Source organism: Saccopteryx bilineata, chromosome 1, assembly GCF_036850765.1.
Source record: "Saccopteryx bilineata isolate mSacBil1 chromosome 1, mSacBil1_pri_phased_curated, whole genome shotgun sequence".
Lineage (NCBI taxonomy): Eukaryota > Metazoa > Chordata > Mammalia > Chiroptera > Emballonuridae > Saccopteryx > Saccopteryx bilineata.
The window spans coordinates 103,171,995-103,419,808 of record NC_089490.1 but is presented as its reverse complement, the minus strand read 5'-3'; the positions used below and the strand labels follow the sequence as shown (position 1 = coordinate 103,419,808).

Below are 247,814 nucleotides of genomic sequence, written 5' to 3'. Positions count from 1 at the left end.
CCTAATGATCATTTTGGTTCAAATGAAACTCTGTAGAGGCCAGTATATAATTCAGAGGAAGTGAAGCTGCTCATCTTGCTTGACCCCGAGATGGTGCCTCCAAACTCCCAGGCCTCCCAGGCAGAGTTTCAACACTACCTGAATCATGCCCTGCATTTTATCATCAGGATACCAGGGTCAGAAGATTATGTGACTTATCTAGGGCCTGACAGCCAGTTAGAGGCAAAGGTGGATTGGAGTCCAGGTTATCTCTCTTTTCCCATCCACACCAGGCCATGTGGACTCCCCATGACATAATGTCACAAGCAGGGAAGCATCCACTCTGCAGTTAGGCTTCCTAGGGTTTGAATCCTGGATCCTGGACATTGTTTGCTATGATTCAGTTTTCTCTTATAAAATGTGGGAGACAATACTGGTGTCTAAAGAAAATGACACACTATGTAATGCACCCAGCACAGTGCCTAGTAAATGTCAGTGATGATGATGGTAGTGGCGAAAATTTGTGTAAAGGGTCATTATCCAGGCCAAGGGTAAGATTGTTAGTGTAGTCATTACAAAATGACCATATTGCCGTTAGCTAAGTGACACATTTTTTAAAGATTTTATTGAGTATATTATTTATATCCAGGCAGTGGTGCAGTGGATAGAGCATCAGCCTAGGATGCAGAGGACCCAGGATTGAAACCTTGAAGTCTCTGGCTTGAGTGCGGGCTCATCCGGCTTGAGTGCAGGCTCACCACCTTGAGCATGGGGTTGCTAACTTGAATGTGGGATCATAGACTTGAACCCAAAGGTAGCTGGCTTGAAGCCCAAGGTTGCTGGCTTGAGCCCAAGGTCGCTGGCTCAAGCAAGGGGTCAGTCTGCTATAGTCCGCCCCCCGTCAAGGCACATATGAGAAAGCAATCAATGAACAACTAAGGTGCCACAATGAAAAAAAGTGATGCTTCTCATCTCTCTGCCTTCCTGTCTGTCCGTCTCTCTGTCTCTCTAGCTATAAATAAATAAAATAAAGTTTTTATTTATTGACTTTAGAGAGAGGAGAGAGAGAAAGTGGGGGAGGAGTAAGAAGCATCAACTCATAGTTGTTGCTTCTCATATGTGCCTTGACCAGCAAGTCTGGGTGTTCGAACTAGTGACCTCACTATTCCAGCTTGATGCTTTATCCACTGTGCCACCACAGGTCAGATGTGACACATTTTTTTATTAAAATAATTTTTTAAAACTATTTTTCAAGTGTGCTTTTTTTTTTTTTTTTAAGATTATTTTGCCCTGATCAGCTGACTCAGCGGTCGAGCATTCAACCTGGCGTGTGGATGTCCAAATTCAATTCCTGGTCAGGGCAACCGTCTGCTTCTACATCCCTCTTCGCTCTTTTTTTCTTCCTCTTTTTCTCCCACAGCCACGGTTTGAAGGTTCGAGAGAGTTGGCCCCGGGCATTGAGGATGGCTGTATGGCCTCACCTCAGGCGCTAAAATAGCTCAGTTGCTGAGCAGTTAAGCAGTGGCCCCAGATGGGCAAAGCAACACCCTGTAGGGGGCTTGTCAGGTGGATCCCTGTCACGCACATGCAGGAGTCTGTCTGCCTCCTTGCTCTCACTTAATAAAAAAAAAAAAATGTTGGCCCTGGCCGGTTGGCTCAGTGGTAGAGCGTCGGCCTGGCATGCAGAAGTCCCGGGTTCGATTCCCGGCCATGGCACACAGGAGAAGTGCCCATCTGCTTCTCCACCCCTCCCCCTCTCCTTCCTCTCTGTCTCTCTCTTCCCCTCCCACAGCCAAGGCTCCATTGGAGCAAAGTTGGCCCAGGCGCTGGGGATGGCTCCTTGGCCTCTGCCCCAGGCGCTAGAGTGGCTCTGGTCGCAACAGAGCGACGCCCCTGGTGGGCAGAGCTTCGCCCCTGGTGGGCGTGCCGGGTGGATCCCGGTTGGGCGCATGCGGGAGTCTGTCTGACTGTCTCTCCTCGTTTCCAGCTTCAGAAAAATACAAAATATATATATTGTTATAAAACTTTAAAAATTAGTCCAGCACATTGAATGATTTCTTATCTGTTCAACAGTTATGAAGATTTTGCCATATTTAGTTTGCTATATTGTTTTTATTTATTGGTACATTTTTTTTTAATAAATTTTTATTAATGGTAATGGGATGACATTAATAAATCAGGGTACATATATTCAAAGAAAACATGTCTAGGTTATTTTGTCATCAAATTATGTTGCAAACCCCTCGCCCAAAGTCAGATTGTCCTCCGTCACCCTCTATCTAGTTCTCTGTGCCCCTCCCCCTCCCCCTAACTCTCTCCCTCCCTCCCTCCCATGTCTTCCCTCCCCCCCCCACCCTTGGTAACCACCACACTCTTGTCCATGTCTCTTAGTCTCATTTTTATGTTCCACCAATGTATGGAATCATGTAGTTCTTGCTTTTTTCTGATTTGCTTATTTCACTCCTTATAATGTTATCAAGATCCCACCATTTTGCTGTAAATGATCTGATGTCATCATTTCTTATGGCTGAGTAGTATTCCATAGTGTATATGTGCCACATCTTCTTTATCCAGTCTTCTATTGAAGGGCTTTTTGGTTGTTTCCATGTCTTGGCCACTGTGAACAGTGCTGCAATGAACATGGGGCTACATGTGTCTTCACGTATCAATGTTTCTGAGGTTTTGGGGTATATACCCAGTAGAGGGATTGCTGGGTCATAAGGTAGTTCTATTTGCAGTTTTTTGAGGAACCACCATACTTTCCTCCATAATGGTTGTACTACTTTACAGTCCCACCAACAGTGAATGAGGGTTCCCTTTTCTCCACAGCCTCTCCAACATTTGCTATTACCCGTCTTGTTGATAATAGCTAATCTAACAGGAGTGAGGTGGTATCTCATTGTAGTTTTGATTTGCATTTCTCTAATAACTAATGAAGCTGAGCATCTTTTCATATATCTGTTGGCCATTTGTATCTCTTCCTGGGAGAAGTGTCTGTTCATGTCCTCTTCCCATTTTTTTATTGGATTGTTTGTTTGTTGTTGAGTTTTATGAGTTCTTTGTAAATTTTGGATATTAGGCCCTTATCTGAGCTGTCGTTTGAAAATATCAGTTCCCATATAGTTGGCTGTCTGTTTATTTTGATATCAGTTTCTCTTGCTGAGCAAAAACTTTTAATTCTGATGTAGTCCCATTCATTTATCTTTGCCTTCACTTCTCTTGCCATTGGAGTCAAGTTCATAAAATGTTCTTTAAAACCCAGGTCCATGATTTTAGTACCTATGTCTTCTTCTATGTACTTTATTGTTTCAGGTCTTATATTTAGGTCTTTGATCCATTTTGAATTAATTTTAGTACACGGGGACAGGCTGTAGTCGAGTTTCATTCTTTTGCATGTGGCTTTCCAGTTTTCCCAACACCATTTGTTGAAGAGGCTTTCTTTTCTCCATTGTGTGTTGTTGGCCCCTTTATCAAAGATTATTTGACCATATATATGTGGTTTTATTTCTGGGCTTTCTATTCTGTTCCATTGGTCTGAGTGTCTATTTTTTTGCCAATACCATGCTGTTTTGATTATCGTGGCCCTATAATATAGTTTAAAGTCAGGTATTGTAATGCCCCCAGCTTCATTCTTTTTCCTTAGGATTGTTTTGGCTATTCGGGGTTTTTTATAGTTCCATATAAATCTGATGATTTTTTGTTCCATTTCTTTAAAAAATCTCATAGGGATTTTGATGGGAATTGCATTAAATTTGTATATTGCTTTGGGTAATATGGCCATTTTGATTATATTTATTCTTCCTATCCAAGAACAAGGAATATTTTTCCATCTCATTGTATCTTTTTCGATTTCCCTTAACAATGCTTTGTAATTTTCATTATATAGGTCCTTTACGTTCTTTGTTATGTTTATTCCTAGGTATTTTATTTTTTTTGTTGCAATCGTGAAGTGGATTATTTTTTTGAGTTCGTTTTCTAATATTTCATTGTTGGCATATAGAAAGGCTATGGACTTTTGTATGTTAATTTTGTATCCTGCAACCTTACTGTATTGGTTTATTGTTTCTAATAATCTTTTTGTGGAGTCCTTCGGGTTTTCGATGTATAGGATCATATCATCAGCAAAAAGTGATAGCTTTACTTCTTCTTTTCCGATATGGATGCCTTTTATTTCTTTGTCTTGTCTGATTGCTCTGGCCAGAACTTCTAGCACCACGTTGAATAAGAGTGGAGAGAGTGGACAACCCTGTCTTGTTCCTGATTTAAGGTAGAAAGTCCTCAGTTTTATGCCGTTTAATAGGATGTTGGCTGATGGTTTATCATATATGGCCTTTATCATGTTGAGATATTTTCCTTCTATACCCATTTTGTTGAGAGTCTTAAACATAAAATTGTGTTGTATTTTATCAAAAGCCTTTTCTGCATCTATTGATAAGATCATGTGGTTTTTGTTCTTTGTTTTGTTGATATGGTGTATTACGTTAACCGTTTTGTGTATGTTGAACCATCCTTGAGATTCTGGGATGAATCCCACTTGATCATGATGTATTATTTTTTTAATATGTTGTTGTATTCGGTTTGCCAGTATTTTGTTTAGTATTTTAGCATCTGTATTCATTAGAGATATTGGTCTGTAGTTTTCTTTCTTTGTGCCATCCTTGCCAGGTTTTGGTATGAGGGTCATGTTGGCCTCATAAAATGTGTTTGGAAGTATTGCTTCATCTTCAATTTTTTGGAAGACTTTGAGTAGAATAGGAACCAAGTCTTCTTTGAATGTTTGATAGAATTCACTAGTATAACCGTCTGGGCCTGGACTTTTATTTTTGGGGAGATTTTTAATAGTTTTTTCTATTTCCTCCCTGCTGATTGGTCTGTTTAGGCTTTCTGCTTCTTCATGACTCAGTCTAGGAAGGTTGTATTGTTCTAGGAATTTATCCATTTCTTCTAGATTGTTGTATTTGGTGGCATATAATTTTTCATAGTATTCTACAATAATTCTTTGTATTTCTATGATGTCTGTGGTGATCTCTCCTCTTTCATTTTGGATTTTATTTATTTGAGTCCTGTGTCTTTTTTCCTTGGTGAGTCTTGCCAAGGGTTTGTCAATTTTGTTGATCTTTTCAAAGAACCAGCTCCTTGTTTTATTGATTTTTTCTATAGTTTTTCTGTTCTCTATTTCATTTATTTCTGCTCTGATTTTTATTATCTCCTTTCTTCGGCTGGTTTTGGGTTGTCTTTGTTCTTCTTTTTCTAGTTCCTTAAGGTGTGAAGTTAAGTGGTTTACTTCGGCTCTCTCTTGTTTGTTCATATAGGCCTGAAGTGATATGAACTTTCCTCTTATTACTGCTTTTGCTGCATCCCAGAGATTCTGATATGTCGTATTTTCATTTTCATTTGTCTGTATATATCTTTTGATTTCTGCGCTTATTTCTTCTTTGACCCATTCATTTTTTAGAAGTATGTTGTTTAGTTTCCACATTTTTGTGGGTTTTTCCCCCTCTTTTTTGCAGTTGAATTCTAGTTTCAAGGCTTTATGATCAGAAAATATGCTTGGTACAATTTCAATTTTTCTAAATTTGCTGATATTGTCTTTGTGGCCCAACATATGGTCAATTCTTGAGAATGTTCCATGTACACTAGAGAAAAATGTATACTCTGTCGCTTTGGGATGAAGTGTCCTGTAGATGTCTATCATATCCAGGTGTTCTAGTATTTCGTTTAAGGCCACTATATCTTTATTGATTCTCTGTTTGGATGACCGATCTAGAGCCGTCAGCGGTGTATTGAGGTCTCCAAGTATGATTGTATTTTTGTTAGTTTTTGTTTTAAGGTCAATAAGTAGCTGTCTTATATATTTTGGTGCTCCTTGGTTTGGTGCATATATATTAAGGATTGTTATGTCTTCTTGATTCAACTTCCCCTGAATCATTATGAAATGACCATTTTTGTCTCTGAGTACTTTTTCTGTCTTGTAGTCAGCATTATTAGATATGAGTATTGCTACGCCTGCTTTTTTTTGGGTGTTGTTTGCTTGGAGTATTGTTTTCCAGCCTTTCACTTTGAATTTGTTTTTATCCTTGTTGCTTAGATGTGTTTCTTGTAGGCAGCATATAGTTGGATTTTCTTTTTTAATCCATTCTGCTACTCTGTGTCTTTTTATTGGTAAGTTTAATCCATTTACATTTAGTGTAATTATTGACACTTGTGGGTTCCCTACTGCCATTTTATAAATTGCTTTCTGTTAGTTTTGTATCTAGTTTGATTCTTCTCTTTTGTTTTTCTATCATTTGATTTTGTTTGTTTGTGTTCCATACTTCTTTCCTCTGTTGCTACCTTTTTTAAGTCAAGTGTTTTTGTGGTGGTTTTTTTAAGGGTGGTTACCATTAAGTAATGAAAAGGGTACCTACCATATTCATTGTAGTACCCTATCTTATAAGTATTTCTGCACTTCATCATCCTTTGCTACTGTTAATCTCCATCCTCTCCCCCCTTTTTTTCCTTTGTTGTCACAGTTTAAGTTTGGTTTTATTGTGTTCTTGGTGGAGCTGTTACTTGTGGTGTTGTTTTCTTTTGTTCTTTGAATCTGGTTGGAAAACCCCCCTTAGTATTTCCTGGAGTGGGGGCTTTCTGTTGATAAATTCTCTCATCTTTTCTGTATTTGTGAATGTTTTTATATCTCCTTCATACTTGAAGGATAGCTTTGATGGGTATAGTATTCTTGGCTGAAAGTTCCTCTCTTTCAGGGCTTTAAATATTGGGGTCCACTCTCTTCTAGCTTGTAGAGTTTCTGCTGAGAAATCTGATGATAATCTAATAGGCCTTCCTTTATATGTTGTACTCTTCTTTTCCCTGGCTGCCTTGAGAATTTTTTCTTTGTCATTGGTTTGTGTCATCTTTATTATGATGTGCCTTGGAGTGGGTTTGTTGGGGTTAAGAAAACTCGGTGTTCTGTTTGCTTCTTGAATTTGAGGCTTTAGTTCCTTCCACAGGCTTGGGAAGTTCTTGTCTATTATTTGTTTGAGTATATTCTCCATTCCATTTTCTTTCTCTTCTCCCTCTGATATACCTATTATTCTTATGTTATTTTTTCTGATGGAGTCAGACAATTCCTGTAGGGCTTTCTCGTTTTTTATTATTTTTGAGTCTCTTTCTTCTTCTTTCTGTTGTGCCTCAAGTTGTTTGTCTTCTATTTCACTAATCCTATCTTCAATCTGGGCTGTTCTGTTAGCTAAGCTTGTTACCTCGTTTTTCAGCTCGTGAATTGAGTTTTTCATTTCTGTTTGATTTGTTTTTATAGTTTCAATTTCCTTGGTAATATATTCTTTGTGTTCATTGAGTTGTTTTCTGATCTCCCTATATTGCCTTTCTGTGTTTTCTTGTATATCTCTGAGTATTTTTAAGATTTCTATTTTAAATTCTCTGTCATTTAGCTCCAAGGCTTCCAATATGTTAAGTCTTTTCTCCATAGATTTTTCCACATCTATTTGTGTTACCTCTCTTTCTTTTGTATCCATAATATTCGATTTCCTCTTTCTTATCGGCATCTGAGGGTGGTCTTATTGATAGCACTAATTAGAATTAATAAAGAGTAAAAAAAAAAGAAAAAAAAGGTAAAACACCCCACAAAAAAAACAGTAATAATTTATTATTTCCCCCTTTTTTTCTCTCTTCTCTTTCCCTCCTCTCCCCTGCTCAGGGAAATATCGTGCCTATAATGGAGGGCCTGATTTGGGGTGAAGAGTTCAAGGGGCAAAAAAAAGGGAGTAGGGACCTACTAAATGCAAAAAAAAAAAAAAAAAGAAGAAAATCTTAGACAAGCATAAGATGATTTGCTTGTAAGTGATGGTCAACTAAGAGATATAATGAGAGGGATAAGAGGGAATCAGAAAAAAGGACCAAAAAAGAATAATAAAGAAGAAAAAATAAAAATAATAAGTAAAAATCTGTTGTATTAAGTGGAGCGAAGACTAAATACAATGGAGACCTTGGGTTGGGAGGACCCAAAATGCCACAAAAATAAACAAACAAGAGAAAAAAAAATAAAAACAAAAGCAAAAAAGAGAAATAAAGCCAAAAAAAAGCCTTGAGTCCCAAATTAACTAATTTGTTCGTGATTGAGGATTATATGGGAGGAAAGTAAAATGAGAAAAGAAAAAACGAATAGAAAGGAAAAAATAAGAAAAAGAGAAAAACGAAGGAAGAAATAAAATAGGAGGAGAAAAAACAAAATAAAGCAAGACAAAAAAAAAAAAAAAAAAAAAAAAAAAAAAAAGAGGAGAGAGTGAGAGTTAAGTGTTTTGGAGTATAACCTTAAAGGAGGGTGAGGATGAAGAAGAAAAATAAAATGCAACACTCATGGGTAGTGTAGTTCAAGAAAGGGGAAGCATAAGATGGGCAGAGAATAGAAGGACCGAGGTGGAGGAAATAAAGGCAAAAAGATAGAAGAAACAAACAACAACAACAAAAAAAAATTAGTGGATCAAGTTGTAAAGTCTGTGGGTTTTTCTTGATTTTGAGAGGTTAACTTCTTCCTTTTTCTTTTCTCTCCCTCTTCCTAGTCGGTGACTCTGTACCCCAGGCTCTGCCCCTGTGTCACTCTTAGGTAGGGATTTGCAGTTGATGGGATTCTATGGCAATGTCATATAATTGGCTTTAGTCTTGCTGGAAGTAAAGGCTTGTTGGCGTTTGCAGGGTCCAACGATGAGAGAGTTTGCTTTCCTGGATTCTCTCTCCTAGTCCCCCCTTTCTGAATTAGCAGCCTGGTGATCCAGCTATAAGGCTGCAACTGCTTCTGCCTGGGGAGTAAGAGGCTCAAAGAGCTGGGAAATCCCCACTCTATCCCCACTCAGTGCAAGGCTTTGGGAAAGGCTCTGAGAGTCAGGGCCTCCAGTGTAATCAGGCGGGGGTGGGAGTCAATTGTTGTCAAGGTGACTGTTCAGCGCCTATCATTTAGTTGGACCTCTCAACCCAGGCTTTCCACACTTTGTAGCCTGTTTTTGCAGGGAAGAAGAGGCACTAGTCTCTGCTTACGACTAGTGTAGTATAGACCTTATTATCTGCCAAGTCCTTCTTGTTAGCGTTTATCCCTGAATATGGAGGCTCTATCAATCAGAAGTTGCCCCCGCCCCTTTAGCGAGAGGCACTAAAAAATATCACGCCTCTTGTCTTGGATCGCTGAACTAAGAGAGATCTTATCAATTAGAACCGAGGGTGCGCAGATTTCATGGGTTAAGCTAATTTCAGTGATTGGGTCGCAGCTGTGCTTCCGAAGGTATTTTAGGCTGCCTGCGCGCGCCCTTCCCCCAACGCTTGATTGTTAGCTTGAATGGCTGGGTGAGGTGCCCCGCCCACAGAGAGAATCTCCCAAGCCTCTCCCGCTCGCCCTGCCGCTGGCGGCTGGACCGCACCAGGCGCAGGATAATGGAGCCCCCTGGGTGTGCGGGCCAGCAGGGCGCCCTGGGCGCGTGGAATGCCCAAGGCACGCGCGCGAATGAGGCGCTCCGGGCACGGGTGGCCGGTGACCCCCACTCGCAGTGTGCGGGCCGCTGGGAACGTCAGCGGTGCTCAACCGGACCGGGCGCGCGCGCGCGAGGCGGCTCGTGACGGCCGCTCACGGTGGCTCGCGGTTCCCAAGTATATGGGCTGACTCACCGCAGGCGCACTCCCTCGCGGCTTGAATGAGCGTCGCTGCTGCGGTAGCTTCCTCCACACCCTCGTCTCTCAGATTCAAGTGATAACAGTCCTTTTGCTTTCAGTTTGTGTGGAACTCCGGAATGCTCCGAGGATAAATTTTTCTGTTTCTAGTTGATAAATTTGTTGTGATTTAGGGGAGAGCTGTCGGACGCGCTTCTCACGGCGCCATTTCCGTGACGTCACTCGCCTATTGGTACATTTTAAAGTGAATCCCAGACTTCATGGAGACAGGAGTACAGGGAAATGAAGGGGCTTCTTGTCAGAGTAATTTCTCCTCCTTCTCATTTGCCTTAATAATAGCTACATCTTACAGAGCGCACGCTATATGCTAAATGCTTTATGTTCACAATCTCATGTCATCCTCATCACATCCTTATTTTACCACGGGGGGCCTAACTAGTTAGAGTGTCTTGCCCAAGGTCTAATAATTAAAGCGGCAGTACCAGCTTTTGACCTAATTCACTCCAGAATTCAGTCTTAGCCACTAAGATTCATGTAGATTTGCAAGGAACAAATTAAGTCAGTCTGCCTAAAGGAAAAAAATGAGTGAAGGAGACAGATACTGGGTTGTTGCTCAATACAGCCTATCCCTGCCTCTGCGTGTGAGCTTTTCTTTCCACAGTGGGGTCTCGGCTCATCTCCCCAAAGACGCAGGAAGCTTCCTCCTGGTTCCAATGTAGAAAACCCTGGTGGAGATGAGTTACTGTAATTTGCATAGTCTGGGTTCTGTGGCCAGGCAGATGGAGACTTTTTACCAAAACAAGCAGGGAAGGGGTGCCGGGCTGACCAAAAACGCTAGCTTCACAGAATAAAAACTGGGTGCGTGCAGAACACCAAATTTCTGGATTAATTACTCAGGTTGAAGGTGGTCTGCCATACTTGAAAGCAATTGGAAAAGCCAGCTCTGGTGATTAGAATACAGTGAACCTTATACATTTTTCATTATTGAAAGGATTCAAAGAAGTGTTTTCAAGCATCGGTACAGTACCTGGCACATGATAAATACTCTATAAATGGTTCACAGTTGTGATTATTATGGTTCACAATTGGTCCCACTTTTATCTTTCTGATATTTCAGCTTTTCCTCCCCTGCCAGTCTCTCCCATGGCTGCATACTGTGCCAGCCACATTGCATTTTCCCAAACACACTGAGTGCTTTTATGCCTCTATCCTTTCAGATGCTGTTGTTATTGTTCTGTCTTTTTCTTCCTGTCTGTTAAACTCCTCATATCTCAATGTCCATCACCAATAGTTAATCTACTGAGAAGTTTTCTTGAGTTCTTTATTTTTTTAATTTTTACAGGACAGAGAGAGAGTCAGAAAGAGGGATAGATAGGGACAGACAGACAGGAATGGAGAGAGATGATAAGCATCAATCATCAGTTTTTCATTGCGACACCTTAGTTGTTCATTGATTGCTCTCTCATATGTGCCTTGACCGTGGGGCTACAGCAGACCGAGTAACCCCTTGCTCGAGCCAGCAACCTTGGGTCCAAGCTGGTGAGCTTTTTGCTTAAGCCAGATGAACTCGCACTCAAGCTGGAGACCTTGGGGTCTTGAACCTGGGTCCTTCCACATCCCAGTCCAAAGCTGTATCTACTGCGCCACCGCCTGGTCAGGCTCACCCTGAGTTCTTTGAGACAACGAATAAGGAAATAAGGGATGCAATGTTTAGACTTTCAAATGACTTTGACAAGATTCTACACCACGGGTGACTAAAAAAAATGGGAAAACATTTTGTCAGGAATCCAGGTAATTAGAGTAAATGGGTGATGATGTATATGGAGGATTATTAACAATGTGGTCTCCTATGAATTAGCACTGAGGCTTGAACTAGGCAGTCTGAGAGTGTGATCAAAGTCAACAAAACCCTGAAGTCTTTGTTTGCCACCTCTTACATAAAAGAGGTAAAAGTATAATTAAAAACCAAAAAAAAATTTAGAGCTGATAACAAACTAAGGCAGGAACAAAAGTCAATATATTTTAAATTATTCGGAGGAAAATACAGGTACACAGAGAAAAAAAGAATGAAAGGTAACACTGCAAGTTTAAAGTTATGCATTATCTCTTGGTAATGAGATTATAGTGAATTTCATTTTCTTCATAAAATATGAAGAAATTGATTTACAATGAATACTTATTACTTTTATAACTAGAATAACAATTTAACAATAAATGCTAGGTGAAATTTTAATGACCCATATTAAATTTTTAGTGGAAAGTAGAATGATTTTATTAGCCAATCTCAGGAAAGCTAAACTTTGGTTCTATTTTAAGCGACTTTGTGCGATGAGATAGTCATTCTAATTCTTGTGTTTTTATTTGATTGGATGAGGATTAAAATTTGAAACTTGAACTTAAATGAGTTATTGGTTAGAACTAGAAAAGTAAAAAAGATGACATAACCCAATCTTGATTATTCATGGACAGATAATTCATTCATGTCTTTTGTTCCTTATTTTCTTTCTTTCTTTTTTTGCTAGTTTTTTTTGTTGTTGTTGTTCCTTATTTTCTGCTTGATCTTCACATTTTAAAGCTTCTAACATTTGATGAAGCAAGGCAGTGGTGTTAGTAAGTCACCAGATGGAGATGTTGATCTGTCCTTGTTAATGTGACACATCAAGTTAGTGGCTCCAAACCTTAGGGGTATGAGAATAACCTGGAGAATTTATTTAAATGCAGGTTCCAATCCTCACAGAGTTAATTTGATAAATCTTGAATGGACCTTGGAATTTGCATTTAAACCCACTTTTCTCACTTTATCCTTTGCAAATGATCTTGATACAAGCTGGTCCATGAACCCCACTTTGAGAAATTGATATTTGAAGTTGTGTGTTAATATGAAAACACTTAGAGAAAGAGTACAAATTGAGAGAGAAAAAAAGTAAAACCAAGTCCTGGGGAACTCTTAACACCTAAGAGTCCAGTGATAGAGAAAGAGCTAGCAAAGACTTTGAGAAATTACCAGAATGATAAGTATAATAAGAATGTATAGCTATGTAAGTCAAAGGAAGCCAGAATGAGGAAGGAAAACAGAATGGTCAACAATTTAGACTGTTGCTGAGAGTCAAATGAGATGAGGACTAGAGAATGTCCACTTGATTTAGCAACATGGAGATCACCAGTCACTTTAAAGTGAGCACCGTTTTGAAGAAGTGGGAAGTGCTGAAGTTGGCATAGGGTGGTTTAAAGAGTACATGGAAGAAAAGGAAATTGAGGCAACAAGCTTAGAAATTCTTTCTAGAACTTTGATTCCTAAGAGAGGACATAAGGAAGAGTAGATTTTGGAAATAAAACTCAGGAGTTTTTAAGTGGTGATCTTAGTTGTTTTGTATGTTTGTTTGTTTGTTTGTTTGTTTTTCTGAAGTGAGAAACTGGGAGGCAGAGAGACAGACTCCCGCATGCGCCCAACTGGGATCCACCCGGCATGTTCACTAGGGGGCGATGCTCTGCCCATCTGGGGCATTGCTCTGTTGCAACTGGAACCATTCTAGCAACTGAGACGGAGGCCATGGAGCCATCCTCAGCGCCCTGGCCAACTTTGCTCCAGTGGAGCCTTGGCTGCAGGAGGGGAAGAGAGAGATAGAGAGAAAGGAGAGGGGGAGGGGTGGAGAAGCAGATGGGTGCTTCTCCTGTATGCCCTGGCCAGGAATTGAACCCAGGACTTCCACATGCTGGGCTGATGCTCTACCACTGAACCAATTGGCCAGGGCTTGATCTTAGTATTTTTATTTTATTATTATTATTTTTTTTACAGAGAGAGGGATAGACAGGGACAGACAGGAACAGAGAGATGAGAAGCATCAATCATTAATTTTTCGTTGCACATTGCAACACCTTAATTATTCATTGATTGCTTTCTCATACGTGCCTTGACTGCAGGCCTTCTGCAGACCGAGTAACCCCTTGCTCGAGCCAGCGACCTTGGGCTCAAGCTGGTGAGCTTTTGCTCAAACCAGATGAGCCCTCGCTCAAGCTGGCAACCTCGTGGTCTCAAACCTGGGTCTTCCGCATCCCAGTCTGATGCTCTATCCACTACGCCACCGCCCGGTCAGGCTGATCTTAGTATTTTTAAATGTTAATGGGAGGGAGACAGCAGGGAAAGAGAAAAGTAGTAGATAATGTAAGATTCTTGGGAGACAAGAAGCCATGGAACTCTGAACAAAGGAGGAGGGACCTCTCTTCTAGTCTGGAGGAAAGAATGGACACAGATCACAGATGAGTAGACTGTAGTTTGGTGGCAGAAGATTTGGCAGTTTCAGTCTGAACTACTTCCTCAAAAAAAAAAAAAAAAGGAAGAGGGTCAAATATTAAGCATGAAGGGAGGTGTCAGCGTTAAAGTTTGAGTAAAAAAGGCTGAAACTGGTAACTGGAGAGAATGAGTTGGCCAGAAGGAAATGGGAGAATCTGAGGCAATGTGGAGGTCCAATTAAAACTGATATGCATAAATTTAAAGTGCTACAAATTTGTTCCATTTGAGTAATTTTCTCTAGAGGTGGTAGACACAAAGAAAGATCATTGGAAATTTGCAGAAATAACATTTTGCCAAATGCAGTGAAAGCACAGGTGTTTGCAAGAAAATGACTGAAATTATGGAATTTGAATCTAAGACAAGGTTGGGGGCTCATGGAGAAAGGAAACACATAGAAAGAGAATGGATTGGACGTTGTTGTGGACCGGTAATGGCAAAAAGCCATTATAGATTCGAGGCTTGGCAGGGGGCTAAGTTCTCCCCCTTCCATCTCCATATTTGGCTTTAATGCTGAGTGTTTGCACCCACTCCACTTCCTTCCTTGGGTTGCAGGAAGCAATATACATGCCCTTCCTCTGACTCTTTGTTTTCAGATGTTTGTAAAATTCACTAATGTATACTGTTTTTGCCTTGGGAGAGTTCCTGTCTTAGCCTTTGATGTGCAACTTTGTATCAGGGTCCTTGATTTGCATAGGTCCATATAATAAAGCGAACTGGGGCTGTGAGGCACTCAGATACTGCCAGGCAGTTTGAAGAGTCCTCCCGGTCCCATCAGTTTTTGTTCTGACAAAGTGTGTTTCCTTAATTCTGCACCGTTATTTGGAAGCTGCGCTGGTCCGCGGCAGGACGTCTTGATGAGACTGGCAAATGATTATAGTGGGAACAGATGAGGCTAAGTGAGCTGAAAAGGTAGGTACTGGTTTGAGGATAGGATGTCTAAAAAAGGAATTTTAAAAGTGGACGAACTTCAGGTGTGGGGATAGAAGTTGGGGAGTTTGAGTGGAATGCAGGAGCAGACTATTTTAGATGAGGACATTAAGGAACTGAGGGCAGGAGTTGGGGTAAGAAGATTGTGCCAGGTGCCATAGTGTTCAGTGAATGGACAGGGAAGATCAAGAAGTAGCTATCAAGACTGCTTGAGACATCTGCCTAGAAGATTAACTTTCCAAATTATGCTTTTATTCTTTCTAACTGTGATTGCAAAAGTATCAATTAGATATGTATAATCTTGTCCCTGTCAAACCTTCTAAGGAGCCTTCTATATTATGGTGGGTAGAATTGTAGGAGGGATGCAACAGAAGTATGAGAAAGTTATGTTGTTTACAGAAGGAAGTGATAGAGTGACCCAAAAGGGAAGACTCAGGGCAGTAAGAAGGAGGAAATAGAGAAGAGGTGTAGTGGGGAGGAGCCCAAGTAAGAGAGAGGATGAGAGCACTGGCAACTGCTATTAAACTCTAATGGCGACTCAGAGGAAAAAAGCCCCCTAGTTAAGGGGATGCTTGAAAGTTGAGAACAAACAAAAGTTTGATGTACAAAGTGTTTTCTCACTAGATTTTTAATAAAATCGATATCATATGCCAATTACAGGCAACATTAGATGGGACAACATGTGAAACATTGACCTCAAAATTGTGACAGAGGTGTCTTCTACAGCATCATAAACCAGTCTATGCTAGCAGTTTTCCATAGCTGTTGGTTTCTTTTTAGAGAAATGCTTCCTTAAAGGCTCAGGATGCCTATGACATTTTATATATTCTAAGCAAGTCTTATACATGAAGCAACTGTTATATTTTCCATTCAAAAATCCACAATCATTAATAACATTAATTCTATTTTCTATGATTAAAATTTTATTTGTTTTTAAATGTGTCTGGCACTATTAGGCATGCACATGTTTGATATTCAGAAAACAGTATGCCAGTGACTCAGCAGATAAATTATTAGAAGTAATAGAAGTATTTTGTTGCTGGATATAAGAACAAGGTCAGTACTTGAAATCAATTGGATTTTATATACCAGCAGCAATTAGAACAAAATATCAATAGAATGTTATTTATAAATAAATTTAATAAAAGTGCAACCCTCCATAGAGAAAAAAATTTAACTTTATTGAATGATATTAAAGAAGTTTAAATAAATGGAAAATATAATACATTCAAGAATAGAAATCCTCAGTTCTCTCCAACTTGATTTATAGATTTAGGGAAATTCCAGTCAAAATCCAGCAGAACTTAGAAAACTGATTCTAAAATTTACTGGAAAAGCAAAAGTTCAAGAACATACAGGATATTCCTGAGTAAAAAAAATAAAATGTGAAACTAGCCCTATTAGTAACCAAAGCTTTAATAAAGCTGGAATGATGGAAACTGGGTTTGGCAAAGGGATAGGCAAACTGATGAGTGGAACAGGTTAGAGAAGCAGACTCGAAAACATATAGAAGCTTGACATGGCCTGACCTGTGGTGTTGCAGTGGATAAAGCATTGACATTGGAACAGTGAGGTTGCTGGTTCGAAACCCTGGGCTTGCCTGGTCAAGGCACATATGGGAGTTGATGCTTCCTGCTCTTCCCCCCCTTTCTCTCGCCCCTCTCTAAAATGAATAAATAAAATCTTAAAAAAAAAAGAAACGACATATGACATGTTGTAGGGAAAGCATGCACTCTTCAATAAATTGGTTTCCACATGAAAAATACAAATAATTGAATCCTTCCTCACACCATGCACAAAAATCAATTCTAGATAAACAACGACTTAAAAATAAAACCTTAAATCTTTACATATTTACGACTTTAGGGTAAAGATACGAATCTTTGAAAAGATACAGAAGTCATAAAGGTTAATATCCAGTGTGTATAAAGATCTACAAATCAATAAGGGACACCCAATTGAAAAATGAGCAAAATACCAAAATAGATATTTTAGTGAAAAGGAGATGCAAATGGTAATATGCCGCGGACCAGTGCAATAACGGTGCAGAATTAAGGAAACATACTTATTAAGAAAAAATGGGACTGGGGGGACTCTTCAAATGCTGATGGCAATATCCGAGTGCCCCATTGCCCCAGTTTGCTTTATTATATAGCCATATGCAAATCAAGGAAGTCCTTGATACAAAGTTACACATCCAAGGCTAAAACAGGAACTCTCCCAAGGCATAAACAGGAATCCCCCCTCCATAAGTGAAATCAACCAACATCTGAACAAAGAGTAAGAGGAAGGGCATGTAAATTGCTTCCAGCAACCTAAGCAAGCAAGTGAAGTGGGTGCAAATACTCAGCATCATAGCCAATATGGAGCTGGTGGAGGGAGAACTTAGCCTTTTGCTAAGCCTTGAATCTACTATGGCTTTTTGCCATTTACGGTCCACAACAGTAATAAGCATAACAAGATCTTAAATGTATGAGTGATTAGAGAAATATAAAAGAAGACATCAAAGATTTTTTTTTTAATTTTAATTTTTTTAATTTTTTTTATTTTTAATTTTTTACAGGGACAGAGAGAGAGTCAGATAGAGGGATAGATAGGGACAGACAGGAATGGAGAGAGATGAGAAGTATCAATCAGTTTTTCGTTGCGACACCTTAGTTGTTCATTGATTGCTTTCTCATATGTGCTATGACCGCGGGCCTTCAGCAGACTGAGTAACCCCTTGCTCGAGCCAGTGACCTTGGGTCCAAGCTGGTGACCTTTTTGCTCAAGCCAGATGAGCCCGCGCTCAAGCTGGCAACTCCGGAGTCTCGAACCTCTGTCCTTCCGCATCCCAGTCCGACGCTCTATCCACTGCGCACCGCCTGGTCAGGCAAAGATTTTTTTACAACTACTAAAATGGCAAAATTAAGAAATCTTATTATACCAAGTGATGATGAGTGTATTGAACAATAAATAGGGATTCTCTATGTTGGTGGGAGTATAAATTGGAAACCAATTTGGCATTACTGAATATTATCTAACCTATGCCCTGGCAACTTCACAGCTAGACACTCTGTAAAAAAACTTTAACATATATGCATGAGATTAGAACATTTCTAGTAGTATTGTTTATACAGGCTGCAATTTAAAAATAATCTACCTGTCCACAGACAAGAAAATCAACGAGTAAATTTTGGAATAGAGTCACAATGGAGTATTATACAGCAGTGAAAATGGAAGAACTGTAGCTACATGTAATGCAGATTTTCAGTAACAATGTTATGAAAAAAGTAAAGGGCAGAATACTACATAGAATATGGTACAATCTTCTGTACCACCCAAACAAACAAAACTAAGCAGGGTTGTATAAGGACACATATATGTGCTAACAAGACTTAGAAAATGAGAGGGGGGCAAATATTTACACAAAATCGTGGATAATTTTTAAAAATATCACTAAATGGAAAATGAGGGACTGGGAGATAAAAGATTTCCTGAGGAGATTCAACACGTTCTGGTAAAAGTTTACTTCACAAATTAGGTAGTGTATTCATCATGTTTCATTATTTACAAATGCTTTTGCAACTTTCAAATATTACAAAAAAAATTTTTTTATTTTTTTTTTTGTATTTTTCTGAAGCTGGAAACGGGGAGAGACAGACAGACTCCCGCATGCGCCTGACCGGGATCCACCTGACACGCCCACCAGGGGCGACGCTCTGCCCCTCTGGGGCCTCGCTCTGCCGCAACCAGAGCCACTCTAGCGCCTGGGGCAGAGGCCAAGGAGCCATCCCCAGCGCCCGGGCCATCTTTGCTCCAATGGAGCCTTGGCTGCGGGAGGGGAAGAGAGAGACAGAGAGGAAGGAGGGGGGGGGAGTGGAGAGGCAAATGGGCGCTTCTCCTATGTGCCCTGGCCGGGAATCGAACCCGGGTTCCCCTCACGCCAGGCCGACGCTCTATCGCTGAGCCAACCCACCAGGGCCAAATATTACAAAATTTTAACATTTAAATTTTAAAAAAGGAACTGGAAAGCAACAGGCTTCAATCATATCAGCTACAAGTTGCGGCCCCGCAAGGTGTTCAGGATTGGCAGTCTCGCCATAGGTCACACGTAGGGGCGGAGCCCCGCGGTTCACTACACGCATGCGCGCTGCGACCAGCCAATCAGAAATACTCCTGGGAGAGGCGAGGCTGGCTTTTTCCTGCTCGAATTCCGAGTTACCTCAGAGGAGCGTCGCGGAGGCGAAGCTGATACCTCGCGTGAGGAGCTAGGGTTGGGGAGGCTCGAGGTGCCGGGGACACCCATTGGAGACCTGTAATTGTGGTCCTCGGCCATTGGATTTTTTTCAGGTGTTTGGAAGGTAGGAGTTTGTCCAAGGCGAGAGTCTGAGGCAGAGGTTACTTTTGGTCTGTAAGGTAAACCTTTCTCATTGGTTCCATCTGAGGCCTGTGACAGAAAAATAAGGTCAGGGCCTTGAACATGCGAGGGGGCCCCGGGGCGGCGAGGGGGTGAGGGCGGGCGAGGGCCCAGGGCGGCGAGGGGGTGAGGGCGAGGGGGTGAGGGCGAGGGGGTGAGGGCGAGGCCCCCAGGCGGCGAGGGGGTGAGGGCGAGGGGGTGAGGGCGAGGGGGTGAGGGCGAGGCCCCCAGGCGGCGAGGGGGTGAGGGCGAGGCCCCCAGGCGGCGAGGGGGTGAGGGCGAGGGGGTGAGGGCGAGAGGGTGAGGGCGAGGCCCCCAGGCGGCGAGGGGGTGAGGCCGGCGAGAGGGTGAGGGCGAGGGCCCGGGCCGGCGAGGGGGCGAGGGCGAGGCCCCCGGGCGGCGAGGGGGCGAGGGGGCGAGGGCGAGGGGGCGGGGGCGAGGGGGCGGGGGCGAGGGGGCGGGGGCGAGGGGGCGGGGGCGAGGGGGCGGGGGCGAGGGGGCGAGGGCGAGGGGGCGAGGGCGAGGCCCCGGGGCGGCGAGGGGGTGAGGGCGGGGGGGTGAGGGCGAGAGGGTGAGGGCGAGGCCCCCAGGCGGCGAGGGGGTGAGGCCGGCGAGAGGGTGAGGGCGAGGGCCCGGGCCGGCGAGGGGGCGAGGGCGAGGCCCCCGGGCGGCGAGGGGGCGAGGGCGAGGCCCCCGGGCGGCGAGGGGGCGAGGGCGAGGCCCTCGGCGGCGTCGGGGCGGGGAGAGTGGCGGGCGGAGCGCGACGGGCCGGACAGCATGCCCCTGGCCAGTCCTGTCAGCGTGATTTCACGTTGAGATTGAAACGCAGGAACTGGTTTTGAGAGATGTGTATGTTAAAAGTCAGAAAACACCTGAACAGGATGCCCTCTCGAAGAAGCCATCCCGGGAAGTCGGGGAAGACGGCGGAGAATCAGGTTGTAAGAGCCCTTGACTTTGATCAAGAAGATAGAAAGTGTCTGAGTGGTTCGGAGGAGGATGTCGCCGACGGTACAGTATTTCTGACTCTGTGCAGTGGCCGTGCCCTGTAGTTCATTCGTGTCGAACTCACTGCATTTTAAACAGTAGTGAAATGTTGTCAGGCATTTTAATGCCCCTCATGTTTCTCATTTGGAGTTAGAGTAACATCTCTTGCCTTTGCATAGTACTTGGCTTACTATGACATTAACACAAGAAAACTTGCAAAATTGTTCCTTTAAAACGGTCCCGGATCTTGTCTTAATTCTCCCTGACCTGCAGAGACGTATTGCATTTTGTATGTCCTTTAATTATGTTGGTACTAAAAGACCTTAAAATTAAGATATATTACTTCATTAAAAATTGCCAGATACTCTATTTCAAAAATGTTTGTATTTTTTTTTTATTGTCAATGCAGCGAAGACTCCAGCAATTGATAAACCTGGGAAAAAAAGGACTTATGCAGAAATAGTTGAAAACATGGGGTAATGTGTTCAAAGTAATTTTTGCCTGTTAGATAAAGTACTTTAAGAATAAATTCTACTTTGACTGTCCAATGAGTTTATATGTAAAATACTACATGTATGATATTTCTTCTAAAACAAACATGGTATTTTATGGATCCTTAATTAAAAGTTTTAAAATGTAATTTCTTCACAGGGATGAAGTACAGAATATGCTGGAAAAATTTGGAGGTAAGTTTTAAGAGGTACTTACATTAAAAAAAAAACAACTTCTAAAAAATCAAGACTCATTTAATGCCTTGATCTCATAGATTTGATTTTCTGTAAGTATACTACATGATTCAGCTTCATAGATTCCCTTAACTTTTTCCAGTTGTTGATGTAAAGAGTGCAAATGGTACTAACAAGGACGAGTACTAGAATAGTGTATTTATTTTACACATGTGTGAATTTAAAGGACTGTGGAATTTCAAGACAAACTGGATGGGAAAACTCTCTGCCTCTCTTTGAATGAACTTTTGCACTCTCTTCCACAGGCTAAGTGATACACACATACACATCTGTATATGTCAGTTTTCCATTTTCTCGTTTGGTTATTTTCTATGACATTCCTTTGTAATGTTCTTTAGCAGGGGCCATGTAAATTGAAGCCTTTAAAATAACTCTTGTTATTTTTACATTTTAAAACTATGTAGTTAAAAAACAGCCTTACTAGCTAGTAAGAGATATTTAAAAGTTCATAAACTTTAAATGGTTTGTCAAATGTCAATTAACTATGTTAGGGGATATAGTACTCAAAAAAGAATCAATATTTGGCTTTGCTATATTGCTTATTCATACAATCAAGTCTTTTTTGAAAGTTTTGCTCTATTTTGTGGTGGCAAAATGCTTGTTTTGCAATTTTATATATTGTTACTGATGGATATTGGAAATACAGAACATTTATATAATAACTAGCTTCTTGGTTACTGAAAAAGTAACTATTGGTAGTAGATTCATATAAATGTTTAGCAAAGCATTATTTAAGTATTTAAAATTTTTAAGTACTTTGGATTAAAATGTGCTATAAAAAGCTCCATGGAAGTAGTCAAAGGTGTCTTAAATGAATTTATGTAGATACTTACTTAAATTATGATTTTTCATTGCTTGATCTTTGTCTAACTTAGTAAATTATATGCTTAGAGTATCACTGACTACATTTTTTTTAAATCGTTTTTGAGTAGTTCCTTTATTTTTTATTTATTTATTATTTTTCTTTTTATAGAGAGAGAGAGAGTCAGAGAGAGGGATAGATGGGGACAGACAGGAACGGAGAAATGAGAAGCATCGATCATTAGTTTTTCTTTTTTTTTTTTTTTTTTCATTTTTCTGAAGCTGGAAACAGGGAGAGACAGTCAGACAGACTACCGCATGCGCCGGACCGGGATCCACCCGGCACGCCCACCAGGGGCGACGCTCTGCCCATCCTGGGCGTCGCCATGTTGCGACCAGAGCCACTCTAGCGCCTGGGGCAGAGGCCACAGAGCCATGCCCAGTGCCCGGGCCATCTTTGCTCCAATGGAGCCTTGGCTGCGGGAGGGGAAGAGAGAGACAGAGAGGAAAGCACGGTGGAGGGGTGGAGAAGCAAATGGGCGCTTCTCCTGTGTGCCCTGGCCGGTAATCGAACCCGGGTCCTCCGCACGCTAGGCCGACGCTCTACCGCTGAGCCAACCAGCCAGGGCAATCATTAGTTTTTCATTGTGCGTTGCGACATCTTAGTTGTTCATTGATTGCTTTCTCATATGTGCCTTGACCGCGGGCCTTCAGCAGACCGAGTAACCCCTTGCTCGAGCCAGCGACCTTGGGCTCAAACTGGTGAGCCTTGCTCAAACCAGATGAGCTCGAGCTCAAGCTGCAACGTCAGGGTCTCGAACCTGGGTCTTCCACATCCCAGTCTGATGCTCTATCCACTGCACCACATTTTTAAAAATAATTTTCTTATTCTCTGATTCAACTATTTTCATCATTTTTTGAGTTTTAAAAATAGTTTTCTATGTTTCATATAATGAATTCTAACAGTAATTCATCTAAATGTATTGCTTCAGTTGTAGAATATTTATGAATTTAGAAATTATAGCCTTTGTGTTTTCTTTTTTTTTTTCCTTTTTACAGAGACAGAGAGAGAGCCAGAGAGAGGGACAGATAAGGACAGACAGACAGAAACGGAGAGAGATGAGAAGCATCAATTATTTTTCGTTGAGACACCTTAGTTGTTCATTGATTGCTTTCTCATATGTGCCTTGACCACGGGCCTTCAGCAGACCAAGTAACCCCTTGCTCAAGCCAGCGACCTTAGGTCCAAGTTGGTGAGCTTTTGCTCAAACCAGATGAGTCCCCGCTCAAGCTGGCGACCTTGGGGTCTTGAACCTGGGTCTTCCGCATCTCAGTCCCACGCTCTATCCACTGTGCCACTGCCTGGTCTGGCTATAGCTTTTGTGTTTTCTCATGAGGAAATTAAAGTCTGTACTTGAGACCATTTTTTCTTTTTATTCTTTTTAATCATCTATAAACTTCAATCTCTAGCTAGGAAAATTAGAATTAGGATACTAGTAACTAAAAGTTTTTTCTCAGGAAAAAAGCAAGCAAAAAGCAAATCTTGCTTTTTGATATGCGTGTTTTAAAATTTAACTTTAAATGTTCTTCTGAAATTGTTGAACCAGCTTTACCTGTATTTATTTCAATATGTGGGGAAAATATGTAATTTTCTTCAATATTACATTTCAATGAATATCTATTTTCAATATAGCTGGCATTAGCAGTGCCATTCTTGCAAAGAAAAAGAGACTAGCAATGTATACCAAGGCTTCTCTCAAAACCAGTAATGAGAAAATTGAACATATTTGGAAAACCCAAAAAGATCAAAGGTATGGTTGTTGGTTCTTTCACAGCCACAACATTTTTATCATTTCATAGTATTTATTAATGCAAGTTATGAAAAATACTATTATATTTGTTTCGGGTTTCCAGTAAAAAATATATTTCGCTTAATTGTTTTCTAATCTCACTCCTGTACAGAGTTGAAATATATTTCCTAGAAAGAAAATAAAAGTGATCTTTACCCCCTTTTAAATAAAAATTGAGAGGTTTTTGTTCTAAAGGTAATTTGTATTTGTTATAGAAATATACTGGTTGAATAAAAAGTAAATGTCATAAAACCATTAAACTTGTGATAGTTAACTGCTTAGCAGTATAAAAGAGCAATCTTATACTGTAAATAATTTGTATATGTATTTAAGCTGAAGGAACTATTCTTTTGTATAAAATCATTATACCAAAATGGGAAAAAATTAATTGAAATATGTCTACTTGACAGTCTTACATGGTAAATATAATAATTTCATTGAATCTACATATCAGAACCCATATTCAGTAGGAGAAAATGAAAAATAAACTGCTTGGCAGTAAAATGCAGTTTCTAGAAATTTTATGTTAACAATAAAATTTTCTTAGTTTTCATGCGAGAGGGCTTTTCTGTTAGCTGGATAGAATAAATACTTCTGGAATCAATTTTCCTTGTTGGTTTCGTATCTGAAATTTTCAAGTGCTTTTATTTTTTTACTTATAGTATAAATTATGTAAAGTCAATTTTGTTTTGAATTTTTTTCATATTGTTATGAAGTATGACAGTATTTGTTGTCATGTTTTACAGGCAGAAGCTTAATCAGGAATATTCTCAGCACTTTTTGACTTTGTTTCAGCAATGGGAGATAGATGTGCAGAAAGCTGACGAACGAGAAGAAAAACTAGCTGTTAGTATCATGATTAGCTTTATAATTAATTAATCTATTTATCCAAGTGTCAAGTAGGAATGGAGAGCCTGGCCTTTTAGGAAACCCATAGAACTTAGCCAGGTTCCATTACTCATTGCTGCCTATATGTTTGGTTCTGCTTAATGGTAAAATAGACAAGTAAAGGCACATACCATACTCATAAAAAGTTTATGGTGTTTGCTTCCTATATTGTTTGGGATTCTTTCAGTTCCAAGAGATAGAAATTTGTCAATAAAAGGATTATTGGTTTATATAAAACGGGTCGGGAACCTATGGCTCGCGAGCCAGATGTGGCTCTTTTGATGGTTGCATCTGGCTCGCAGACAAATCTTTAATAAAAAATAATAATAACGTTAAAAATATAAAACAGTCTCATGTATTACAACCCATTCATTTCCTACCACTCATGTTCATGGTTGCGGGTGGCTGGAGCCAATCACAGCTGTCCTCCAGGACAACACCAAATTTTTATTGGATAATGTGTAACATACATGGGTTGTTGTATGGCTCTCACAGAATTACATTTTAAAATATGTGGCATTTATGGCTCTCTCAGCCAAAAAGGTCTCCAACCCCTGATATAAAAGAAATCCAGGGTGGTTTAGCTTCAGGCATAGATGGATGGGGGTGGGGAAGGATTGCTCATATAGAATCCTCTTGGCTCTGTTTGCAGTTCTTAGTAGGCTCTTTCAGTGTGGTAAGCATGATAGCTTCTTGTAATCTCAGACTCAACTACAAGTTTAGTAATCCCAGTGAACTAAGATAGTCTTTCTCAGTAACTCTGGCAGAAAAGTCCTCTGGAGGAATACCATTAATCAATTTATATTGTTTGCCCATTATTGAACCAGTCAATATGGTCAAAACATGGTTTACTCTTTTTAAAATTTTTTTTAGAAAGAGCTATAGGAAGGGAGACAGATGAGAAGTATTAACTCATAGTTGCAGCACTTTAGTTGTTCACTGATTACTTCTTATACGTGCCTTGACCCAGGGGCTCCAGCCGAGCCAGAGACCCCTTGCTCAATCTAATGTCCTTGGGCTTCAAGCCAGTAACCATAAGATTATGTTTATGATCCCACACTTAAGCTGGTGAGCCCATGCTCAAGCCATTGACCTTGTAGTCAAACCTGGGACCTCAGCGTCCTAGGTCAATATTGTATCCACTGTGCCATCACTGGTCAAGCAAAACATGTTTTACTCTTATGTTACCTATTTCTATGGGAGATGGAAGTCACTTCCACCTATATAAGATAACTACATTATTCATCCTTTCATTGTTTATAAAATTATTACACATTTCTTATGAGAGCTAAGGTTCTATTTATATTAAATAATTTTTAAGGATTGGTTGATCAGCTCAGCTCAGGAAATGTAAGGTTTAAGATGCATATGAGACCCTGGCCAGTTGGCTCAGTGGTAGAGCGTCGGCCTGGCGTGCAGGAGTCCCAGGTTCAATTCCCGGCCAGGGCACACAGGAGAGGTGCCCATCTGTATCTCCACCCCTCCCCCTCTCCTTCCTCTCTGTCTCTCTCTTCCCCTCCTGCAGCCAAGGCTCCATTGGAGCAAAGATGGCCCGGGCGCTGAGGATGGCTCTGTGGCCTCTGCCTCAGGTGCTAGAATGGCTCTGGTTGCAACAGAGCGACGCCCTGGAGGGGCAGAGCATCGCCCCCTGGTGGGCATGCCGGGTGGATCCTGGTCGGGCACATGCGGGAGTCTGACTGCCTCCCCGTTTCTAGCTTCGGAAAAATGCAAAAAAAAAGATGCATATGAGCCTGACCAGGTGGTGGTGCAGTGGATAGAGGTCAGACTGGGAAGCAGAGGACTCAGGTTCAAGGCTCGGAGGTCGCCAGCTTGAGTGCGGGCTCATCTGGTTTGAGCAAGGCTCACCAGCTTGAACCCAAGGGCATTGACTTGAGCAAGGGGTTACTTGGTTTGCTGTAGCACCCTGGTCAAGGCACATATGGGAAAGCAATCAATGAACAACTAAGGTGCCGCAACGAAGAATTGATGCTTCTCATCTCTCTCCCTTCCTGTCTGTCCCTACCTGTTGCTCTATTTCTCTATCTCTGTCATACACAAAAAAGGTGCATATGAAACATACCAAGGGGGAGTTAGCCCCTGGTATGTGTCTGAAGTTCAGGAAAGATACACAGGTTGAAAATACAAAGTTGGGAATTTTCAACATAAAGAGGGCCAGTGTTAAAGCCATGAGGTTGGATTAGATCACCAAGGGAGTGATTGTAAATGTAAGAAGTCTAAGAACTGGGCCCTTAGACTTCGATGTTTAGAGTTGAAGAAGATGAGGAAAAACCAGTAAAAGAGACAGAGGCCCTAGTTGGTTGACTCAGTAGGTAGAGCATTGGCCTGGCATGCAGATATCCTGGGTTGATCCCCAGTTAGGGCACACATGAGGAGCGACCATCTACTTTTCTTTCCTTCCCTTCTCGCCCTCTTCCCCTCTCATAGCTAGTGGCTCAACTGGTTTGAGCGTTGGCCCCAGATGCTAAGGATAGCTCAGTTGGTCCTAGCGTCAGCCTGATAGGGGTTGCCAGGTAGATCCCAGTCAGAGTGCATGTGGGAGTCTATCACCCCTCCTCTCACTTAAAAAAACAACAGTATGAGTGGCTTAATATTAGAAAATCACTCTAAGTAAAATGATGAAAGCCTTTTAAGGAGGATTAACTTTTTCATATGACGCTTAAAGGCCAGATAATGTACAATAGATTTGGCAATGTGAAGGTCATTGGAGTTGATTAGAATGGTTCTGAAATGCCTGGTCTGTGGTGGTGCCATGTATAAAGCTTCAGTGCTGAGGTCGCTAGTTCGAAACCCTGGGCTTGCAAGTATATATGAAAAGCAATGAACAACTAAAGTGAAGCACTTATGAGTTGATACTTCTCGCTCCACTTCCATCTTTCTCCTCTTTCTAAAATCAATATTTTTTAAAAATTGGGTTGATCAGTCTTGAATAGACTGATTTTGGTGGATTAGTGAATGCAAAAACCCAATTGAAATGAGTATAAGAATGGGAAAGAAATTGGGTGGTAGCTTGAGTAGAAAAGGAAGTTTTTTTAAGAATGGAGAACGGCATGTGTATGTACCGATAGGAATAATCTTCAGGGAAAAATTAAAAATAACAGAAAGAGGGGAGACAGTTGAATTCTTGAGGATGGATGGGGCATGTGAAGAAGTTGGCCTTAGCAGGAACCAATGATAATTCATCCTTAAAAACAAGAGAAAGTGGAGTATATGACCACAGAGAGATTTAGGTGGGTGATACAGTGTTGGGATACTGAAAGTTCTCTTTGGACTGCTTATATTTCTTTATTGAAAGAATAAAAGCCACCAGAGAGTGGAAAATATGTTGCCTTTTGAGGTCAAATGAGAAGGTACAAAATACTTTCCTGAGAGTGGACCAGTGAACAGACTTAGGAAATATAATTGCAAAGCAGTATTAAGGACCCAATTTAGGCTAATGATCATAATTTAAAGTAACAGACCTGTTACCATAATTGTGCGGTTTTTCTCCAATTATGATCATCTGCAGAATGTAGGCAGAGTAGCTCGAGTTGTGGTTTCCAGGGTTGGGGTTTAGCCAAACAAGTGTGACAGAGTAAGAAGGGAGCAAGGTATATATGCAAAGGAGTAATTATGATTGATTATAGAATTTATACTGGGAAAGAGGAATGTGAGGAGATGGAAATAGGGATAGGGGACAGTGAAGAGTAGGATGAATAGATTTTAGGTATGGATAGAGATTATTGAACTATGGTACTAAAGAGAAAATAGTAATGAGGAAGTGGTTGAATAGTGGGATATATGGAGAAGCAGTATGAGTAATGGATAGAGTCTGGATTCTGGAAAAATACTGTTTGGAATGACATTCTATTTAACCAAATTTATCTGAATTGGGAAAAATTTTTTTTTATGCTTCAGATTCCTCACTTTTGAAAGGGGGATAATAAGAGTATCTATCTCATAGAGTTGCTTAGAGGATTAAATGAGTTCATATATAATGTTTATTTAAAAGAGTTCAGAGTAGCATGCTATATTATTCATACTATATAGAGGTTATAGTTATTGGTAATGACAAATTTTAGAGTATGAGTATGTAAGGGAATGGCTAAAGTAGGGTAGAGGACAAAAATCATTGGTGGAAAGTAGGCCAAGGAACTCAAAGACCAAGATTATCTGAAGGATCATATGTGTTAATATTTAAAGCACCAAGAATTAACACATTCTGAGTATTAAGATTTCCTAGTCGGTGACTGGTAGTAGTATTATATTGCTCTATATTCGTGGTAAACATGGATATCTAAATTTTGTTATAGTACTTAAAACAAAATTTTAAAGGTATCAAAACTATTCTATTTAAGCTTTTTTTTTGTTAAAACTTTCCTCAAATTATCACATTTTTTCTTTTACATTTGTAGAATTTGTTTCAACAGCAACAAAAGGTTTTTCAACAATCTAGACTTGTTCAGAACCAGAGACTGAAAACAATCAAACAATTACATGAGCAGTTCACAAAGGTCTGTTTTACTTGGTAACAACATATTCTTATAAAACAGTTCATGTTGGTAGAAGATAATTTTTTCTAAGCTTAAGGGAAAAACATTTGCTTATGCATTTAAAATACCATTAACTATGTTCCATTTTGGATTCATTGTTTTAAAGTACTAAATGTATTCCACTTTAGGATTCTAATATTTTTGTGGGAATTATTCAAAATAGGAAATGGTAAATTGGAAATTTTACCTGAAAATGTACATATTATACATAAGATTCATACTTAATATTAGCACTTAGTGATAGTTTTCTGTTCAACTGAAAATAGAAAGCTCATAAATCATTTCTAGGTAGACTTTTACTTGTCTTTTTATCCCCAGTGTTTGTTAAATAGAAAGTACCAATTGAAATTGAACATTTTTTCAAATGTGTTATATATGTGCTTTATGACATATTTGCTTTTAGAATTATTACAATGACTAACAGTGGCTTTATATGCTAACTTATAATAATTGTAAGAGATGGCCCAGACTATATAATAGAATGAAAAAGCCAGTTGAGGATTAAAAATTTGTGGTTTGAGAATTATCTATTGACACATACGCAAATTAAGAAATTTTGGTCTGTGCAATTGACCTCTTGTTTATGTGCGTGTGTGTGTGTGTGTGTGTATGTTAGTAACTTTTCATAGGAGTTCATTGGACTCCTAAATAAACTCTTTGGGTAGGTGGTGTCACTCTTCTAAAAGAATGGGGATTTTGAGTAAACTAGTAAAATAATTTTAAGAAATATTTTGGCCTCGGCTCAGCAGTAGAGTGTCCAGCATGTGGAAGTCCCAGGTTCAATTTCCAGCCAGGGCACACAGAAGTGCCCATCTGCTTCTCCATTCCTCTCCCTCTCCTTTCTTTTTCTCTCTCTTCCTCTCCCGCAGCCAAGGCTCCATTAGAGCAAAGTTGGCTCGGGGCGCTGAGGATGACTCCATGGCCTCCGCCTCAGGTGCTAGAATGGCTCCAGTTGCAACAGAGCAATGGCCCAGATAGGCAGAGCATTTCCCCCTGGTGGGAATGCCAGGTGGATCCCAGTCAGGCGCATGCGAGAGTCTGTCTCTGCCTCCCTGTTTCTCACTTCAGAAAAAATTTTTAAAAAATTTAAAAAAACTGTAATATATTTGAACACAGTCATTTTTTTTTACTATTTATTTTTTACAGAGACAGAGAGTGAGTCAGAGAGAGGGATAGACAGGGATGGACAGACAGGAACGGAGAGATAGAAGCATCAATCATTAGTTTTTCATTGTGCATTGCAACACTTTAATTGTTCATTGATTGCTTTCTCATATGTGCCTTGACTGTGGGCCTTCAGCAGACCGAGTAAACCCTTGCTGGAGCCAGCGACCTTGGGTTCAAGCTGGTGGGCTTTTCCTCAAACCAGATGAGCCCGCACTCAAGCTGGTGACCTCGGGGTCTCGAACCTGGGTCCGATGCTCTATCTACTGCGCCACCGCCTGGTCAGGCAAACACAGTCATTTTTAAAAGTATTTCCAATCAGGTTGCTCGAATGCTCCCTAAAAACCATTTGCTGATTGATGGAAAGTTTGATCAAGTACTACAAGATTTCTTCTAAATGTTCTCACTAAATGTAACTTAGGAACTTTGGTATTATATTTGACTTCTGTATACTTTTAATTCCTTTTTGTTTATCTATTGAGATAGTATTCTTTTACCAACTCATTTGGAATTGATCCCCATTTTCTACTACATAGCCACAGCAGTTATTTTCATGCCTATTATAAAATTTTGTGTTATTTTTGTTGTTTCTTGTCATTGGAATAAGGGAATGATCATTTATTTTTAAATTTCTCCATAGCACTCAAAGTAGTACTTTTTACATAGTAGGCATTAGGATCATTATTTATTGGATGAATAGTAAATATTTATATTTGTTTTTCATAAATTGAAGAGGTATACTACAAGTCATTTTATTCCCGCTAATGAATTCTCATTACCTTGACTATTAGTCATAATAAATAGATTACAATCTGATATTTAGAAAGCTTATTAGAAATTTTCATAATTATGGTATTTATTAATTTGGGACATCTAGTCTTCTTTTACACGAGTACACAAAATAGATTTACAGTTCTGAGTATGGGAAAGTTTATTCTTGTATTATTTTCCATATGAACAACTGTAAACCTACTTTTTTCACTCCTGTATGTTCAGTATTGAAACCTTAACAGTTCATTAACCCATCATTTTGAGCAAAGTACACTACTGTTATACCTCCTCTAATAATATGATTCATATTTGACATTTTTTAATCCTTTAGTGGGTATTTTGATTTTGATCTATTACACTATTTTTATTTGGAATAAATGTACACTATTTGAATTTTTTTTAATTCCAACTTTTGAAAGTTAACTGTATCAGTTTAGAACCTAAGATGAAAAGTCATGGTTTGTAACTGAACTAGCCTTTTATGTTTTAGAGTATGCAGGACTTGGAGAAGAATAATGATATTCTACTTACTGGTGCACAGAATGAACTTAAAAAAGAAATGGCTATGTTACAAAAACAAATTATGATGGACACTGTAAGTTGTGATATTAAAAACTGAAAAAGAATTAATGTAAGCATTCAAATATTTTATTTGTTGAAATATGTTTAACACTTATCTAAAAATTAAACAGATGTTTATTTAATATTTCCTTTCATGAACAGCAGCAACAGGAGATGGCAAATGTTCGAAAGTCTCTTCAATCCATGTTATTCTGATGATTCTTTGAAGGAAGAACTTGAACCTAAGTAATATAATACAATTATAACATTAGCTAAGAGGCATGTACATCTTTAAAGTGGTTTAAAAATTCTTGTTGAAAATATTACATTGTGTTAATCATTCACTGAAGTGTTTTCTGTTAACCTCCCAATAAAATCTAAGCAGTTATGTGAGTAGCAGCAATTTCTAACTTGTATATACCAAGCTTTCTGCTTTTTAATAGTAATAGTGAATTTTTCCTTCTAACACTTGTCTAATTTAGCAACAAAGATGACTTATTTTCAGGTTTTGGATTCAGTGTATCTGTATCAGTCCCAAAGGTAAAAAGCACAGGTATATAAAGTCACATTGTTCTTTAAGAAAAAAATATAAAATGTTTTTATATGTATATCCTTTTGTATATTAAATTACACAACCAATTCTAATGATAAGATTTCAAAAGGAAACCTGTCCACTGAAATTTATTAAAAGCAAGTTTGTGTTGTAGAATAAAACTGCTAACAACCATTAAGTAACCGAATAAGATATATAAATACACATTTTAAAATACGGATTTTTGACTATCATTTCCACAAAGACATCAAAATGCTATTTAATTGGGTTTGTAGTAATGATTAAAAGCATATCATTAAAATACCTAATTACTTGTGGTTTAAGTACTTCACATCTGGCCCTGGCTGGTTGGCTCAATGGTAGAGCATCAGCCCGTTGTGTGGATGTTCCAGTTCGATTCCCAGTCAGGGCACACAGGAGAAGCAACCATCTGCTTCTCCACCCCTCCCCCTCTCATTCTCTCCTGCTCTTCCTCTCCCCCTCCTGCAGCCATGATTCTACTGGTTCACACATAGCTCCAGGTGCTGAGGATGGCTCTCAGGAGCCTCTGTCTCAGGCAGTAAAAATAGCTACGTTGTGAGTCTGGCCCCAGATGGGCACAGCATCAGCCCCAGACTGGGGGTTGCCAGGTAGATCCCCATCCAGGTGCATGCAGGAGTCAGGAGGAGAGAGACAGACAGACTCCTGCATGCACCAGGATCTGTTTTATTTTATTTTTATTTATTTATATGTTTTTTTGTATTTTTCTGAAGTTGGAAACAGGGAGGCAGTCAGACTCCCGCATGTGCCGGCCGGGATCCACCTGGCATGCCCACCAGGGGGCAATGCTCTGCTGCAACCAGAGCCATTCTAGCACCTGAGACAGAGGCCACAGAGCCATCCTCAGCTCCCGGGCCAACTTTGCTCCAATGGAGCCTGGCTGCAGGAGGGGAAGAGAGAGAGGAAAGAGAGGGGGAGGGGTGGAGAAGCAGATGGGCGCTTCTCCTGTGTGCCCTGGCTGGGAATTGAACCTGGGACTCCTGCACGCCAGGCCGACGCTCTACCACTGAGCCAACTGGCCAGGGCCACCAGGATCTGTTTTAAATAAGTCAGTTAAACTTAACTATTTCTTGCTCAAGTTGCTTTCATCGAGTCATTCAAGACAAAAATATGCCCCCCCCCAATATGCCCATTGGGAGGGGAGATTTTCTCCTGTTTTTTCCTTTTTTTAAATTCTAATTTTTGCCTCTATAACCCACCTTTATATTAGTTTTAAGGTTTTCAAAAATTTTAAAAATACACACTGATTCTCTTTTTCTAACTGATAGCTTATAGAGGAAGAAATTAGTTCTCTACTATTAACACAAACCTGATATTAGGGGGATAGTTTACTTCCTAAATTTCTGTATTTTGTAAAGCAATTTCCTTTTAAGTCCAAGTATATGTTGGAATATAAATCTTAAGTACTAAAGTTTCTAAGAAGGTCCTTATTTGAGTTTACCAATTGTTATGGAGGCAAAATAAGTACACTAGAGTTTTTCTGTATGCTTAATTCACATAAATATGTATTTTTTCCTTTAAGGAATATTATCTATCAACGTTTTCATTGTCTTAAGATATAGTACATTTTCGTTACTCCCTTATTTTTATCATTTTATTCTATGGCTTATGGTCTATAGGAGTGGTTTTCAACATTTTTATACTTGGGGACTGGTGAAAATAGAATTACTTTGGGGACTGCTAAGGCAGAAATCATCCTCAGAATAAGTTGAGTCTGACTTAAGATCACTGGGTCTATAATCTTCATACAACATCAGGGTGGTTAACTCTTATGGACCGGCATGAAATTTCTGGCAGATCCGTCCATGGATCAGCAGTTGAAAAACACAGGTCAATAGAACTGTGGGTAAGAGCGAGTCTGAGGATTTGGATCACCAAAGAGCCTTGTGGTAGTTGTTATTTACAGTGAACACTATTAATACTTTTAAGTGAGAATAGAAAGATAACAATCAGTACATAATGTACTTAGTGGTTGAATAATTGATACTTACCCCTTTTTACCTCAAATGAAATATGTTGTTGTAGCAACTTTGGCTGATGTTCTAAAGGGAAGATATTTTTGCCTTATTTTAATAAATTATTTTCTTATATCAACTGTCCTTTAAGTAGTCTTATTTTTCATAAAGGGATGTTTAATGTCCCTTTCATTTTTGTGACAATGAAATTTTAACTCAGAATATCAGGAAACAAGTTACTCTCACTGTAAAGATTCATTTGTTTTTCTGAACTAGTAAGACAAAATTGCCTTAATACAAATCAAGGAAAATTCCAGTAGCCCTTTTATAGTTGGTGTAAAACCAAGTATTTCCTTTTATATGATAGTAATTAATATGCCTCTTTTGAAAATGGCTAATAGAAAAATAACATTTGACTCACCAGAGCCGTGCTGATGACCTTTTTATAAAAACCGCCCACTTTTGCAGTGCTGGTCAACCTAGTCCCTCCTGCCCACTAGTGGGCTTCCAGCTTTCATGGTGGGCGGTAGTGGAGCAACCAAACAGCACCATGATTGGCCCACCATGAAAGCTGGAATGCCCACTAATGGGCGGGAGGGACCAGGTTGACCAGCACTGCAAAAGTGGGCGGTTTTTATAAAAAGGTTTGCCATCATGGCACTAGAGTATTATAATCCATGCATTTATACAATGTTATGAATCAATGAAAATCCTGAGTGTCTATAAGGATTTCTGAGATAAAGACATTGCTACTGAGAACTATGGAGGTTCCCTTTCTTATCCTTAAAAAATTGAAATGTTTTGTTTCTAATTTATAGATTATATTAACTCTGAGAATATCTGGTCAAAAATGTTGATACACAATAAGAACTTCACAACTGAAACAGACAATGGAATCTATAGGACTTAATATTTTATATTCAAACATAACCTTATTTGATAGTATACTAGCCTCCTGCAAAAGGGGATTTCCTTCACTTTTAGGTTCCCCTAACTGCTTCTCCTCTTTTCCTTGGGCTATTAGTCAATATGCTTGTAAACCTGTTCAGGTGCTTGATGACATGAAATCTTGAAGATATTTAGATGAAGGTATCTTGAAATTTGAAGGCACAAAGCACTAAAGTACATCATCATATCAAATGAAGAAATGACCTTTAGAAACAAGAAAGAAAATATAAACTGGATTATGGTCTGTCTCTTCTGAAGCAACAGCTATTTTTCTGCCTTTCCACCCCCAGTCTCAAACCTTAAATGAAATTTCCACACCAAAAATTAGGGGATATTTCAAAATGAATATGAAGTGATACAATAACTGAATTTTTGTGAGCAGTGGATTACATTTTAGAGTACTTATATATATTTCATATTTGGACCTCATAGTCCTCTGGAACATGTAGGGTATTTCACAATTTATAATCTGAGGCACAGCTGTAAAAGCCTAGATTAAAATACAAAAGCTGGAAGTTAACTGTGAGTCTTGACTCCACAGTCTTTCAATTTTCTACTTTGCAACAAAGCCACAAATTTCTACTAGGAGCTATTCTGTCATACACATTTCTTACTCCTTTTAAGTTAATTACAAGAAAGTAAAGGCCTATAGAAGTAAGGTGGGTGTCCCTTGCGAGGCTCCCTCAAAGTTCTGCAAGACCAAAAGAAAAAAAAGACATCATAGTTGAGGGGAGGCATATAAAAAATTGAGGAAAGCACACTAAAAATTTCCCCAAGGACCAGGGGCAAATGCTTCCTTTCAGAAAAAGGAGCCACACAGCTCTGCTAGTAGAGAGGGAATTCTCACTTATGAGAGAAAAAACTCCCTGTCATTTACTTGAAAAGTTCATGTGACCCTTTTATTTCTGAAACAACCTTTTCTCTTAAGGATGCCAAAGGGCACATGTATTTTGTTAGGTCCACATCATGTTTTAAAGGAAAATTGAACTTCCTCACCAGTGTAAGCCAAGTCAACTCATTTATTAGAAAATAACACCGAGGCCCTGACCAGTTGGCTCAGTGGTAGAGCATCGGCCTGGCGTGCAGGAGTCCTGGGTTCGATTCCCGGCCAGGGCACACAGGAGAAGCGCCCATCTGCTTCTCCACCCCTCCCCACTCCTTCCTCTGTCTCTCTCTTCCCCTCCCGCAGCCAAGGCTCCATTGGAGCAAAGTTTGCAGGCGCTGAGGATAGCTCTGTGGCCTCTGCCTCAGGCGCTCGAGTGGCTCTGGTCGCAACAGAGCAACGCCCCAGATGGGCAGAGCACCACCCCCTCTGGTCGCAACAGAGCGACGCCCAGGATGGGCAGAGCATCGCCCCCTAGTGGGCGTGCCAGGTGGATCCCGGTCTGACGCATGCGGGAGTCTGTCTGACTGCTTCCCTGTTTGTGGCTTCGGAAAATAAAAATAAAAAAGAAAGTAACACCTGGTATTTTCATTATGTTCAACAATTCTGTTTGGTAATATTTAAGTTCACTAAAAGAAACCCTACATTGAATTTTCAGATATTTTGAATAACTCTATTTCTAAAATTTAGACTGTTTTAGAGTTCTAAAATTATTTAAAGTGGACAGAAAATTAAAATTATTCTGATCTGCAAACATTTTTTAGAATATTGCCTAAAAATTTTTCAAGGATCCTACCACCATTTGAAGAATGGAAGACATTTGTATGGGCCAGGAATGGATATTATTAAATTTACTCCAGAACCCAGTATAAAGAATTATCAGATGCACCTCAATCATCCCTGCACAGAACAGATGGAGTTTTTTTAGTGCCTAAATCTAACAAATAGGGTGAGATTATTCAATTATCAAAAGATTCACTGTAGGGTTTCTTTCAGCACACTTTTTTTTTTTGTATTTTTCTGAAGCTAGAAACCAGGAGAGACAGTCAGACAGACTCCCGCATGCGCCCAACCGGGATCCACCCGGCACGCCCACCAGGGGGCGAAGCTCTGCCCACCAGGGGGCGATGCTCTGCCCCTCCGGGGCATCGCTCTGTTGCAACCAGAGCCACTCTAGCGCCTGGGGTAGAGGCCAAGGAGCCATACCCAGCGCCCGGGCCATCTTTGCTCCAATGGAGCCTCGGCTGCGGGAGGGGAAGAGAGAGACAGAGAGGAAGGAGAGGGGGAGGGGTGGAGAAGCAGATGGGCGCTTCTCCTGTGTGCCCTGGTCAGAAATCGAACCCGGGACTTCTGCACGCCGGGCCGACGCTCGACCACTGAGCCAACCGGCCAGGGCCTCAGCACACTTTTAATATGTGTTTATATTACTCTATTATCAAAAGATTCACTACAGGGTTTCTTTATATTACTCTAAATATTTGCTGAAGGCCAGTGAGGGCCAGAAGTAGGGAAAAATATAGCAGAATTGTTCAAAACCACCGTAACTGAATATCAACCATAATGATGTCTCAATAAAATAGAAAGTATAATACTTCTTTTATCTACTTTTGTGATTAGGTATACCAGCAATGATTTTCCTTTCCTTTGATGGCTAAAGCAACAGAATCCTATATAATCATTTTGAATAATGAATATTTTGAACATAAGTATTATCCATATCACTTCCTTAAGCAGGATGTGATCAATGAGAATTTAACCTTTGCTTGATGAGAGTCATCATCATAAATTATGCACTATCCTCGAGGGATATACAGATATATAGTTGTTTACTATACAGATATATAGTTGTTTACTTCTACCACAAAATGATCCCAGAGTCCTGTACTTGGTAAAACAGTCTGTTCTGTTTCATTTCCTTAATATTAGCTGACAGTTATTGATGGAATAAGTGCTCACCTTAGCTAACACTAACTCCATCTAATTTACCTGTTACCGGCTATAAACTCAGAATAATTCTAACAAGCTTGATTAAGTAAAAATCAGATACTAATAAGTATTATAGTCCTTTGGAAGAGTAAAGTAATTTTTGACATCTTTGTATTATGTATTTTGGGGAGGAGGAAAATACAGTTGTTCTTAGATACAGTTGTATTTTTAAGGACTTAGGTTGTTGGAAGTAGGATCTCCAGATATGTGGGCCATTCTATACTCAATAAAAAACAATTCACAGCTTAAAAGTCATTTTACAGAAACATTTACTGTATAGACTAGGGGTACTACCTGATATTTCACTGAAATGACTCAAGCATAGTGTTATCTGACATCTGTTAAAATAAAATCTTAGAAAAGAACTTACCATTGCTATCCATAGAACGACATATTCGTTTATAAAATTATTAAAGTACTGGTCTAAAAATAAAAGACCTGGGCCAAAAAAGACAGTGTCTTGAAGGTAAAGTTCACTTTTAGTCATGTGCGCTATCTATAAAAGAAATAAAATAATTGTTAAATTTTAAACATTTTAGCTTTTAGAACTGATAACTTTAACTTACTATTAAGAATAAAGAGACCATTTAATCTCACATTTGATATAGAAATACTCTAAAATTTAGTCATGATTCATGACTGAGTAGCTTATTAAATTTTCAAATACTTAAATTTCCTGTTATCAGAAAGTTATAATTGATAATGATAGCTTAATAAATAATTAAAAGAATCTGTCACCCTGAATATGAGATGAACTCATTCACAACTTTACTTGGAAGACAAATAGGTAACTATTTGTGTTATTCTGATGATAATACCACAAAAAAACCTACCCATTATATGAAATAGTTTCCAGCTCTGTGGTTGAGGACCAAGTATGAATCATGAAATAATTTCTTACCACCAATTTTTGTGAGACTTTAGCAAAGACACATCCAAACATTAGGGTATAAAGGCAAGGATGCTTTTCAAACACATTAGTTGCTGACTTTTTATAGATCATTATTGCCAGTATAATTATTATTCCTATGTGAAGTCCAGGTGACAAGACACTGGTGCCCTAAAGGATAAAGCAGAAAATCAGCATCACATTTTAACATTGCATTTATTACAATGCATTTTCTGAGCATCTATTTTAGGAACCAGAGACCTAAAAAAAACAGTATGAAAGGAGAATACAGACATTAGAAGTGCTTTTCAAACTTTCACAGAACTCTAGGGTTACAAAGACATAATACAGTGCTATAGATGTTTGATTTTATATGCATACACATTTTAAATTAATAACCACTAAAAATATTTTTTTACCAAGTTTTACTAAGATAAAGGCCATCAACACTTGGACTGCCAAATTAACATATTTTTATCCAGATATGTCTGACTTGGTCTCTCAGTCCCAACACCATTGCCCTTTTTCTGTATTTAGACTGCAAATGCAGTCTACAACTCATTACATTTTTTATCTATGTGAATTAGGATTCTCTCAGCATTGCTAGCCTAAACAAAATACTGAAATAAATTTGGTATTAAGACTTACTAAATATATAATCACTACTATAAATGTGCCCATTAGAAGACTTATTCTTGTTTAAGTTATAAATTATAACATGATAAAATTACAGTAATACTATAAAATCATATAATAAAACACTACACTGTATAGTAATAACAAACATTTAGACTAAAAGTGCTTTTATCTGTATTACGATTCTGTAGATTTTAATTCAAGAAAATCGGCTACACCTGACCAGGTAGTGGCACCATGGATAGAGTGCTGACCTGGAAGGCCAAGGACCCAGGTTCGAAACCCCGAGGTTGTGAGCTTGAGTGTGGGATCGTAGACATGATCCCATGGTCACTGTTTTGAGCCCAAAGGTCACTGGCTTGAAGCCCAAGGTTGCTGGCTTGAGCAAGGGGTCACTGGCTCAGCTAGAGTCCCCCAGTCAAGGCACATATGAAAAAGAAATCAATGAACAACTAATGTGCTGCAACTATGAGTTGAGGCTTCTCATCTCTCTTCCTTCCTGTCTGTCCCTCTCTCTCCCCCTAAAAAAAAAATCTGCTTAAAAAAGTTGGAAAACCACCCATTTAAGAGTTTGAAATAAACCATTTTTTAGTCATAGTATTTGATTTCTTGTCTTCCTTCAAACAGTTTATAAGTTATTTCTTAGTAAAATATTTTCAAAAGTGGACACTGATCCTTACTAAACCATATTTTTGTTAGTGAAACTCGTGTTCCAGCTCCTGTTTTAGTGCCCGTGGTTAAACAACTAGTATTCCTAAGCACCTTGTGCACAGTACTGTCCTGAAGTCAACAGACAAAATATCTCAAAAAACAAGTCAATTTTCCCAAATATATCAGAAGTTATGTAACTAAATGAGTTTCATACTTTGCTTTTGTATTATGATTATAATGTATTCTCATAAAGAGTGATAATTTATGAATTATGTGGATTCCTTTGAAATTGTCTTGAAAGCTGATTTATAAGTCATTTAAGAAGATGAGACTTTAAGTAAAAATGCTGTAATCCATGTTGATTATTCCTCTTATGTATCAGACCTAGCTCCAGATTCCTGACCTTTTTAAAAAATCAAATCCACCTTTGAAGGACAAAAAATTTGAACTATTACACCAAAGAAATTAAAGAGAATGATCTACAGCTAAAAGCAATTCTAAAAAGACACTCCAAAAATGTTTTAATAAAAGATGGCATCACTGGAATAAGTATTTATATTCTTTTTATTTACTTATTTATTTTTAAAATTTATTTTTGTATTTTTCTGAAGTGAGAAGTGGGAAAGCAGAGAGACAGATTCCCACACGCACCCTACCAGGATACACCCGGCATGCCCATCAGGGGGCGATGCTCTGCCCACCTGGGGCACTGCTCCATTACAACCAGAGCCACTCCAGAGCCTGAGGCGGAGGCCATGGAGCCATCCTCAGCGCCCGGGCAACTTTGCTCCAGTGGAGCCTTGGCTGCGGGAGGGGAAGAGACAGAAAGAAAGGAGAGGAGGACTGGTGGAGAAGCAGATGGGTGCTTCTTCTGTGTGCCCTGGCTGGGAATCAAACCCCAGACTTCCACACACTGGGCCAATGTTCTACCACTGAGCAAACCGATCAGGGCAGTATTTATATTCTATGTGCAACTACCTTGAAGATGACAATTGGTTTTTTAAAAGCATGGATACTGTATTATATTTGTTTAAAATTTGGCAAGAATTCTGACTCCTATGTAAAGTATTAAAGAAGATTTAAAAAACAAATATGAATCAATACAGGAATATTACAGAATGAACAAAGTGTAAAGAATACAAAACAAAACATCTATCCTCTCAATTTAAGAATGCAGGCGTCTGCGGCCTTACCACCCTGGACGCGCCCGATCTTGTCTGGTCAGTTTAAGAATGAAGGTTTAAAATTTTTACCTTTTAAAATAAAAGTTTAAAAATATATATATTTCAATAAAATTTACTTTACTAGTAATACCCCATATGTGAAACCATGACCCTTGGCAACTTTCCTGCATTCAATTAGGAACTCATTCTCTGCCTTTTCTACTCTGAGTATTAGTGTAAGGCACAAAATGCAAGAAAATAAATGGCAACTCTTAATTACGTACAGTAAATTACACTTACTACATTACCTAATTACATTACTTAATTATGTACAGTAATGAAACAATGGATGAGTAAACGAAATGCCAGAAAAGCCTATTCAGTAAGGCTGTGGAAAGAGGAAAAATGCTTCATTATTAGCCTAAACTGTTTTAAAAATGCTTCTGTATTATGTGCCTAAAAAGAATCCTTTAAGATACTTAGTTCTGCCTGACATGTGGTGGCGCAGTGGATAAAGCGTCGACCTGGAATGCAGAGGTCGCCGGTTCGAAACCCTGGCTTGCCTGGTCAAGGCACATATGGGAGTTGATGCTTCCAGCTCCTCCCCCTTCTCTCTTTCTGTCTCTCTCTCCTCTCTCTCCCTGTCTCTCTCTCTTCTCTAAAAATGAATACATTTTTTAAAAAATTAAAAAAAAATAGTATCTAAAAAAAAAAAAAAGATACTTAGTTCCCTTCCCCATTCTTTAACTGCAGCATATTTTTAGTAACTCTGTAGCTGGTGATAAGTAAATTGAACAAAGTTAATACTCAATGATCATGAAATTAATGTCTTACTGCTACAGTGGATCCATTCTTGCCAACACCACCATGGAGGATAACATGGAAATAATTTGAACAGGAAAATATCGCTCCACCTACAACTCCAAGAACTGGAAAGATCTTCAATTTTATTTCTAGAATGGGTATCTTTAAGGGTAGAGGAAAGAAACAAATCATTAAGAAAACAGAATTTCTTTTCCTATTAAATAATAGAGAAATATTATGATACAGCTCTGTACAATAAGTTATCATTTCTTATAATCAAACCTTAACTTCTGGAATGTAGCCGGAAGTGGTAACTTTTCTTTAAATGGCTTTATTCATTAAGTGAAAAATGAATCCACCAAATTCAGCTAAGTCTACTTATATAATTGTGATGAGACATTTAATCTCACAAATCTTCATCTGACTTAAAGGAATGAAAAAGTCATTGGATTTAGTACTTCTAAAAGGCAGCATCACAGGAAAGTCAGACACAATGATCTGCATCATGAATGTGACAATCATGATGTGTGTGCATGCAAAAATTTTTGTGTAGGTAATATCCAGGATAAAATTCTAGCAGTATATTTACCTGGTCAATTGTTGTTCAAGAAAACTTCCAAAGGCAGCAAAGGATTTAAAAAACAGTAACAGTGAATTGCCAAAAGCTGTAAGCTATTGTGTTTTGAAAATAGACTTTGATTTATTGCACCAAAATGTGTGGAAACTACAGATTTAACAAATTTAAAAAATTCTACCTCTAAAATATGATAAGTATTCTTGTTGGTGAGACTTAAGCAGATGTGCTTTCTTCCTATAGTATTGCCAAACCATCGAATGAAATGATTTTAAGATGAAGTTAAATTCTTCCCCATTAAAACTAAAACAGAATCCCAAATTTAAGACAACCACATCTGATTTAATGACCAGAGATGCCTAACTGCTTCTAGGTCCACATTTACCTTCTTATGGATACTAGCAGAGCAGCTACTATATAAGACATATCACATTCATATAGTATATTCTAGAAGCCTAAAATTGCATATACTTGATTCTATTTTTTATTCTTATATGATGAGAAGGAATATGAATGTCTCAGGGAATGTACCACTACTTAAAAATATGCTCAAGGTCTATTTCTGAACCTAGTGATATGAACTGCAATTGGCAATTCCAAGGTGAAATGCCACAGAGAAATCCCCCATTACTATTTTTAATGGAACTACTTTTTAGAGCAATTTTAGGTTCACAGAAAAATTGTACAGAAAACAGAGTCCCCACAGATCCTACTGACCCCCTTCTACCTCCCCCACTGTCAACACCACCCACTAGAGTGGTGTCTTTATTACAATCCATGAACCTACATTGACATATTATCACCTTAAGCCCAGAGTTTATATTAGGGCACATTCTTGGTGTTGTACATTCTATAGGTTTGGACAGATGCATAAGGACAGGTATCCTGCATTACAACATCATGCAGAATAGTTTCACTGTCCTAAAAATGCTCTGTGCTTTGTCTATCCCTCCTTGCCCACAACCTCTGGCAACCACTAACCTTTACACTATCTCCATTGTTTTGCCTTTTCCTGAATTTCATATAGTTGGAATATCATACAATATACAGCCTTTTCAGATTGGTTTCTTCCACTAAGTAATATACATTTAAGGTTTCTCTGTGTCATTTCATAGCTTGACAGCTCTTTCTTTTCAACACTGACTAATATCCCATTGCCTGAATATACCATAGTTTATCCTTTCACCCACTGAAGGACATCTTTGTTGCTTCCAAGTATTGGTAATCATGAAAAAAACTGCTATAAACATCTGTGTTCAGGTTTTTGTATGGATATAAGTTTTCAACTTACTTAGATAAATATCAAGGGATCTTATGGTAAGAGTATGTTTAATTTTATATCTTGTACTATTTTCACTGGAGGTATAATGTAGCTTAGTGATTAAAAACAGAGTCTGGAATCAGTCTACTTAATTCCAAGCCTCATTACTCACTATGTTCTTGGACCACCTACTTAATCATTCTAAAACTTATTTATAAAACAGAATAATATCTATTTTATAGGTTTGTTCTGAGCATCAGATGAAACAATGATAATAAAATGTTTAGGAACATAGTAAATATTGAATAACTGTTAGTTGTTGGCTATTGATATTATCCTTATTCTTATTCCTAACTCTATGGGCATGAGGTTGTAAGTCAGCCACTGTGGTAGATTTAGGTTGTAGAGACAGAATCATTTGTTTCTTTATAGTTTCTTCCTAGGTAAAGCATAAATTTATGACAGTGGCTTCCTGAGAGTCAACTTTTATCAAAGTACTGAAGTTACCATCCAAGCAGAAAATAAAAACATTCCTGAATGGTGACAACAATTCCAGTGCCATGCGGACTTTTCCTGGATGTGGACTTTTCCTGGACTCCTGCTCCCTGTGACAGCTCCTAACAGACTGAACTGTGGTTGGGTTGCATTTTTCAGGGATTTGGCATGGTGATGGGGCCAACTTGGACTTGGTGAACATGTTAAGGACACTGCTCTTTTATGGTTTCTTGCTGTATTGGCCAAGAGTTTGCTTAAAGGCTTTTAATCACTGTAAAAAAAATTAGAAGACTGGATAAAGAAGATGGGGCACATATACACCATGGTATATTATTCAGCTAGAAGAAATGATGACATCGGATCACTTACAGCAGAATGGTGGAAGCTTGATAACATTATGTGGAGTGAAATAAGTGAATCAGAAAAAAACAAGAACTGCAGGATTCCATACATTGGTGGGACATAAAAGTGAGACTAAGAGACATGGACAGGAGTGGGGTGGTTACGGGGGGTGGGGGAGGGAAGGAGGAAGAGGGGGAGGGGGAGGGGGAGGGGTACAGGGAAAACTGGATAGAGGGTGACGGAGGACGATCTCTCTTTGGGTGATGGGTATGCAACAGAACTAAATGACAAGATAACCTGGAAATATTTTCTTTAAATATATGTACCCTGATTTATTGATGTCACCCCATTAAAATAAAATTTTATTTATAAAAAATAAAAAATAAAAATAAATAAATAAAAACATTCCTTAATACGGAAACTTCACCTCAGAATAGGTTATAAAAATGCAAATTAGCAGTATTTCCTAATATTCCTAAATTTTACATGTAAAAAATTTTATTGAATTTACTTTCTAAATATCTAGTTTATGAGATAAATTATGGCCCAGAGAAAGTAGTTCAACTAGTGTTTTTAATTTTGCATTAGGGAAATGGCATTGTTTTTCTTCTATGTGGTAATATATTCATGCATAGGGGAAAATGCCATAATAAGGTATATCGGATAATAAACTTATAAAACAAAGAGGAAAGGTTAAGAAATGGAATGAATAGTAAATACAATGTAAAGAATTTCTGAAGAAAATAGTGTAATATTTTTCCTAAATAATTAAAAAATACCTAAATATAAATTTAAACATTCAGTTTTACCGTCAAGTCCCACATTGTTGCTCCTCCAAATGTAGACAACACAAAGACGATCATTAAAGCTACCTGAATTTCAGTTACATCCACTCTAAAGAGGAAAGACAAAGAGTAGAAAAGATATTTGTAAATAAAATTCCTGAATGTGAAGGTTAACCATATATTAAATATCAAAAATGTAAAAATCTCTGTAGGCTTATTTTGTTTGTTTGTTTTTTGGTTTTGTTTTTTTTACAGAGACTGAGAGAGTCAGAGAGAGGGATAGACAGGGACAGATAGACAGGAATGGAGAGAGATGAGAAGCATCAATTTTCAGTTTTTCGTTGCGACACCTTAGTTGTTCATTGATTGCTTTCTCATATGTGCCTTGACTGCGGGCCTTCAGCAGACAGAGTAACTCCTTGCTTGAGCCAGCGACCTTGGGTCCAAAATGGTGAGCTTTGCTCAAACCAGATGAGCCCATGCCCAAGCTGGCAACCTCGGGGTCTTGAACCTGGGTCCTCCACATCCTAGTCCGACACTCTATCCACTGTGCCACCACCTGGTCAGGCGGCTTGCTTATTTTTACCGTAAGTTCCATCACTGAATTATAAGCTGACTATACTAAGTAAAAAAACATCTAGGACAACATGTGCTCACATGCAGGTAAACATTAGTACATGCATAGGAGGAAAAATTTGTATAGCACATGTAAAATTGCTGATAGCAGTTACCACTGAAATGGTAGAAGGCTTTTTACTTTCTATTATGTACTTCTGTAAAGTTGGAGGTTTTTTTTATAACAATCATGTGTTACACATACAAAATATAAAAACCAAATAATTTAAGAGTTAAATTCTTAAACACTCTCAAGTTGAATCAACTTAAGTAGGGAAAATTCCAACAGTTTTTGCTTACTAAGTTACTAATAGTCCCTTATAGTTTTATATATATATATATATATATATATATATATATATATATATATATATATATATTTTTAGTATTTTTCTGAAGCTGGAAACGGGGAGAGACAGACAGACTCCCGCATGTGCCCGACCGGGATCCACCCAGCACGCCCACCAGGGGCGACACTCTGCCCCTCCGGGGCGTCACTCCGTGCGACCAGAGTCACTCGAGCGCCTGGGGCAGAGGCCAAGGAGCCATCCCCAGCGCCTGGGCCATCTTTGCTCCAATGGAGCCTTGGCTGCGGGAGGGGAAGAGAGAGACAGAGAGGAAGGAGGGGGGGTGGGGTGGAGAAGCAAATGGGCGCTTCTCCTATGTGCCCTGGCCGGGAATCGAACCCGGGTCCCCTGCACGCCAGGCCGACGCTCTACCACTGAGCAAACTGGCCAGGGCCTAGTTGTTTTGTTTTTTCACAGCTATTTTCCTCCTAATATATAATCATGCTTAAATTTCTTTTAAAAAAAAAACACACTAAAACAGCCAATATTAGCTATCACACCTCTGTTTTTTGCTCCATAAACATGTTAACTAAAAAAGTCTACATTTGTAATTTATTCCTCTTTTTATATGCTGCTTAATCCACTATAGACTGATTATTGGCCCTATTCTACTAAAATTATTTAAAGTAAACAGTGATTTTCAATTTGTCAGAACTAAGGAATACATTCCAGTTATTATCTTGCATAAGTTCTTTTTCTTTTCCTTTTTCTTTTTAAGCGAGACAGAAAGAGGGACCAATAGGGACAGACAGGTAGGAAGGGAGAGAGATGAGAAGCACCAATTCTTTGTTGTGGCACCTTAGTTGTTCATTGATTTCTTTCTCATATGTGCCTTGACCAGGGGCTCCAGACACGCCAGTGATCCCTTGCTCAAGCCAGCAATCATGGGGTCACGTCTATGATCCCATGCTCAAGCCAGCAACCTTGCACTCAAGCTGGGTGAGCCCACAGGCAAGCTGGTGACCTCAGGGTTTCGAACCTGGATCCTCTGCATCCTAGGCCAATGCTCTATCCCAGAGGTCCCCAAACTATGGCCCGCAGGCCGCATGCGGCCCCCTGAGGTCATTTATCCGGCCCCTGCTGCACTTCCAGAAGGGGCATCTCTTTCACTGGTGGTCAGTGAGAGGAGCATAGTTCCCATTGAAATACTGGTCAGTTTGTTGATTTAAATTTACTTGTTCTTTATTTTAAATATTGTATTTGTTCCCCCTTTTTTAAGGTTTGTGGGTTTTTTTTTAATTTTTATGTATTTATTTTATTTTTTTACAGAGACAGAGAGTGAGTCAGAGAGAGGGATAGACAGGGACAGACAGACAGGAACAGAGAGAGATGAGAAGCATCAATCATTAGTTTTTCATTGCGCGTTGCAACACCTTAGTTGTTCATTGATTGCTTTCTCATATGTGCCTTGACTGTGGGCCTTCAGCAGACCGAGTAACCCCTTGCTGGAGCCAGTAACCTTGGGTTCAAGCTGGTGGGCTTTTCCTCAAACCAGATGAGCCCGCACTCAAGCTGGCGACCTCGGGGTCTTGAACCCGGGTCCTCTGCATCCCAATCCGACACTCTATCCACTGCGCCACCTCCTGGTCAGGCTGTTCCCATTTTGTTTTTTTGCTTTAAAATAAGATATGTGCAATGTGCATAGGGATTTGTTCATAATTTTTTTTATAGTCCGGCCCTCCAACGGTCTGAGGGACAGTGAACTCACTGGCCCCCTGTGTAAAAAGTTTGGGAACCCCCGCTCTATCCACTGCACCACTGCCTGATCAGGCTTGCACAACTTCTTTACAATATTTAAAATGCTGATCACTCCCTCTTTTTTGAAATGCTTTGCTACGGTTTTATTCATTCCATTCTCTTTCCTGGTTCTCCTAACTTTCTGGAATCTCTTCTCAGGGTCCTTCCTAGACTGCTTCTTCCTGCACATCTTAAATGCTACTACTTCCAGAATTCCATCTTTTCTCCTTAGAGTCTCTGAACAATCCTTCTATACTTGAGACTACTATCTATATGCTAATGACCTCTAAATCCATATCTTTTTCAGCTCCAGATTTTTATATCTTTACATCACTGCTTGGATGCCCTGGAGTCTTTAGATGCTAGAGGAATACTTATTGCTCTGCAAATATAAGAAATGTAGGGATGCCTGACCAGGCGGTGGTGCAGTGAATAGAGCATTTGCCTGGGATGCTGAGGACCCAGGATCAAAACCCCAAGGTTGCCGGATAGAGCGCGGGCTCATCCGGCTTCAGCACAGGGTCTCCAGCTTGAGCACAGGATCATAGTCTTGACCCCATGGTCACCGGCTGGAAGCCCAAGGTTGCTGGCTTGAGCAAGGGGTCACTTGCTCTGCTGGAACCTCCCAGTCAAGGCACATATGAGAAAGCAATCAATGAACTACTAAGGTGCCGCAACAAAGAATTGATGTTTCTCATCTCTCTCCCTTCCTGTATGTCTCTCTAAAAAAAAAAAAAAAAAAAAAAAAAAAATTATATATACATACATACATACATATATATATATATAATATATATATATACGCATTAGATGATAAAATAAAATAAAACCAGATATGGAAAAAAACATTCGCAACTGAGATTTTGGGGGACAGTTGGGAGCAAAAGAGGAAATTAACATTAACCTACAAATAAAAGCAAAATATGAATAATGATATCCAGTATTAGTAAGATCAGTGGCCTTCAAGCTGCATGGAGAAATAGTTAATTTAGTTGGTAAAGAAAAACATAATATAATGTATGGTACTTTGTAGAGAAAAATGGGGAAAGGTACTAACATTTATTGAGCGTCTATTATGTGTCTTATGAGCTTTACAGTATTCCTGTTTCTTAGAGAAGGAAACTGAAATAATTTTTCCATGACTGTATTAAAACAGCTGGATATTGCTATAGAAAAATGAATTCAGAACCAACACTCTTCCTATTATACTTATGACATATTATCAGATTATTGCAGTTTTTCTAGTAACAATGGTAGGATTACATTAAGTTTTTCATAATTTTCCAACGGTAAAGACTAGTGACCAGAACAACTAGGAAAGCTAAAAGGGGTTATAGAACAAACTTTCTCTCTCTGATACACAGGTATGATGATTAAGCTAGAACCCTAGGTTTTACATTTGCATCATTCATACCACAGATTTTAAATTAAACTCAAAGCTTTAGATATGATAAAAAGGGTAAAATCACTCACCAAAATTAAAATATTTGAACTATGAAGAGACAATTGAAGCTTGAAAGGTATATTAGATAAACAAAGAATATTCTGAATAATAACTGACAAACATAGAGAACTCATTAATGGGTCCAAATTTTAAAAAATGGATCCAAGAAAGATAGACATTGAGGATACGGTGCAGCTATATCCTTAACCCCAAAATTGTTACCATAGAGGACAATCTACAATAGTACTATTCAAATAGTGGTTCAGGATTTATTACCAGTCTGCAATGCAGTAAGTATAGAAATTGATAGTAAGCATTTAGAAACTTCTATGCTAATTTGACAGAGGAATTTTGTAACTGTAGAATCAAATTAAATACTGGGGACTGTATTTTGTAGTTTTTGGTTCTTATTTTTATAATAGTATGTTTTTAGTCCATAATAAATGAGGGAGGGGAGCAGGGAGGAAAAACTATTCATTTACCATGTTTTTTTTTTTTGAGAAATGGACTTAATAACATACAGAAATTTTAATGTTTTTTAAAGAAAATTAACACACAAATCTAAATACCCACGTGTAAGTAACAAAATATGATATAATACAAGTTAACACTGGATTTGATTTAGCTTTTAAAATTAAGCTTTAAGCATTGTTTGCTATATTGAGTTTCAGAAGACTCTTGCTATACTGGAGCAAACTATAAATAAGATATGCCTTATCTCACATGGCAGGCATTAAAAGAAACAGATTTTAATTATAATTCTATAAATTATTCTAAATGTGCTAAGGAAAATGTAATGTGTCACTAATGAACTAAAATAAAACCCTTAACAGTTGAAAATTATAGTTAAAAATAGTTATTAATATTTTGTGGTTTAGCCTGACCAGGTGGTAGCGCAGTGACTAGAGCATCAGACTGGGATGTGGAGGACCCAGGTTTGAAACCCCAAGGTCACCGGCTTGAAAGCAGGCTCATCTGGTTTGAGCAAGGCTCACCAGCTTGAGTCCAAGGTCGCTGGCTTGAGCAAGGGGTCACTCAGTCTGCTGTAGTCCCCCAGTCAAGGCACATATGAAAAAGCAATCAGTGAACAACTAAGGAACCGCAACAAAGAATTGATGCTTCTCATTTCTCTCCCTTCCTGTCTGTCTCTATCTGTCCTCTGTCTCTCTCTGTCTCTGTCACAAAATAGTAATAATAATAATAATATTTTGTAGTTTAAATTATCTAATTCAAGGTAACATTCATACTTTTACTGAAATCTATGTATTTAAAACATATAACAAAATATCCACAAGTAAAACAATGGTTTCTGTTATATGGAATAGTATTTTTATATGCATAAGGAAAACAGAATAGTACTTAAATAGCTACTCTCTTCCTTTCCTGCTTAACTTTTCTACACAGAATTAAGAGAGGCAATTTGTCATGGACCCTGAACATTCCTGCAAGTTCTATTTATTTATTTATTTATTTATTTATTTATTTATTTATTTTTTATTCATTTTTAGAAAGGAGAGAGAGAGAGAAGGGGGGAGGAGCAGGAAGCATCAACTCCCATATGTGCCTTGACCAGGCAAACCCAGGGTTTCGAACCGGCGACCTCAGCATTTCCAGGTCAATGCTTTATCCACTGCGCCACCACAGGTCAGGCCAGCAAGTTCTTGCTATAATACCTCAAGCACTCCTTACCTGGCCAATTCTCAGGGTTTATATACAGTGAGTAACTTTGAAGGCTGAGGTTACTTCTCTCCCAAAGAGCAACTTGCTTCCTCTTACTATAAAACAGATCCCCCTGTGTTCCTCTCCCATAATGCAACCTACTGCATGTGCAGGCATTCATCTAGTCCCACCAGCAGGGCCCTCATGGGACTCGGGGCTGGGAGCATGGGAACCTAGCACCAGCACAGACCTCTGGCTACTGCTTTTGCCCTGAATAATAAAGTGGTCCTCTGTTTCCAATCCAGTAGTTTTGTGACTTCCGCTAGCATCCCCGAACATTGACAGGCTTGCTTGGTAGCTTAAGTAATGTAAAATCCCAGGCTCTACACTTCTTGACACATAGCACTTTACCACTATGTAATGTATTACATGCAGTGTTCATTTGTTTAGCTTGCTTTATTGTCTGTCTCTCATATGAGAATGTAAACTCCAAGGGGCAGGGCCAGGGATTTTTTTGTCTGTCTGTTTTATTTATTTATATCTTTTATTAACTTAGAACCTAGAACAGAGTCTAGCATACACTGGATGCTCAATAAATATTTGTATACATATTGCAAAAATATTTATTCAAATTCATTGTATAAATATTATATTAGTATTCAATAAAATCACTCAATAAATTATGCTAACCTTTCATTCTCAAATTTAACTAAATTCCTGTATGCTTATTTCCTTATGAAATCAATTCCTTATCAAGAATGTACTGATTATTACATAACATGTCTGACTTTCTTTTAGTAAGAGTTACTTTAATGTCACTCATAAAAAAGTAAACATATAGGCCCTGGCCGGTTGGCTCAGCGGTAGAGCGTCGGCCTGGCGTGCGTTCGATTCCCGGCCAGGGCACATAGGAGAAGCGCCCATTTGCTTCTCCACCCCCACCTCCTCCTTCCTCTCTGTCTCTCTCTTCCCCTCCTGCTGCCAAGGCTCCATTGGAGCAAAGATGGCCTGGGCGCTGGGGATGGCTCCTTGGCCTCTGCCCCAGGTGCTACAGTGGCTCTGGTCCCCGCAGAGCGACGCCCGGAGGGGCAGAGCATCACCCCCTGCTGGGCAGAGCGTGCCCCCTGGTGGGCGTGTCGGGTGGATCCCGGTCGGGCGCATGCGGGAATCTGTCTGACTATCTCTCCCCGTTTCCAGCTTCAGGAAAATACAAAAAAAAAAAAAAGTAAACATATAAAAGAAACTGATTTAAAATAAAAAGAGCATGGCATGATAATGCTAAGTTTAATAATAAGTACTTCTATCCTCCAGATTCTGCACAAAGTCTTTTATATACATTATTTAATCTTTTTTTATCATTATTTAATCTTTATAATAACTCTTTTACACAATTATGGTTCTTTCCATTTCACAGATAAAGAAACTGAAGAAAATAAGTTTAAATAACATTTCCAGTCAAACAAGTGGTATTTTGGAGCCAGAATTTGATTCTACCCAATCTGATTCTAGAGCCTGTTCTTTTAAATTAGTATACTAAAGCAGAACCAGTACCAACTAGTAAATCATTTAAAGGGCTTTGAAAATTTGAAAAAATTAAATAGCAAAATGTAGTAATATTAGTAAAACTTTGTTTTTTAGCTCCAGTAAACAAACTCACTTGGCATACTTTTTCTTCAGTTTCTCAGAAAGAAGGAAATTTTATATAAAACAGGCTAATATCAAGAATATATCCATAAAACAAATTTCCTCAATATATTTTGAGATGATTTGGCCTGGTTTCATATATCTTTACTCCAATAATATAAACACTAACTTTACTGACTAATTTTCAGGAAATTCATCCTAGTCAACAGCTAATACTGGCCTAGTTTGTAAGCATTTTGAGAGACTTGGTTGATGTCCTACATAGAGATTCTTCCTGGAGTGTTAAGCTGGACCATCAATTTACCATACTCAGTGCTCCATGATAGGGTTTACTTTGGCAAAGTGAAAAAATATATACTGCTTAGGATCTCTGCCAAACAGAGTTAGTATTTTAAATGCCTGACCCCTGGGAGTACTGCAGAAGCCCTCCACTCCCCTACATACTTAGTAATCAACCACAGCAGCCATTTCCCTAATATTCTGAGTACTTTCTTTCTTCATGCTGTCTAGAACGCTTTTTTCCCCAATCAGCTGATATAGGCCATTCACAAGTGACTCAGATTATCTCTAGTTCTTGGCACACATTAGCTAGTCAATAGCAAATGAGTGTAAAATTCCTAGGCTAGGAATGTGAACTAATTCATTTCAGAAAGATTTTTAATGAAGTTTAGAGGCCAAAAAAGGTCAAACTGTTAGTCACTGAGTAATAACAACAATAATAATAATTAACCAGAATATTGCATTATTACTCTAGTTTACAAGAACAAGTTCAGCATATTACTAAACTGCATGAGACACTGCACCTACTTTCCTATTTTAGCATATCCTAATCTATAAACAGCTACAGATTCTTTTTTTGTTTTGTTTTTAAATTATTGAGAGGAGGGGAGGCAGAGAGACAGACTCCCACATGTGCCTAGATGGGGATCCACCCGGCAAGCCACCTAAGGGCAATTACCACCATCAGAGCCATTGCTCCATGGTGCAGCAACCCTTATAGGGTTACTGTGAGGAATATATGAGATGCTACATATAAAGCGCTTAGTACAGTGCCTGAAATATGCCAGGGCTTCATATGTGGTAGCTGCAATTATTCCATAACTTAGAATCAATGTGAATAACCGCCCCAAGATCCATAGTTTTGAGCTTTCATTTATCATTATCAGGAATTTTTGTTTCAGAGTTACTATTTCTCTTATGCAGCAACAAAGTGGGGCTAAAAAGAATTGTTACACATGAGAAGCCAAAGCTGAGAAAGAGCCAGTGGCAGATGGTTTTTAAAGGATCCAGCAGAGACAGGGCCAAAGGAAAAAGAATAGAGAACAGAGTTCCTACTTTGTGCACTATGACCTGGTGTCTCAGAAAGAGCCATCAGAGCCTGACCACGTGGTGGCGCAGTGGATCGAGTATCAGACTGGGATGCGGAAGACCCAGGTTCGAGACCCCGAGGTTGCCAGCTTGAGCACGGGCTCATCTGGTTTGAGCAAAGCTCACCAGCTTGAGCAAGGGGTTACTTGCTCTGCTGTAGCACGATGGTCAAGGCACATATGAGAAAGCAATCAATGAACAACTAAGGTGTCGTAACGAAAAACTAATGATTGATGCTTCTCATTTCTCTCCATTCTTGTCTGTCTGTCCCTATCTATCCCTCTCTCTGACTCTCTCTCTCTGTCTCTGTAAAAAAAAAAAAAGGCTTCAGAGGCATATCTCCAACTGAGGGTTTAGTTCTATCATTTACAAGATCCTTTTACATTATCTCACCAATCATCTACCACAGCTGAGAGTCTCACAATTATCTGTTGCTGGTGACTGTTGTAAGTGGGTCCCCCTTTTAGGGCACATGAAGGTTCAATCAGAAGGACCTTAAGATTCTAGATCTCATTATTTTATTATATAAGTCAAATGCTGTCTACTTAAGTACTATATATCCTTTTTCTATATTATTCATGTCCCTTCTTTTATCTTTCTCCCCTCTAATATAAGTTTGGGCTAGTAAGTTGGAGAAGGGGAAAAAAAAATAAAGTTATTATCACCTAAATAACTATTTATAACATGCAGAACACCTAAAAGACTCAAGGCATAATATTTATAGATACTCCAATAAATTAAAAGATAATTTAAATTCCTGATTGAAGCTTTGATCCCCTCACTATAAATTAACGAACTACAACAGAATGTGAAAATAAATTCAATTATACTTTTTAATGTACATGAAATACATACTTACTTTCCAAACCTCAACACACCCGAAACATAAGTCTGCCAATGAGCACAATAAAATAAGAACATTCCAATAAAAGAGCAGAAAAACAAGCAGTCAGGATGTGTTCCTAAGCGAACAGCAATTGAAGCTCCAACTGCCATAAACACTGAAAGAAACAAGGTTTAAGAACCATTAAGAATTAGAAATAATTAATGGAAAAAAAACCTGCCACGTACTATTCAGTAATACAGAGTTTTAAGGTACATCATCTTGGCATTAAAGTAAGGTAAACAAAATAAATTCTCAAAGATACCTTTAAAATACACTGTGTGAATTGCTCTCTTATGTACCCCCATCCAAAAAAAATTGGCTATTCAAACAGCTCAGTTCATTTAGTGTGTAAGCCATTACTTAAAAGACAAAAAATACACAACTATAGTTAATCTACCTGTGGAAAGAGAGTCACAACCATGGTCAAAGAGTTCTCCTAAAGGAGAACAAGAATTTGTTCTTCTGGCTTGTTTCCCATCAATAGCATCCAGTGACTGGTAGATAAAAAGTCCAAGCGCACATAATAGGTATGTCCAGTATGGTGCCTAAAACAAATGTAAATAATAAAAATATTATTATTATAAATAAGAAGTGACAATAAGCTAGACTTCTGTTTGAAAATAGTTCAATCTAAGCCAACTAACACATTTTCTTGTGTTCACACTTTATATCATTTCAGTGTATTATAAAGAGGATTCATAATATTTCTTCTGCAGATGAAAATTAAACTGTGAAATCAAACGAATTGCTATAAGTCAGCTGGGTAGAGGGTCTCAAAAGTCCATTTTGTGAGAAGCACAAAGTTAAATGACCGAGGAAGGATGAGGACCTGATTTTGATTCTTAGTTTACAGGTCTTTTAATATAAAACTATTCATATGTGGCACTAGAGTTGAAATTATTCAGTAAGTCTTTGCTCTAAAACACAGACAAATTACAGACTTCTGCTTCTATTCACAATGGAGTATCAGGGGTCTGGATTTACTCTCCCACCTTTTATAAAACTAGAAAAGCAATAAAATAAATGAAACAACAGTTTGCAGACATTGCAGGCAATACAGGTTCTGTGATCCATACATAAGGGAAACAGATAAGGTGAGCCTTCCCACTGCTCCTGTTAATTGCCACTGGTTAGTTTCTAGGCCTTTATACAGTAATGGGGAACCTGCAAGGCAGCTAGAATTTGTGGAGCGGAGCATGAGAGAAGAGGAAGGTGCTCAGAAACAGGGTTCTCAGTTGTAAAGATCTATCTATACCTTTGGCGGAAAACTATCCTGTGTCTGAATGAGACAAAACTACTAACCACGGCCAGGTAGAGAACCAATGGAAAACACATGGCCGCAATTCTTAAAGACCACACGAAGTTGGGAATCATTCATGATCCCACAGTAGAAAGACCTCGTGACACCTAGACCCTGGGTAGAATTCTCAGAAGTGCATTGCCTTAGCAGTGGGGATAAATTAGCACTAGACTAAAAGCTTCTCTGAATAGTCCTAACAAACTTAAAATCCACCCCCAAAGGGATCTGATTGCTTCCAAGTAAGTTACCTGTGGCCAACACAAAGCACAACATCTTAAAGGAATAATAAATAATAATTTAAAAATCTAAAAAAAGTACTCAGAAAAGTAAAATTCACAATGTTTGGTATCCAATAAAAAATTACTAGTCATTTATAGAAGCAGGAGAATATGATGTACAACTAGGAATAACATCAATCAATACGATCAGACCCAGGAATGACAGATAATGGAATTGGCAGATGAGGACATTAAAAGTTATTATAAAAATGCTTCATATTTTTCAAGAAGGTAGAAGAAAATACTCAAGACTCAAGAGAAACTTTTAGAAATAAAAAATACAATATTTGAAATGTAAAATAAATTGGACAAGATTAACAGCATTTTAGAGATCGGTGAATTTGGATGGAAACTATCCAAAATGATACACAGAAAGAAAAAGACTGTGACTAACTGAATTGAGCATCTGTAACCCGTGAGACAACAATCTAACATACATGTAATTGCAGTCTTGGAAAGCAAGCAGAGAGAGGGTTGAATGTGAAAAATATAAGAAGAAATAATGGCTGAAAAATTTGATGAAATCTATAAACTCACATATCCAGGAAGCTCAACAAACCCCCTAGCAGAAGGGGGTTTGTTGTTGAAACCCCACCAAGGCACATCACAAATTATTATAAACTAATCATAAAGAGAAAAATCATAAAAGAAGCCATAGGGGAAAAAAATTACATATAGAAGCACAAATAATAATGACAGAGGAACAAGTCAGTAAACTTGCAGACAGATCAATAGCAAGGGTCCAATATGAACAAGAGAGAAAAGAAAATTTAAAAATGATCACTTCTTTCTTTTAGTACTTTATAAATGTAGTATTCACCTGTATGATGATAGCAATAATCTACCCAGAATTCTGTCTTAGAGAGGAAGTATATAGCAAGATTGTCAAGAACTAGGGTTTTAAAGTTTAGATCTGTGTTTGGGTCCTTGTTTTTATTATTTAATAGCTGAATGACCTTGCACAAGTTATTTAAACTCCCTAAACTTTGGTTACCTCATCTGTAAGATATGAATAATAATTATAGATGTATCTGATGAAAAAAATTTTAGATAGCTCTTTATAAAGAACCTGGCACATAGTAAGTGCTCACTAAGGTTAGCTATTGACATTAAATTATGTTTTGCATATATTTAGTGGCAAATGTAATTTTGAAAATATCATCCTGTGTATGGTTTATGTAGTAATTCTATAAATATCCAATCAAGCCTGACCAGGCAGTGGTGCAGTGGATAGAGCGTCGGACTGGGATGCGGAGGACCCAGGTTCGAGACCCTGAGGTCACCAGCTTGAGCGCGGGCTCATCTGGCTTAAGCAAAAAGCTCACCAGCTTGGACCCAAGGTGGTTGGCTCAAGCAAGGGGTTACTTGGTTGCTGTAGCCCCACGGTCAAGGCACATATGAGAAAGCAATCAATGAACAACTAAGGTGTCACAACGAAAAACTAATGATTGATGCTTCTCATCTCTCTGTTCCTGTCTGTCTGTCTCTGTCTATCCCTCTCTCTGACTCTGTCTCTTTAAAAAAAAAAAAAAAACCAAACAAACAAAAAAAAGTTCCATTACTGGTTAATATTAGATGCCCAACACTAATGATTATTCTATGAATTGCTTTAAAGAACTTACTAAGTCTCTTCTATTCAAAAGGAAAGCAGCATAAACTAGAACTAATTTAAGAACAGAAGCAACCTGAAGTATAAACATGAACATTAAAATGTCATATTCAATTCTGATTAGTATGTTTTTAAAAGATTCATTTAGAAATTATAAAACAAATTAGGGCCAAAAGAATTAAGAAATTGTGACATTACAAACATGAAAAATACCCCAAACCACCAAGAATCTTTTAAAAGAATCTCAATAAACCTGTTAACTCTTTCAAATCAGCTACTGCTTACTCATTTTTCCATGAAAAATTATATTGCTTTAATTTTGATAACCAAAGGAGAGCAGAATTGTATCTCAGATATGAATAAATTGGAAACTGAAGTTATTAAAATTTCAGGAATGACATAAGTCATTTTTCTTGTCTCTTTTCCATCAAATACTTTCCTCCTAAATGACAGACTTCAGTAAATAAATCAGCTACCGGAAAGCTATCTCATTTATCCCTTGTATGCACTGTACCTTCTTTTATTGAAAATGTGGGGCTTCTTGGGAAGCCCTCCCAAAGGCCCAGATTAGAAGCTTAATTCTGACCTCTGATCTAGGAGACTGGATGCAGACAAGTCTAAAGGGGTTCCTGGAAATCCATACTGAAATAAATTTGGTGACTTCTAGACAGTATAGTTGGGGGTGAACTCTACTCCTTATTTAGAAAAAGGAAACAAAGACTGGTTCACTAGTTCAAAACCACTTCACTAGGCTAGCAGAGCAATTAAATGTAGTTTCAATAGGTAAAGAGGGGTAATTTAAACAGGGAGAGGAGAAGAGGTCTAGACAGAAACACAGGTAGAGGCCTGAAAATACAAGGCTTACTCAACTCAGGGACAGAGACCTATAAGGTAATTAGAAGAGATTAAGACTGGGATGGTAATAACATTTCTTAAACAGTACAACAAAGGATTTTTTTAAAGTGTTTACAGAATACCAAGGCATTCCACATAGACAGAGCAGTTATTATCCTGTCCTTTTTATTAAAGATAAAAGTGAAACTTAGGGAGTGGTAATAAAGTCACACCAAAACAAGCAGCTAGACTGGGTCCAGGAACCCAACCCAGGGCTTCTGACCTACCCTACTCTGTGAGGCAGGCTGCACTGACTAGATCTTCTCCACTGGCTCCCCCACTGACTACCTCTTTCTCACACCTGCTGAGAAGCACTTTCCCGCTCACACAAGACAATTTCAAGTGCAGTGAGCCATAGGAAATGGCTGCAAGCCACGTGAGGCTTCCTTTCCTTGAGATCCGGAAAGGCCAAGAAACACCAGGAACCAGCAGTAGGGACAAGGAATGGATTCTTCTCTCGAGCCTCCAGAGGGAGTGCAGCTTTGCCAACACCTTGATTTTGCACAGTTGGCCTCCAGAACTGGGAGGCAATAAATTTCTGTTGTTTAAAAACAAACAAACAAAAAACTACCCAGAAAGGAACGGTAATTTCCTCCTTCCCAGTACCCAGTTCACTCCTGTTCTGGTCTTACCAAGACCTCAGGAGCCTGACCTATGATCTCTCTTTTCCCTGTTACCATCACCTCCATTCTCACCAGGAAGTTATTAAATAGTTGGCACATTTTCATCTTTTTTTCTAACCTGTTATCTGTAAAAAATGGCCTCAGGCTGGAGATGCACTTGGCCAGGCCTAGCAGGACCCTCTCTTGAGGGGTCTCCCTCACAGGGTGTAATTACAGAAGAGATCCCCAGGGGGCAGCAGGATGGTCAGAGCCACCCCAACGCAATTCCAGTTTTCCTGTGAACTTTCAGAAATTTCAGATGTTAAGTATGGAAAAATTGGGCTTGGATTATAAATTATAAAGTCATGAGCAATATATCAGAGTACTTTTTTTTAATTTTTAAGATTTTATTTATTTATTTTAGAGAGAGGAGAGGGGGGAGAGAGAGAGAGAGAGAGAGAGAGAGAGAGAGAGAGAGAGAGAGAAAGAGGGAAAGAGGACAGGAGCAGTAGCCATCAACTCCCATATATGCCTTGATCAGCAAGTCCAGGGCTTCAAACTGGTGACCTCAGCGTTCCAAATCAACGCTTTATCCACTGCGCCACCACAGGTTAGGCAGAGTACTTCCACAGAAGGAAAATATTCCAAAAAGTAAAACTTCTTCAGGTAATATTAGATTCCTAACAATTAAAGTTTTAGATTATAAAATTTTCACAATATTTACTGTATTAGAAATCTTTCCAAATCATATAGATCTACACAATTCTTTTAAATTACTGCATGATATTTAATTATGTGGCTATGTCACAATTTAAGTAATAATGATGAATCTTACATGATTTCATGAAATATTAAGTTTACTCTAAAAAACAAGATCAATCATAACCCCTAGTCATTAAAAAAAACAAACCTATTTAAATCACTTTTTAGTTACACCATTGAAAAAGAGCTGTATAAAATTAAGTATTTGGGCAACTTTTACTTTTTTCTAGTTACTTGAATTATAGGATAGTATTATCCATTATACAATTAGAGAAATCGAAGATCTGAATGAGACTACATGGCAACTGTTCTTGTTAATAATAACTCTGGATCAGAGAGAACACTCACATATACATAAATTATTCACCCTAGGAATCATCCTTCTTTTCATACATGCGTTTGAATGAGCAAGAGTCAGAAAAAGGAAGAAAAGACTTAGGAAGTGATGAATGAGCACATCTCTGCTCACTGAACAAATTTCATGCTGAGGACCCAGCTTCAAAACCCTAAGGTCACCGGCTTGAGCGCGGGCTCAGGTTCACCAGCTTGAGTGCGGGGTTGCGGGATCATCAACATGATCCCAAGTTCATGGGCTTGAACCCAAAGGTTTCTGGCTTAAAGCCCAAGGTCGCTGGCTTGAGCAAAGGGTCGCTGGCTCGGCTAGAGCCCTGTCCCCCACCTCTCCCGTCAAGGCACGTATGAAGAGCAATCAATGAATAACTAAAGTGATGCAACTATGAGTGGAGGCTTCTCATCTTTCACCCTTCATGCCCCCCCCCACACACACACACAATACTGAATTTTTTGGAAAACGTTCTTAGGTCTTCTATAAATAAAAATGCTAGACTAGATAGTCTCCATGGCCCCTATTCATATTAGAATATAATCCTTTTAAGGGTATAAAGCATGTTGTCTGTTTTTCAACTCTAGTGTACGTACCATAGGAGCTAAATAGCTAGATAATTAAAATCAACCGATGATGTAAATATTTCCTCTTGGGTAAAGTTTACCTGGTAACCTATCAGGTAAAATGGTTTCCAAAGGGAAGAACACATGACATGGTTCTTTTGAAGCGTGGTTAGTAATGTAGACTCTGGGCTCTACCTGTGCCCAGATTCCTGCTTTGCCATTACAAGCTGAGTAAACTGACTGAGTTACTTAACTTCTCTGTGCCTCAGTTTTCCTTTATGAAAAACAGGAATAACCACAATTCCTGGCTTATTATGAGAACTATATAAATTATTATATGCAAAGGCCTTAGAAAAGTACCTGGCATATGGAAGGAGCTCAGCAAATTTTAACTGTTCCTACTGATACTAACATAATTTTAGGTGCTTCATTTTAAAATTTATGTCTTTATTTTAATGTGTTTTGGAAAAATTTAATATGGCTATTAAAAGGCTTAGAATGAGTCTAAGTCTTAAAAAAAAAGAGTAGGTTTAAAGTTGATGAAAAAAAAATAAATCAAAAACAGTATAGGTAATACACAAAAGCAAAATATCTTCCCCAGTTAAAATTTAGGAAATATTGGAACTATGCAATGTCCATTTATATGAATTTTTATACTTAGAAAAAAGGCCTCTTGGCTTTAAATAACCTTGGATGTGAGCTGACACAGGCAAAAGGTATCACATAACCAGTACCTATTGGGTCATCTGGTAACATGGGCATTTCAGTGATCCAAACATCAACTGAGTACTCTCTCCATAAAAATAGAAGCTGCACTTATACAAGGTAGGAAGAAAGAAAACTGCTAAGACAGATCTTGCATACATGAAAAAATGGAATGCTGGCGTGGTATTAAAAGGAGTGATTCTAGTGATTCTTTTAAGAGAAAGTTCATAGAGAAATTTCTAACACTTACTAATCTGACACTGGTCTAACCCATAATATGTGCCTGAGATCCATACAGTTAAGAAGTTCACCTGTGCTGCATGGGGTACTTCCCTGTTTACAGAGGGAGGCTCCCCTGTGAGGTCTGGGAGGCTGCAGAGGCCTTGGGTGTCAGGAAGAATAACACTGTTCTCACGCAATTCAGGAAGGGCCCCAGGGTGCTAACTGCTTCAACAGGGACTTCTGGCCTGGGCTCTGGCTCCATTAGGGGCCAGCATTTGAGAAGAGCACACCCATTTTCAGGAAATGAGGCAGGCCGCCAAAGGGGGGTGGGGGGGGAGGCAGCCCACAGAGGCAGTTTAACCAGAACTTCAGGGTTCCAGGGGCTTTCTTGACATTAAAAATCTATACTTTAAGGCCCTGGCCGGTTGGCTCAGTGGTAGAGCGTCAGCCTGGTGTGCAGAAGTCCCGGGTTCGATTCCCGGCCAGGGCACACAGGAGAAGCGCCCATCTGCTTCTCCACCCCTCCCCCTCTCCTTCCTCTCTGTCTCTCTCTTCCCCTCCCGCAGCCGAGGCTCCATTGGAGCAAAGATGGCCCCGGCGCTGGGGATGGCTCCTTGGCCTCTGCCTCAGGCGCTAGAGTGGCTCTGGTCGCAACAGAGCGACGCCCCCTGGTGGGCGTGCTGGGTGGATCCCGGTCGGGGGCATGCAGGAGTCTGTCTGTCTCTCCCCGTTTCCAGCTTCAGAAAAATACAAAAAAAAAAAAAAAAATCTATACTTTAAAAGGTAGGTTTTTCCTATTATATTTTGTATGAATAGTTCTTTTTATATATACATACACACCTCCTCTAGTACTTACTAGAGTTCTTGTTGAAAATGCCAGACTCTCAATGTGCTAAGAGGAGCAGGAAGGAAGAGGGGCATGAAGGGAACCCCCTGGGCCCAAATTTATTATCAATGTCAGTGCTGGGTGCTCTAACATCTGTTCTGTTTTTTACTTTCACAAGCCCCACTCGGTTTTTAAAGCTCTTTCTGTACCTACAATGCCATGTTTTAGCCACACTTAACCAGAATTCTAAAGAATACACAGTTTAGTCCTTGGGAACCAAATATAGGGAAACCACAGGAATCAAAGGGGCAAACCTCATGTAAAGCTCCTTCCACATCACCTGCAGGGGCTCCTTCCAGACAGGGCTGGGGCGACGGTGCAGCACCTTGGATGCAGAATTTAAGAGGGCACTGATTCTCAGGGTGGTGCACCTGCTGCTTAAATGCTGAGATCTGACTGCCTGCTTGCTTCACCCATGTCCCTGGCCTGCTTCTAGAACTTTCACCTCCTGAAAGTTTGGAACGTAAGTTTTGTTTTAGAAGGAGAGTCCAATCCTTTACAAGAGTCCTGCCTTAATATATGATCCATGATAAGTTACTGAGTCAGTTAAAAGAAAGAGAGAAAGGTAGGAAATAAAAAAGAAAATATACTAAATTTCAAAGCAGCCAAACCTATTTAAAAAATGAGAAGGAATCTACAGATTATTGCCTTTTCTTTTTATTCCCCCAACAAATAATTCTTTATAGTGCAAAGGCAATTATAATCTGAATTATTAAAACAGGGAATAAAACATTTCTTAAGCTCTTCCTGACTTTCTCAGACATACTTGCTTTTTGGTTCAACTTTCTATCATATAAACAAAAGAAATTATTTGATGCCCTTTGACCTAGCTCTATGCTAGGTACCTGTTTGCTATAAACATACTCTTAGCAGAGAAAATGACATAGATTTATAAACACAGACTAAAAAGACAGAGCAAAAATATTTACTCATATAATTTTTTTAAATGGAGCCACAGTTTATTCCAGTTAAAAACTGGTATATAAGGGTTTTCTGGTAGATAAACACTACTTAGGCTGGAGCTCGAAGAACTGGGTTCTAGATTCGAATCACTGAGTTTTCTCATATACAAATATAGAAATTACATTAAATAAGCCCTAAGGTCCTTCCAACCAGAGGAGTCTGTGATTGTACTTTAGGACCAGGCCCCAAGGAATGGGGGCCAAGGACAGAGCTTCGTTCAGATAGAAGTGTTTCATCAAGGTAAGAAGGAGGCAATTCAGTTCTTGTTTTCTCTCTCCACCCCAGCTCTTGCTTACTCTTGTTAAAATTATCCAGGCCACACAACTGATAAGTATTTAATCCAAGACCCACTAACACTGGATAAGGGTGGACAACATGATCTCTCGATTGCGTTTTGTTATTGCATTCACGTAGTTACTAACTCAGCAAATATTCACTAAGCCTCTGTTAAACGTAAGGCACTGTGCTGTGGAGAATGTGCCAAGTGAGCAGTTTCCGTCTGAATTTAAAATCTGGCAGGTTGTTCGGTAAAGACACACTAACCGAAATGGAGAAGCTCCACAGGAGGACTACCAAGTCCTGTGGTGGAAGCACAGGTTTCTGGTTTGGAATTCTGGTCTCTGTTTAAAGCAACAGACCCTGGAAAAAGTTAATTTCCCTTCAGTTTCCTCCTCCATAAAATGGTAATGCCCTTGAGAGGATTAAATGAGATAATAGACAAAAGCAGCTTAAAATAATGCCAGGTACATAGTCAATACTTGGTAGTGGTAAACATTAGTGATTATTGTTATATTGGAGTGTAGAGGATTAAGTAGTCAATTTGACTGGAGAAGGAAGAAATATTTCATCAGGAGGTAGTGTCAGAACTGGGCACTGAAAGATGAAAGCGGGACAGGAGAAAGACAGAGGACTGAAAAAAGAGAGGGACAAGGGGAAAAAAGTAAGCAGTTCAATTTGGCTGGAGTGGAAAGTTCCTTAGCAGAAATCATTGTAAAACGCAATTCAGGGCACCCCTGTAGAAGCTTAATATAAATCATTTAACTTTTTTCTATTAATTTCCCTGCATCCACAGCCATGTCCTAGAAATTAATACAGTAGTTAAAAAAAAACAGATTAAATATTATTATATGTATATAGTTAAAAGCAACAGAAATTTATACTCTCAGTTTTGGGGGGCTGGAAATCCAAAATCAAGGTGTATGGCAGGACCCCATTCTCTCTGAAGATGGTAAGGAGGATCCTTCCTAGCTTCTTCCTAGCTTACATAAAATATTAACATATTAATAGATATGTAGTCTGCACTCCACATATGTAATCCTCTGTGGGTAGGACTATATCCTGTAGGGGTAGATAAGCCTAAACCTCTAAACCCAAAAACCTTATGTATTTTTCCTGACTCTTTATGGAAGGAATCTTTCAAGTATGAAAAAGCATGAAGAAATCTTAAGTCTAAGAACCAGAAAACAAGTTCCAAGTCAAGTTTAAGTCACTTAACCCCCTGGGTCTCAATTTCCTCTTAATAAAAATATACTGCTTACAAAAATTAGGGGATATCTTATCGCTTCATATGAAGCATAACTCCTCTTTGATCATATGAAGCGATAAAGTATCCCCTAATTTTTGTGAGCAGTATATATAGTACTACTGTTACTTCAAGATGACTAGATTGAAGAAATACTACAATGATAGCATGGCTATTCTAGGAAGGAAAAAACCTGCAGACCCCCTTGGGTTGCTATAAGACACAAATGCAACAACAGATGTCAAAACACTTTACATACCTGATAAATATTGCATAAGATACAAGCTATTTTTCCTACATATCACATAGAAAAAGGCAGGGACCCCAGACAACCCCAAGTGGTAGGTAATATGTGTAAAAAAAAAAATACTGGCTTTGGTGTCAGACTGATCTAGCTCTGAATCCTGCCTGGTCCTGTTATTTACTAGCTTTGTGACCTGAAAGCAAAATAGCATGTTTCTTCCATGCTGTTGCTAGAATTATCAAACAGGTAGTGTGAATCCTGTAACCACGTTTCTCCTGCGTTAGCCATTTAGAAGCATGTGCAAGATCTAATGACATGGATTTAAGAAACTCTTCTCGGTGTCTTATTATTTTAACCATCCTCCCCCTTTTTGGATCATTCTGATTTTTCTAACTTTTTTTAAGTGCTGCCTCCATTTAAATAAGGCTGAGGCTAAAAATTAAGTAATCATAATCTGATCTCCTCCTTCACCGCCACCACCCCGCCCTTACATCCCTAAATAGAATCTCTTGCACTTGTCGGTACGTCCTGCTCTTTGTAAGTGCTCAACAAATGGTTCTTAAATTAATAATAATATTGAAAAAATCACAATTCAACTGGCAAATATCAGAAATACCCAACTACTGTTAGCCAAATTTAGACCCAAGAAACACTAAATTTTATTATATATTTTCAGGACATTTTCAATAGCAGTTCTATTTTTTAATTTGTTGAGCAAGTTATAACTTTTAGCATTTGGTCTTCACTGCAGCCTAGTGAAATTGGCTTGCCAGGTATGATTGTTGATCTTACACCTGGGAAAACAGACCAGCCATTCTCACCAGGGTGTGGCACAGCCACATTATAACCCAAGTATGCCTCTTCGAGTCCAGTGCTTTTCATTCTAGCCAAAAACTAGACCAACTTACTTTGTTCAAACAGTATAGAAATGAGTAACAATAGGAATGTCTGCCAAGAAATCATCTGCACTGCTCACAAAAATTAGGGCATATTGCAAAATGAACATGAAGCGATAAACTATTCTCTAATTTTTCTGAGCAGTATATAATAAACATAACCATCAATTGGCAAGATCTGTTTAAAATGTAGGCTCCATTAATTATTTTTAAAAATGGATGCATACATGGAGGACATGAGGTATTTCCACTATATTCTTGTTATCCAACCTCAGATTGCAAGTAGTTCCCCACAGGACCTATACTCACATATGATTATACAGTTGAGTTTACAATTTGGAGAGCAAAGACAATAAAGTAATGTCACAGAATGTGTGATTTAACATTTATTCACGTGCTCTAAAAAGGTACAGACAGAGGAGACCCCCTCTGCCTCCCAAACGCTCCACACTCAGCCCAAAGGGATTTTCTGATTAAGAGTTGTCTAAAGCCCACATTATTTACTCTTATTTGGGACATAGGTCAAAGACTCACTGCTAACAAACTCTGCTGGCTTTCATGATCCCTGGGTCACGATGGTAAGGAAGGATTATCACTGTGCTAATACCTTAGTCTGTGTTTCATGAAAAGTCAATGAAGCAAAGAGGAAGTTGTTACCTCTTAAAAGAGTAACTCCTCTTTGACCAATGCTCCTGGTAATTTCAGGACAGCTACCACAACCTTGAGAAACAGATGACTACGTTTACAAAGGACATCTCGGGCTTGTCCAACCTGACCACAAGCCCTGGTGTCAGGCAGGACGGAGATGAGGTTACCCACCCGTTGAGTCCCCAATGTGTGTACCCACTGCTCGTCGATCCCACAGCTCGGCGTCGGATGGGGTGGCAGGCAAGCAGCAGGCCCCCGGCTCGTAGTGACCTTGACAGCGCCCCCCCCCCCCCATCGCCACCACCAGGAGGAGGCTCAGGGTGGACACAGACTGGGTAGCGGTGTGACAGCCTCTAGGCGGCCGGGGGAGGCTCGGGACCGCCGCGGCGCCCCTCCGCTGCCCCGAGAAGCTCAGCCACGCGGGGGTCTCTCCGCTCCTCTGGTGCCTCCAGCCGCCCGGGCGGTGCCGGGCGGGGGACGCGGGGCTTCCGGGGACAGCAGTTGGGGGTCCTCCCGCCGCCTTGGCGGGGGCGGGGGTCGCGCCCTACCTCCTCGGTGGCGGTGGGGCAGTAGGAGATGAGCACGAGCGTGGTGAGCAGGCTGATGGCGAGGCCCAGCAGGGTGATGGAGTTGGGGGCAACCCACAGCGGGACCCACTGGAGCAGCCAGGTCCAGTAGAGCTGCAGCGGCGGCTCGAGCACCGAGACGCCCGCGGCGCTGTAGCGGTGCTCCTCCAGCCGCCGCAGCTGCGCCGCGCTCAGCGGCTCCGCCAGCGCCCTCAGCCAGCGCGGCGCCGGCCTGGCCCCGGCGCCCGCCGCCATGGCCGCCTGCGGCCCCGCCGCTCCGAGCGAGCGCAGCCCGCGCGGGGCGCCGCCGGGGCGGGGAGACGCGGAGGGAGGGGCTCGTGGCCCGGGCTGCGCCGCCGGGTGGGACCCGCTTCGCCGAGGTCGAGGTCAAGCCCGGCTGCCCCTGGCCCCGGGGCCGTCGCCCCCTACCGCCCGGCCGCAGGCTGGGGGCGGGGCCTCGGGGACGCGACCGAGGGGTGGGGGGAGCCCCGCCAGGTGTCAGGGAAGGTTGGATGGGTTCCCACAGGCAGTCGGGTCACCGTGTGGGCCCCGCCGACAGTCATTTTTATAATTGGCTCGCCAAGGGTCCTGACTTTCCCAAGGGCCTGATGCACGTGTCTCTAAGGTCCAGTTCTTCTGGGACGGCTGGTAACGTTCCCCTGAAGAAAGTGTGCCGGCTGGACAGTTAGAAGCTGGTTCCTTACTTGTGGTCTGTGCACGACTCCGTTCTCCCACTGTGCGTTTGCTCTGGCCACACTACAGGACGACGCTTCCTGCAGGGCCTGGAAGGGGCATGGGGGGGGGGGGAGAGAACATGATTTTGCACATCTTGGGTCTCCGGTATGGTGGCCTCATCTGTCTACCCAAAGAGCGGTCCTGTTTTATAAACACACAAGCATAATTCTTCATTCCAACTCCCAGGACAGGGGCCCCTGCCATGTATTCATTCTAGAGACTCCTTTCTGGGAGTTCAGGGCGCATTCAGAGACCAAGATGTGGAAACTATAAATTAGGATTTGGAAACACTGTCTAACAGAGGAATAAATGCTGGAAACCCAAATGCCTGTTTCTTAGAGCACGGGATACTGTTGGCAGCAGCAAAAAGGGCACCAGGTGTTAGACCCGTGGTCAGACCAGACTTTGGTCACTACCTCAGTACAGTACCTGTACTTAAGTTCTGGCTAAGAAAGAATTCAGAGCCTAGACTCAAACTATAACAGAAAGTTCATTTGGAAAGTCACAGAGGTAGAAGAAATGGGCTCAGGAAACAAGTTACAAAGGCAAAAGAACCCTTGGGGCTTAGGAGAGGGAACGGTAAAGATAACCTAGCTAGTGGGAAGAGAAAGGGGACAGGAAAGCTGCCAGCATGCTCCTAAGAGGCAGAGTAGCTGGGTCCTCCATCCTAAGGGCTTTTAAGGGTGGGGATTTGGGCTTGGGGTGGGGGTGGGGGGTCCCAGGGGGGGATCTCAATAGAACACTCATCAGCTCTCCAGGTGTGTCCTCTCAGGGTTCATGATCTCCACTGATTGGTCAGCGCCAGGGCAGAGGGACATTAGTCAATGCATCTGGTCCTGATGTTAGTTACGGCATGGCTTGTTTGGTTTTGCTGCTTTTCTGGGCCTGGAGCTGAAATACAACAGAAGCCTAGATGTATGTGATGTGGGTCAGAACCTCATTGTCCTGGGAGCTTGGTGCTGTTCTCCATTCCCTCTTGATTATTCTCCCTCTAAGAGGGGGGTGTCTAACCCTCATGACTAGCAGCACACCAGGGGAGGAAAGGCGCGGAGGTGAAGTGGTCCAAACCCCATGACCAGCTATAATATGCTAGGGGAAGAAAGATTACCTTGGAGGTGAGGTCCTTGTTTTCCCAGTTTTGCACAATACTATGCACCTGGGGCTTTCGGCCCTGGTGACATTTGATACCTGGCTTATTGTCCTGCTCTGTTCATGCCTGTCTGACTGGCTACCATATAACTGTCCCAGTAGAGCCCAAGCTCTACCTCGACTAGGCGTCCCCAGTTTGACTTTCCTGCACAGTGGGACATTCCTGCTTAACAGCAGGGTTGACAGCCTCTTTGAGACTACTCTTGAGGTGGCTATGAGGATTTTACTTATCAGTGCAAAGACCAACTGCCACCAGAGGAAAGACATGACCAACACACAAGTTAGTTGCAAGAATTACACAGGCAGTTAATTACTCACAAATTTTTTTGGCATGCCTGAGTACAGCTTAAGGGGACCCCGTCGGCATGCTCCTCTTGGCTGTCCTTGGTCAGAATGACATAGAGACAGTCTAAGTTCAATGTTGGAGTCTGGGCGACCACTGTAGTTGGGGGGGACCCTTAGCTTTAGTATATATATATTTTTGGCCTACACCTTCTAACAGGTGTCAATCTATAGGATTATTACATCAAACCACTTTTTTGGGAGTTTTGGCAGGGAGCCCCTTTTAGGTTAATTTATCGAAATGTCAAGCCACTTTTTATCAATATATAACTTCACACACACACTAACTGGGCCCTGCGTGAAAGGCAGAGTCTGCCTATCGTATCTGTACACACTAGATTAATTCCTGTCCAGACATCATAGCCTTAATCACTTTCCTTAATTGCTTTTACTATTATATCTTAATTTATTTTTATATGTTTCCCATATTTTTCTATATTTCTATATATTTAATTACTATAACATTATATTACTGTAACAATTACCAATAACAATGGATATTTTGCACACACCCTTCCATGGAATTAGAGGCCACGGATTCAGGCTGTGTCTCCCCTGCACAGTGGGAGCGTCACACTTCCCACACATGTGATAGTTAATCAGCCCTTACTTTACAATGCACCTAGTGAGACAGGGGACGTCCTGTCATAAGCATGTGATATTAAGATAAGCCTGCCACTTGACTTTTTTGTTTCACTTCATGGTTCGGATCTGTGTGCTCTTTTCTAAGACAGAACAAGGTCAAGACAGTTTTGTTGGGCAGCATCTATCAGCAGGTGCAATTTGTCCCATAGGATTCATCACAGCACCTCAGAGATGGGTCAGCACAGCACTGTTTTCACACAGCCCACAAGCTAAGTCTGGTTTCTACATTTTTAAAAATATATATATTGATTGATTTTAGAGAGACGAGGGGAGAGTGAGAAATATTGATTTGTTTTTCCACTTATTTATGCATTCATTGATTGATTCTTGTATGTGCTCTGACCAGGTATTGAACCTGCCCTGCTTCAATCAAATGGGCTGTGTAGCCCATTTGATTAGTGCAGTGGTTCTCAAACTTTTTGAAGACGGGACGCATTTAAAATCCTACAAATAATTGTAGGTGCACTATATACAAATTTCTGAGAAATAGGTTATAATAATTAAGTCAAATATTAAAGAAAAAAAATAAAGTCCAAGCGTGCTTTTATGATAATTAAATGAAATAAATACGATTAAGTTTATTCTGACATTAAAAAAACATTTTTATGTTATATTTTTTGAGTTATGCTTTTTAGAATTCATAAAAAAAGAGGGATCAAAAATAAAAAAGTTATCTTTTTATATATATAGATACATTCTTAGTAAGATTTAGTAAATTTGGCAGGTCCCGGCACAAATGTGTTAAGTTTTTCATTCTTGTGTTTATAAGAAACATGAGCCTGATATGTCCTAGCAATTTCTTCAATGTTTGGGCATATATTTGAAAGGCAAACTCTCATTTCCTCATCAATACATTGAAGAATTCCTCTCTTTTTACTCTTGTGTTGAGGGTAGAAAATCCTAATTCACATAAATAGGATGTTGAAAATTGTAGTAAAATGTTCAAAGCTTTTTTAGATATTGCCACATATTCCTCTTTTATAGAAATCCAAAAGGCTTCAAGAGACAATTCCTTATGTTTAATCATCAATCCACTATCAGTGGATATAGCTGCCAATTCTTCTTCTGTTAATGTTAAACTAAAATCACCTGAAGCTTCCATGAATGGGTTTCTAATCCAATCGTACTGTTCAGTGTTAAGTGATGGAAAATGCTATAAATTAAATTCTGCCCGTCAGCCTTTAAGTCCTATTTTATTTACACTTAACTTTTGCTCACTTCCAGAATCAGATTCTTCAATATCATGCTTCTTTTTGAGAAATCTATCCATTTTATTTGGGTGTATTTATCTAAAAATAATGTGTTAATAACAAATATAATAATGATGTGTTAACAAAAAGAGTAGTATTTCCTTAACTTGACACCAAACAAAGGATAGAAGAAACTTGCCTCTAGTCTTTCCAGAGAACATGGAGGGTAGTGTAAACAATCCAGTACCACAGCTTAACAGCCATTTGCAACCTAATAGGCAAGTGAGGTGGGGGGTTGGGCAGACTGTCAGCTTCCAGCCAATTCCCCACACCTCTGTCCCCCAAACATCTAAACTCCAAAAATCCTGTTGGTTTTTTGGTCCCCAACAGGCACATATTTCTCTGGAATACCATAAGGCGCACCTGGAAATCTTCTAGGGTGCACCACTGTGCCCTGGCGCACACTTTGAGAACCACTGGGTTAGATTGTCATCCTGGTTTTTACATTTTTAAATGATTTCAAAAAAAACTCAAAAGAAACATTTTTTGTGATGTGTAATTCTTATTTTAGTGCCAGGAATAAAGCCATGATTATGCCTTACATATTGTTTATGACCGCTTTTGTGCTCTAAGGGTAAAGTTTAATGGTGGTAGCAGAGAACACATGGCCTGCAAAGCCTAGACTATTGCCTGGTCCTTTATGGAAAAAAGTTTGGCAACTCCTACTTTAGAGCCAGATGAGGGTGTCTACAGTCCAGACTGTTCACTGAATTTATATCTACTAATTTGTTTATTTTTTTACAGAGACAGAGAGAGAGTCAGAGAGAGGGATAGATAGGGACAGACAGACAGGAACGGAGAGAGATGAGAAGCATCAATCATTAGTTTTTCGTTGTGACACCTTAGTTGTTCATTGATTGCTTTCTCTTATGTGCCTTGACGGCGGGCCTTCAGCAGACCAAGTAACCCCTTGCTGGAGCCAGCGACCTTGGGTCCAAGCTGGTGAGCTTTGCTCAAACCAGATGAGTCCGCACTCAAGCTGGGGACCTCAGGGTCTCGAACCTGGGTCCTCCGCATCCCAGTCCGATGGTCTATCCACTGCGCCACCGCCTGGTCAGGCTATATCTCCTAATCTTTAATGTGAGAAATGATGCTGAAAAATGCGGGAAAGGAATCACAATGACAGAGACCCACTTGTTTTTTTGTTTGTTTGGTTTTTTGTGTTTTTTTTTTTTTGTAGAGACAGATAAAGACAGAAAAAGGGACAGACAGACAGGAAGGGAAAGAGGTGAAAAGCATCAATTTTTTGTTGTGGAACCTTAGTTGTTCATTGATTGCTTTCTCATTACACTCACTTTTAACTATACTAGTTTTATGGACAGTAAACTTGGAGATACCTGCTTTTTAATTTGTCAGTACCATGAATAATCCAAGGAAAAATCCTTTTTAGGAAAAAAGACTTTTTAGGTTAATAAATATAACTATATTACAGCTTTTATTTTGTTCTTCAGGGTTTTTTTTTTACTATATAGTTCACATATGAGTGAAAGCATATGGTTTTTGTCCATTTCTGTCTGACTTATTTCACTTAACATAATACCCTCAAAGTTTATCCATGTTGTTGCAAATGGCAATATAAAAATTTTTAATGGCTGAATATTATTTCATTGTGTGTGTGTGTGTGTGTGTGTGCGCGTGCATGTGTCCCATATCTTCATCCATTATCTGTTGATGGACCCTTAGGTTGTTTCTATATTTTGGCTACTGCGTATAATGCTCCAGTGAGTGTGGGGGTGCATATATCTTTTTGAATTAGTGTTTTTATATTCTTTGGATAAATACCAAGAAAAAGAATTCCTGGATCAATTCTCAATTTTTTGAGGATCCTCCATAGTGTTTTCCATAGTGGCTGCACCAGTTTACAATCCCACAAATAGTATACAGGGGTTTCCTTTTCTTCACATCCACTCCAAAAATCAAACTAAAAAGCTTCTGCACAGCAAGGGCAACCCATCAACAAAAGATAAAGGCAACCAACCAAAAGAGAGAAGACATTTGCAAATGATATATATGACAAGGGGTTAATATCCAAAATTTATAAAGAGCTCATGCAGTTCAACAACAACAAACAAACAACTTGATTAAATAAATGGGCAGAAGATCTGAATAGACATTTTTCCAAGGAACACATACAGAAAACTAACAGGCACATGAAAAGATTTTCAACATCAGTAATTATTAGGGAAATGCAAATCCAAGCCACAATGAGATATCACCTTACACCTGTTAGAATGGCCATCACCAAAACGATGAGCTATAATAAGTGTTGCCAAGAATGTAAGAGGGATATTTTTATCAGCACGTCTTTCCTTTGGGACAACAGAGAGAGAATGGCTCCGTATCAATATCCATACAAGAAACTGAAAGTCAGAAACCGCAGGCTGACCTGAAAACATGAGGCTAATGTATTCAAAGAGGAAAATTTATTTTAAAAGCACCTCCATGCAAGTGGGCTGAGACCAACAAAGGGTGTCAGCCCTGAGGGAGGGATAGGGCAGAGGTTATAAGAATAATCAAAGGGCCTGGGACAAAAGCAGTTAATGCTGCTTTATCTGCTGGCGAAAGACAGTGTCCTCTGTTTGTGGATTGAAGTGATGCCACAGCTCCTCAAAATCTGTTTGGACCCTGACTCAACTGGCTGCAGAGGGGTGGGGATTTGGGCTGGCTTACTAAGTAAGCCAGTCCTTCTTCCTCTTCCAGTCCTGCAATGTTCTCGAGATGGCAGCTGAGTAGACATTTTATCTATCAGAAACTAGAGAGAAAGAAGACGAGCTGCAACTCTCCAACATGAATGAATGAACACATGAATTACCTGGAGATCCTGTTATAATGCAGGATCTGAGTTCGTGGATCTGAAGAGAGAGTGGAGCTGAGAGTTTTCATTCCTCACAAGCTCCCAGGTGATGCTGCTGGTCGTCAGACTACATTTTTTAGTATCAGGAAACCAAAACATACAGTCTTAAAAGGCTTGGGTGGAGGTACCACTCTGAGCAAGCCTCTTGAGTCCTAGGTAGAAAAGGATGGGGCAAAAAGAAGAGAAAAAGAACTTAGGGCAATTAAGGGATGAGAAAGACAGGCTTGACTCATTCTGTTTAAGGCTGTTCTTTCCAGGACAAAGAAGGATAGCCAGATAGCTAGATAGATGTTTAAGACCTTCTATTTTATTTTTATACTCTATTTTATAATATATATTTATTTTGTATCTTATATGTATGTGTGTGTGTGTCTATATATATTTTAATCAATTGCATAATAAATCCAGTGGAATTAAGAGCTACTTGCTGATCTTTGGTGAAGGTGTTGGTTGTTGATGCAGTTTTTTAGAACGATGCTATGCTTTCAAGAGGGGGATTTTTTGGCTCTCTGACAATATGCTTGAAAAAACACCCATTTGACAATCTGGAAAGAAAAAATTGTTTTCTCTTAAGTGAACTTGTATACCATGGAGAAAAATACATCATGTGGATCAATTTTAATGGCTTCAGGTTACACTCTCACGACCTGTCCCAGGTTTTCCTTTCTTCTGCAAGTAGGAATGCGGGGTGATGACTGGGGGTAAGAAACCGTGACTGAGCAGTGCCTGTAAAGCACGTGAGTAGGTGCTCTTTTCTTTTCATTGCTGATTTCCTCATTGCTGTCTCTGTTTTCTTCAGTTCCTTGTCTGGTGAGGTTATTTTTGGCTTTCTTTCTGCCTTGCTGCTCTTGATTGTCCTTCCCTCTGTACAAATAATCTTCTTAGTCCTGTTCCTTTTCTCCCTCCTGCTTGGCCTTGGCCTTTGCAGAGCCCTATCCATCAGTCTTGGTTACCTTCTTTAGGGAGTAGAGTGACTAAAGGCCAACTTCGGGTCAGAGTCCTTGCTTGCCATTATGAGGACTTGAGAATCATTGAAGGACCCAGAGACCAATTTATCTCACCAACAAACTCCTACTTCTAGGGCTAGCTAATGCTTATTGAGTCCTAATGATGAGCTGTTAAGAAGAACGTGAACTTAGCCCTGAGCAGAAAGGCAATCTCTCTTCCTGGCAACCTCCACTATTATCCAACCTGCCTCCAACTCAGTGGTACCTTCCAGTGCAGAATTGGAACTGAACTTCCAATAACCCTCTGATGGGCACTCAGGAGGAGGCCTGGAATGAACAGTGCAATGGCACTCTATCCCATACATTGCAGAGGATGCATTATTTGGACCTCTATTGCCTGGAATTTTCCAGATGACCATATGACTTTAAACCAGCTTTGATTTATTTTGCAACACGGCTCCTTTCCAGTTACCCTTTGTCCCAATCATCCGGGAGGGATGTTTTACAAAATCTGAATAACAGTTCCTTTCCTTGCCACGGTGTGGCTGGTAATCCCTAGTTATTTTTTCTTTTTTTCATTAACTTAAAAAAATTTTCAAGCCAAGTTTTGGGCTCTAAGACTAGGATAAACGTAAGCATAGAATAATAAATGGAGGAAACTCTTGCTGTAGATAGCTGTGTAAGTACTTATCCACAAAGAACAGAAAGCTTTTTCTAAAGCTATTGCTTGGGAGAAAAAGAAGTTATGGTTGATTATGCACCAGAGTGCAAGGTTTTTTTTCTTTAGTGACTTGAGTCAGCCAATGCCCCAAGCCACCACACTCTGAGTGACCCTGTTGGGAGTGTTTAACTGACATGCTGCCTTCCTGGTATTTTGTTCCTAGTAATCTACTCCAGATAGAAAAATATTCAGCTAGGCCAGAGATTGCACAGTTCAGTGCATTTGGGGTCAGAGAGAGCTCATCAAGTGTCTGACAGGGTGATGATAGCCCTTAGAATTAGGAGAACGGGCGTTCCAGAATGGGCTTGTTTTTTTTAGTCAATTCTAAGTTATCAAAATTTATACAAAGAATTTAATAAATCTCTATATGTAGTGATCACCTGACTCTTTGGTGCAAGGTTAATATTGTGGCCTGGCTAAAATAAGAAACTGAAACAAACATAGAGTTCAATTTAGAATCAATGAATATATATATATATATTTTTAGTGAGAGAGACAGGGGCAGAGAGAGAGAGACAGAGAGACGGCAGGAAGGGAGAGAGATGAGAAGCATCAATTCTTCATTGCAGCATCTTAGTTGTTCATTGATTGCTTTCTCATATGTGCCTTGACTGGGGGGCTACAGCCGAGCCAGTACCCCTTTACTCAAACCAGCGACCTTGGGCTTCAAGCCAGTGACCTTTGGGCTCAAGCCAGCGACCATGGGGTTATGTCTATGATCCTATACTCAAGCTGTGACCCTGTGCTCAAGCTGGCAACCTCAGGGATTCAAACCTAGGTCCTCTGCATCCCAGTTCGATGCTCTATCCACTGCACCTCCGCCTGGTCAGACTAGAATCAATGAATATTATAAGGACAATTGGCAATGCTGTCTGGTGTTATTATATTATTATTCCTTATTCTGTGCCAAAGACCAAACTTACATTTCTAGAATTCTATTCATAGGAATTTAAGTGAAGAAGGCGATAAGTGAGATCTGAGTTTGGTGAGTGGGGAGGAGGAAGTGGGGGTGGTGGAGAGGTGACAGTGATGTTGGATGGTGGGGGAGGGAAGGAAAGGATCAGGAAAGGAAACAGAGATGGTTGGGGGCTGCCTGACTTCAAACTTTTATGACTCATGTACATAAATATTTAGAGGTTATAAATCAAGCCAACAGATGGTTAAGAAAATAGTTGTCTCCTGCAGTCTTCACAAGGATACCCTCATAATGACCTGGAAGGCCTAGTTAGAGTGTAGAATTATCAGAGTCTTCAGAAATACTTGCCAGAATATTGTGGCCCCTGCCCATCTCCAGTCCCCCTGTTCTTTGCATCCCAGCTCCTGCCTCCACCACACCACGAGGGGTCTCAGGTGCACACATGAAGGTGTCCCAGCATTATGCACAGCTGTAGTCACATCAGCACACTCTAACTTCCTGGCAAACAGGTACCTATAGACCAGTGTTTTTCAACCACCAGTACCTGTCCACCAGAAATTTCTTGCCATCCACAAGTTAACCACACTGATGTTGTATGAAGATTATAGGCCCAATGATCTTAGTCAGATTTACTTATAGTCAGGGTGATTTCTACCTCAGTGGTCCCTGAAATAATTCTATTTTCATCAGTCCCCAAGTGTAGAAAGGTTAAAACCACTGCTCTAGACCACCCCTTGGCCTCAGGATACACATACTGGCCACATAGTTCTTTGTTGGTGTTTGAATCCAGGGAAAAGACCCACAAAAGCCCTAACAGTGAACATGAGTACAATCTATAAGAAGGAGTGGTGTGGTAAGGGGTCCAGACAGGCCTATTTGGTTCTCTGGCTTGCCTGCATCATGCACAGAAACACGGCTAGAGAAGGGCCAGAATAAGGCTCTTGAAATTTCAGAACTCTCTCTTGCCCAGGTCTAAGGCTCATACCAAGGTGAAACTGTCCAGTGTTCTCACACTGTCTAGCAAGTTGAAACGGACCTCACTGGGTTGGATCACAGGCACCTCTGCAGCCACCAGTGGAGACTGAAATTCAGAGACTTTCCTTCTCTCTGTGTTCTAGGCACCAGGAAGGATTCCAGTTGGCCCAGGACCTGAGATAAGACCTTCCAAGTAGGACAGAGAGAATTTCTCAATTCCCCTAAGCTAATGGGGAGTTCAGGGTCATCTTTAATTTGATTTACAAAAATAAAGTCCTGTGGCATGTCTTACCAAGGATAGTCAACCTTTTTATACCTACCGCCCACTTTTGTATCTCTGTTAGTAGTAAAATTTTCTAACTGCCCACCAGTTCCACAGTAATGGTGATTTATAAAGTAGGGAAGTAACTTTATAAAATTTATAAAGCAGAGTTACAGCAAGTTAAAGCATATAATAATAATTACTTACCAAGTAATTTATGTCGGATTTTCTCTAAGTTTGAGAATAAATCTTTATAAAACAACTTACTATAGTTCAATCTATCTTTTTATTTATACTTTGGTTGCTCCACTACTGCCCACCATGAAAGTTGGAACGCCCACTAGTGGGCGGTAGGGACCAGGTTGACTACCACTGTCTTAGACTATGCTCTAGTGTGGTACAGACATGGAGAACAACATGTAAACCACATTATTTAGTTTCTGAAGACAGAGTGCTCTCTCACACCTGCAGGTGGCTTTGTTTGTGTTTTCCCCTTTGTATATTAGTCTTATACGTTATAAATTCCTTAAAGGCATGAAGTGGCTTGTTCATCATTGGGTTCCTAGCTGAATCCATCACAGTTCCAGGCACTCAGCAAACATTCAATAATTCATTCGTTAAGCTTAATAGAATGTTTCAGAATTCAACTGAAGAGTGAGTGATTAAGGACATATGACTGTTCCAATGTTCCTTGGAACTGATGGCTTTATTCCCCCTATTTCTGTATTAATTTACATAAAAACATGCATTAAGCTTTCTTTTAAAGTAGATAAATAAGTGTGATCCTTTGAAAATAATTAATGAATGTTTTGTACCCAAGAAGAATTTTTGGTAAATTCCTATAATGTATAACTTTTCTATAACAGAATGAAACTTAAGCAAAACTAGAACGAAGTTGTAGGCAGCTAACAGCAATGACAGCTTCTGACACTTTTTGCTCTTTGTAGTTTTAAAATAGATGTTTTCTTTCTTGTTGGAACTTTGCAGTATGGCAGTACCTTTAATATGAAGAGAAATATCATATTTAGAAAAATAACATTATCTGGTACAAAATATAGTTAGAAAGCATAAGTAATGACTGGGGAACCAATTCTTTTGTAAGGATGCTTTATAGTCACTTTAAGGCAATATTTATAAATGTCATAACAAACTTGACCCTGACTTGGTGAGCTTGATCAATGACTGTTTAGGCAACCAGCTCAGCTCCTGCACTGGGCCTCTGACCCAGCCACCAGGCTGCAGGGACCATACTGATTGGTTTTGCCACATAGAGATACTGTCTTATTTAGTTTGCAATAATGATATATGGTCTTCATGTCTTTATAGATAAGACAGACTTCTTTTATGTAAAATATCTTAGTCAATAATGTAGAAATGGATGAAAATGGATATCTGCATAGGGATTGCACACATTGTTATTTCAGAATTATTGGGAACACAGCGTGATAGCCAATATTCTTAACAAGCAGTAAGGCAAGAATCACCAACCAATTAGAACAGGAAAAGAGGTGTCAACCATAGTTTGGACAAGAACTTGAGTTTTCCCTTACTGTTCTCAAACATACTACAACTACATTCACTCCTTCCCTTTGAAAGCCCCACACTGACCTGTGGGAGACTATAAGTAGCAAAGCTCTTACAGTTCGAGGCTTAGCAAAAGGCTAAGTTCTCAACCTCACTCCTCCATATTGGCAATGAAGTTGAGTATTTGCACTTATCCTAAGCCCCCCACCTCACTTGCTTGGTTAAGTTGCTAAAGGCTAAGTTTTTCTCCACATATCTACGTTAGCTGTGATGCTGAATTGTTTGTACTCTCCTATCCTCCATGTCCCTCAGAGAGACTGGAGGCAGTTTCCTTTTTATTCTTTGTTTCTGTGAAGTTAAGATGTTATGTATGGTGGGAGTTTTCTGCATTTGGGAGACTTCTTTGCCTTGGAAATGTGACTTTGTTTTAATGATCTCTTTGATTTGCTAATGACTTCACTTTGCCCTATAATTAAAGCAGGTAGGGGGGGTAGAAACTCGCTTTTTGCAAGCTATGTTCTGTGTTGCAGAGAGTCTTCCAGAGCCCATCCTATTTCTCTTTAAGCTTATTTTCTTAATTCCATGCCGTTCCTACTCAGGACTTGGAATTACTAGCTGCGCTGGTTCGTGGCATTGACCCAGGAGCATGACCACCATAATAACTTCCCAGCTTTCCTATGGAAAGAAAGCAGAGCAGATATTTTAAAATGTTGCCCCAGGGATACTATGGACCCACTTACAGGCCACAATGTACTTAGCTCCTAGAAGAAAAGGCTAAAAGAACAAAAGGGGGGAAGGTATGTTGTGGCATGGTACCCTACACTTCTATTCCACCCACTTCACTGAAACTTGCTTCACAACACCAACAAGAGGGAGGGAAGGAGGCTGCTAGTAAGATTATGGGTTTGCACAAATGTTTCTCAGCTTCTAGATTTTGCATGGATATCACCAGCAAATCCTAAGTCTGCAGCTGCTCTATAGTCTGCATCAGCTCTCTGTCACCGTGACTGTCTTGGCAGGAGCTCTGGTAGGTTTGGCCAGGATGCCAAACCCAAGAGACATGCTGGAGGTCATGCCTGAGTTTGGTAGCATGCTTTTGTCCCCAGTTCTGTCGAACACACAACCCCAAACACAAAAAACAAATGCTGTGTTGTTTCATCATAAACACTTCAGATTTATTGTAGCATTTATTGAATACATTTCCCCTTCTGCTGAAGAAAGCTGTTTGGCTTTCAGAAGTCTTTTAATGAATTTAAATGGGAACAAAGCACAGATCCACTGGTGTTAAGCAGGACTGTGTGAAATACACACTCTGCTCTGCTGAGAAGAATCTCTTAGATTAAGAGAAAGACGGGTTTTTTATTGTGGTATATTGTACTATGTTTTTTACTTTGGAGGAAAAAAAGCATTTACAGCTTACTGATTTAAACTAAAATAACTGCTTTTGCTTATTGTAGAGCTTGCTTTTGTTGTAAAGGACAGTGACAGAGCACAGACAATAATGATAAAAACGCTGACTTCAAATGGGATTTGTTTGCAAGTTTTAATTAAGCAATCTGTGCAAACATTTCTTTTCTTCTTCAACATTAGAAGGAAAAAAAAAAACCCAGCCACACTTGGGTGCCTGATGTTAAAACAGAAAATGCTTTCTCATTGCCACCAGATTTCAAAGCAGTGGAGTGCAGAGGCCGCGCCCAGGCCCTCAGTATCCCTCAGGAGTGCTTGATTGCAAGTCTCGCAAATATGAATCAATTATGTTAGGAGGTACACCTTGCAAAAGGAGCCTGCAGAAGGAAAGTCCACCTGGACAGGAGAAAAAGGAAAAGTCAAAGTCAAAACCGTCTATGTGAAAAATCCCTAAAATAATAGCTCTGGACTAGCTGCCTGGAAATATGACTATGTTCCAGTTAGTTACAAAGATTCATTCAGTTCTTACTTGGAAATCTTCTCCTGGGTTTTGTATTTTTAAAATGTAAAGCACATGACATCTAAAAGGAAAAGCAAATTCCGGGCAAACCATAGGAGTCCTGTGTTCCCTACTATTATCCAATCTCGTTTAAATTCCTTATTGGTTGGAAAGTATATATTTATTGCCCTTTGAGAGATTTTGGGATTTTCTGTAGATGATTTAAGGGCTTTGATTGGATGGCAGAATAAATGCATACCATGTTATGAATCAGTGGGAAGAACTGTTTCTGGTTTATTAATGCTCTTTTTAATTAAGCACAAAGAGTTCTGACTCAAGCACATTGGAGGAGAAAAAAGGGACTACTCCTTTAACTATGTCTACTTACGCACTGTCAAAAGTGAAAATAACTAGAAATATTTTGTTAAAATTGTAAAACCTATCCTATACCTTCTAAAGATCAGAGAAATTTCATACTTACCTTTCATGTTTCTGAATTATATTAAAAAAATAAAAAATACCCTTCACAAGAGAACCCATGAAACCGTAACAGTTCATGGACCTTTAGAAAAGTACTTCACTACTTGCTAATAAATTCACGTCCAGACAAAAACAGCATGCCATTGAACATTCTTAAAACTTCTTTAATGCAAATTTGGAAAAGTCATTCTCCTTTTTAAAAAAAAGATTTCACGTCACATATTGATAGAAATGATGCCACTTATGTACATGTCCATTCCTTGATGCAAAGAGTTCAGAATGCTTGGTTATCACTCATTTTTGTCTACGTTAAATGCTTTCACTCATGCTCTACTGCATTCAACAACTTGCTTCATGTCAACAGGAGATTGTTGTGCTGAATAAGTACTAGCTGTTAATTTCAAGATACTGAAATACAAATAAAAACTACAACGTTAGACATTATCAACAGTCTATTTTCATTGGATTACATAATGAAAATCATGCCATACTCCACAAGCTTTGTATGGCTTATGACAGACATAAGCTTCATATGCCAAAACCATATGAAAGCTTACCTTAGATGATAATATACATTCAAACATCCTTACTGTGCTACAACTAAGGAGAAGGGAGAGAAAGAGAGAAAGAGAAGTTGTAAGCATTAATAAAAGGCTAAAACCGAAGTTGAGTACTTATTGGATGAAATTATGGTCGCGATTATGATGAGATGATTTCATTAATCCTTAGTCATGTGAAAGATGTAGAAGCACATGGAATGAAGGGCAGGGATCCAGTCACTTCAAAAGGATCATTAATGTGTAAAACACGTATTAATATGCACAACCACTTTGCCTGAATAGGTGGCAAAGCCTAGTTGATTGTACAGTGAATATTTATGGTAAGAGCTTCCAAACTATAAGCTTAAAAAAAAAAACCAAAACCCTACAACATATATATATTGAGTTTTTCAACAAAAGAAAAACAGATGATGGACAAAGCATTAGTGTACATATATATATGTTGAAATTCTAAAAGGCAAAATTATCAAGTAGATATAAATATTAGACTAGTGTAGTATATAATATATCCTAAAATGATTATATATGACTAATCAAATAAACACAAGGCTTAAACAAACAGATTAGCAAGTGACTATTTGTATACCCTACAAAACTTTGAAGGAACAGCTCTAATTCTTGCCTCTTTTGAAAGCTAACTTGACCTCTGGGGATTCAGAAAGCAAAAATATTGTAAACTCAGGCACTGCTCTACATCAGTCGAGTTTACGTTAAGTTGCTTTCCCAGCCCCAAAGAACATCTTAATTCACTCTTCCAAATGGGGGAGAATTGTACATATACTCTAGGACTCATTTAATGTTTAATACATTTAGTAATGGGACCTAGAATTTTCTCTCCTATTAAGCTCGTGAATACATGAAATAATTTTGGTCTATGAAAATATCTAAAATGTCCAACAGATTGATGGGTTACAGATAGTCTATTGGTGAATTTTTCATTGGAAAAATCTTAAATATGAAAGTTTCTAAATATTGGATTTATTTTTTTACTTGTGACCTCTCCCTATCAGAAATGCTCAGAGTACTTTTTCTACAACTTAGCAAAATTTTTTTTTTTAGTTTTCTGAATTTCAACATGAATCTAAGGAAACTACAGTGGTGCCTTGACACATGAGCACTTTAAATCACGAACAATTTGAGAGACGAGCAGTCACTCGCGAGATTTTTTGCTTTAAGTCACGAGTGAATACTTGAATCATGAGTATCGGGCAAATGAGTTTGTAAAATTTGTGTTTTTTGAGTTTGCTCACTTTTATTGTTAAAAATGGTTCTGGGCAGCCACGTGTGTGCTTGCCCTCAGAGCAGGGCAGTTGATAGCAAAATGGGGGTTACCTTCCTGCTTGGGAAGGGCCATTGTTATGCTAATGTTTTAAAAAGGAGAGAAGAAGCTGGAGGAAGAGAAGAAGCCATGATAGCAGAGAGAGAGCAGAGAGGATGCAGAGTGCTGAAGGAGGAGCCAAGATGTCAGGGTGCTGACAGAGAAGCCAGTTTGTGCAGAGAGGAGAAAGGAGAAAGTGTGCAGATGGGGAACCAGAGGTGACTGAGACTTGTGGGGCCCTTTGATTCTAGGAAAAACCGGAGAAGATTCTTCTGGTTGTGGAACCGGAAAATGTGTAAGTGGCTTTGGGAGCCCTGTGTGTATTTGTTTGTTGGCTGGTACGAGACTTTAATAAAGGAATGGCCCACCATTTTTTGGTTCCACTGTTTCTTTACCATCTGCCCGAATCTTATGGGAACCTGCATGTGTATGGCTACGGTGGCCATGACTACTAGCCATACATTTGGAGTAGTTTGCAGCAGGATTCAGATCAGATCAATATGGAGCCACCACCACCCTTGAGCGGTGGGGTAGAGGACTGGTTGTTGTTATGGTTCCCCATAGCTGTCCTTTTGGGGACCATATGCTGGCTGATTTTTACAGCCCTGCAATAGGAAACCGAGAGCTCTGTGCAAAAGGCTGCCCGAGGCCTGCAAACCGAGGAGTGGAAGGAACTGGAATGGCTACGGGAGAAAGAGGTGCAGATCCTGGAACTGGAGCAAGCGCTGGAGAAGGAGGCCAACTGGGTTCACAACTTGCACCTAGAAATGGAGCAGTCTCTGGAGAAAGAATTACAGGTTTGTGAGTTGCAGTTTGCCCTGGAAGTTGTGGAGAGCCGGCAGCCACAGGAACTTAAGCTGGTGCCGTGACGGCGGAGTGGCTCTGAGTCAGCAGGAACAGGCGTTTCCAGCTCCTCTTCTGAGGATGAGGAGACTGGGCTGAAGTTGCCATCCGAAGACTCCAGAAGGTAAAAGCTCGGCAGCAAAGAGTACTTACTAAGTCCCTGGTAGCTTTGCTACGATTATGGGACATAGGGGTGGATGGCAGCATGCTCTCTGGAGCAGAGGTGGAAATGTTGGTTGCCATTGCCATGTGCTCCCCCTTGGGGCAGCATTTTAAGATCTGCCAGGATGGCAGGGGGGAGGGGGGAGGCCTGAGGCCCTTTGTGCAAGGACTGACTCTTGGACTGCGACCAGAGGAGGCACCAGCAACCTTGTTGGATGGACATGCGGCTTTTGGACAATATGAGAGACTATGATGTAGGGGGGAACAGGTCTGGTTGAAATTGTACAACTTATACTGTTGCTGTAATTTGTTTGTGTGATGTGCCTAATTCCTTGCACAGGAATGCCTGTGGTGTGAATTGCAAAGTGAGCAAAAGGGGTGGAATGTTGGGCAAATGAGTTTGTAAAATTTGTATTTTTTGAGTTTGCTTCCTTTTATTGTTAAAAATGGCGCTGGGCAGCTGTCTGTGAAATTGCTAATTACCTTCCTGCTTGGGAAGGGACATTGTTATGCTAATGTCTCCTCCCCCTTCACCAGCATCTTCACCTAACCTTGAAGGTAAATATACTTCGTAAACCAGTTTACTTCTCTATATTCTCTCTTATTATGTGTATATGTGTGTGTATGAGTATATACATATATATGTATTTGTTATATTTATAAAGTACATTTTCTTATTTAAAAGCATATAAAACAAAAAATTCATTTGATTTTTGGAGGACGGAACGGATTAATTGCATTCCCATTCATTTAAATGAGGAAATTCGATTTGACACATGAGCAAATTGAGTCACGAGCTTGGCCATGAAAGGAATTAAAGTCGTGTGTCAAGGTACCACTGTACACTGGAAACTATTCTTAAAGAGCTGGCCCTGGCCGGTTGGCTCAGCGGTAGAGTGTCGGCCTAGCGTGTGGAGGACCCGGGTTCGATTCCCAGCCAGGGCACATAGGAGAAGCGCCCATTTGCTTCTCCACCCCTCCGCCGCGCCTTCCTCTCTCTCTCTTCCCCTCCCGCAGCCAGGGCTCCATTGGAGCAAAGGTGGCCCGGGCGCTGGGGATGGCTCTGTGGCCTCTGCCCCAGGCGCTAGAGTGGCTCTGGTCGCAACATGGCGACACCCAGGAGGGTCGCAACATGGCGACGCCCAGGATGGGCAGAGCATCGCCCCCTGGTGGACAGAGCGTCGCCCCTGGTGGGCGTGCCGGGTGGATCCCGGTCGGGCGCATGCGGGAGTCTGTCTGACTGTCTCTCCCTGTTTCTAGCTTCAGAAAAATGCAAAAAAAAAAAAAAAAAAAGCATTAAAGAGCTGTCGTGGCTTCCCAGGTTTTGGTTATCTCATATCTAAAATGAGGTATCTGCAAATGTAGCTTTCTGGCTTTATTTATGGGGACCTATGCTATGGTATTTAGTTTTCTGGCAAAATTTAGTCCCTACAATTCTTTAATACTCTTGAATAATTTGGCCTTCCTTGTTCATGGCATAAACACTGTATGCCATGAGCCACTAAGAAATATAATTAAAAGCAAATGAGAAAGTCAAGCTTTACATGCAAAGTGCGATTTCATGTAAGAGGAATGGAACAGAAAGTAGAAATATCCAGTGGGATATGAATTTTGAAACCTGTTGCTGTCCCTCCAGGAACAGTGGTTGTCCAGGGGTAATTACGCCTTGATATATCACTGTAGAATCAGAATATGTGTACTGGTATTTATTTGTTCTCAGTTGACATTCTTACCTTTATTTTTCACAGCTTAACTTGATTCAAATCACCTATTATCAGATAACAATCTGATGATAAACAATCTTGGTTTTACTTTTAGGACCAAAAGCTTTTTACCAATATATTACAATTGATATCTTACTATAAATTTATGTGCTAGAATATATTATTTAGATTGTTAAATTTAATTACCGTGTAATTCACTATGCAATTACTATAAAGAATACATCATCTATATGTATAATATTATAATCTTTTAAGGAGGCCCCAAATGTTGAACCATTTATGAAATCATCATTTTATATCATTAGCAACATTCAAAACACGCAAAAGTTGTACTAAGTTTTTGTTTTTGGATAAGTACCAACAAATACCTTAGAGTTAATAAGGCTAGGAGTTTAGAAACCAGATGTCTTTACAACTGTCACCGTAATCTGCATTTAAGTTAATAAAAAACTAAAAAGTAACATTTAAATTTGTAAGCACTATCTCAAGAGTAAGGTTTGAAATTTTCTAAGAATATTATGCTTTATATTTGAGACAGAAAAATTTTCCTCTCACTTAGTTATGAATCTACTATACTATATTACCTTAGGACTGACAGAGAGCATAAGAGAAAGAATACTATTTTTTAAAGTTACAAAAGAAATATTTTTACAATAAGTTTCTTTTCTATTTTATACTAAATTTAGGACTACAAACTTCTTTATATATAAATACCTTAAGCATTTACTGTTTTTCCTAAAAATAGATATTTATAAGATAATCTCTTTGACTTTTAGATTATAATTTCTTCATTATAATGTGGTGGAAAAAAGACTTCGGTTTTCACAGAAAAACAATGTAATACAATAAGAATGAGAGAAAAGACATTAAAATTATGTCACCTATTATCTCATAGTCTCCCAAAGTAAGTTTTGATTGTTGAGAAAAAATTTTAGTATAAAAACTAGACTTAATTAATATGAAAATTAAGAGACAGGTTATGCTAAAACTTTTCTACCACATCAATCTTTATATATTTTCTTGACTTACATTGGTTGAAAACTAGTATAAGTGAAATGCAGACCTTAAATGGAAGCTCTCTAGTGAGATTTTAAGAGCAACTGGTTAGAATATGTGGATGCTATGTTCCACATGTATAATATTCTACACTAAATTAGCTAACTTACCCATATGTACAGAAAATTCACAAAATAATAAACTAATTAAAAATAGTATAAATTCTTACCATTAGGTAAGTACTAGGCTTCTACTTATAGATAACAACATCATCAACATAATACCCTCTGACTTTATTTATTCTCACCGTGCTGTGCATATACTGGTATTCCGTTGTAATTAATATTTCTTTAGCTAACAAGAATTGCATGAGATGAAAAATAAGTTTACTTAAAAAAATGAAATAACCTTCAAAAATAAATCAAGAATGCCGCAAGACTAAAAATGTCTCCTTTCCCCAAATTCTCTTCCCTCTTCCTCCTCAACCCGAGAACATTTTGGCAAACAGTTTGGATTTTGCAGTAAGGACAATAATTAAATGATTGTCTTCCATATTATTCTATACCTGAGACCTGGGATGGCATACCTTTCACTTCCAGTTTGCATTCGACCTCCACTGTCCCAAGGTTGTTGACTGCTTGGCAGCAGTAAGTGCCTCCATCATAGGGGCTGGGCTTGCGAATCTCCAGAGTGCAGACCCCTTGGTTGCTGAACATCCTGTATCTTGGGTCATCCACAATAGCAACTTTGTTTTTCATCCAGGTTATTTTGGGCTGAAGTTAATATTGAAGTAAGTTAGGTCAAAACATAACTGTACTTAGCATATTAATTAATAGGCTATCAAAGTCAGCAATAGAATTTCAAAACATGGCTTAGAAAGAAAGCACATCTAAGAAAAATCCACATCCACTTGAGCACTGTTTCTCTCAAATTAAATTCTATTTAGCGCTTGGTAAGAGAGCAAATGAGAAGTTCTGAAGAAGCCAGATTTGTTCACAGGAAAACTCTGGGGCAATCTTCCCAAACAGATTTAGTTGCACTTCAATTTGATCTATATACAGGTCCATGAGGTGAACTCATCCAAGAGACTATATATTGCTGGGCATTTTTCAGAGAATCCCCATAAGGTGTCGTAACCATCTAATTTTCTCCATTTTTTCCTGATTTTCTTTTCTAATTATTTATAGGTTTTGTAATTATTTTGTAAATATTTATAATTATATCTTACCACTTAATCTGTCCTCTGACATTCGTTTTCATCATCTGGTATCAATGAATCTTCTTCAGCTAGACAATTCAAGATCTATCATAACCCAATTACCCAGGGAGATGCCTCCATTCTCCTTGAACCCTGAACTATATCTGGTATCAATGACCTTCTACTTCTTTTTCATATTGTCTTCTCCTTCTTTATGTAAATGAATACCCTCCCCATTCCCTTTGCTACCTCTTACATCATTTTGCCTTTCTCAGACCCTAAAGATGGCCCTTCTCTTTCTTTTTCACACTATTCTCTCCCTTATTCTGCCTTTCAAGTGGAAGCATTCATTGAGGCTCCATGTTGGTCCTTGGCTTTTTGCACACTACCCTCTTTCCTCAATGATATTCTCTTTTAGCGCTTTGACTCCAAGGGGTGGAATGTAGCACCCCCCTACCTGGGGATTCCTAAACCAAGAGTCACAGCCCTGACTTTTGTCTTGAGCTCCACTGAACCTCTCCTCTACCTACTGGTCACTCTTACTTGGATGTACCAACATCACTTCCAATTAAACATGAATTCAGTCTTTTCCATCCTCAGTTTGGCTTCTCTCTGACTTTCCTATTTTTGTTTATAGTATATATAGGAAAAATACCACTGTTAGCAATTTTTCAAATTCTGAGCTTCCTTCCTTCAGTGCCACCTGAGGAAAGATAGATATCTCTATGGGCAACATTCATTAATTTGTTGTTCTTTTCAAATGCCAACAACACGAAACCTTAAAACCTTTCTAACTTTCTTCTGTCAGATGTGATTTCTCCCTTTCTAGTACTCTGTACCCTTAATACAACAACACATAGTCAATTCTGCCTACCATTATAGTATCATCATTTGTCTTAATCTATTATAGAAAACTTGATAAATCAATATTTCCACCTTATTTTTCAGGTGAAACAATACTACTTCCATCTGCTTACCTCTCAGTTCTTTTTAAAATAGGTGGTTTGGTTTTTCCCTTGAAGGTATTCTTTATTTAGTAAAGAACTATAAAAAATTTTTACTACCACATTTAAATAGTATACCTAAATTTCTACCAACACCTTCCCCCCAATAAGACACAAATAGCAACTGGAGGGTCAGTTGCTATTACTACTTACATTTATAATGTGACAAATACAAAAGAGAGAGCTTGGGGTTAATTCTTAAATTTAACTGATGTGATTTAAAAAATATGTAAAACATGGTACCTTAGGGTTTCCTCTCACACTGCAGTTCAGAGTGGCATTGTACCCAGCTACAGCGTAAGTGTTAACCAGAGGCTGAGTAAACATGGGTGCCTCTGTGAAATCGAAGTCTTCATACACTGGATTTTTGTAGACTTTACCTTCAAAACAAGCATTAGAAATATACAAGTTGGCCGGCAACTTTATTATTCTTGGCATACTTTGCTCACCATTAAAACTTCCCTGAACTTAGGAAAACATGTAAAAACATGAGTGAACACTACACGGCATTCACTCATCCCAGAGGGTGTAAATGTACAGCCAAGCCCACATGGGGCAGAGTGGTCATAGGAAACTGAAACAAAATATTGAAAAGAATTTGGCGTTAAAATATTTTGATCAACAGTGTATCTTAATGTGACAGCAATGAGGAAGAGCTTTAAGAAATAAAATGGCCCTGGCCGGTTGGCTCAGCGGTAGAGCGGCGAACTAGCGTGCGGAGGACCTGGGTTCGATTCCTGGCCAGGGCACACAGGAGAAGCGCCCATTTGCTTCTCCACGCCTCCGCCGCGCCTTCCTCTCTGTCTCTCTCTTCCCCTCCCGCAGCCAAGGCTCCATTGGAGCAAAGATGGCCCGGGCGCTGGGGATGGCTCTGTGGCCTCTGCCTCAGGCTAGGCTAGAGTGGCTCTGGTAGCAACATGGCGACGCCCAGGATGGGCAGAGCATCGCCCCCTGGTGGGCAGAGCGTCGCCCCATGGTGGGTGTGCCGGGTGGATCCCGGTCGGGCACATGCGGGAGTCTGACTGTCTCTCCCTGTTTCCAGCTTCAGAAAAATGCAAAAAAAATCTTTAAAAAAAAAAAAAAGAAATAAAATGATGGGCATGGAATTCAGCTTCACCCATATCATGGGTCTCGTGTGTCCAAGAACAGGAGTAACTCAAGCTTAAGAAGTCAATGTCTAATTTGTCCTAACCCATGATTTTAGCCACGTATAAACCTACTGCCCAGAAGTTGGAACGAATTACAGCTTGTATTTTTACAAATTTTTAAAATAGATTTTACCGAGAGAAAAGAAGAGAGAGGGGGAGAAAAAGAGAGAGAGAGAGAAACACGAAAATCAATCTGTTCTTGTAAGTGCCCTGACAGGGGATTAAACCAGCAACCTCTGGTGCTTCAGGTTGATGCTCTAACCAACTGAACTATCTGGCCAGGGCTACAGCTTCTATTTTGTAAAATGCAATAATAATACAATTTCCCTCTAAAAATCTTACTTTTAAAATTAATATTTACTTGGACATTTTTACCATAATTTAAAAATATGTGTTTGTCATTTTCTCTTTCCTTTTCACCACATCACTTTTTCTTTCAATCTTCTCTAGTCACTGAAAACCAATGTTTCCAGATGTCCAGTTGTGATGCTGTGATTTATAATAAAAAGTATACATTTGGCCTTTATCTCTGTTTCCAGCACAGAGCTAAAACTCTTGAAATTTCCTAAGCAAGGAGAGCCACAAATGTGTCTTTTGTTATGTTAATGAGCTGGCTTTTTGGCCCCACCCAGGGGCTGGCTGTCAGGGAAACCAACTTTGTGATACCTGTGCTGGAAATTATAGTCCTGCCCCCAAATTTCCAAGGAGGAAAGAGGGGTTGGTTATTTAACCAGTCATGGCTATGAAGCCTCCACAAAAACCAAAAAGGATATGTTTGTTAGCTTCTGGATTGGTGAACATGTGGAGATTCTCAGAGAGTGGTGGAGCTCTGAGAGCATAAAAACTCCATGCCCATTCCCCATTCTAAGCCTATGCCCCTCTTCCATCTGGATGTTCCCGAGTTATAATCTCTTATATTAAACCAGTGATATAGTAGATAAAATGTTTCTCTGAGTTCTGTGAATCAAACCTGAGGAGGGGGTCACTGGAACCTCTGATTTACAGCCTGTTAGTCAAAGCACAGGTGACAACTTGGACTTGCAATTGGCATCTGAACTGGGAGATGGAGACACTCTTGTGGGACTGAGCCTGTAACCTGTGGGATCCGATGCTGTCTCTGGATAGACAGTGTCAGAACTGAGTTGAATTGGAGGACATCCAGCTGGTGTCTAAGAATTGTTTGGTGGTGTGGGGGAAACTCCCTCAAACCCTCACACACTGAAATTGGGTTCAGAGCCCCTATTTACCAGCCCACTACTAACTCACCATCCTTGGCAATCACAGCACTCTCTTTAGTCATTGTTGCATCCTCACTGAGGCCACACATGTTTTCAGCAAAGACCCGGAAGTAATATTCATTTCCTATGACCAGTTCAGTAATGGTGGCATTGGTTCGGTGATAATGCTCAATAACAGTGAACCATTCCTGAAAGAAAAAAAAAATTTTGTGGATAATCCTCTAAAAATACATGCAACTATTCCAACTGTTGATTAGAATAAATAATAGGGATGTTTCATTTGCTAAAAGAAAAATAGCACTAATTTTTACATTGAGAGTCATAACGATTACATTTAATTTGGTTAATACTTTATAATTTACATTTGACTGTATGATTTAATTCTCATTGACATATTAGAATCATATACTCTAGATGTCAACTACTACCTTGATATTTTCTTCATAATTATACAGTCTATCATCTATCAATCTACTTGTCTTTTTATCTCCCTTTTGTTTAACAAAATATAATTACAAAATTTTGGTGCCAATATATCTATTCTGAGGAAGAGAGGATGCTAAATCACCGAGAAAAATGAAAATTGTTTAACAAATTTGCCTAATCTTATCAACATAGAGTTTTTTTTAAGGTCTTTGCTGAGATATCCCCTCCTCCCTAACTGTCCAGCCTTCTAATACTTTATTTTGGTCATACTCTATCACCTTAACCTGGCAAAGTTTTCTTCACAGCACTTGCTAGCTTAATTATATTATATATTTACCATTTTACTTGTTTATTCTCTACCCCCACCCATCACTGGGATGAACCCACCAGGATGTTAAAGATAGACTTTTCAGCCTGTATGTTCCCAGTGCCTGGCACAGTACATGGCACATAGTAGGTACTATGCATAAATGTTTCTTCAATTCTAGGGTGGATGAATGAGTGAATGAGAAGCTAAAACATTTTTTTCCATTTTTTTCTTCACATATCAAGAAATACAGTGGTTTCCAAATTTATCTGGCAACCAGTAGAAATGCACATTGTGCGCATATGTTTTGGACAAGTAATTGAGAAAATACCATACATTTGCTGACAAAAAAGACAGTTTATAAAAGAAAAAATTTTCCTTGCAACTTTTAGGGGCCATCATTTGATATGTATTTTGCATATTTTAGGACGTCAGACAAATGTACTTACACATTTTTTTATTCCCAAAGCACTTTATGCAAACTTTATTCCAACATTTATTATATTGTTTTGTCATTTCTTTTTTTATGTCTTTCAGCTTGTCTAGACCAAGAGTGCTCTAAGAACAGGAGTTGTCTTTCTTTTCTTTCTTTTCTTTCTTTTTTTCTTCCCTCCCTTCCTTCTTTCCTTTCTTTTATCCAGTAGCTAGAACAGTGCTCAACCTATAGTAAATGACTAAATAAATAAATATGTTGGCACACACAATAAAAACGATGTTTATGGGGATGTTTATGTCGCAAGGCAGACCTCAAACTTATGAAGCAGCAGGAAAGTCTTGGTTCATCCAGACTTGACTAGATATCTAAGAGCATAAACGTCGGGCGAGTATGATGATGGTGGAAGAGTGGAGGTGCCACCTAAAGGGACCGTGGTACCTCTGGATTCACTGCCAGTGTCTGAGCCAAAGTCCAAAGCATTGTAAAGGAAATTCAAGATGTGCAGTACTTCCCTTGCAAAGTCATCCATTGATCCAGTTCTCACACTGCCCGTGCTTAGCTGAAAGATGTGGTTTTAAATGGCAAATCTCATTTTGTCATGTAACACCCACCCAGAAAAAAAAAAGACAGGCTAGAAATAATTTGTGGAAAAGTAAAGCTTGAAATCCATTCCTATTACTTATACTGCCCTTCCCAACTCTCTTCCCTTGTTCTGTTAACCCGATGTAATTTTATAACCTATATTCATACTGCTATCTACTGGTGTAGACGTCTAAAGACTTCTTACCAGGGCAGTGGAGAGAGGTAGAAGAGGATAAAGGGGAGATAAATGGTGATGGAAGGAGACTTGACTTGGGGCAGTGAACACACAATACAATGTCCAGATGATGTATTATAGAATTGTATACCTGAAACCTATAAAATGTTATTAATCAATATCACCCCAATAAACTCAATAAAAATTTTTATAAGGACTTATCAATATCATTCTTTTTTTTTCTTTTTTCTTTTTTCATTATTTTTAAATTTATTCATTTTTAGAGAGGAGAGAGAGAGACAGAGAGAGAGAGAAAGAGGAGAAAGAGACAGAGAGAGAGAAGGGGGGAGGAGCAGGAAGCATCAACTCCCATATGTGCCTTGACCAGGCAAGCCCAGGGTTTCGAACCGGCGACCTCAGCATTTTCAGGTCGACACTTTATCCACTGCGCCACCACAGGTCAGGCATCAATATCATTCTGTATGATGTTTTATCTTCCTATGAGAGTGAAAAATGGTTCTTTGCTACTGTGTATCCAAACACTCATTTATTCTTTCATTCACTTACAGGTAGGCAGTAGTAGAGGATAGTGGATGGATTCTGATTCAGGAAGACTGACACTTTAACATTTAAAATCTGGTGATCAAGTCATTTATACTTTTCAAACCTAAGTTTCCTCATCTATAAAATATGGGCGATAAGGATGCATACTTCATCTGGGTTGCTTCTCGAACACTCTAAGCTCCTTTCCTCCTCAGGACTCTTCCACATGCTGTTCCTTTTAGAATCTTTTTTTTCCTCTAACTGGTGTCTTTTTCTCCATGCTATCCAATATTTATTTTACAAGGAGAAAGAGTTGCATGGATGTAAATCTGAGTCAGAATCCAGAGTGAGTAAATATTTGTTGAACAAATTAATTTACTAAATTCTATTGTTGGGTGTTTTATATTGTTTTAGTTTTATGATAATCAAGCAAAGTAAGTATTTGTGAACCTACATTACAAATGAGGAAGATGGAGATCAAAGAAGTTAAGTGACTGTCCACGTACACGTGGTCTTAAGTGGCAGTGCTGAGATCAGTGTCTGACTTTCTGGGGCTCCAAAGGCCTTACCCTTTCTGCTAGATCCCCTTCCTTCTCCACGGCCCCCATGGGTTGTTCCTCATGAGAGAGGTCCTCACGCTTCCCCCTTCTGATGAAATGTGATTCTGCTGCTGCTGAACCAGAGACAGCCAGGTCTTACCATGCTCTTTTTGTCAGCCTTCTGGATCGTGTACCCTGTGATGGCTGCATTCCCGTCATCCTTTGGTGGTGTCCATGTTAAGGCAACGTTCTCTCCCCACACATCTTCAATCTTCACAAGTTGGGGTGGACCCGGACGGTCTACAGGATAAATTCACAGCATCACTGCAAAGTCACCTTCCCTCCAACCTACACGTTGTTACAGGAGAGTATTTTAAATTTTTATTTATTTATTTTTTTACAGAGACAGAGAGTGAGTCAGAGAGAGGGATAGACAGGGACAGACAGACAGGAACGGAGAGAGATGAGAAGCATTAATCATTAGTTTTTCATTGCGCGTTGCAACACCTTAGTTGTTCATTGATTACTTTCTCATATGTGCCTTGACCGCGGGCCTTCAGCAGACCCAGAAACCCCTTGCTGGAGCCAGCGACCTTGGGTTCAAGCTGGTGGGCTTTTCCTCAAATCAGATGAGCCCACGCTCAAGCTGGCGACCTCAGGGTCTCGAACCTGGGTCCTCTGCATCCCAGTCCGACACTCTATCCACTGCGCCACCACCTGGTCAGGCTACAGGAGGGTATTTTAAAACGCTCCTCACTCCTTGCATTTCTACCTGCATTCCTTTCAGTGTTCCTAAGCTTCAGTACACTCCAGTTAAACTATTTTCATGGGGGTAAAAAAGAATTTTGCAAAGAAAATTGAGATGAGACAGAGGGAAAGGGGATGATAGGATGGGATAAACCTGAAGAGAAGGGGAGAGGGCGCTATAGGGAGGGGGCAAGGAGATGTTGAGTGGAATACGGGGGAGGGTGGATGCATTCAGGATGACACTAGAATCTATGTAAATACAATAAATTAAAATCAATTAAAATAAAAGAAAATTGAGATGAAATCTGTAACCTTATTACCCACCCCTCCGGGGCAGCCTACTGACGTTATTCACAAGGCTATCCAGCCTAATTAGAAATGTAAACTGATGTTGAGCTTGAAAAATTTAGAGCCCACCTGGGCTGAGCAGCTTTGGCTATTGGTGAAAGGCACTGAACCCCCAGTTTGTGAATGCGTTTCTCTGTTGTACCCAAAACAGAGAATGGGCATGAAGAAAACATGTTTTCTCCAACTCTTCCTCCATGATTTATTTGTATTTACCAAGTGTTTTCATTTCATGTAAGTAAAATGAATGAATGAGGAAATAGTCTTTCCTCAGTTTACTTTCCATATCACATGAGTTTCTGTGACCTCTGAACCTTCTAGTAAATAAAGTTCAGTCACATTCAGGAAGGCCAAATAATCAAGAAAACAAAGTCTTGATTGGGAAGCCCCTCCCCCCCAAATCAAATCATAAACAGAGGTGCAAAAAAAGAACAATAATTATACAGGATGGGGCAAAAATGTTTGCAATTGTTCCTATGGAAAATAATATAATAATTAATAAAAATAATACAAGAATAAACTTTTACATACTCACAATTGTAAACCTACTTTTGCTCCACCCTGTTATATATTTGCATAGCATTTCTTAATTTCTTCAGAGAATTTTGCATCTATTATCCTTCTCAGTGCAAGTATCACCCTTTCTGCCCTAAAATATTTTTCAGGTATTAAAATACAAATTGTAATTATTTCATAGGAAATATAAATTGTCAGGCTGGAAAGAACAAACTGCAGTGTGCTTTCTGGTGAGGCTTTTCCCTCTTTCCCATACGATTTAACAAGCAGTCTTCCTGGGCTCGATGGAGGAGCCACACAACCCTCCCTTCTTTTCCACTATCACCAACAAGTTTCCATGACAGTTTTCAGTGTCCTATTTCCACCAACCTGTTGTACAGATAGATAACCATCTTTCCCAAGTCCAACTCCCAGCTACACTCCAGGTCAACTTTGTCTTCAAAGTTCACATTGACTTTTCAAACACTTGCTCCCTAACAGTAAATGGCTTTGCTAGATTTTTAGTTATGGCAGATGCATACGTGTGGAACTAATAAAATAATTAGGATAATAGTAGTACTATTTATTGAACACTTTGAGTGTGCAAGTGCTGTGTCAGGCACTTAGAATTAGCTGGTAAAATGGCTTTATGGCAAAGTAGAAAAATATACTGTCCTTCCTTGTGTTTCCGAGGGCAACGCTCTTCCAGAGGCTTCCATGGGGCTTCCTGCAGAATGGAATCAGGCCAGATCCAAGGTCATAGTCTAACATGCCCCAACTTAACAAAAATGAAGAAGGGTTAGCCAGTAGGAAAAGAGTGCTTAGTTTGAAGGACATGAACTTTCACCTAAAAGAAGGCTTGCTATAGGAAGTTGCTCTTTTGGTGAGAAAACCTCTAGTTTCAGCAAATTTGCTGAAATATCATAATAAAAATAGCTGGAAGCAAGGCTTATCTTAGTTCTGTTTTTAAATTTATTCCTGACATTGCAAAAATTCTAGAATAGTTCAAGTGAGAGAGGTCCCTCTGTAAAAGATCGTTCCTCTATGCCTCCAAATAGACAGAAGTAAGAGCTGACCTTATTTATTATTTGGACAGGTGAGTATCTAGCTAGCCCTGCAGGATCAACCAATACAGTGTTTAACTGCTAATTTTTGTTTAGGCACATCTTCCTTACATTTAATAAAAATTTCTTTATTCTCCATTAAACCTTTATTAATAGCACATTTTAAAGTGTAACAGACACATGTTAAACTATGGCTAGAATATATAATTGTTTCTATGCAAGAATTTGAAACAGTTTTATCATTGAGTTCACAAAGAATAAGAGAGGACTGGTTCATAAAGCAATACAGACAGTTTTCACTAAAATGTAAATATATTAATTTTTTAACATAGGTGCCCTAAATCTCCCACAATTAGTCTTTTTTCTTTTTTTGTTACAGAGACAAAGAGACAAAGAAAGGGACAGATAGAGACAGACAGACAAGAAGGGAGAAAGATGAGAAGCACAACTCTGTTGTGGCACCTTAGTTGTTCATTGAGTGCTTTCTCATATGTGCTTTCACTGGGGGGTTCCAGCAGAGAGAGTGACCCCTTGCTCAAGCCAGCGACCTTGGGCTCAAGCTAGTCACCATGGAGTCATGTCTATGATCCCACGCTCAAGGTAGTGACTCCGTGCTCAAGCTGGATGAGCCCACACTCAAGCTGGTGACCTCGCGGTTTCGAACCTGGGTCCTCCACGTTCCAGCTATATCCACTGCACCACCACCTGGTCAGGCTAGGATTAGTCCTTTATGTCAGTGAAATATTATTCTGAAATGCTAACAAATCTTACTAATTTATCAGTTGTTAAAGAAATTCTAAAAAAAAGAGAAGAATTTTATATAGAGCTAGCCTAACAAGAACAATTACTCCAATTAGGATTTTGACAGACCGTTCCAGTTCCTCCTTCCAAACCTACCAACAATCTGGATTTCAATTGAAGCATTTTCCACGAACTTTTCCACTTTGACTTGCAGATCATATTTCCCTGAGTGGCTCCTCTCGGCTTTTCTGATAAATATGATTGTGTCAGTCTCAGAGTTGCGAATGTTGATTTGATTCTTATCAATTTCTGCGCCATCCTTCGTCCATGTTAATTCTGGTCTTGGTTTCCCCTAGAATGAAACACAGAAAAAGTAGAGGGGGAGGGAAGTCAGAATGTCTCAAGATTTTTTTTCACTATTATAAAAACAGGACAGTGGCTTCCCCTATGAAAGCAAGGTTGGAAAACAGCCTAGTGGTGGGCAGCGGTAGCAGTGACAGTAATACTCGTTGCCTTGATTGCATTTCGTGTACAAGGCACTAGTTAGGTACATGAAGTATATTATTTCCTGAAATCTTTACATCAAGATAGCATCGTTATCCTCAGTTTTTTGGGTAAGGATTTAAATGACTTGCCCAAGCCCTTGCAGCAAGTAAATGCTAGAACCAGGTTTTACAGCCGGGTCTCTCTAGCTCCAAAGCCCACACAACACAGGTTAAAAGCATGGGCTCTGGGACCATGGAATCTATATTTGGATACTCCACCACTGAAGAGCTGTGTGACCTTGGGCAAGTTACTTAAACTCTCTGTGTCTAAGCTTCCCACCTTGTAAAACAAGAACAAGGATAATACCTACCTCACAGGTTGGTTCTAAACATTGAAGCTCATAGGAAGCTTCTGCACACTATGTAAGTGCTGTATTAATATCTAAATATCAATGAGTATCATTCATTTCTACTCTGCTGCTCACTTCAGACTTGTCTATCATTCTCTCTTTGTATTTTCCAACTGCTGAAACTATTCTCTAAGAGCAGACTTTGAGAAATCATAATCTCACTCATGAGCATGAGTTTCGGTTTATATTACAGAATATATTATATTATTCTTGGGGGTCCTGAGGACCCAGGCTCACCCCGCAGATGGGAACCAGGCATTAACTCAGCCAGGTGAGGCACAGCCCCCTTGCAGGCCTCTGATGTGGCTTGTTGACAGGTTATTTATAGTAGGGAATATGAGAGACCCACATCAAACCCCTCCCAACAGAATTTGAAGAATGTCTGGAGGTGCTCAGACTTGCATATGGAAAGTAGAGAACAATAATATTGTTAAGAAATAGAAAAATAGATCAGGTCTTATTTCCTTCAATGAATGCTATTAACTACTGGGGAATAAATTGAGTTCTCTGGTAACATATGAAATGAAAAAAGCACTGGATAAAGTATCAGAGACACAGACTCTGCTCTTGGCACTAGCATTACTTGCTGTGTGACCTTGGGCAAATCACCTACCTCTCTGATCATCAGTTTCTTCCCTTCCCAAGTGGAGGTAAGAAAGTCTGCTCTTTCTGCCTCATAAGGTGGGTTTTTTTTTTTCCAAATTAAATGAGAAAATGCTTACAAGAACTCTAGAGGTTACACAAATAAGCAAACATAGCACAGTCTTGTCATCAACTTCTTGGCAGCTAAGCAGCCACTGGAATGCCATGCTGACGAGGTCCCTGTCCTTATGTTCTTTCCTCTCCCAGCCCCAGTGACAGAAAGGAAATACACAACCCCCAGGATCTGGGAACTGGGATGAGCCCTAGTGGTAGAAATGATTTAGCAGCCCCAGTCCAGGGCTGGGTCTGGGTCTCAAGTACCTCCCTTGTCCCAATTCCTGCTTTTATCTGTGTCTGTGGGAGGAGAGAAGTAGGAGTCAAGTCATGATTAATGATTTAACAATGTTCACATATTACAATTAGTGGCATTGAGACATCAAATTTTAGTTATTCCCCTTACTGGAATTTAGTTTGGTTTGGGCTAATTGTGGGAAGGTAAGGACATGTTATTTTCCTGTTACCAAGAACTTCACTTCAAATGAAGGTTGGTTTTACAGATGTACAGGACCAGAAAGAACCTTCAAGCATTTCTTGTTTTGGTGTCTCCTGGATTCTTCCCCCCTGCCCCACCACAGCCCCAGAGCTTCCGATCTCATGTGTTTCATGCAGAAGGAAAATCTGTAACAGTTTTATAGATTTCTCTTTCATAGCAGGAAATTATCACCCCCCCCCCAAATCTCTTCCTTTATCTACCTGTCTCCCTTGGAGGAAATTCTGACTCACGATGTATGTCAGTACTAGAGCATCTCCTCCTTCTCCTTAGACACTCCAGCATTGAAAGAGAAAATGAGTGACCCCTGAATTATTACCTGGAAAGGTATAACCAGGTTGACAGCTTCTCCAACTCTGCGGATATAGGTTTGCTTCAGGTGCCTTGGGATGCGAATCTTTGGAGGCTCTGAGTGAGAGTAGAGTAGCACAATTCTGCGATCAGCATAGTACACTGAAGATAGCCTTACGTCGGCATACCGACATGACCCTCCCTGGGATCTCCTTGTTGTTGCAGCTCTGAAGTAAAACTTAGACGTGCCACTAATAGATCATGTATGGTCATTTCAGTTCCAAATGTTTTCTTCAGAGATGTTTTCACAGTTTAACATAGCAAAATTTATCCTTGACCTCTTTGATTTTACTGAAATTTCCTATTTTTATTATCATTATAAGTCTAAATGCAGCTTTATAGAAAAACACTAAATTTTCTCTTGGGACCTTGTAGTCAATACATATTTTTCTTTCTTTTTTTTTTTTTTTAAATTTTATTTATTCATTTTAGAGAGGAGAGAGAAAGGGAGAGAGAGAGACAGAGAGGGAGAGAGAGGAGAGAGAGACAGAGAGAGAGAAGGTGGGGAGGAGCTGGAAGCATCAACTCCCATATGTGCCTTGACCAGGCAAGCCCAGGGTTTCGAACTGGCAACCTCAGCATTCCCAGGTCGACGCTTTATCCACTGCGCCACCACAGGTCAGGCCCAATACATATTTTTCATAGTTTCCAACAGTGAGTATATTCTCCAGTGAACAACCCATTAAAGGTCTATTGACACACATTAGCTGGTAGGACTGCCCATTCTTTCTTATCAGAAAAATAAAGTTTTAGCACTGAGCACTTGCTACTAAGATGCTCCTGTTGAAATTTTATAGTAACTCTCTCCCCTAGACTATGGTGAAATCCATAATGGCAGGTCTAGCCTACTGTGTATTAATATCCATCACTTCAACACCATAGATACTAGAACATGTTGCAGCAAACCCATCAGGGTGCAGGAGGCAGAGGCTCACAAGGATGAAGCAGGTCTCATCACTTGAGTGCTCATATGTGACAGACAGTAGGTTAAATGCTTTTCATGAAAGGACCAATTTAAACCTCTTAGCCACCTTAGCGGCTACGTACTGCTTTTACTTCATGATACAGAAATTAGAACATAAGAGTTAAGTAACTTGCTCTGGGTGACGCAGCCAGGATTAGACCCTGAGGTCGGCCTTCTAGCCTCTGCATAGACTGTGGGTCTGACATCCTAGATCAGACACATAGTAGCTCTAGCTTGTCTCAGGCTCCTATTCTGTAAAATCGGTATGATAACAGCATCTAATTTGCAGGATTGTTTGTGAGGATTAAATAATGTTACCCATGTAAAACATTTAGCATAATGTTTGAGAACAGTTAAGTGCTCAATAAACTTTAGGAGATGATGATGATGATGATGATGACGACAAGACTAAATGTGGGGGTTGGAAGAGAACCTGGAGATCTTCTAACTCACTAATTTTACGTATGAGGAAAAAAGAGACTCAGTAACCTTCTGCAGCAAACTGAACCATCATCATAATAAAGCTAACACACACTGAGGGCTTATTATGTGCAAGCACTCTGTGAAGCGAGCATCATGGATTAATTCATTTAATTCTCACACCTCTTGGTGTGATAAGTACTATTATTATCTCCGTCTTGCAGATGAAGAAATTAAGGCTTAGAAGGATCAAGCCTCTTGCCTGAGATCACTTAGCAAAGAGATGATAGAAACAGGATTCAGCTTATCTAGATGGTCACCAGAATGTACTAAGAAAATGTGCATACATCATGCTTTCTTCCATCCATCCACTCATTCCCTAACTTGCTCCCGAAAGGTTTCAGGCAGGCACACTAGAAGTCTGTGGCAGAACATGGTCCAGACCCAGATAGCCAGACTCCCAGTCTAATGTTCCTTCCACCTGAGCAGCAATTCTCAAACTTTTTGGTGTCAGCACCTCATCATACTCCTAAAAATTATCGAGGATCCCCCTAAAAAACTTTCGTGGGTCGTACCTATCAATATTTACCATATTAACAATTAAAACTGAAAAATTTGGAGTGGCTTTCTTTATGAAGCATGCAGGAGCCCTTCCCCACCCCCTCCTCCCAGGCGAGTTTTCCTTGCCCTCTCTCTCCTGAGCTCCAAGGACCTCCTTCTGCTCTTCTAACTTGCTTACTGAGCCTGTTTCTTCCACCACTCACTTCTTCTACCCTATGACTTTCTAAGCAAACTTGCTCCTATAGTTGGAAAAAACAGTAAAACTGAAGAAATTTTGAATAGTTAATTATTCATTTTAAAATAACATAAAGTATGTTGTCATGGAGACACCATATTTTACATTAACAAAAAAAACTGGTGATATAAGTGGCATTATGGAGACAGCTGGGCTCTCCCATTTGTTTCTGCCTTCAGTCTGCTGCAATCTGTTGTAGTGGTTAAAGAGTATGAAGAAAATCTGGCTTCATAAAGATAGGAAGAATACGTATTTCAATAAACTTTTCAGACAATTGTGGACATTCCTCTTTGTTTCTTAGAGGTTAGCTGCAGTGTGGAATCTGAAACCATTTCAATGAACTTTTTCATATTCTGTTACACTAAAATCCATTGGTCTATCTTGCATTTGAATGTACTTTTAAGCGTGCCTGATTTTTTAACATGCATTGGTCCTTTGGAAAATACCATTTCACTGAATTATGGCAGATCTTCCTAATGTTGACACAGTTCATCATTCAATAAATACAAACAATTACATTAGTTGATATCACTATATGTTTCATCAAGAAAGTCTGTAAATATCAGAGAGCTTTCAAGTCCATTGTGGTGGATAGAATTTTTCCAAAATTCTAATTTTTGTTTTAAAACTCAATTTTTATGTTGATAACTACTGTAAATTATTTTCCTGGAAGTAATGGATGCACACCATTCATTTTCTAGAAAGCGTCTGCCAGATAACCAAATCTGACTAGATACTGTCACACAGTCATTCTTTCAAGTCAAACTGGAACTTCATGAAGAAGGTCACCAGTTCAGCCTCTAACTCAGCTGGACCAGGGCTTTTCCTAGAGACAATCATTGCACTGGGGTCCGGAACACAGGGTGGTATGCATTTCATTGTCACCTCTGTTGCCAAAGTCAATGGTAAAGAATCTGTGGGCAAATAATTCGCCTTCCTACCATGTTATAAACCCCGAGCTGACCTCCACTCTGCCCCAAAAGAGCTGTTTTGTTATTTTTAACTCCTAGGAAACAATTCAGTATCACAGAAGTGACCAGAAAATAGGAAGTGTTGAAGAAGAAAGGGGTTTAAAAAATAAAAGCAAATAATGTAAAAGAGAGACAAAATTTTGAAAGGCTCACCACCTACCTATGATTTCCTTCACAAGAATGGGCTGTGAGTAGTACTTGGGCTCACTGGCGCCGGCTTTATTCACAGCCTTCACACGCACGAAGATCTTTGCGTCTGTGGGCAGACCCGTGATGGTGAACTTGGTCTTGTCAATCAGGTCCGTGTTTGCAACGATCCACTCCTCAGCTAAAACCCACAAAAGAAAATATAGGCAAAACGGTGTTTAGTGAAAGAAGTCATCCTAACCAGTATAGTTGACTCAAATTAGTATTTTACTCATAATTAAAGCATTTGGCCTGGACTCAGACTACGTGCGTGGGTAGGCATTTTTCATATTTAAATGCAAAATGATCTATACTCGCTAACATAAACAATGGGACAGAGGACAGTCAGATTCTGCTATTTCTGAAAAAAACCTATACTAGGGTCTGCTGCATAATAGAAACTGTCCCCAAGGATTTTGCAGTAGTTTTATTCCAATTCAGTTTTATAATGAAGGGTGCAACCATAATATTCAGCCATCTGAACATATTCAAGTTCAGAAAAACTTGTTCAGAAAAATGTTATTCTAATGAACAAGAGACACCAACCTTATGGTCATATAATCTCTCTGTTTTATCTTGGCTCGTTTATTACTATGACATGCTAATAAAGGGGTCCTCGGGTTATCACACAGTTCCATTCCTATGACAGTGACGTAACCCGAATTTTAGTGTAAGTCGAAACACATCCCGGCCTAACACAAATGGACCACTTGTGCTTTTAACAGTCCAAAATGGCGTAGGTAAGCATACCGGGGCATATGCCAACTCCCTCACTCATATGCCTCATTACTGCGTATTCTTCCTCTGCATGCAACCAAACTAGCTCTCCCGTGTAGTCTATAAGTGCAACACTAATGGTGTAAGCAAAACCCCTCATGTCTCAATCTTTTAAAGTCTTTATGGGAATGAGCGTCGTAAACTCGAAATGTCATATGTCGAGACTGTCATAACCCGAGGACCACCTGTATGAGCATAGGGAATCTAACCATGCTCCCATTTATGAAAAGAAAGAGAAGCATTTATTCACAAAAAGTGGAAACACAGCTCAGGAGCCAAGACCTCATTAGGGAGCTGGCACAATTTTTTTCACTTCAATCAAAAATTCTGACTTTTTGAAAAGCTTTTCAGTTTTGTTTACACCATCAAGAGAATTTAAACCCAGCATCCAAGGCTAATAACTATCTCAAGTTCTAAAAGTTTGTATGCATTATGCCCCCAGGGAAAAAGAAGGCATGGAGCCCACATTATTAACTCACTGTCCACCCCCCACCCTTCCTCCATCTCTAAGGACTTTTTCTGTGTGTATGGATGGTGCGTGTACTTCATACTTGGTCATGGAACATTCCCAGAAACTTTATCATAGAGTAAGAAAGTGTGAGAGCTTTCAGAGAATACTTTACCTGACAGATCATAGGCAGCCTCCCCATTTTCATCAGACTGTTTTGCTGATGTACCTTTGAGAATCCGTCATTAAAATTAATTAAAGACACCCACTTTCACACCAGAAGAAGACTGTATCAGTAGTCAGCATTCTCTGTTAGTAAAGTATGCAAAGTATGCAAAGTAAGCAAAGAGATTTGTCTTCAGAGCAGTGATGGAAGAGACCAAACACATTGGGAGAGGGGGGATTCCTCAGGAGAGGCACAGCCCGGCCTGCTCTGCTCAGACTGTGTGTGCATCCTGAGGCACCTGCCACAGAGAAGAGGAGGAGGGAGGCTGGGGCGGCTCCAGCTGTAGGAGCAAGAGGTAGAGAAGAGGCAAGCAAGATCCTGAAGACAAAGGAGGAGCAGGCTCTGCGCTCCACAGGGGAGCAGCGACAGTGGAACAGTTCATCTTTTCTCCAGCCCAGCCAGGGAGGGGCCTCTGAGTCCCCAGAGAGTGGAGGGCTCCCCCAGTGGGGCTCATGCATCAGTCTGGGAGGGCACTCGTAATAAGGCCAGCCGTGTCTTATCAAGGCTCTTGTTCTCAAAGGAAGTGGAAACTGCCCCAGCAGCTGAGGAGACAGACCCTGGTTGCCATGACAATAAGCTCTTGGTCAAGAAAACAAATTGAGCCTTGGGTCTGCTTTCTATAAGAGTGGAGAAAATGTTATTGGCTCACAGAGTGGCCGTGGGCATACCCCCACTGGTTTGGGATGGTGACTTGCTGTATATCAGGGGGGTGGGGACTACACTGGCCCCTATGAAACTTTCTACTCTGTCTTATCCCAACCCTTCTAGTTGTACCAGGGAGAAGGAGCAGGAAGCCAGAATATCTGTAACTGGGAGGACACATGAACAATAAAAGTTACTTAGGATTTTGGAAAAGAGATAATGTCTTTTTAAGCCAGTGGTTGGTTTGGGAGCTACTGTGTTGATATTTTCATAGTCAAGAGATAATAGATGAGAAAGTGAAATCAGGAGACAAAATACGTGCACGAGAGAGCAAAGAATGAGTAAAGAAGAAAATTTCAAGAGAAACAAGTATGAAACTAGATCAGAGGGGGAACAAAAATAGCCGACCCCTTCACATATGAACCACTTTAACTGAGGGAGACAATGAGAAGAAGGAGCTAGTACAAAGGAAGAAAACAAAGAAGAGTAAAATACTGCAGGCATTAAAAAATAAAAACCCAAACAAGAGGAAGGCAGAGTCAAAACCAACACACCGTCTGATAAAGAAAAGAGCTCTCTTACAGAATAAAACCTGACATATCGAGAAGCATTAAACACTACAGAAGATTAGTCTGGAGAACAACAGCCATTAAAAGAGAATGAAGAATAGGTCAGCCACATAAAGGAAGTAAGAAAAGACTGCAAGAAGAAAGAGATACACGTTCCATAGAAAGCTAATTCCAAAACGTTATGTGGCAAAATATATACAGAATAATGACTGTGTACATATATATATGTATATGTGGATATACATATATATCTACACAGACCACACACAAAATCATGTAAAATACACTTCGTTGTATTTTATCTAAGGTGGGTAACATCAAAATGACAGCCATGTATCATTTTGCTGTATCTTCTTACTTTTTAAACCTATCAGAAAGAAAAGAGTAAAGAATTTGCTCTGTGTCATACATACACAAAATGTTTGTGGTCAGCAGCCACAACACATACAAGATTGGGAAATTCTGCAGGCTGGGTGATATAAATAACAGAGCGAAGTGCTCATGATTTTTTGAAATGGTGCGGGGAGGGTAATGAAATGGGAATAAACCATATTCTGACGTGCTCAAGAATTTACCTGTTGCATTAGTGAGAATGCCCCCCTCCCATGCTGGGATAACTCTTATCATGTCCCCACTGGTTTGGGTTAGTGGCTTTCTAAGCCCCAGAAAAATAAGCATAGAGCTGTGTGAACATAGTGCATGTGAATGGAACTGAATGTTACCAGGCTGCTTCATCCCCCTCCTCTTCTTCCCTCCTGACCAGCCCTGGGCATTGCCACGGGTGCCCCAATCCAGGGGCCAGGGATTTCCTTCTCAGCAGTTTTCTCTTCGTATGAACTTTCTTTTCCATTGTGGTTTTTCCTCCTGGGGAAGTGCACTTATGTTCACACTCCTTACTTCCCAAATGTGCTCTGTGGCCTCTCTTTCCTTCGAGTGAGATCCATGGTAAAGTCTGGGGTCCAAAGAGTTTTCTCTGAGGCTACATCGTGGCTCATGATTTGTGGATGATGCCAACGTGCTTCCCTGCGGCTGGTTTCCCTGCCACTGTCTAGAATGGAGCTCGAGCCCAGAGCTGGGGCAGTTTGATTCAGACATTTTCGAATCATGATAAGTAGGAAATCAAAAAACACAAGAAGCTTTCAGTGAATTTCACATCTTTTTGGTTTTAGGTACACTCTGGCCCATATTTTCTTGGGCCATTTTCTCTTTTTCTATTTTTTTTTTTTTTTATCAGCAGTTGCTTTCCTCTTTCTGTTCTGCTCCTAAATTTAAGTGACTACATTTTTATGTACCCAAGTCCTAAGAGGAGTTACTGCCACATGTGGGACCCATGTCTTACTCCATATGGCATTGAATGTGGCTTCTTTAAACGCTGAAAAGTTGTCCTTAGTTCCCCCTCCCCCTTTAAGAAGGCAGGGATGACCACTGATAACCAAACGTTTGGTTGCTCTTTACTCCCCTGAACGAGGCAGCTCTTTCGATTGCTGACCTCTGCTCAGTATATAGGGTTTGGAATTTCCAACTCGCTTCATCCTAACTAGACTTTTATTTTGCATTGGTGTAATTCCACAGTTCAAGAACTGGAAGTCTCTGAAATACTGACAGCATCTCCTTCCTCCTATGTTTTAGATCAATTGTGCTGTCCAGTCGGGCAGCCTAGCTAGGATATTTCTCGGATCTCAATTTGTTAACCTCAAGTATCAAAGAAGGGCCAAGTTTTCACGCATCTTAGAAGGATGACCTTTGGCTTGTTGTCACTTTCAGTAGGAAGGAGATGAGTTCCCAAGAGAGAGTAACAAAAGAAAGGGGGAGTTTATCTCACCTAGTGATGGTGGTATTCATTTTAACCATGAGTTGTACTTACTTCCTTCAAAGCAATACTCTAGCACATAGCCATCTAAACCTGCTGCACCAATCTGATCTGGGGGCCGCCACTTCATTGTGACAGTGGTGTCGGTTACCGAGTCAACAGCCAGAAGCGTAGGAGGGCTGGTTACAGCTACAAAGATTAAAAAAAAAAAAAAAAAAAGACAAGAGGAAAAATTATTAACTACAGAGTTATGGCACAAGGAATGGTAATAAAATGAACTAAGATACCAATAAAAATATACACAAAGACCCACATCTTAATAAAATTCAATGACAACTCCATGAGCATAAGCTGCATGTACAGCAAAGATCTGCTAGACATGGAAATATTTTTAAATGCTGCCCAACAGTCCCTCCAATTTGGGAAGTTCATGGGAGAGGCTGGGAAGCCCAAGGAAATTGGGAAAAGTCAAAGTTTGGGCTCTAATGGCCTAGAGAATATTTCCCATAACTCTCTAGTTTTAAAGTACAAATTCTTGTTTCTATTAAAAAAAAAAAAAAAAGACTTCACCACCGTAAAGTAGTGAAGACCTCTTCTGTTTCTTTGTCCTTGTTGAACTGACTTTTTCAGTTTATTAGATACCATTTAAGATGTCATTTTAAAGCAAAGACTAGTTTTCAAGTGTGCTTTGTTGAATAGATCTCAATCTGTTTCAGTGACAGTGTTTACAACAAGGTGCTGGGTTATACCTTCAGAAGGACAAATGGGGAGTGGTCATGTGTCAGTGAGTTCAGCAACGTGTTCTCAGTGGGAACGGGAAACTGGAGCCACCCACAGCTGTCACTGGAATTCTGGTAATGAATTCCAGGGCCAACATTGTGAAGACATTGAACTCCACCAATTTCTGAGGCAGAAAATTAGTCCTAACCACCTCCAATTTCCTGCTCACCTACCACTCTCAGAAGCTCCCAGGCCTGCTCCACAGGAGGTCAGAAGGAAGCAGTCATAATTTGGTAAATGATTCCTAAGACAAAGACACATCTCTCCTGACTCACCCAAAGGAACAAATGGCTTGGAGGGCATACTGGGCTTGGAGATGCCGATGGCATTGACAGCAAAGATACGGACCTCATAGGCCACGCCTTCAATCATTTTTTTGGGTTCAAAAGTTGTTTCCTTGCAGAGCTCAAAATTCAGCCTCATCCATCTGGAGCTTTGTTTCTTTTTCCTCTCAATAAAGTATCCTGCAGGTAATACAAAATAGAAACTCAAGTTTTTTCCTTGGTCTCAAAATTATACTTTGTCAGGTATTGGAAGTTCTTAAATTTTCCAGTATTCTCAGCACTTTAAGTTAAAGAGTATGTATGTATGTATTTTTAAACTACCTTGTTTCATCAGTTGTTTGAGAGAGTATACAGGGAATATCATCATAGGAAAAAAATAAAAATAACAAAACTAGAAAAAAGTAAAATAATACTAAGAAGAAAATAGAAAAACAGATCACAGATACATAGGTCATACCAACTTATATACACTGCCACTTGGTCAGACAGGGCTATATACATAGTTGATATAGTTGAGCAATAGATTTAGCTCTGAATCCTGGTAATATACGTATAAAGAAGGAAATGACCAGTTTTGTGAGTTTCATATTTAGTGAGTAGAAAAAAGCCTTTGTTCCATAGAAAAAGCAAAGTCTTCTAAGTATTTTTAAAAAGTTTCTCCATAGACATAATTCTGCAGAACTAGACATTTACTGACTATAACGGTTTAGAGTCAGAATGTTTCCATATAATTCAATATGTTGAATATAAATGTCAACCAAAAGAAAAAGAACAAGAATCAGATAATATTCCTCAGAACTATTAAAGTCTCGAGTACTTACAGAGCATCCCAAAATATAGTGTTTCACTTTGAATGGATATGTAAAGACAGTATAATAAATTTTCTTCTAAATGCCCTATTTTTAGTGTACCCCATCCTAATGTGCATAGAGGACAACACCAGTGGCAGTTCCATGGGCAGACCAACAGGCACTTACCTAAGATTGGGGATCCTCCATCATAGGCAGGAGGCTCCCAGTTCATTATGCACCAATCATCCCCCACATCTGACACATTCGGGGCCACTGGAGGATCAGGGATGTCTATAGCAAACAAACAGAAATAGAGTAAAATAAGAGATAGCATGCTTGCAAAGAAAAATTGTTCATTAGGAAATATAAATTTTTGGTGATAATCAAAGGAGCAGTGTCATTTCTGAGTACTTTTGCATGTTTACTGAAATGCACTTAGTCACTAATTTAGACAAAAACTCATGCTTTGTATGAAATAAGAGAAGGTAAGCCAAATAAAAATAAAAATCCTTTAAAGTCGTGTAACAACATTAGGTAACAAGTCCCATATGGAACCCAACTCTTGTTCTTGAAAACAGCAACTAAAAAACTAAATGCTAAAAAAAAATGGTTTTAAATAGATTTTAGGGAGAAAGAGGAAACAGGAGAAAGAAAGAGAGATTGAGAAAGAGATCAATTTGTTGTTCCACTTACTTATGCATTCATTGGTTGATTCTTGTATGTTCCCTGACTTGGGATTTAATCTGCAACCTTGGTGTACATTTTTGTTTGTTGGTTGGTTGGTTTGTTTGTATTATAATTAAAAAGTGAACCTCCAGTAGAACTAAATCAAGGACTAACTATTGTGGATTTTACATTAGTTGGAAGATGTAAGATGTTGACTGGTAGAAATCCAAACCAAAAATAGCAAGTTACCATGTCTTGTAAATATAGCTCGGTGCCTGTTAAAGTGACCTTAGTTTTTGGTCACTTTGAAATATGTTTAAGGGACAAATAAAATGAGATGAAGAGTTCATGTGACTTTGGATCACCAATAAACTGCTAACCTCATTTCACTTGGTTTCAGGCTTAGAAAAAACACACTTAGATAGTCATCTAAGGACGAAGACAGACCTTATTATTCTACAATGATTGTGATGTGGGGAATTATTAGCCATTGTGTTTCAGCAACTTCAGAGGGCACTGAAAGAGAACATGGCAGTGAAGAGCTAATGACTAGCACCCAGAATGGCTGCCTCAGCTACTCATTACTGCAGTATGTCCTCCATGCAACAAAAAAGAGAATGTGTAAAGAAAAAGAGAAAGAAAAGAAAAGTGGCAGAGGTAGAAAAAAGAAAGACAGCAATTTATAAAATATAGCTATACTACATATGTTTCACTTTGTTGCCTATCCAGAAATGTTGAGAGAATCAAGAGCTGACAGTACTCATGATCTGGACATGTCGACTTGATTTTAGAAGTTCATTGGCCCTGGCCGGTTGGCTCAGCGGTAGAGCGTCGGCCTAGCGTGCGGAGGACCCGGGTTCGATTCCCGGCCAGGGCACATAGGAGAAGCGCCCATTTGCTTCTCCACCCCTCCGCCGCGCTTTCCTCACTGTCTCTCTCTTCCCCTCCCGCAGCCAAGGCTCCATTGGAGCAAAGATGGCCCGGGCGCTGGGCATGGCTCTGTGGCCTCTCCCTCAGGCGCTAGAGTGGCTCTGGTCGCAATATGGCGACGCCCAGGATGGGCAGAGCATCGCCCCCTGGGGGGCAGAGCACCGCCCCTGGTGGGCGTGCCAGGTGGATCCCGGTGGGGCGCATGCGGGAGTCTGTCTGATGTCTCTCCCTGTTTCCAGCTTCAGAAAAATGAAAAAAAAAAAAAAAAAAAAAAAAGAAGTTCATTGATCCAGTGGACTTACCCACAACTTTAATCTTGATGCTTGCATGTGCTTCTCCAGCTTCATTTTTCAGATTTATGTTGTAAACACCAGAATCTTCTCTTTCAGCTGTATCAATAATCAGAGTGCTGCTGTCAGGGTACGATTCTGCTTTTATGCGGCCACTGCCCTCCATAATGGCCTAAGGAGGAAAGAACGAAAATATGCATGCCTATACAACAACAGGGACTCTTCCAGAGTGCCTTATAACTTCAGCTGGACCCGGTACTAACGCCCAAAACACACATTCCTAGTTTAATCCTCCATCAACTCTAAGGACAAAGGTTTTAGCCTATTTTACATATGTGAAAACTGTGGCCCATGGCCATACGGCTAAGAAGTGGTAGAACTGGGATTTGATTCCAAAGCCCCCAATCATTAACTCACCAAAGAAAAAGTTGGAAGACTAAACATATGAATTCAGACTGTTATTCTAGGAGAGGAATCTCTTTGCATATGAAATTAGAAATAGTTAAATTCATTTCAGAAACTAAATAATGATTTTTTTCATTTCCTTAGATATCTTTAAAATTTTTAAAATATTGATAAGGTTTGAAAGCTGCAATGTCAGTATTTCATACAAGTTATTAAGTATCAATTTTTCCTTTCCAATAGGACATGGAAGAATGGCCATCTCTTTCCCAAAGTAAAGGCAGTGAGATTGAACCTTCTATGATATTTTCTTTTTTTCCTCCTCCCCCTACTTCTTTTCATTCTTCTTCTCCAATTCTTTCCTTCTTTTTTTTTCTTACACTAGAATTTAAAGTAACATTACATCTTTCTGATTCCCAGGTTTTATCTTCTATACAACAATGAACAGTCAATATACTATACAAAGAGACAAAACAGAGACAATCCAGGTAACTGTAGTTAATCTAAGTAATTTGCCACTAGCTATTGTTAATTCTTTACTTTTTGTCTGTAGACTAGAACTCATAAATTTTCAATAACAAATAGTTGTGATAACAGTAAGAATGCCTGAAATAGTTTTTATAATTTTTCTATTTTATAATAGAACAAAACTTTATCATATTAGCCAAATTCTAATCATAAAATTATAAAAAAATGTTTTGTTTTGTTTTTTTTATGTGAAAAGAAATATATTTAGGGTGGTGTTACATTCTCTTCAGTTTTCTAAACTTCACTTTGTTTGGTTGTGCTATAATTTACACAGAGTAAAATTTACACTTTTTAGATCTACAGTTCTGTGAATTTTGAAAAATTTCTGTGATTGTGTAACCACCACCACAATCAAGATACAGATTATTTCCATCACCTCCAACAGTGTCCCCATGCTCCTTGGAAATCGCTGGTCTGTTATCTCTCCCTATAGTTTTCCCTTTTTCAGAATTTCATGTAAATGGAATCGAACAGTGTACAGCCTTTTGAATCTGTCTTTTTATAGTGTGATGCTCTTTAGATTCCTCCATATTGTTGCAGGTATATTAGTACATTCCCTTTTACTGCTGAGTAGTATTCCATTGTATAGTTCATGTGCAGTTGGCTTATGTATGTACAAACTGTATGTTTGTACAACTGGACTTCTGCATTGTTTCCATGATTTGACAATTATTTGTGGACATATGTCTTCATTTCTCTTGGGTAATACATAGGAATAGCATTGTAGGGTTGAATGGTAAGTGTCTATTTAACTTTATGAAAAGCTACCAAACTATTTTCCAAAGTGGACATAATATTTTGCATTTCCATAAGTGATAGATATATAAAAAGTTAATTGTTCCACACCCTTGCCAGCATTTGGCATTTTGAAGAAAAGGGAAGCTTCGTGCACTGTTGGAGGGAATACAGATTGGTACAGCCACTGTATAAAGCAGTATGGAGTTGCATCAAAAAATTAAAAATAAAACCGCCACTTCTGGAAATTTACCCAAAGAAACCCAAAACACTAATTTGAAAGAACATATGCATCCTTATGTTCACTGCAGCATTATTTACAATAGCCAAGATTTGGAAGCAGCCCAAATGTCCATGAGTAGATGAGTGGGTAAAAAGTTGTGGTACATTTGCTCAATGGAATACTACTCAGCTATAAAAAGATGGAAATTTTACCTTTTGCAACCACATGGATGGACCTGGAGAGTGTTATGCTAAGTGAAATAAGCAGTCAGAGAAAGATATATACCATATGATTTCACTCATATGTAGACTCTACTGAGCAAAATGAACTAACAAGCAAAATAGAGGCAGACTCATAGAGGGTAGGCTGACAGCTATGGGGGTTGCTGGGTGAGGGTGGTGGAGGAATTGAGCAAAATAAGACAGAGAAGGAGGAAAACAACTCATGAGCATGGACAAGAGTGTGGTGCTTGCCAGCGGGTGGGAGACGGTAAAGAAGGGTTATAAAGGGCATAAATGGTGGTGGATGTACACTTGACTTGGTGATTGAATACATAATACAGTGTTCAGAAGAGATGTAATAGAATTGTGTGCCTGAAACCAGTATAATTTTGTTAACCAGTGTCACCCAATAAATTCTACTAAAAATAATGGTACTCCAAAATATAAATAAATAAAAATACTTGTTTGTCTAGCTTCTTTCACTTAGCATAATTATTTTGAGATTTATCCACATTGTAGCATATATTAGTAATTTATTATTTTTTATTGCTATCTAGTATCCCACTGTGTGAATATCCTACAAATTGTTTATTCAGCCTGGCACAGTGGATAGAGCATTGAACTGGGATGCAGAGGACCCAGGTTTGAAACCCCGAGGTTGCCGGCTCGAGTATGGGTCATTGGCTTGAGTGTGGGATCACAGTCATGACCCCATGGTCACTGGCTTATGCCCAAAAGTTGCTGGCTTGAACAAGAGGTCACTTGCTCTGCTGTAGTCCCCAAGTCAAGGCACATATGAGAAAACAATCAATGGACAACTAAGGTGCCGCAACGAAGAATTGATGCTTCTCATCTCTCTCCCTTCCTGTCTGTCTGTCCCTATATGTTCCTTTCTTTGTTTCTCTCTCTGTCTCTTTCACACAAAAAAATTGTTTATTCATTCACTTGTTGATGGACATTTTAATTGTTTTCAGCTTTTTGATATTAGAAATAAGACCATTTGTTCTAGTGGATTTTTTGTATGGTATATTGGATTTTTCTATGTCTATGATTATGTCAATTAAAAATAAATACAGTTCTATTTCTCCTTTCCAGTATGGATGCCTTTTATTTCTTTCTCTTGCCTGATTGCCCTGGCTAGAACCTCTAGTACAGTGTTGAAGAGAAGTGGTGAGAGTAGACATCTCTTTTTTGTTCCTGATCTTAGGAGCAGAACTTTCAATCTTTCAATATTTAGTAGGATGATGACTGTAGGGTTTTTATATATGTCTTTTACCATGTTGAGGAAGTTTCTTTCACTTCCTAGTTTGCTGAGAGATGTTAGAAAAGGATGTTGGATTTTGTTAAATGTCTATTGAGATGATCATACCTTTACCCTATTAGTTTACAACATAGTAAATTATATTAATTTATTTTCAAATGTTAAACCAAACTTTCCATTCTTGGGATAAACCCTACTTTGTCATGATGTATTATTTCTTTTATATATCATTGGATTCCATTTACTAAATTTTTTTAGAACTTTTTTATCTATGTTCATGAGTGATAACTGGTTTATAGAGTTCTGTTCTTGTAATGTCTTTTTTTGATTTTGCTATAAGAATAATACTGGCCTTCAAGAGTGAGTTGAGAAATACTCTCATTCTCTCTTTTCCAATTTTCTGGGAGAGTTTGTGCAGAATTGGTATTACTTATTTATTAAATGTTTGGTACAACTCTCTAGAAAAGTCATCTGGACTTTGGACTGTCTTCCTGACAAGTTTTAAACTACAAATTCCATTTTTTAAAAATAAATATAAGATTATTCAGTACTGATTTAGCAGAATTTCACAAATTCTGATAGTGGTATGTTCATAATATTTTCTAAATTTCTTGTGATTACTTCTTTAATCCATGAGTTGTTTAGAAAAATATTACTTAGTTTTCAAATATTTGGGAATTATCCAGATATCTTTCTGTTATTGATTTTTAATTAATTCTGTGTGGCCAGATAACATACCTTTCACAACTTGAATCCTTTAACATTTATTGAGACTGTTTTATGGTCTATCTTGGTAAATTTCCCATGTGGATATTAAAATAATGCCCGTTCTGCTTGTTCAATGGAGTGTTCTATCAGTGTCAATTATATCAAGATGGTTGATAGTATTCTTCAAATCTTCTATGTCCTTAATGATTGTCTGTCTTCTTGTTCTATGAACTATTGAAAGAAGAGTATTGAAATCTCTAATTTACATATTTCTCTTTGCAATTCTATATCTTGCTATTTGTTTCCTACTTGTCCTGTTTTTTTGTTCTTTTTCTGCCTTCTTTTAGATTAATTAAATGTTTTTGTGATTGCATTTTATGTCATTTGTTGGCTTATTAATTATATATATATATTTTTTGTATTTTCTGAAGCTGGAAACGGGGAGAGACAGTCAGACAGACTCCCGCATGGGCCCGACCGGGGATCCACCCGGCACGCCCACCAGGGGCGACGCTCTGCCCACCAGGGGGCATGCTCTGCTCCTCTGGGGCGTCGCTCTGCCGCGACCAGAGCCACTCCAGCGCCTGGGGCAGAGGCCAAGGAGCCATCCTCAGCGCCCGGGCCATCCTTGGTCCAATGGAGCCTTGGCTGCAGGAGGGGAAGAGAGAGACAGAGAGGAAGGAGGGGGGGGGAGTGGAGAAGCAAATGGGCGCTTCTCCTATGTGCCCTGGCCGGAAATCAAACCCGGGTCCCCCGCACGCCAGGCCGACGCTCTACCACTGAGCCAACCAGCCAGGGCCTAAATTATTTTTTATTATAGTGGCTCATTTAGAATTTATAGTATACATCCTTAACTTTTCATGGCATACCTTTGCATGACATTATAATACTTCACGTAGTGCAAACAAAAGAAACTTACAATAGCATACTTTCCATTTCACCCCTCCTGATCCTTACTTCCATTTCTTCCTTCTTTACCTTATGTTTTTTTTTTTTTATTTATTCATTTTTTTTTTAGAGAGGAGAGAGAGAGGGACAGACAGGGGGGAGGAGCTGGAAGCATCAACTCCCATATGTGCCTTGACCAGGTAAGCCCAGGGTTTACCTTATGTTTTTATTATCACAAATTTTACTTACATTTATGGCATAAGCCACACAGTGCACTGTTATTATTTTTTAGTCAATTAGCTTTTTAAGAGATTTAAATATTTTAAAAACCTCATATATGTTTATCTATGTAGTTACCATTTCTGGTGCTCTTGGTTCTCTTGTGAAATGTTTCAACTGATACCATTTCCTTCTAACCTAAGGACTTACTTTAGTATTTCTTGTAGGGCTTGTCTGCTGGTGATAATTTTCAGATTTTATATATCTGAAAAGTATTGTGCTAAGTATAGAATTCTAGGTTGACAGGTATTTTTTCTTTAAAGATGTTGTTTCGTTGTATTTTCACTTGCCTTGCTTCCAGAGAAATCTGATGTCATTCTTGCCTTTGTTCCTATATATTAAATGTGACTTTTTTCTCTGTCTACTTTAAGATTTTTTTTTCATGCTCACAAGGTTAGAGCAATTTAATTATGATGGGTCTTAGTGTCATTTTCTTAATGCTCCTTGTGCTTGGTTTTTATTTAATTTCTTGTATTTATAGTTTTATCATCAAATTTGGAACTATTTTGGACATTATATCTTTTAAAAATGTTTTATTTTTAATTGGATTTATTGAGGTAATATTGGTTAATAAAATTATATAGATTTCAGGTATACACCTCTGTAATACACCATCTATACACTGTGCTGTGTGTTTGCCACCCCAAGTGAAGTCTTCTTCCATCACCATTTATCCTGCTTTGGCCATTATTTTTTTCAATGTTTTTCTGGTCCCCTCTTTTGGGACTTCTGTTGCACTTGACTGCTTGAGTTGTTCCATAGTTGTCGTGTCCACACGACGGGCCAATGCTCTACTACTCAGCCAACTGGCCAGGGCCATTAACATTATTACCACTTAAAGTCCATAGTTTACATTAGGTTAGGATTTGCTCTAGATGTTGTATATTATATGGGTTTTGACAAATCAATAATGACATGTATCCATTTTTATAGAATCATGTGGAATAACTTTGCTTCTTGTAAAATGTTTATATGGAAGCCATAGGGTCACATATGAGTTGGCAATAGTCTACTACTCCAACCTTATTATTCTCTTCCTCATTCCACCCCACCTACACTGGCTTTCTTCTTTTTCTTCCAAAACACCTAGCTCATTCTCTCCCCTTGTCCTTTGCACTTGCATTGACTTTAGCTGGAAAGTTCTCTCCAATGATCTTCACATAGTTGGTTCCTTGTTAACATTCAGAGAGGCTGTCATCATTTACCACACAGTCACTTGCTAATCATATTAGCCTATTTTTTTTTATCTTTACAGCTCTTATTACTGTGCAAAATAATTTTGCCTCTATTTTGTCCATCTATTTACTTAATAATTAATTCTCTTCTACCTATTCCCTGACATTCATTAGAATGAAAGATGGAATCTTGTTCACTGCACATAAAAGCATGCTTGGTAATATAGTAGCTAGTCAAAAATATGAAAAGAAAATGAATGATTATTACATTTGCCTGAAAATCAGTGATCTTTTTTATCAAAGGAATTACATTGTTGCTGAACCTCTGTACATTGATTTGCCTTATTCTTTCATCTGACTAATGGAAGGCAGGGAGTAGGGTGGGCAGTGTGTGCGCACCCACACGTGCTTAGAACAAACCTTATCTGCTCGGCTCCAAATGACTTTAGGAGGAGGTTCTCCACTGATGGGAATCTCAAGACGAAGCTTGCTTCCTGCAATTACTGTCACTGTATTGTCAGCATCAAGACCATCCAGGTTGATTTTAGGAGGATCTGGAATATTAAACATGGCCTTTGTTATCAGTCATTCCCATGTGAATACCTGGGCTAGTACTCAGCTAGTGCTAAACATTGGTAGTAACCAGTATTTTATCTGGTCAAAAAGAATGTAAGAGGAGTTCATGTAGATGGTACACGGCACCTTGGAAAACTATTTCCTTGTAAGATTTCTTAAGAATCAACTATTATGGCACAGAAGATAAAGTCAGAGATACAAAGCATGAGAAAGAATGGAACTGCTGTTTTTGAATGAGAGATGAAGAAGGCTGCATGGCAAGGAATATGTGAAGCCTCTAAAACCTCTCGCTGGAACAGAACCACAGGTCTACCACAGCAAGGTGAATTCTGCCTGCTCTCAGAATGAGTATGGAATTTGGCTTTTTCCCAGATCCCTCACACAAGAATTTAGCTCAGCTTATACCTTAATTTCAGCCTTGTGATATTCTGAGCAGAGGACCTAGCCATGCTATCCTGGACTCCTGACCTATGGAACTCACTGTCATTTTTTGAGAGATTAAGACACGGTATTACTGTAAACCATAAAGCTGAAGATTGTAAAACAACACTTTTTTCCAAAGCATTGAAGAATTTGAGGAATTGCTATACAGAGAAATTTAGTAACTTGCCCTAGGTTAAACTGGACTTCTAGTACTATGTTGAACAGAAGTGGCAAGAGGGGACATCCTTGTCATGTTACTGATCTTAGAGGAAAATATTTCAGCTTTTCACTGGCACTAATTAGGACTTTTCCTTTGAAGTTAGCTATCATGGATGACTTCAGTCAATTAAACATGAGTCAAAGTGATAGTAGACAGATGTTTAAAATCGACCATTACCAAACAATAAGAAACAAGAAAAATGAGAACCATTTATGAAATTGGGAAACAAGTATAACCACTAAACTTAAAATATATTAAGAAAACAAAAATAATACAAAATCAGCTATTATGATTAGTGGTTAAGAACAGTGATGTATTTTTTCTTTAAACATCACATAGTTTTGAATATGTTACAATTTCAAAGTAAGCAAAAACAAAAATAAAAGAACAGAATTCTGCAAAGATTTCTTTTATCTACTCACCAATAACATGAACTTTGGCAGGCAAAGTAACAGTGTAGGCATCTGGTGTGAATACATAATCACCTTCATCCTCAATGAGAGCACTGTCTATCACTAATTTGTGGATTCTAAGGAAATGAGAGAAACATATTTCTAAGATTTTGCAAAGATTTAGTTTAGACTAAATCTGAGGAGACACCTGGCTTTTATCTGATTAACTTGCTTAACTTGATTAACTGGAGAGAGAGAATAATGTGAAATCTTAATTATCCATTTTATTGACCCATAGTAAATATTAATTTTAGACTATATAAAATTATCTCTACAAATACAACTTACTTATTAGGTAAGAGTCTCTTTTTTTTTTTTTTTAATCTCATAGTATTATTTAAAAGGCTAAAAGAAAATATCTCACTAATACCATACTTAAAGATTCAAGAAATTAGTAACAATAACCTTGACTTTGGCTTTATATACCAAAACCTAAAAGTAATTATCCTTAACCTTATTGAGGTCATGAACCAGTGATAATCTGATGGACACTATAGATCTTCTCACTGGAGAAAAACAAATATATTTGTATATACAGAATTTGCTTATAATTTCGGAGGATTTATGAGGGTCCCTGAAGTTCATTCAATGTCTCTTTAGGATCCATGGATCCAAGTTTGAGAGCTCATATGTTAGATTTTTGCTAGATTCAAGAATATTACGCCCACTCTAAAAACAAAATAATTGTGGAAAGGTCATGTGACACTGGTTAGAGATGGTTAATCCAATTTGACCAGTTCCTCAACTAGAATTCAGTACCATTTCTCTAACCTCATGTTTAGATAAAAAGAATCAGTCAGCCTGACCAGTCGGTGGCACAGTGTATAGAGTGTTGGACTGAGACGCAGAGGACCCAGTTTCAAAACCCTGAGGTCACCAGCTTGAGCACAGGCTCATCTGGTTTGAGCAAGGATCACCAGCTTGAGCCCAAGGTCACTGGCTCGAGCAAGGGTTCACTCAGTCTGCTTTAGCCCCCTGGTCAAGGCACATATGAGAAAGCAATCAATGAACTAAGGAGCTGCAATGAGAAACTAAGGTGCCGCAACAAAGAATTGATGCTTCTCATCTCTCTCCCTTCCCGTCTGTCTGTCCCTATCTGTCCTTCTGTCTCTCTCTCTGTCACACACACACACACACACACACACACAAAAATCAGTCAGTAGTTTTTGACTAGACAAAGCACCATACTGTAAGGTACAGATCCAGAATCACAGGCTAGGCATGATGTACAACAGAGAAATGACATGCTCTTTCTGTTTAGAAGCAATGAATCAGAAATATTCAATAGATCCTTTCCCTATCACTGCTCTTTAAACATCCTTACCAAATATGTAATTTAGACCTGACCAGGTGGTGGCAAAGTGGATAGAGCCTCGACCTGAGATGCTGAGGACCCAGGTTCAAAACCCTGAGGTTGCTGGCCTGAGCAAGGGGTCACTGGCTCAGCTGAAGCCCCCTAGTCAAAGCACATATGAGAAAGCAATTAATGAACAACTCAAGTGCTGCAACTATAATTTGATGATTCTTTTCTGTCTGTTCTCTCTCTCTCTCTCTCTCTCACACACACACACACACAAGTACTAGTTAAATACTAGTTAATTAATTAATTAAATATATATGGAATTTAGGAAGTAGAGGACGTGAAGATGGGGACTGGCTGTCACTCAGGGATCACCTAGCTTGCTTACCTTCCTTTGTGTACAACCTTTAAACGGTCACCCTCCTGAACAGGTAGCCCATTTTTAGTCCATTTTCCTGTTACATTCTCAGAGATTTCACATTTCAAGCAGATTTCTTTCCCAAGTTGTACAGTCAGATCAGTTAGAGGTGTCAATATCTTCAGAGGCTTCACTACAGAAATAATAGGTGGTTATAAGTGCCAATCCAAATCCAGACAGGCTAAGATGGTGGCGTTTCACAATGGTACAGTCAGTTTTGCTATTAATGCTTATTTTGAAAATGAGATTGTTCCAATGCAATCAATATATTAGGGGATAATTGGAACTTAACACAAATTTCATGTGTGATTACGTACAATTTCATTCATGACAAAGATCAGGTGAATCCAGAAAATTTCATCCAGATGAAATTTTTGTGCAGGTAGGACTGCACAAAACACCCACACCTCAAACATCTACCAACTACCTCAGTTCACTCGTGTAATATGAGTCATACCCATGCACAGCTGAGATTACCACTATCCATCCAATTTTAAATAACCTCTGACCACTACTTCACAATAGCTCACAAGCTGCAAAACTTCTACACCACTTCCATAAACAAATTTTAGGCCTTTTAAAAAGTAAAGCGCCATATATATTGTATTGTTTATTAGCCATTTAACATGTATAAAATTGTGTTAATGTCTTTTGTAGGTTCTTTTTTTTCTAAAGTGTTGCTGACAAAATTTTTGAGTGTTGTGCCCACAACTCCATTTTCTCTACTAGCGTTTTGGTTTTTATTACATGACTTTGGATAGCACAGTGGTTTTTAGAAAAATGAGTATGTTCCATTATAACAGAACTGCTTTAAATGGATAGAAATATCAGATAAGGATCTGCTTATGGTTAAATTAAAACGGACACCATCCCATGAAACATAAAAGTGTACTGAAATTACTTCTGAATAATTCAGTGCTCAGGTGAATTTAACTTAAGGAAGCAGGATTTCTGCTCTGTGTGTGTTATCAATCTTCTTGTGAGATTTGCTACTTTAATTTTTATGGCTAACTGAAAGGGCAGACTTTGCCCTTGAGAACTAACTTCTAATAGTGGGCATTTTGGGAAATACATTAATTCCCTCATGCCTTTGAAGAATATTAGCAAATTAGCTCTTACAATGTTGAGTAACTTCTCACCCCAAATGTAATTGCAGGATGTTGAATGTTTGTTTAATAAATAGACAGCAAGTTCATCTATGAATAAAGCAAACATTATCAATATTTGTATCATATTTAAGTATTTTATCATTTATGTATATGACTGGGAGATTAAAATATTTCTTAACCATGGGTAGCCTTCCTGGCAGGTGATTTTTATACTTCTTTCCCCAATACTGGTGCTTTACTATATTAAATTGAATCGTCCATTCTTTTCTCAGAGGCCCCAGTTGAGATGACATAGACACTCAGCTAGAATGGAATTTAATTTTACAAATTTAAAATTGCCACAAGTAGAACTCTAAAGCTGAATTAATGGATGCAACACCATTAGCAAGCGAACATGGAAGACAGCCAAGGAAGTCTTACTTACAGCCAACACTCAGTTTAGCGGATGACTGTCCTCCTGTTGTCATCACAGAGTACTCCGCACTGTCGGCCTTGGTCGCTCCTTCTATGATCAAAGTGTGTTTTTTACCCTCAACTTTAACTTTGTATCTTGATTTTGGACCAGGGATGATCTCCTCACCATTCTTAAACCTGGATTAAAAGAAATTATCATATAAATATATATATATTTTTTATAAATGACCCTTCAGGAGATGGACCTTATTGGTCTTGTTTTCCCCATATTTCTGTGTCTTGCAGAGTGTCTGGCAGATACCAAACACTCAAGAATTATTTACTGAATTAAAGAATGTATAAATTAATCTATTAATGAATTAATATTATAAATATTGTCAGAAAAACTACATTAAAAAATATTAGTCCTCTTTTCCCACTCAGTCTCAATCAGATGAACACACTGATGGTGGATAATATCCATGTTTGGGCTTTTGATTCCACTGGTGAGAATAACGTTTTAATACATTTTAAAGATAGTTAAGATTCTAGATTTGAATTAACAATCTACTCTGTGTCAGGTCCTGCAGACTCCAGCTATGTAATTTACTGTACTCCTCAACAAAGCATTTCATTTCTGGATTCTGCGTCGTTTAGTCTTTAATTTGAGGAGACTCAAAGAGAACTTGAGAAAACATTTCCCATCTGACAAAAAAAAAATGGTTTTTATTTTTTAAAGTAAAATGGTGGTTCTCAGTTAAAAATAGTTTTCTGAGGTACTATCACAATACAATGATTAGAAATAAAATGAAGAAAAAGGTCTATTTTTTCATGTAAGTTACCAGGTATGGCATAGCAAGAGAAAGCATGGTATTCAGGTGAAAGGCATCCGTGGGCTTCGGGGTTAAACAGACCTGGGCAACCTGGAGCCATACATTTCTTATTAGTAAGTAACTACTTCCCCACATTCTTACCAATATAGATTCCCAGGCCATTTCAGTTTCATAGGTGGAAAAAAAATCTTAGTACGGTTTTAGTTACCATTTCTACCAACGCGAATGAGATTGAGATTCTTTTCACATTTGTAAAAGCAATTTCCTGTTCTCCATATATGAAGGTACTTTTTTGTGTGTCTATTTAAAATGAACAAGCCTTAGAAAAGTTATTTACCATTTTACATTAGCATCATCTTCAGACACCTCACATTCTAATTCCACTTTTTCCCCACAGTAAGCATTTGTATCTTCCAGCTGTTTAGTCACCAAAATTGGAGGCTCTAACGTGAAAAAAAAAAAAAAGAGAGAATCAGGATCATTCACTGTGCAAAACCTGCCTCACAACTCCAAGTTTATTCACAAATGAAAAATCAACCATTAGAAAGCATCATATCACAGAGCTACAATTAGATGGTGGTCCTTATGACTTTTCTTGGCAAAATAAATACTAGCTGACAACCCTGGGTAAATTCTCCCAGCTTTCTCAGAACTGGTCAAATCAAATAAATTATTATTCTAAAGAACAGACAAAATGTATCAAACATCATTTTTGGGGTGGGGCAAATAAAATACCAGGTGTTAGACATTTCTGATGAAGAATCTTTAAGACTAAAATTCTTTGATTCTGATGCCAGATAGATGATAGAGACTGCAAAGTTGTCTTAATCAGGGGCCTTATACAATAAATAAATAAATAAATAAATAAATAAATAAATAAATAAATAAATAAATAAAATAAGTGATGCCTGGCTTCACTGACACCCTTGGCTCTTTCCACAGTGTCTTAGTCAATGACAGTCTTTAGAGCTCTCAGTGCCAACTACTGATGCCCCTTTAATTAGGAAACTGGTTTCAAGAGAACTCTATTTGTGATCGGCTCAGTGTGGGAGATGAGGATTAGTCTGTAGGCTTCACTGGGTTTTCACAAGCTATAACTAGAATCATTATATTATAAAATACCACTTGCTTGAGTCAAAACTTCCAGGTATTTTTACTGAGCAGTATATTTTTTTCCTCGCCTTGGCTTTTCTAGTCTTTAACACACCAGAAGATGAATCAGGATACACTTTTAACTGCCAGCATAGAGAAGCTTCAGCACAGAGCCAATGGAGTGTCCAAATTAAATCATCTCTAGGGGGTCTATGAGCTCTCCTCTGGAGCTCAAGAGCTCACCGCATCAATTTCATTTTAATTTTTATCCCTGGGAGAAGGACAGCCTTTGGCTCTTGATGACAACAGTAAGAGATTTCACTTTACCTCTCACAAAGAGCTCAGTGGAACATTTCTCATCACCAGCTGTCACGTAATACTCCGAATCATCTGTTAGTTGACAGTTATTGATAAACATGATTCTTTCACATCCTTTATGTTCAAAGATGTACCTATTTTAAACAGGGGAAAGATAAACAGAGTCATGAACTTGATTTTATTCTTTTCTTTATTGTCAGAAAATTTGGCTTATAATTCAGTAATGCTTGAAAGAGAGGGATATAATTTTGATATGCCATTTAAGCAGCATACCTTACACAGTTTAATGAATATCAAACATGAAATCAATGTTTATCTTTATGATATATAATATAATTAATATGTGTACTTACACATAATATTTAATTTCAGTTATTTTCTTTTATATAGGGTCTGTATTTCAAACATAAATCATTTAGAAAATTATCAAATTGAAGACTTTAAAAATAAAACATTAAACGTTTTCTAAATAAAAATAACCAAGTAAAATTACATTTTTGCTAAATTTAGGCCACCTTCAAGAGATTTTTACCAGGTACAAACATTATTGTCTCAAAGTCACTCTGTAGGCATGACCACATTAGGAAATTGGAAGCCACCTAATTGCACTACAGAAGTGACAGGTTTTCAGGATTAACGTCTTTTCTAAATGTGCATGTGGCTCCTATTAACTTAAAAAAATATGGTGGAGTTGAAAATCTCTCAGGCTGAGAAGAATATCTGTAAAGCAGTTGTATAATAGGCCAGTGATACCATCAGACATCAGGGATTAGTTTGTCTCCTTTATTTGGGAGAGGACCAAGCAACAATAAAACAGAATTTAAATGCTACTCTAGAAAAACAAAAGTTATCTCATTATGAAGTGTGATTCCTAGCTGATATAGCAAACATGTATTTCAAAATTTTTCAAAGTTTTATTTTTTTTTAAATTGAGAGAAGTTTAGTAATCTCTGAAATAATCACATATAACCTAAAGTGACACAAAACCATAATTTGGAATCACCTGAAATAGTTTGTATAGAATTAAAATAAAAAACAAGGTTTAATTTATATAGTGCTATACTTTAAATGGTTCTAAAATACATAAAAAGATTTTATTCTTTCTTTATATGACTCTGTGTGACAAAGTTTTAACTAAAACAGGCTTTTATTTATAAAAAATTAAGCCAAACTACTGTTTGATTTATATAGTTATCACTGATTATTTGCAAAGCTCACTTACTTTGTACTGGGTCGAATTTCTTGACCATTTTTATACCATTTCACCTCCAATTTTGGGTCTGCCAGTTCCACAACAAACCTTACCCGGCCTCCTTTATCAATCTGATATGCAGGATCAAGAATTTTTGCAAAAGCTAATAGAGAGAAGAAGCAAAACTATATTAATATGCATATACACACGCTATGAATTTAAACAGTCAATTCAATACATACATTAGAATCTAAAACAAAATGAAAAATTGAGACTTGAAGAGTTAGAAATCTTCCAAATTATCATTTATATTTTAGAATTCTGTTGATTTATATACAATAAAATGGTTAAAATTTTAAAGAGAATCCACATTTTTTTAGAAGACACATAAGAAAAGGATTTCTGAAGATTTAAAAAATGATTGTCTTAGCTCTAGCAGGTGGCAGAGGGCAAGAGCCCCTCCCAAAGCGCTTAGGTCACTGGTTCAAGTGTGAAGGCACCTGCTCTACCTGGAGGTCACAGGTTCCTGCACCAATCAGGTTCAAGTTCCAGTCAGGGCACGTTTGAGAAGCAATCAATGGGTGCACAACTATGTGGAACAATGAGTTGATGCCCCCCCTCTCTCTCTCCCTTCCTCTCTTTCAAAAAATAAAAATGAAGATTGTTCTAATCCTTTCAGGGAATTTATAATAATATAAAACACCTAAATGAAATTAAACTTGAAGAGCATGCTTATCCTCCTAGCGTAATTACTGTCAGAATTATTGGTATTACCTTTGTATGTCTTTTATGTCACAAATAGTTTTTTTTTAAAGAGGGATAAAAATATTTTAATTGTTGAAATTCATTGGTAAATTGAGTAATTTACATTGCAGTACTAAGTGGATATACATGGTCATTATCATATTAAAAACTTGCCAAATAACTCCAGTAACCATCAGTCACAAGTCCTTGAAATAATATAGAATTAACATGATGAGCTGCTGTGACCATTCGAAAGTAGAATAGGAGACTCAGTGGCCAGGAAGTGTTTGTAGTTACAGAGCCTTGGACTTCTAAATCTTGATGAGCAAGCTCTTGATTACTGAGTCATGATATTTTCTTCTAATTTTTTCGAACAGTCTTTGTTTGACTGGATACCATATTCACAGCTTCAGATGGGAGACCAACATACACTCCACCATAGTTTCTCCGCTTATCATCTTCTGTTATCGATTCTTCTGTTACATCTTTAGCTGCTCCTGCAGAACCTCGGCCCGAGCCCGCGCTGGTGGCAGTGGAGTTCCCGCAGCCCATCGCGCCACTGGCCGGAGAAGCGGCCACAAATAGTTTTTTTAATTGAATTTATTTGGGTTAATAAATTATACAGGTTTCAGGTATACAATCCTATAATACATCATCTGTATATTGTATGTTCTAGCCTCAGATTTTTTTTAATCGTAGAATTTATGAGCTAGATTTAATGACTCATAAGATTAAATTGAATATCTTTGACTAATTGAAATAGGCTTATTAGATATTTCTGTACTGTGGATACTTTCCCAAATAGTGGCATGTTTAAAACACCCTCTGCATATATAGTTAGAAAGCCAGAATTAAAAAAATCCAATAATATAGAATATAGTGGTTTTAAAAAATATTGTCTTTAGAAGGTTTTAAACAAAGGTAGTTAACTTTTTAAAATTTCATAGTTTTTATGATTTTAGAGATAATAATTTTCATTTAAAGAGTTTGTAAAATATCTATTTAAGTATGAAGTGCCTCATGAAGTTGTATGTTTGCATTTCCATCATTCCGACTTTATTATATCACTCATATAACATGTCCTCATAGTTTAACAAGATAAAATAAACACTAGCTTTAAAAAAGGTATCTGTCACATACCTCAAGACATCAATTCAGAGCTAAGTGATCAGATTAAGAAAGGCAGATGAGGGGGGTAAGAGCTGTTGTCTGGCTCTACACTTTAGAATTCTCAAGTATGTGACTTACAGTCTCAGACACCTCTCAGAAATAAAACTTCAGGAGTCTGGGATAGTGCAGTTTAAGAAGGGTCAAGACATGCAAACAAAACAAAAACAAACCACTTCTATATTTCTCTGGGGCCACTTCTCAACCAATGTACCACAAGGTTTAGAAATAAAAGGCAGATTTTTTTATTATTATTACCTGCTCACAAAAATTAGGGGATCAAGGAACGTGCAGATACTCCAGTACTTTCAGCCTTTTGTATAGTGCATTTTCACCAGTGAAATAAAAGTTGGTTTTGCAACTCATTTGCCTAATCAAACAACTTTCTTTGACTTGTCATTTGCTTTTCTGATGTTCTTGTTTAATAAAAAATATCAAATGCTTCTTTTTTTATCATTTCATATTCACTTTGAAATATCTTCTAATTTTTGTGAACAGTATATTTATTTTGAGAGTACATTTATTAAAGCTGGGGATAGTGAAACAAAGAAGGTTTTGAAATGAGGTGATGAGATTCTGTAAATTCTATTAACACTAATAAATAATAAAGAAAAATAGGATTGATATGTTAACCTGATGTGTCATAAAACCATAACTGACAATGATCAAGTATAGGAAACTTTGAAGAGCTAATGATCAATTTAAAATGTATCTCTTTTTTATTTTAAATTTCAACATCTTAAAGTATTTTTTTTAACGGCATTTAAACTCAGAATGAACTGCATCCACTTTAATACCCCAGGGAGCAGCACAGCTATTTTTATTTCAAAAAACACTTTGATAACTTTATTGGGTGTGGGAAGTGAATTCCCTGCGCCCCATCAAATGGGTGCAAACATATGGTGGTAAAACAAAGAGGCATCGAATCTATTCTGGCTAACCCAGAGTCAAGAATCCCAGGGAGATATGCAGGCTAGAGAAAGAGGCCACTGAGAAATTGCCATTGACAACGGGGTAGTACATACTTCGATGTAATTTTTCTGTTACCTTAAACTTTCAGCAGCTTGTTGCTACCTGCGTAACCAGTGCTGTGCGGGTCAGTGAACTATTCCACTTGAAGACAAAGGTAACCAAGAGAAGCGTAACTCCTGCAAATCGCACCCCTTCCTGTCCCTCCCTAAACCCAGGGGACAGAGGAAGAATCACCCACCCGCAGGGGTTTCACCATTACACATTTCACGGTCTCTGGACCGCGGCCACACCCCCGGCGGGCTCACCTGCGCTTTTCTTCTCCACCCTGCGCATGCGCTTCAGCCTCTTGAGCATGCCGCGCAGGTCGGTGATGCCGTACTGGAAGGCGATCTTTTCGTACTCGTTGGGGTTCGCATTTTTTAGCAGGTCCCACACGTCTATCTCGGGTTCTTCCTCCTGCTGCTTCACCTCCCTAACCGGGGAGAACCATTGCCTAGTTTAGTAGCTGCCCACTGGCCCTTAAAGACCAGGAAGGTCGTGGTATGGTACGGGTTTTTCGGTTCAGTGTTGAAAGCTGTGTTTAGTGCCTGATTACTTAAGCTTGAGGAGGAAGTGTAGTGTCTTTGCTTGAGGGCTCAGCGAAGTTTCCAGATAGTTAAAGACCAGACATATGCACTTATATTAAGACTCGTTTTCCTAGTGAAAAGCACAACAGTAGGGGGGAAAGGAGGCTATCAAAAAATAGCCTGAAGATATATATTTTTTCAACTTGAAAGTCTAGAAGGTGAAATTTTGAGGAACTTAAAATCAGTTTCATCTTCTAGGATATAGGTACTGGAAAAAATTTGAAAAGTAGATTAAGAACTAGAAGTTATAAATATTGGTCTCTGGAAATAAAGTTTTCTTTCTACCTACATTGGTGTACTCACCCTACATATATATATATACATACACACACACACACATATATATATGCAGACAGTACACATACCTTTGGATTTTGCAAATAGCATATTTATTACCATATTAGTAAATGTGTACGTTAACAATTTTTTTTTTAATGCAAAATATATTTGAAACTGCCACAAAGGGTTGTTTGGTTGGTTTGTTTTTCATATGATTTCTGTAGGTACATATGCTTTTTAAAAGAAAAAAATGTTTTTCTAAATTGTCAGGGGAAAAGGAGAATGAGGCCAAAAAATCTTCATTTTTCATTGTAAAGTATTGTCTTGAACTTTTTAGGAAGCAGGTTTGATATGAGTCATAAGGATATAAATGCTAACCTTCAAAGCTAATGACTAAGGCTTATATGAACAAGGGAATAGTACCATTAATGTAATTATCAAAATTATGACCACAAATTTTGATCACTGACTAAAGAACATATAGAACACATAAAGAACATATACAAATAAAAAGTGTAAGATTTAAAGTACACTTGTCTGCCCCTATTTTAAAACCAAAAAATGAAACAAAGACTCAAGGATAAATACTCTTTAGGATCTATAATGAAAATGCAAAATATAACTTATTGATTTTATTCACTGGCTAAATAATCCTGATTTTGTTTAAGCTTACTTGACTTTTTATCAGATTAATGTGGAAATGTTACAGTGACTACTTACTGTGGATAATGCTGGTTTGGATATGGGTTTCCAGGAAAACTGGTCAACACATCTTAAACATCAGTGTGAAAACAGATTCATGCTATCATGTTAGCAAATGATGAATTATATATGTTTGCATTGTCACATGAATTACACCTATTTCAGGTCTTGAGGAAATGCTGGGTTGTAATCATGGGAAAGGGAGGAGACTATAAATAGTAACATAGAGTTAGGTGAGGTTAGGCAAGGATGACTTCTGAATGGCTAATTTCCATTCTCATGTAAGTCTTTATGCCCATTGGCAGAGGATGCTGAGGCTAACCTGGAAACTAGAAGGAAATGAGAGGTCACCGGTCCATCAGTAACCTTTGTGGGAAGGACTTGACAACACCATTAAAAAATGTGCCTCTTAAAAACCCTAGACAGTATTATTTTCATCTCACTGAAATAACAATACCCTCTATTAATATGGGGAAATTGAAATGCTTGAGAAAATTGTACAGAAGTTGGAATATTGGTAATAATTTGCCAGATCTACTAAATCTACTGCCTGAAAGTAGTTTAAATTTCAAATATGACTTTTAAATATTTTGTAGGGGCCCTGGCCGGTTGGCTCAGTGGTAGAGTGTCGGCCTGGCGTGCAGAAGTCCCGGGTTTGATTCCCGGCCAGGGCACATAGGAGAAGCGCCCATCTGCTTCTTCACCCCTCCCCCTCTCCTTCCTCTCTGTCTCTCTCTTCCCCTCCCACAGCCGAGGGTCCATTGGGGCAAAGATGGCCTGGGTGCTGGGGATGGCTCCTTGGCCTCTGCCCCAGGCACTAGAGTGGCTATGGTCACAACAGAGTGACGTTCCGGAGGGGCAGAGCATCGCCCCCTGGTGGGCAGAGCGTCGCCCCTGGTGTGCGTGCCGGGTGGATCCTGGTCGGGCGCATGTGGGAGTCTGTCTGACTGTCTCTCCCCATTTCTAGCTTCAGAAAAATACAAAATAAATAAATTTAAAAAAATTTAAATTAAAAAAAGTAAAGATATCAAACAAGATTACAATAGCTAAAAAGAGGCACAAGTCAAACACTGAGGCATACCTAGATCCATGAGGTGAATATTTATATGCTGGAAGCCAGTAATAAAAATCATTTTCAGTGTGATTTTTAAAGTTTTGTTGGCAGATTGATAAAACTGATCATCCTCACCATTTTCTTCAATAAAACACCAAAAAGTACCTCACTCTACTACATTCTTAATTTTATCAAACACCAATGATCTCTTGCCTATTAATCCTTCCTTTACTCTCTAGCACTTAATTGAATCCCAAATTGAAACATTGAAGTATTCCTTATATTGTACTAGAATGTGGGATCGAGGCTCCCACCTGTGGCATTTCCTTAACTCATCCAGAACATTTCTTTTCTTAACATCTCTGGCTGCAGATGGCCCTATCTGCACGACTACATTAATTTACAGTTGGGAGAAAAATTCAAAATTTTATGCATACTCCTGAGTCTGTTCCAAGCACTGGGATCAACCTATATAACATTCACAGCACCTTCATCTACATCAAAATTTCTATAACTTGACAATCCTAGTGAAGTATAAAGCAGTTATAAAAATTTTATGTAGAATAAAACTTTCAAGTATTTATATAGGTCAAATCCCACAACAAGATGTTTCCCAAAATATTTACTCTGATTTAGTTAATGTCTCTTTTGGAATACACTGGCTTTGTTCAGGTCAGGGATATCTTTTGTTGTGTGGAGATGTTGGTTTTAATGCTGTTTATTCAGATAAGGATTTTGCCAGACTCTTAGAGAAGTAGAAATGGTAACCACGTGTCATTACCACAATGAAAACATATGCAATTCAAAATTAGTAAGAAAACACAACGATTTTAAAAGACATATTAGTGGATTAGTATAGTATATTAAATGAATATAGTCTTATCTTAACAACAATCTAGTTATGAGTCAAAATCATAATTAGGGGATGTAAAGAAAATGAGAACTGGAGACATGTTAGCTCCCTATGTTTTATAGTAATTTTTTTCTTTAGTCATTGTCACTGTTAATTAGATGATTTCTTTTACTTTACGAACTAATGGTAGAACTAGTCTGTTCTTTCTTTCTTTAACTCTTTCAACCAGAGTATGGCATTTAATAATCTACTGTATAATATTTTGATTGATTGATTGATTGATTCATATGTGTGTATTTTGTTTCTTTACAAATACAAACTCTTCAAGAGAAAATGTCACATTTTTGGTGAAAACAAAAATCAATATCTATTATAAGCCATGCTTTTTATAGTTAATCCTCACAATAAATTCCATTAAGTAGCTTTTATTCTCCATATTTACAGGTATGGAAACCAATTCTTAGAGAGGACATATAATTTGAATAAAGTCATGTAATTAGTAAATTGCTGTCTGTGTGCCAGGGACCGGAAGACCCTGATTTCTTGTCCTCATATCACCTGTAGCATTGTAGTCTATACAAAGACACCATTTAGTATTTTCCAGGTTGAGTAAATAATTGCAAGGGGAAAAAACTTTTTTATCTTCATAAATTGTCAATTTGTGTTGTAAACTAAAGCATCAATATCTGAGATCGATCCCGAGTAGTATTTCTTACATGGAGTCATAGGAAGCGGTTGACTCAGGAAAGGGAAACTTGGAATCAGGTCTCTGCTCTGCTTCTAACTAGTTGTGTGACTTGAGATAAGTAACTCAACATTTCTGGTCCCTAGTTTCTCACTTGTAGGATGAGGAAAAGATGATTTGATACTGCCAAGGTCTATTAATTGGTTAATATCCATTGGTAATTACTAAATTATACCTATTAATATTTATGCTTTCAAGCTTAATGTTTAAAGCTGGGGTGAATTTTTCATTCATTAGAACTTGAATAAAGGCATCAAATTAAACTGAGAATGACCACAAACCTAGTTATTTTTACTTGTAATTTGTAGCCAATCATATTTATACTTATGTTCCTTTAATAACTGCAGTGAGCACTAAAACAAATAAAAAGTGAACTGTAAAAGTTAAATAAAAACTGATATCAATATTATATATCAATTTAGAATGTAGTTTTACTATTTATTCACAAATTTATTAGATAAACATAATCCTAGTAAAAATCAATTTCTTTTCTTGTTTCTGCACTAAATATCTGGATATCTTAAACTTTATATATAACATAAAATATTGCCTATTATATGATTATATATACACATAACTATATAAACATAAATCTACAAAATGGTTATGTGCTAAATATTTGTGAAATTATAGAAATTTTATTGCAAGAGAGAACAATGTTAAAAGTGTGAGTGATAACACTAAATACTTATTTCCATTTTACTACTATATTTTACCTCTTCTAAAATGTACATTTTTTTTTTTTACATTTTAAACATCTCTGAGAAAGATATATCTTATAAACCATAGTTTGTCATAATAAACTATTTGGAGCAATTTTTTATTGCCCACAGTGATTTGTAAAATACAGGTATGTCTTAAAATGAATGGTCTCTTAGATTTAATGAAATACAGTAAATCATAAATGCTATATTAAAGTAGATATGCCTTTAAAATATATTATATATATATATATATGCAGAGACTTCTGTCAAAATTGTGAAATTGATTTTTCTGTCAAATATCAAAGGCAGGAGAAGGGACGCTTTATTCAGTCATCACAGGGAATTATGACTGAAATGAGAGAAATAGAAAAATTAGAGGTTTTTAAGTATGTAAGTCTTCTGTCTCAGTTTTCAGTCTCTTCATCTCCAACCAAGAAAATACACAAAGACTCATAAAATATTTAAGAAAAACAGTTAAAAGCATCAGCTAAATCTTAAACAGATTAGTCTGCGGTTGTTTCTCTTTCTTAGTCGTCTTTGTTATAGTCTATAAGTAAAACATATTTTAAGAAACAGATTCTTTGAAACGCATCTACTTTAAACTTGACTTCTCTGAGTGGATAGCTAAAAGATTTCCAGGCCACAGCGCCTCACTCCATCATTTTGTTCTCACCTACGTTTCAGGAGACCACTAAAGTCAAGTTCCCCTGCATCCTCTTGACCTTCTCCACTGTCATTAACAAAAGAAAAGCAAATCTGGGTTTAATGCTGAGACACATACACAACAGTTTGCCCCAAACACTCTACATATAATGTATATGCAATTTTGTATCAGCACACAAGTCATGGGACTAAATCAACACAAACAATTTCTTTTCACACAAGGGATATTTAAAATTTTTGGAGTATGTACTTGTGGAAAAGTAAACAAGAAGAGCTTGTGTTACACTAGGATTTCAGAAGACACATTTTTGTAGATTGCATATATAAAAAGGCTTAGATTTGTGTTAAAATGGAGTAACACAAATGCACTTAAGCCAAACAACACAAAGTACTTTGTTTTTTTGCAAGATGGGGGATCTAGAAACATACCTGTGTAAAAAGCAAAGAACTTTTGCTGATTTTTGTCACTCAAGTCAAACAGAGATTGGCTTGGAGGACAAAGTGTACCAGTGTCAAACATATAAGAGCAAAGCTTATATTCAAAGGTAACTTCTTTGTGTCCACCAATAGATGACTCAGATAATGTGATACTAACATAACATAAAAATGAAGCTAGAGCAGAGCTTGGGAAAAGATGCATTCCTTTCTGTTTCAAAGGGAAATAATTATAAGCTTTTCATTTTCTTGTTAATAGCTTTTCCTTTTAAAATGGATTTTTCAAAAATTTGCTTTCAAATTGTTGATGAGACATCTAGGAATTGTTTAAAGTGCTTTCCTATAGAGAAATGCATCTTAAATCAGGCATGCAGCCACCTTTGATTTCTTATAAACTCTAAATAGAAGCTCTGGAACTGACACTTAAATGCCACTATGTATTTACTTACATGTTTAATTTTTTAATGAAGATTTTGTTTCCTGCTCTTTACAAGTGTTAGTTATGGTTTCTAAGGAAAGAGTCTGCGGGATTAAAAACAGTGTGTATAACACGTAAATCATACAAATTGAATTCAAATAATGTGTTTTCAAATTTTCTTTAATAGCAGGTATTTGGAGACCTTTTGAAGTAAATACATTTCTAGTCCTTTAAAACACAAAATTGGGTAAATGATGTCTCCCTCTCCTAAATTATACTTGAACACACACGGTAGTTTCATACTCTGCATTTGCCGGACATGGGAAGGTGGAAGGAAACCAACGGGATTTGAAAGTTATGACTTAAAACAAAAAATATCATCAACTGATCAAGTAACAATAAATATCTTTTCAAAGCAATCAAAATTTTCATTTATTCATAATTTAAGAGGGACATATGTCTTTTATCAGCAAAATAGCCTTTGTTTTATAATAATTTGGGATGACTTTCCTTATTCAACAAAATGGTATGTGCATTCAGTTGTACAAAGAAGAAAACCTCTGCTCTCTGCAAGGAGCTTATATTCTGGAAGCATTAAGTACAGCGAGTAAAATAATGGCTGTTACGGGCTAGTTACACTTATAGACTAGAAAAAAATTTTCTTTTTATTTTTTTACCCCCTGATTTTTCGGCCTCGGCAGCCACAAAGTAAGTCAAGTAGGTAATTATATTTTCCTTTTTACAGTGGTTTTATTCCAGCGGACTCAGTTGTCTTTCACTTAGGATAATCCAATGTTTAAATAGTGCTAACTTCAGTAAGTAACTACTTAATTGTCACTTTCTGGGCGTATGGTTCAATAGCTCCGTAAGTGATTTCTATATGAAATGCAATATTAGTTTTCTCCTATTATTTAACTGGCTCTAAGATGCTTATCTTCACATATCTATCTTTTTTGGCTATTTGGAGGGAAATAATGCAAAAAGGAAGAAGCTGCGTATGAATAGATTGCAAGTGTGTTTTCAGAAGGCAACTGAAGCCTACCCAAGTGGGAGCTTTGCTATAACAAGAATATTCTTAGGAATGATCAATATATACTTGATTTGGCCTTCAGGCCAGGACTTTTCTAGAACACTAACTTTTGAATATATGGTATGTTTAACTACAGTAAACAAATAAACAAAAAAAAAAAACCCCCACGTTCTCATTTGGAATGATAGAGGGTGGAGGAAGAGAAAGCATGTTTCGAAAATCCTCTACTTTTGTGTTATACAAAAGCTACCGAGAGTCCCCTTCTGAAGTTACCTTCTCTTGAAAGCGGATCTGATGTCAATGTTTGGAGTTGTCCCGGTAGATTCTGCAAAAGGAGAGGAAATAATGAAGTAAATACCATTAAGAAGGCAGTTTTATGTTCAGTTCCTTTCCAGGCTGTGGGGATTCTTCAGAAGAAAGGAAGGCTGAGTAAAGGGGGATGGCTCTCTTCCTGGATGACTGAGCTTCTGAGACATCATAACTTATCCTCCCTCACACAGAGTCAGAAAAAAGACTTCAGGAGTTACCTTAACCCATTGCCATCCCATCTGCTTGCCCATTAGACTCTCCTGAAGAATTAAAAAAAAAAGAAATCTCAGCTTCTTGATCTTTCTGCTGGAGATTTTGACTCAAAAGATCAAAGATGGGCACTGGGAAATCAAAATTCTTAAAAAGCCCTTCAGGTGACTCCCAGAGAAGCCGGCCAGGTTGAAGAACTGCTACACAGGACCAGAGTCCCACTTCATACAGAAATCTCAACAGCACCTCCACCCACGATCATCAACCTCTTCTTGACATCTCTCAGAATGAGAATCTCACAACCTTCTGTTGTGTCTACAGAGCTTTAGTGAAAGAGCTCAATGGAAGGTAAGAAAAAACTCACCTCATAATTTCCCTCTTTTGATTCTAACCTGCCTAAACACTTCTTGAGTACATGGAGAATGGCCTTGTCCTGCTGTGTGACAGCCCTACCCCTATTTACAACGAGTCACGTATGCCTGACCTCCTTCACCCACACCGAAGAAGGGGTGGTTTCTGGATTCTCCATCTTCCTGGTTACTCTACTGCAGAAGGGATCCCAGTGGACATACAGTGCCAATGGTCAAAGACATCACTCCACATGTGAAACAGCTAACATGTTGCAGAGAGTGGTATCATTTTCTAAATCTAGATTCTCTGCCACTTCTAATGGCCCAGTTTTAAGTTATGCCAGCTTTGTGTTTTGTAGCTACATTGCATTTTAAATTCATCTTAAATTTATGATCTTTGCTGTCAAGTGAGCTTTCCCTTTGTTTACTTGTAGAAGTTCCCCCACCAAATTTACATGTACACATTAACATTTATCCCTATTCAACTCATTCTGGGCAGTACACAGAACATGTGGATAGAGAATGCCCATATCTGATGTTAGTCTTTATGAGAGAAATCCTCCCTTCCACTTGGGTATCCTAACATTCTTGCACCATATTAATGTATCCTCAACCCTGAGTGGGAGTAAGTAGACCCAATGAAATGGGTGCATTCAGTAGCAGCAGAGAAAATGGCATCATTTAAGAGATTGAAGAAATATAGATAACATGGCACTTACAAATTGCCTCATAACTATTATTAAGTAGGCTTGCTGAGGAACACACACTGTTTTAAAGGAAACTTTGCTTTCAAAATCTCAGTCTATTAAATGGCTTTCTCCTCCATCTCTTCATATCCCCCCTTTTTTTTAATCACATTTTTTCCAGACAAGAAGGTTCTCTTACCATGTACTTCAAGATCGAATGAACAGCTGTCAAACTTATCCTTATAAGTGACCTCACACCTGTAGTTTCCTGCGTAGTTCTCTTTGGCCTTGATGATCTGCATCTCGAATGTGTACACCTGCAATGAGAAGCGTCCGGACACGTTTCAGTCCTGCCTTGCCAGAAGGAAGACGCCGCCACATTTCAGTTATTTCCCAAATTCTTTCGCACTGGCTTAAAGACATATCTGTATCTGAGGATTCCAGGGCGATGCTCTCAATAGAGAAGGGGGTCAGTGTGCTCCGCAGCCCGTGGGCACAGCAGGGCAAGCATGCCAAGTGTAGACCCCAGGAATAGTAACTCCAGAGAATTTTCTGGGACTGAAATCTCAAAGCTCAACTGCGAAACGACATCTCGCCCGCAGAGAAGGAAAGAGCGGTCACGTCCCCGCGCTGGAGTTCAGGGCCATACCCGAGACTGCCTCTCGAAGCTTTCCTTCAGCTGCAGGTGCTTCCCGGCTTTGCTGGCCAGGTCCATCCATTTCCCCTTAAACCATTTGATGCTGGGTTTTCTAAGGAGATCTTCAGCCTTGACTTTGGCTATAAAGGTGATATTTTCACCTAGAAAAAGCACAAGTGACTCACACCGTGGTTTAAAATTGTCCTTTGTTTTGTTTTGCTCTCAAGTGGAAGGAATTACACAGAGCTGCCCTGCATAAACTATGGTGTGACCTGTGCCCCTGGAATTGGGCAATGAAGTAATTTTGTTATGAGTAACCTAGAAGTTCTCAAGATACTCTGACTTGTTCTGCTTTTCAGGTTTTTTATGGAACAAAATATGAGCAATGGGTTAATGAGTAGAAATAATTTTTCTTTGGTTTTATATTACATATGAAATAAAAATGGGAAAACCCCACCAATATATATATATTATATCATATATATATGTACAGTGTATACATTTTTTTCAAATCTTTTATTAAGTAAGTGATAGGAAGTCTGGAATGATAGGAATACAATTAAATAAAACTGATCTTTTTGAAATAAACTGGCCTATATGTTTGAATCGACAGAGTTAGACCCTAAGCACACGAACACTCTAGCCGCATGGCCAGTCCAGTGTTTTGGTATCTTCTGGAAACATGAGGGGAGCAAACATTTCCATCCACATGCAGTGTGCTTCTACATTCTTGACCTGAAAGAATACAGTCAGCTCATGTGCATAATATTTGGTATCATCCCTATTTGATAGATGAAGAAACTGATTTGTATCCAACCTGGATCCAGGCTTTAGGCTCTGGACTCCTACATGCTAAAGGTACTGAAATTAAAACTGCTCTCACCTTTTCAGGCTATAAGAGCAGGGTTCAGTATAGACATACAATGGAATATTATTCAGCCAGAAAAAGGAAAGGAAGTACTGATTCATGCTATAGCATGATGGACCTCAAAAACAATATGCTGAGTAAAAAGAGCCAGACATAAAAGTTTACATATTGTGTAATTCCATTTACATAAGATATTCAGAATAGGGGAATTTTACACTAGCAAAGCAGATTAGTGGTTCCCAGGGACTGAGGGGGAAGGAAAACGTTCAGTACCAGCTTAATGGGAGTACTGGGTTTCTGTTTGCGGTGAAGGAAATGTTTTGGAACTAGATAGAGGTAGTGATTGCACATTGATTGTAATAATAGCCACTGGTTGTTCACTTTACAATGGTTAATTTTATGTTATGTGAATTTCACCTGCATTTTTTTTTTAAAGCAGGATTTGATGCTTGGCACTCACCAACTTTTACTCTTCCTGTTTGAGGCTTTTCCACAAAAAGGGTGGACAGCTGAGAATTAGCATTCTGCTTTTCTTGATCTTCTGTGGCAGGTGATTCGCCGAGAGACCACTCTAATGAGCAGAAAGAAGGGAAAGGGTCACTCGGGGCCAGGTTTGTCATAAGCGAACTTACCTGGGTTGGTCATGCTCATCAACGCTGAAACTTTGTCTAATCAACCTGGGCAAATGTCACATTGTTCTTTCTCTCCATCACCCCCTTGCAGCCATCAGGAGGGAGTGACAGATTCCCTTCTTACAGGGATGTCTCTTCCATAATGGGAAAAAGGAACATTTCCTAATTTTTAGAAATAGTAAAATTTTTCAGGTAGGTTGTTACTCTGTCTTTATTGGAAGCCATGGTTTCTTTATTTTTTCATCTTGCCTGACCCCTAACCAATAAATAATGGTAGGAACTATATTAAAACAGTACTGTCAGTATTTTTACAGGTGCCTGACTGTAAGACTATATCTATACCACACAGAATTGAATGGGGCAGTTTGCAGGTCAGTTGAGAGAGTCAGACAACCAAGTCTGGCCTGGTATTTCTAAATTCCTTGCTTTTGTATGATTAGACAATTTTATTAGAATCGTCTAGACATGGCCACAGTTTGACAATTAAGTAACAGATCATGACCTGCAGTTACAAGTTTCAAGGATAGTTAGGAGTGTCCTGAAAGGGGGGAAAAGTCTCAGAAAAACAGAAAGAAAGAAAAAAGAACTCTTTAAGGCTTTCCTTTGAAGAGAAAGAACCTGGAAATGAAGTTGATTTTGAATTTTCTAGTTTGCACTCCAGGTGCTTAACTTGGATTAATCCTCAGTCAGCTCCCATGAGGAGGGTAGGAGAGAGAACTGTAGATATTCCCTCTGTTTCCAAAAGCTGAATTCAGAGTTCAGTTTCAGCTGCTTAAATAACTGGAAAAAAAATGCATGAGTTGCCAACTCTGCCTGTTAATGTTTCTCGAAAAGAAGGAAATGTAGATTTAGTTATTTTAGTTGTCATGTAGCAATCATGCTTAGTATTTCTATCCATAGGAGACCAATGAAGTTATGCAATGTAGTCACATGATTACATGATTTTTTAAATAACCAAGTTGATGTTACAATATTATATTGTGTGTGCCTGTAATATTAATAATAATATGGAAAGAGGCTATTCATATTTAAAACATAAGGGCAAGAATATTTACTGTTTTGTTCATTTTTATACTTAAGCCTGGCCCATAAGAGGCCCATAGTAAGATCATAGTAGGCCTTCAACACAAGTTTGTTGAATGAATGAATTGTAGTCCAGCTGACAGGTTGCATTTGTAAGTGGTTTATCAACTCTATGTAAAGTTCTGTAAAAATGTGAATAATTATCTAACTTTAGCACCCTGTAAATGGAGAGTTTAAAAGTTTCTTAATCTCTATATGTTTGTCAAATGTTAAAAATGATAGTTATGATAAAACAAACAAACCTGTGCGATATGCAGCTAGACTCCTGAATTTGTGTGTGTGTGTGCATCATGCAAAATTAATTGCTTCTCAATACATTAGTTTTCTTGTAAGAAGACATGTAATGAAAGATGGCTATCAGAGCTACAAACCAAATGAAACGAAGATTAGAATCTATACAGCTTCAAGAAATGAGGCCATTAGTGATTACATTAAGGTGGGGTTGGGATGCCTTGCTCCAGGCATCTGCTCACCTGAATCTTTTCTTTCCAGGGCCCGACTACCCAAACCTGAAAGAAAAGTGTGATTTGGATGATGCCAGGGGCTGTGGATGCAAAGCAAAGGCTGACTTCAACCTCCTTGAATCCCCCAAACCCTCTTCTTATGATGGGGAGAAAAACTAGAAGTTGGCTTGGATGGACAATCAGCGGAGCTTCAGCTATGAAAGCATCTCTAAAAACACGTTTATTTAGAAAGACAATAACAAGATAAAAAATCCAAATATCTTAAGAACAGGTGGAAAGGGTACACAGATGCAAATGAAGACAAACATTTTTGCACCTAAAATGTATAGCCAAGATTTACGAGTCTTATTTTATTCACAAAGGAAGACTCGTCTTTAAAAATGTTCTCGTGTAAAACAAAAAAATTGCCATTCAAGCCAATGTTTTCCCCCTTGGCTCTGGCACCGGCAGAACCTGGTGCCCCTGCTCTGCACCTTGTCTCATCAGGTTGCTGTGCCTTTTCTTTTCCTTTACTGTCAATTAACAATCAGCTACAAAGTGGGGGGGGGAGTAGGGTTCGCGATCATCCTAACCTGGAGGTAGGGCAATAGACGGAGAGGCTTCCTCTTCATCTGAAACAAGAAATAGGCATACAAAGTCAAGGAGAAAAGGACTTCATCCCGAGTATCCTGAGAAAAGAGAAATCTGAAAAAGAAGAGGAGAAACTACACAAAACACTTTCAACTGATGAGCAAACCTTAGAAGACTTGGTACCTGAGAGGTTCAAGTGGAGGATTTTAGGCAAAAGAAAAAAAAATAAACAAAAGGTGAGAAAGTAGCGTAAGCCAAATGAAAGGATAAATTAAAAATCAGAACTTGATGCAAGCGTTGTATGAGTGTAAGTTAAGAAAAAAAAATTATGCTAAAAATTTGAACCTTGATGAAATCCACAGTGGAGGGGTAACTAAAGTCAATAATAGGCATAATCCCTATGATCATCTGGACACAGACATAAAAGCGTATATGTCTGTTTGAGAACTTATTCCCTCCATCCCCAAAACCTCACGATTAATTTCCCTTCTACGTTTAAGAAACAAAAGTCAACATTATCTAATATAAATCAATTTGTCATACTTACTTGGTGCACCAATAATTATTTTAGAAACTTTATAAAGTTATAAGCATTTCCCCAAGACTATGTTGGTGTTGGCCAATGCTGTATAATTTTAAAAATATTTACCTATGCACATTTGTAAAATTCAAAATATGCTTTTGAGTGTTAATGTGCAGAGGCACTATATTCTTTTTTCCTAAAATGCCTGAATTTTAAAATGTCTTTACATATTAGATGCTTAAATAACATTTGTTGTTATCTGAACCTCTGTCCCTCTCATCTCGAAGCATGAAGTGTTAGAATAAATGATAACAATCTTTTTAATTAAAATACTAGAATAATTGTGGATTACAAAATACAAATATATATGATGATATAAACTAGGATGGAGCAAACACATGCACATTAAAAAGTTCTTTAAAGAATTCCTTAAAATATAAAATAGCACATTTTGTGTAATTTATTAGAATATTTACAACAAATATAATTAGCCTGAAATTTCTTTTCCAAGACTATCAACCAAAGGTATGTTTTTATTACTTTTTACAAAATAACTAGGGAAATATAGAGAGAATCTTAATGTTATATCTTTAGAACCCTACAAGTGACTCACTGGATACTGTGAGATTCAGGATTCTTCAAAGGAAACTTTCTATAGTCAAAGAAGCCTAGAGAATGTTAGGCTAGATAAAGTTAAGTACTTGTATTTTATTGCATTGTGTGTATGCTTTCATTGAGACACATCTCGAAGCCTCAGTGTGATAATATGCTCTAGCACAAGTGCGGAGACAAAAAATGATACCTTTAGAGAAAGCCGTTAACATTTCCCAAACTTAATTCACTTTTGAGTCCTTTTCTTCTGGAATATCATTAATATTCCACAAAATCGTGCGTTTGAGGAAGTAGAGGTATTTCTGAGCTACTAGCAGAATTCTATATTTTGGAAGACTATTGGATAATGAAAATTTTATATAACAAAACATGAAATATTTTGCCATTTAAAATATTATTTGTCATGAATTTAATTCAATATTAGTATTTTATTCTTGTATCTTATTTAAAGACTTCTACTTTCTGAAATATGTAAAGATTCTTGCTTTAAAGACCTGTAAAAATTCTAGAGAGAAATTTCCTTTATTACATATAAACTAGAAACTAGAACCATGTTGAGTCAAATGAACACTTAATTTAGTGCAGGTTTTGTGGTTGTTTGCTTGCTTTGTGTGCAGTGTGTAACGAATCACTACGTTTATTGTTTAGATTGCTAAATGACTCAGAAGAGCATTCACATGCTTCCATAAAACTAAAATGAAGAGGTAAGCAAAAATTTGATGAATGAGCAGTTTTAATGTCCACTAAATGTGAAGACTATTTAAAGGGACCAGCAAATTATTTTAAATTATTAAAGCGCCACATATTAAATCAGTGCTTCAAAGTGTCATAAAATGACTGAGATGATCAAAATTACTTCCAAACAGCAATTCCTTCTTAATTGGCAATATGTTTTTCTTGTACATATACCCCCAAATTTACTAAAGTGCTAGAAAATATAATGGACAAGTTTACTGTTTCCCTTTTTTTATTTTTATTTTTTTTGTATTTTTCTGAAGTTGGAAACGGGAGGCAGTCAGACAGACTCCTGCATGCTCCCGACTGGGATCCACCCGGCATGCCCACCAGGGGGTGATGCTCTGCCCATCTGGGGCATTGCTCTGTTGTGACCAGAGCCATTCTAGTGCCTGAGGCAGAGGCCAAGGAGCCATCCTCAGCGCCCAGGCCAACTTTGCTCCAATGGAGCCTCGGCTGTGGGAGGGGAAGAGAGAGACAAAGAGGAAGGAGAGGGGGAGGGGTGGAGAAGCAGATGGGCACTTCTCCTGTGTGTCCTGGCTGGGAATCGAACTGGGATTCCTGCACGCCAGGCCGATGCTCTACCACTGAGCCAACCAGCCAGGGCTACTGTTTTCCTTTTTTAAAAAGTCACTTTGATCCTGGCATCCCTTTTAGATTAACAAATGTAATTAATATGTTGGGATCTTGACCTGAAATTCTTGAAAAGTTGCCTGGTTGAATTTGGTTAAATTGGATGAGAATGAAAGGTTTTGTTGTTTTTCCTTTACCATGTAAAAGGTTCTACTGCTAGATGAGAAATTGAATACCCAAATCTTTGGGTTGTGTCTAAGTCAACAACATACACATGAAAGGCATGGTATCATACAAAGAACATTTTCAAAGAAAACAAAACAAAAAAATAAACTATGTACATCATAACTTCTTTTTTCTGTTTAAAAGTGACTTCAATGACAATGAAAAGGTACATATCCATTTTTCACCCTTTAGAATACAGCATACATGAAGACATGGACCCAGAGCAGCAGAGCTAGCTCTCCTAGCTACAAAGAAGGCACATTTACCAAAGCAGAATTTTATTTGTCTTCAAGTCATGGGAAAATGGCATTTGTAAAACCGTAAAAATGATTCTTTAAACAACTGGAGTTCTCAAAGAAGAATTCCTGCAACAGAGAGAAAGAACTTGGTCTCATATTACAAGGTTGGGGTTTTAGGGGGACACACATGAAATTTGAAATTTGAGGGAGAGACCTCCAGAGATAATAGAATGTTTTCATTCGTATAATTCTCCACACTGTCTTAACCATAAAATAACTTCTACATGTGGTTATTTTAAATTGATTTTCTAAATTAATTTTCATGTAAAACAGACTTGGGATTATTGAGAATTTAGAATAAAGACCAAAAAGCATATAAAATTAAAAAAATATGTGACTATAAACAAGCCACAGTTAAACACCTGACTTGATTTAGACAGATTTATGAATTCCTCAAGCAGAGTAATCAGTTTTAGTAGTTGTTGGCATACATGACCAAAAATAAAAACAGCAACAACCACACATGGAAAACAAGACCATCAACAGCTAACACTAGTTCATCATGTGTTAAGGCATTTGATTAATTTATTGCAGTTTCTTAATGAGAAGACACATGCCTTCATATTTTGCTGCTTATGAAATCAAGATTTATCCTAGAATAAATATGTTTAATAAAAAGCTTTTTCTCCCCCAAATCTATTAAATGAATATTTTATCTTAATGGTTTTGTCTCAGAATTGAAAAGTACAGTGATATTAATTTTTAACAAAATTTATTACAAAGAAATATGTAATTAGAATACACAGATAAAGCACAGAGACATTTTGGTAGATGGTTGTCTGATACCTAAAGGTAAAATTTCACAAAATATGTTAGCATGCTAGTAAGAAGCATGAAATAATGTTACTGCAGGTATAAAGGAACCTAAATGAAGAAAAAAATGTTTAATCATTTTTTAAACAAAAAAATTATATTATTTAAGATACATTTTCTGGAACTTCTGCTGATTTACTTCTTCCTTTGCCAACCACATTCATGCCAAAAGAAAGATGCTTCATCTCAAGTAATGTAAGACTTTCATAAGCACAGAGTTCATTTGCAATAGATTGTATGGTATGTTAACTTAATGCTTGGGAAAAGAAAGTTTTTACTTCTCTTGCCATGATTATCAAAAGCAGTTACTTTTCAAGAAAAAAAATAAAAACAAGCAGTAACTAACCCAATTGGGCTTATCAAAAAATATATAGAAATTATACATTAATAAGATGCAAAAATAAAAATTAAAAAAAATATATAAGAATTTAGGCATTAAAATGAGTATTGACTGTCAAGCTAGTCTCTGACTCTAGTGTTGCTGGCACATTTGCAACCATCCACAGGGCCAGTTTTGCAACTTCCCATGGGGACCATTGTTGAGGCACAGAAGAGAGTCAATCTCGCTGTTCTTCTATGTTCACACATACAATGTTAGTTGACCATAAAAAAGTATGATCCCATTGGAGCACCAACATTATTCACTACACATGGCCCTCCATGACAACTGTCTGCTTTCCAAGCCGAAATCCACTGTATTCTGGTGATGGTCGTTCTCTTCTCTAAAGCTTCCTAAAGTCAGCTGCATAGCTGCTGCCTCTGAATACTTGCTGAAGAAATGAAAGAATAAAAGATAGTTCCCTGGCTCCTCTGAGGATAGCAAAAAAAGAATATGCACTTTGCATTTATTGATTTGCCACCTGCCATTTTTCTAGATGAATTTTAAGTTATGGTAGCTTTATTTTTATAAGGACATGGCCTCCCATCATAATCTTTTTTTTTTTTTTTACAGAGATATACAGATAGGGATAGACAGACAGAAAGGGAGACAGATGAGAAGCATTAATTCTTTGTTGCGGCACCTCAGTTGTTCATTGATTGCTTTCTCATATGTGCCTTGACCAGGGAGTTATAGCAGAGCGAGTAACCCCTTGCTCAAGCCAGAGACCTTGGGCTCAAGCCAGTGACCTTGGGCTTCAAGCCAGCAACCTTTGGGCTCAAGCTAGTGACCACAGGGTCATGTCTATATCCTATGGTCAAGCCAGTGACCCTGTGCTCAAGCTGGTGAGTCTGTGCTCAAGCCCGATTAGTCCGCACTCAAGCCTGCAACCTCGGAGTTTTGAACCTGGGTTCCCTGCATCCCAGTTCGACACGCTATCTATTGTGCCACCACTTGGTCAGGTCCTCCCATCATGATCTAAAAGCAATTTGCACATGTAAGTTCTGGTATTGCTGTTCAGTTAAACACATTTTTTTTTATTGTAGTCTCTACTGTTTTGATTCCAGGGCAAATTAGGCAGTACAGTATTAAAAAAGAGGATAGCTGGATGAACAAGTCCAGAGACAAACAAACAAATAAGCAAATCAACACATAGTAAAACCCCACCTTGGAAAATCATCTGTTTCCCAGACACGAAATCTTGATAAACATGAAAAGTTGACAAATCTACCCACAGGCACTACTTGTAATATTGATATCAGAACCAAACAACATTCTGTGGCTACACAGAACTTTTCAGAATATTTCTAGGTTGTTGCAGAATGATTCAGGCAAACTGGGAATGATATTAAGGCTGTGTTGCTATGAATAATGTTCTTAACAGTGACAGTCTTGGAGCTATTAACTGAATATATTTCAACTAATTAGATAGGGGACTAATTAAAGAGTGAAAATGTACTAAAATCCAGTCATGACCATTTCCAAAGCGTTGAGTGAGTTGGTCTGACATCATCTACCTGTTCTGAGGATGAGCACTCAACGCACAGTGTCATTGTCTCATTCTGAACCTCATTATTAAGAGTATACATGAGATGTTCATTCTCCTGCCCAGCAAACGGGAATAAAATCTATAGATTACTACTGTCTGTGTGATCAGTTGCTAAGCCAACAAGAAAATTTAATTGTTCATTCATTCTACAGGTATTTATTAGGAAATTGCCTTTTGTTCTCTGCCAGACACTAGAAAAAATGAGATGAGAGACCCAAAGACGTGTTAAGACAGGGGGCTGTCAAAAAGCTTACAACCTGTTAGAGAAAGAAGTGAACCATTAATATATAATGAAGTGAAGAAAAGAGTAATTAAACAACAGAGGCAATAGGTCCAAGAGAAATCAGAAGGAGGAAGGAGAGACAGAAGTCAGGGGAAAATCATATAAAGGAGTGAAACCCAAGCTGAATGGTTAAAATCAATTAGGTGGACTGAGGATTGGGGGAAGGTGAAGGGCAGGGAAAGATGTTCTAGTCAATGCTGGTGAAAAGGTCTGTAGCATCTGTTAATCTTGCTTATGCTCACGCATGTCTTCTTTCTCAACCACAGCCATACAATAGCAACATTTATTGTGTCTACTTTTTGCTTAAGTATTTTCCTTGGAATTTTTCTGTCTTTAAAAGTTGGTAATAGTTGAAAAGTTTGTATATTTAAGAACAACTTCCATTTACCTACCTTCTTTAATTAGGGATGTCACCTTCTATCCTAAATTGATTTTCCTCCTAGGCACGTAGAGAAAATAGATACATGGCAGTTTATGTACTTGGGCATGTGAATGGATGTGACGATGGCCTTGCTTAATTTTTGCAAATGTCAAGGAAAAAATGCTACTAATTTCAGGATTCCCTACCTAGTTATCTGGCCTGGCTCTTTCATCAAACTGTGTTCTGCATAGAGAAGAATTTTGGTTGGTTGGTTGACTGACTTTAATATACAGAAAGGTATTTTCTCAAACACACAAATATAATTGGATGATTTTTTATATTAACATCAGGCACAGGCTTTGTTTAAGCTTTGACAATTTGCCCTCTGGGATTACATCATCTGCTCTGTTGGTTGAGCCTTACAACCTGGCCCAAACACCTTTCCAAATTTGGAAACAGAGGTGTATGCCATTGGCTTTGTAGAGAATAATGTTACAATAACTTCAGCCAGATGTCCGAACATCTTTGAACCCCTCCCATAGAAGGAGTTCTAGGAGTTTGCATTGTCTGCATTCCATAAGCAACTAACCTCCAGATTGTGTCTCATGCATCCAGGATTAGTACTCAGGGAGCCACTTAAGGTCAAGGACAAAGTGAGTGTACTAACAACATTGTGTGTTCATTTATGAGAGTGTTAAGTTCAAGTTAGCTGAAGAAAAGTGGTCCAATGTACTGAAAAAAAGAAAAAAATTATTTTACTGATATATAGAAGATAATAATATCATAGGAATTAACTAATGAAATATGACATAATAAGAAAAAAGATACTTAACATACTTTGGAATGGTGTCCAGAAATAAAGAAAAAGGTCTTCTTATAGTCAGGAAATAATCGGTTATCCCAAAATATAAATTATGTTATTCATTATACAAATTTTAAAAATGAACACATAAATGGTGATACAAACACATAAAGCAGAATTGTCAAATCTGCCTCTGTGAAAATTTTCATTTTTAGAAAACTAATATTTCTTAGCTTAAGACAGATGGTCAGAACTGACAGTGACTTCCTCTATGGGGACATAAAAGAATTAGTATATCCTGGATCCATGTAATAAAGATTATTCATTGTTTAAAATTAGACTATCTACAAACAAAGCAAAAACAGAATAATCTTGCAGACATAAAGGAGTTTCCAAATCAATAAGGGGCAGCATGATGTCTGCTTAAGGTTGTCTTGTCCATTTACATAAATCATTATATAAATCTATATGGGTATAGTGCTACAAAATGAGATGCTAACCTTCAAAATTACTAGTGAAACCTGCAACAGTTTACACAGTAACATGAAAATATTCCATTAAAGAAATATGTGGGCAATCAAGATAATTTTCCAAATTGGTGTAATCCCAAGAAGATCACACACCCCTTTTCCTTCACATGTACATTGAAAATTGAAAACTACCAATTAATTTGCTGGCATCTCAACAAATGCTTGTGATTTTTTTTTAAATCATTATCATTTTTCTTTTAGAAATGTGTATAACAAAAACTGATCAAAGCACCATTTGCCATTATGCTAATGTATTTGTGCAGAGAAGATGAAAACAAGGAACATTTAACCACACTGATAAAAGATAATGCAGAGAAATTCCATGGAGCCACCCTGGCAATCATTACTGACCTCCTTCTGATTCTAGTTCAGCCTCGTTCCCCTTCCCTTCACTTACCTTTTGGTGGTGCGTTTCCCGCGTCTTTCTCTTTATTTGGTTCTGTATGAAAAGCACAAGAACATTTTTTAAAGGGTCTTGAGGAAAGCATTTTATTGTGTGATAGGCAATGAGAGGGGGATAAATGAAAACAGTTCAGGCCCTGGCTGGTTGGCTCAGCGGTAGAGCGTCAGACCCGGGTTCGATTCCCGGCCAGGGCACATAGGAGAAGCGCCCATTTGCTTCTCCACTCCCCCCCTTCCTCTCTGTCTTTCTCTTCCCCTCCCGCAGCCGAGGCTCCATTGGAGCAAGGATGGCCCGGGCGCTGGGGATGGCTCCTTGGCCTCTGCCCCAGGCGCTAGAGTGGCTCTGGTCGCAGCAGAGCGACCCCCCCCCCCCCGGAAGGGCAGAGCATCGCCCCCTGGTGGGCAGAGCGTCGCCCCTGGTAGGCGTGCTGGGTGGATCCCGTTCAGGCGCATGTGGGAGTCTGTCTGACTGTCTCTCCCCGTTTCCAGCTTCAGAAAAATACAAAAAAGAAAAAAAAAGAAAAAAAGAAAACAGTTCAGATCATAGATGATACTACATACTCATTTATTATGCTGGGCATGAATGATGAATTTGGGGTTTATAATAAAGAGTCACATTAAACTTTTTATAAATGCAATTAATCTGATTACTTTTGAACAAGTATATGTAGAAACATACAATATGGATTTTCTTGGTAGAACCTGCTGGAGTCCTGGAAATGAGTATAAACTGTGGGTCATGTTCCAATGGTCAGTTGGTTAGTGATGGTACTTATACAATGTGACTTCCTCGTAGACCCCAGCCAGGGACTGACTGACTTTTTAAGGAAGTTTGATCCATGTAGAGGCTCTAACAGTTCTCACTTCTAACTAATATTATAATACTATTAAGATATAACATAATATAGCCAGGGTATAAAATCTCTAATGGTACAATTATTTCAAAGAAAATATTTGGTGCACATATTAACCTTCTGGGTTGGGGTGAGTGGCAATTAGTGCAATATGATAACAGTAACATCAGTTGAGATCATCCAGTTTGCATTTTTTTTTGTTCAGAATCATATTAGTTTAGACACCTGCAAATGGTGTCTGACTTGGGGTATATGTAAGAAAAGAATTGTTTCAAGCATGAATTCTTTCTCTCTTTTGACTGACTACAGATCTGAATTATAGTTATCTAATAGTTTACCTAATAAACTCAGTTAAAAGTGTCTGTATTAAGACTTGCTTGAGCAACAGGAAGTCAGTATTGTGCGATGAATATGAAATAGGGCATAATAAGGGAAGCTTTGTAGTGGCCAGCAATAGCTACTGGTCTGAAGAAGAGAAGGTTATGTCTGTAATGGCCTGCAGATCCTCAGTGTACAAAATATTGGCAAAAATAAGTCTGTATATGCAAGAAGAAATCCTATCAAAAAAGTAGTTCCAAAGAAGAATGTCACACATTTACCCTGGTTGAAAGGAAAATAAACATATTTTAACAGGGTTTAAACTCATGTGGCTCTGAGCCGGTTTCATTCATTTTTGACACACATCTTTATTCTTCTCTACTACTTAAGGGTTTCAAGCGTGTGATCTGGTGTTCTAAGCTGGACAAAGGGGATCCTGTGAACAGTTAGATTTCTCAAACTGCCATTCTGAAAATTATCTCCGTGGTGGAAGAGCTTCATAATCCCCTTATAAATTTCCATTCAGAAAGAGGCTTTATTCAATTCCTGCTTCAGCTAAGTGGGACTGGGGTCTACAATGACCTGCCACCCCTTGTCTTCAGGGTCAGTTCAAGTAATATGCATTAAATCACACACTGCCTTGTGAAGTTCTTAGAGTTTTACCTCATGCTTCAACATAGTGGTTGTATTTTACTGAATTGTTTTCTGGTCTGCATTTTATTTTCTAGTTGGTTGTTAAGCAAACTGCATACAAGGAAATATTTTCTACTTTGAGTTCTCCACCACATCTGGTACAATTTGTTTGTACCTAGTTATCAAGGAGTATCTGCTAGATAGCTCTGTATCCTGAAGGGTTATTAGGGCAGAGTTGTGCACATGGTAAATAACATGAATAATTCTCTGAAATTTTTTTTCAACTACAGCTTACATTCAATATTAATTTGTATTAGTTTTAGGTGTACAGCACGATGGCTAGGTAATCATATACTTTACCAAGTGCCCCCTGCCCCGATATTTCCAGTACCTACTTGGCAACATATATAGTTATTAGAATATTATTGACTATATAATAATAGTGCTGCACTTTATAACCTCATGATTGTTTTGTAACTACCAATCTGTAGTTCTCTTTTTTTTTTTTTTTTGTATTTTTCTGAAGCTGGAAACGGGGAGAGACAGTCAGACAGACTCTCGCATGCGCCCGACTGGGATCCACCCTGCACGCCCACCAGGGGCGAAGCTCTGCCCACCAGGGGGCGATGCTCTGCCCCTCCGGGGCGTCGCTCTGTCGCGACCAGAGCCACTCTAGCGCCTGGGGCAGAGGCCAAGGAGCCATCCCCAGCGCCCGGGCCATCTTTGCTCCAATGGAGCCTTGGCTGCGGGAGGGGAAGAAAGAGACAGAGAGGAAGGAGGAGGGGGGTGGAGAAGCAAATGGGCGCTTCTCCTATGTGCATTGGCCGGGAATTGAACCCGGGTCCCCTGCATGCCAGGCCGACGCTCTACCGCTGAGCTAACCGGCCAGGGCCAATCTGTACTTCTCAATCCCTTCACCTTTGTCAGCCAGGCCCCCAAATCCCTTTATCTCTGTCCAGCATCAGTTTTTTCTCTATATCTATGAGTTTTTGTGAATAATTCTTCACCAAGGGCCCACTTCTCACCCTGTTCAAGAAGGAAGAGTGATGAGAAAGGGCACTTCGGTGTCTTCATGGGGAAAGGCACATAGTTTTGGTTGCCCCCATCTGGAGGGCCATTTGGTGGGGGGCAGACAACTGATCCTGGAGATCCGGGGAGTTTAGCATTCCACTTGGGCTGGTCATCCTTTCAGTCCTGTCCGCTCCCTTAGGTCTATGTAGGTGGGAAAGCAGGCTTCACCTGTTGTTTACCACTGGGCATTACCTCTACCTGCCAAATTTCACTGGATCTCTTCACTCCTTGTTTTCTGGTTGCCACCTAGTGGACAACACGGTACTGAGAACTGGAGACATTGGTTCTGATGTTGAGCCTCAGGAGACACCACATTTTCTTAGAAACTCCCCAAGTAGCTTCTGGAGGTGCTTGATAGTGGCATGACTCAAGTCTAGAAGGGGACACTGATCTTCCAGGGTGGGGCCCGCTCCCCACTCTCACAAGAAAGGTGTGCATTCTGTTTGCTCTTAGCTATATGTGAGAAAGAGCAAGGCTCTTTGGGGACCCAGTCTCCACAACACTAAAACATGGGCATGACTACTACTTTGTCATTCTTTGAAGGATTTTATAGGTATATGATGTGTCATTCAAATTAGATCAACATGAGAGGGTTAAATAAACACAATGTATTCTTCTTATTATAAACCTATCACAACTGTGGGCGTCAAACTTCTCCAGAGGAGTTAGATTCAAACTTCTCCAGAGGAGTTAGATTCAAGCTCACAGCTTTCCTGAAGGCCAGATGACGCTGGGGGAGACATTCTGGATTTGCAGCCCCAATGTGTAAGGTAGCGTTTTCACTTACCTTCTGGGGGTGGGGCTGGGGCCGGGGCCGGCACTTCATTTTCTAGAAATGAAAAAGTAATGGAAGTGTTCAAGCTCATGTATCACAGAGAGAAGTTACTTCCCAGCACCCCTGGCTGCACTAAACTCCAGGCAGCTACCTTACTGCTCTGACAAGTAGGACGAAGCAGGAAAAGCATCAACGGTAGCATCAAGAGGTCTAAGAACCACTGCCTTTTGGTGTCTGATGTGAGAGAAGGCCCTAAATGGTATTTTATAGACTTCCAGGACATGGCAGAGGTTTGTGACAGACAGAGCACTGGTGAAATGAGGGTCCAGGTGGCAAGGACAAAGCATTTATGGCACTGAGCCTGTTGCCCTTCTCTGGGAAATTGGACCACACTACCTTATATGCCTAGGGTTGCTGTGAGGGTGAGATGAGACAAGCTTGTGAGTGGCAAGCATGTCCCTTAGAGCCTAAGGTGAGGTTAGTGCTCAGCAAATGAGACGTTGCTTTTCCCAGACAGCGAGGGCACCACCGTGTCTGCGACATCATCCTGCCCTCGGAGTACAAACTTTCTGAATGTTGATGAAACCAAAGTACCCTGTTTTGGCAACATTTCCTTTAATAAGATGAACCCCTGTTCACTGGAAAACCGTTTCAGAGTTGTTTCTGGAAGTACATAGGCCTGGATTAGCTTCCCACTAACACTCATCCAAAATGTTCAGAGCTCTGGTTTTGAGGGGTTTTTTTTATACCTGGCTTTAGATATTCAGAATTAGAGAACAGTCTGACGGGAAAGTTTGTGAAAGAAACTTCTGCTGAAGAACATTCTATGTCCCCGTACTGAGAGCATACCCCGTGACCAAAGGGCAGAGAATTTCCCACGGATGCCCAGAACTGGGAATCAGTGCAGAGCATGTGAGAAGCAGCTGCTCCTCCGGGAAACAGGAAGAGGCTGTTAATGAAGGTGATCTCTCTTAGCATTACTTTCTGCTCGACAATTAAATACCAAAGAAAAGGTGTTTGTATTATAAGTATTTTGTGGGATCCCTGGAGTTTTATTTTTGTCTGGATCTAGGATTTTTCACATTTTTCCCACAAGTGGCTCTTTCTAAGCCAAGAGGACGGAACCTCACAATAAGTGGCGTGGCCCACAAGTCACCACTGCACACAGTACCAGTGCCCCAGTTTGATCTGGGCCGGCCACAGGGAGCCTGCAGAAGGACCGGACTAAACAACAGCAATCAAGAAAGGAGAGGCGCAGGCCTGCCGGAGTGTAGTAACATCTTCCATCACTAACTTTTTGTGCCAGTATCAACTCCAATGCATTGTTTAAAAAAACTATTTTCACCCGACCAGGCGGTGGCACAGTGGATAGAGCGTCGGACTGGGATGAGGAGGACCCAGGCTCGAGACCCAGAGGTCACCAGCTTGAGCGCGGGCTCATCTGGTTTGAGCAAAGCTCACCAGTTTGGACCCAAGGTCGCTGGCTTGAGCAAGAGGTTACTCAGTCTGCTGTAGCCCCACAGTCAAGGCACATATGAGAAAGCAATCAATGAACAACTAAGGTATCGCAATGAAAAACTGATGATTGATGCTTCTCGTCTCTCTCTGTTCCTGCCTGTCTGTCCCTATCTATCCCTCTCTTTGTCTCTGAAAAAAAACAAAAAACAAAAAAAACTATTTTCATTCAGATGACCATAAATAAGTACATGACTCTTTACTAATCAGGGAGAAAAAAATGACTACATTAAAAAAAATCATATAACCTTTCAGATTGGCAGACGATACTATGGCAGGATGTGATATGGCTTAAAGATACAGCGAAAGACAAGTGTTCCTGGCATCTAGAGAAACACTTCTGTTTCTTTGCCAAGTCACGGAAAAGATCTTTAGTGCCAGCATCAACCAGAAGACAAAGCCCTTGGTCAAGGCATCTTATTTTCAGAGATCTCAGTGCCTAGGTAGAAATTTAACATTGACCTCTCGGCCTTGGTGGAGTAGATGTAGTTCACGGATATCAGAATACTGAGAGCGAGAAACCAATTTCTCTGACCTGCTATCTTTTGGACTGTTGCCCATTGCCTGAGGACCTGTTCCTGGCTCTCTCCGCAGACAAGTTTCTCCTCCTGCCAGTCTCTTTTTCCCATAGCCACAGGGATTACTTAGGCCACAACTGGGTTTCATCCTGTTATTCAACACGAGAAGGTCCCTGTATCTATCAATATTTGGTTAGCTCTACACTCTTCAGGCTGGCATTCAAAGCCACTGTCAGTAGGCACTTCCTCCCTCTCCCTCCAGCGGCCCCTCTGTTCTAGAGCTGGTGTCTCTTCACCTTCGGACCTTTCTGCCACTAAGAACAAACAATGATGAGCTTCTTCCCAACAGACCTTTTGTTTTTTCTCTGAATGGGATGTGTCAGACAGACCTACGTTTAATCATGACTCTACACCTTATTAGTTGTATGACCTGGGACAATTCTTTAATTTCTATCAGCTTGGTGTCCCCACCTATGAAATAATAATAAGATAAGTGACCACCTAGGGTGCTAATCCTATATAAAATGCCTTGCACAGTTCCTGGCATGTAGAGAGAGCTCTGTAATTTACAGCAGTAACTATTACCATTGCTGTCCTATAGCATTCTTGGTATATCTTTTGACATTTCTCTTAAAAGTCTCAGAGTTAATTATTCCATTCTCTTCCTCTCCCTTATTTTCTTGGCATTCTGGACCACATCATAATATATTCTTTATTCACTAGATATTTTAAATTATTTTTCAGTTGTATATTTATATTTCTTTTCCCTCCCAACTAAACAAGGACAGGGACCTCCCATTCCTTTCCTCTCTCCCTGGTACCTCATTTTATTTGCTGAAGACACAAAGAATTAAGAAGGGCTTCTTTGGTGATTGCATGTGAACTGTCAGATTGGTGTGCTCTCTCAGCATCTATGTAAACAAAGGCCTATTTTATAAGGGAAGCTGTGGTTGCTAAAATCCTGTTTTGAAAGTAAGGCCAAGGGTGAATTCTAATTAAATAAATAAAAGAGAATTGTCCTGGACGCTGAATCTGTAAACGTGCCCTGAATGTGAATTCTGTTTCCATTGGTGTCTGACACCCCAATGTTCTATGGAACAGTCTCCAAATCAAACCAAAGTGAAAATTTAAAGGAAGGGCTTAATTCAATTTCCAAGAAATCTACAGAACATAGATCGTTAACAGCCAACTATACTACATAGTCAGAACTACAGAAACATGAGATATAAATGCTGGTATATTTTTAGGATGGTTGCAGGAAGGAAAAGCAGAAAAACGCACCCTGGCTGCATAGCTCAGGTAGAGCACTGTCCTGATACACCAAGGTTGCAGGTTCGATTCCCAGTCTGGGCACGTACAAGAATCAACAAATGAATGCATAAATAAGTGTAACAACAAATTAATGTCTTGCTATGCTCCCCCCCTCTCGAATCAAGAAATAAAATTTTCTTTTCTAAAAAAAAAAAAAAAAAATTTTCTTTTCTAAGAAAGAAAAGTAGAAAAACAGATGCCTGCTTAGTAGGTAGGTGAATCTAGAACTAGAGACCCTATAACTTTAAAGGCAGTGAAATAATAAATAAAACACAACCACTTTTTGCACCTACTGCATGCAGGACCTGGTATATACTAACTCTTATACTTTTTACAACCCTGTGAAGTCCGTACTATAAATATCCCCATTTAGCAGATAGGAACTGAAGCTCTACAAGTTCCCACTGCTGGTGAGCCAGGCGCTGGCCCAGGACTGCCTGACTCAGATCCTGCGCTCCGGAACACGGGACTGCACTGCCCCTCCCAGATGCTCACTCATACTTAAGCAGGCGGAAGTAAGCGGATGGACTTTTCAGAGATATTACTGCACCTTTTGCCCTGGAATTGATTGGTATTATTGTGAAGTCTACATAGCCCAATATGGATAACACCCTGGCTGTAGGAGTGGAGTGTGCCTTAATTTCCTCACCTATGCAATGGATATAATAGCAGAACCAATCTTCAAGGTCTTTGGCAGGAATGACTGAGTTCCTGCAGGGGCAGAGCACGTGGTGCACAGCGTATATGCTTTATCCCTTCATGGTGATCACCATCATTATCAGAATTGTACTCTGACACACCTGTGAGGGTGACACTCTTGTCTTTCCACACAGGCCACTTGTTAGGCACTGGCTTTATTTTGGGGTCTGTAGGCTACATCATGTTAGAACATGTTTGGAATTGGGGTGGGAGATGAGGAAGCTTCTGGGAATTGAACAGAGGAGGTCGACCTGTCACCCTTCTACTATAAAATGGTAACAATTGATTTTGATGACATTTATGTGCATTATATGGAGTTTGTATAATGTAAATAACTTGATCAACCAATCAATCCTTGTTTGATTGTGGGACAGAAGAGATAGAAAAATGAACTCTCAATAGTTTTCAGGGAATTTGAAATAAAGAATTCCAGCTGTCAAACCTGGGGAGATGGGCGCCAGGCATGAGGATGGCCAAGCAGCACATGACTTAGACTGAAAACAAAGCATTGCAGGTGAGTGTCAAGGCCCCAAGTTCTTTTACTTTAATTCACACCTTTGTCTCTGACTTTGCCCACAGCTGTACCCATTCTCTCAAAATCACTTACATGTTCCCAGAATTTATTGGCTGCCTCTATAACAATAATTCATTCACAGCAATTTCCACAGGACCCCACTGTGTAGGGACCATAGGAAGAAGCATTCCTGCAACTAAGATCCATTGAGCTCCCATTAAGAATTTAATAAGTGGAGGGCTTATAAACAAGGCCAAGATGAGATGCTGGATTTTAAGAAGCTCACAGATAAATGAACAGCCCTTTCTATCAATTTACTCACTGAACCAGGTAGCTTTGTTCTCTTAAAGCATTCGAAACTCCACCTCCAGGCACCTCTAGCGCATCTGAAACTGCAATATGCATACAGATCATCTAGGTCTAGGATTTGGGTCAAGTTCAGATTCTGGCTCTGGGTTCAAGATTTGACATTTTAACAGGCTCCCAGGTGATGTTGATACTGCCAGTTCTTCACCCACACTTGAGTGACAAGGCTCAGACTATGCCTTAAATATCACCAAGTCCTCTCCATTTCAAATGCCATTGTGAATGCTAACGGGTTTACAGTAGAAGGAAAGTTTCTCTCTTTGATCACAAGCTTCTTGAGGACAAGGCCTGTCTCCTCCTTTTCCAATTCTGCACAGCAGGTGCTCCATAAATATAGTTGACTGGCAGTCTGTCTTTACCGGTACAAGAGCCCCTTCTACTTGCTGCCAAAAAATGAAGAACTAGCCCCTGGCACTTCAAGGGCAGCTTTCTTCGTCTGCCTTACTCACAGGGAACACTATGTCTCCCATTGGTGACCCTCCCGCTGGCTGTATGCTATGGGCATTCACCCAACCCCATGATTTATATTTCTTCTTACTGTCAACACACGTCTTCCGTTTCTTAACAAGGGCAGGAGAGCAATTGGGGCTAGAGTTTTGGTTGTCAGTGAGAGTATACCCCTTGTCTTTCTAAGGTGTGCCCCCCTTTCCAAAGTCTAAGCTGCATCTCCTAGCAAAGACAAGCACGCCACTTCCGCTGTCCACCAGCTTCTCTTTGTTATGACGGTCAGAAAGTATCTACCTCTGGAATCTCTTGAGATCGTCCCTCTAATTTTCCCTCTTAGTTAAGAGTTAGAGCAAACAGGTTCAGGTCCTACTATACCTCTGCTTTTTCAAAAGCCAAAGGGCAAAGTCCATGCGACTTTTCTGCCAGGTGAGTAACGTTGGCTTTTCACCTGCTTCCCTTCATCCCCTTGTCTCCGCTGGATGGACGAAAGAAGCAGGGGTATGTAAGTTGCTGCTTTTAAACTTCTTTATCAAAAAAGAAGAAACCAGAATATTGTGAAAAAAATTAAGCGCAAGGAAATATTTTAATGCACAACATGAAAATTCATTGGATTCTGAACCAGCAACTAAAGCTAGCTCCTTTCTCCATGGGCAAGGGCGGCTGTTCTTTAATCCAGCTGATTCACAGATATAGACTTTCCCTCTGCAACCCTTAAATGTTTTCAAAAGGCTTGAGCTATTTATGGTAGATTTTTCCTATGACCACCTACTGTAAAAAGCACAGGTATGTCACCAATGGCAGGCCCGCACAGCGAGTGCCAGGGCATTCTAATTGACGGGCACTGGTGGCAGCTATTAAATAGCCCCTGTGTGGCCTTTGTGTTGCTGCTGAAAAACTAAGAACCCATTGACTCCATAAATGGGGCTTCAGTGCAGTCCATTTCCACGTTCAATAATCAAGTGTCCCATGGTCGATAAATTAAAGGGGGAAAAGTTTGGAGTCTTAAGAGGTGTTAACATGCCTCTCTACATGTATGTGTCTCTACACCAAAATGATATAAACCAATAGTTTTCAACCGCTGGTCTAAGGACTGGCCGTTGAAAACCACCGTTATAAACAACCCAGCTCTCTCCTTCCCATGGGCTCACTGGAGCAAATAATGCATTGATTGACCTGCTTAAAAATATTTTACGGGTCCTCATGTGCAATTTAACTTAGCTTTTTGATATCATGGAGGGCACAATTACATCATATACTATGCCATGTTGGGATAGAAAAAGACAAGAAGAACACATACTAACAGTCGTTATCCTCAAGTGGTAGATTTATAGGTCTTTTTTGTCACTTTTTTTGGATAACATAAATGTGCTAAAACATCCTTCAGCAATTCAAGGTGTAGGAAAATAGTGTACATTATTCTTAATTATTATTTCTTATTCTTAAAGTCAGATTCTCAGTTTGAAATCAAATAGGTGAATGCCTTGTGTACTGCAAACATTATGAATAAGCCTCTCTCTGGCCAACTCCTGTTTTGTCATTTTTGGCATTATAGCAAATTATCTTTCTTTTTAGAATAAATCTGTCATAAACATTGTCAGATGCATTCCCTGCTGATGGTGGGCTCTGCACTGTGTACATATTATAGCCGGGGGCCTCGCATGCCTAGACCACAGAACAATGCAAACTGCTTTCCTATAAAAAATTGTTCAGGTGGGGGTGTTCATAACTCTCAGAGAAGTTTTGATTACACAAATCACAAGTGTCACCAAAACAATCAACAAACACAAATGACAGTGCATTTCTATTGGCCATATTACTTATGCATCAGAGATATCCATTTTGGACATAAATTAATATTTAATATAATGTTTTTATAGTTTTGTGCTTACTTTGTCCTCTGTTTTATTCATCATAGGCTATAGATCCTGACATTTTCCACCTTGAGATTTAAAAGAATTACACATTTTTTTAAAAGGCAATTCTATCCTGATTTATAATAGTGATTCTCAAAGTATAGTCTGGGATTCCCAAGAGCCTCTAGGCTCCTTTGGGGAGTCCATGAAGTCAAAACTATTTTATAAATAATATCAAGATGTTATTTGCTTTTCTTCACTCACATTCTCTCACAGTGCAGTAGCATTTTCCATAGGGTATATGTGTGATAACATAATGCCCTGACAGCTAATAGAACTTGTGCTCTGTATTTGTAGTTTGTAAAATTTTTTATCAATTCTAAATCTTAATAGAGTAAGTATTGATAGATATAAGAAGTAAAACAAATGTTTTTTTTAATTTCCTCAATAATTATTAAAAGTGAAAATGGACCTGAGACCAAAAAGTTTACAAAATGTTTAAAATTGACTGCAAATCTTGTTAAAAAATATTTTGAGTGGTTTTTTTCCTTTTCTTTTCTTCTAAATAAACTTATATCATATACCTTGTTTAGGAAAAAATCTGTAGCCTTGATTAATAAAAAGAATAAAGCAGTAAAAATAAAAGCCATAAATTTATTTGAGGGGCAATTCCATTTTCTTATTGCAATAATGGAGACAAAAGGACAATGTTGTCTGGTACCACCCCTCTTATTCAGACAACAGCTGCTGGGCCAGCAAATTAAAAGGGTTTCCCAGGGCAAAATGGATTTGTCTCAAGCTCCTCAAGCCCTGCAAGCTCCAAACTTTTAAGAGTTCAAATGCTTTGCTCACAAGAAAAGCTCCTGACCCAGGTCCTCAAACAGTCTGAGAACTGGGAGGGACTAGGGAGAGACAGGCCAGGTAGGTGCCCAGGGAGCAATTTTTAAGGACACACTCACTCACAGGTGCTGGCCTTGCATTTGCACAACCCTAAGAGTGAGAGCCTCCTTAAAAGTGATGCCTCAGACGCGTCTTAACATTGGGTAGTGCAGCCCTATTCAGCCAGATTAAGGGTCTGGTCTAGGATCCAGAACAAACAACAATGGGAAGAGAAGGAGCAGCTTTACAGTGACTGACAAAAGCAATAAAAGACAGCAGCCTCCCAGCAAAGGCTGAAGCAGGAAAGCTATAAAAAATTAGACACAAATTTAAATAACATGAGCCTGTCTAATACAAAAGCAAATAATTTGGGTTCTTGGATATCACATGGTACAAGAATTGATATCTATAACTTAAGACAAAGTTAAATTATATGCATTGTACTTTGCTTTTAAAAGAGCAAGGAGTAACATATATTACATTTAGGCATGTTTCTATCCACATTGTTTGAAATGAAGTTCAAGAACAAAAATCCTTAGCTATTCAGAATGCTTCAATCAATTTCATTCATATTTATTTACTGTGGTTAAATATTGCCAAAAACTTTATTCTAAGTTTCTGAATATAGTTTAACTGTGCATCCAGTATGTAAAATTTCAGTGGCTTATTATTCAATCTGATGGAATTTCCCTGAATCTGCAGGGATTTCTTTTCCTCTCCTAGTCAACTTGTTCTTATGTCTAATTATGAACGTTTTAACTCAAGATGTTATTCCACACAGGAAGAAGATTAAAATGTGTTTAGTATTACATTGCAACAAATAGTTCTGGCTGTTAACCTGGGATGGGCTGAAAATAAGGTCTTCTGCTAAGAGCTGATGACTTGTCCCTTTATCCCTATTCTTACATGCTTTAAAGTAAGACTTGAAAGAAGGAGAAATGGCATAATGGTGTGGGAAAACTTTTACTCAAATGGAAGAAGTTTAAAAATGTTGCACAGGTCAAAAGAAAATTATTGCAAAAATGATTTGATTCTTAACAATTTCCTTCTTTAGTCCCTTATCATGCCTTTCCTGGAGGTCTGTTCCTGGGCTGACCACCACCATAATCACATCACTCTCAGGTGGTTACAGGTATCAGATAAATTCCTTAAAGGCCTTGCCCCAGGGCATTGCTGGACCTCACGTTAAGTAACTTTTTAAAAATAGAGGCAGGACAGTGCCAATACCGGGTAGGGTCATAAAAATAAAATTCCACAGCAGTAAACACAGCAGCACTCAATCAATCATACACCATCCACATGTGATCGTGGAGAGTTCTTCCTGGGGTTATCTCAGAAATATTCAGACCGGAAGAAGATCCCACCAGTCAAGGGAGAAATGTTAATGTCCAACAACCCCAAGTCTGTTAACTCTCGGTGGTAGATATAGCTACATGTTCAACTGTACAGGTTGACTCCTTCATCTAAATGGGAGGAGACATGCCTCCCAATGGAACAGTGAAGAAACAACTGGTTGTCATCATCTGTCTAACAACTGGAGATTCCCCAGCTGGACATGACACATTTCAGTGGGAACACAACAGAGGCTTTGGGAATACAGAACTCTTATTTGATCCCTGGGTGAGAGCTAAGATGCTTCTCCCAGGTTGAAAAAACAATCTTATGGTAATGCTAATAATGGCTATGATAATAATAACAGTTCTTTTGGAATGTATTATAAATATTAACATGAGATAAAGAGGTGAATAGTGGTTACTATGTAATAGTGGTTGTCATATATTGATGGAAATATTTCAAATTTATATCAAATGTGGGGCATTTAACACCTTTAACAGACAAGGTTTCTGAATTTGCTGCTTTAGAAGAAAAATGAAGTTCTTATGTGCTAAGACCTGTTCTGAGCTTTTTACTGGATTTATCTCATTTAATTCTTACAAGGACCCAATGGATTAGGTACTATTATTATTTTCATTTACAGGTGAGAAAACTGAGGCATATGAAATGTAAGTGACTCAGGACTTGGTGTGACTGGACTTTGAACCATCTAGAATAGTCTATGAATAAATAGTATACATTATTTATATCACTAGGTTTAATAATTAATATTATTTATTTAATATACACAAGAAAAAAGCCAAAATACATAATTTATGCAGAACAATTCTAAAGACATCTAACTTTAAAAATGAGAAACTAGAACAGAATTATACACATAGGCCAATTTTTAGTTATAAGCAGAGAATTCTATTCCAAGCTATATAAAATTTTGTAGAAGGCAAAAGCTGTTACCTAATAAAAGCAAAGAATTCCTGAAAAATTTAAAAATATATTTGATGTTATTTAAAGGAAAAATTAGGTGATTTTGGAGAAAAAGAAATTTAACCCCAGGTTCTTGTAAATGTGTAAAGTACAAGACAAAAAAAATGAATAAAGTAAAATGATTAGGTCTAAATCTGACATAATATCAGACATAATTTTAGATAATGTAGTGATTTGTCAAGTAGGCCCATCAGTAGATTCCTAAGAGCATATAGAAGGGCAATTAGTCTTATCAAAGTGGATTTCAGACTTGAAAGACATAATGAATGTCAGATTGCAGTTAGGTTTTTGTGAACTCATTTTAGAGACAGTAATAAGCATGTGGCTATGTGATCCTGGTCTTTTACTTCCCCAAATCAACCACTTCACATGCCACTCTACTGGAATCCAAAACTTCACTTGGGAAATGCATATAGCAGCATATAGCAGCACATGAATAACTGGCCTCATGAATGGGAACCGCCTGAAATATGATTTGTTGTCCTTCTTTGTGGCTGCCCAAAACAGATGCACTCTTTGTAAGTACATCTGGGCTTATCCATACAAAAGAAACAATATCATCACTGGTATTTTGAGGTTGTCTTTGTGAAAAGTTCTGGGAACAGAAGCTTTTTTCTCTGGAGATGAGACAATTTGCATGCATGTAGGAAATTAACTGATAAAGTCTCTTCCTTCTTTTTCACAGTTTCCTATTCCTTAATCATTATGCTTTCAAATTTCAGGATACTGCTCTTGAATAAATAATAGCTACTTCATGATCACCCTAACTCAGAATACTGTAATTCAGTAACTACAATTCTGTGATTCTGCATATTTGAGTTTCCCCAGGGCTCAAAACCAACCAACCAAATACGCCAGCAGAAAAGACATCTGTTCTTATAACAAAACTGACATAAAGTAAAAAAAAAGGAAAGAAGACATGGCCATATCCCCTCAGCTACACACATGGAATTAAAAGTTTTCTGCTTATTTTTGATTGCTAGAGCTTTAATCCTGTTGTTACCTAACACGCACAAGCATGTCTAGAGATGAGGTCTAGAATTACCACAGAAGTCACTGGCTGCCAAGGGTATTTTCTGTCTCTTAATATAGGTTTCATAGACTAATTCAGGAGAGTGCAGACAAAAATAGTAATTATTAGTGATAATAAAATACTTCTCTGTGTGTCCATAAAGAGCTTCATAATAAATTTTAAATAAAACAATCAAGAAATTTAGGCAAAATTAACAGAAATTCTTTCTAGGGCTATAAAAACGGCAGCACTTAATTTCATTTCATAGTAGCCCTTCCCCACAACTCCATGAAATTTAAAAAAAAACATATATTTGTTTACAGAAGTATTGCAAAAACATTGTTTTGCCTTGGCCGGATAACTCGGTTGGTTAGAACGTTGCCCTGATGTTGCAAAGTTTGCGGGTTCCATTGCTGATCATGGCACTTACAGGAATAAATCAATGTTTCTCTCTCTCTTCCTCCCTCCCTCCCTCCCTCCCTCTCTTTTAAATAAATTAATTAATTTAAAAAAACATTGTTTCATATTCACTCAAGTTTTTTTTTCCATTGATTTGATAGATTGAGAGAGGAAAGGAAAGAGAGAGAAAGAGGGAGAGAGGGAGAGAGAGAGGTGGGAGAAGGGAGAAAGAGAAAAAAGCATCAACTCTTTTCACTTAGTTCCATTTAATTTTGTTTTCATTGACTGCCCTGGGGGGTGGGTAGAACCTGGGACCTCTGTTGCTTTACGTTAACACTTTATCCACTGAGCCACCAAGCCAGAGCATTGTTCAAGTTTCTAAAATGACCATTTCTTTATTGATTTATTTTTGTGCCCAAGCATTTTTTATTTAAAGTGATCTCAGCCTGGGGAGTTTATTCTAATCTTCATGTCAGATTCAGGAACTTTGAAATTAGTATAAATTTTTAAAACGCTGTGAATTTTGTGTTCTTAAGGAGTCTAAACTAAAATGTTTCAAGGTCATGTCTCATGGAAAAAATAAGATGAGCCATTGAGAGAACAAAGGATTGTACTTGCTACAGTTTTCCCTTTCTCCTTGCTCCCTCAGACTCACAGGCGCCTCACCCTGACCTTTGTTCATTTCAGTAACTTTCTTACCCCTGACTTCGCTGCTGTTTGAAAGGTCTAGGGGAGACATCTTCTGATTTACTGGATGAGAAGCAAGGATATAATTTGTTTTTCCCAAGTTTTTTTAAAGCGATATATTTAGGGCGCTTGAGAGGAAAGAATTGGCCAGTCCTTTATTTATCTTCCTAACAGGTGCAGTCCGGACAGTCATAAAATCAGGCTACTGAAAAAGAATGATTTTGCCAAGTATTAAGTCCCTCTTGTGTTCCTTTGTCCCAGACTGTTCCTTCTTACAACCTATAGCTCAAATCTACACCATACCTCTCCAGCACAGCATGGCAACATTCTTGCAGGGAAAAAATATTGTGACTGAATTCACTCATACAGCTTCTTCACTCTGCCTGCAAATCTTTAACTTGGCCAAAATGAATCATTCAAAGTAGGAGAAGAGTTGCCCTCGATAAAATGCCTCCTCCCTCTTCTTCCGTTCTTTCCCTTTCTTCCTACAAATTAACTTTTTCCTAATTTAGTGGAAAGAGACTATTTTACATATAACATGACTTTTCTAAAGACAAATTTATGTTGGTGTTTGAAATAAGCCATCCAAGTCTCACGCAGGTAGAAAGTGAAAGTCAAGGAGTAAATAGAAGAGGGAGATTTTTCATCACTATTCCTTTTCTGATGATGATTAAGCGATGCTGAGAAGTAATGAATGCTGCTCTCTGTGGGGATAGTTTCAGGGCTTAGCAGTATTTTAAAATGCGATGAAATCACTAGGGATCCAAGAAAAGAAAAGTACAGCACACGAAAAAGTCCCATGGACTTAAAAAGAGATATTCTCCATGATAGTGTCCCCACCTATTATTTCTAAAAAAGAAAGAAAGAAAAAAAAAGGCCAAGATAGATTAACTAGGTAGATATTGTGTGTTGATACAGCAAAAGAATCTGTAGCAGCAACACCATGCCTTTGATTCTTGGAGTTATCAGAATGGCCCCTTAAAATTATGATCATAAATGAAACTGTGTTTTTCTGTATGATTGAGTTCTCAGGAAGGGATCTCACATAAACGAGGAAGAAATTACAGTACCTCTCCCAAGGTTTTTTGAACTGTACACAAGCACCAATGAAGAACTTTTGAGGCTAACCAGGCAGTGCGCAGTGGATAGAGCGTTGGATTGGGATGTGGAGGACCCAGGTTTGAGACCCCAAGGTCGCCAGCTTGAGCGCGGGCTCATCTGGTGTGAGCAAAGCTCACCAGCTTGGACCTAAGGTCGCTGGCTTGAGCAATGGGTTACTCAGTCTGCTGTAGCCCTCATGATCAAGGCACATATGAGAAAGCAATCAATGAACAACTAAGGTGTCACAACGAAAAACTGATGATTGATGCTTCTCATCTCTCTCTGTTCCTGTCTGTCTGTTTCTATCTATCCCTCTCTCTGACTCTCTCTGTCTCTGTAAAAAAAAAAAAAAGAACTTTTGACTTTTTGACTTTTTCCTGCAAGTTAAGCACATAAAATATAAAAGGGCTTGATATATTGAGTAATAAAAAGTGAAATTCATGTGAAACATTAACTTGATGTTTTACAAGAAAGTTTCTCTAGTATCTTTAGATTCTGGCATTTAACAATTTTCTAAGTATATTAAGGAACCAGGGTTTTTGGTTTTAATTATTACAAATTACAGAGATAAAATTCTGAAGAATTATTTTTTGGGGGTTTAAAAGCCATTTATAGTAGTTTAAAACTATTAAAGATTCTACCACAGAAAGAAAGGCAATTGTAATAATCTAATTTCATGTTGATAAAATTATTTTTTGACAAAAAAAGAGAAATTTTCTTTTCAGTGAAAGGATTTTTATTTTTCCACAGTAAAAACCAGGGGTAGTTGACAGTTAAGGGGTTTTAAAAACAGAGACCGTGTTGAATATATCTATAAAACCCCAGCAATTAGCTCATGGTAAGTGATCAATTAATGCTTGATACAAATAAATGTATGCACAGCATTCCTACAAACATCAAGATTCTTTTCCACATCCTCTCTCACTATTAGAATAGAATAACTTAAAATTACTAGGCTTCAGATTCTGCATGAATCCAAAGTATAAAATAGGCCTTTTACTTAGAACTCGTAGTACCAATAATATAGTTTTCAAAAGAATAAATACATAAATGACAAAGGTGAAGAGGAGGGGATGGGAAGTGGCTACTCCTTTAAAATGGTACTTTCTTTTTCCAAAAGGTGTTAGCAAGTCATCTAGAATATTTTCAAGGGTCTGAACGAGGATTGTTGACTAATCACTTCCATTAGAGTTCCTTCTTGAAGCCCAAAGTTGCACCTGTACTTCCGCCTCCTTAAAAGATCTAGCTCTCCCAAGACCCAACGTGAAGTTCCCAGAATTAGGCCACTGTAGGTTTCGAGGCAGTTGAGAGATACATCATTTGCAACTTCAGGTGCTGAAAACTCAGCCTCTTTCAAAGAGTTGCCAGGTCCAACCTAGGAGGGCCAAACCAGTCCATGTATTCTATCAAGAGTGACAGCAAGTGGTCACGTCCTTCCTGGGCACGGTTCTCGCAGCTGGGTAAGAGAGGTAATAAGACCTTGGGGGCTGGAGGAACGCGTCCCTTGGGAATGTTTCTGCAGATTGTTTGAAATGACTTTGAAAGATTGGCTTGGAGGCAAGTTTTATTCTTGAGGCTGTTTTTCAGAGGGATGTTTACATGGAACAATACAGACCCCCCCAAAAAATGAAATCAATTAGGAGAAGGTACAAGGATCAACATAGTACCTGAATTGACATAGTCCTTACCCTTTTGATGAAAACAATGTTAAACTGCTGTGATTTCCCAAGGAAGGTGAAATTTCTTTAAGAATCAGTTCTGCTAATAAGAAAAAATCCCTGTACTTCCTTAAAAGATATTTAAATATATCAGTAACCCTCTTTTTATCTCTACTCCTTACCACCCAAATTTAAACTAACCAGAGAATCTATGAGGATAAGATTACTGTCCTGAGTAGGGGCCTCCTACACAGAATATCAACAGTGCTTTTATGGCAAAAGAAGATCATGAGGACTTTGGCATCTGTGTTGCTTTATTAAAAATATACATTTTTTTTGAAGGGGAGCTGAAGTTGAAGATACAGTTTCCTCTTTGTAGCTCTAAAATTTCATTGCCTCTAAAAGTAGCATTTATAAGATTGAGTTGTCAGACACAAGTAAAAGTTTATTGCATCTAGCAATTAGAATAATTTAATTAGCTTCATAGGCTCTACCTCTCTCATCTTTTTTTTTAGTATTTCAGCTTTCTTGTCATTTTCAAGTGAGCTTTAAAATAACACATGCAAATTCATTCACTAAATACGGAATGATTAAAACAATATTCTGTTCTTAGTCAGGAAACACAGAATTCATTTCATCCAAATAAGCCTTGAAGAGGCTAGTCAAGTGACAGATCAAATAAAAAGGACACTTAATACACATGTAAATCATTTGCATTACAAATAAGACTTTAGCAGGGGTTGGACTCATTGCCTGATAGTCAGGATTAAGTTCCCATATTAATGCATGCATTTGGTGTGGTTATTTCGGGTGGAAGACTTCATCCATCAATGCCCTCCACCACTAAGTAAAGCCAACCTGTAAACTGATCACCACAGCCTGTCAACACTGGTTACTTAATTACATAAAGAAAATATATTTCAAAGACTTTTGAATATTTGGTTAGTATTTCAACGTCTAGCCTCTTTCTCAGGGTTCTTTAAAATAACGTTTAAAAACAGTTTGAAGAATTAAAAATTTAAAAAAACTAAATACTATTTTTTAACTTTTATTTGCAGAAGTGAAAAATAAAAATTCAGTGAACACTAATGAAAGTTAATGTGAATCAAATAATATTTTAGCAGATGTTTCCATTAGAAATTTAATAGTACCTGTGTTGTTAATTTGTGCTTTTTATTAGTCATTTTAGCAATTTTTAATTTCAATTTATTTGTTATTAATTAGTAGTTTCAAAACCTTGATTTTTTTTCTAGAAAGGAGAAACATTTCTTTTAATGAAGAAGTATTTCTTCTAATGAAGAATATTTTCATATTTTCTGTTTAATTATTTTTAAAAGGCGACATATTATGACATTATGTACAATAAGACTCATTAAAGAACAGAGTCTGTCACTGATATTCAAAGATATTCTCTTTTATCCAGGTGTTTGATTTTCTTTCCATGCAAGAATTTAATCACATGATAACTAACGAAACTCCAAAGCACTGATAAAAGCAAAAAATGCTGGCATCTGTATATTCAAAATGTCTTTGCAGGAAAAAAAAACATAGCCAATTTGGAAATACTGCCACAAAATTCTTTTCTGAAATCCGAATCAAATTTATTAACCATTTAAAAAAGCATTCCAAGTCCCCCTCACATTCACACAAATTGCAAATACATGGTAAAAAATCTGTGATTCAACCTAAGAAAATACTCTTAAAAATGCAACCTGCTCACAATGAGCAATTCACATCCTTAAATTTTACTTTAAGGATCCCTTATAATTGAATGGTAAAGTTATAATTTGAAACTTCCAGTAAATATTCCTTCTTAAACTATCATTATCAATATTTTCAAGTTGGTATACACTTCCTATATTTTTTCTCTGTTTTTTTTTTATTCTCTAGGATATTTTCGCAAAATCACAGTGATTCTTTTATTTTTATAGTCTATTAAAGAAATTGGATTTGTTTAAAAATAAATGCCAAAATAAACACACTTTATTAAAAAGTACAACAAAAAGATTTATGGGTGAGTCTTACCCTCCTTCTTAGTGGGTTCTGGCATGGCCACAATAAACTGTTATTCTCCAAAGAGTTTGCTCCTCTCCAACAGTAGTTGACAGAAACCCCACGAGCAGTCGAGAGATGGTGCAGGTCAGTGTGACAAGCAGTTGGGGAGAAATCCAGCGCTTTTGTACCGCCTCTGAACATCAATCATGTGGCACCGCCCCTTCTTCAGCACAAGGATGCTGGAACTTAACAGCTATGAGGACCTTTCTCACATCTGTTGTCTGCACTCTGCTCTCTCGCCTACTGGAAGGAATCTCCTGTCCATCTCATGTGGCTGATGAGAACACCTCTAACTTTCTAAATTCAGCAGCCTCGTGCTCCTTCTTACTCTTTTTTCCCCCTGTCTAACAGAGGCCTGTGTAGACAACGGAGTGCAGAAAATTTGCCAGATGCTAAAAAATTAAATTAAAAATTATAATCTGTGAATTCAAAATACACCTTAATTTTTATGAAGATTATAAAGAAAAATCCCTGAATTAAGATAACTGTATGCTCCTATTAGATTTTTTGTCAGTTCTTAATTGTTAGATATCTTTTAAAAATAATATAGTAATGTTAATTTGAAAAACCAAATTTCTATGTTGAATATCTTCTCTGTTTTTATCCTTCAAGACTAGCAAAGGTTTCTATTAAGAAATACTTAGCCTTTACATTTTCTCAAGACACATCCTTTAAAAAATGACATGGCATATAAAAGAATGAAGGTGGGACACAAAATTGAGACTCATAGACATGGATAAGAGTGCAGTGGTTATGGGGGGGAGGAGAAGGGGAGAGAGGGAGGGGTGGGGGGAGGGAAAGAGCATAAAGAAAATAAAATAAAAGGTGAGGTGACCGAGGACAATTTGACTTTAGATGAGGGGTATACAACATAATCAAATGCCAGAATGATCTGGAGATGTTTTCTCTGAATCTATGTACTCTAATTTATCAATGTCACACTGTTGTCTAAATAAAACTTAAAAAAAAAGGATGAGGGAATGATACACACTGTCACATGGATGAGCTTGAATACATTGTACTAAGTGAAAGAAACCAGACACAAAAGATCACATACAACTCCATTTATGTGAAATGCCCGGGATACTCAGACAGTCGATTAGTGGTTGCAGGGGGCAGGAGAGGCAGAACTGGGAGTGACTGCTAATGGGCATGCAGTTTCTTTCAGGGATGATGAACATGGTCTGGACCTAGATCATGGTGATGGTCGAACTACTTTGTGAACACATTAAAAAACCACTAAACTGTACATTTAAAAATATACAGGGCATGGGAAAAGAAAGGCAAACAGACCAGTAGCCCTTGTTTTGTTTCAAGATAGCAGACAGACACACAAATCTAACTCAAGATATTGGTAGACAGTGTCATATTTGCCTCCTTCCTCCCAAAACTCTCCTGGAACTGATGGAGAACTATGAACTACCAACTGGTCAAACTGAAAAAGACACCTTACTTTCTTTGTCCCCATTCATGGCACCTCAGGGACTGAGACTAAAATTAGTTTATACAAAAAGACTCTTTGAGTGCCTTTACTGTTATGTATTTTCAAGATTATTCTCAAGAGACTTTGATTTGTACTGAGCCAGCCACACTGTCTCATTTAATTTCCCTTGTGGCTGAGAGCGCAGCTGGTCAGTCTTAGCTCTACCAAACTCTGTGCCAAGGCTAACTTTTCATATAAGGATGGAAACTCAACTTAGAACTCAATAGCATCATGCTTTAGCTATGTGGGGGGAGGGGCAGAGAGCTGTCAGGAAGGTCAATGAACATCTTTTACAAAGAAGGCCTTTTCTCAACAACGTAAGTCCACTGATCCCATTGTTTTGCTTTTAAAAATATTTCTTTGCTTTCAGATGCTAAACATCAGTCAGGAAACAGCATATTCTGTAATACAAAGTTAGATGTGCCTTGAAAGAACAAAAATCAACCCCCCTCCCACCGCGTTTATCGCGAGAGGACCAATTAATAGATGAAACAAGCTAAAGAACCTAGATCTGAAGTCAGACCCTTGGATTCTATTTCTGGACCATCATTAGTCAGCTGAGTCACTCTAAGAAAGAAAAGTGGTCTTTCTAAGCCTCAGTTTCCTTTTGTGTAAATTGAGAGGTGCATCAAAATGACCTCCGAAGTCCTTTCTAGATTTAACACTGTGATTCTATATGGGTAGTGATTCCTAAAAAGGAATCATTTCTTCAGCATTCCCAGCACACTGAATACCATATATGAAATGGACATAAGGACTAAGTGTCACATTGCAGAAGAATGTTTATAGTGATGGGCAGATTTCACACATGCCATAAAAGAGGTGCCATGCCATCATTGGCCTCTGCAGAAACTCTGTTGGGTTTTTAACACACTGATCATTTTACTGGAGTGAACAAGTGCCAGGAAATATTGCAACCCATGAAGAAAATATTTCATGACCTGGGGGACTTTTTGGTAATAAAGAATTTGATTGTAAAAGGACAAAATCTAATTGGAGGAATTGAAAGTATGAACAAATTCTAGGATAAATGGTTGCAGAGTGTATTAGATGGCTAAAGTGATTTTTTAAATTAAAATAATAAGTAGACATGTGTAATTTCCCAGGATTGTATTGTTTTAGGAGCATATAACCCATATTTTAGAACTTATATATCCACGGAGAAGGTTGCAGACCCTTTATCTCCAACAACACTCTCAGGGGGATGAGGGAAATGGGCAACAGGGTACTTCTTTTTTCCTACCTTTTTTTTTTTTTTTTTTTTTACAGAGACACAGAGAGAGAGTCAGAGAGAAGGACAGATAGGGACAGACAGACAGGAATGGAGAGATGAGAAGCATCAATTATTAGTTTTTCGTTGTGCGTTGTGACACCTTAGTTGTTCATTGATTGCTTTCTCATATGTGCCTTGACCGCAGGCCTTCAGCAGACTGAGTAACCCCTTGCTCGAGCCAGCGACCTTGGGTCCAAGTTGGTGAGCTTTTGCTCAAGCCAGATGAGCCCGCGCTTAAGCTGGTGACCTCGGTGTCTCGAACCTGGGTCCTTCCGCATCCCAGTCCGACACTCTATCCACTGCGCCACCGCCTGGTCAGGCTTTTTTCCTACCTTTTAAGTGGGTATTTTTCCTCCTCTGTGTTATTTAGAACTAGATTTGGCTGAATATAGCGTGAACCCATAGAATAACAACAGTTAATGAAGATACAAGTCTTTCTCGATCACATAAAGAAAGTCCAAAAGTAACTAGTTAAGAGTCATTATAGTGGTTCCACAGTGTCATCAGAAATCCCTGTTCCTTCGTCCTGCTCTACCATCCTTCAGATAACCTCATGGTCTAAAATGGCTGCTAATGCTCATGTCATTACAGTGACATTCCAGGCAACGGAAAAAGAGAAAAAAAGAGGACTCATTTTCTCCATTTTAAGGAAGTTCCTTTGAAATCCCACACAAAACATCTAGTATATGCCACTGGCTAGAACTTGATTATAGCGCCAGATCAGGTTACGACAGGAACTAGGAAATATAGTCTTTTATTCTCAGTGGTAGTGGACTTCTGTTACCAAAGAGAATAAAGAGAATGAATGTTGGATAAGCAAGTATCAATCTCTGCCAGAGCTTTCCAAATAAAAACATTAATGTTCCCTGTACCAACCCAAGAGTGCAGAGAGGTACAAATAATATGCCTCACCCTCTCCCTAATCTTATTCTCGCTCCAAAGTATAAATCACTGTCAAAATTTTCTCAATATTCATATATACACAAATATATGTTCATATGTAGGAAGTTCCTCATCTACATTACTCTTCAACTTGCTTTTTCCATTTAACCTGTCAGATACATAGACATCCTCCATGTAATATGTATGTTTTATGTATTTATGTATATATACTTTTTAAGTAACTGAATAATAATCATTCATGGTATAGGTGCACCATAGTGTGCCATGTATTCTCAATTATTTCTCTTTTGATGGACGTTTAGGTTGTTTCCAGTGTTTTGCCACTACAGTTTAATACTGCAATGAACATTATAGACTATAACCTTATATACATATATATTATATTAATTGGATAGATTATTGAAAATGAGCTTGCTGGTGTAGATGCATAGTTTAAATCTAAATAGATTTCTTGCTAGATTACATTCCTAAAATGTTGCCTACTTAACAGGTCAATCAGCACTGTACAAGATTTCCTGTTTTCTCATAACCTGGAAGGTATTTTTAAAAAGTTGTCAACTTCATGGAATTAGAAATGACTGCTCATTATTTGTGTTTCCATTTTTACAAAGATTAAGCAACATAGCATGTTTATTGATGATTTCTGTTTTTCTTCTGTCATTGCTTTTTTAAAAAATACTTTATTTATTAGTGATATTAACTCTTTTTAACATGTATTTTAAACAACTCTCCTTTTTTGCCTTTTTGATTTTGTGATTTTTTTTCCATAATAGAGTTTAAAATTGTTCATTCAAATTTATCACCTTTCTCTCTATGGTTTCTAAATTTTCTGTCTTACTTAGAAATGTCTTTCCACCCAGGGTTATTCAAATATGCTCATAATTTTTTCCAAATATTTCTAAATACTTAAATATTTTTATTGTGTGAATTAGAAGCTCTAATTTATTTAGCCCCTGCCCCCCCCCAGCCCTTCACTTAACAGAAAGTCATGCCAGCACCATTTCTCTGTTATTTACCAAGGCTTGAAATGTAACCTAAGGCTTAAATTCCCACATAAATTTGAATCTATAGATGCAGTGTTCATTTTTCACTCATCAATGTGTTTATCTTTACCCAGCATAATACTTTTGGATTAACTAGCTTTACATTAAGTTTTCTTTAAATTAAATTTTTTGAGGTCACACTGGTTAACAAAATTGTAGGTTTATAGGTGCACAATTATATAGGTTTCAGGTGCACAATTTTACAACACAACTTCTCTGCACTGTATTGTGTTCACCATTCCAAGTCAAGTCCCCATCCATCACCATTTACACGCCTTATGCCTGCCTCTTTATATTAGGTCTTAATATCTAGTACGGCAAGTCCCTCTCTATGGTCTAATTTTTCAAAAAATTTTTTGCAGTTCTCCATTTATATTGTTCCTTATAAACTTCATATATTTTGTCAGTTCCTGTCACCTTCTTCCAACACAAAGAATATTCTATTAAAATTAAATAAATTGTCAGGTATTGATTTATAGGTGATTATCTTTTGATAATATTAATCCTTTTCATCTAGAAATATAGTATGTTTCCCAAGTCAGATATTGTTTTATAGTTATTAATAACACTTTACAATTTTTCAATTAAAATTCTATACCATTAGCATTAAATTTGTGCCTCTTCATTTTATAGTTTTTGTTATTATTTCAAATAGAATTATTTTCTCCATTTCCATTTCTATCTGATTACTAAGAGCATGAAGAAAAGCTATAGTTATTTTTATAATTATTTTATATCCAGCCACTTAATCAAATTATTTTTTAGTTCAAATAGGATTTTTAGTAAGGTCATTGGAATTTATTTACTATATAACTGTGTAATTACATAATATGGAAAAATGATCATTTTGGATTTTAAAAAATTTCCAATATCTTAATTTTTTTATTACATTAGCTAGAAGCTCAAATATAATGTTATAATAGTGTGCAGGGTGGATCTTTCTCTCTTGATCTTAATTTAATGAAACTGGATCCAGCTTTAAAGTTAAATGTGATATTTGATAGTAATTTGTAGTAAATTCTCAACCATTTTAGGTGGTTTTTCTTTATTTCTATTTACTGTTTACTAGTAATGACTACTGAATTTATCAAATGTATTTTTGTATGTATTGTTGTAATCAATTATTTGTCTTCTTTTATTTGCTTATAAAATGAGTTACAGTATTTTGAAAAATTGTCAAATGTCAGACAATTCTTCCCTTCTTGGTAATAATCCCATATTGTTATAGTGTATGTTTTTATTATTTATTAATACAATTCTGGATTCATTTGTAAATATTTTATTTTATATATTTTTGCATTTATCTATTGATGAAATTATTCTATAAATTCTTTCTTATACTATTTTTATCATATAAGTTATGTTAGTGTCATAAAATTGGCTATAGATACTTGCATCTTTTTCTAATATTTAAAATAGTTTGAATAACAGGAAAATGTGTTCTTTGAAGATAACTAACAATTATAAAACCATCTGATCTGATCCATTTTTAAATCATAAATCTTTAAGGATATTTCCAATTTCTTTTTTAAACTTTGAGATAGTCAAGATTTATACTTCTTTTTAAGTTAACTTAAAAAATTATTTCCATGTAGATTTAGTAAGAATATTGTTGCACACAGTGTTTTATTTTAATTTTTAATATGTGGTATGAGTGTGATTTTATGCCTCATTTTTATTCCTAATAAATATTTTCATTTTCTCTCTTTCTCTTACTATATTTTTGCAAAGCATATCTATTTTTATTGGTGATTTGAAAGAACCAATTTGTGGGTTTATTATCATTTCTTCTCATAACTTCTTTTGGTCAAATTTTTTTCTATGTTGAAGATTTAACTTAGATGTTATTGTCAATTTAGGACTATATATAGCTGCATCCCATAGATTTTTGATAAAACATACCAACTTTTTCATTAGTTTATGAATAATCTTCAGTTTTTGTTTTAATTTCCTATTGATCCAGGAGATATTTTAAAAGGATTTATTTCTTAATTTACAAGAAATCAAGATTTTCTTATTTTTTAAATTAATTTTTTAGTAAGGTGAAATTTACAACATACAAAATTAACCATTTTAAAGTGAACAATTCAATGGCATTTTGTAAGTTCAGAATGTTGTATAACCACCACCACTACCACTTCCAAAACATTTTCATCACCCTGAAAGAAATCCTGGTACCCAGTAAGCAGTTAATCCCCATTTACTCCCCTCGTATCAGACCCTGGTAACCAGCAATATGTTTCCTGTCTCTGTGGGTTTACCTATTCTGGATATTTCCTATAAATGGAATCATTTAATAAGTGACCTTTGTGGCTACAATATTCTGTCTAATACTGAACTTATTTTTTAACAGTAAATAATGCTCAACAGTGAATAAATAAACAAATAGGGAAAAAAGCATTTCCCATGTAACATGTATTTTCAATAAAAGATTATTTTGGGCCCTGGCCGGTTGGCTCAGTGGTAGAGCGTCGGCCTGGCATGCAGGAATCCCAGTTCGATTCCCGGCCAGGGCACACAGGAGAAGCGCCCATCTGCTTCTCCACCCCTCCCCCTCTCCTCTCTGTCTCTCTCTTCCCCTCCTGCAGCCAAGGCTCCATTGGAGCAAAGTTGGCCCGGGTGCTGAAGATGGCTCCATGGCCTCTGCCTCAGGCATAGAATGGCTCTGGTTGCAACACAGCAACACCCCAGGTAGGCAGAGCATAGCCCCCTGGTGGGCATGCCAGGTGGATCCCGGTCGGGCGCATGAGGGAGTCTGTCTGACTGCCTCCCCATTTCCAGCTTCAGAAAAATACAAAAAAAAAAAAAAAAAAAAAAGATTATTTTGTGCTTAATAATTATCAGTTAATAATATATTTTAAGTTATTTTAATCAATTATATACAAATAATACTTGTAACAACAACTTAATTCCAAATTCACTTTAACACTGCAAAGCCTTGTAATCACAGGAAAAAAAAATGCTTTTAAAAAATTCTATTTAGGCTCTGGCTGGTTGGCTCAGTGGTAGAGTGTCAGCCAAGTCTGTGAAAGTCCCAGGTTCAATTCCCAGCCAGGGCACACAGGAGAGGCGCCCATCTGCTTCTCCACTCTTCCTCCTCTTTTTCTCTTTATCTCTCTCTACTCCTCCCACAGTTAAGGCTCCATTGGAGCAAAGTTGGCCTGGGCACTGAGGATGGCTCCATGGCCTCCACTCTAGAATGGGCACTAGAATGGCTCCGATTGCAACAGAGCAATGGCCCAGATGAGCAAATCATCACCCCCTAGTGGGCATGCAGGGTGGATCCCCGTTGGGCACATGTGGGAGTCTGTCTCTCTGCCCCCTGCTTCTTACTTCAGAAAAATACAAAAATATAAAATAAAATCTTCTCTTTATATATCTTTTGAGGCAGAGAAATATGTAAGATGGAAAAAATTTTTAAACATTAAAGGCAAGAAATTATATGAAATGGAATTAAAATCCTTTGAGGTAAATAGAATCTAAATATTTACTCAGGGAGAAAGGGAATAATGTTAAATTTCCAGATGTTAGAAAGAACTTATTTATACCTTTAATATGTTATGCTAGGCATAATAGCACTATGATATTTTTATTCCTTGGGAGACATTTAAAATTTTGAGGTTACAATATTACTGTTATTTTTAATACCAACTCTTACAGAAGGCTGGAAATAACTTTTTTTGCAGATATGTAAGTTTATAATAGAAGATGTTAAATATCAATTTGAAAATGTATAAAGGTTATCCAAAAACATTTTTTGGAAGATGTATTAGTCAGTTCAGGCTACCATAAGAAAATACCATAGACAGCTTGTCTTTTTGTTTTTTCATTATCATTTTCTTTTTTTTAGTAATTACTTTTTTATTAACTAATTTATTGGAATGATACCAGTTTGCAAAATCGTGCAGGTTTCCAATGCACAACTCAGTGAAACACCCTCTGCACACATCACGTGCCCTCTGCCCCAAGCAAAGCCTCTTTCCACTCCCATTTCCCCCTCCCCTACTTTTGCCCACCTCCAGCTCCCCTCACCCCCTTTCCCTCTGGCTACCACCACACTGTTGTCTGTGTCTATATGCTATGTGTATATGTTTTGGGCTAATCTCTTCATCTTTTATCATCTAGTCCCCCTTTCCTTCCCCCTGACAGCTGTCAATCTGTCCTATGTGTTCATGCCTGTTTCTATTCCGTTCATCAGTTTATTTTGTTCATTAGATTCCACGTATAAGTGAGATCATATGATATTTGTCTTTCTCTGAGTGGCTTATTATTTTTAGCATAATAATCTCCAGGTTCATCCATGCTGTCACGAAAGTTTAGATTTCCTTCTTTTTCACAACCGACTAGTTCTCCATTATATAAATGTCCCACAGCCTTTTTATCCATTCATCCACTGATGTGTATTTGGGGTGTTTCCAGATCTTGGCTATTGTAAATAACACTGCAGTGAACATAGGGGTGCGTATATTCTTTCAAGTTAGTGTTTCAGGATTCTAAAGAAATATTCCCAGAAGAGGGATTGCTGGGTCAAAATGCAGTTCTACTTTTAATTTTTTGAGAAAACTCCATACTGTTTCCACAGTGGCTGCATGAGTCTGTATTCCCACCAGCAGTGCAGGAGGGTTCCCTTTTCTCCACATCCTCGCCAGCACTTGTTGGTTATTGATTTCTTGATGTAAGCCATTCTGGCAGCTGTGAAATGATATCTTATTGTGGTTTTGTGGTTTTAATTTGCATCTCTCTGATGATTAGTAATGTTGAGCATTTTTTCATGTTTATTGTCCATCTGTATGTCCTCTCCTTTTTAAAATTGGATTTTTGTCTTCCTGGGATTGAGTTTTATCAGTTCTTCATAAACTTTGGATATTAACCCCTTATCAGATGAATTGGAGAATATGTCTCCCTATTATGTTGGTTGTTTTTTCATTTTGTTGATGGTTTCTTTTGTTGTGTAAAAGCTTTTTAGTTTGTTGCAGTCTCATTTGTTTATTTTTTTCTGTTTCTCTTGCTCAAGCAAATACATTGGCAAAAATATTGCTATGAGTGATATCTGAAATTTTATTGCCTCTTTTAAGTCTTTTCTTTTAGAATCAAATTTAAGTCTTTCATTCATTTTGAGTTTATTACTATGAATGGTGTAAGCTGGTGATCTAGTTTCATTTTTATGCATGTACTTGTCCAATTTTCCCAACACCATTTATTGAAGAGACTTGGACAGGGTGTCTTCAACAAGAGAAATTTATTTTTCATAGTGCTGGAGGCTAATAATCTGAGATCTGAGTACCAGCATGGTTGGGTTTGGGTTAGAGCTCTCTTCCGGACAGACAGAGAGCAATTTTCTCAGTGTGTCTTAACATGGCAGAGAGAAACAGAGAAAAAACCCTGAATGCCTCTTAGAAGGGAGACTAAACCCATCAAGAGGATCTTACCCTCATGACTTCATCTAAACCTAGCTACCATCCAAAAGCCCCATCTCCAAATACCTTCACACTGAGGTTAAAATGCAACATATGAATCTGAGAGATGACACAATTCTGTTCATAGCAAAATGTATGTGAACAAAATAGCATAAGGGCTTTGTTTAGATGGTAAGTTTCAAAAGAAGACAATAATCAGTAAGGAAGAGGCTCATGGATCTCAATGGCAGTAGACAGACCCTGCTTTCCGCCCCCACCCCTGCTTTCTCTCTCTTCCTCTCCTGGGCCCCAGTGGAGATGGGGAGACTTGCCCCAAGACTCTGCTCCCGGCCCTTTGCTTTCTGTGTACATTTTCTCCCTTGGTGAGCTAATCTCTCAGGTTCTCAGCTATTACTGTGGCGAGGACTTCCACAACCCATCTCTGACCTTGATCCCCAGTTTCACTTCGGAACCTACAATGTATATTGAATATTAAAAAGTTGACCAGTTAAAAATGGTAACAATTGCTAAAACTGTTATAGTTCCTTCAGTTTCCTTCTTATGCATATATTGTGAAAATTTTTGAGCTTTAACTAGGCTGTGAAAAGCAGAGGTCCAGGATCCAAGATGAAATTAGTTTAAATACAAAAGAAAGCAGGCTGCTGAGTAATTTAAAATTTGAAACCTGACCCCACATTATCACTTACAGTCTTAGGTCTACCAGTTCTCCCAGCCATAACTGGCCTCATAGTACATGATAAAAGAAGGAACAAGTAAAGAAAGTGGTGAAGGTTTGGTGAATCTGTAAAATTTTAGACGGTGAATTTTGCTGCTGTGTGTATGTGTGCCAAGTTTGTTCTATGTGCACTTACAGCTACCAGGACAGTGATGTTTCCACCGGTGACATTATAAGTTGACATTATGAATAACTGATCTTTAAATTTAGCAATTCAATGAATGGATGGTGGTAAAACTGAAGACATTTCCCCAAACAGTCTATGGAAATCCATTGTATATTTTAAAAGCCTTCTTCATAAAATGTTTCTGGACCCATCATTCTTACAATGAAAAAAGAAAGGAATGCGTCTTTCTGACATTCCTTAGTGTGACTTTGAATTTACTCTCACACGAACTACAAGTTCATACTGGAAGCCTTGCAGGCTATCAATAGAACTCTGCTCACCCGCCTTATTTTAAAACTGAAGCATGTTAAACCCTCTAAGCCGCTCCTCATAAGACATGCCCTTCATCTCCCAAATTAGTCCCGGTGCCTTTGCTGGACCCCTTCCAAGACTCAGATGTTCCTTTAAGCTTCATGTCCTACCACACACCATCAAGTGGGCTATCAGCAGTGAAAGTTCCTTTGCTTTACTGTTTCCTTTGATTTATGGACCCTAACAATGTTCAGCCTCCATATCATGCTTATAACGCTTATTGGAATAACCCAGACTTTTCCAAATTCTGATAACTATAGATGACATGTCCGATAAATTCATTTTTAATAAGACACTAAAAAACAAAAGAAAAGAAAAACAAAGTACAGTGTAACTCAGAGGTCCCTGATCTTGACCTGTCATTTCGCATCTGTAGGTCTTTGTTTCTACCCTTTCCTGCAGATGAAGCAGCTTTACTTCCCATCATTGGGGGCTCCGACCTGATCCATTTTGGAAAGGTAATCTCAAAGGTGACTTTCTCTGCAAAGTCTCCCCTAATGTTCTAGTTTGAAATGATCTGACTTCTCTGAATGCTTTATATACTCCCCGCATAGTTAAAGCAGTCTATTTATCTCTTATTGTTCTTATTTATGCATTTAATTGTTTAAACCAGATCTCAACCTGGCAACCTATAGGAACTAAATCCAATTTGCCAATGATTTTTGCTTGGCCCACACACTTGTTTTAGTTAAAAAAAAGAAAAAAGAAAAAAATATATATATATACATACACACACACACAGCATACAATATGTGTATATCTGGTATTTCTTGGAAACACTGTGTCCAGGTAGAAACAATAAGTGGGAGCTCAACAAAACCCACCCCAGTTTGTTTCTTGGGCCACTTCATTCATTTGGGCTAAATGCCTAGCCCAGGTGTGCATTTGGGTTTGAGTTACTTAGTCTACACTATAGTATTCTAAAGGCAGGGTCTTGTCTTAATCATCTTTAACAGCCTGTAGCAAGCAGGTAGTTGCAAGTAGTTGTGGCTGAAAAAAAAAAATGTCCATGGATTGAGAGGCAAGTATTTCTTTTATTTTTTTAAGTGACCTTGAGGTTATAACCAGTTCCTCCCATTCTCATTCCATCATAACATTGCTTGACATCTCTCAGTAAGTATCACTTATCTTCCATTATGTGTTGAAAGCTTGGAGATACAAAACAAACAAGTGTGGCACCTTGCCCCTCCCTATAGGGCAGTGGTCCCCAATCTTTTTTGGGCCACGGACCCATTTAATGTCAGAAAATATTTTCACGGACTGGCTTTTAGGGTAGAACGGATAAATGTATCACGTGACCGAGACAAGCGTCAAGAGTGAGTCTTAGACTATGTAACAGAGGGAATCTGGTTATTTTTAAAAAATAAAACATCGTTCAGACTTAAATATAAATAAAACAGAAATAATGTAAGTTATTTATTCTTTCTCTGTGGACCGGTACCGAAGGGCCCACGGACCAGTACCACTCCGTGGTCCGGGGGTTGGGGACCACTGCAATAGGGAACTATTTGAGGTAACAAGAAATAAACACATGGAATAATTTGTGAGTAGTATGTCATTATAATTTCAAGGCAACACAGCAAAGTGTTTAACAGATGAGATGCTGGAGTCAGACGAAGTTGGGTTTATACCTTGGCTCTGTATTTAGAATCTTGTCATGTTGGGTAAATTCTTTAACCTTCTGAGCCTTAGTTCCTACATCTTTCACTGGCCCCTTTCAAGATCTAGTCTGAGACAATAGTCATATTTGCCTCACAGAGACATGGAACGGTTAAATGAACTAACACACGTGAAGTCTTGGTATAGCATCTGGCCATGTCGAGTGCTCTCTAAATGGGGAGGGGTTTTTACTGACAGCCAGATGATCCAGAATCATCTCTAGTGCATTCTAGAACATCTAGTCAGCATACAAATTTCACCTGTTTCCCATCAGTCCATATTATCAATCAGTCTGCTATATGCTACTAAAAATGGCTGCTTAATATTCAGAGCTTATGTCTATGTGTGATCTCTGACTCTGTGTGGGGGTGATAGAAAAGATTAGTTTGTCACCAGGAGTCTTTTCACGCTGTGAACATGTAAAGGCCAGCCCCTGGTCTGCAGCTGCAGTTGCTATTTGCAGCGCCGGGGCCTCTGAGATGGATTCTGAGGCTCAGATTTATTTTCTGCCTTGTGCTTTTGTTGAAAAGACTGTGGTCCTGCTCAGCTGCCCTGACTGTTGCTGCTGTCCCGCAGTGCCCTTGTTTTGCCTCACGGGTTGAAGGCATGCTTCACCCTCAGCTGTCTCCCCGAAAATTCAAGGAAGTCACCATCATCATTATAGTACACCCCTCCCCCACCCGGCATCTTGCTAAGCATTTTACATGTATTATCTCATTTAATTCTCGTTAAATGCTATGAGATGAGTATGACCATTATCCCTGTTTTAAGATGAGAAAACTGAGGGTACAGAGAAGTTAAATATCTTTCCGAAGCTCACAGTTAGGAAGAGGTGGAGCCAGTATTTGAAAGCAAGTATGTTTTCCAGAATCTATGATTTTAACCATTAAGCTATACTTTCTCAAACAAATTTAGGCAAATAGCTTTCTTCCAAAACCACATTTTTTTCTATTGTGAGTTATTTATTGCTCCCTTAGCATAAGGAGGATGACAAAGGGCTTTCCCCTGTAGGCTCACTCCATAGATCTCTGCAGTATCACCTGTGACACTACTTAAAACACTGAGTCACGTTTGGGCTAAGTGAAGAAAATGCAGTGATCAATAGTGAAGACTTACAGAATGTATTTCTATTGATTATGAAGGGGAAAAAGTCCACAAATAAGAGTGTTAGTGTTTTAATTTTGAGAGTTGTATCAATAAAATGATTTCATGAGGCCCTGGCCGGTTGGCTCAGCGGTAGAGCGTCGGCCTAGCGTGCGGAGGACCCGGGTTCGATTCCCGGCCAGGGCACACAGGAGAAGCGCCCATTTGCTTCTCCACCCCTCCGCCGCGCTTTCCTCTCTGTCCCTCTCTTCCCCTCCCGCAGCCAAGGCTCCATTGGAGCAAAGATGGCCCGGGCGCTGGGGATGGCTCTGTGGCCTCTGCCTCAGGCGCTAGAGTGGCTCTGGTTGCAACATGGCGACGCCCAGGATGGGCAGAGCACCGTCCCCTGGTGGGCAGAGCATCGCCCCTGGTGGGCGTGCCAGGTGGATCCCGGTTGGGCGCATGCGGGAGTCTGTCTGACTGTCTCTCCCTGTTTCCAGCTTCAGAAAAATGAAAAAAAAAAAAAAATGATTTCATGAGTTAGGATCACAGGTTAGACAAGTCATAAATATCATTTTATATATTCCTGAAAGTTATATTGTCCATATTCTTCATCGGGCAAAATAGAGAAACATTTTCAGATCTTTGGTCTTCATCAAGTTCAAAGTCTTTTAAGTAGAAAAAAAAGCGTTTATGTATCTTCAAATCTTGTTGAGTCCAAAAGTCTTTAGATATAAATGAGAAACCTGTGTGCCTATCTTAAGAGGTGAAGAAAGACACAATGAAAGCAAGTGATCAGTTTGGTTTTGAATTGGTTCAGAGTTGCAAACACTTGACAATGAACAGAGAATTGGGTCATGCAAATTGGAGGACAACCTCCTTCCAATTTTCAAAACCCCAAACACAGTGCCTGTAAGAAGGAGTTCAGGCTGACAGTGTAGCGGGGAGAGGTATAGCTAAATGTCTTTGGAGCACCAAGTCTCAAGTCCCGACAGGATCTCTGGTCCGAAATGACCACCATTAACTGGAATGACATCTGCCTCTACTGTGGGAGGACAACGTCTGCTCACTAGCATAATCATCTTCATTAAGTGAGCATGCATTTTCTTTTTTAGCTTCGGGAAGATAAAGAACTAAATGTAGAAAAGTTTCAAAGAACCAAAGCCATGGTATTAGTATGTTCATATTACTATTTGGCATTTGCACTGAGCTATTTAAGAAACAGTCTCATGATTCCAACTTAAAAGGTATAATTGAGTAGTTTATTTAGATTTGTAATTTTAAGTAGAAATCTCATTGAGTTTATAGACAACTCACATATCTCAGGGAATTTTATTTTATGCATGCTTACACACAAGTTAAGTATTTAAAGTTTAATTCATAAAATATGTACAAAGAAAACCAAATATATTAAATTTGTAAAGTCTAGCCTATTAGAGCGATGTGCTTTTTAGAAACTAGAACACCAACTTGGAAGAATGCTCAGCAGCATATACAAAAGCTGAGTGTGACCTAACAACTTCACTCCTGGTAGTATATAGCACCCAACATAAATGTATCTTTATGCACATGTTAAGATAAATAACAGCAACGTTCATAATATGAAAAAAACCTGGAAATAATACAATTGTTCATCATCATTATAATAGATAAACTGTGGTGTATTCACACAGAGAAATATTCGATAATAAAGAGAACAAATGATATAGATGAAACTCACCTAACACTAAACAAAAGCTGCTAAATACATGGAGAGAACATACTACATACTTCTATCTGATGAAGTACAAAATAGACAAAGCTAACCTATGTAGTTAAAAGTCACGATATTCTGATTCTCACTAGGATGCTGCTTATCCCAATGTACTGTGTTTGTAAAAATTACTTTGCTATTTGCATATTATACTTTAATAACACTTTATAATTAGAAACTAAAATATTGTAGCTATGGGGAAAAAGATCAACATCCAGAATATAGGATTTGCTTCTAAATAATTCAAGAAACAAGAAAATAAAAAGAAATAAGAAAGTTGGTAGACTATAAATCAAACAAGATTAGCTATGAGTTGATAGTTCTTGAAACTGGAGGGTGGATTATAATACCTGTAGAATAAAGATTTATTAAAATATTTTTGTGTTTAAAATTTGGGGTAATAAAAATGCAAAAACAGGAAAAAAATATATATCTCTTGTTAATTACAACTGAGAAGAGGCTGTCTTAATGGAAAAAAAAATCTCACCTTTTTCCCCTTTCTCCTGATGTGGAATCTTTAGAAAGAATAATTTAAAGTTTCTGTATCCAATTTTATAAATGAATGAGTTAATCAAAAAGATATGATAATTTTTTTAAATGACATGTATGAATATTTTTAATGGAAGCTCTTGTGAGTGTACATTCAGTCATTAATATTTTAATGTAAAACTAAGGCTTTTTCCTTATTCAGCATGCTGATTAGAGGTTCTCATTGTTATTATAAAAATGGCATCCAATATTTGTTTCTCAAAACCAGAGCCAAAACAAGGTTATTTTAAAATCAAACAGTGCTTATAATTCTTCTAGATTTTATGTTTTTCTAAGTCTTTACAGTTTCTTTCACCTCATCTACTTTGACTTTTTTTTTCAGTTACAGTTTGTTTATGCATTCAGCCTAGTGTTTATAGAAACGACTCTCCACATTCATGTTTCATCTGTTTACTTAATATTTAATTAAATTTCAATTACAAGTCTTACTGGCATAAACAGGTTTGGAAACAAACAATACACTTGATAAGGCTATAATTCAACTGGTGAGAGAAGTAAGCCTGGGGACTTAAGAGTATTCCAGGGTGCAACCGTCAGGATGCTTTTGTAGAGGGAGTAAAGAGAGGTGGTTCATTTCGCCAGTCAGTGAAGTGGAGGTGGATAAAGAAAGTTCAGGTAGTGGTGGTAGCTATCATTTCTTGAGTACTAAGCCTGAGTCAAGCACTATGCTGAACCTTTTGCATACATTATTCCATTTAATCTTTATATTCCGTGCACAATTTTCTATTTAATTCTTATAATAGACCTAAAAATTATTATCACCCTTTCACAGGTGAGAAAGACAAGTTTCAGGAAAATTGAGGACCTCTTTTAATTGTATAAATATTGAGGAAATAGGGGAGGCAGAATTAGAACCTGAGTGGTCTGTTTCCAGTGCGCAGCCTTGATTCCTACCATGCGCTGTTTCTCACACTTAATCGGCCATAAAATCTGGGGAGAAATCTCTTTCCCTGTTACCTGAACTATTCTGCTCACAAAAATTAGGGGATATTTTATAGCTTCATATTCATTTTGAAGTATCCCCTAATTTTTGTGAGCAGAATAGTAGGGCTCCATTTTACCAGAAATGTCCCCCATTTGAATGTTTCACAGAATCAAACCATCATGACAGCTCACTAAGTGGGGCTAGAGCAAGATATTGAAGGAAGACAAATGTTTAGCTTTATACTTTCTTAGGAAACTGGCTCTGAAAAAAGAAAAATAACCTTGGCAAGCATGAGATCATAACTAGCAGTCACGAAGCACCCTCTGCAAGGAAAGTTTGTTTCCTTTAAATAGTTTCTGTGAATATCCTTGGACCCTTTACATAAGTCAGATTCTCTTCTGTCTCAACTGCCTCTGTTATATCATTAGCACAGTCCAGTTTTCCCTTCTGAGGAAGGGAAAAAAAAACCTTCAAAATTGAACCAAATACTTGTAAGTTGTTCTGGGAATATGAAATGGAATTTTTCTTTTAGATTTAGACAGGTGATTTGCTGCACATCAAAATCTCATGGGGACTTTGAAAAAATTCCCACATGGGAACTTTCACTGCTTTGCCTAAACCCACATTCAGATTTAGTTCGAATGCGTAGGACTGGGCTCCAACATTAGTTTTTTGTTGTTGTTTTAAAATTAATATTCGTCCAAGTGTTTAAAATGTGCATCCAGGGTTGTAAATGCAGATCTCAACAGTCAGACTTTTAAAGATTGAGTGGAAGTTGTTGATTGGTTCAGAGGAAAAATTCCTCCATGTATAGATCACATTGTACAATGGAGGTATTATTTTTTCTTTCTTTTTTCAAATGAAATATATTTGACATATAACATTGTGTAAATTTAAGGTGTACAACATGTTGATTTGATATATTTATATATTGTAACATGATTGCCATTGTAGCAATAATTAACACCTCTAGAATGTTACCAAATTATCATTTATTTTTAGTAGCTATGATTACTAAGATCTCATTTCTTAGCAAGTTTGATGATTATAATACAGCTTTATTTTTTATATTCACTGTTCTATGCATTAGATCTGTTAGGGTTTATTTCCTAGTTATTACAAGTCTGTGCTGTTAGTGTCTTTCCTATCCTTCAACCTGCCTATCCCAGGTAATCATCATTTAACTCTCTGTTTTTTCACATTCGTTTTTTTTTTTTTTTTTTTTTTTTTGGATTTCACATATAAGTGATATCATGGAGTGTTTGTCTTTCTCTGTCTGGTTTATCTCATGAGAAAGAAGGAAAGCTGTCATTTGTGACAACATGGATGAACCTTGAGGACACTATGCTAAGTGGAGGCATGAAATTTCAAAAACTTCATTCTTTCATTTGTGGCTGCTCTTCAATACTTCAGCTTCTTTGTCAAGTAGCTAATTCTCTAATAACAGTCACTAAATACACCAAGAAACCTGATACAAAAGAAATCTTGTAGGAAAAGAGTTTTGTGATCACTTTTATTTTTTTGCTTTCTGTTTTTGGATTGTTTTTCTTTCCTTTTCTTTTCTTGTGATTATTTTTAAAGGCTTAATATTGAGCTGGGTAAAAAGGATTATATTCTGTTTATAAGTCACATAAACACATTTCTTCCCCATTTCCAAAGTCATCATTTACCTTCCCTTTAAAATCTCAAGTTCGATTAAGGTAGAGCTTTGGGCTATATCAGACTTAGGCAAGACAAGACTTAAACACAGAATGTTGTAGCTAAAAAAGAAGAAAATGTGTTTGCATAAATGTGGGAGCAAATAATTCTACACTGTATAATTTTTTTAGTTGAAAATTCACCTCTTATTCCCCCCCCCCCATATCAGTATCATATCTTGAGAGAGGGGTCAACCTAATGATGTGTTCAGCTAATTTAGAACAAAACAAAGATGTTGATGTGTATTTTGGTACACATCACCTATTTGTAAAATATTCTGTTAGGGAAGACCCTAACTTTACATTCCCTCTCTGGGTTTTAAAGAGAAAGAGAGAAGGGAGGAAGAGAATCTAGTTATTCTTTAAGAACCATACTTTGCAGGCTATGGAGATGATTAGCAAACCTTGTGTATCATAGTTTAAAATTGTCCCCGAAGGGCCCAGAGTGGGATTTTCACAGTGCTACATGGAACAATTGGCCAAATGTATCATAAATTGTTATTTTTTCCTATCTTACCAAACCCTAAAACTTATCTTTTGTATCTCATCTGAGAAAAATCCCATGTGCTTAAATTGTTCTTTAAGGGAGATATATGGAAATGTCAGAATATTTCTATATTTATAGAAAAGGCAAATCACGGATTCCCAGGTCTCTCTCATAGTTCTTTTGAAAGTTTATTCAAGGTCATACTAATTTTATTAGAGAAAAAAATTTGCAGTTACTCACTTTGATCAAATTTTTTAAAAGAAAGTAAAATATTACATTCTTACACTGAGCTTTGCTGATATAGTATTTGTTTTTAAAGAAAACTGACACCTACACAAAATAAAATAATGCCAGCACATTTTTAAAAAATCATAGTTTACTACTCCTTCCTTCCTCCTTGGCCCTTTTAAACACGTATATTTATAGGGTTGATGAAATGGATACTTTGTATATATTTATCCCATCAACTCTGCATACTTAAGGAGATTTATAGGGTCATTTTCTTAAGCATAATTGACTGAAATTGCTCTCAGCACGACCCCTCAGGGTCACTGCAACTGCGTTTCCCTCCATAAACTAAGTAAAAATCCGATCAACACATGGGCCTGATAATTTTTCTGAGGAAAAAAAAAAAGTCTAAGGCAGATTTAGAAAAAGTCTTCCCCTCCAGAATTTCCCGGTTTCTAAGACAGAGAAATAGAGACACTGGTTGAGAGGCCCTCCTATGGGGGAAGATTCTTCATCCCAAAATAAACTCTTCCTGCTCAAGTTAGAGCCTCGGGCTTAAAGTCTCAGCGTCCTGGAACCAGAACAATACAAACACGGGATCAGCGCAGTGAGACAGAAGCATGTGTACGTGATGTGATCATCGCTTTGTTAGTGCGGCTCAGTGACACGCTGGGAATGCTCTGAAGTTAGGGGGCATTTTAGACAATGCAGAGGAAGATGAGGTGCCATCTACTGGTGGAGACACTAAAAAGAAGTCCTAACTTGCCATTTTCCCAACAAAACCTCGTGTCTTTTCTGAGAATGCTCCTCGTGTCTGGAGGAGCTGGTTGGAGGATACACAAATCACCACCCTGTGGTCATAAATTAGAAAGGTTGTTTATCCCCTTCCTTAGACTGATTGGGAACTTTAAATGTTCGTTTCTAAAAATCGACTTTACAAAAATTTGTGCACAACATATAAGGATGTTTATTACCATGACACTATTTGCAATTGCTAAGAAAATGAGCCAATTATCCAGTAAGGGCAGTCTGACTATATATGTATGTTATATAGTATATATATCTGTTACACAAAGAAATAGCACATACAAAGAAGCTTATCACCATCAAAATGAAAGACTAGACTTATCCATATTGATGTATCCATATTGACATGGAGAAATATGGTGGAGATATATCAGGGCATAAAAGCAAGTTGCAGAACTGTATTGTAATATGATTCTGTTTTCTAAATAATAAAAACAATGTGGAGCCTGACCTGTGGTGGCGCAGTGGGATAAAGTGTCAACCTGGGACACTGAGGTCGCCGGTTTGAAACCCTGGGCTTGCCTGGTCAGGGCACATATGGGAGTTGATGCTTCCAGCTCCTCCCCTCGTCTCTCTCTCTCTCTCTCTCTCTTTCTCCCCTCTCTCTAAAAAGTCAATAAATAAAAAATATTAAAAAAAAACAAAAACAGTGTGGCAGAGGTGAAACAATTAAAAAAAAAAAAAAAAAAAACAATGTGGAAGCTTATTCATTAAACTAATAACATGTATCATTTGTAACCAAGATAAAATGAAACCAACCCAACTGATTTTTAAAGGAAAATAAAAATTTTTCAAAGTTTTAGCTATGTAATATTTTATTATCTAAATTTTATACATTTCTAAAACAAAAAAAATTGTTTATACCCTTAAAACTTTTTGGTTTATATATACTCTTTTTTTTCTAGAAATTTATTCTACAAAAATAAAACACTTATACAAAATAGTGAAGATTGTATAAAATCATGTAGATATAGAAAAGATTAAAAAAGCTATAAAAATAAAGAGGAAAAAATCCCACAATGTATATGAAAGAAAGAATAAATCACCTGAAATTTCATTACCCAAACACTCAATGTTGTTAGTATATTTCCTTCCTTTTGGTATCAATTTCTCATTGTTCTATATACATACCTTTTTTTGTGCTGCTTTTTCATGTGATATTACTATAACTCTAGAACCTTTATAAACTCTTTTATTTCCTATGTTGCATCTTGAGGTATAAAACAGAACACTTGCAGTTTCCCCCTTCCATCTCTTTGTTAACCAAATTTAAATATTGCTTTCATGCTGTCACCAAGGCTAAAACTCCAACATCTTCCAAAACAAAGACCAAGGAAACGATCAGATTTCTCTAATGTTCAACGCAGCACAACTCAGCTGATGGAATAAATACACGCAGAACAGTGGCACACATCGCCTCGTGAATAAACAGCTGGTTGAAAACATAATTGTAGAAAAATCTCACAAATTAAGGAAATAAGATCTTTTGGTGAAAGAAAACCAACGGGGAAAATTGACTTAATCTGATTCAAATCTGAGTGAGGAACAGTACAAGCCGCTCGGGAAACTTATCTAGAAGAGAAGTCCTTGATAAGTCCAGACTGTGTACTTTTCTCTTTTACTTATGGGAAGACTCTTAGTGGCTTCGGAAAAGCAGAAAGAAGGGGTTTTTGCAATTCTGAGTGTTGATGGAAAATTTTATTCACGTGCTTGGCTTACTTAAGAAAGAAGGAAAGAACTATTGGGGTAACAGTGATGACAAGTCAAAGACTTGAGGGCTCTGCTACATGAGGCTCTACTGTATTACACTCAGAGTTATTTTGGGACGGTCACAAGAGTGCTTGAACCCTGAACAAAGAACCTCTCCTTGACTTATCCATTGCAGATGGGAGTAAAGTGTTTCAAGTGTCCAGAATTTTGGACACTTGTGAAACCCCAATCAAAAGGTTAGTAAATGGGGTTTTTTCCTTTTTTTTTTTTTTTTTGGTCAGCCTTTCTCCTCTAAAACCCATAGCATTTGCAAACCCATAGTTATTCTTGCTTTCCTATAGGATTTGTTAATAGCCTGCTGAAGGGAACATTTAATAGAACTGATGAAACACAGTGGTTTTCCAATATAGTTGGTGACAGGTACAGTATGAAAATCTTAACCTTAGTTATACACTTGGTTTTAGCCAACCACATAGCACTGTTCTGAGTTCTGGTGGGAGTTGCATTTAGTAAAGGAAAAATAACAATACCAGGCATACATGCCCAAGTTAGTTTTCCCTTGTAGATAAGCAATTCAGGGATAGTGAAGCCTTTAAGCTTTCTTATGAAAAATATAGGAGAGTTAAGTTTTAAGTAATAATACAGAGAAAAGCATTTAAAAAATAATAAACAAGCAACACTATGATTAGTTGGATAATATTAACTTCCTTCTAAATTCAACGTTACTCCATATCTCATCTGGACAACATCTCTGTGACAAGTTAAGACATCTAAATAAGCCCTTTTTAGATTAGTAACTTCTTTTCATTGGCTTGAACTTGATTAAGGTCCACATATATAAAGATCTTTCATCAAGCAATAGACTTCCAAAGCAGTTATAAATATAGGCTCTAACTCATGAGGTTAGGTTTTAATTTCTGATATGTAAAGTGCTAATGGTTTCAGTGAATTCCTGGTCAAAATCTGTAGTGCTCTCTTTGCTTGTAATATATTATGATTGTATTATCCAAGCCAATAGCTCAGTCAAATAAAAATTCTCTTAGCTCCTTTGCCTTCTTTTCTCATCCAATTTAGATATAATGCTCAAGTTCTATTCCATCAAAAGGTTTAATATATATATAAATATAAGAAGAAAAACATTCTTGCCGTGGCCAGATAGCTAGGTTGGCGAGCATCGTCCTGATGTGCAGAAGTTGCAATTTTGATCCCCAGCCAGAGCACATACAGGAACAGATCGATGTTGCTGTTTCTCTCTCTCTCTCTTTCTCTCTCTCTCTCTCTCTCTCATTCCCTTCTCTCTCCAAAATCAACAAATAAAAACTTAAAAAAAGAAGAAGAAGAAAAGAGTTTTCAACTCTCCACTACAAGAGAGCTAATTTAGTATTACCGGTTATGATTTATCGAGTACAACAATCCTGTATGGTAGGTAGTTTATTATTCTGATTTTACACATGAAGAAACCCAGAAGCAAAAGTGTCTGTGTTTTGCCGAAGATTACATGGCTAGTAAGTGGTGAAGATGAGCTCTGACTTAGACTGTTAGACTCTAAACCCATATTCAGAAACTAATATCCTCAGTCTCTCATTTTATCTCCCCCAGTCAACAATAATCTTGTTCATATGTTTTGACAGCAACACAGTGAAGTGTTGTTCTTGATTTAGCTTCTTCAATAATTCACTTTAATACATGACACTTAAAAATTTAAGCAAAATATCTTCAAAGACATGGATATAGAATCCATTCATCAACTGTGCAAATTATTCTACACTATTAACATTCAACAACCATAGCAATAGACTAGAAAAGATATTTTGAGTTACAACCAGATGGTTAGGGCACCCCTTTCTCCTCTCCAGCCTGGCAAACTCACCCGCTGTTACTCCTTTTGTGTGCCTTTCCACTCCTCTTAACGTGGTTCTCCTCTTACATGTGATTCTGACACACTTTTTCCCTGCAGGTTGCCAAACATCCTTGTGATGGGACCAAAAAAGAAAAAAATATGTAAGAGCATCTACAACTTCCTTTTCTTCTCCCTGTCCTGGTAGGAACCTTGGAGAGGGTGAAGAACGTTCTTGAAAGAGAAAGCAGCCCGGGCAAGGGCATGAAGGCATGAACATCACGTTGTTTTCAGAGACTGGTGGGGCTGAGTCTAGGACACATGGAAGAACCCTGCCTAGTGCCAGGAGTGGAGAATGACAAGGAGGGTGAGCCAGATTCTGAGAGGCCATATCTGTTCTGTTCAGGAACTTGGACTTCCTCTTTTTATTAATAACCAGGCTTATATAGCTTTCTTGCACAAGTACACAGTATCTGTGTGTCCTGGCCCTTCAATCTAAGTGAAATGGCTTCAAATGCCTCCACCAGCCCCTGGACCTTGATCCTTCTGGCAAGACATCTTAGAAGGCTCTGTATTTTGGTAAGACTTCCAACCACAAGCTTAATGAGCAGCCCGAGGATCCTGAGGATATTCTGGGAGATGTGTGTGTGTGTATGCGCGTGCGCGTGGGCACACATGAGAGAGAAAGAAGGGTGGGAAGAGACAATAAACATTTGTCCCAAGCACACCACAAACCATCATTTTTATTTTCAAAGAATAGACATTCAAGCAATTTTGTTTCTTGGTCTTGTTCTTAATATGATGTATGTAAGTTATTGCATGATTAACTTTAAAGTAAAAAATCAACCAAATTCAAAAGACAAATAATTCCATGTTAAAGTACCAACTACTGGCATTTACAAAATGTATAGACCTTTTGATTTTAATCATTGTGTAATTAAGTTTTACATAATATAAAGCACACATGTCCTGTTCCATTTTTTTCATTTAGTGTCATCTCATATAGAGTTCTGCATTCATCTGTTCACTCACTCATTCATTTTATTATGAGGTAGTAATATTCAATAGTTAAAATGATATGCATATTCCTTTAACCCTCAGAGAGAATCTGTGAATTAGATACTATTGTTATCTTCATTTCAAGATGAAGAAAATAAAGTTCAAAGATGCTAAGTGACATCCTTAAAGTCATACAAGCAGCAAATAAAAGAGCCAGAAATCAAACGTAAACCCAACAGATATCTACTTTGGCCATGACTCTTCTATTGCAATGTACTTAGTACATTATGATTTCCTTAGCTACTCCCTCATTTTTGACTGTGTCCATTTTCTGTGGTACTGTTAGAGAAAAATTTGTACCATTTCTTTTTAAAAGAAGAGAGGATAGGAAAACTATTTCTTCAGGATATATTTTCAAAGTATTATGTGTTTTAGAACCCTTGTTTATGCTGCTCTGATCCTTTCCACATGATTCCACTAATTTTCAAGGCCCCCAATTATCTGCCAACATATCTGCTTCTCAGCAGTCTTGCCAGCACTAGGGGTTTTTACTTCACATTTTATTTGATTTTCTTTTTATACCTCAAGAGAAATAACAGGTGTGTGTGTGTGTGTGTGTGTGTGTGTGTGTGTGTTTTGCCACAGGCCAAACAATATAATGAACCATCATTCTCATCTACAGTACCCCTCAACTACAAATCTCACCAGGCCCTTCAGCTTTAAGGGGCCCTGGCCAGATAGCTCAGTTGGTTAGAGCATCATCCCTGCACACCAGGGTTGTTGGTTTGGTCCCTGGTCAGGACACATACAGGAACAGATCCTTGTTTCTGTGTCTCTCCCTCTCTCCTTTCCTCTCATTCTAAAATTAATAAATAAATTAAAAAGAAGGAGTTGAAAGATATTCTTCTATACCTTTCTCTAGCTCATACAAAAGTACTGTTTTCACTTTTTACTTGAATGAATTGAACTATTCATATCACAGTGCTACTTGGTTAATTTCACTAAACTGTATATATTACTCAAAGGCAACACACACAGCACTTATTCATTATTTTTATTAATATAGACATACCACAAATTTTCCATTTTTCCATATTAATGCAATTATTATTATTTATTAATTGAATTTATTGGGGTGAATTAATATTTTTATCCAAATAATTCTGCAATAAACATCTTTGTATAAATGTCATTATATTCTGATGCTTTTATTTATTCAGGAAAGACTCCAGAAAGAACAAAAGGATATGTATGCTTTTAATTTTAATGTATACTTCCATATTTCTTTCCCCAGAAGTTGTAGCGACTCAAATTCCTAACAGAAATGGATGACAATGTCTATTCCTCCATATCTTTGTCAACACTGAATATTGTTAATCTTTTTTACATTTCTCCAAATATTTTTTGTCGCAAACCAGCGTGACTCATAATTTTGCAGGTCTCAGGTGAGAATGGTGGAGGATTAGAAAATAAACCTACGGAAAGAAAACGGATAGGATCAATAGGCCTCTGCAAGCTGATGGCAAGCCAGAGCCAAGCAAAACCCCCAGTTTGCTTTATTATACAGTGCAGAGTCGTGTGCAAGTAAGGAAGTCTCCAGACTAAGTCACACATCTGAGGCACAAACAGATATCATCTTAAGGCAAAAACAGGAATCCCCCCACCATGGGTAACTGAAATCAACTAACAGCAGTATAAACAAAGGGTGAGAGGAAAGGCATGTAAATTGCCCTTAGCAACTTGATCCAACAATCAGAAGTTGTGGGGAAGAGTTTAGCCTTTAGCAACTTAATGAAGCAAGTGAGGTATGGGTATGGGCAGCAAGGACCCTGTCAGCTTACTGCCAGTCCCCCACATCTCTGTCCCCCCCACATATCTTTCCCCCCCAAAATCTAAACTGCAAGGACCCTGTCAGCTTGCAGTCTCCCACAATTTTTCTTTAAAATCTCAAAATGGTATCTCACTGTTTTAATATGCATTTCCCTGATTATTAATGAGATGAAATATCTTTTCATGTATTTATTAGCCACTTTCCGTCATAAATACTTTGCAATGTGTTGTTCTATTTGGAAACGCATGCCCGAGAAGTAATTCATAAGTTGATAAATGTAGAAGTATTTATTTCAGATGGAGAAAGGAGTTGTATAGAGGGATAGATTATAGGTGTTTCTATTTATTATTTAAAAAAATTTAATAGCTTGCATTACTCTACACACACACACTTAATTATTCCTTTCTTCTTCTCCTCAGTTTTTCTCTTTGCTTTGATTTTCTCTCTCTCCATAGCAGACCCTGTTGGTGTCTACCCATGTCCCCTTAGCATTAACCATTCCAGTACATGCCTGAGGAGTCATCTCCATCTGAGGGCCTTTTCTTAGGCAGGTCAAGTGAATGGGAATTAGAGGATAAATGCCTTCATTTCCTCTCCTCTGGGGAAGGAGGATGATTTTGAGATGTTTTTGATACAGTTTCCCAATAACATGCCTTTATTGCCCTCCTTCCCTTCCCTGAGCCTCTTCCCCACCTCTGTATTGGTGTTTCCTTCAGGAATATCTGCTTCTAGCCGGGTACTTTGTGGACTGCTGGATACACTTTGGTAAATAAGTTGTCTAAAATGCTCGCCTATGTGAGCTTAGTTTTATAATTTTCTATTTATTTGCTTCTGAATTTTTTTAAAAAAACATCTGCAAGTGGAGGTTGCAGAAAACAACTCAGCATCTTTAGAACCCAACACTATTCATAAGGAGATCTAACGTTCAGACGGTGTTGGAATGAGCTCAGAAGAGCAGAAAACTTGGAAACTGCTTCTTTACCCATTCTTTGTTAGGAATCTGACATGAACAAAGCTGACACATGTTTCAACAATTTATTCCAGCTGTTTACATGACTACACCAGCCTTACCCATCCATCTTCCAGTTAAGACCCCAACCCATCTGATATGTAAATTCTGAGTCACAGGAGATCTCAGCGCACAATATTGATCTTGTCCTTTTTGGTGGGTGATCAGGACTGACTTTACACACACACACACACACACACACACACACAAGCACACACTATCTAAATAAAAAGACTGAATGTGAGCTTCAGAAAACTCCTTTTTTGATATATGGGATGCTATGGTGACCGGAGAGTGCTGGGATTGAGAAGTACCTACAAAGGTTGTTGTAACTGAAGATTAAATAATTGTCATGAGGTCCTGGCCAGTTGGCTCAGTGGTAGAGCGTCGGCCTGGTGTGCAGAAGTCCCGGGTTTGATTCCTGACCAGGGCACACAGGAGAAGCGCCCATCTGCTTCTCCATCCCTCCCCCTCTCCTTCCTCTCTGTCTCTCTCTTCCCCTCCCACAGCCGAGGTTCCATTGGAGCAAAAGATGGCCTGGGCGCTGGGGATGGCTCCTTGGCCTCTGCCCCAGGAGCTAGAGTGGCTCTGGTCGCGACAGAGCGATGCCTCAGATAGGCAGAGCATCGCCCCCTGGGCGTGCCGGGTGGATCCCAGTTGGGCACATGCGGGAGTCTGTCTGACTGCCTCCCGCTTTCCAGCTTCAGAAAAATACAAAAATAAAAAAAAATTTTTTTTAATAATTGTCATGAACAATTTTCCTCTCTAAGTCAGGCTTGTATAAGAACATTGTTGGCCTCTCTTGGCTTATGGCAGGTGACTGGTGTACACTGGGAACACAGACCTTATACCTGGCTACCAGGAGGTGAAATGTCAGTGGTGAAATGAAGCCTCTTCATTAGCACATTCACACATTAGTGGTATAAATGGTATCAAGAAAAGAACAATGGCTATAAGAAAAATTATATTTTATACTTGTTATTTATTTACATGTGATAGTCGTGACAACATGAAAATATCTGGGGAGGGAGCCTCTTTAAAGAAATATTAGCTAAACTGTTAAGCATGAGCAAGAGTCAAAAAGGCCACACCAAAGGGTGGAAATGGAGGAGTGTCCCAGAGAGAGCAGCAACATTACAGAGGTCATGGGGTCGAGAATGGGCTATACCTATTGTGGGACTGATAGTACACTGAAGGCAAGACAGAGTGAGGGATGGAGCTGGAGCTGGAGGCAGCACCTGGTGCCTTCCCATCATTTATATACACATATCTGTCCCTAGAAGATCATTATCTCACTACTAGGAAAAGAGTCTCTTCAACTTGACTTATCTGCCTCAACTTTCCTCTCTGAGGTGTGCACCAAGATTGAGAAATGAATTATTGTTTGGAAAAAGATGCACCTGCTTTGGTGTAGAGATGACTAATTACCAGAAAGAAATAAAATATGGCACATTCCAAGAATCCCGCTAGACTTTCTATGCTCTCTGAAATACTTCCCTCCCTTGGCTTCCGTGACCTATGCCTCTCTTGGTTTTTCATGTATGTTGACATTTTCTCCTCTTTCTTCTTTTCAGGCTTATTTCTGTCCACTGGGCTTTGGAATTATGGAGTCCCCCAAAGATCAGCAATATTTTGTCCTACTGAATCCCTATTCATCACTCAAATCTCATCTTAAGCACTACTTCTTTGGTGAAACCTATCTTAGTCTCCTTGACTAATCTCCTCGATTGAATGTTTGTGTCTCCCCAAAATTTATATCTTGAAGCTTTAACCTCCAATGTGATGGCATTTGTAGATGGTGCCGTTGGGAGATATTTAGGTTTTGATGAGGTCATGAAGGTGGGGACTCTATGATGAAATTTTGTGTCCTTAGAAGAAAAGGAAGAGACCAGAGCTTTCTTTTACCATGTGAAAATGCAGAATAGGAAGCTTTCTGTGCCTGTCCAGGTGGTGGCACAGTGAATAAAACATTGACCCAAGTTCAAACCCCCAAGGTTGCTGGCTTAAGTGCAGGCTCATCTGGCTTGAGCATGGAATCATCAGCTTGAGTGCAGAGTCACTGGCTTGAGCATGGGATCATACACATGACCCCACGATCCCTGGCTTGAGCCCAAAGATCACTGGCTTGAAGCCCAAGGTTGCTGGCTTGAGACCAACGTCTCTGGTTTGAGCAAGGGGTCACTGGCTCAGCTCAAGCCCCTTGGTCAAGGCACATATGAGAAAGCAATCAATGAACAGCTAAGGTGACGCCACGAAGAATTGATGCTTCTCACCTCTCTCCCTTCCTGTCTGTCTGTCCTTATCTGTCTCTCTCTTTGTCTCTCTTACTAAAAACAAATGAGCAAAAAAAAACCCCCAAAAAACAAAAACAAGAAAGGAGGCTTTCTGCAAGCCAGAAAGAGAATTCTCTCTGGAACCTGACCAAACTGGCACCCTGACCTGGGCTTTTAATCCTCCAGAACTTTAAGGAAATAAATCTCTGTTGTTTAAGCCACCCAATGGTGGTATTTTACTGAGGTACTTTGAGCTAACACCCCCTCTTATAGATGTTCATAGCATTATGTTTCTGTCCTTCAACAGTTCTTATAGACTCCTGACTTTAAATTAATTGGTGTAATTAAATAATCCCCCCACCCTGAAAATAAGCTTCCTGCACACAAGGTCTCTTGTGTCCTAAGACTTAATCATGAAGACTAGTTTCATGGAGTGCAAACGAAGGACCCTTCCACTTGGTTTAAGGTGCTGCTGTCATCATCTGGAATTTTTTTTTCCATTGACTTGAGAGAGAGAAAAGGGGTAGGGGGCGACAGAGACAAACATCAGCTCATTGTTCCACTTAGTTGTGCACCCATTGATAACTTCTCATTCGTGTCCTGATGAAAGCTAGAACCAGTGACCCTGAGGTTGAGCCAGTGACACTGGGATGGAACTGATGACCACAGCACTCTGGGATAATGCTCTATGCACTGTGCCACCTTCCAGGGCACCATCTGGATATTCTTAATTTTTGAACACAGGACCCTTTATTATTTATTTTTTTTGCACTGACCCCACAAATTATTAGCCAGTCATCCTAAACATATATCCCAGCACCTAGCAGAGTGCCTGGTAATAATAAAGAGAGTTGAGTGAATGAATGAATAAATAAACAACTGACTAAATATGAAGTACCCAGAGCTAAGAATGGTGGCTGAACCTATCTGACCCCAAACCCATGCATTTTCTGCCTCTCCATATATCACCATTTACATTCAGATATGGGGCTGGGTTTCACTAAATCTTCCCAGAGATCTTTCTCTAACACTCATGGCTCCAAATTACTTTCTCCGGGGGCATCTATGGGGTAGTGTTGCAGAGGCAGCATTCTCTGGCATAAACATCCCTCTGAGTCATAGACCCATGCCATCGCCAGGGACCTAGACAGCTGCAGCTGTCAGGTATCTGTGAGTTGAGCTGGCATGAAAAATATGTCTTGATTGGTTAAATCTACCTTATGTCCTGCCCCCAGATCTGTAGGATTGTCATTTCAACAAAATACTTTTATATACATATGAGAATATAACACCAGCTGCTGAAAGGAATGGACCTCCTCAAATTCAGTTGAGATAATCTCTTACTTCAAAATTAATTTGAATTTTATCTAAAGCCCTTAACCTTTCTATAGTCATAGTTCATTTATAGGAGCACCATGAAAAGATTACACTTGGAATCAGGAATCTGGGGCAGTCATGGAAAATTGACTCAGTTTAGGTCAAGGGAATGTGTGATTTGGCTTGTCTTCCTAAAGCTGAGCAGTCTATCTCTATGGTTAAGCATGCAGCAAGATAGATTTGCAAAATCCTACCCTAAAGCAACCATCAAAACTAAAAAGCTGGGGCCGCCCTTGGTGCAGTGCCCATTGGGCAAATATTTAGCTCTTTCAGCATTCCATAAATGAGCTCTATGCCCACAAACCATCTTCAAATGGCAAGCTGGGGAGGGATTCAGGCTCAACGAGAATTAGCTGGTATGCTTTCATAAGTCACCCTGAGTGAGGGGTGAAGAACAGGGGTTGCTATGCACATGGATCAGCCCTAGGAATAACATGGCCTAACATTCTTTAAATAAAAATCTAAATGGGGCCTGTCTCATGAGATTGTGCTTTGCCACACCAATCACATCAATTACCTTATCATAGTCATTCCACCGTTGCTTTTAGTTCATTCTCTTGGAATTATGATGCAGTGGTGGATAAAAAATCTTGTCTACTTTGGACTCTTTATAAAGATGGAGGGTATTCTCTTTTAGATATATAAGTTCCAATGGCAAGTGGTTAGAATCTCAAGAAATCTACCTCCTGATGACTCTCCAGGACAGAGTTTAAGATCCACATGAGACTGATGGGTACAGAAAGAACACTGTAACACCTTCATCCACCCTGGACAGATCAAGAACTCTCTCTCCTGGCCAGGTGGTGGCATAGTGGATGGAGCGTTGGACTGGGATGCGGAAGGGCCCAGGTTTGGGACCCCGAGGTCGCCAGCTTGAGTGCGGGTTCATCTGGTTTGAGCAAAAGCTCGCCAGCTTGGACCCGGGGTCGTTGGCTCGAGCAAGGGGTTACTCGGTCTGCTGAGGGCCTACAGTCAAGGCACGTATGGGAAAGCAATCAGTGAACAACTAAGGTGTCGCAACAAAAAACTAATGATTGATGCTTCTCATCTCTCTTTGTTCCTGTCTGTCTGTCCCTATCTATCCCTCTCTCTGACTCTCTGTGTCCCTGTAATAAAAATAAAAAATAATAATAATAAAAAAGAAAAACATCATTATCCACATTTTACAGAGATGAAACTGAGAAGTTAAGAAATTTGTTCCTGTCTGTCTGTTCCTATCTGTCCCTCTCTCTGACTCTCTCTGTCTCTGTAAAAAAAAAAAAAAAAAAAAAAAGAACTCTCAAATATCAATTCATTCTTTTTTCTATCTTCTCAAGAGAATCTTGGGTCAATAATATCTCTGACTAGCCACTCAGCTGGCATTTAAAAATATACTGCTCACGTCTGACCTGTGGTGGCGCAGTGGATAACACGTTGACCTGGAAATGCTGAGGTCGCCAGTTCGAAACCCTGGGCTTGTCTGGTCAAGGCACATATGGGAGTTGATGCTTCCAGCTCTTCCCCCCTTCTCTCTTGCTGTCTCTCTCTTTCTCTCTCTCTCTCTCTCTCTCCTCTATAAAAATGAATAAAGAAAAAAAATAAAGAAAAAATTAAAAAAATTAAAAAAATATATATATATACTGCTCACAAAAATGAGGGGATAGCCTGACCAGGCGGTGGTGCAGTGGATAGAGCGTCGAACTGGGATGCAGAGGAACTGGGATGCAGAGGACCCGGGTTCAAGACCCCGAGGTTGCCAGCTTGAGCACGGGCTCATCAGGTTTGAGCAAGGTCCACCAGTTTGAGCCCAAGGTCACTGGCTCGAGCAAGGGGTCACTCGGTCTGCTGTAGCCCCTCGGTCAAGGTACATATGAGAAATCAATCAATGGACAACTAAGGAACTGCAACGAAGAATTGATGTTTCTCATCTCTCTCTCTTCCTGTCTGTCTATCCCTATCTGTCCCTCTCTCTGACTCTCTCTGTCTCTGAAAAAAAAGAAAAAGAAAAATGAGGGGATAATTCAAAATAAATATGAAGCGATAAAAAAAGAAGCATTTGATTTTTTTTTATTAAACAAGAACATCAGAAAGCAAATGACAAATCAAAGCAAGTTGGTCAATTATGCAAATGAGATGCAAAACCAACTTTTATTTCACTGGTGAAAATGCAGTATACAAAGGCTGAAAGTACTGGAGTATCTGCACATTCCCGGATCTCTTAATTTTTGTGAGCAGTAATATCAATCATAATAAAGTAATCCATTACACTTTTTCTACATATATAGACATTTTACTTATTTGTTGATTTATTTATTCTCCACAACAGCCATCTGTGGTAGGCATTATTCTTACTCTCTTGTGACAGATGAGGAAACTGAGGCACAGTGTTATGTAGGGTCACTGTACCTGGAGAAGGGACTATATTGGTTATTCTAGTGACATTTTCAGGAATTTGCAAGGGTGACTTAATATTTTTTAATGAACTCAAAATGCTGAGAGCTTAGGGGATTAGGATTTAAAGAAAAGGAGGAAATCATTATGTGTTTAAAAGGGGGGACATGCACATCTTGAAAAAAAGTCAGTCTGACCTGTGGTAGCACAGTGGATAAAGCATCGACCTGGAAATGCTGAGGTTGCCGGTTCGAAAGCCTGGGCTTGCCTGGTCAAGGCACATATGGGGGTTGATGCTTCCTGCTCCTCCCCACTTCTCTCCCTCTCTCTCTCTCTCTCTCTCTCTCTCTAAAAATGAATGAATAAAATCTAAAAAGAAAAAAAAATAAAAAAGTCAGCTTGAAGCATAGGGCTACTTTGGAAAATTATATTCAAGTGAGTCAATTAGATATCCTTGGGCTTTTTGTTTTGTTTTGCTTGCTCAGAATGCATTCATCTTTCTTCTGGCACCTCAGTTATTCTTCAGGGAACTACTTACCTTCAGTCCTTCCAATTGTCTACCTATCCCCTCACCCAAACTTCAGAGTAAAAATATAATCCAAAACTGGACAAACCACGGGCATTAAATCAGAGATTGTCACATAATCCGAGCCAGCCAGTGAGACCTACACCTGTGACTTTGTCAGAATTATTGAGACAGTGTCTCTCTTCCTCTTTTCTTCCTCTAGTGAGGTAAAATTGACAAATAAAAATTATATATATTTAGGTATACAACTTGATATATTGGTATATGTAATACCTTGTGAAATAATCACCACAATCAAGCTAAATAATATATTTACCACCTCACATAGTTACCATTAACTCTTCTCCCCTTTTTATTTTTTTGTGGTGAGAACACTGATGATCTACCCCTTCAGAAAATTTCAAGTGTATTATACAGTATTGTTTACTATATTTATATTGTTGTACTAGATCTTCAGGACTTATTCATCTTGCATTACTGAAAGTTTGTATCCTTTAATCAACAACTCGCTATCTTCCCCTCACCCTAGGCCCCGGAAACCACCATTATACTTTCTACTTCTATGAGTCTGACTATTTTAGGTTCCACATATAAATGAAATCGTGCAGTATTTGTCTTCTTTTGCCTGTTTTGTTTCACTCAGCATAAGTCCTCCAGGGTCACCCATGTTGCTGCGAATGGCAGGATTTCCTTCTTTTTAAAGCTGAATAATATTCTATTTTGTGTGTGTATATATATATGAATAGACAGAGATGTATAGATTATATATACACATACTTATTATATATATGTATCTGTATCTATACACACAGATATATATCACATTTTATTTATTCATTCATCCACTGATAGACATTTAGATTGTTTCCATATCCTGGTTATTGTGAATAATGCTTCAATGGAGGTGCTAATATGTCTTCAAGATAGTGATTTTGTTTCCTTTGGATAAATACCCAGAAATGGGATTGCTGAATCATAAGGTAATTCTATGTTTATTATTATTTTTTTTTTTACAGAGACAGAGAGAGTCAGAGAGAGGGATAGACAGACAGGAACGGAGAGATGAGAAGCATCAATCATTAGTTTTTTGTTGCGCGTTGCGACACCTTAGTTGTTCATTGATTGCTTTCTCATATGTGCCTTGACCGTGGGCCTTCAGCAGACTGAGTAACCCCTTACTGGAGCCAGCGACCCTGGGTCCAAGCTGGTGAGCTTTTTGCTCAAGCCAGATGAGCCTGCACTCAAGCTGGCGACCTTGGGGTCTTGAACCTGGGTCCTCCGCATTCCAGTCCCACGCCGTATCCACTGCGCCACCACCTGGTCAGGCTCTATGTTTATTTTTCGAGGAAACTTTTATATACTATTTTTCATAATGGCTATACCAATTTACATTCCTGTCAACAGTACACAAAGATTTCTCTTTCTTCATATCCTCACCAACACTTGTCATTTATCTCATCTTTTTGTTAATAGCCATTCTAATAGGTGTGAGGTTATGTCTCATTGAGGTTTTTTTTTTTTGTATTTTTCTGAAGCTGGAAACTGGGAGAGACAGTCAGACAGACTCCCGCATGCGTCCGACCAGGATCCACCCGGCATGCCCACCAGGGGCGACGTTCTGCCCACCAGGGGGCAATGCTCTGCCTCGACCAGAGCCACTCTAGCGCCTGGGGCAGAGGCCAAGGAGCCATCCCCAGCGCCCAGGCCATCTTTGCTCCAATGGAGCCTTGGCTGCGGGAGGGGAAGAGAGAGACAGAGAGGAAGGGAGGGTGGAGAAGCAAATGGGCGCTTCTCCTATGTGCCCTGGCCGGGAATCAAACCCGGGTCCCCCGCACGCCAGGCCGACGCTCTACCGCTGAGCCAAACGGCCAGGGCCTCATTGATTTTTATTATCCTGATGATTAATGATGTTGAATACCTTTCCATGTACCAGTTGACCATTTGTATATTTTCTCTTGAGAAATATCAGTCCAGGTCCTTTGTCCATTTTTTTAAGTAGGTTTATTTCTTTTTTTTCTTTCTTTCTTTGTTTCTTTCTTTCTCTCTCTCTCTCTCTTTTTTTTTTTTTTTTTTTTTTTGCTACTGAGTTGTATGAGGTTTTCTTTCTCTTTGTACTAGAGTTTCAAAACTGGTAAAAATACAATCCTGAAGTTACCAGAAACATCTGAGCCCCTATATGGGGAGAATCTGCCTGAGAATAAAGTCATCACAGGTCTCAAAGAAAGATAAGTCCTAATAATATCACATGAGAGCATATATCTCTTTGTACCTAAACCAGAACTAACTTTATTTCCTTCAAGTCTTTTCTCAGATATTCCTCACTCAACAAGGTCTTATCCTGACCACCTTATTTAATAGTTCACCCTGAATCCCACCCAACACTCTGAACCTGCCTTATACAAGTTCCTTTTCTATTGTTTCCATAGCACTTACCTTTTAAATAGGGCTATTGCTTGTCATCTATATCTGCCTGCTACAGTTTAAGCTCTAACAAGGTCATAAATCTTGGACTCTATTACTCATTAATATATTTCAAGGGCCTACAACAGAGCCTAGCAAATAGTTGGTGCTTGATAAATATCAATGAGTGAATAAATAAATAAATAAGTGGATTTTTCAGTCATGTGATAAAATATATTTCACATAGTGGAAGGAATAAGAGAGTTCTTTGGGGTCTCTTTTACAAAGGCACTAATCTCATTCATGACGGCCTCATGACCTAATTACCTCCTAATACTTCATTGGGAAGGCCTTACCTCTCAATGCTACCATATTGGGAATTAGGGTTCAACATATATAATTTGGTGGCGACACAAACATTCAAGTTTATAGCAGTGTCAATTACCAGAGAGGTTTGTCTGATAGACTTATATTATTATTTTTTCTGACACTCAATAGAAGTGGTGGATGAAAAACATTGAGGGAATCTTCTAAAAATATTGCAAAAAAAAAGGGAGATAAAAAATAGAAAATATGATGCCTGCATAAGAAGAGTTGTGGAAACAAGAAACAGAGAAAATAAAAAGAAGAAAGGGACCCTGGCCGGTTGGCTCAGTAGTAGAGCGTCAGCCTGGTGTGCAGGAGTTCCAGGTTGTATTACTGGCCAGGGCACACAGGAGAAGCGCCCATCTGCTTCTCCACCCCTCCCTCTCTCCTTCCTCTCTGTCTCTCTCTTCCCCTCTGCAGCCGAGGCTCCATTGGAGCAAAGATGGCCCGGGCGCTGGGGATGGCTCCATGGTCTCTGCCTCAGGCACTAGAATAGGTTTGGTCACAACAGAGCAACACCCCAGATGGGCAGAACATCGCCCCCTGGTGGGCATGCCAGGTAGATCCCGGTTGGGCGCATGCGGGAGTCTGTCTGACTGCCTCCCCATTTCCAACTTCAGAGAAAAAAAAAAGGAAGAAAGGCACAAAGAAATAATTCCAGAGCACATTACAGACTGAAGTACTTGAGCTTCCAGATTCAAAGCATCCATCAAACATCTTGGAGAATGGACATCTCCAGTCCCAGACCCTAACATCTACTGCTTCCTTCTTCTCTTGGATATCTTTGAGGCATCTCAAATTCTAGAAGTTGAAAATAAAACTCATAGTATTTTTTTTCCTTAAATCTTGTTTGCTTCATGTTTATTTTGAAGAAGGATATAGCTAGAAGAAAAAGAAAAGGAAGAGGAGGAGGAGAGAGTGGAAGAGGAAGGAGAAGAAGGAGAAAAAAGAAGGGTATAACTATCCATCTAGTTATACAACCTAAAATTCTAGGAGTTATTCTTGTCATCTCCCTTTCCTTTACTTTCGATACTCAGTGCATCTTCAAGTCTTGTTGGTTTTATCTACTAACTATTTATTAAACTTATTTATTTTTTTACATTTAAGATCACCTATTGCTTCAAAGATAGCAATAGAATTTTTATCTTCCTGCCTCTTCCCTTAACCTACTCCAACTCTTTTTCCCCCCACAGTGTATCTAGTTATCTTTTCAAAAGGCAAATCTAATCACATCTTTCTTACTTGCCTCCTATCCAGAATTGAGACTCAATGGCCTAACTCAAAATATGTCAGAGGTTAAAATACACTTTTCTCACACACACATATAATGTCAAAACTTTAGTTCCTTTTCTGGAATAGGTGTTCTCTTCAAGGGTCCTCTTCTAAGCTGTGGTCAAAACTCCTCTGATATCTTTCTCCCCCTCTGAATGTACACTCATGAGGGCAGGGACTATGTTCTGCTAGTCAATGACTCCTCTTTGTCTAGTCAAGTTTCTGGCACATAGTAAGCCCTTAATACATATTTGTTGAATAAATAGTTGGATTAATAAATGTGTGAATATATAAAAATGAATGAAAGAATTTAAGATTTAGAAACTTCTAAGATATATTTTTTAAGTGATCCAAAATAACTGTTGTAGAAGTAGTCTATCATTTATTCAAAACCAGTCATATGAGTGCCCCAAATAAAAATTTATATATCATGGTGCTCAGGCTTTCAAATATATCCTGTGATATTAATATGAATTTATGGCTATATGCCATAGTTTTAAGAAAACCAGTGCTATCCTCTTACTGTAATGAAGCATGATTTTAATCTTTTGAGAGCTCATCAAAAAGCAATCTGGGATAATTTTATAACTGTGAATATCCTAATAAAAATATGATACTGCTTATATGAAAAATTCAATAAGAATCTATTTTCAGACCTAATAGTATACAAACATTTGTCAAGTTATAGGTTACCCAGCTCTGGGAAAACACATCTTAAGACAAAATTGTTCACAGTAATTTCTTTCTAAAGTGAGGCAGAAATTCAGAAGTGGCAAATGATTTTTATCATTGCAAGATATCAGTCCCTATTTAGGAATACCAGAGTAAGATCTTACTGAAAGATTGCTTTGATCATTATGAGAATGTAGTTAAACATATATCAGATGGTAACAGCTAACATTTACTGATAGCCAACTCTGTCAGACAATGTTCTAAGTGCTCACTTAATTCTCTTAACAATTCTAAACAAGGTGGGGACTATCATTTCCCCAGTTTGTAGATGAGGAGATTGAAGCACAGAGTATCCCTAGGTACTTTGGTGGCAGGACCCACATCTGCACTATCCAATATAGTATCTATTAACCCATGTGGTATTCAGTGCTTGAGATGTGATCAGTTAGAATTACGATGTGCTGTTAAGTATAAAATGGACACTAGATTCTGAAGACAGTATAAAATATATAAAATATCTCATTAACACTTTTTCCTACTGATTATGTATTGAAATGATCTTTTATGACATGACTAAGCCCTGCCTGATTGGCTCGGTGGTAGGGTGTCAGCCCAGCATGTGGATTTCCTGAGTTTGATTTCCCCTCAGGGCACACAGGAGAAGCACCCATCTGTTTCTGCACCCTTCCTCCTCTCCTTTCTCTCTCTCTCTCTCTTCCCCTCCTGCAGCCAGGGTTCCATTGGAGCAAAGTTGGCCTGGGCGCTGAGAATGGCTCAATAGCCTCCACTTCAGGCGCAGAATGGCTCCCATTGCAACAGAACAATAGCCCAGATGGGCAAAGCACTGTCTCCTAGTGGGCATGCCCGGTGGATTCCGGTCGGGCACATCTGGGAGTCTGTCTCTCTGCCTCCCTGCTTCTCACTTCAGAAAAATACAAAAAAAAGGGACATGATTAAAATGAGTTTCATCTTTTCTAATGTGGACACTAGAAATGTTTCAATTATGTACATTCATGAATTTCATTCTATTTGTATTGAACAATGCTGGTCCACACATTCTTATACTATATTATACTGTCTCTTAGTCTAATAGCAAAGCCTTTTATTGCTAATAGTTGCATTTTATATAAGACTAATAGCAATGTGAATGCACTGTTGGCATGAATGATGTGGTGATAAATATGAAAAAGAAAGAAAAGAAGCAGAGATGTCATTGTAATTATCAGCAGTAAAACCCAAAAGCAGAAAGAGATGTTGAATGTTCTCTTCAACACCTGTACAGAATGCTACCTCACCTTTAGACTCGGCCCTGGCTCAAGCCTGTGATGGATAAATGATACCAGCAAACAATCGACATTATCCTTGATTCCCCCAATCTGATAATAGAAGAAAGCCATCTCTCTTGATGATTTATCTTGGGGCCTGTCAATATAACACTTCAGTCTACCCAACAATTTCATTAATTCATGGATTTGTTCTTTTATTCCAAGTCACACAAGAGCTTTGCCTTGATGTGTTGAACAAATATGGACTCTATCTCCTCCTTTTACAAATCCTAAGGGGCAAAGATCATGAGTGAGAGAAGGAACAAGAAGAAATAAGGAGAGAAACTCCATATAAAATGGAGGGGGCCGTGATGGTCATGGCTCAGGGCATAGAAGAGGACAGAGGTCTGTTCTTGCTGTGTCTGTCCAGCTGCTACAACTCCCCTTCACAGTATGAGTTTGCTCCCCATCCTTGCCCCCTGCTTCCATGCTCCTCACTACTCTAATTTAGAAAACTCTTTCAGGATTCAAGTTTTAGATTTTTTTCATTTGAAGCTACAAAAAGGCAGAGTAATTAGCCAAGTTAGTCATGCAGAAATAGGAGGTGGAGTACACACAATTTGGGTCCTGATGACTCCAGAAAACTTTCTTTTTAAGACCTGAAAATGCCTGACCAGGCAGTGGCGCAGTGGATAGAGCATCGGACTGGGATGCAGAGGACACAGGTTCGAGACCCCGAGGTCACCAGCTTGAGAACGGGCTCAGCCATCTTGAGTGCAGGGTCGCCATCTTGAGCATGGGACCATAGACATGGCCCCATGGTCTCTGGCTTGAGCCCAAAGGTTGCTGACTTGAAGCCCAATGTCACTGGCTTGAGCCCAAGGTCACTGGCTTGAGCAAGGGGTCACTCACTCTGCTCTAGCCCCCTGGTCAAGGCACATATGAGAAAGCAATCAATGAACAACTAAGGAGTCACAACAAAGAATTGATGCTTATCATCTCTCTCCCTTCCTGTCTGTCTGTCCCTATCTGTCCCTCTCTCTGTATTTGTCACAAAAAAATTAGAAAATACTTTCCAACATAAAAGAAAGGAGAAAAAAAGAATAAACAACATAAGCATATAAATTACATGAGCCTGATACTGTTTTTAATGTGTAATTTTACTGTGTATATTTTTATTATATTTGTATATTTTTTATATTTTATGTATGTCATCCACTAGAATAAAAGCTCCATGAGGGCAAAGATTTTTTGTCATTTTTTTCATTGTAATATTACCATAGCTTAGAAAAGTACCTAACGTACAGTAGGTACTTCAAATATAATTGTGAAAGAAAGAAAGAAAGAAAGAAAGAAAGAAAGAAAGAAAGAAAGAAAGAAAGAAAGAAAGAAAGAAAGGTGGGAGGGAGGAAGGAAGGAAGGAAGGAAGGAAGGAAGGAAGGAAGGAAGGAAGGAAGGAAGGAAGGAAGAAAGGAGGGAGGGAGGGAGGGAGGGAGGAAGGAAGGAAGGAAGGAAGGAAGGAAGGAAGGAAGGAAGGAAGGAAGGGAATTCATACTCATATAATTGGAAAGAAATGCCTCAAAATATTAATGAGGACTTTCTCTAGGTGGAGGGATTATGAGGGAATTGTATTTCCTCTTTATAATATTCTGCATTTTTTCAGGTTTGTTTTGTTTTTGCAACAGAGACAGAGAGAGTCAGATAGGGACAGATAGACAGAGAGATGAGAAGCATCAATTCTTCGTTGCAGCTCCTTAGTCTCCTTAATTGTTCACTGATTGCCTTCTCATATGTGCCTTGACCATGGGGCTACAGCAGACAGAGTGACCCCTTGCTCGAGACAGTGACCTTGGGCTCAAGCTGGTGAGCCTTGCTCAAACCAGATGAGCCCACGCTCAAGCTGGCGACCTCAGGGTCTCGAACCTGGGTCCTTCGCATCCCAGTCCAACTCTCTATCCACTGCGCCACCACCTGGTCAGGCTGCATTTTTCAGTTTTTAAAAGAACTGAATTATTTATAATTGTTACAAAATAAATATTAGTTGAAAAACACTTTTGGACAATAACACTTTGAGACATATTGATGTATTTTAAACTATATAGCTATTTCTTCCTCTTTACTACATGTCCTAGAACATTAGAAGACATCCTGTGTGAAGGCTGCATTTTAACATGGGACCTACTGTGTGTTGGGCTCTGTGGACACAAAAGACAAGACGACAGAGCCATTGCCATTAAGGCAGGTCAGGGGGAAGAAAATCCCAAAATATAAAGCTTTACAGAAATCCTTGCAATAGTATTGCCTTTATGATTTTACATTAATTATCACATTGAAACACAGAGAATTTCTGAGGAATCAGAGCAAGTGCTATTTCCCTTTTACAGATGATGTTTTGTTGCTAAGAAATTGAGCTGCTTGCTCAAGGTCACGCAGTTAGAAAGTGGTTGATCACACACCCAGGTCTTTACATTGCCCTGTGTTCTCAGCTTTCCAAAGTGCTGGGCTCTGTCCGGGTCTTGGGAAGGAACTCTAATTGAACATTTGTGCCTATTTAAACTTAAATTCATTAAAATTAATTGAAATCAAATGGTCAGCTCTTTAATTGTGCTAGCCACATTTCAAGTACTTGATAGCCACACATACTTTATGGCTACAGAATTGAACTGCACGGAATAAGACCTTTCCATAATCCCAGAAAGATCTATTGCGTAGCAATGCTTTAAATTCATTTTGTTTTTTTATTAACAAATAACAGTCTATATATCTTAAACAATTGCAGTATGTGAGGCCTCTTTTAAACCTTCTAATGACCTCTGGAGAAAGGCTCTATTATTATCTCTACTTTCAGAAGCGGGAGCTGAGGCCAGAGGGCTTAAGAACTTCAATCCAGATCATATATCTAGGGAGGTGTAGTCAGGACTTGAACGCAGCCAGTCTGGCACCAGAGTTGATGTACTTAACCACTGTCAAGTATAGTGTGGCCCCCAGTCCAGCAGCATGGAAACTTAACTGTTAGAAATGCAAATTCTTACGCCCTACCAGCACTACTAAATCAGAAACTACTAGAGGGTCCAACCCTCTGTGTTTTAAACCCCCCCCCCCCATTGACATCTGAAACACCTGGCACTGTGCTAGGCTTTAGCTATTGGTATCTTTTAAACTGGCTATGGGATGCCTTAAAAAATCTTTTCAGCAGAATTAAAAGAACAATTGCTAATTAACACGTACTGAGCACTTACTCTGTAGCAGACTCATGGGTCCATTTCTCACTCGAATGGACTCAGAGCCATTATCCAACTTGCCCTTGGTCACACAGCTAGTAAGTGGCGGGTCAGGGATGAGAATTCAGACTCCTGGCTCTAATACTCATCCTATCCACCAACAGGTCTTACTTAATGGATGGTAGAAAAGCAACTCATCAATCGTGTCTCTAAATTCAAATGAGTTTTTAAACTCTTTGCTGCTGGAGTGTTCTCTTCTCTCTTCTCATAGAGGAGACCGACGCTCCCTTCTCTCCAGGTCTCGTTCTATCTTTTTTTTTTTAATTTAGCCCAACATAAAAACAACTTTTCACATCTATCCTAGAATGTGCCAACAAGAGGTTTGGGATTTTTATTCCTGGAGGGATTTTTATTCCCGGAGGTTTATAAACAATAGAAATTCACTCCTGCGTTTCTCCATGTAAGAAAATATTGAGTCCCAACTCTGTGGCAGGCACAGCCCTGGGCAACGAAGACCAAACAATGAAAAAGAGACAATACTTCTGTCCTCACGGGGCTTATTTTTTTCTGGGAGAGACAGACAATAACCAAAAAAGCAAATGAATAAAAACAATAAATTCAGATTGTAAGAAGTAGTAGAAGTGAAATAAACAAGACACTGTGTGAGGGAATAAATGGTGGCCATTCAGGACGCCTACTCTGAGAAGGCGACTTTTGGTCTGATACATGAAGGATGAGAAGAAGCCTGTCATCCTCGGAGATGGCATTCCAGGCGGAGGAACAGGCATGTGCAAAGGGGCCGGAGTGAAAAAACGTGTGGCTGTTTCGAGGAACTGACAGGCTGTGGAACTTAAGGGTTGGGAGAGAACAAAGCTGAGGCTGGAGATGCAGGGAGCGCACAGGTCATGGAGGGCCACGTGGGCCGAGGAAAGAAGTTGGGATTCTATTCTAAACGGGATTTTATGCTATAAGAAAGGAATGTCATGATTTGATATAGAGTTTTCAAAGACCATTCCGGATGTGAAATAATTTTAAAGAGTCAAGAACGGAAGCTGTGGCTATGGTCACCTGAATGATGACAGTGGAGATGAAAGTAAGTAGATACAAGAAACATTTTGGTGTTGGATGACTGTTGTTTCAGTATCTAGCTAATATAAGTGGCAAATAAATACGTGTTCAGTGAATGAATGCATAGATATTTTTAGATTGCAGCCCTGGACAGCGTTTTATTCAACGTTTCCCCAGTAGTTATCACAGTGCCTGTTTAGTAACGAGTTGTTGAACAAATGCATGTGGCAAGGGGGACTGTAAAACTGATTCTGGTCAGAGGAGCTCTAATTTTTCTTCTGAGGGTAATAAAGTAGCAGTTCTACTTCATGGAGCACATTTCATATGCTAATTATGCATTCATCAAAAAGTCCTCACAACAGCCCTGTGACACGGTGCTGCTGCCACCCCCATTTTACCTCTGGGGAAACGGAAAATCACAGACATAAAGTCAACACATTCACTCAGCAAGTGTTTATTGACTGCCTTAGGTATCAGGTCTCATGGATAGTAAGTGCAGATCCAGTCTTGAACTTAAGACTGTCTGATTCCAAAGCCCACACTCTTTTACTAAAGTATGCTCCTTCTAGTGATAATTAGAGAATTGAAAAATCTTTAACCTCCCTCAGTCTCCTCTTTAATTTATAAGTAACAGCAAGTCCAAAGTGGAAGCGGGTTAGACTGCGTTTAGAGCACACCATCCGCCTGTACCCCTGACCTTTTATCCCCTGCTCAGAACACTTCTGTGCCTGCCACCAGGATCTCTTGCTATGGGTGGAGACAGGGAGCTGGCCGGCTCCACAAGTCTGCATTCCCACTTGCTGTACCAAAGGTCTAACTGCCTGCAGCAACCTGACGTCATGCCCTCATTGCTAAGTCTGGTCTGGCACAGGGACAGAGAGACTCCGAGGTCGAAGAGTTGAGAATTCTTGCTGGCCACTGGGAAGGGCCAGATAACACAAGTGAGACGCTGGCATGCTAAAAAGAGGGAGTGCTATTTTGAGAATCTGTTCAAATAATGTTTCACAGTGGAAAAAGGGTGGCACCCCGCAGAGGATGTGACCTGACAGGAGTTAGGGCACAGGCGGTAGCGCCCTGGGTTTCTATTTTTATTGCTAAAACTTATAGTTTGTACCTAAAAAGGTTGACGCCTAAGAAAAAGGCAAAAATTGATCTTTCTCCTAGGAGCACTCTAACCCTTTCCCCTCTCTTTTCTTTTTCTTCTCCCACAGGCTGCATCTCCTAAACTCTAAGGTCCCTCACAAAACTTGCAACCAGGGGAGCAATGGGCAGCGGCAGCTCATCCAGGCTAGCCCCCTGACCCTGTCTCCAAGGCCCGGTTTTCTCTGACTTCTCAGTGAGCTAGAGCAGCCCTGCCTAAGCTCGTTTCTTTCCTATAACATTTTTAGAGAGCTAAGCAGAACCCCGCCTAGGCTCCCTCCCATTGCTTCTTCTATTCTAGGTCCAGCCTTGTCTCACTGTCCCCAGTTTTAATAAATATATTCTCAAAATTAAAAAAATAATAATAAATTTTAAAAAGGTAAAAATGGATGTGAAATCTAAAAACTTTTTTCTGGAAAATATTATAGAGCAGGATAGCAGGGTAATCTATTAAATACATCATGCCATATCTACAAAGGAATATCATGCAGCTATTAAAAAGCTAATATGGTCTGACCAGGAGGTGGCGCAGTGGATAGAGCGTCAGACTGGGATGCAGGGAGGACCCAGGTTCGAGACCCCGAGATCGCCAGCTTGAGCGCGAGCTCAGCTGGCTTGAGCAAAAAGCTCACCAGTTTGGGGTTGCTGGCTCAAGCAAGGGGTCACTCAGTCTGCTGTAGCCCTACGGTCAAGGCACATATGAGAAAGCAATCAGGTGTTGCAATGAAAAACTGATGATTGATGCTTCTCATCTCTCTCTGTTCCTTTCTGTCTGTCCCTATCTATCCCTCTTTCTGACTCTCTCTCTGTCTCTGTAAAAAAAATAATAATAATAACGCGCTACTTTTGAGCCACCGTTGCGCCTGCGTGTGGCGCCCCGGGTCAGGCTGCAGCGCAAGAGCACGAACTCGCGCATAACTGGGGCCGACTGCCCTCTGTGGGCGGCCCTTTTACCCGCGAGCGACACTGCGGCCCCGCGCGGGCAGCTGCCAGGGCGGGTTTTCTGGGGGTTGTGACCACCTCGTCCTTAGGCTAAGCTGAGGTGCCCAGGGAGAACTCGGGGATTCTATCGGCTGTGCTACGCAGTGCGAGGCACATTACCTTTTCCTGCCCTGGAAGACATGCAGCTTCAGTTAACCGACAGCGGTAGGAAAAGGAGAGAAAGGCTGTGGCTTTGAGCAGTTTGTGGCATCGGTGTAGCTGCACGTCGGCCGGGCGTGTGGAAGTCTAGGGTTCGATTCCCAGCCAGGCCACACAAGAGAAGCGCCCTTTTGCTTCACCCTTCCCCCTCTATCTCTCCCTCTCCCGCAGCCAAGGCTCCATGGGAGCAAAGTTGCCCTGGGCGCTAAGAATGGGTCCGGTTTCAACGGAGCAACGCCCCCTGTTGGGCATGCCGGGGTGGATCTTGGTCGGGCACATGTGGGAGTCTGCATCTCTGCTTCCCAGCTTCTCACTAAAGGGGCGGGGAGATATAGCTGCAACTTTTTTACAAAAACTACTTATGGCCTAACCTGTGGTGGCGCAGTGGGATAAAGCGTCGACCTGGAACACTGAGGTTACCGGTTCGAAACCTTGGGCTTGCCTAGTCAAGGCACATATGGGAGTTGATGCTTCCTGCTCCTACCCCTTCTCTCTCTCTCCTCTCTCTCTCTCTCTCTCTCTAAAAATCAATAAATAAAAAATATTTTAAAAATAAATTAAAATTAATAAAAACTAATATGAAGCTCTATATGTCCACAGAAAAATGTGTTCAAGCTGCATTCCTCTGTGGAAAGACATAATTACTAATAGTGTATACATTCATGGCATCATTTTGTAAAATAAATGCATGTTATATGTGTATAGAAAGTTTGGAGAGTGAATCAAAGAATAAAAAAAGGTTAATGTGGCCTTTTATTTATACTTTATAAGCTTTTTACAAAAAGTATGGATTATGTGTGTATAATTTATTTTTAATGGTACAATTTCTATTTTGAAAGAAAAAAGATCAAAGAGGTCCCTGACCAATTGATTATGAAAAATCCTGTAGGGTAAGAATTAGGTAAGAGCCTGATCTGTGGTAGTGCAGTGGATAAGGCCTCCACCTGGAACGCTGAAGTTGCAGGTTCGAGGCCTCTGGCTTGCTTGGTCAAGGCCCAAATGAGAAACAACCAATAAGAGTTGATGCTTCCTGCTCCCTACATTCTCTCTCTCTCTCTCCTCTTTCTAAAATTAAAAAACAAACAAACAAAAAAACTTAAAAAAATAAAGAATTAGCTAAGAAAGAGCCAAAGTCCTTAGTTCATGCTTTGTTTGAAATATTCTCATGAAACAAATGTTTCTATTTCTAAAATTATCCCAAAATTGATGATATTATAGTGATTAGATATGAGATACAGATTAGATGGTTTCAAAGAACATCTAAAAAGTTAATGAAGGAAAAGGAATAAAAAGTAATCAGCTATTATACCCACAGGTTTATAGTCAGTTCAGAGGAACTAATTAACACAGAACTCTGACACAGGGATAACAGATGTCTACTAAAGGCAGAGAGCCCTGGGAGGGGAGAAAATGAAGTGTGCAAGGTGGGCAAAGAGTTTCAGGCACCTGACCATGAGAGTTAATGTGGAGGATACATTGTAGAAGAGAAATAAAAAGCTTACCTCACCATATGCCAATGTCAAATTCATCTGCCATGTTCAAGTTTTCTTAGCTTGTCAGTTTAGGAAGAGGAATTTCCCCCTTGGCTGGATATTCTGCCTAACTGTCCATTTATTTAAACTGCATAGTTGCATGCAATTGTGCAGGCTGAAGAGTCCCAAGACCGGCAGTCCCTAAGCTGGAAACCCAAGAGTGTCAATGTGTAGTTCCAGTCCAAGTTCAAAGCCCTGAGAACCAGAAGAGCCTATGGTATAAGTTCCAGTCCAAAAGCTGGCAGGTTGGAGATCCAAGAAACGCTGGTCTTTCAGTCTAAGACCGAAAGCTGGAAAAGATTAATGGCCAGCTCAAGCAGTCAGGCACAAGTTCCTTCTTACTGAGCCTTTTGGTTCTATTCAAGTCTTTAATTGACTGGATGAGATCCATCTAGATTAAAAGGAGGGAAATTTGCTTCAGCAAGTCTACTGATCCAAATGTTAATCTCAATCAGAAACACCCTCACAAACACACCGAGAAAAATAGTTGGCCAAATGTCTGGGAACCCCATGGCCGAGTCAAGTTGACATATAAAATTATATGTCAACCATTATAAATCCATCCCTCATCAACTTGGTACCCATATGCATTTTCTTAAACCAATACAGTATTTATATTGTGGATATAATCATAAATTATTATTTATTTGTTATTTTACATGTATAATGTAAAATATGTGGGAGTAACAAAATTACTATACTAAAACATAGTCATTTGATAATCTACACCCTAGAAGTTTATATTTTCAAGTGACTAAAAACTTAATTTTTAAACTTCTCATTGAGAAAATGAGGGATTGAGTTCTATATGGGGTCCTTTTTCATTGAAGTGACATGTTTTTTCTATGAGGTTGGTATGTCATCTAGCCTTTGGGACAGGCTTGAGAGAGAATAATATCTACATTATAATGATAAATAAATTGTGTCACAAAAAATTTAAGTCACTCTCCAAGACGGAAGATTCAAACTCACTCTGGTGTATATGCACAGATGAAACTCAATACACACATTTTTTAAAAAGCATAATACCTTTATATTTTGTTATGTGAATAATAATTCCTATACCGTAAGCTACATTGTAATGTTTTTTCACTTATTTAATTTACTTTTCATTTCTTTTCCCCTACAAATTACTTCTCAGGTAGCCACAATTCCCTCATCAGAAGCCATATGGCAATCTAAGGAATAATTTTATAAGTTCTCCTATTTATTGCAAGAACAATGAGTCTCTGTACTCCACAAGTCAAATGAGCTGAATAAGTTCTTTAGTATGGACGTAATAAGATAGCAAAAATATTTTTATGAGATGGAATGACATATTCCTTTTGCCACTTAGTGGATATGATAGGATATTCTTGCCCTATAAAAATGTTTTTACATCATCCTGATATCATGTGGTCTACATATAAATGCTTCTAAAAATATCCATAAAAGCATTGGGTTGCTTTTGCTTCTGAAAAAGATTTGCATAGAGAATCCTAAAAGAAATACTAATTTCCTGTGACCAAATGAATAGAACTAATGTTTTCCCTTGTATTTTAAATTGCCATACAGAGTTTAAAGTATAGTAATATAATAATTCCTTATATATAGCTAAAGGAACACTAATGTATTTTATATTGATCATCTGACCTTCTTGTTCTAGATTAGGTTGATTTCCCAGTGATTTTAATAAAAATTTTACATACTTTAAGAAATCATGTCACTGTCTTTGAAGAAAAACTTAAAGACAGATTATAAAAAAATGAATAAAATAAGCAATGTGATAGATAGATAGATAGATAGTTTATGCTTCTCTGTACTTCCCTAAAGGCCATAAAGCAGCAGACAATAAATATACATAAAAGCATGTTTGATAAAGATAAGAAAACAAAATAAATTTAGACAAAATATGAATAATTAAATCAGAGATTGTGACTGAAAGTGTTTAAATAAATGAATATATAAATTAATGATATTTATTATTATTGAATGTCTGGGACATGATGTTCTGCATTTCCTAGCCATCAGAGCAATAAGGAAAAAGGAAGAAGCAAATTAAATGCAATCAATGCTTCTTAGACTTTCCTCCTAAAGTTCAAAGAGAATGACTCCTGGTTTACATAGATGGAAACAATACACCAGAAGTGGAAAACCATTTTATGACTTAGCATAAGAATTAATGGAAATACTGCATTCTATCATTAATATATTGACATTTGTTTTAATGCCCAAAAAAAGAGATTTTTTTATCCCTATCTGTTGGTAAAATTTATTCTCCAAAATGAAATAGCATGTTAACTGTGAGGTCAGTTGGCAATGGGGGAAGGTCATGTGAGGAACCAGACCTGGGAACTTTGGCTGGAACCACCCACACCCATTCACGCCAAAAGAAACTTCCCAGGAGTCCTTTGGAAAAGAGTGACCGTCTGTCAGCCAATGAAATTTTGCCACATCATATTAACTCGACCAACCTAAACGACCCTTTAAATTTCCCCCACGTGGATTTCCCCCATGTGACTTCTTTGGCCCCTGTTCCCTGGGACCAGAAAACATCCTCCAGGAAGCACTCTACTGAATAAAGCTTTTGTTATTCCACACTTTGTGGCTATGCCCTTCATTCTTCCTCGGTGAGGAAAAATACCTTACATTAACCCTGTAGCTTAATACCATATTCCCACATCATGGTACATTTCCTCTTATCTCTGGAAAATAAAAATATATAGTTTGAAAACATATGTTTACAAAGTTCTTCTTATTTGCTTTATTTTGTAAAATCATATAAGAAACTTTTTAAATTCAAAAGTTTTAATTTAAATATAACATATATTTAGGGCTATATCTTAGGAGATAGTATAAAAAGGAAATAGATTATACCTTTAAAAGCCCAAAAGCCAGCCTGTCCTGTGGTGCCACAGTGGATAAAGCGCAACCTAGAATGGTTCAAAACCTCCGGCTTTCTGGGTCAAGGCACATATGAGAAGGAAATATCCCAAGAAGAGATGAAAAAGAGAAGATAAATGATAAGACTTACAAGATCAATTATGAGGTCTAATAGAAGCACCAAAATGCAAGACAGAAAAAGCAGTGGGGAAGAAATTCAAAAGATATGACAACAGCAACAACAAAAGTTTTACAATGGAAAGGCCCACTACATACTCAGCACAATATGTATTAAAAAAAATACCCATGCTGGGGCACAAATAAAGAAATTTAGACCACTTAGAATAAAAAGAAGACTCAAAAGCTTTCAGAAGGGAAAAGAAAACGCACCACTATCCAAAAGGCATCTGATGTCTCAAAAATGGTGAATGGAAGAAGGCAATGAAGATATGCCTTCTAAATTCAGAAGAAACTAAAAATTCTCTACCTAATAAAACAATAAGTCCAATATGGACTTAAATGAAGAGGTTTTTACGCACACATGGGCTAAAAAATTTTCCCTACCATGAAGTTTTGTTAACAAGCTCTATAGAAGTGCCTTAGCAAAATGAGAAAAAGCCTGATTGACTACAAGTGGGGGCCCAGCACAGAAGGGTTGGGAATGTCAGTTGATACTATCTAAAGTTGAGAAACCAAGAAATAGCAGCTCTGCATTTATTTAGAGGTGTATCATAGATACAGAAGAAACAGTTAAATGAGTTTGAAGTGGTTGCCTCTGCAAAACTTGATGAAGAGAATTGGAACAAGGTACTGTTATTTTTTTTTTATTATAAGCCCTTATAAGAACTATTTGAAGTTTAAATTTTGTACATGATAAAATAATACCTTGATAAAAATAAAGTACATTAATAATTAATTTAAAACATTGTGCTCAAAGGTTGTAATAATGTATACTCTCATCAACAGTATTGAGGAGTAGGTCCTGGCCAGATAGCTCAGTTGGTTAGAGCATCATCCCAATACACCAGGCTTGCAGGTTCTATCCCCAGTCCGAGCACATACAGGCATCAACCAATGAGTGCATAAACACATGGAACAACAATTGATGGTTTTCTCTCTTTCTAAAATCAATAGTAATTAAAAAAAACAGTGGTAGGAGGGCCTGGCCAGTTGACTCAGTGGTAGAGCATCAGCCCAGAGTGTGGAAGTCCCAGGTTTGATTCCCAGTCAGGGCACACAAGAGAAGCACCCATCTGCTTCTTCACCCTACCTCCTTTCCTTCCTCTCTCTCTCTCTCTCTTCCCCTCCTGCAGCCAAGTCTCCATTGGAGCAGAGTTGGCCCAGGTGTTGAAGACAGCTCCATGGCCTCCACCTCAGGTGCTAGAATGGCTCCAACTGCAACGGAGCAACGCCCCAGATGGGCAGAGCATTGCCCTCTGGTGGGCATGCCGAATGGATCCCAGTCAGGCACATGTGGGAGTCTGTCTGACTGCGTCCCTGCTTCTAACTTCAGAAAAATTCAAAAACAAAACAAAACAAAAACAACAACAACAACAACAACAAACAGTGGTAGGGAGTAGGTGGTTATTTTATATATGACTTTTTTTTTTTTTCTTTCTGAAGCTGGAAACGAGGAGAGACAGTCAGACAGACTCCCGCATGCGCCCAACCAGGATCCACCCGGCACGCCCACCAGGGGCGATGCTCTGCCCACCAGGGGGTGATGCTCTGCCCCTCTGGGGCATTGCTGGGCTGCGACCAGAGCCACTCTAGTGCCTGGGGCAGAGGCCAAGGAGCCATCCCCAGCGCCCGGGCCATCTTTGCTCCAATGGAGCCTTGGCTGCAGGAGGGGAAGAGAGAGACAGAGAGGAAGGAGGGGAGGGGAGTGGAGAAGCAAATGGGCGCTTCTCTTATGTGCCCTGGCTGGGAATCGAACCCGGGTCCCCCGCACGCCAGGCCGATGCTCTACCGCTGAGCCAACCGGCCAGGGCCTATATATGACTTTTATTAATAGCACTGAATATACTTAGCAAACGTTTTTCTTCCAAATGATAATGTTATGAAGATTTGGCATTGGCACAGGTGGAGGTGCTCTATTAACCTGTACCTAAGATGGTCTTTACAGCAACAGGCAGTAGGGCACAGTAGAAAGAGGTAGACGGACCCGAGTACAAATCAACAACGGAACACTCATTAGCTGGGTGACTTTAGAAAAAATACGTAAATTCTCCCAGCATCAGTTTCTCCATCTGTAAGTGGGAAATGGGGCTGCTAACATCCATGGTGTAGTCTGACAGAGAGAGAGAGAGAGAACATGTTAGTGTTCCAGTAAGCTTTAAGTGTTGGTTCATTGCTCTGTGCTGAAACTGCCTTCTCAGAGAGATAAAGAAAAGTTGTTTAGAGACTATTTAAATTCTTCTGACCACAGAAGTACTAAGAACAAAGAGAATTTTGGGAAATTAGCCAGGTGGGTCAAAGGTCTTTAAAGTTAAACTATACATGCTCTGATCTTTGTTATTGTAGTTTAAAAATCGAATGAACTTTTGTCATTCTTTTGGCTGCCCAGCATGTGAACCCCTTCCTATGTTTGGGGAATTCTTAACCTCATGAATCTTGGTAGGATGCAGAAACAGTCTCCCAGTATAAGAATGGAAAGTTCCAGATATAATTGCTTTTCTAGCTTTCTTTGCAGCCAACATAGGCACATGACCAAGCCTCAGCCAATCTGAAGTCCCCTTTCCAGAATTCAAATAGGTATGTATGATGTATGGAAGCAGGAATGGTGGACAACTGTCTCTGAATGCAATGGCAGTTGTAGCAGGTTAGCTTCTGGGGGCAGCAATGATGCTATGCTAGTTACATCTCAGATATTCAGTGACATGTGAGATGGCATAAGTTGAGGCATCTAGTGATTGGTAACAGTGACAGTGATATCCTCACTTGACCACATCTTTGATGTGGTTTGGGTCTTCATGACCCAAAGACTCCATGCTCTTCAGTCTTCAAGGAAATTCTATAAGCAATCTAATACCTTTCAATAAATTCTAGTGAATACTTCATTGAGTCAAAGCTAACTTCAGTTAGCTACAAGTGAGTAAGTTAACTACTTCAAACTTTAGTACCAGGAAGTGGGGTGTTGTCAGTAGCAAATACTAAAACATGAAATTGGCAATATCAGATTTCTGAACTTGTATTAACACAGTGCTGCTCAATACTAAGAAAATACATCTTTTGAACGCCCGCTTCAGATATGACCATGTGAAAAAATAAACTGTGAGATTATCCCAGAAGGTAGAACCAGGGATCACAAAGGACACAACAAAGAGTACTCCCTGAAGAGAACGGAAATAGGACCAGCCCGCTTGACTGATCAAGGAATTTACTCCTCCCTCAGGTGGAAATCTCACCATTCCTGTGCAGTTGGATAAAATGTGTATTATGAGAAGGTGACTGGAAGTTGTTTTCTGCTCTTGTCCTTTTCCATTCTGACTTTATATTGTCATCCATTGCTGGACCATACAGAGCAAACACACTTACAGATCAGAAGAGACAACTGAACATTTGTATTAAACCATGTTTCTAGCTTCTGTAAACTTGATGCTTTCACATCTGCCCTGCATGCATATGTTAGACACACCTGGTTCCAGACAACCTAATAGTACACCTGAGTCACCTTGCCTTAGTCAACTGCCTCCCTCGCCATCTCTAAGCCCATCCAGGAGGAGTCTTCCATCAAGGGGTTGAATTTTTAAATACAAACCAACCAATCCAAAGTCTACACTTCTGACCACCTCTCTTACAGGGCTCTCATACTCCAGCCTACTATACACCCATCCTAAGCAGCCCTGGGGCAGGTACCAGACATCTAGGAGAAGCTCCTTTGCCCCAGAGCCCACCCAAGTTATTCAAACTAGCCAATCCTAAACCTGCTTACTTGCCTCACCCATTTCTCCTTGCAGAAATCACAATTAAGACTCTTGCCCCCAGTCCCCCTCTCATCTGCCACATGACTGACCCTAATACTCTTTCTCTCGGAACTCTGAGTCCAGTGAATTATTTCTGATGGCAGTCATCTCCTGACCCATTGGCCTTATAATAGAAAACATTAAAGTTACATCACCCAACACTCCTGGATTTGGATATAGTAACTTAATGAGACTTAGGGTTACCTCCCCTTCGGGAGTATGTGAATAATTTCAATAAAGACATTAACACTTTTTAAGTGTAATTAGAGGTATTAGGCAGTCAAGGGGGTGCACTGTAGCAAAGGCTGGTTACCTACTCTCTCCTTTCAAACAAAGCACCTGTTTTATTCAGGTATTCATCTTTCTCTCTCCTGTGACTCAAGGGATCACGACCCTTTCTCTCCTCCAGGAGTAAATTCTGTTTGTCCTGAGCCAGTCACAACTGTCCTATTCCCCTTGCCAGTGATTGATTTAGGGCTGAGCATAAGACCCAGTTCTGGTCAATATGAAGGGAGATGTTTTTGGAGTTCTGGAAAGTTTCCTCGTGACTACAAAGGAGGTATTAGAAGAAATGGCCCTTTCTGCTGTTGGACATTATTGTGTCAAGATGCAACCTAAGCCCTGGCCGGTTGTCTCAGTGGTAGAGCGTCGGCCTGGCGTGCAGAAGTCCCAGGTTTGATTCCCGGCCAGGGCACACAGGAGAAGCGTCCATCTGCTTCTCCACCCCTCCCCCTCTCCTTCCTCTCTGTCTCTCTCTTCCCCTCCCGCAGTGAGGCTCCATTGGAGCAAAGATGGCCAGGGCACTGGGGATGGCTCCTTGGCCTCTGCCCCCAGGCGCTAGAATGGCTCTGGTCGCAACGGAGCGACTCCCCGGAGGGGCAGAGTATCGCCCCCTGGTGGGCAGAGCGTTGCCCCTGGTGGGTGTGCCGGGTGGATCCCAGTCGGGCGCACGCAGGAGTCTGTCTGACTGTCTCTCCCCATTTCCAGCTTCAGAAAAAAAAAAAAAAGATGCAACCTAAAACAGCAGAGGTCATTTTACTTCTTTCCAATAGCAAGAAAAAGAAACAGAGTTATCAGAAAGGGGGAGGTGAATGGAGGTCGATAAGGGCATGGGGGAGATAAACAGTGAGGAATGGAGACTTACATGAGGGGGTGTACACACGACACAGTATGCAGATTATGTATTGTGGAATTGTGCACCTGAAACCTCTATAATTTTGTTAACCAGTGTCACCCCAATAAAATCAATAAAAAAGAAAAAAAAAAGCCTGACTAGGCGATGGCGCAGTGGATAGAGTGTGGACTGGGATGCGGAAGACCCAGGTTCGAGACCCCGAGGTCGTCAGCTTGAGCGCAGGCTCATCTGGTTTGAGCAAAAGCTCACCAGCTTGAGCCCAAGGTCGCTGGCTTGAGCAAGGGGTTACTCGGTCTGCTGAAGGCCCGCGGTCAAGGTACATATGAGAAAGCAATCAATGAACAACTAAAGTGTTGCAACGCGCAACGAAAAACTAATGATTAATGCTTCTCATCTCTCCATTCCTGTCTGTCTATCCCTGTCTATCCCTCTCTCTGACTCTCTCTCTGTCTCTGAAAAAAAAAAAAGGAAAATATATATATAGTCAACAGAAAATGAAGCGAGAACTATAATGTATCATTATTGTAAACCACTTTTCCTTTGGACTTCCTGATCTGTGAAATAGTAAATTTTTTTATTTGTTAAATTAGTTCAAGTGGGGGATTTTTGTTACCTGAAGCCCAGAGCATCCCAACTGATCTCTCTGCTTTTACTAAGAGTTAATGAAAAAAACAAAATGTTACCAAAAAAAAAAAAAAAAAAAAAATACCAGTTTGACTCTAAAGCTTGTAAAAGGAATGTTTTATTACATGGTTTGCTATCTATTAATTGCTTATGTAAAACATGCTTGTTATGTAAAATTCTATTTGTTCACCTGCACCACAAAAGGATTATGCTAAGAAATTCATTTTGTTTGCTTAAGCTCCTTATGAACTCACTGGCTTTTGTTGATTAATTCAGCACTACAAATCCTGGATGAGTTAGCTTATCAGAGAGAATCTTCCCTAGCTCCTATAGCTATAGAGAATAAATCAACCTCTGAGAGCAGATCTAAACATTGTGCCAAGTTTTGTTCTTGCACAATTTGCAAATGTCTCATATTTGAACCACATTTACTTCTTTGGCACTAATTACTGACTCAGAGGATCACCATTAAAACATTCATATGCTTTCCATATTTGGATTTCTGATCATGTGGTCCACTACTGAAAAAAAACTAGATGCTCTAACTCAGGGGTCCCCAAACTTTTTACACAGGGGACCAGTTCACTGTCCCTCAGACTGTTGGAGGGCCGTACTATAAAAAAAAACTATGAACAAATCCCTATGCACACTGCACATATCTTATTTTAAAGTAAAAAAAACAAAACGGGAACAAATACAATATTTAAAATAAAGAACAAGTAAATTTAAATCAACAAACTGACCAGTATTTCAATGGGAACTATGCTCCTCTCACTGACCACCAATGAAAGAGGTGCCCCTTCCAGAAGTGCAGCGGGGGCCGGATAAATGGCCTCAGGGGGCCGCATGTGGCCCGCAGGCCATAGTTTGGGGACCCCTGCTCTAACTTCTTCTACTTCCAGCTTTTTATTAGACTGATTCAGGGTTGGGATCAGTCAGAGCTGCTCCTAACAGACAATTCTTCAGGTTGTCTATTTCACACATTCATGGGATGCCTCACTGTTCCTGCCTGACAAAGCACACAGAATCCCTACCTGCAGACCTCTTTCTTTCTGATAAGCCAGTGTTCTTAAAATCCATCCTGGCCTAAATTAGAGAGGCAGCCACCTGTCAAATTCAAAGTAATTTTTTTACCATATTGTAAGGGTTAACAAAGGGTACCCTCTGCTCCAAGGTGGGGGTAGAAAACATGAAGAAATAAGCTTCATATGTTTAGGAAGTTTCATATGTTTATGAAGAAGTAAACTTCATAAACATATACAAATATTTCCACTAACATTCATCAATCATGAGAAAGGAGTAAATTGCTTTAACCCTATCTTATTTTTTTTTAATTTATTTAAGAGAAGCAGGGAGAGAGAGACAGAAACATCAAGCTGCTCCTGTATGTGCCCTGGCTGGGGAATCAAACCAGCAACCTCTGTGCTCCGGGAGGATGCTCCAACCAACTGAGCTATCCGACCAGGGCTTAATTTTTATTGATTTTTAGAGAGACAGAGAGAGGAAGGGAAATAGAGAAGAGGGGAAAGTGAAGCACCTGTTCCACTTAGTCGTGCATATTTTGATTGCTTCCTGTGTGTGACCTGACCTGGGATAGAACCTGCAATCTTGTTTTGGGACTACGCTCTCAACTGACTGATTCAAGTGTCCAGGACCAACCCTATTTTAAGTTTTATCTTGATTATCAGAATCCACACCATCAAATTACAAAGTCAATTCCCACCCGGATTATATGATTTGGAGAAAAATATATGAACCAAAGTATCTAAATATAAATTGAAATTGTGGTTGTATGAATGTACAAGATGCATCCAGCTCTTTGGGGAACAAGTTTCAAACCAGAAAGTGACATTTTCTATGTGAGCATGGAAATATTCAGGGTCCATTTTATATTTTCAACATCTGGAGAGTAAAGGAGAGAGTCCAGGGCTGTGAAGGAATTGGCACTGTCCTTGAAAAATTAGGATCTGAAAAGCAATGAAAATGAATAAAGTCTTGCTATATCCGGCAACACTGACTACCTCCATACATATTATATTGAAGAAAACAAGACCAGATGCAAAAGAGGACATACTGTGTGATTCCATTTATATAATGTTCAAGAAGGTGGACATAATTTGGAAAGGAAGTTGAGAGAACCTTATGAGGTGTTCTGTATCTTAATCAGGATGGTGGTTAAGCAGGTGTATACACCCATCTATACAGGTAAGGATAGATATAATTAATGCTCCACCTTAAGCACTTTATACACTTTACTTTAGATGAGTACAAAATCAAATAAGAAATTGCTCATCAGCCTGGCCAGGCAGTGGCGCAGTGGATAGAGTGTCGGACTGGGATGAGGAAGGACCCAGGTTCGAGACCCCGAGGTCGCCAGCTTGAGCATGGGCTCACCTGGCTTGAGCAAAAAGCTCATCAGCTTGGACCCAAGGTTGCTGACTCGAGCAAGGGGTTACTTGGTCTGCTGAAGGCCCATGGTCAAGGCACATATGAGAAAGCAATCAATGAACAACTAAGGTATCGCAACAAAAAACTGATGATTGATGCTTCTCATCTCCCTCCGTTCCTGTCTGTCTATCCCTCTCTCTGACTCTCTCTGTCCCTGTAAAAAGAAAAGAAATTGTTCATCAGTAAGCCATTAAGTAATTTTGGGTTACATATTAATAGAATTTATAAATCTATGATTAAAGATTGATAGAAATGAAGCTTCATGATAGAAGGAACCATGTCTGTTTTACTGGAGACCCAGGGCGTGATACAGTCTACCTGGCACAAGGTAGCAGAGAGAGGGCACCGAGGAGGGCAGGAAGAATGTTAAATATATTTTAGTTAATGTATTGTAATTAATGCCATCTACTTCCTGCGTTTGTTTTTATCCTTAACTTAGTAAATAAGATGCCTTTGAACAGGGTTGTCCACAAAATATTCTTACATAACATGGCTGAAAAGAGGAAAAGGAAAACATTCTCAACACATTTCTATGCCTCATGAATAGGAAGACCTGAAGGGAGAAAAGAGGCCCCAGCCAGGTAGCTCAGTTGGTTAGAGCATTGTTCCAATATGCCAAGGTTGCAGGTTCCATCCCCAGTCAGGGTACGTAGAAGAATCAACCTATGAATGCCTAAATAAATGGAAGAAGTTTTTCTCTCTCTCTCCCTATCTCTCTCTAAAATCAGTAAATAAAAAGATAAATCAACCAGAAAGACCACAGGCTCCATGACCAGAGTGCAGAAAAGGATCCTGTGATTTAAAGGAAGTGCTGACAGGAAGTACCCAGAAGGAAAGATTAAATGCTTTAATACTTGGGCCAAGAGACTGAATAATGAGAAGTTGCCTGTGAGATGCACTGTGATTGGATGGAGTTTGCTTCTCAGAACTCTCATTCACTGGAAAAGAGTGTAACTGAGCCATTCAGCCAGATAAAAGTGACATGATAGAGGATGGGATATCTAACTGAGGAAAGACGGTCTGTGAATCAAGGCTAAGAAGTTTCTCTCCTTTGTCCTTGGGTGATGGCAAGGAGAAACATCGTTTGAAGTAGAGTTTTAGTCTTGAACAGTACATCTTTATAAAGAAGGACCTGATTGTGAAAATGATATTTGGAAGCAACTCTGTATAACAGTAAGAAAGTGCAGTGGATAGAGCATCAGACTGGGATGTGGAGGACCCAGGTTAGAGACCCCGAGGTTGCCAGCTTGAACGCGGGTTCATCTGCTTGGAGCAAAGCTCACCAGCTTGAGCAAGGGGTTACTTGGTCTGCTGTAGCCCCACGGTCAAGGCACATATGAGAAAGCAATCAATGAGCAACTAAGGTGTCACAATGAAAAACTGATGATTGATGCTTCTCATCTCTCTCTGTTCCTGTCTGTCTGTCCCTGTCTATCCTTCTCTCTGACTCTCTCTCTGTCTCTGTAAAAAACAAAACAAAACAAAACAAACAAACAAAAAACCCACAAAAAAAAAAGTAAGAAAATGCTGGAACTGACTGAGGGCTTTTGGGAGAATTTTCAAAAGGAACCCATCAAACTGGTATTGGATTCAAGGACTAGGAGGAGAAAAAAATGTTGATGGAATTTTATTAAGTCATTGAATGATTTGTGTTGTAAACCCTCTTCACCACTTCCTCTTGGCAATCTTTGGTCAAGATTGATGTTCTTTATGAATGTTTTATACAGCGTATTTTCTATGTGGGAAAATGAATGTAATTGTTGAGTTCTACTTTAATAATAACATTTTTTGAAACTGTCTTAGTCTGTTCAGGTCATTATAATAGGATACCAGACTGGGTGGCTTATAAACAACAGAAATTTATTTTTCACAGTTCAAGAATTTGGTAAGTCCTCCAAGATCAAGGGGCCAGAGCTTTCAGTGACTTGTGAGGGCTGACTTCCTGGTTCAAAGATGTGCCGTCTTCTATCTTCATGTCATGGAAAGGGAGAGCTCTCTGGCGATCTCTTTTATGAGGACACTAAACTCATTCATGAGGGACCCACCCTCATGACCCAATCGCTTCCCAAAGACCCCACCTTCAAATACCATCACACTTGGGATAGGTTTCAACATGAGTCTTTGGGGTCTACACACTCAGTCCACAACAGAAATTCAGTCTACATGTGGAAATGGCCAATATCAAGTTAGCCTCCATTTCCTCACACTAGATCTGCCACTTTTTTTTATTTCTACTAGATTTATTGGGGTAACAGTGGTTAATCCCATTATATACATTTCAGGTGTATAATATGTCTGTATAATCAATTGTGTGCTCACCACTCAAAGTCTAGTTTCCTTCTATTACCATATATTTGATCCTCTTTACCCTTTGTCCACTCCCTACCTCTTTCCCCTCTAGTATACATTATTCTGTTGTCTGTATCACAGGTTTTGTTTGTTGCTTTTTTGTCTTATAACCTTTTCTTAAGAGTCCCTGGAGAAGGAACAGCACCAGGAGGACACAAAGAAGAGAATGGGGATGCTACAAAGTGGATAGGGCTAGTTCCAGGAGACCCTTGGCTTGGATGAAAATGGTCCATGTAGTTTAGAAAGCTCTTCTACTTCGGGGTTCTACAGGTGCCACATGCATGATCCTGCCAAACAGGAAGTAGGAAGTATTTCTTTGCAGAGTTCCTTATGGAATGTGGAGATTAAACCATAGCTTTTAAGCCAGACTGACTAAAGTCTGGCTTCTCTCTGGGTGTATTATTTGATAGTCTGTATCATTTATCAAAGTTTTCCTTTTTTTTTTTTTTTTTCCTTTCAACTATTCCAGTTTGGTCTCAGATGGGCTAGTTCAAGGGAAAAAGATTATGTTCCAAAGTTGGTCAGGAAGGAAAGCTAATAGGGCAAGAGCACCTCCTTGTGGCTGAGTGGCAGGTAAACAAGAAACATTAGCTTCTAGATCAGGGGTCCCCAAAATTTTTACACAGGGGGCCAGTTCACTGTCCCTCAGACTGTTAGAGGGCTGGACTATAAAAAAACTATGAAAAAATTCCTATGCACCCTGCACATATTTTAAAGTAAAAAAACAAAACGGGAACAAATACAATATTTAAAATAAAGAACAATTTAAATCAACAAACTGACCAGTATTTCAGTGGGAATTATGCTCCTCTCACTGACCACCAATGAAAGAGGTGCTCTTTCCAGAAGTGCGGCGGGGGCTGGATAAATGGCCTCAGGGGGTCGGTCTCATGCAGCCTGCGGGCCGAAGTTTGGGGCCCGCTGCTCTAGATCTACCCAGGGAAGAGAGCAAAGCAAGGAAATCATTTGTGGGAGGTATAAGCTTTCCTTAAGTTAGGTGGCATTTTCCCTAGTATTTCATTTCTTTGGCACCACAGGGTTACAGACCATGAGGTCTGAGTGCAGAGAAACGTAAGTTCAGTATTGCCAATGAAAATTGTAAAGCCATTAAATGTATTTTAGCATGAAATAAACAATCATTGCAATCACTTTTTGTTTTGTTGTTAAAGCCATCAGATATCTTTTAGTGCTTTTTTTGTTTGTTTGGTATGGCAGAAAAATAATGTTTTAAATAAATAAATAAAACAAATCCTCTTTACTGGTATTGTTAATCTAGAAAAAAGTATTACAGAGACAACAGTGAGAGCAAGGACATTTATTCTATGCTTTCAAATGGGACTTGATCATTTTAACATTGTTCACTGGCAGAATGTTACTAGACCAAGCTACTATAAATGATATGCTATTTAACTTAAAAATAGCAACAATGAAGTGTTTTTCCTCTTCAGCATTGTTTCAAGAGAAAAATCTTGACATTTTTGCAGAGATTCTTTTTAATTTAATTTTTATTGAATTTCTTGGGGTGACATTGGATAATAAAATTATATAGGTTTCAGGTGTACAATTCTATAGCACATCATCTGTATATTGTATTGTATGATCAGGGATTTCTAATGTCAGGAAGTCATAATATGTAATAATTAGCAATCAGGGTAACTTCGCTCATGGTAATTGGCATATGTATAATTACAATTTGCATTCCAATTACTTAAACTTAGATATCTTTGATCAGGTTGCACACACTGTGAGTAGAAGATCTCTTTTTCCAAGAAATAAGTTGGACAGAGTCTTTGGAGAATGGCCTCACTGAATTGGTAGGTTAGTTTTCTCCGAATTTTGGTGATTTCCCCAGTTCTTCCATAATTCCTCAGTGCTCGGGCCATTTTCTGGTAGGTCATGGTCTTTCGGTTGCCTTTTCTTTTCCCCCAAAGCTGGGCAAGTTTTTCTTTGTTTTTTGATACAAACTGAAAGATGCCTTTGGTTCTATCTACCCACTGAATACAAGACACCATATCAGGATTACACAGGGACTCGTGAAGGTATTCAAACAGTCGGAGCTTCTTCCTGCCTAAAATGAAGAAAACAATGTCATACTCCACTCATTATATCAAGGCACATCCTCACGAAGGGTTTGTTGAGTGACTACAGTGTGAAAAGCAGCACTAGGGCTGATTTTTCTCCTACTCATCCCCCTGGTGTGAATTTATGACATCATTTTTATGGGATTTGCAAGTCAAGGGTCTGTTTGACCTATCAAGTTTCTTTTTCTTTTTTATATCCTTTTTTTTTTTTTTTTTTTTTACAAGGACAGAGAGAGAGAGTCAGAGAGAAAAATAGACAGGAACAGACAGACAGGAACAGAGAGAGATGAGAAGCATCAATCATCAATTTTTCATTTTGAGACCTTAGTTGTTCTCATTGATTGCTTTCTCATATATGCCTTGACCACGGGCCTTCAGCAAATTGAGTAACCCCTTGCTCGAGCCAGCAACCTTGGGTCCAAGCTGGTGAGCTTTTGCTCAAACCAGGTGAACCCACGGTCAAGCTGGCGACCTCGGGGTCTTGAACCTGGGTCCTTCTGCATCCCAGTCCGACGCTCTATCCACTGCACCACCACCTGGTCAGGCACCTATCAAGTTTCAACTGGACCTTTCTGTACTGGAGAAGTGGCCAAAAATTATGTACCAGCCTTCAATGAAAAAGGGAAGCCTTTTAACCTGAGTCATTTGTCATGCAGTCCTTCTTTAGAGTTAAATCTTAATCAGCGGTTTTATGCCATGTTAAACTTTCTGCAGATCAACACAACTGAGCAAAATGGATGGCAAAGTTTAAATTTATTTATTTTTTTAAAAAGGGGAAGGGGGGAGGAGCAGGAAGCATCAACTCCCATATGTGCCTTGACTGGGCAAGCCCAGGGTTTTGAACCAGCGACTTCAGTGTTCCAGGTTGACACTTTATCCACTGCGCCACCACAGGTCAGGCTGTATGGCAAAGTTTAGTGGTTTTAAAGAGAAGCCTCAAAAGCCATTTGAAGGTCTTTATTCAAAGGAAGTAAGGATTTTGAATCCATTGAAATGTAAAACACTATGCAAATCTAAGTAAAATCAATACAAATTCTTAGATAAAAATGACAACCTTGGGTCTCCATAATTTCTTGAAAAATAAAGTATAGAGCCCTGGCTAAGTAACTCAGCTGGTTAGAGTGTCATCCCAATATACCAAGTTTGTGGGTAGAATCCCTGGTCAGGGCACATACAGGAATCAACCAATGAATGTATAAATATAAATAAGTGGAACAACAAACCAATGTTTCTCTTTCTTTAAAATCAACAAATTTTTAAAAATTAAAAAAGAAAAAAAATGAAGTATAAAAAAATTATAGTGGAAAATGCCAAAATATCTTCAGGGCATTTTTGCATTGTTTATGAGCAATGACAATGAGCACTGTGATATTTTTCATCGCTGTTATATAAAATGACACTGCCAGACTTTTTACTGCTTTAGGAACACAGCTCTTTGTATTTCAGAATAACTAAGCGGAGGAGCGTTGGGAAGATTTGTTGTGGTTTTTGTTTGTTTGATTGCATTTCTTTAGCAAAACAGAGAACAAAGGTGACAGCCATTTTGTGACTTCTGAATTGGCCCGTCAATGCCATGCCTCACCGGATCTGTCAGGAGCTAAAAAAAAAAAAATCTATGGCCAAATTCCATTTTCCCCTTGAGAAAGTAGAATAGTGGATTCCCAAACTGCTTTAAATAGCCTCTGGGGAGTATTATTCTTGCATCAGTCATTATTCATCCAAAAACCTCAAAGGTTTTTATGAAGATTATCTTTTGCATTGTATTATCTTGAGTTTTTGAATTGAGAAATGAAAGGGACTTACCAAAAACATCATAAATTAAAATTCCAACCTTAAACAAACTCTGCCTCTCATCCTGTGGTCAGTCAATTATAATGGCTCCTCATCCTTCTCTTTTAAAATGTTTACATTTTTATTTTTTTAAACATGAAAGTCTTATATTCTCGTGGTGAGTGATTAAAACAGAAGAATAAAGTGAAAGAAAAAGTTCGTCTACACTACATATTTCTAGAAAGTGTTTTTCTTATTTTTTATATATACACATACATGTATATCCTTTAAAAATTACAAGTGGTATCATACTATTTTGCACTTTTTGTTTTAGTAAATGATGTATTAATAAATTAAATCATAGAACAACACAAAGATTAGCTATAGGTAGAAATACCAAACTGCTGACAAGGGTTACTTCTGGGGCACAGCATGAGAAGAGAGAAGAATCACTTCTACTTACGCTTTACATAGATTTGAATCATTTGAATTTTTACAAAGTGAATATTATTACCTTTGAATTTTGGAATTTAAAAAAGTAAATGTATTTTAAAGGGTTTTTTTCCTGTATCAATATATAAGGTATGCCTTCAAGCCTTTGAGTAGCTATATATGTTCTACATTATACATGCACTTTTCCCCCCAAAAATGAATTCACAAATTATTATTTCATTCTGTTTTAAATGTATTTCTATTTCAGGTCAAAGATGAGGCTTTCAAAACAGAGAATGTGAATGATTTGTCTCCTACTAGCAGAACTCCACAACAAAAAACATCAATGAAAAGATAAAGGCGCCCTGGCTGGTTGGCTCAGTGGTAGAGCATCGGCCTGGCGTGCAGAAGTCCCGGGTTTGATTCCCGGCCAGGGCACACAGGAGAAGCGCCCATCTGCTTCTCCACCCCTCCCCCTCTCCTTCCTCTCTGTCTCTCTCTTCCCCTCCCTCAGCGAGGCTCCATTGGAGCAAAGATGGCCCGGGTGCTGGGGATGGCTCCTTGGCCTCTGCCCCAGGTGCTAGAGTGGCTATGGTCGCAACAGAGCGACGCCCCGGAGGGGCAGAGCATCGCCCCCTAGTGGGCAGAGCGTCGCCCCCTGGTGGGCATGCCGGTGGATCCCGGTCGGGCGCATGTGGGAGTGTCTGACTGTCTCTCCCCGTTTCCAGCTTCAGAAAAATACAAAAAAAAAAAAAAAAAGAAAAGAAAAGAAAAGATAAAGGCTTGCCTGACCAGGTGGTGGTGCAGTGGATAGAGCATCAGACTGGGATGCAGAGGACCCAGGTTCGAGACCCCGAGGTCACCAGCTTGAGTGCAGGCTCATGTGGTTAGAGCAAAGCTCACTAGCTTGGACCCAGGGTCGCTGGCTCAAGCAAGGGATTACTCACTCTGCTGTAACCCCATGGTCAAGGCACATATGAGAAAGCAATCAATGAACAACTAAGGTGTCTCAACAACAAAAAAAACCTAATGATTGATGCTTCTCATCTCTCTGTGTTCCTGTCTGTCTGTCCCTATTTATCCCTCTCTCTGACTTTCTCTCTGTCTCTATAAAAAAAATTTTTTTTAAAGATAAAGGCTTTACACCTTGAAGTGAGTTATAGTTGATTAGCTATTTTAAAAAAATGGGTGTAAAGCTAAACAGAGGTAGAAGTGTTATTCTCCTTATATTAAACTACTACCACAGTTCAATATTTAATACCAATATTCCATGAAACAATTTTATTATTTCTGTGATTTTTAAAAATACACTATTCCTCATTAAATTAGAATATTACTGCATATTTAGAATTTTATAATTGTAGGATATGGTATACCATTTTTATAGGAACAAAACTAGTTTTTCTAAAAATATTCACTTAAAATAATTCTAAGTAACTACTATTAAGTATAATTTTTAAAACTGCATCGTAGGCCCTGGCTGGTTGGCTCAGCGGTAGAGCGTCGGCCTGGCGTGTGGGGGACCCGGGTTTGATTCCCAGCCAGGGCACATAGGAGAAAAGTCCATTTGCTTCTCCACCCTTCCCCCTCTCCTTCCTCTCTGTCTCTCTCTTCCCCTCCCGCAGTGAGGCGTGCCGGGTGGATCCCGGTCGGGCGCATGTGGGAGTCTGTCTGTCTCTCCCCGTTTCGGGCTTCAGAAAAATACAAAAAAAAAAAAAAAAAAAACCTGCATCGTAAAATTGAGATGCATCTTACGTACGTGTGTACCTTACATACCCACAAACACGGTAGGTGAGTTCCCATTTTTACTCTCACCAACTGAACATTGTGAGGAACATTCTAATACAAATATGTGTATATATGCATATACACATATCTATGGTATTTTGAGAAACTATTCGCAGTGCCAGGCTATGAGTATAATGTTTTACAGAGGTTTTCTCATTAAATTTTTACAGCAACCTTACAATGTCTGTACAATTATTATTTGTTTTTTGAATAAGGATCCTCCTGTGGTACAGAGGGTTAAGTGACTTGCTCAGGCTCACACAATTAAACCAGAGCTCACACACTCAACCACTGAGTTACATAGTCCCATAGTCAAAAGATACGAACACTTAAAATTTTTATAGGTGCTGTCAAACTGCCTTACAAAACTTTGGAACAAATTACACTTTCTCCAGTAGTGTGTGTGAATGTGTATGGCTCACATCTTAGCCATCAAAGGCTACTTTTGCCCCTCTGCTTGATGAGATCATCATCATCTTAATTTATGCAGTCAAGGCTTCAAATTTATAATATCAAATTATTATTGAACTGTTTTTTTGAAGAAAACTTAATAAAAAAAGGTGATTTCTATCCTAAGGGCTTCACAATTGGAATAAGATTGCTAAAATAACTTGTGAAAAACTTCCCTCTTTCATATCTAAAATAGAATATATACACATTTTTTATTGTGCTAAGTGGACAATTTGCAGCTTCAAATCTCTAAGAAGCAATAGGGAAGGTTCACCCAAGATGAATGGCTTAGAGTGGTTCAGTCTGTCTGACTTTAATTATGCTCAATTGTCATTAAACAATGTTTTGCAAATACTAGTCCAAACTCAGATATGAAATTCCCCAAAGCTGCTTTGAGGGACACTTTTTTTTTTTTAACCTGAACGATTAGTGATGGGTTCACGTACCTCTTCCTCCCTTTTGCTGGAGAACTGGAGGTTGTACCAGCTGGTTTTCAGGGATGTTCTGCAGAGGTTGATGAATATTTCCTTCAAAACAGAGGTCCGGAGCACTGTTCTATACAAACAGTACAGGAGGATGTTAAACGGGACTTTCCATGTAGCCCCCAGTTAGTGGCTAAAGTTAAAAGCTGGGGGCAAAAAAGAGTGCTAAACATCTTTTAAATTCTATAAAACACTTCCCTCAATGGCAGCCAGATATCTCCTAGAGCAGAGCTAGAATATGTGAAGAGGACCTAGGAAAAGAGGGTAGCCCTGGCCGGTTGGCTCAGTGGTGGAGCGTCAGCCTGGCGTGCAGAAGTCCCGGGTTCGATTCCCGGCCAGGGCACACAGGAGAAGCGCCCATTTGCTTCTCCACCCCTCCCCCTCTCCTTCCTCTCTCTCTCTCTCTCTTCCCCTCCCGCAGCCGAGGCTCCATTGGAGCAAAGATGGCCCGGGGGCTGGGGATGGCTCCTTGGCCTCTGCCCCAGGTGCTAGAGTGGCTCTGGTCGCGACAGAGCGACGCCCCTGAGGGGCAGAGCGTCGCCCCCTGGTGGGCGTGCCGGGTGGATCCCGGTCGGGCGCATGCGGCAGTCTGTCTGACTGTCTATCCTCGTTTCCAGCTTCAGAAAAAATACAAAAATAAAATAAAAAAGGGGGTAAAATTTGGGTTTGTGAGGACTTCCATATTTGCTTCCTCCTGTAAGAAAAGACAGAGTATGTTTTCTCTCCTTCCACCTAAAAATACCCGATGAGAAAGAAAGAGCTAAAAGTATCAGCAATAAAGGAAGATGGTTTGCATTCCTGCTTTGGATGACCATCCAGGCAAGAGAGGGTAGAGGAGAAAGATGGCAGCCACAGGAGGGGAGAGCCAAGAGAAGGGACGAAAGGAAGCAGCCTGAGCTCTTGCCATCACCTCGGACAAGGATACGAGGGTGTCCGTGGGTTATTTATACTCAATAGAAGGGGCTGGACTGGAGTCATTTACCACATCATGTACAGGAGGGCTGCCCAACAGACATAGACGTCCCAACCACAAGAGGCACAGTGCTGTGTGTATGCCAAGGTGTGGGAACTGAAGTGGAATGAAGGTTGCCAGATTTAGTAAATAGATATATTGGGTTCCCTGTTTTTTACCTGCCCTAAGTGGAGACAGCAGAGCTTAAGCTGGAACCAAAAATATTCTCTTCATAGAAATGTCTCGTGGACAGGCCATGACAGACCCATGTACAAGGTCAGAAAAAGGACTTTTTATATTGCATGGTTGCAGTGGACTGAAGAAAAAAAAATCATTTTATAGTTACACCCCACCACAGTAAGACTGCTTTACTAAAAGAACAGAAGGCCTTAGCCGGTTGCCTCAGTGGTAGAGCATCAACTTGGCATGTGGAAGTCCCAGGTTCGATTCCCGGCCAGGGCACACAGGAGAAGTGCCCATCTGCTTCTCCATCCTTCTCCCTCTTCTTTCTCTCTGTCTCTCTTCCCTTCCTGCAGCCAAGGCTCCATTGGAGCAAAGTTGGCCCGGGCACTGAGGATGGCTCCATGGCCTCCTTCTCAGGTGCTAGAATGGTTTTGGTTGCAACAGAGTGATGCCCCAGAGGGGCAGAGAATCACCCCCCGGTGGGCTGCCGGGTGGATGCAAGAGTCTGTCTCTCTGCCTCCCCACTTCTCACTTCAGAAAAATACAAAACAAACAAACAGAAAACCCCCACATGAATGGAGAGATAGATGGCAGGAACACTTCCTTTTGCAGGAGGCTGCTGAAATATCAATTAATTGGTTCAGTACTGGTAGTTAGCTCTGAGCTGGGGGGAGGCATGACAAGGTTAAGGTCCTAGCTGGTTGGCTCAGTGGTAGAGCGTCAGCCTGGCGTGCGGGAGTCCCAGGTTCCATCCCCAGCCAGGGCACACAGGAGAAGCACCCATCTGCTTCTCCACCCTCCCCCTCTCCTTCCTCTGTCTCTCCCTTCCCTTCCTGCAGCCAAGGCTCCATTGGAGCAAAGATGGCCCAGGCGCTGAGGATGGCTCTGTGGCCTCTGTCTCAGGCGCTAGAATGGCTCTGGTTGTAGCAGAGCGACGCCCCAGATGGGCAGAGCATTGCCCCCTGGTGGGCATGCCAGGTAGATCCCGGTTGGGCACATGCGGGAGTCTGTCTGACTGCCTCCCATTTCCAACTTAAGAAAAATACAAAAAATAAAAAAAAAATTTAAAAACCAGGTTAATACAAAATCACAGGTAAAGCCAATGCAGGGGATGTTTGTGCCTTTATCCTCTGGCTTTTAGGGAACTATTATAACATTTTTGCAATTTTCCGGGTGGACTAAAGAGAAGCAGTGATGTTAGAACCTTAAAAACGCCTCCTTTTTTATGGAAGTCATTCAAACCTGCCTGCAGCTCAGTGAAGAGCAAGGACAAGGGGCAGTTTCCTGCTTGTCAGCATTGCCTATCATCACCCACATTGACTGTCAAAATCAGAGCGCTGATGGTGACCATGAGCAAGCATTTTTCAGTCAGCGCTCTCTTTAAGCTCGGTGTCAGTGGGCATGCGCCAACTGCCAAGGAGAAGGCTTCTGCAAATGATAAATCTGCCTGTAATCGAGGGGGGGGGGGGTGTCTCCCAGCTGAGTACTCGCTATCACTGTTCTCCAGTTATAGACAGGCTCCTCTGGCTTCTGCAAGGGGAAGGCTTCTGCAAATGATAAATCTGCCTGTAATCGGGGGGGGGGGGGGGGGGGGGGTCTCCCAGCCGAGTACTCACTATCACTGTTCTCCAGTTATAGACAGGCTCCTCTGGCGGCAGCACTCCATAGCAGCCGGAATTTCCTCTGACATGAGGACAGTGGTTGATGAAAGTCAGGTAGTTTTTGTAATCTGATTTAAAAAACAAAGAAAGAGACTGAAAAAGTTTATATTTCTTTGTGTGTGGGTATGCTTATCCGTTGCTCCCACCCGTGCTCTTTTATCAGTTCGCGTTTCCCTGCGTTGTTCATTGCATTGTGCTAGTGTTACAGAGGCTCTTTCACACAGTCCATTGCTCCCACTAGAGCAGTGGTCCCCAACCCCCGGGGCCGTGGACCGGTACCGGTCCGTGGGCCATTGGTACTGGTCCGCAGAGAAAGAATAAATAACTTACATTATTTCCGTTTTACTTATATTTAAGTCTAAACAATGTTTTATTTTTTAAAAAATGACCAGATTCCCTCTGTTACATCCATCTAAGACTCACTCTTGACTCTTGTCTTGGTCAAGTGATACATTTATCCGTCCCACCCTAAAGGCCGGTCCGTGAAAATATTTTCTGACATTAAACTGGTCTGTGACCCAAAAAAGGTTGGGGACCACTGCACTAGAGCGTGTACCCCCTGCAGGTCGAGATCCCATGATTCCTTTTATCTTGGAACTTCCCATCATACCCTGCCCTCATCTAGATTATACTTGTATAGTCTATGAGATAATAGGTAAAGAAGACTAGAATACTTATTTTTCCAAACAGAATATATAATATGTTGGCCCTGGCTAGGTAACTCAGTTGGTAAGAGTGTCATCCCCATACACTAAGGTTGCGAGTTCCATCTCCAGTCAGGGCATATACAAGAATGAACCAATGAATGCAAAAATAAGTGGAACAAACCAATGCTTCTGTCTCTCTCTTTTTCTTCCTTTCTCTCTCTCTTCCTTCCTTTCTCTTTCTTTCTCTCTAAAATAAAGAAAGAAAACTGTCTTTGCCTAGCACTTTAAAGCCCTTTATGCTATCATATTATTTATATATATTATATTATGTAGATATATATATATATATAAAGTATATATGATTGGTGGAATAAGATAAATTAGACTAATTGTAAAACCCTTTCTGAACAGTAAAAATTATTTTTCTATTAAATAAATATTATGTCAACCACTTATGCTTAACAGCAAATAATTCTATTTCTTAGGATTTCTGTGTGGGATGTCATTCTCTAGATTCTCTGCATTTTTATATGTACGACTTTATTTAGGCTATGTAACCCTGGATGCATTTTGCCTTTGTTAGAATTAACTCTGGATGCGTTGAGTAAAAATGATCTTCTCCGTTCTAACTGTTATTTTTATATATATGTATGTTACCAGCAAGCCGTGTTATGCAGCAGCAGAAGAAGGGACTGGCATTTTACCTGGGGAGTACTGAAGATCTCCAGCCGAATGTTGCCTCAGTACCTCAAAAGCATCTTCGAACGCCTGGCCCAGCTTATCTTGTTCAACACAAGCCTGTTAGAACAATGGCAGAACTCTGGAGTTGTGAAATTCCCAACTGAACTTAATTTGGCTTATATAAAACAGGGTCTTTCAACACTGCTGACATTTTAGGTTGGCAAAGTCTGTGGTGCGGGGCTGTCCTGGACACTGTAGGATGTTTAGCATCATCCCTGGTCTCTAACCACTAACTAGATGCCCATAGCACTCTAACAGTTGTGACAACCAAAAACCTCTCCAATATATTCATATACCCTGGTTGAGACCCACTGCTCTATAAATAGAGATCAGTATTCATTCTATAACATAGTATTTAACACTGTAAAATTTTAGCAAGGCGTTGTATAGCTGGAGGCTGATTTGGAAAAAGGATCAAGGAATTATCTTTAATCAAACAGAATCTGAATTGTTACTTAAAAAGGAAATGCTCTTAATTTCAAAAGCGTGTCTCTAAGACTTCACATAGAACTGTTTTACAAACCGTTTCACTTTTATTAATCTGATTGTATATTTTATTTTCAGAGTGGAGGATGAATAAAGATTTTTAAGTGACAACTTACCATACTTCATTAGTAAATTGGCAGTTCTGAAAAAGATTAATATTTAAAATGAATCTCCAAGTTAAAATATCTTACTTGAAATATTTTCTAAAAATGTCTTATATAAACCAAAAGTACCACCTACTTAATCCTATACTTCTCACAAAAATTAGGGGATATTTCAAAATGAACATGAAGCTATAAAATATCCCCTAATTTTTATGAGCAGCATATTTAATGAGTACAGATTTTCTATGATTTTTTTTGCTTTTCAATCAATCACAAAATTTCTTAAATTTAAAAAAGCTAAATAGAGTTAATTACCTAAGTTGCTTAATTTATAAGAGTATGAAAATAAGAATATATGTAAATATTTCAAAGAAATTTAAAAGTATTTCAAAATTCTGAAAAATTAAAATTCTTGTTACCTTAGCATAGATATTTATTTATAACTAATTTTTTTTTTAATTCTGATGTAATATAGCCTTCAGAGAATCGGTAAAAGACATGTTTTTTCTCTCATGCAACGTAGACTTACGTTATGAATAAAATATACGTGCTTTTTGAGACCCATCCATGGAATTTCTAAAATCCTGAGTTAAGAACTCTGGTCTACAA

The 247,814-nt window shown here is 38.9% G+C and overlaps 5 protein-coding genes and 1 non-coding gene across 26 annotated transcripts in view; 2 read left to right on the top strand and 4 right to left on the bottom strand.

The window, feature by feature from the left end:
- The first annotated feature begins 19,055 nt into the window (after nucleotides 1–19,055).
- SYCP3 (synaptonemal complex protein 3) lies at nucleotides 19,056–31,781 on the top strand. Of its 8 annotated transcripts, XM_066262874.1 has the most exons (9): nucleotides 19,056–19,093; nucleotides 19,184–19,249; nucleotides 20,112–20,258; nucleotides 20,644–20,710; nucleotides 20,886–20,920; nucleotides 23,475–23,592; nucleotides 24,378–24,477; nucleotides 28,932–29,030; nucleotides 31,495–31,637. In XM_066262874.1, the coding sequence occupies exons 3-9, from the start codon at nucleotides 20,132–20,134 to the stop codon at nucleotides 31,621–31,623; spliced, it is 675 nt and encodes a 224-aa protein (XP_066118971.1). In that variant the 5' UTR covers nucleotides 19,056–19,093; nucleotides 19,184–19,249; nucleotides 20,112–20,131; the 3' UTR covers nucleotides 31,624–31,637. The 8 variants fall into 8 exon arrangements, with proteins under 8 accessions (XP_066118971.1, XP_066118942.1, XP_066118952.1 ...); XM_066262845.1 differs by having other exon boundaries at nucleotides 19,075–19,194; nucleotides 20,131–20,258; XM_066262855.1 differs by having other exon boundaries at nucleotides 19,075–19,194.
- CHPT1 (choline phosphotransferase 1) lies at nucleotides 31,631–68,671 on the bottom strand. 6 transcript variants are annotated; one of them, XM_066262803.1, is made up of 10 exons: nucleotides 68,218–68,668; nucleotides 55,627–55,774; nucleotides 55,203–55,344; nucleotides 45,554–45,638; nucleotides 42,103–42,234; nucleotides 38,831–38,989; nucleotides 38,300–38,425; nucleotides 35,154–35,264; nucleotides 34,149–34,199; nucleotides 31,631–31,807 (listed from the first exon to the last, which is right to left on the bottom strand). In XM_066262803.1, the coding sequence occupies exons 1-9, from the start codon at nucleotides 68,488–68,490 to the stop codon at nucleotides 34,155–34,157; spliced, it is 1,221 nt and encodes a 406-aa protein (XP_066118900.1). In that variant the 5' UTR covers nucleotides 68,491–68,668; the 3' UTR covers nucleotides 31,631–31,807; nucleotides 34,149–34,154. The 6 variants fall into 6 exon arrangements, 4 of the variants coding, with proteins under 4 accessions (XP_066118900.1, XP_066118889.1, XP_066118927.1 ...); XR_010729485.1 differs by lacking the exon at nucleotides 34,149–34,199 and having other exon boundaries at nucleotides 35,044–35,264; XR_010729483.1 differs by lacking the exon at nucleotides 34,149–34,199 and having other exon boundaries at nucleotides 35,065–35,264; nucleotides 68,218–68,667.
- A 13,408-nt stretch (nucleotides 68,672–82,079) lies between these two features.
- MYBPC1 (myosin binding protein C1) lies at nucleotides 82,080–173,640 on the bottom strand. Of its 8 annotated transcripts, XM_066262715.1 has the most exons (33): nucleotides 173,508–173,640; nucleotides 156,217–156,258; nucleotides 152,549–152,590; nucleotides 144,470–144,508; nucleotides 143,907–143,942; nucleotides 142,179–142,289; nucleotides 140,863–141,011; nucleotides 140,413–140,530; nucleotides 138,932–138,983; nucleotides 136,786–136,842; nucleotides 131,455–131,621; nucleotides 128,297–128,429; nucleotides 127,084–127,208; nucleotides 126,002–126,107; nucleotides 124,863–125,029; nucleotides 123,300–123,462; nucleotides 121,582–121,688; nucleotides 120,361–120,494; nucleotides 113,533–113,692; nucleotides 111,821–111,925; nucleotides 110,835–111,023; nucleotides 109,834–109,968; nucleotides 106,708–106,761; nucleotides 105,282–105,449; nucleotides 101,939–102,027; nucleotides 99,689–99,884; nucleotides 96,301–96,440; nucleotides 93,161–93,320; nucleotides 90,990–91,126; nucleotides 89,131–89,317; nucleotides 87,443–87,501; nucleotides 83,499–83,541; nucleotides 82,264–82,358 (listed from the first exon to the last, which is right to left on the bottom strand). In XM_066262715.1, exons 1-32 carry the CDS (start codon nucleotides 173,530–173,532, stop codon nucleotides 83,536–83,538), a joined length of 3,558 nt encoding a protein of 1,185 aa, XP_066118812.1. In that variant the 5' UTR covers nucleotides 173,533–173,640; the 3' UTR covers nucleotides 82,264–82,358; nucleotides 83,499–83,535. The 8 variants fall into 8 exon arrangements, with proteins under 8 accessions (XP_066118830.1, XP_066118803.1, XP_066118821.1 ...); XM_066262733.1 differs by lacking the exon at nucleotides 87,443–87,501 and having other exon boundaries at nucleotides 82,080–82,358; XM_066262739.1 differs by lacking the exon at nucleotides 106,708–106,761.
- Nucleotides 129,089–129,580, bottom strand: LOC136326590 (overexpressed in colon carcinoma 1 protein). Its single transcript, XM_066262779.1, has one exon. The coding sequence runs from the start codon at nucleotides 129,560–129,562 to the stop codon at nucleotides 129,371–129,373; it is 192 nt and encodes a 63-aa protein (XP_066118876.1). The 5' UTR covers nucleotides 129,563–129,580; the 3' UTR covers nucleotides 129,089–129,370.
- Nucleotides 173,641–220,210: 46,570 nt separating the features above from the next.
- Nucleotides 220,211–220,342, top strand: LOC136321316 (small nucleolar RNA SNORA76). Its single transcript, XR_010728580.1, has one exon. It is a non-coding gene; the product is annotated as a small nucleolar RNA SNORA76 (small nucleolar RNA).
- A 16,430-nt stretch (nucleotides 220,343–236,772) lies between these two features.
- SPIC (Spi-C transcription factor) overlaps nucleotides 236,773–247,814 on the bottom strand; it is an 11,841-nt gene continuing 799 nt past the window's right edge. The window contains exons 2-7 of one of the 2 annotated variants that reach the window (XM_066253129.1): nucleotides 247,218–247,243; nucleotides 246,579–246,672; nucleotides 246,056–246,121; nucleotides 245,183–245,295; nucleotides 242,396–242,504; nucleotides 236,773–237,496 (exon numbers count right to left, since the gene is read on the bottom strand). In XM_066253129.1, coding sequence (XP_066109226.1) covers nucleotides 237,069–237,496; nucleotides 242,396–242,504; nucleotides 245,183–245,295; nucleotides 246,056–246,121; nucleotides 246,579–246,672; nucleotides 247,218–247,220 — 813 coding nt within the window. In that variant the 5' untranslated portion in view covers nucleotides 247,221–247,243 and the 3' untranslated portion in view covers nucleotides 236,773–237,068. The remainder of the gene's footprint in view (nucleotides 237,497–242,395; nucleotides 242,505–245,182; nucleotides 245,296–246,055; nucleotides 246,122–246,578; nucleotides 246,673–247,217; nucleotides 247,244–247,814) is intronic. The other variant, XM_066253130.1, reaches the window with a different exon arrangement.

Bases quoted from the DNA above. Each gene is read 5' to 3' on its own strand.
- LOC136326590 (XM_066262779.1), bottom strand. From the start codon at position 129,562: ATGGGCTGCGGGAACTCCACTGCCACCAGCGCGGGCTCGGGCCGAGGT.
- CHPT1 (XM_066262803.1), bottom strand. From the start codon at position 68,490: ATGGCGGCGGGCGCCGGGGCCAGGCCGGCGCCGCGCTGGCTGAGGGCG. The intron at 55,775-68,217 runs GTAGGGCGCGAC...CATTTGTTTTAG, and splicing joins GCCCCACCGCCACCGAGGAG to GCACCATACTGGACATACCT. The intron at 55,345-55,626 runs GTAGATTAACTA...TGTTTCTTTCAG, and splicing joins TTGTGACTCTCTTTCCACAG to TGTTTATGGCAGTTGGAGCT.
- MYBPC1 (XM_066262706.1), bottom strand. From the start codon at position 173,532: ATGCCAGAACCCACTAAGAAGGAGG. The intron at 144,509-152,548 runs GTAAGTGAAGGG...TTCTTGTTTCAG, and splicing joins GGGAAACGCACCACCAAAAG to ATGAAGAGGAAGCCTCTCCG. The intron at 105,450-106,707 runs GTAAAGTATTCT...TGTGGGTTTTAG, and splicing joins GGCTGCCTATGATCTGTCAG to CTGAGGAGTGGATCGTTGCA.
- SYCP3 (XM_066262902.1), top strand. From the start codon at position 20,096: ATGTGTATGTTAAAAGTCAGAAAACACCTGAACAGGATGCCCTCTCGA. The intron at 20,921-23,474 runs GTAAGTTTTAAG...TTTTCAATATAG, and splicing joins TATGCTGGAAAAATTTGGAG to CTGGCATTAGCAGTGCCATT. The intron at 24,478-28,931 runs GTTAGTATCATG...TTACATTTGTAG, and splicing joins AACGAGAAGAAAAACTAGCT to AATTTGTTTCAACAGCAACA.